This window comes from Sebastes fasciatus, chromosome 18, assembly GCF_043250625.1.
Source record: "Sebastes fasciatus isolate fSebFas1 chromosome 18, fSebFas1.pri, whole genome shotgun sequence".
Classification (NCBI taxonomy): domain Eukaryota; kingdom Metazoa; phylum Chordata; class Actinopteri; order Perciformes; family Sebastidae; genus Sebastes; species Sebastes fasciatus.
This window is the reverse complement of record NC_133812.1, coordinates 18,132,987-18,421,344: the sequence shown is the minus strand read 5'-3', so window position 1 is coordinate 18,421,344 and position 288,358 is coordinate 18,132,987. Positions and strand designations below refer to the sequence as shown.

The following is a 288,358-nucleotide window of genomic DNA, read 5'->3' as shown; positions in this document are numbered from 1 at the left end:
GTTGGGGTCACCGGGACTCTCGCCTGTTCTTGGCCTGTGGCCCGGCGCTCTACGTAGTGCGAGTGGAGCACCGCGTTGCCAACCTGCAGCTTCTCTGCCAGCAGGGCATCGCCACAGCAGTGAAGGAGGAAAAAGATGTTGCCAAGCTCACCATGCCTTCCCGCCTCTGTTGTTACGTCACTACGGCTTTCGTACCCACCATCAAGGTAACACAAAACAGGAGGTTGCTAGATCCATTAAAAAAACGTGAAAATAGATGCGAAGAGCTTCCTGGAAATTTACTTCATGCATAGCATTGCTGTCATAGATGTCACCCTCTCCCCTACAAATAAGCCCAGGCAAAGCGTAGCTAAGCATAACAAACTTTTACAGGAGTACACTTCACCTAAAATTGTTGTGGTAGCATAAGTTTTTGAACTCCACTACAACCCCATGTTTTCTCTTTCAGCCCCCCATCCCTGATCCCAACAACATGCGTGATTTTGTGAGCTACCCAACAGCTGGAAACGAGCGTCTGCACTGTACCATGAAGCGTACGGAGGATAACCCTGAGGTGGGGGGGCCCTGCTACACTCTGTACCTGGAGTACCTAGGAGGTCTGGTGCCTATCCTCAAAGGCCGGCGAATAAGTAAACTGCGTCCAGAGTTTGTCATTATGGACCCCAAGACAGATGGGAAATCAGGTAAAACTGAGCTTCCTTCATACTGGCAACCTTATAAAACAAAAAAATAATCCCCAATTAACATGTTTCCCAATGATGTAAATAGTAAGATCAAGAACATTTAAGTCAACTGTTTAACATAAATAAAACATTTGTATATACTGTATGTGCTTATACATTTCTTTTGTGGAATATGTTTAAGAAAATGTGGGATTGATGGACAGTACATCCAGTGTGAGATTTTTCTTTCCATTTAAATAGTTGAACTTTCATTACGATAAAGTATATTAGAATGAGTTACTCCCATGTCTTTGTTCAATGAGCTGTTACTGCCCTCTCTAAAACTGACTTGGACCTGGAAGCTGTTCAAGAACCAAAATGTATTTCCTTTGTTTTTGATAATACAAATTATGAGTATGTGTTTTAATCATAACATACATACCGTATATGTTTTACTGCTTGTAAAGATTCAAACGGAGCTTCTAAATGCATTCCTCCCAGACACATTTGCCTGCTCCAGTACTTTTCCAGTTATTTGAGTTTCTTGAGTTGGCACTCAGAGAGTGAGTATGTTTTAGTCACATAGGGCAGGCTGGGCCCATGTTAATTAAAAGCTGCTTAATGGGGGCTCTGATGGCCCCTGGGTTCCTCATAAATCAACCCGCACCCTCCCCACACAGTGATAAATGAAGCCAGCCATGAAATGGTTCCAGCCCATTCACACTTTAATGTCCATCAAATAAATTAGCTTGACCTAAACTGGAGCAGCAGCGGTTCACAGACTCCATATGAATGAGGAAAAAGAGAAGGATGGAAACTACTGAAACAATGGCTGGGACCAAATGGCTCTTAATGTTTATCTGTAGAAATGATAGAACATTGCTGCTGCCATCTTGTTGCGTAAAAACATCTGAAGGTGCCTGCCTCCAGATCGTTAAAGTAGATTTACTGCAATACCAACTTTATTGTAATAATTTCCATTTTGTGGAGCATCTCATCTCATATTTATACTCCCTTCTTTCCTCCCTGATTTAGTCCACACGGTAATACCCTTTTGAAACAGCGATGTTATAAACATTTTAGCCAGAAACAAATTAGGATTTTTAGCGTCAAGAAGATCAACACATTTACAATCTATTTACTCAAACCTGACTCCATTCTTTCCATCCTCCATCGGGTTTTCTCTCCTCAGATGAGATATACGGCAACAGTCTGATAACTGCCATGATTGACAGCTGCAACTGCTCCGACTCCAGTGACATCGAGCTGAGTGACGACTGGGTTGGCAAGAAATCTCCAAAGATATCCAGGGGTAGCAAATCGCCCAAACTACCCAGGTAACAAGACACCTGACCTGTACTGTAGCATGCCATCTTTAATTTATACTTCCTGGGTTTTTTTTATATGATACTTGGTTCTTTGACCCGCCAGTTGCCAATGCTCCATGTGAAATGGACAAGAGGTTGTTTTGTTTAGTTCGCTCCACACAATATTAGATAAATCAAGTCAAGGTTTGGTCATTCAGCGTTAGTTTAGCTGCTTCTGTGAAAGCAGAGAACCAAAGGATGCATTTAAATGTCTTAGATTGCTGTCACTCCATCGTCCATCAGCATGAAAACATAAGAATTAACCTTTGAATAAATGTGTATTAATCACTTTCTGCCAAATACACTGCAATACCAGAATTTACTCCTGAATTTTGTTGGTAATTAGTGTTCCATCCCAGCAGATATTGAACTCTTAACCTTCTTTCCTATATTATTAACCCTTTACATAAATGTCTAATGAAATGTTCTACACTTGTTTTTTGGTTCACTGCATGCCTAAACCTTCTTTTTTTTATTTGCTACCTTCTCTGTAGAGACTTAGTTTGTCCCTTTACCAACAGGATCAACATTGATCCCAGAAAATCGCCCAAACTTTCCCGCACCACACAAGAGATCTCCAGGTCACCACGGTTACCGATACGGAAACCCTCAATTGGGTCACCCAGTCTAACACGGAGGGAATTTCCTCTAGATGACATCACTCAGGTAACAATCGAATTATTTAAGCGGAATTCATTATTTTCCCCTGAACCAGTGGTTCTTATTAATAATAATCATAATAATAATAATAATAATAATAATAATTACATCAAACACACTTGGCAGTGTTGGTTGGTTGGGAAGCCTGTGAGGAATCCACACCCATCACCTATGGATTGGTCGTGTTGCTTATGTGTCTAGGCATGGGGGCAGTGTTTTGTTTGATCATAAGCTCACGTTTTTCACTTTTAGAAATGTATTTATTCTGTTTTTTTTAATGTTTTATAGAAAATAATATGATTCTCTTTGTTCCCATCTTGCAGCAAAATTACCTTGCTCAGGTCACATCCAATATTTGGGGAACGAAGTTCAAGATTGTGGGGCTCGCAACATTCTTGCCAACTAATCTTGGTGCAGGTAACCAATCTACAACTTTACCATTAACATTTAGCCCTGAATGAATAAATAAATAAATAAATATCATCAGTACCATTTCTCACTTGCCTTTATTTTTATCATTCTTACTCTGTCCCTCTCCCTTCAGTCATCTATAAGACGAGCCTCCTCCATCTGCAGCCCAGACAGATGACCATCTACCTGCCAGAGGTGCGTAAAATCTCCATGGACTACATCAATCTGCCCGTCTTCAGCCCCAACGTCTTCAGTGAGGATGAAGATGACCTGCCTGTCACAGGCCCTGCTGGTACCACCGATGACAACCCGCCCTGCACTGTCAACATCCCTATAGCCCCCATCCATAGTCCCGCCCAGGCCATGTCCCCCGCCCAAAGCATTGGTCTGGTCCAGTCACTCCTAGCCAATCAAAATGTTCAGCTGGATGTCCTAACGAATCCCACAGCAACCCCTGCTGGGGCCGCTGCTGGTGGGCCAGACCAAAGCCAGGACACCATCCTGACAGCCCAGTACACTGTTCCCACCAGGTACTCCAGTCCTGGTCAGGTCATCTTTGGAGGACTAGAAATGGGTCGCCTGATGGTGGGACCTCCACCTTCTCATCATCCTTCACAACAACAGCAACAACAACCAAGCCACCATCAACAACAAATTCAGCACCACCACCAACAGCTTCAGCAGCAACAGCAACTCCAGCATCAGCAGCTCCAACAGCAGCAGCAACAGCAACTCCAACAGCAGCAACAGCACCAACTCCAACAGCAGCACCAACTCCAACAGCAGCAGCAGCAGATGCTCCAGCACCAACACTTACAACAGCAGCAGCAGCTTCAGCAACAGCACATTCAGCAGCAGATACAACACATGCAGCAGCAGCATCAACATCAGCTCCAGCAGCATATACAACAGCAGCAACAACTACAACAGCACCATCAACATATTCAGCAGCAACTGCATCAACAGATGCATCATCAACAGCACACACCGCAGCAGCAGCATCACCATCAACTTCAGCAGCCGCTCCAAATTCAAATCCCCGTTCCTTCCATTTCATCAGGACAGTCTTCAGGTGCAGCTGTGCACCAGCTCCAGCAGGGGACACTGCAGATACAGATTCCTCATCCACCTGCTGATTTAGTGGTTGAGAGAGTGGTGGGGGGTGAACACGAGCACCTACTGAAAATCAAAACCACTCGGTCAACTCCACAGCTGGCTGAGGGTGATACACTGGTGTTTAGTGCCCCTCTAGAGCTCAGCAAGATGAACCCCCCACCCCCCTATCCCGGGACAGTGGCTGCCGCCGTGGCTGCTGCAGCAGCTGCCGCTGCCTCTGCATCAGCCTCCGCTGCAGCCTCCAGTCCTGCATCTGGAGCAGGAGGGGGCACCGGTGGGACTCCTCCCCCTGGTGAACTTTGTCTGAAGAAGGGAGAGTTAACACTTTATCCTCCAGGTCAGCAACAAGCGCAGTACCCCACACCACTGGGATATGAGAGGATAACAACGTTTGACAGTAGTGGGAATGTGGAGGAAGTATGTCGTCCTCGAACGCGCCTTGTCTGCAATCAGAATGTCTACACACTCCAGGGACCCGGCAGCTCCGCCACCCTCAGGGTCACCTCCTCCTCATCCTCCTCCTCAGCCGACAAGAAGATCCAGCTGCCCTACACCTCTGCCACACTCAACAGACTCACCGCACCTCGCTATTCCATACCCAGCGGAGACCCGCCCCCATACCCTGACCCAGCCAATCAGAACAGTGCGGTTGGCAGGAACCCCGGACAGAGGCTCGACAGCAGTCTGATCCACGCCACTCTCAGGAGGAACAGCCGCGAGGCCGCTCTCAAAGTTTCCCAGATGCTGGAGCCGCCCAGACCACTGCCTCCCAAGGCTAAAAACAGTAGTAGTGCACTAGCAGCCTCGTTCCAGCAGAGGGTGCCAACAGCCTTATACACCTGCAGTCAGTGTAGCAGTGGATCCAGTGTTGGAAGCACTCCCCCAGGGAGCACTAATGGAATAGCAGGAGGAACTATTATCAGGCAGGATTTCCCTCCAGGGAACGGGGCACCACACAGCACAGTTATTGTTCACTCCAACAGCACTACTCCTCTGGCCTCCCAGTCCTCTTACAGCCTGCTGAGTGCTCTTGAAGGATCTGGGACTGCAGCAGCAGGAGGAGGAAGTAACAGAGACAGGGCTGATTATGTTAATTCAGCATTTACTGAGGATGAATCCCTGAACCAGTCACTGAGGAATCTGGCGCTAGGGGGAAATGATGCATCAGGGCTGGTTGTCAAACGCCCACCTCCCTATCAGTGGGACCCAGCTGCCACAGAGGAGGTGTGGGTTCCTCAGGAACGGACAGCAACGCTGAATCCCACCGCCCCCACCGGACCCCACAAACCACCCCCACTTATTCTTAGCCCAGCTCAGCACTTGGATGTGTCCAGGCTGCCTTTTGTCCTTTCCCCAAAGTCCCCCACCAGCCCAAGTGCTGCATCATTTCAAGCTGCTGCAGTAGCTGCAGGCTACCAAATCTCTCTCCAGTACCCTCCAACAACTGCCTATTCTGGAGCCCAGCTTCAGCCCATCCCAGGGTCACCACGCCCCTGCTCCTCCCCAAAGGAGGTGGTGGCACCTGTACCCTTCTCACAACAGGATGCAACCCTTGTCTTACCGCCTGGTTACCCGGCAAACCTGGCAAACCTGGCCTGCTGCCCTCTCCCACCTCTGTATCCAGGAGGAAGTGCTTGTGCCGGGCTCCCCATTCCCCCCATTTCCCTTCACACTCCTTGGGGCACCTATAATTCTTGCCCGCCTATGCCCAGTCCTGCAGTGCCCCTCCCACCCAAAGCATCCCACATGGCGGTAGATAAAAATGTTCTCTCGCCACCGCCTCCTCCCCCTCCTCCTCCACCACCCCCTCCGCCACCACCAGCAGAGCTGCAGAGCCATGGAGGATTACAAGAGGCCATGGTAGAGGCTGGGGAAGCTTTTCAGGAGGTGCTCTCGTTGACTGAGAGCCCTGTCCCACAGCGGTCTGAGAAGCTCAGCAAGAAGAACCGCAAGCGGGTGGACGGGCGCACCGAGGAGGCTAACGTGCCACCTCTAGCTGAAGGAAGCAAGTCGAAAAAGGAGGGCAGAGCTTTGGGTGATTTCAACTCGCTCATCTCCAGTCCGCGGCTGGGAGGAAGGGACAAGAAGAAGCTGAAGGGACAGAAAGAGCAGCAGTTGAAGGCCAAGAAGCTGAGCAAGGGCACTGCCAATAGTGAGTTCCAAGACAGTTCAGAAAGCGAGCCAGAGCTGTTCATCAGCGGGGATGAGCTGCTCAATCAGTGCCAGAGCGGTAAGAAGGGCTGGAAGAGTAAGAGGAACTTGAGGGCTGCCAACGAACTGGACGAGATCAAGTGTCGAAAGGCCGAGAAGGAGGACCGAGGGCTGGGCAGCCAGGGGTTTGTGTACGTCATGGCCAACAAGCAGCCGCTGTGGAATGAAGCCACGCAGGTCTACCAGCTGGACTTCGGTGGGCGCGTCACACAGGAGTCTGCCAAGAACTTTCAAATTGAACTGGAGGGCAGACAGGTAAGAGAGCTCAAGAAATATCACTCACTGCATGTTATCTGTATACTGAAAGGATCATTAAAAATATTCAAGAGTTATTGATTTGAAATAGGGCTGTCAAAAGTTAACGTGATAATAACACGTTAACACAAATTCACTTTTAACAGCACTAATTTCTTTCCCATTAACTTGCAATTTTTAGGTGTCAGTTTTAAAGCTAGAGAGAATACTGCCATTATGTAAAACTACAAAACCTAAGGAATCCATTGGTACCAATCATGTCATACTAGCTTGTCGTGAAGGAGGTTAAATAACGCTCCAAACTTACACTACATTTTAGCGAGGAAAAACTGCCATGGCTATATTCAAAGGGGTCCCTTGACCTCTGACCTCAACATATGTGAATGAAAATGGGTACCCACGAGTCTCCCCTTTACTGACATGCCCACTTTATGATAATCACATGCAGTTTTGGACAAGTCATAGTCAACTCAGCTCACTGACACACTGACAGCTGTTGTTGCCTGTTGGCCTTGAATTTGCCATGTTATGATTTGAGCATATTTGTTATGCTAAATGCAGTACCTGTGAGGGTTTCTGGACAATATTTGTCATTGTTCTTAATTGATTTGTATTTGCATAAAGCAAGCGTAGTTGTCCAGTCCCATGTTGATAAGAGTATTAAATACTTGACAAATCTCCCTTTAAGGTACATTTTGAACAGATAAAAAATTTGCAATTAATTGTGATTAATCATGGACAATCATGCGATTAATCAGGATTAAATATTTTAATCGATTGACAGCCCTAATTTGAAATACTGTGTGCAGAAGGACCTGGTGTTAATGATGGTACCTTCCATACTTTTTTGTTTTTCTACACAGGTCATGCAGTTTGGCAGGATTGATGGCAATGCCTACATCCTGGACTTCCAGTATCCCTTCTCTGCTGTGCAGGCCTTCGCAGTGGCTTTAGCCAATGTTACACAACGCCTCAAATGAGATGTCCCCTCCCTACTTACCCTGAGTTATATCTGGGATTTAAATGCAATCTGTTGAAGGGGCACAGTTGTTTCATTTGAGATTAATAAACTTTTGATTTTTGGAGAGAAGATTTAAATCAGCCCTGGTCATAGAGAGAGATACAATCATGCTGCACTACACAATGCTGCCACTAGAGTTGGTGCAATAAGCATTGGCTGCATTCGCCAAGGACGCCCTCAGATTTGCTCCGTTTGGCAGTCAGTGGCACCTTGCAGTGCATGTTGGGCCAAAGAGCTGAGCTTTGGTAATCATCATGCAAATAAATGCTGCTTTAGCTAGAAGAAGCTTGTAGACGTGATAACCGATCGGTTAACTGAGAGAGAGGGATGTCGAGGTGCAGTTTTCAAAAGAAGCAGCAGTAATACTTGAAAACCACACTCTGGAGATCACAGTTGTTGTTTTGTTTTTTTCCCCAGAGCGCACAGGTACTACTGGGCACTGAAATCCATTGCTGTACAAACTTCAGTGAAACAGTTGCCACTTTATTATACTGCTTTTGCTTTTAGGATTTTATTAAATGACTAAACATTGTGGAGGGTAGGAGGGTCTTTTTGTTTTTGCTCTCTGCCATTCCTTTTGTTACTATCTCAGTCTATCTCGGCTGGAATTGAGGCTTAGATATATGCATCATTTAGGAGCACTACTAAGAGGTCACACTTTTCACTGTAGTCAAAGGTGTGTCACTGTTCAACACTTGGGGAGGTCAACGAGTAGATGAGGCGAACTGCAGTCTTTTCCACATAGTTTCCTGGGACTTTGAAGGAAGAAGGAATGTTACTCTGCTACATGGATTAATTTATGTGTACATTTTGTTCTTTATCTATTCAGATATGAATTTTAACATTATTGTCATTGTTTGTGATATACAATCTTCATACCCTGTCAACATGGTTTTCAACTTACCTGCTTTATTTGGGAGAACCGGTGGCTGAATATCGCTGTGGAGTAATTCAGGTGGGAGGGTGTGTACTGAATAGCTTTGACTGATATATCCTGTACTTAGTGAAATATCTACATATGGTGACACGGGCGCTGAAGAAGTCGCCACGGCCTGGATCGAACAACTCTGGCATGAAGTGATTTGTCACCTGCTGTCACTTCTGTGAAGTGAATGTGTAGTTGGGGTGGAGTCTGCTCTTTAAGAACCACACTAAACATGTAAGCAAGGTACAGGAAATATTTTTGTATATTTCACCTATGCCATTTCATACTCTTTTCAGAAGTCATGTAAATACATATCAGTCATATGTAAATGTTGTAAAAGAGACTCGGGTGACTTTGACAGATGTCTGTTTACACCTGTCTCCACTGTGTTTTAAGTGTAATTTCAGGTGTGGAGCGACGCTGTAGTACTGTTTTTAAATCGACAGCTACAACCACAACAAAAACAGTTAAGCTGAAATCATTGTCACTGAAGTCTTTGAAGTCAGAATTCCAATGAAGGATGAAGCTATTGTTCATTTAGTAAGCTGACACTGAAATCTGAAAAGCTGTTTTTTTTTTTTCCTTTCTTTCTTTCAGGCTGTCAAACTTGTATTTGTGTTGAACTAAAGGACACAGAGCAGGGCCAGCTGATAGGAGTAAATTGCAAATATAAATAAATAGGTTTATCTGTATGAGATGGTAGCCAAAATCATTAAAAAGGGCAGTAATATTAGGTGTGTTTAGGGTCACCTCTATTTTGTGCCAAAATATGCATTTGCTTAAATTTATAGTTGGAAAATGGGCCTAGAGGGAAGTGTAACTTAATTCTTGAAATAGAAAACCAGCTCTGTTTTGGTCTCTGAATTGATGAGATTATTAAATTCTTTAGTGTGATCTTTATGATCACAACAAGATGCATGTCTGTCAGATCGGGGGTTGTAGGGAAGATTAAAAAAATGTATGATCCTAAAAAATGAAAAGAACGCGAGCATGTCATAAAGAAAATATCCATATTTTTGTGTTAGTTGTGCAATATTTTCTTAGGGGGAAAACAATCCTTTGTCATCACTTTTGACCACAGTTTGATACCATTTCTTTTTAGTTCAGCATCTCCGTTGCTGGTCTGTACATTTTATTTATGAGATTATTTCCTGAAGGAGATATAGTATCTATACATACTGTATATTGTGGAGTTTTCTGAACATTTCTTTGTGTTGATAAAAATTTGTAACCCAAATTGTGAGATGGGAAGATGAGGGGTTGGGTCGGGGGGGGCGGGGGTTTGGAAACGGGCAAATTCTTCTGTGTTTTGTGAAGTTTGCATTGGATGGAAAAGATGTGAATGAGTAAGTGCCCAGTTTAGTGTAGTTGGTAGACTAGTTATGTAGAGTGTAACTGTCAAGTCAAGGTGTGTCTGTATTCAACTGTGCAGTCTACCAATCCCATCAGTGTTAAATCTATTATCTTTAAACGTGTGTGGTCATGGCTTCTTACACACACACATACACAGACATCGTTCACACAAGTGTAAGCCACTGAGTTCATGTTGAGAATTGCCTATGGACTTAGGTTAAGGATTCACTTTAAACTGATTTTATGAGATGACCTGTTGTAGATATTGTAGGATTTGGCTTTTCTTTAGAAAAGGTATGTGCTTCGTATTTGTAGATGTTAGACCTAAATGACAAAAACACTTGAAAAGAATCTGAGTCTGATTTGGTGACTGAACGTTTATAGTGAATGGATAGTAAGGCATGCCATGTAAATTATTTTATAATTGTATATGTCACGCATCTTTTGAATAAAACGTCATTGTTTCCGAAAAAACACTGTCTTGTCTCCTAAATAGATCTGTTATTATTGTTCAAGTCAGAGATGGCATTGTTTTAAATCTATCCAGCTATTGGACTAGACCAGGGTGCACACAAGGTGGCTCTATTGTCTCTATCAAGACTTCAAAAAAAGAAAAGGTCAGGAGTGTTCGGAAGTTCAAACAAGTGTAATGAAGGTGCTCTTTGGTTGGGAACACAAAAGTTCAAAAAAGAAGAAAGGTCCAAGGCACTCTTCTGGCAAAAAAGTTTAAGAAGATCGATTATGCTTGTTTTCAGGTTCATACTTGTATTTGGGGTTTCTACTAGAACATGTTTACATGCTTTAATGTTCACAAAACGCTTTACTAAGAATCTGGCGATAAGATACGTATCACCATACAGGGGTTACGATGCAATATATTGCATGATATTGTGGTACTGTAAGCAAGGCAATATATTGTGATTTTTTTAAATCTAATTTTGAGAAAACGGTCATGGTGTAAAAAAAAACACCACCATATGCATAAAATTTGAGTAACATTTTTAAATTTTTTATGCAATCAGAATAGTAGGATTTGCATTTCTCTTTGCAAATAAAATAAAGTATTGACTGAGTTTGCTTGTAAACTATTAGAAATCAATACAGGTTTTTTTGAGAATCGATACAGTATCACTAAACATAATATTGCAATACTCCACTTTTCATCCACCCCTAGTAAACACTGAGTCAGTGGTAACAGACAGTAGAAATATGGATCATGTAACCTTAATCACTGACTATTTTTAATTTAGGAATTGCTTTTTAAGAATAATATATATATTTTTTTTTTTAAACGCTTTTTTTTATTTGAGAACAAAGAACATGAGGTCATCATGGGTGTTACAATGTCAGATCACAGGACATTTTTCAAAATACATCTTAATATACAATGTCACACTTCAATCAACGGTGTAAATACACAATCCATTTTTCCCAGTACTCAGTACTTTTTTCCAATTTAAGCCTTAAAATAAATGTGAGCCTTTCCATACAATATAAGAATAATATTTTTTAATATAAGGAAAATCTATCTGCCAAGGTGGCTGGTGATCTGAAATTTGTACTGCTAATGTCATTCCCTGTGTGTGCGGTCTCCATGGTGGTGTCATTATAGAGGCAGCTGTCTGTCTCTGTCCACGGTGCTGAACTCAGACCACGTGACTCTGCTCTAGTGTGTTTCTGTCTTTATGTGCTTCCGCCCTTCCTCTTCTGTTTTTTTTTTTACAGCTTTTTTTTCCCCCTCTTTGAAACGACACAAACAAAACAGCGTCGGCTGCATTTTCAATTATAAAAGCGACGTGACAATAGAGACAGATCATTGTGCTGTTCTCTCTATAGGCCGCTGGGTGGGTTGTTGTCTCTCCATCGCCATCTTTCAGCCTCTCTCTGTCTCTGTCTCTGTGTGTGTGATCATAATAATGGACACCGACTACTCGTCCGGCCTGGAGAACCCTCTGTACAGCGAGCTGAAGTACTTCTGCAGGAAGATCCAGGAGGCCTACAACGAGCTGAAGGAGGACCTGACACCTTACAGGGATGATCGCTTTTACAGGTGCGTCTCCTGTTTTATCTGCTAAACACACAATGCAGACAGACGCATCTCCTGCTGTGTTATACAATATATATTGGCGTTGTATGCTGTGAATTATATTATTTTACAATCTGCAACCTTGATGTATAACAGGTACATTATGAGCATGTTGTGTTATAATGGTAGATGATGCTGAGCTGTCCTATAATAGATTAATTTGACAACCTATTCATGGAAATGGTGAAAAATACTTTGCATTTTTGCACACTTTATATTAGTATGAACTCAAATGTTAATATATCATGGCGTTTGATGCTGTGAATTATCATTTTACAATATGCAACCTTGATGCATAACAGTTATATTATGAGCATGTTGTGTTATAATGGTAGATGATGCTGAGCTGTCCTATAATAGATTAATTTGACAACATATTCGTGGAAATGGGGAAAATACTTTGCATTCTGCACACTTTATATTAGTATGAATTAAAATGTTAGATAATTTAAACGAGGTAGAGGCCTTTTGATTCCTATCAAAGGCAACAAGTGTTGTGTTGTTGGAGGGGGATCTATAACCATAGGCTGCATTAAATGATGGTGAATCACCATATGCTTACTTTAAAATAAATCAAATACTGTCAAAATTTGAAGAAATCAACTAAAATGAATAGCTCATTAGAATTTTTTTTTTTTTATTAGAAATTAAAAGTCAACGTATGACGTAATGACGTAGTCGTGTTACGCAACCTTTTTGTCACGTAGAGGACGTTCACGTTACTATTATTTTTTTTTTTTATTGTGTGTTACTTTATTTTATTTTATATATTTTTTTTTTATTTATCCCTTCATTCTTTATAAGTATTATTTACCTATATATCAGTTTAATTGATTATTGTATGGAAAAAGCATTCTGGGAAGATTTGGAGGACTGGCTGTAAACCAAAATCCAACTACTTGCTCCTCTCACAAGAGAAAATATTGTGTTTGGTATTAACATGAAGGACATTATGAGTGACTTGATATTGAACAATCTGATACTGCTGGCAAATTTTTTCATCCATGCATCCAAATGGAGGAAAATGAAACCCCTATTTTCCGTTTTCAAAAGGGACCTTGTGGACAATCATCTCAGTGCTTTAAGACTAATGAATGGACAACATGCAAAGTCTCTCCTCAGAGCTTATGAAGAACTGAACATATATGATGATAACCCCTAGAGCTACTATGGAAGAGTGCAGTCTTATTATTTATTTATTTATTTATTTATGCATTTCTTTTTTTGTTCCTTTAATTATTTTCTACCCCCTCTTTTATTTTTGTTACTATTTTTTATAATTTAAATTATCTTCCCTATCCAATTGTGTCTTGTATGTTAGAATTATTGAGTTTAGATTACAATGCCTTAATGTTTGTAAATTAATTATCTTCAATAAAAAAAAAAATATATATATATATATCATATATAATGACTGAATTATCTTCAACAACAAAAAAAAAAATATATATATATATATATATATATATATACTGTCATACTCACACTTCCGGTAAATCCTTTCAAAATAAAACTTTCAACGTAAAAAAAAAAAAGGATAGCCGTTACCTTCAATAATTTAAACTCTACGCCTTTTGCGAAATAAAATAACTCACAGCCACAAATAAATATATCAACCTAATGTCTAACAATGAAAAACGACGGCTTCATAAAAAAAAGAAGCACGTATATCTAAAAAAATAAATAAATAAAACACCCGGAAATAAAGATTTCCATTTCCGGTTGACACGTCACCACGGCTCCTCCCACTCGATGACGTTGCATTCCGGTTGTCGCTAACTGATGTTGATACCGGATACACGGATGTGGATTCACTGCGAAGTATTAACGTTTTCTCTCGGTACCGAGACAGCGAACCGGCAGACATGGAGCTGTAAGTTTAAGATGTTGGTCAGCGGGATGTGTCACCGATGTGTTAATGTTGTGAGGGACATTATTAGAACCAATGTGGAGCTCTGTTTCTACCATCTGTTACTGTTACTGCATGAACTAGCATCGATGCTAGCAGTGTTGACATAGAACCACAGTAGGACAACAACATCTACCACTAATCAAACATTACTCACGTCCTGTTCGTCTCACCCACTCTCTGCTACTGGCTCTGGTGATCAGCTTGTGTCTCTGTCTCTGTGTTAACTCCAGTGAATGTCTCCCTGTGACAGATTGGCCCCCATGCGGCTCTACACCTTGTCCAAAAGACACTTTGTCTTGGTTTTCGTCTTGTTCCTGATCTGCTTTGGCCTCACAGTCTTCATTGGGATTGCAGGTATGTCTGATAAACATAATCTACAACACTGGCCCCAAGATGGGTGTTGGTCATTAAGTAATTTAAAGCTCTAGGACAGATAGCAGGGCAGATAATAATGCACACAGTGCACTTTCATAGACTAAGCTACTGGAGTTAACCTGCACTATACTCACTTTTAACAGTCTCTTCTGCACTATATTCACTTTTTAACAGTCTCTTCTGCACTATATTCATTTTTAACAGTCTCTTCTGCACTATATTCACTTTTCTAATAGTCCTGTATCTCAGCTGTTACCCTGCACTATATTCAGTTTTAACAGTTTTCTTCATCTCCTTGTATTTTTATATCTGGTATATTTTTTTGTACTTTGTACTTTGCACTACTAACTTTTTTTTACTGCCTTTTAAGTAACATGTTTTACACAATGGAACTGTGATGCTGGAAACTTGAATTTCCCTCGGGATCAATAAAGTTACTATCTATCTATCTATCTATTTATTTAAACACAACACTTTAGGTTTTGAGATACAGAGAAATTGAGTGAATAATTCTGCCTGACTTCATCACCTAGCTACTGTTATCAACTGCTCCTTTCTGGATAGTCCAGTTGTTCAGTTTGTGAAACATGTATTCATTGTGTCTTCTTAATTTGTGTAGGTCCTAAGGTTATTGCTGAGCAAGAACACAATGCTGATCAGTTACTTCTCAAAAACCTCTCAGTTAAGGTAAGATTAAAACGTGTGTTGCAGTAATCACATCAGCACATCAGTGATATTTTATATTCATGTCAGGAATACGTGTGAATGAATGAAATCATCTAACTTCTGCTAAAATGCAATCACATTCATGATGATGAATTGGTGCGACATTTGCACATTTACCACTGTCCTTAATGCTTAAGTACTAGTTTTTGTTGGACTTGCTTTCTACAGATTGTTGACACTACTTGAGTTACTGTTGTATCAAAGTATCTCTTATACTGATTAGTAAATGAACTGTCATTTATTGTATGTTTTCAGACTGGGCCCTTCAATCTACTTTCTCCTCCCCTCACCACCTACAACCAGCAGCTATGGCTCACCTGTGTGATGCAGGCTGAACACAGCAATAGTAAGACCACAGAATGAGCTACAGATAACAACCGTTTACCTTGTCACACCTCAAATAGCTTTCTCTTTTATTATTTTTGCAAGCTTACTTGGCTTTGGTTGATAACATGTTTTTTTTTACTGCTGTCTGTGTCAGTGGGAGACTTCCAGCAGCCTTTCGAGATCAACGTTGAGCTAAAGGGAGTGATGCAGGACGCCAGTGTGATGCACATCAACAACGTGCACCAGAAATCCCGGACGCTACACTGCGGGGATGTAAGTGTCAATCAGCAAACCCAGCCACCTTCCTCTCTCGCAGTTTGCTGGATTGTCATTAATCATTTAGTCAGGCAGCAGCAACCAGCACAGCAGTCAGTGTGAGCTTATGAAATGTCATCTATTATATGAAATGAGGTTGCAGTGTAGCGGTGAATGCAGGATTAAATTTGATCATCATGTTAGTCAGATAGTAACATCCTCAGGGCAGTTTATTGATGCACTGTACAGTTGTTGACTGAACTGTCAGTGACGCAGCGTTTCTTGTCTCTCCTTACAGAAATGTGATGAGATCATTGTGCTCCATCTTGGCTATCTGAACTACACCCAGTACCAGGTCATGGTCAGCTTCAAAGGCCTTGAAAATATCACGTATGAAATCAAGGTCAAGTTTATTGTAAGTGACACACACTTCCAGCTCATAAAACAAACTCTGTGATATTGTCTTTTTGTTGCTGCATTGGATTTATTTATTTCTAATTTTTTTTCCAAATAACTTGAGCTCGCAGGTCAGCACAGCCTTTTTACTCTTTTTTTCTTTCTATCCCTTTTGTTCTTGTTTTTCCTCAGTGGAAAACGTACAACCCCACCTTCTCGCAAGTGGAGATCTGGTTCCGTTTTGTCTTTGTGGTGTTGACCTTTATGGTGACGGTAAGAGCACGTCTTAACCTTCTTTCATATCACATAACCAGTATTCAAATCTGACCAAAATGTGACCGTGAAAAAAGATAACTAGTGTAAATCAGAGACTTAAAATCAATGTTTACCAAATGCAGGACTAACATGTTTTTTTTCTCTGCATGTCCCAGTGTATGTTTGCACACTCACTGAGGAAGTTTTCCATGAGGGATTGGGGCATAGAACAGAAGTGGATGTCTATCCTGCTCCCTTTGCTGTTACTCTACAACGGTGAGCTTCAGTATTATATCTCTTAAAGTCATATTTTACCCCTAAAATACAACCTGTACAATCTGGCAGCCCCACTCTCATCCCACCTCGTCACATACTGACCCTTTGTCAGACCCCTCTGCGTCACTTTTCGGTCTCAGTAAACACATGTTAATGTTATGAATTAAACAAAAACACTTGCTTATGATTAGGCAACAAAACCACTTAGTTAGGTTGAGGAAAAAACTACATGGTTGGGCTTAAAATTATTATATTTTTACAGTGCAAATGTGAATTGACGTTGTGAACATGGGACACGAACGATCAGCTGGTTGTAAAGTGAAAGTGAAACGTAATGCACGGGACACGAACAGCGGTCTCCTGGATGAAAGCCTTGCCAGTACTACTTGGGTCTCTTACGCTCTTTAAACTGCATCACTACAGCACTTTTCCTGAGCGTTTACTGTTGCCGCGGATGGGTTTACATTGTAGGTTATGGAAAGCTCGGTGTGTCTCTTACTGCCGCTAAAGGGTACCTTGTGCAGCGTATCGAACACCGACGTTCGTGACAACCTTTACAGCTGCACCTTTTCACATTCACAGCCAAAGAACTGTGGTTTCATGTGTCAACTACAGATGTTAACATGTGTCCTGTCCATTGTAAAAGAAGTCCTACTTGAAGGTCAGGTGTGTTGCTTATTGCGTTTTGTTGCTTTTACTGTTCAGATCCGTTCTTCCCGCTGTCATTCCTGGTGAACAGCTGGTTTCCGGGGACGTTGGACGCTTTCTTCCAGGCTCTGTTCCTGTGTTCCCTGCTGCTCTTCTGGCTCTGTGTTTATCATGGCATCAGGGTTCAGGTGGGTCCAGCACTGCACCTGTACTTTAATGGTTTCCTCTCATTTTTTAGCGCAATCTTATTTAATGCGTTTTGTGTCGTTTCCACAGGGTGAGAGGAAATGTCTGACGTTCTACCTGCCTAAGCTGATCATCGTGGGTCTTCTGTGGATCTCAGCAGTTACACTGGGCATATGGCAAACGTAAGTCTGACCCCACTGGCCACTAGCAGACTGATGCAAACTGTGAATTACAACAGGACTGAAAAGATCTACTACTTTTTTCTGAATTTGCAGGGTTAATGAACTCCAAGACCCTACTTATCAGTATAAAGTGGACATAATGAACTTTCAGGTGAGACTGTTATTTTTAATGGTACAGGTAAGGGATAATGATAATGATAAAAGGGTCTTGTTGGGGTTTATTTCACAACGTTGACCCGCTAACTGTACGTTATCCCACTTATTACACGGCTACATACTTAAGAAATCAATAATTTGACACAAAGAATGGTCCGCCAGAGTCCGAGATCAGAACTGCATCCATAGCAACGGTCTGTTATACATAGCAACGGTCTGCTATAAAGAAATAACAGACCATAGAACGCTGTGATTGACCAATCAGAATCGAGTATTCAGCAAAGCCGTGTAATAAGTTGTGGTAAAGGTGATTGGACAGTATTGTTATATTTAGTACACCCAGTGTTTATGTCTTCATTTGCCCAGCAGTTTAATAAAGTCCCATGTTATTTCTCCAGGGCATGAAGGTCTTCTTCCTGATTGTAGTTGCCCTCTACATCCTCTACTTGATCTTCCTGGTCGTCAGAGCTTGTTCTGAACTCAAGAACATGCCTTACTCAGGTATCACAGCCTACATACCACACCTCTCTGAGAAGTCAATTGCTGTTAGTATGATAACATTAAAGTTCTGTGTGTTTTCAATCACTAGATCTCCGGCTCAGGTTTTTGACGGCGCTGACGTTTGTGGTCCTTGTTATAAGGTGTGTTTTTTAAGGAAAACCCAAAACCCAATAGGACTCGCTTTGTGTTTTTTTTAAGGCCCTTTGTGGTTAATTGATCCTGTCCTTGTTGCTCTTTCTCCTCCAGCATGGTCATTCTCTACCTGAGGTTTGGTGCCAAGGCTCTCCAAGACAACTTTGTCGCTGAACTGTCTACTCATTACCAGAACTATATCCTTTCAAACAATATTTCATTTCGACCACGATTTCACTTAAAGGACCAGTGTGTATCAATTAGGGGGATCTATTGGCATAAATGGAATACAATAATAATAGTATAATAATTATGTTTTCTTTAATGTATAATCACCTGAAAATAGGAGTTGTTGCGTTTTCGTTACCTTAGAACGAGTCGTTTATATCTACATAGGGAGCGGTCCGCCATGTTGTGTGACAAACCACTGTTATCTTTTCCTGCTTGGGCTAGAGTCGATAACGTTACTCACTCCGAGGTTGACCTCTGTCACTCCACTCAGCCGCCGGGAAACAAGACACGGCTTGTTGGTCTTGAGGAGCTGCAGCATTTATTTCTGCACAAACTGCAACTTCCACTTTACATTCACTTGATATTCTCAAAGCTAAACTAACTCTGTCTTCTGCTTTTGCTCACACACATTCACCGCCGCTCTCTCTTTCTTTTCCACTAACTTCTCACGTGCACACACTCTCTAGGAACTGGCACTTCTATTCTCCAAATGACCTACGCTACCTTTACAACAGCTCTAGATAAGGCCATTTGCGTTTTCACTTCGGCCACTGTAGTTCTTCTACACGCTTGGCACAGGTTACAATCTGCAACCTCACCGCTAGATGCCACCAGATGTTACTCACTGTACCTTTTTAAATATACCCATGTGAGATACCATGTTGATGTCTTGAATAGTGAGAAAATATCCCTTAACTCGAGACATACCAGCTGAATTTTTATCATTCTACGGTCTACTCAACTTTTACTTGTACACATTGGCATTTGTGTATTCCCCCTCCAAAAATGCACTTTATGGTAGGTAATACAGTACAGTTTCAATTCAGTAGATAATGAAGATGAATTACTGTATTAATCCAACTGGTTTTGTTTAATTTCCCAGACTCCCAGTTGAAGGATAACCCTGCTTTCTCAATGCTAAATGACTCCGATGATGAAGTAATATACGGGTAAGCATTTGTTTACTTTATTGCTTTTGTGAATTCTTACTCCTCACAGTTTTGGAGGTAGTATTAATTATGTTTTCTTTATCTTTGTCAAGGAGTGATTATGAAGACATGCCTTTACAAAACGGACGTGCTATCAAAGCAACCGCCAAGTACCAGGATGAGACTGACAGTGACTGATGGGACCTCCGACTGGCTTGTTGTGTCCCTGTTGGAAACTATGAAAAAAAACAACAACTATCGTGCGTATGTGTAAATAAGGAGTACTTGCATTGGTAATATGAAATGATATACTGTAAGTGTACATAAATATATTTTTAAAAAAGTTCCATGTCTACTGAATGTATGGTACTTTTACTGAAAGTTGGGGCATGTTGCCACTCAAACGTTTTTCTTCAGTGTTTACGCTTTCAGCCTCATTGAAAACAAAGGAAACAAACTTTTTATCCGTTTGTAAACTCTTTTCCTCACAACCAGCATTTCTTCACAACCTGATAGTTAGAAATGATCGGGAAAAGTGCTAATATTAATTGGGGGAATTTCTTTGTGCAAAATCAATGTTATTTTTTAATGCTTTCGTTGAACCACTGTTGTCTCTCTATTGCACTGTGTTGTTTTTCAATTCCTTTCTGCTCTCTGACAGTCTGAGAATAATGAGAATGTATATATCTGGCCAAAGCTGAGTAACATTATACTGGTGGTAGAAAGTAAAGGAAGCTTATGCTGCAGTGGCCGTTAAGTGCACATTGTGGCCTGCCAGCACTGACATGAGTGATGAACGTGGGAATTAAAGTGCCATAGCAGTGTTGGCTTTTGACAATTTCATTTTTTTCCTCAGACATGTTTTTAAAAATACAGAGAGCTGTAGTAAGTACCACTTCTTCCCTTGGAAAGCAGCTTCATAATTGCACTTGTTTAATTTATTTCGCTGAACAGTGACGACATTTGATACTGTATTATCTGACTTCCTGGATGAATTGCGTGGATTTTACACAACTTTATGTAAAGGGACTACTGATTTATCATGTTAAACTTGTTGTATTTCTTATCCCCGCACATACAGTAGTTATACCATTGGCCAAATATATTTTGCCTTATGTAGAACATCTTATCTTAAGTAATCGTTTTTTCTTCCGTAACTTTCCTTATATTGCTTACAATGTGAGGCTTGCTGCCCTTTCCATTGTTTTATAAAACTACTTAATGGACAAAAACCGCCAAAACAAAAGTGTTTCATGTATTTTAATCAAGATGGTGCCTTGTCTTTACCACTTAACCATTTCTTCTAAATGGGCTGCAGTCTTAACTGTAAAGATGCTTTGAAATAAATGTACATAATTGATTCTTTCAGTGTGAATGTAGTTTAAGGTGGTCAAATGAGGTTGTTGTCGGTCCTGATATGTTGGAATTTCTTACAATTTTTGTTGCTTCATAAGATAAGAGCTGTACATGTAGCACTCTGTCATGTCACATGTAAATAAAGCAAAGTATATACAGCACAGTGTTGTTTTAATCAATTGCACTTAATATAAAACACAACAGTTTATACAAATATAGCCAACATGAGCAAACATAGATGCTGGTTCTGAAAAATACACAAAATCCTTCAAACACTTAAGGTACATTGTAGTTGGTTCAGATGGCCAGCCCAAAAACACTGACGATACAGTACATGGACTTGTTCTCCCATCTCACCGCACAGCTTCCTGTTGGGTGTAATACACAATAAATTCAGTATCACCTCCACGCGTACACATTTAGTGACAAAATACTAACAGTTTTTGAAAGCTGACCCCTCAAGAGCACACTGATAGTTGCTGACAGAAGAGAAAGCATTTTATTACATTAAAAACATTGTATTTTACCATCAGTAGAGTTGTCCCAGAAGCATGTGCTGGCTGTTTGCAGACCTGCTCCATTTTTCTGCATGATGATACAGGTTACTGTGGAGGAAAAACACACTGTCTTTTAACTCCATAGCCCAAGAACCATCAGAATACTATTGTTTTACTGCATCAGCGCATGTACCAATATATTTGAAAGGCTTCCCCAGCTTGCTGAGTTGACTGAGGCACTGCTCCACTACACTGGTGGTCCACTGGTTCACTCTGCTGTGCTGGTAGACATTTCCTCCTATGGCTGCTTCCACTGACTAAAGAGACAGTTTAAACAAAGTGGTAACTGATCAACACACACAGTGGCATACCTTTTAGAGAAGATAAGATAAGATATTCAGTGGGGAAATTTGCAGTGTACATTTTCCACTTGTGCAATTTTGTTAATAGTCTGTTTATTGTCAATACTGTATATACTGCTCCTATTTTTATACTTCCTTCTATTTAAATGGTTCATATTTTGTTACACTTTGTTTAGCTCTTTTTTTACTGTGTTAGCTGATGCATCTTGTTTTTTGCACTATCCCCTTTGCTGCTGTACACTGCAAATTTCCCCACTGTGGGCCAAATAAAGGAATATCTTATCTTATCTCATTGCACATCTTATTGTCATTATACAGTATAGTGCAGTTTAATAGACAATGATGGGTTTATATATGTTATAAATCAATGCATTTGTAATTCATATCATATAATACAACTTAACCAGCAACATATTAAATTATTTATTATATTAGCATTAAATTGTACTGAAAATGCATTATAATTAATCTGTGGTATGGTATAAATGTATGCCTACAGTTGCCTAGCAACCGTTGCAGTGTCCTTAGCAACCAGTTAAAGTTGTAAACTAGCGGTAGCAATAGGCCGATTAAATCTAAACTTTGTGGATAAACAGAAGGACATCGTGTCTTTTTGCTTACCTCTTTAATGATTTTGCTCACTTCTTCAACGATGAACGCAGTCTGTTTTAATGAGAAACAACACAGTTCAGTTTAAGATAGCAGGTCAACATGGCTACTCGTCTTCTAACGTTACTGTCTGGCCTAAAGCTTTATGTGTTAGTTACAACCTTAGGGAACCTCCACAGAGAGCATTGTGTGGTAATATTTGATTGTTGTTTGTAGGTGATAAAAGATACATGCAATAACTAGTTAGAAGTATGAAACCCACCTCCTCTTCTGTCTGATACTCGTCCATTGCTTCTGCCTCCGATGAGTGGATCAAGTTATCTAAAGACTTCCGGTCGGATTTCAGAATAAGACACTGAATACTATTTTTTTTTTAAAGATAAAATAAGATAAGATATTCCTTTATTAGTCCCGCAGTGGGGAAATTCGCTGAGCCTTCTTGCACAATCTTTTCAAGGTCCTGATACTGATGATGATCTGGTGGTGATGTACCAAAAGATTAAGTATTTCCTTATTTGTGAAACCTATAATAAAGTATAACTTCACAGGATGCTCCACGTTCCTCATGTTCACATAGTCGGCACGCTGCACTATTTCCCCTCTAAAATAACACGTAAACTTATGACTTTATTCTTGTAATATTACAACTTTTTTTCTCGTAAAGTTATGAATTTATTCTCGTAATATTACAACTTTTTTTCTCGTAAAGTTATGACTTTATTCTTGTAATATTACAACTTTTTTTCTCGTAAAGTTATGAATTTATTCTCGTAATATTACAACTTTTTTTCTCGTAAAGTTATGACTTTATTCTTGTAATATTACAACTTTTTTTCTCGTAAAGTTATGACTTTATTCTTGTAATATTACAACTTTTTTTCTTGTAAAGTTATGACTTTATTCTCGTAATATTACAACTTTATTCTCGTAATATTACAATTTTTTTTCTCGTTAAATTATGACTTTATTCTCGCAAAGTTATGACTTTATTCTGTTAATCTCAGATGTTTTTTCCCTCAATGTGGCCCTAATACTCTGTAGCACATTTGCTCTTTGGGCCCTCACTGCATTAGACTTATATACTATATACTTAGACTATAAACTGTGTTACTTTTATCACAATTCTCAAATGGTTTGCGGCTCCAGACAGATTTTAATTTTTTAATTTTTGCCTAAAATGGCTCTTTTGATAGTAAAGGTTGCTGACCCCTGAACCAGAAGGACTAGAAGTTGGGGAAACTCTCGCGAGATAGTTAAGGTTAGGCGTCGATCTCGAATAGTTAAGATTAGGATAAATCGTCGGGCACGAAGTCTCGCGAGAGTTTGTGCACGTTTTAGCAGATCTCAGATCAGATTTCGTAATTTGCGGGTTACCTTCTTGACACTGACAGTGACGCAGTTTCAGTTTCCACTTTGCTGGCTCTCCCGTTAGGTAATCGGTATTTCTCTCCGTCCAGACTACAGGTAGGTTAATGCTCTACAACCTCTTTTTAGACAGCGAACTTTATCGTTATTCCCCACAGTGTCTCGGCATTAACAATAACCGTAAAGGACAACGTTATAACGTTTCCTCGTCGAGTTGTTTTGTTGCTAACGAAGCTAACTGCAAATATGCTAGCTAGGTTAGCTCAGTTAGCTAAAGTTGCATTAGACAACGTTAACGAGCGAGATAGTGGGAATACACATTCATGCGCGTTATTCTGCTAATATTGAGTTATTTACACTGTTTAACTTAATCATAAACGTTAGATAAAGCAAACTTTAAACGACCTCAATTTCACCTTGGAAGGAGGAGACCATTCGTAAGGTTTATGTACATTGAACTTGGTGAGTTAACTACGTTATTATTAAGCTGTAGTTACTCCTATTACGCTATTGCTACTAACTAACGCTAAATATTAGTTAAGTGTCGAGGTTCTCAGTAAATACATTACGATATTACTAACTAACTAACGCTAAATATTAGCCATGTGTCGAGGTCCGCCATTTTTATTGAAGATAATTCATTTACAAACATTAAAGCATTGTAATCTAAACTCAATACTTCTAACATACAAGGCACAATTGGATAGGAAAGATAACTTAAATTATAAAAAATAATATAATAACAAAAATAAAATTGGGGGTAAAAAATAATTCAAGGAACAAAAAAAAAGAAATGCATAAATAAATAATAATAAGACTGCACTTTTCCATAGTAGCTCTAGGGGGTCATCATCATATATAGGATAGGAAAGATAACTTAAATTATAAAAAATAATATAATAAAAATAAAAGAGTGGGTAGAAAATAATTCAAGGAACAAAAAAAAAGAAATGCATAAATAAATAATAAGACTGCACTCTTCCATAGTAGCTCTAGGGGGTCATCATATATAGGATAGGAAAGATAACTTAAATTATAAAAAAATATATATAATAACAAAAATAAAAGGGGGTAGAAAATAATTCAAGGAACAAAAAAATAAATGCATAAATAAATAATAAGACTGCACTCTTCCATAGTAGCTCTAGGGGTCATCATCATATATAGGATAGGAAAGATAACTTAAATTATAAAAAAAAAATATATAATGACAAAAATAAAAGGGGGTAGAAAATAATTCAAGGAACAATAAAAAAGAAATGCATAAATAAATGAATAATAAGACTACTCTTCCATAGTAGCTCTAGGGGGTCATCATATATAGGATAGGAAAGATAACTTAAATTATAAAAAATAATATAATAACAAAAATAAAAATTGGGGGTAAAAAATAATTCAAGGAACAATAAAAAAGAAATGCATAAATAAATAATAATAAGACTGCACTCTTTCATAGTAGCTCTAGGGGTCATCATCATATATAAGATAGGAAAGATAACTTAAATTATAAAAAATATATATATATAATAACAAAAATAAAAGAGTGGGTAGAAAATAATTCAAGGAACAAAAAAAAAGAAATGCATAAATAAATAATAATAAGACTGCACTCTTCCATAGTAGCTCTAGGGGTCATCATCATATATAGGATAGGAAAGATAACTTAAATTATAAAAAATAATATAATAACAAAAAATTAAATTGGGGGTAAAAAATAATTCAAGGAACAATAAAAAAGAAATGCATAAATAAATAATAAGACTGCAGTCTTTCATAGTAGCTCTAGGGGTCATCATCATATATAAGATAGGAAAGATAACTTAAATTATAAAAAAATATATATAATAACAAAAATAAAAGTGGGTAGAAAATAATTCAAGGAACAATAAAAAAGAAATGCATAAATAAATAATAATAAGACTGCACTCTTCCATAGTAGCTCTAGGGGGTCATCATCATATATAGGATAGGAAAGATAACTTAAATTATAAAAAATAATATAATAACAAAAATAAAATTGGGGGTAAAAAATAATTCAAGGAACAATAAAAAAGAAATGCATAAATAAATAATAATAAGACTGCACTCTTCCATAGTAGCTCTAGGGGTCATCATCATATATAGGATAGGAAAGATAACTTAAATTATAAAAAAATAATAAAATAAAAGAGTGGGTAGAAAATAATTCAAGGAACAAAAGAAATGCATAAATAAATGAATAATAAGACTGCTCTCTTCCATAGTAGCTCATCATCATATATGTTCAGTTCTTCATAAGCTCTGAGGAGAGACTTTGCATGTTGTCCATTCATTAGTCTTAAAGCACTGAGATGATTGTCCACAAGATCCCTTTTGAAAACAGGAAAATAGGGGTTTCATTTTCCTCCATTTGGATGCATGGATGAAAAAATTTGCAAAATTTTTGCTTCCATGTTGAAGTTCGTGCAAAAAAGTCATTTGCGTAGTTAGTGTTACTCGCATAATCAAAATTAGTTTTAAATCCAGGTACAATTTCAGCTGCTTACAAACTTGTATTATCATGAATACCGTTTTCCATTAGCGTTGAAATAAAGATTCGTTGATCGCTGCCAGTACACCTTTTATTTTGAAAACAAGAACCACCGGAAGTTGGAACAGGTTCTGCTGCTAGCTTGATGATCTGTTTTCTGTTTACTAACACTGTGATATTTTGATGAGTTTTACTCATTTACTCAGCCAGTTTGACTTTAAGTTGCTATTGAAATATGTTCTTAAGTACGATGCAAAGTGTGTTGTGTACAATGAGCGGCTGAAGTTTTAAGACAGTTTCCTGCATAGTTTCCGTCACCAGATGGAGACATAAGCTCCATTTATGAAGCATTAAAAGGTCTTTATTTTTTATTTAGAAATATTTATACAAAGTCTCAATCGTATGTTTTAACTGAAGATACAAGCAATTCTACCTCCATTTAAGCTATAAAGAGGATTTTAAGGTAACGTTACTGTAGTGACGGCTTATTGGGCAGTAGCACATCACGTGACCAGAAATAGGATTCACTATCACAACGTTTCTAACAAAAGTATGCGATCTTATGTACTTTTAATGCCGATTTGTCATGCAACACTTAATTGCGCGTTTACAACGTGTCAGTACATATGTTTGTAGTTATTTTTTATATTATGTTGAACCGTGAGTGAGAGTAGCTGTGCTGTGAACCACTCCCTTACTGCAGACCCAGTGAGGGTATCGCTTCTCGGCCTTTTGGCTAAGATCAAGTGTAGTATCTGTTCTTATCAGTTTAATATCTGATACGTCCCCTACCCGGGGACCATATATTAAATTGATTTTTGGAATAGGGAGATGGAATAGGGGCTTGCTCCGTCCACTCCGCGCATCGACCTGGTATTGCAGTACCTCCAGGAACGGTGCACCCCCTCTTGTTGTGAAAAAAACAATATATCTATGACACTGAAGTGTTTTTATGAGCAAATGCTATACATGCATAAATCTGTGATGCATCATGGTGCATGTTGCTTAGGGACGTTTGATTACATAATCTGTAAACTCGTTAATAGGTTACTTTGTTTAGATTTTGATGTTTGGTATGTTTTAGCCTTTCTGCAATGTCTATAATTCTTCTTGTAAGAGCAGAGGCCTGTACTACTAAGCAGGATTTGACGTTAGCGAGGTAACTTCAGGGTTAACCCTGGGTTTTTCTTCCTATGAAGCTGGATCACTTCTTACTGGGGTAGATCACCATGGTAACTGATGCTGAACAGCTAACCTGCTCTGGAGCAGGTTATGTTCCAGATAAGAGATCAGCTCGTATGAAAGCACCACCTACTGACCAATCAGAGCTCAGTGCACGGATCATATGGTAATATCACACAAAGACTAAGAAGTGTAAATCATAAACCAGGCTAAAAACAACACAGTTTAAACTGACATATGCAGGAAGTACAGCTGGCTGTATGCTGTGGGTGTTTACCGCTTTGAATTATATTTTCATACTTATTTTTTAACTTGCTCTTGAGTCCTGAGTACTTGAGTACTGTGCATGATTAGGTGTAATCCAGTCATCCGTTATACATTTAAAAGCTATTTATATCTAGACGAGTAAATCTTACTTTTGAGTGTTCCGTTAAATAACTGTTAATTTACGCATTCAGACATCAGGGTGTTTTTCTTTTGCCAGCTGTCCTTCCTGCATTTGGCAGCTTCAACTGTGTTACTTTTAGTCTGGATTATGTGTTTAATTTCTTCGTATTTGTCTAATATAGTTTACTCTTTGTAAAATGTGTCTCTCTGCCTGTCTGTCTGCAAATCTGTGGACTTGTCCATGTCTGTGATTGGTCCGATGCTGCAAACAACTCCCCGTTCATGTGAACGCGCTCATAACCAGACTGAGAAACCACCTTCGTAGGACCGCTTAGCGAGATCTCGGTTGTTAGGGTTAGTGAAGCCAGATAACGAGAAGATACCCTGGTTATGTTGAACTCGCTTCGTAGTACAGGCTGCAAAGTGATTTCTGGTAGTAGGGGACTGCGTTCGCGCTTTCCCCTGATAACTTGTGAAAAGAAAATACAATTCAGAATGAACAGCAATAACTGTAGTTATATACTATATCATGTTTCTATGTTATACTGTCTTACTAAATTATATACCACATTACATTTCTATTGCTATATTAATACATCACCAAATATCATTACATACATATATTATTCTGCTGTACACTGTTTACATATATACTAGATTTGCTGACTACCTGCTATTAATCACACCATAAATAAATCAAAAGTTAAAGTACCCATTATGTAGGCAGAATGGTCCCTGTCGGTGTTTTAAATATTTACTAACTGCAGTTAGGTCTTATGTCCACTAGAGACTCTCAGAGCTCCATTTGTTCTTGAAAATGGAGACACTATGTTATAAACGGCACATATACTCTGTCATGATTTTGAGTGTTAACATCAATGAAAAATAAACATAGTTGTACAGTATGTATTATAACGTTTTTATAACTGTGTTTCTCCTGTTTTAGATTCCTATTGGATTATATTGCACCACATGACCAGGAAGAGTCAACGAGCCACATTTGTTATTTGTTTCTTTAAGGTAAAATACTTTGTAGTGATTCTGTGATGTTTTCCTCGATTGTTGTTGGTCGTAGTTTATGCTTATTTCCCTGAAATTCCCAAAACTGTTACTTCAATTTTTAGACCGGTTTGTAATGGTAACTGTTTGGAGGATACCCCCGAAGTGGAATATTTATCACGGTAAAATGAATCAAACTGTTGAGTGAGACAAGGAGATTGTAAGAGGAAGTGTGCTGTGTTCACTGTCCTTTACAGATGTGAGAAAAATATGAAAGGTGGTCTTGTCTGATTGTGTTGTTTACTTTCATTCCGCTGTAGTTTTGAAATGAACTGTCAGCTCAGTCTGATCATTAGAGTAGCTCATTCCTCAAAAGTGAGAATCCTCTGCATATTTCTGCTGCTGTTGTTTCCTAGTCTGCTTTCTGTTGGACATATCAAAAGAAAGGCAAATACTCTTGATTTGTGTGCACTTCATTTTCTGTTATTATCTAAATTGTTTCTTCGTGCTGTTTGTTACATGCAGAGAAGCATGTACTGTATATAAATATGTGCTTCATAAACGGCATTGTTCCAATGGTGGCAGTAGCAAGAAATGTCAGTGGCCCACTCGCAGTAAACAAATAACCAGGAAGTGCTTGTAATGTGAGAAAACTAATGTGTTTTTAGTCTTTCCTCTGAATTTCAAATGTGAATCAAACAACTTTTGATCACAGTATGATTAAGCTTTGTTTCATTTGAACTTGCTGTTGGGCTGGTTATCGTTTGTTGGAGTCAAATAGTAGTGATTTTAGGTTGGCTTCTGATATGGAAATACAGCATTGCATGATGGAATATAGACCCATTTTTCTCAAGTAAAATGACAATCTTCTTCAGCCTTAGTACAAAAGTGCTTCGTCTGTATTAAATTCCTCTAGATTATCACCCCCCTTATAGTTTTTGGTAATTTCTAGATTGTCAGCGTGGTTTGTCTGTGAAAGATTCCCCTGTCTCTGAGCTGTACAAATCATACTTACCTGGCAGGGGAGATTAATTCAACTTTCAGATCATTTTGGAGGCTGCAGTTTGTGATGCTGTTGAACTGTAATGCATTATATTTGCATAGCAACCGGCGTTGTTCACACTCAAAACCAATAGGTGGCAGTAGCAGGAATGTCAGTTTCCCTTAAACAAAGAACCAGGAAGTGGTTGAAATGTGAGAGACAGAAGTATAGTTTGTGTGTTTTTAGTCTTTCTTCTGAATTTCAAATGTGGATCAAACGACTTTTGATTACAGTACGATTAAGCTTTGTCACATCTGAAATTGCTGTTGGGCTGTTACTCATTTTTTGGAGTTAAATAGATAGAATTGGTGATTTTAGGTTGGCCATTCATACGGAAATACAGCATTGCATGATGGGAAATGTGACCACGATTTCTCAAGTAAAGTGTAAATAATCTTTGTTAGCCTTAGTACAAAAGTCTTTCTTCTGTACTACATTCCTGTAGATTATCACCCCCTTTAAACCCTCTGGTTTTGGTAATTTCTCTATATTGTTAATATCATCAGTCAGCATGGTATTTCTGTGAAAGAATTCCCTCTCTCTGATCTGTACAACTCATACTTACCTGGCAGGGGAGATACCATGATCAAGAAGGTGGTTCACCCAGGGCGAGGCTTAGCCATTGCACTCCGGCTGAGCTGACCTCTGCGAATTCCCCAAATGTGGGAATCTCGACTGCATAATTTCTGGTAGTGGGGGACTGCGTTCGCGCTCTCCCCTGATAACTTGTGAAAAGAAAATACAATTCAGAATGAGCAGCAATAACTATAGTTATACACTATATTTTGTTTTGCTGCTACTAATCATACCACTGTCACTTTTTGTATGTATGTAGTATTCAGATTTTAAATAAATCAAAAGTAAAAGTACCCATTATGTAGGCAGAATGGTCCCTGTCGGTGTTTTAAATATGTACTAACTGCAGTCAGGTCTTATGTCCACTAGAGACTCTCAGAGCTCCATTTGTTCTTGAAAATGGAGACACTATGTTATAAACGGCACATATACTCTGTCATGATTTTGAGTGTTAAAATCAATGCAAAATAAACATAGTTGTACAGTATGTATTGTAACGTTTTTATAACTGTGTTTCTCCTGTTTTAGATTCCTATTGGATTATAAGGCACCACATGACCAGGAAGAGTCAACGAGCCACATTTGTTATTTGTTTCTTTAAGGTAAAATACTTTGTAGCGATTCTGTGACGTTTTCCTCGACTGTTGTTGGTCGTAGTTTACGCTTATTTCCCTGACTGTCCCGAAACTGTAACTTCAGTTTTAAGACCCGTTTGTGAGAGTAACTGTTCGGAGAATACCGCCGACCCATTCACAGTATTGCTTCTCTGCGTTTTGGCTAAAATCAATTGTAGTATCTGTTCTTATCAGTTTGATGGGATAGTTCTGGTGTTTTAAAGTGGGGTTGTTTGAGGTAGTTATTCACAGTGAGTGTATTACCTACAGTAGATGGGGGTCAGCATGCCCCCAAACTGGGAGGGAAGGCCTACCCAAAACAAGTCAATATCCATTTAAGTGTACGTTATATTTAGAATATTTTCACCGATTTATCTTGCCGCCAGACAGCCTTTTCCGGCGGGGAACTTAACTGAGAGTGAAACTTATCGATGCTCTCTTCAAAGCCACCAGACTCAGTTGACATAAACAGTATAAAATATAGCCGCAAGCAGCAATACCGGGGTTCACACCAACGCATACCGGGTCTAGACCTTTGACCTTTTCTGACACCTGCATTAAATATAACTAACAGGTTTTATAATGATCAGAAAGACAATCATTTATTTACGACAAAATCTGTTGCATTTTTAGTGCCCCTAGTGATCGATTTGAATGTAACTTTCAGGGTGTGTTTCAGGTACTTACTATATGTGGACCTATCCTGCAACTTTCGTGATGATTGTCCCAACGGTTGTGGAGTTAGGTCTATTGATGTGCTGAGCCCTTTTGAAGTTTTACGAGGAGATGTAAAAAATATGTTTTTCAAAAAATTCAAGATGGCGAAAAATATGTCAGGTGGACTTAAGTTGTTTCTGAGGCTTTTTTGTAGAACACATGAAGCTGGTTATGTGTGTCAAATTTCAAGTCAATCAGACTTACGGTGTAAGGGGGCCAGCCTTTAAAAGTTTTTACTTTTTTGGCGGCCAATAATAGCGCCACCAACAGGCCAATTAGGATCATATTTTATGTGAAGCATTAGGACATCATGGTCAGTTATGATACCAAGTTCCATGTCTGTCGCTCATTCCAGCTCACAACAAATTGAGAGAAGGCATAATATAGCATATAATGCTAAATAGGCCACGCCCACATGCACTGATCAACATGACACTTCAGATCTTGGTTAATACTTGGCCGCAGAACATGTGCACCACATTTGGTGAAATTATGTCTACTGGGTTTTGAGGTACACGTTTTTGGTATTTTTGGCGGCCCCTATCGGTTCAGCTCAAAATGCTTCGGTACGCCTATTCTCAAACATGTACTGACAATATCTACCAAGATTTATGATGATTGGAGTAATGGTCAATGAATGATGGCCAATTTCCTGCTAAGTCCCTGCCCTTGGTGAAGTTCATTGCTCAATATCTTCAAAACGAGTGAGATATCAACAAGCTTTATGCAACTTTTGATGAGCATGGTCAAATAATGATCCAATTGAAAATTTGGTAGCAATCGAATTTACGGATTAGGAGGAGATGTCAAAAATGTGTTTTTCAAAAAACTAGTCAGGCACACTTTAGTGGTCCAAGAGGCTTTTTTCTAGAGTGAATGGAGATTGATGTCTGTACCAAATTTAGGGTAAATCGGACTTAAGGCGTAGACGTTATACTTTTCAAAATTCTAAATTATGATCTTTAATTATAGCGCCCCCATCAGGCCAATACGGTCATATTTGTTGAGCTGCATTTGCACTCAACTTCCAATCATTGGTGAAAATTTCATATGTCTACAATTTTTTAAGAAAAATATTATGATTATTATTAATATTAATTGTAATAAATCAGCACAAAAATAATAGAGTTTTGCGCCACTTTGGGGCTTGATCCCCTAATAGGTTTAATTTTCAGTTCAGTTCCCTGCTGGGAAATATTCTAAATATAGCGTACACTTAACCTGATTGATTTTTTTTTTTAGGGTATCCTTTTTTTTTAGGTGTCTAAAATTATTAATTAAATATTCCTGTCTGTTTCTCCAAACTGGGGGTGTGCCGACCGTCATCTACTGTAGGTAATACGATTATTATGGATAAGTACCTCAGGCAAATAATGAAGTTAAATTAAAATAAAACTGAATTTGATTTACTGTATTTTCCTGGTAGTGTGGAAGATTATTTGAAATTACATTTAGATCATCATGTAGGGAATAAAGATTTACTGAAAACAAAAGATTGGTTAAATGAGCTAATAAAAGTGAAAAAATCTGGCATCAGCCCTGATCACAAGATTATTACATTTTTGTCCTGGTTATATTCTTCAATCTTCTACTCAAATGAAAGAATGACATTTCTCATGGTCATCAAACATTAAGTGATGTTTTTGGGTTAAATGCTGAACAAAATTTTCAAATATGAAAATGTCACTATTAGTGCCAATCCACTGAAAGATAACACCCAATTCTGTAGCTCCATACAATGATTCATTGTTGCTCTTTATTTAATTTCTCCGATTCTCTCTGCTCTCATCAACCCTCCATAAAAAAATCAAGGCAGATATAGAAATTGCAACTCAAATCCATTTAAACTAAGATTAAGAAACCACAACAATGAAATGCATTCAACAAATTTAATAATGGACATAAATTAAAGAAAGCACAAATTAAGTCAATACAGTAAAATATTTTTTTAATTCTATTTTTTCACATTATTGTAACAACAAAACTGAGCAAGTGCTCCATTTCGGTCTGCAGTTAAAACATTGCAAACCATGTTCATTTAAAGACAGCCCCAAGTCCAAGAAGCATAACTTTGAAAAGTTGAGTGTTATTTCTGCGTCATGGTGAATGAGTTCTGGTCCATTAACTCGCCAACTCTCTCCTGAAGGGTCTGAACCACCTCCGCCAGGATGAAGACGTGTGTGTCGTCAAGGTCCTTGAGGATGAACTTCTTTCCCAGGGCCATTTTTTCATCCAGGTAGAGGAGGAACTGTTTCATGGCAGGATCGCTGGTCCAGTAAGAAGAGGGGAGCAATGGGGAAACAATAAGTCATTAAATTCTGCACAAATGTGAGGAATAATGTACTTCAGGTAGTACCTTTCATGTGAGTTGTATTTTTGTGCAACATCAGTATAGTATGGAAGCCCTAAACAGACATGGTTCAAACATTGTTTTAATGCCATTATCTCAAGATCACGAGTTAATTATGTCGTTAACAAGCTTCGTTATCCAGAGATAACAAAAAGGATGTTTTCTTTTATTACTTCTAATGTTTATGTTAAATCAGCTGATGGTTAATGCATTCAAACGGCCCAGATTGAGCTGACCATAGCAGACAGCATAGATGTATACATCTATGGCAGACAGTGATGGAGGACTTGGGGAAGTTAGCAGAATGATACACATGTGACTGTCAGGTTTTTAAAATAAGGTGTTAGCAAGGGTACATACAACGTGTGTGTGTGTGTATATATGGAAATAAGATTAGTAAGAAAGGGATTATATTCATAAGTATAAAATGTAACCCGTGTCCCTTACAAATTAGAAAGAAAAGATCACTGAATTTTGAGTAATACTAACTTGAATAAACTTCTTTTTGGTAAGGGAGGTGCTTTTAGGACTTTAACAGTAGAGGCATATTTTAACATACATTTTCATCAGAATTACTTTTATCTAGAATTCAGATTTAGAGATAGTATTTCTGGTCAGATTTACAGTTTTCCTTACCATTCAACAAGGACACCTTTGTGTACGTTGACCATGTTGACAAGTGCAGAGAAATCAGCAGTCGATGCAGTTTAAAACGCTCAAAACCTGCAGCACAATAAACAAAGATGGGTTATTTTCCTGACCCTAAACATGAGAAGCTAACAGAGGTAGTAGGTAAACTCAGGACAGTAAATTCCAGTCTAGAAACCTTAACCAAAAGTCATGAAGTTGGCATGTTTGGCTTAGCTAAGTAAAGAAAACAACCACTAGCGTTAGCTTTGATAGCCTCGTTAGCTCGTTAGCTCTGACATTAGCTATCTAGTTCAAAAGTACGTTACATAAAAACCGGGACTATTCTGCGACATACTGCGATTCGTTATTGAACAGAACACACTACGAATAAAGATTAGATACCTAATGATTATATTCAAGGGAAGGATTTAAGAAGGACGAGAGACGGACTTTCACCAAACGAATAGCTGCGACTTCCTGTTGTGCGTTTAAAGCATTGTGTTGATGTACGGTCTGTATCGAGGGACAATCTTCAGTCATCCAAAGAAATGCGCTTGTGGCATGAATATAGTATATATATACATATAAATATATATATATTCATGTACATATATATATATGAATATATATATACTATATTCATATATATTGACTATATTCATATATATATGAATATAGTCATCTATATTCATATATATTATGTATATATATATTCATTTAGTATGAATATAGTATATATATATTCATATATATATATGAATATAGTTATCTATATTCATATATATATATATATATTTTCATTTAGTATGAATATAGTATATAGTCACTGAAGATTGTCCCTTGGTACAGACCGTACATCAACACAATGCTTTAAAATGTAAACCAGGAAAGCGCAGCTATTAGGTTGGTGAAAGTCTCTCATCCTTCTTAAATCCTTCCATTGAATATAATAATTTTATATATATATAAGTTATCAGTACCATTCATTATAAATCGTTACTGTATTTATCAATTATTAAACGGGTTAATATTGTGATAGGTAATGTGGATATGATTATGTATTATAGATATTTGTTTTTATCACCTTGTTCTACCATTTTTACTACTTTATTATTGATATGTTGTGTTCTGTTTAACAGTTAGCATATTTTTTTACTGTATTTATCTGCTTTTGTTGTCTTGTGAAGCACTTTGTAACATCTGTTTGGAAAAGTGCTTCATAAATAAATATTATTATTATTATTAATTATGCAATTTGATATTGCTATATTGTTATATAACTTGATCAAGTAACGTTTCTTGAACATCTATTGTGAAGCTGTTGATAAATGAAATAACCAATTGGGAATATCTGCCTTTGGCTAATCTAGTGAAATAAATATTAGACAAATAAAGGTACATCATCACATTGATGCAAAAATTATATAAAAGTCCAATATTACCATAAAGCAGGCATGCTCAATGATTTACATTTCCTCACAATACTATTGCATCCAGAGATTTTGTTTTTTTTAGCGCACATTTCACATGTATAGTATTAATATTGATATTAAAAAACATTTAGATGAGATATGCATTGCAAAGTGGCATGGCAAAGTGAGATTCAAATGATGTAGAGCATAGACAAGTCCGACTCCAACTTCATACATTTATTCATTGTCAGCATTGCTAGTGGCAGTATGGACTACAAACACATGGAGATTTAAAACCAATTGCTTGATTAGTCCCGGAGAAATAAATAAAGCAACCTGAACTAATATTAATACAGAGGTCCATTTGAGGTCAAGTTCAGGAAGGAATATGTTTTGGCAGACAATATGACTGTCATACAGTAGTTAGAATAAAATACATAAATAAAAATATATAAAATCTTAAACCACTCTGGTCGATAATACTGAGGAGCATGAGTGGCAAAGATATTTCAGTGCATCTTAAGTAAATATTGTATGAGCATATTGCCCTATGTTAAACTGGAAAGTCAAAGGTGAAATGGAAAAAATTACCAAAAAAATGAAAGTTGTAATTATGTTCTTTAAAAATTTGAATGATCTTTAAAATTCTGACTCACTAGTGAGAGAGACCAATCCAGGAGGATGACTAGTAGAACATGACAAGCACCCACAATTTTTTCATCACAACTGACAACTCACAGAAATCAATGTGAAACATATATTTACCTTATTACGCCATGATCACATTAGTGGTTGTTTATGTAAATGTGTTATAAGGAGAGGCGGTTATGTTTCCATTTGGTTTATGAAGGGGGTATCAGTGCTCTCCCCCATTTCAAGTAAATAGTAGGTTTTACCACTGTGTTTGTGTTCATATATTTCAGTCAGTGGCTGATGTAGCTCTGCAGTGCTTCCATAATGAACTGGAGGCTGCGCTTGTACAGAAATGAGTCCTTCTTCTCTGGCTTGCAGATGTTCAGATGATCTACATCCACCTCGATGAGCTCCCCGATGCCGAGATCTGAAACAAAACCAGAGCAGGCTCAAGGTAAGAGCTAAAAGAACAAATCTTGTTGCTTTCGTGTCTTATTTTCCTTGTGCATTACTTTTACATACTTGCTGACTGTGTTGGTACCACCAGTATCTTGATCATGGGACCAATGTTTGTTGGCAGTGTCTCTGCAAAGCTCAGCACCTTGAATTCCTTTTCTTTGGCCATGTTCAGGAAGTTCTCATTCAGGTTGCGCAGTGCTGGTGAGTCTTAATAAGCACATGGACAACAATTCACAATAGATATTGAACAACCTCTATGAAACACAGACAGTCTTGGACCTCATCATTTTATTCACTTACCTTTGCACAGTTCTCTGACTTCTACAGAGGGAAAGAGAAGATATCTGACATTGACCGAGTACTCTGCCATAAAGGTGCCGCGGTGAGGAACACTGTAGAACATGATGCCCTTGGTGTTCTTTAACAGTCCTTGCATATCTGGGTCCTCTGAGGCATCCAGCAGCATTTTCTTCACAAGTAATCCTGGTGGAAAGATCAAACACAAACAGACAGTGAGCACAAGTTTCAAATCGGACAAATACAATCACATTAAGGTACAGGTGTGAAATATGACCAAGCCATTTGTCTTTGGAATTTGAGTAAAAATCTGATTGGAAAGTTCTGACAGAATACCTCCCATACTGTGGGCTACCCAGACCACAGGCCTCTCTCCAACTCCTGCCAGCTTTAACTTCTTTAGCAGCTCTCGACTTCTGTAGGCCAAGGACATCCTGAAGAGACCAAAGCAAAGAATGAATCAGCAGTTCACTTATTGAGAGTCTGTTGGAATTGTGCATAATGAAAACTGGAACATTTAGGATACTAAAACATTTAATTTCACCAAGATTTGTAGCTTAACTAGCTTTAAATAGTAATGAAGAGTCATGCAAAATATTAAGGTTATTACTATTGGTAAGTAACCAAAGTCACTTGCACAACCCTACAATATTTTGTACTTTAACACCAGTGGACACATCCAGATTTCTCACCTCTGATTCTCAACGGGACACTTGGCCATCCAGTCACTGAGGTGACTGTCATACTCCACTGTTAGTACTCTCAGATTTGGACAGTCGGCAGCCAACCATGACTGTCAAGAAAAGAGGACACAATAACACAGAAGAACAGTAAGAGATGATTAACATCTTCAAGGTTAATATAAAACTTTGAGACGTGACATTTCATTAAGAAAACACTATTGAGTCTCCCCTATAGCCAGAGTTGTTATAAAGATTCAATGTAATCGTAGGAGGAAAAACATGGAAAGACACTTCACGGTGATCCATAATACCCCACAGTAGTTGCAGGAATTAGGTGGATTTTTCACCTTTGGCCAGCACTCTGTGTAGTTGTCCTGGCTTTCTGCCTCCTTCTCTTCCTCTAACACATCGCGGTCCTTCTGCCTCCACGTCTTAAAAGCTGCCCCGAGAATCCCATGGATGAAGAGCACGTCTGCTTTGATTGGCTGACTGAAAATTAACACGTTGCCAAAGATAAGCGTTGGTTTACATATAGAATAAAATTAAACTAATACTTTATGAAAATGATCTATCAATAGAATTAATCATTTTCCTACTTGTCACGCGTTTGCGGGTGGAGGATATAGACGCCGTCTTGGTATTTCTCTTTCACCGTCTCCCTATCCAGGTTGGCCAGAGCACGGGCTGCATGAGACGCCTGCATGACATGAGGAGACTGCATCATCTCAGCCAGGACAGATATCCAGCCTGAAGGTGTGATGTAGGTAAGGAAGAAAGAAAGAAAAATATTGGATGTATTATAATGTGTGGCTTAGTTTTCAGTTAATACAATTGGGACAGAAAGTATTAAAAACAAACATACATACAAGTGTGAATGAATACTGTAAACCCAGTCAAGATTACACATAACCAGAACCCTCTATGCAATAACCAGATGAGTTTCAGACTTACCAGACTGGGATAAGGCCTGGTGAACACTCTCATTGAGTGCCAAATTTCCTATGATACGAACGATGTTCCTCTGAATCTTCAGGGAGTCTCTACGGAGCTGATAAACCCTCTGGAGGAGCTGCAGACCCCCGCTGGCAACTATGTGGTCACAGTGGCTCCGGACCTGTAGACAGGACGCATTTCAGTAAGTTCAGAACATTTATTCACCTTACCTAGCAATCAAAATCAACCAACATTTCCACAGGAGTGAATCCACTTGAGATTGTTGTACAGGTATGGACCAAATTAACAGATGAGGTAATAGATGTTTCGGTTCGGAAAACTATGAAATTCAATTCAGTGTGCAGTGTTTACAATTAAAGCACTTCTATAAATACTTGCATGCTGAATGAGTCCCTCCAACCATGAAACATAAGAATTCACTGAATTAACTGAACTAAAACAAAAGTTGCTTTGTGTTTTGAATGAGCTTTTTACTTTTAAATGGACTTTTAGATGAACAAGATGTGCTGTTGAATGCACTTCTGTGTTATGTTTAACTGATAAGTATGATCAGTTCAATACAAGGAATCTGACAACTTCTCCCAAGACTAGATCATGTTTAGATGTGTAATGGCTGTCATTACCTTTGAGTGCTGTACCAGTGCTTGTAGGCAGAAGGATTCCACCTTCTCAGAGGGAACAGAGGTGAGGCTCTGGGCGTAAGGCAGCCCATTACCTCCAAAGCACCACAGACCACCCTGCAACACAGGAGAGCATTAGTAAGAGGATTTAAAGAGTTGTTCTCCTGCCAGTTTGTGTTCTAAAAAGTCACTTTCCAAAAGAATGTATTTAGAAGTGCCTATGTGAGTCCATCTTTCCGTCTCAATTACCCGTTGTGCCGCCAAGGACTGGGTGCTCTCTCTGAGGGCCAGTGAGGTGAAGTACTGAACACATTGGTCCACCTCAGACTGAGGCAGAGACGCCAGCAGCTGCCTCAGTCCATCCTCTGCCGACAAACCCTGTAAAGAAGTCAACGCATCTTAGTTATCATCATATATACCTGTGAGATGTAAATAAATCTAAGGTTAAGGATCAATAGTGATGCATAGCTAGTGTCACTTGCAGTTTGACAGCTACACATGCAATAGACGATTCCAACAAGACACAATATCACAAATCTTATTTCTTGAAAAAACTCTTAAGAAATAATCAAAGAAAGTCCAATATGTTAAGTAGAAAAGCAAAGCCTGTGTAAGAGATATTGAGGTATTCTACATAATAGAATAGAGAGATACTTACATCCTCCAAGTCAGGCAGTGCAGGTGAGCGCAGGAAGAATCGAAGGTCTACCTGAGGAGTTCGGGCCAGGCCCACTGCTGTTCGCTGGTCTATAACCTGGGCTGCTGTCTGGTACTGGTAGTCTGTGTTATTGACAACAGATGTGAACTAATCCCACTTCACTTCACTTGTAAACCTGAAGTGATATGCAACAAATTTTTGTGTATTTTACCGTGCCAGTGGTGATTTTCTGCAAGCTCCTGAATAGCCTGTAGTCTGATGGCTTTATTGGCTGACAGTGTCCTCTTCAGTAAGACCCATAATGCCACCTCATGTGGGTCTGCATCTCCATGGCTGAAGTGCTCTAAGACATACAAATAGACCGCTCACTGACCGGCTGAACATTTACAGAACAAAGTGGATACAGGGTACTACAAATATTGCTAAAGACACTGGGAAATTGCACTCCCAACTGTATCTACCCTGACTACTGTAACTACCGGTAGCTACAGCACCACTTTAAGATTATTTCAACAGCTAGGACGTTACAAACCTTGTGGTTTCAAATCTTGTGGCATCAACTTTGCAGCTATTCATTTTCAAAAAGTCAAAAGTTAATTAATTGGATGTCTTACTGGAATATAATCTCATGAAAAAGCTGTGACATATTTCTATAATCTTAAAAGTGTGAGTGATTAATACAGAGGTAATATAAGGTGAACAAAACAATTATTCATGTCTATTACAGCCAATTGCGCAATATGTGCATTAATTCACAAACTATGAGACATTCAAAACAGGATGTGCATGCACAAAGCAGGTGTTTCCTTTAGCCTTAATGTGCACACCCAACATAAAAAAAAGATGGGTCAACTGTTTTCTGAGAATAAATATCTGCTTCTATTAGCAGCAACTTCTGCTTTCCAATCTAAAAAACCTGAGGGACAATACTACGGTCTCACACTGCAATTTAAGTGTCAATTTTAGGTGAACTGGTGCAGTATAATGACAACTTTTGGTTTCTTACCGTCTATTGATCGCAGCAAAACCCTAGATGATATTTCCAGAAACCGCCTTGCTGCTTTATGGAGTTCCCTCCTTGCTTTGTGTGTGAGCCCTAGACACACAGTGTAAAACAATTACTACAATGACCTGGAAAAGCAGAATGTAATGTCTATAAAAACACAACCAAGATAAAAGAAGCCATTTATTAATGGTTGGTATCTGAGTAGAGGCTGGTAGGTGATCGTTTCCATTAAATAAGAGAACCTTGACCAGTGGAAGTGAGATCAGTCAACAGACTGATCCCAATATTTAGGCAGGAAAGACAGTAGAGAGGGGCAGGAAGGAAAGACAGGAAATAATGATGACAGACATCACTGGGCACCTGGACAAACTTGGTACGACTTTGCGTTCATACAAAAAATAAATATAGCCACTCATCATATTCCAGATGTTATCCAGCTGGTCTGGGAAGTCCAAAAACAAAACATCTAAACTAACAGGAAATCTCAAAATGTTCTTATTCTTCTCAGTTTTGTAAGGTGTTTTAAAGGAACACAAGTTTAGCCATAAAGTCTAGGTGGATGACATTCAGTACCTGCAGTAAGGTTCTCCTTTTCATCAAAGGGAGTGGCTCTCAGATAGATGTAAGACTTGTACTTCTCCTGAAGAATTGCACTAGTGTCAATGGTCACAGCTTTGTCCAAGGCCACCACTTCATAAGTGATAAAAAGACAGCCCCTGTAGAAAGGTCAAGGATAAGCTGTGGTGCAGTGACACATCTTTTCACACAAGAAGTCAAGAATCAAAGTAAATACTGCAACTCACCCCGAGACAACTGCACCAGTTACTTTAGCAATCTTCCCTAAATGTCAGCAGAAAATGAATCTATATTAGACAAGGGTTTGAAGCTGTACTCCCAAAAGCATATAAATGTTTAATCCATGTATTTAGAGTAATGTGAGATTGCTGACAATTAAGCTGTGTATCACAATAACTTACTTAAATCTTTCCACTGAAGCACTTTCCTGACTCCAGGAGACCCAGCTGTGCTCAGTCTCCGACAGTGGATCAAACGTAGAGCTGCACCAGACATCCTCCGCCTGCATGTCACCCAGTGTGTTGGGGGATACCTACGTTAATAATCAGACCCCCACAGAGGACTAACAACTTATTCCAGCCCAGGCCTATCTCACACTAGAAACTTGCATATCATAGTCAGACATGAGGCCAATGACACTTTTGCTAAAGCTAATTTAATGGAAAGAACATATAATTAGTGTTAACAGTCTAGGTCAGGGGTCAGCAACCTGCGGCTCTGGAGCCACATGTGGCTCTTTAGCTCCTTGTGGATTTATAAAAATGGAAATGAATAACTGTTTTTTTGTTTACATTTCCATTTTTATTTATCATTATTGTAGGTCTATGGTACGACGGAGTATTAGGGTCACATTGAGGAAAAAAATATATCTGAGATTTCAAGAATAAAGTTGTAATTTTACGAGGATAAAGTCACAAGTTTAAGAGAAAAAGTCATAATATTATAAAGTAGTAATTTTTACGTGTTACTTTCTTTTTTTCTCGTAAAGTTATGACTTTATTCTTGTAATATTACGACTTCTTTTCTCCTAAAGTTATGACTTTATTCTTGTAATATTACAACTTTTTTTCTAGTAAAGTTATGACTTTATTCTCATAATATTACAACTTTTTTTCTTGTAAAGTTATGACTTTATTCTTGTAATATTACAACTTTTTTTCTAGTAAAGTTATGACTTTATTCTTGTAATATTACAACTTTTTTTCTAGTAAAGTTATGACTTTATTCTCATAATATTACAACTTTTTTCTAGTAAAGTTATGACTTTATTCTTGTAATATTACGACTTTTTTCTCGTAAAGTTATGACTTTATTGTAATATTACAACTTTTTTTCTTGTAAAGTTATGACTTTATTCTCATAATATTACAACTTTTTTCTAGTAAAGTTATAACTTTATTCTTGTAATATTATGACTTTATTCTGTAAATCTCAGATGTTTTTCCCTCAATGTGGCCCTAATACTCCGTAGTACATTGTCTCTTTGGCCCTCACTGCATTAGACTTATATACTTAGACTATAAACTGTGTTACCTTCATCACAATGCTCAAATGTTTTGCAGACAGACAGAATTTATTCTTTTTCTTTGCCTAAAATGTCTCTTTTGATAGTAAAGATTGCTGACCCCTGGTCTAAGTGATGCAAAACTACCCTGGCAACCAGGCTCTGTGAACTACAGCGACAGTGTTATTGACATTTAACCAACCTGTGACTATAATGATTAATCAACTAGTGTCAACTGATGTAACGTTTCTAGCTAGCTAAGCCAGTTACGACAGTCACCTCAACTTGTGAGTCAGTTTAACCCCCTTATTCAGCTGTGTGACATTCATAGCGTTAACATAATCACTCTAACAGTAATGGTTCAAAGCTAAATCAACAGCTAACACATTAACATCACGTTTCACTTTCAGAGCTTCACGCTACTAGCTCACTAGCTAACTGTTTGCTAACCAGCTAACCGATTAAATCGATGGTTTCATGCGAGTTTATTGTAATTGTTGAACAGTGACATTACCTTTATTTATCGACTAAAAAAGCTTCAAAAGGACCACCGTAATATTCCCAAACGATTGCAGCGACCGACCGGTGTTCATAAACACAAAGACAACTTGTCCCACAGATAATACGTCATCAACCGCAACGCACGTCATCCGGGAAAACAAAACATGTTTAAATGGATAACAGATAGCGAGCGTCTGCAGCACGTTGTGTGATCATTTGCATGTTTCGTTATTAGATTTACTACAACATGCAGTGTTTTTGCTGTCAGGAGGGCGGGTGCTCATTTAGTCTGTACCAAACTTTATTGTGAGCAGTTACCCCCATCAGGAAACAGTTAGACTGAACATACAAATAATATAATATACAGCTCTGGAAAAAATTAAGAGACCACTTCAAAATTCTCAGTTTCTCTGGTTTTACTATTTATTGGTATGTGTTTGAGTAAATTTTTTTTTTGTTATATTCTATAAACTACTGACAACATTTCTCCCGAATTTCAAATAAAAATATTGTCATTTAGAGCATTTATTTGCAGAAAATGACAACTGGTCAAAATAACAAAAAAGATGCAGTGTTTTCAGATCTGGAATAATGCAAAGAAAACAAGTTCATATTAATTTTTAAACAACAAAATACTAATGTTTTAATTTAGGAGGAGTTCAGAAATCAATATTTGGTGGAATAACCTTGATTTACAATCACAGCTTTCATGCGTCTTGGCATGCTCTTTACCAGTCTTTCACATTGCTGTTGGGTGACTTTATGACACTCCTGGCGCAAAAATTCAAGCAGCTGGGCTTTGTTTGAGGGCTTGTGACCATCCATCTTCCTCTTGATCACATTCCAGAGGTTTTCAATGGGATTCAGGTCTGGAGATTGGGCTGGCCATGACAGGGTCCTGATCTGGTGGTCCTTCATCCACACCTTCACTGACCTGGCTGTGTGGCATGGAGCATTGTCCTGCTGGAAAAAACACTCCTCAGAGTTGGGGAACGATAAATAATCTGTATGCTCAAAGGAGGGTGGAAAAAATAATAAATATATAAACACCTGCAATCCAATACTACAATCATACAACAAATACAAGCTATTGTAAAGATTATTATGTTCAGAGAAATAGATGTTGATGCTGATGGTACTGATTTATTGACATGAGGCTGTAGTTTGTGGTGTTGTTGTATTAGATTGTATTTTATTGGGCTTCTTTTTTTTTTTAAATAAGGTAGTTCCCTTAAACAGGAAGGCAATCCAGGCACTCCAAAATATCAAAAAAGTAGCAACAAGGAAGAAAATATATTAAAAAGCCTTTATTGTAGTGGCTAAATTATTTAAAAAGTTTGCTTTTTAAATGATGGCCTTCCTATTTATCCTGATTTTTTCACCCGTTTTCCAAGAACACCCGACACGTTTTGCCTTACGCTTGAACACACCGAGCAACAAGTTATCTCTCTTTCCAAGGTAGTTCCCTTGTTGTCCCCACCAATGGACCACATTACAATAGAGCTGGGTGATATGGCAAAAATCATAATATAGGTAATTTCATATATTGATAACGATATATATCACAATATGGCATGTTTTCTGGTAATTCAATAAATAAATAGTCTGTATGATATATCCACATGGTAATGCGAATTTAAAGGGACTGTTTGAAAGAATCAGAAATTAGTTGTAACAGCGACACCTGTGGCCGTTAAGTCAACGAAAGTCGGGAAACCTCTGTTGGTCTGGAGGACCTGCAGCATTTATTTCTGCACAAACGTGCACTGTACATTCACTAGATATTCTCAGAGCTAAACTAACTCTTCTGCAGTGTGTAGAGTGCGCGCATGCACGTGAGGTGGGGCGAGCTGTGAGTGAAGGCAAGCAGGCAGAGGAGCAGAGGAGCAGAGTACAGCAGAGACTCCGGTCCTGGAGACCAAAGCTACGGTCTCCCCCTCGTCCTCCGACCGCGGCCAACACTGTTTAACAGACGGGCTTCACTAGATATAACTTTGGTGCTTCCGTGTAGTTTTTGTTGGAGTCTTGTCTGAACAGCGTAGCCACACGCGAGCGCGCATCGGACACCGACCCGGATTGATTTATACGTGTAAGAAGTTACAAACAGTCCCTTTAAATAAGGTAGTTCCCTTGTTGTCCCCACCAATGGCCAAAATCTTCTATCATAATATAGGTAATTTCATATCTTGATAACAATATATATCACAATATGGCATGTTTTCTGGTAATTCAATAAATAAAAAGTCTGTATGATATATCCACATGGTAAAGAAAATTGTTGTATACTCCTATGGGAGTTAAATACTTGACAAATGAAAAGTACTGAGTATTTTCTCATTTTAAGAACTTGAGTGCAAAATGCACATAACAGTTTTCAGTGAAATTATAGAGAAAAAATTAATAAATATAGGCCTAGTCTATATCGTGATAGAAACAATATAGAAAAATATATAATTTTGATGATAAATATCGTCATATTGTTACATCAAAATGCAATATTGTACATCAACACCACAATCTCAAAATACAATCAACATTTGTCCATCAAAGTAAACAAAAATGTAACTTGTGAAACTTCTCTAAGGTAGTATTTGTTTGGACGACTACTGTATTGGGTTGCAATATTTTACAGGTGTTTATGTCATTATGTCCATATCTTGTGTAAGAGATAAGAGAACTGCTTTGTTTGTGCTAGCAAACAGACCACCAGGTTTTGTACGGAAAACTCAGTTGTCGTACTTTTGATTCAGCTTTTATTGCATTAATTTATTAGCAAAGTTCAGTAAATTACATACAAAGATAAAATACAAAAACTTTTTGACACCTAATGCCCAACTTTATGTGTATCTCTCTCTCTCAATCTCACACATACTGCACTTGCAAACACAGACACACTACATTACTTTGAATGCCACACACCCCCACATACCACAGCTCTGTAAAAAAACATGTGTGAGACAGCAATTAAAACATCAAATGAGTTTAAAGCTGTCTCCTCCAAGTTTTGCATAGATACGTCAATGACACAATTCATTAAATACAAGTTAACAGAAACATTCGCCTTCCTTTGGGGGTACACATACACAATAATTCTCTTTTTTTTGCATAGTTATTATACCTCTTTTGCAGCAAGTCTTGTCTTGCAGCGTAAATGCCCAGTCACCAGTATGTACTTATCTAAACTAATCAAAGATTTTGTGCACAAGCATACACGAGTGTCAATCACCACTAAATACAGAGTGCTAATTTTTAAGAGGAATAATTTATGTTCATAAGCAGCCAACATTGCTGAGAGTGTGAACTGACAGTTTTTAAATATTTTAAATCAGTATTGAATGATGACACGCTAGTATGCTTATGCCAACACCAGATATATATTAACATACCAAAAGACATACAAAACCGATTGTTGTGTCAGAGTGTTATTGTGTTGAGCAGGACACACAATAGACCTTGATGTCCTTGTTGGCTCCGCTCTGCTCCACCTGGTCATATAAATCAATACAGACTCAGTCCAATATCATTTGTAACTCCATTTCCAACTTGGGGCTCATTTAGTTAAGAGTCAGCCTGGTGCTCTCACTCCTCTCAGGTGCATGTTTCCTGATATGCCCTAATAATGCTCTCATAAGCTGGAGGTGGGGTCTGTGTAGCATGGAAACCCCTCAGGCCATTGTTCCCCCAAAATGACTCAGGTCTGGGTGGCGTGGCAGCCGGCTGAGCTGCTGTTTGAGCTGATCCAGTCGACGTGGTCAGAGTCGGCGTACGAGGCAGCGTGGTCTGGCTCCCCTCCTCCGCCTCCCTCGCAATCTGGCTGCACTGGAGGAGCGGGTGGAAGGTGGAGGCCCTGAAGCTGGATTTGTGCCCCAGCGGGTCGAGGTGATCCGGGGAGGAAGTCTGGCGGTGGAAGCTGAAAGCGGCGCTGACCAAACTGTTGTTGCTGCGCCGGTCGTAGCTGCTGTTGCGGTTAAAGCCCGGGCGGTTACGAGGAGATGTGCGTGAGTGGCGAGGAGGACGGCGGGTGATGCTGGCGGAGCCTACTCTGCGTCGGGACATCCAGGTCAAGATCACGTAAACCAGGGCCCCCAAGACCAGGCCCACCGCCATGGACACACAGAAAGCTATGATCAGAGGGACTGTGAAGACAGAAAAGGATATTTTGATGAATCCTTCACAAAGACCCTCCATATTTTTTGTTTCTACTTTTTTTTTCTTCTGCCCAATTAACTTATTTACTCTTCAGGTTAACTGTGAGGGACAAGAGTTTTATAATAGCTATGTACATGCAATACAATCCAAAAGCACTTTATCCTTTTTATTATACCCTGGGAATGGAAGGAATTTTAATTAGAATCTATGCTTTTACCAAGATTACAAAAACCATCTGTTTGAAACAAATTGAGGATTGCCAACAGCGTCTTGCAAGATGGTGCTCCTTGACAAACTAATAATAGGCTTTCCTCTTTCATATTTACCAGAGCAAGTTTTTTGGAGACAACAAACTGATTGCATTTCATTCCCACAAAAAAAAAGGCACAGACGTTTTAGCTCATTGCTTCTCTGTCTTAGAAGCAGTAGTGCCCACATAAGCGTGCTTGAGAGAAGAGAGAAAATGCAGCGGCTAAGACAAAAACCTTTGGACTGCTGCCAGGGAAAACAAATCAATTTCCTTTCAATACGGTTAAGCGTTAAAAAAGACTGAACCAACTTTGCCACCAGCCCATATTTCCGAAGCATATTTTTTTCTCTAACTTTGGGAAAACGGAAAGGAGACACTGGTCAAAAGTCATCTGGAAATGACATTTAGGAAAACGGAGGAAAAACACACTAAGAAAACATGTCAGATTATAGATTTGGAGTGAGTCGCAAAAGGTTTACTTCTAATTTATTTGACGAAGTAATCTTCAAAAGGACTCAGGCCCACATATTGTATCTATTTCAGAGGTGATTAAAGTGTGGATTCCTGAGGGAACAACGGTGCCAATCAGAGAGACCACATGAAAACGACCTGCTAAAACAGAAGGGAAGTTAGGAAAAACTCACCAGCATCAAAAGACTGAAGTATTTCCAGAAAGAGATTTGTGTTGTTCTCGGCCATGACTTCCAGGAGAAGAAGAGAGACTGATACTCGACTCAGTCTGTCTTTTACTCTCCCTCTCCTCCTCTTCTGTCAATCCTTGGCTGTCTCTCTTTTCCTTCTGATGGGTTTTCCTGTCTTTCTGCCTCCCCTCTTTCCTGTTCTCTCACTTTCTCCCTCTCTCGTCCCTCGCTCGCTTTCTCTGTCAGTGTGTCTGAGCCCAGAGGCACACGGGACTAGAGGCTAACCCTGGCAGTCGTCTTGTTTATGGAAGCGGAAAACTACACTGTCACATTTCCTGCTTTTCTGCTTGAAATTAGCAACAGGAGTGGCTTATCTATCCAGGACAGAGATCCTGGAGGTGGGGAGACGGGGTGTTGCTGTAATCACTTCCTCTCCCATCATTTCCTTCAGGTTGATTAATGTAAAATGGTATCACTCCAGCGCCTAAGACTTCAGCTTTCATCATAGAAAAGTCCACCACACTTACCGATATTTTTATTCCTTTCAGAAATGATAAATATTTTAATCTCTCTCATATTTTCTCCGTCCACCACAGAGACCACAGGCGACAGCTTTGCCATGAGCTGTACCGGCAGTTACAGGCCTGAAATGAGTGTTGAAGGCAAAACCGCAGCTGGAATTGATGGTGGCAATACTGTAAGTGCTTTTAAAACTCAGTTAATGATGCAAAAAATGACAATATTCTGGTGTATTTTTAGACAGACTGCGTGGAAATCTGCCTGTTCTGATTTTACAACGTCTTTGTTAGTAAGCTCAGTCTTTCCACAGTGTCTGCCAGGTCAGCGGTGCCTGCATCGGACGTCTGGTCCTTTCTCGGTTGGAGAGATCCAGTAAAAACATTCTAGTTTGATAAGATAGAAAAGCAGCACAGCTACTCCTTTCAATGCACCAACATGTTTTACTTTCACAAACCAGGATACAGTGAGTGAAACTGAAGCTCTTCATGTTACTCAGTCTTGATCCCACAGTCAGCATTGTTTTAATCCCCTCCAAGCCAAATCTGCAAGGTCATCAGTACAGTCAGAGGGAAGGATGCGAGTCGTCATATTGGTATGCAGCATCTAATGTAGACCAGCCCCATTTGCCCCATCAGCTTTGGATTTTACTTTCCAGAGTTGATCGTAAACCATTCGTCACCTTAAATTCAACCTCAACATTAATCAAGTCAATCTGTTAATCCTATTCAATAAAATGAAACATTAGATTTTCAGGCAAAATCTTTGTGTGTGTATTATTCTAAGAAGTTGACAACCTTCAGCCTTTTCATTGGCAAACAGAGAGAGAGAGAGAGCAGCCCGGCTAAAGCCTGAACTTCCTTTAATTGTCGGCTCTGCTGTAAAACCTGTCCAAAATAACCTGCAAACACCCACAACACTGTGAAATAGTATGTGTGGCCATTGTGTTCTGTTATAGAGTAATTGGAGTGCAATGGGCTCATAGGTGGAGGACACATTCTTTGAGTTTTATGGCTTAAGTTCATGCCCTTATCAAAATGTCATTGGGCAGAGTGGTGGGAAATTACAGTGTGCTCCCCTTAATATCATAATAAGGAAATTAGCTTTCTGTAAGGACTTCAAAGATGTAGCCAGCAACAAAGGATATACTAGATTATCACTGTGTTTTAAAAATCATACAAGACAATGAGGAGTTTCTAAATTTGTAGATTTGATGAATCAATATCTTATTAATCTCCTAAACAGTAGCTGTTATGGATGTGCCATTCTGGGACATCACTTATGCATAAACTAAGATATTATAGGAGTGAAAAGAGACATGGTATGTTTTTTTTCTACAATAAATTAATACCACTGTGGTGAGTAATATTTGGATGTAGAGAGACTGAGCCAACCACCTACGTGTTCCCTTTGTTCCCTCCTTGAACAGTAGATGGAGTAATACTCCAGGATAACTTCACTGCAAGTCTCGTATGTCCACTCCCTGGTTAGCTAATCAACCTGTATTTTTCTACAGAAATAATGTAGGAGCTTAAGTAACATCTCATATTTAACATGCCAACTGCTCGACTTAATGTGTCATACAGTGTTTGGTGGGCTACACGTACTGATTATTATATTGTATACATACACAACATCATCCTCCACATGTTTTAGCATATAGCATGCACATACATTGTGCAGCTCAATGAGGATTGGTCTGCTACGACATAAGGCAGTGATTGGAAGAATAGTTTTAGCAAGATTTGTGAAAGCATGTGGCTTTTTTTCACATAGAAAACAATGGAAAGTAGTTGTGATTTAAATCAACAATAGAGCTGCAACGATTAATCAATTAGTTGTCAACTATTAGATTAATTGCCAATTATTTTGATAATCGATTAATCAGTTTGAGAATTTTTTAAAGAAAAAAAAGTCAAAATTCTTTGATTCCAGCTTCTTAAATGTGAATATTAATAATACATTTGAGGACGTCATCTTGGGCTTTGGGAAACACTGATTGACATTTTTCACCATTTTCTGACATTTTATAGACCAAACATCTAATCGATTATTTGAGAAAACAATCAACAGAATAATCAACATTGAATATAATCATTATTTGCAGCTCTAATATTCACATCGGTGTCATCAGATCAATCATATTGGTGTCTAACTTTGGTATACATATGGCTCCAAACATCAACATAATTTATTTAACATCACTTGTAACTATAAAGATTTGTTCCCTTTGTTTAAGGAGTCTATACTAAATTAAATGGCTTATTTAGACAGATAATTTTGCAGTACATAAAATAGTTACAGAACAGCATTTCTCTCTGGCATTATGTTGATTTTGACATGCAGGTTGACAATTGTTAGAAAACTGCTGACTGTGCATGAAAGAGATTACCACACGGCGGCGGTGGCGGCGGTCTTGGTCCCAGCTCTCTGCCTGTGCAATGATTAGATAAGAAAACAGACCTTAATGGGGAAGGGTCTGGCTACTATAGGAAGATTTCCTATTGACCCCTTTGCTTTGTATCTGCTCTCTGCTCCCCTCTGCTGCAGCAATGTCCTCTCTCTCTTTCTTCTGCTGAATCTGGTTGGTCCTGAGGGGCTCTGGACGGTAGAGGTCACCCCCAGCCGAGCTGCGTAAAAATGTAGGAATCAGCAGTCCGTGCCTGCTGCAGTGGAGCCGGCCAATCCAACTAAATCCCACAATTTATCACACTGGCAAGTCGAGCAGCTGACTCTGACAACGGAATTACAAAATGGTTAGATTTTTATACATATTTATTAAGATGGATTGCTGATCTAGTTGTTACTTAGTGGGTTGAGGTTAAACTACCAAGGTAATTGATTGACCCCTGGTTTTGCTATGACAGTTGCGGTTGGGTAGGCAGGTAAATTGGATGAATTGTATTTATTTTTGTCCTGTACATGGCATATTCTGCCCATAACATGTTGTCATTTTATTGACAACAGAGAAACTAATGTATAGAATTTATTTGGTGGGGAGCTTTGCCAATAATACCCTATAAACACAGTTGCCTGCTTTTGGGAATGACAGCTTTTCACCTTCAACAATTCCTCAATCTAAACAATCCCCCCCTCCCGCCACAGCATTTTGGTAAAGAGTGTTTTTTTCCCCAGTAAACACCATGTTTACTCAGTCACTGTAGACAAACAGTACACAGCAGAGCTTCAAAAGGGAGCCTAGACAATACAGAGATCAAGAAATCTGGACTCACAAATAGATAGATGGAGAGCTGCTCTGTTGTGCTGCAGATTCACATCCATAAAATCTCCCTCATTCACCTGCTCCTAATGCCACCGGCTTATTACCATAAAGCCATTCCATAAATTAATCCTAGAAGCAGATTGCACGACACTGTCATCACAACAGATTGAATTCAACATGCACTACCTCTGTGTCTGTCATTCATTTACCAAAACTGAGCTGAGGATCTGCGATCAATAATAATTTATCAGCTTTTATATTTTGTCCACTCCTCTATCTCTTACTTTGTTGAATGAGGCTGTGTCCAGAGCAGTGTAGCTCCCTCTCAGCTGCTCTAAGAGCTCTCCTGAGATGATGATGAAAGGACTTGTCTAATGGGATTACACATCGCGATAAGTGCTCAGATCCTAGTGGTTCATCACACCTCCCTCCTGCCTTTCAAAGACTGGCATTGATCTGCTGTGCAGTAGCATATATCGGACATAGAGTTTTGGAGAGCTGTTTTATTGGCAGGGGGGTGTATTGATTGATTGTTATGTTTACTTGTATCAGTGAATTTTTTTTTGAGAAATATTGTTGCCCAGGTTTTTAGGGCTGCCCCCTCTTAGTTGATTAGTCGACTAATCGGTCGTTTTGGTCTTAGTCGACTAAGATTTCATTAGTCGATTAGCGTTTTTTTTATGCTTTTTTCATGCTGAATGATCTATTTCCAGTAAACTTATGTGCACATCTCTGGTAAACAAAAGATTTAAAGTGGTGCTTTTCTGTGATTCTTTGTGGAGAAACTCAGTTTTACACATCTGTCGATTAAATCAACAAAATTCTATGAGTGTTAGTAGACTAAGTATTTCTTAAGCTGAGGACAGCCCTACAGGTTTTGATTTTTGAACAAATCCCCATTTAACCGGAGCAGCAGCAGGGCAGACTGAAATGATGATGTCATAAGATAAATCCTGGAGCTGCTCAATAAGCAGTGAATAATGGAACAGCCCAGAGAAAAAACTATAAGAGCACACATTATAGTGACTTCTTTAAAATACATGTCACTTAAATACTTTATCGGCATCAGTTTAGTAATTAAATGATGTCATGGTCGGGTTCATGACCCCAAATTCATCATAATTTTACATTTTACATTTACATTTTAATAATTTAAATGGTAAAAATTAAATAATTGTTATAAAATAGAGCAAAAAAAGTGTAAGAAAGGAAAAAAGTGTGTGAGAGAAGCCCAGTTAGCATTTACGTTAATCCATCAAGATAGATATATGTGTACTTCTATACATACTGTACATTTCTGCCACCATACTTAGTACCTATATATTCATACATGTACTGTATACATCCACCACAGCCATTTAACACTGACTTTAATACTATATGTGATTTCTTTTCCCACGCATTTAATTTGTCTCTGCTGGTTTGTTCTCTACTAGTTCTTTCCATTTGTGTTTACTTAGGCTTCCCTTTTGCCTCCAAGTTCTTGTCATGACTTTTCAAGCAGTTATTCTCAATGTTCTAAGTAAATATTCATATTTTTTGTCAATTATTTCAGGTGGCATTACACCTAATATAATTTATGAATACATTCTGGGTCTATAGAGATTATTATAGCTTCAACTACCCAGTAAAATAAAACTAATTCACAATTGATGTAATATTTCTAACAGCCCACAAAATCAGTCACTAATTCATTTGCAACAACCCTAGAACGTGTCACCTGGTATCATCAGTACAAGCCATGATGCTCTGATTTAGTCACAGGAAAATTACAATGAAAACATATTTACATATTTTATCATATTCAGGGTGACTCTAAATTCACATCAAGTAAGAAATGTGTTGTTGCCATCAGAGTTGAGATTTGCTGCAGCAGATTCTGTCCTCTCCTCTTCCCTTGTTGTGTCTCTCACTTGCTGACAGTCACTTTCCCTCCCACACATCTCTTCCAGTGGCACCAGCTGGCACGGGAAGATACCTGGCACTCTATTGGTCCTGGTGCCTCAGTGAGAGGGAAGAGCTATTCCTTTTGATTGGACAGCAGGTGGCAGTGCCTGCAGACCAGGAAGCTGTCTTGTCTGCAGAAGTAAAAGGCTCAGGCATACTGTATGTGATTGCTCGTGTACACGTACAGTATGCACTTACCTCATCATCGGGGGAGGAGCTTGTCTGAGTGTGAGGATTGCAGCCTGCTGCTGCAACAGGGATGACTTGAAAACAGAAACACAGCATACAGCATGGACACGATTCAGCCTTGATAGCCTGCAGTCAGTGTGAAAACACCAAACTACTGCAGCTCAATCTGAGTCCTGATCGCAGTATGAGAGCCTTGCCAGGGTGACGCACAGGAGTTGGGACGTGACTTTAGTGACCTCAGGACCGCAGCATGGCATCACCCAGGCACTACGGACACTCTCCTCGGGATATTGCCAACGTGATGCAGAAACTGCAAGGTAGGTGCAAAATGCTTACTCACTCACACTGCTCCACCTCGGTTTGCAGCGTTTTTAGAGGTGACCTAGTGCTTGGCATGACACAGCAAAACAGTATGAGCTAGAGACACTGTACAAAATGTCATACATGCATCTTATCCTTTCTGCTCATGACCCTGTACATCTTATCTGTGGAGTGTTGGAATTCAAGTTCATATGGCTTATAAATGTGTGGTATGGGAAGGACATTACTGAATTGGATATGCAATATCGCAGCATGCAGTAATCAAGTACATTGGACATTTTTAGGTCATAATTAGTTATGTTTTGTCTGACATTCAGTTGCTATCAGTGCTTTAGTTTCTGTGGAGTTTTTCCTCATGCAATATGCAGATTTAATGCCATAAATATTATTATTCTTTGTGGGAAAAGGAACAACCAGATCACCACAGTGTGAGAGATTGTAATAGTGCATTGTTCTTGTATGTATTTACTCTCAAGGTTTATGTGTGCACATGCTTGCACATGCACCGATACAGTGCAGTATGTGCATGTATGTGTTCCTGTATGTGGATGGACTGGGAGGCAGACAATAGGAAAGCTAATCCCCAGAGAAGCTGACCGGATGAAGTCAGTTCCCTGTTGTGGACAGTCGTACCCTCAGCCTACTGTACATATAGCTTACAATAACACTGGCATGAATGACAGCCTTATGTTTATTCTTTTTAACCTTTGGCACATTAAAAAGAGCAATTCTGTCTTTCTTATCTTATCTCTCACCTCTGCTCTAACTTCTCTTTCATTTGTACACTGTATTTGCAGCAGATATCAACATTTATTCAGTCTTTTTCCTCTTCCTAGAAGTCAAATAAACGTGGGTGTTTTTGTTTTTTTTACTATAATTGTCTCATAAGACTCCACTGTAAAACAGTGCATCTCTGTGTGGCAAAGTCACGCATCCCCTCGCTGACAGCATCAGATTGATGACACTCGCAAAGTAGCAGGAAAGTCAGGTGACACCAGAGCTGAGATCCAATATGGCTGCTCCCTGTGTGGCTTCTGAGGTGGCAGTTTCTGTGAAAGCTGAGAACAGCATCACCGGCAGCCACGTGGCTCCCTCTGCATCACAGTGTGCAGGTGTGGGTGCACACTTTGAATCCCGATTGATCTAATTTTAGAAGCTTCCCCTTTAAGATGTCTCTCCGGTGCAAGGACAGACTGATGCATTAATACATATTTAGAGAGAAACAGACAGTTTATCACATTGCAGCAGTGTACAATTATCCCATTATATATGCATGAGGATACAATTCAATACTCAAAAAAAAAAAAAAAGAATCATACCTGTTTTGGAAAGCTGCAAAATATTTTATCTACACTAAAAAAAAGACGTCTCCAGATATCTTTGCAAACTAACAAGGTATAACTATAGAGAATATGTAGACACCACCGCTTGTAGCTACATTCAGGACTCTCATTTAACACTACAAGGCGCTAAATGACATGAGCTGTAAATAATGCAGCTTTGTCCCAAGTGTGGCTTGTTCCAAAAATACTCTTCTGACTGGCTCCTGTGGTTGGGGGTGTGTCTACATTATCTAATTACACCAAACGGGCTCTTTACCAACAGTTGCTTTATTGTTGATGTCTCGTTGGGTGCAAGCTTTTTAGATAAGCTGGGTCTTGTTGCCGTGGTTATCCTTACAGAAGGATGGACTGAGAGTTTGTGGGAGCAATACTGTCTAAACGTTTGCCTACAGAGACACACAGACCGTGTTAATGGCTACTGAATTACATGCGTCTTCCGAGCCTTGAGTAGAGTTGTACTATACGTCTGACATGCTGTCTGTGGTGTGAATGGATTTGCTTGGACATCAGCTACATTCTTTTTGCACAAATCACTCTTTATGCTATATATGTTTTCCTCTGAGTACGTGATCACATTAGTTTATTTACAAGGGGCACGTGAAATCTAATTTGACGCAATATTTTATTTGATGTGTTCTGGTTGGCATCCATCTCCTGGGAGACGAGAGCTGAACCTGTGATGATATCATCAAGACGTTTCGTAAGAATCAAAGAGGAGCACTTATGTTTTTATTAGTCTGAACATAAAACAGCTTCATAGCATAAAGAGAAAATAACATAAGCATGCGTTCCTCGTCTTTGGTATCATGCAGTGTTTTATATAGGTAGTCGTCACGAGCTTGGTCCCAAATGACATCTCTAAATGAAATCAATGTCGCCTTTGTTCAGAGTGGCTTGCATTTCATTTCCTCAAGGTTGCAGTAATCGTGTCTCTCCAGCTGGATAAGTGTTCAGAAATGTGCTATATTGATGTGTTATGTTCACACGTTATTGGGGAAAACTTGAATCTCATTTCTTGCCACCTGAGAGTTAAATATAGGTAATCTAATACCATTTGTATGTCTTTTAAAGCTTGATTTGATTAACATATTTTATTCCAACTCTCAAGAGAGGACAATGTTCTCAAATTAAGCCAAGTTCCACATATCACCAGATACCATGAAATGAACTATACTCCCTTCAGGCTCCATTTGGAAGCCGCTAGTAACCACTCAACATCAAAACAATCAAAACTTTTGCCCCAGTTTTGGGTCTGTGTTTTTCTTCTTTCAACCGTCTCTTTTGGTGTGCCTCCCTGTCGCAGTGAAAAAAACAGCAATTAGTGACACCATATGGCAGAGAACGGCGAGTCCTCTTTGAACACCTCCCAGCCTGAACTCCTCCATATGCTGTGGAATTTGCCTGTTTGTTGTCTCTCCTTAATGAGAAAAGCGGTGCACCGTTTTTCCTATTTCAATTTCTCACCTGTTTTCTCCGTCGTGGGCGGCAGAGGCATGCATTCCCGCCTACGCCTCTGGGTTTTACCGTCTGCTAGCCTATCAAGTGGGCAAGTTTGCAAAGTCTCATTGTGTTTGGGAGCACCTGGTTGAGTTGTCTGTGCGTGGGCTGTGTGTAATCCTGTACTGGCAATTTGCTTGTGATCAGATAATACAGATGGAGATTGCCCCAGATGGAGTTTCTCAGTCAGTTCAGGCTTTGCTTGTTGTGTTATGCTTTTAAGGAAATTTATGCAGCATGGTCCAATTTTTATAAGCGCCTATTGTCATTTTAGTCAGGGGAGGATGCGGAGCAGGAGGAAAGGTGAAGGGTAAAGGGCAAAGGCAGCAGAGGTCAGCAGCGTGTTAGATGGATGAAAAAAGGATGAGAGAGGCAGCGGGAAAAAAGCAAGAAAATGAGACTGGACAAGCCGGGAGGAGAGAGAGACCAAGAGCCCACACACCCGTTTTTAAGCTCCTGATTGCTGGTGGGACTGGCACAGATCCTCAGGTTGGCACAGGGCCAGGGTGACATCCTGTTGCCAGGGGCGACATTATGGTGCGGCCGCAGCCAAGGAAGGACCAAGCAGACGGTCACCTTGAGCCATGCCAGCCTCCTGTTTAGTTCTGACACCGCCATTTATCGTCTGCGGCTCTGGATACCACCGCTTCACACACATAATGTGCCCACGCTCGCACACAGACACCGAAACAAACACTGGGTGTTAAAAATAGCTGTGATGCATCTTCGCCCCCCGTCACCCCCCCCTATCATACCACTGGGAGTCAGCAGTTTAGGCTGAGTGGTTAAACAGACACAGAACGAGTCTTCAAGGCCGCCAGACCATTAACATGAAGCCATTACTCTGTTGTAGCCTCAGAACTGTGGCAGTAGGGCCAGTGTGGGATAGATGAGTTGTTGTTTATTCTGCTGCTTCTTCTTCTTCTTCTTGTCTTTCCAGATTGTGTTTATGACTTGTTGCCATAGCGGCAGTCTTATGACAGCCAGCACAGCCTTTTTTCACCCTGTGGGCTTATTGGCCTTGTCTTGTTCAGCTTCTGCTTCTGCAACAGGACATTATGTTTGATAGATGTTATGTGTGTGCGTGTGTGTCTGTATACTATTTAGTGTGTTAAATCCATGCTAGTTTCTCGGTGACAGCTTCTATTGCAGATCAGATTATAATCTCTTTTAACCTGACACTCCGTAAGGGTTTGAGTGACATATCACAAGATTAGGTCACTGGGGGTTCCACCCATACAATATGGAGGGCGGGCCCGCCTTCATCTACTCTAAACCCTCTTTCAAAGATCACACCTTCATGAAGGTCAACGTGTATTTCAACATTACCTCAGTGAAGCAAAATATCAGCATTGATTCTTTTTTTTCTTTTAAGTAATTACACCTCCTTTTGGCATTTCTGTCTCAGCATTTCTGCCAAGTTGGATGTCTGTTGATTAAGCTGAACTTCACAAGGCGGATTGACTAAAATGTTACGCAACGCAAACAGCATTTAATGAAACAGACAGTACTAAGACTCTCTACAGATGTAATGAAAGGAATATTCACAGGATTTACAGGCACAGCAAGTTACTGTTAACTAGAAGTGGGAATGACCAGAGACCCCACGATACGATATTATCACAATACTTATGTCGAAATACGATCTTGTTGAGATTTTAAACATTTTGCAATATGCTGAGTATTGCGATAAGATATATTGCAATATATTGAGATTTATTACCTTTTTTCAACTGTAAATTATGCAGTTTGTCAACATCTGTTTTATCTAATAAGATACAGTTTTCACTCTGTTCATCTCAGAGTTTTCATTCACATATCTTGAGGTCAGAGGTCAAGGCCATGTCAGTTTTTCCTCGCCAAAATTAAGCGTAACTTTGGAGAATTATTTGGCGTTCTTCCCGACAAGCTAGTGTGACATGGTTGGTACCAATCGATTCCTTAGGTTTTCTAGTTTCATATGTTCTTCACTCTAGCTTTAAGGCTGAGACTGTTACAACCTCTGAAAAACTAAATAGCGGCCATCGGATTGTTAAGAGGTTATGGCAGCTCGGTTGGATATGGGTTGTTCACTTAGATCCAATGTGAATCGTATGCACGACGGCCTCTCCTGGCTTACTGTTGAGAATATGTCATCATTACACACTGGTAATGTTCAAGTCAGGTATTAATTACAGTATTCCAGTTTTTTTTTGTTGAATCAATTTGTTTATAGTAATACTGTACATGACCATAACACCAGAGGGTCCAGAAATGGTCAGCTTGTACTGCCTCGTCCTAGAACTAATGCGTTACTACGATCTTTTATTCATAGATCAATTTCTCTCTGGAATAGTTTGCCTCAAAGTTTCTGCTGCATTGTTAGTAAATCAGCGTTCAAAAAGAAACTCAAGTTTTATCTAAGACTGTAATTAATTTGCTACGCTGGTGTTTGTATGTTTGTTTTGTTTGGTATGCTATCTCAGGTGTCATATCTCTAAGTTTGATCTATAACTAGTTATTTCTAAGGTTTTTAATTCCTGTATTTGTGTTTTGTATGGTATTTTAATGTGTTTTTATGTGCTTAATGTGGACCCCAGGAAGATTAGCTGGTTGCTATGGCACCAACTAATGGGGATCCTTAATCAAATCAAGTCAAATAGTTTAATAAAAAGCCGATACTAACCACACAAAATCTCGCGATACCATACTGTGTCGTTTTTTTTTTTTCCCCCTCCCTTTGTTAACCCAGTACGGACCATTACATTTAATGTGGACCAAAGTTACAGCTTTAAGCCTCACTGATTCCACAATGATACAGTTCCTGCAGCATTTCTATAACATCTCTGATTCTGTCAGATTGAGGCATCAGATAGTTTTGATGGACGTACAGGACAATGTCCTCACAGATAAAACCCTGACACCTCAGCTTGTGACCCCGAAGACACATTCAGCTTCTGTCTGTAATACTTTGAGTCTCGTGCTCGCTCTTATCTTTCACCCACAGACACCTCTGTCCCTTTTTTTCACCTGTCACAATGTGATTGGATGGTGGAAAATTCTGCCTTTGGCGGTCCATTTAGCACTCAAAGGTTTTTAAATAGAGGTCAGATTGTGATGCCCTGACCTCTGAGAGGTCGGCTGGCCAGCTAATGTGATGATTTCACAGCATACCTGAGTTAGTAGTAAAATAAAGTCATTCCCAGCTTTTATTTTAATCTGCTCGGCGCACTAGATGGGTTTGGGTTTATCACAGCAGTAGATATTTTCAAATAATCTGTCTCTCACAGAAGAGAGCATTAACATTCAAATACAATACATCTCAGCTAGCCTGACCATTTCATTCTCGTTTTATTATCCTGTTTTTAAAATCCAACATGTACATACAGTGTCTCTACAAAATCAGGCACTTCCTCAGCTCTTTACTTGTGTTGTGTCATTGTTTGCTCCTACTGGATTCAATTGCCACGTTCCCGTGTTCCTGGAGGGATGGGGTCCGTGATCCCTTTTCATGTACCTTCAGTGGAGAAAAAAAGCAATGGAGGTGCTGTATCTATGAAATATTATTTCCTGTTGTGCTGCATGCTGACATCTGTCCCCTCGAGCCTCTTTCTCTCTCTGAGGGCTTCCCGCTGCAGACACAAAACACAACCTGCCACCTGACACAACAAACCCTGTTTTCCTGCTTTTAATAATTCAAGAATGTTCAGTGAGGAAAAAGTGAGCATTCAGGCGATGTTTAGGGAATTTGAAGGAAATGAATAATGCCTCAACAGAATGGGATTTCTTACTGGACAGGTGGTTGTTGTCAGAGTAAAAACAAAAGGAATACATCTGCTGGTTGCAAAAATAAATGGTTGAGATTCACTTTCAGTAAGACAGAAAACGTCCCCAGCTGGATAAGAATAAATACACTCAAGTGGTTGTGTGCGACAGGATTTTGTAGATGATTCTGGCTCTGTTCCAGTCGGTGTTTTTATTTCACAGCAAAGACGGGACTTATAACTGAATTTACTGCTCTGGCCACAGTGATTTATTTAGTGTGCTGACGCCAGTCCTTTCACTTTGCTCGTCCCTGTAATGTGTGGCGGGCCACTGAACCTGGATAAAGAGCTTAGACTGTCTGACCCACTCCTGCACTCAAAGCATCACACAGGCAAACACACACATACACACAAAATCATCACACACACATTCATAGAGAGAGCAGCAGAGAAACATCAAGCTGGAAATATTTTTTTTTCAAAGCCATATTGAGTCTTTCTAATGCTCTTAGTGCCACTGAGTGGCGTTTTGATATGACCCCTGGTGCCTCCCGTGGAATAGATGCTTTGTATCGGCCGCATGTTCATTCTGTTTGTGTGTGGTGTTAAAATGTGGTTTTGTTCAGCTGATTGTATTTACCTGATAAAAGAGCCCCTGAAAAATAGGAAGAAAAATTGCAGCTCAAATCCAATAAGGCACTATGTGAAACTGTTTTGCTACAGGATTTGATTTTCTGCAGCATCCCTCTCAGAAATGAATCAAATTGATAATTGTTTTTTTAGAGCGGCAACGATTAATTGATTTGTTGTTAACTATTACATTTTTGCCAACTATTTCTATAATCTATTAATCAGTTTCAGTAGTTTTTTAAGAAAAAAAAGTCTAAATTCTCTGATTCCAGCTTCTAAAATGTGAATGTTTTCTGGTTTCTTTACTCCTCTATGACAGTAAACTGAATATCTTAAAGTTGTGGACAAAACAAGACATTTGAGGACGTCATCTTGGGCTTTGGGATACAGTGATCGACAATTTTCACCATTTTCTGACATTTAATTGAGAAAATAATCGACAGATTAATTGACAATGAAAATAATCAATGGTTGTTGCCCTATATATTTAAACCCAAGGTGATATTAGTTTTTCAAATTTATTTGTTCAAACTTTATGTTATATTTTTGTATTTTATTCAATTTTTACTACAAAATGTTCTATTTGTTTCTTTTTACATTATAAATACCTTTACGTTTTTCACTTTAATTCATTGGCATGCTCGTCTGTTTCATTGCTTTGTGTGTGTCAGTACTGCAGGTGCTGAAATTACTGTATCAGTGGCCTGGCTTTAATGAACACTGGGATATTTGGACATTTTTGTTACCGACAAAGTGCCTTCTCTGCACATCTGGTGCTGAAAAGGGAGTGATGGTGCTTGAAAGAGGAAAGGGGTTGTTTTGATAATCACTCTGACTTGTTCCCCCCTTCTTACTCTCTTTAATGTGGTGTCATTATTACTGGAATGTAATTAGCTATGCTAATGGGTTGGCATTTGGACTTCCGTCTCAGCAGCACTTATGTTGGGACTGGTAAAAATGTGCTGTAGATGAAGTGGGATGGCGAATGGAGAGGCTGAATGGGCACGTGAGGGTTGAGTGGACGCGCTGAGGGTGTGATTGAGGGTGTTATTGAGTGTTAGGGTGAAAGTACTCCGGCGGAAGTGCAGAGAAGGTTTTTTTTTTTTAAATTAGGAATTGTTGGGGTGAAAGAGAAGAGCTGGAATCAGGAGGTGGATAAAGAAGCTTTTGGGAGGAGTAGCGGGGCACCAAAACCTGTTAAATCACTTTGTGTGTGTGTGTGTGCGTGGATTACGAATGTGTGTGTGCATGTGTTGGGTGTGCGCTTGTGAATGTGTTTCTATGGAGCAATTACAGGCTACCTCTCTTGCACACAACAAAGCCATCCATTTAGTGCATGATAGCTTTAACAGGCATGTTCCATTAATGTTATACTGCAGAAGAAAATGCATTATCGCCAGAGAAATCTAACAGGCTTCTCCTGTGTAACAGCATGGTATCAACACTGCCTTTGTGACTCTCACTAGAGCTACTCATGCTTTCATGTGCTTTTCTTTTCATTTAAATGTCCACCCACTTCAATAATATTAAGATAATATAATTGAATTAATGCAGTACTAAATTAATACTTGACAGCAGAGTGTGCAACCTTGTACAGTACGTGTGGAGTGCCCCGTCCATTTCTGACCGACCACAATCGCGGCGGGTGAGTTGTGGAGTCATTAATAGATTAAGAGAGATCAGAGATGCTCAAGTGCAGAGCGAGGTCATCCGGGAGGCTGCATTTCAAAAGCCGAGCTTATGCTGAGCTTGTTAATTTTTCCTGTGTTGTCCTCTCTTTGTACTGTACTTCCAGACACTTACAAAGAGAACTTCACATACTTAAAGCTTCACTTGTCCACTAGGTGGCGCTGTGTCTCTATACACTCCTCATAAGGCGAAGTAAGAAGTCTTGGCTGCTCAGATAGAAAACCCAAATATCCTTGGGGTGAATAGATTACGATATGAGCAGAAGCAGCGTTATTCCGCCCTCCAGGAGGCCGTTTGTTTTTCCTTTAACGGCTGAAAAGAGACTGTTCCTGCTCTCCTCAGGAAGCCTCGCACCCCGCAGACGTACCTGTGTGAGCGCCGGGCGCTGACCCACGTCCAACATCCACAACCTCAGAGAGGGATCTGGTATTTTGTAGGGCTGCCAGGGGCGCCATTAGGGATCCAGACCAGCTGAGGTTCAGTCTGTTTTAACCCTCCAACCAACCAACCCCCCCCCTCACTCCTCTCTCTCCTGAGGTCTGCAGCCTAAAGGAGTCTGTTGGTTTATTCTTGCACATACAGTAGACGAGAAAATGATTCTGTCTCCATTCAGCTTATTTTATTTTGTGTGTGTGTGTGTGTGTGTGTGTGTGTGTGTATGCACCTGCTCGCCCTGCATTTCATTCCACTCCCATGGTGAAACCTAATAAGTCCCATGAATCCTCCCCGTCTTGTTTTGATTTTGTCCCGGGGTTGTTTTTCTAAACAGTTTAGCTCCCCAGGGACGTTCAGCGCTCTCACTTTCTTCCGTACGGCTGCTATCTGGAAGAATTCTACTAAAACATACCAACAAAAAAACAGAAATGTTGTGTTTTAATAGACTATTTGGAGTCCCAGCATGTCTATAATTGCTCATTATTTTCTATTGCTTCCTTCTAAATTTACTGTATTAAACTAGATTCACTGCCAGGCTAACAGGATTCTCATTGACACATTCAGCACCTTGGATAGTTCCTTCACACTTCTGAATTGAAGTGTAGCTCTCCAGGAATGATTTATCAGGCACCGAAAACACCTTTCACCTGGCAGAAAGATTGTTATAAATAGAAATAAATTGCATGTGGGCTCATCAGTCAATATAGTGTGTTTCATTATTTACATCATTGATATTGTGTGGGCTGCACAAAGAGTAAAGAACAATAGATTTTTGTCTATTTGTCTGGCTGTAGTTTTGGTCTTGCAGTAATATTATTGAGTATAGACTGTGAGCGTTTGCATTGTTGGATTCTGCTTGCCACTGGTGTAATATTCAGTTTTTATATTCTGGTGTGTGCAAGTAAAGGCAATGTATATGTAAATACAAAAAACGGGACTGCATGAATTTTTCTTTGAACTCTTACTCTCAGTTTATCTATAATACCTGTGCGCACATACACAGTAATCATACTGTATATGCAGACACTGGTTTGAAAGACAGGTCCGTGGAATCGGCTCATGATGGCACCGTGGCGGCCAGTTTCAGGGCTGTTAAAGGGAGGAGTGTCAGCAGCGTGATTATCAGCAGACAGATAGCAGATGACAGCTGCCATTGGTTATTGATGACTTTCATAATTAAAATCCCTTATGGGGGGAACCCAAAGAACAAAAGGGAAAATCACACAAATGATGAATGGTCCTTTCATCTTTAAGGCTGATATAAGACCCACCAGGCCATTCTGCCCGAATATTGCTTTTCTGAAAACTCTCTGAATATGGTTTCAAAGAAGAGCCCAGTGTTTTTAATATTGCCAGAGCTTGTGTTTGTGTGTGTGTGTGTGTGTGTGTGTGTGTGTGTTTGTGTGTGTGTGCTAGAGAATATAAGAAACAAAATATGAGGACTGGATAAGAGAGAGCATAGGTTAGACAGATACAGAGATAGAAATCAGACAGTGAAAAGAAGAAGAGGTCAACGTACTGCAACACTGCTATAATTTTACCGCAGCAGTGGTAGGGGGTTGGGGTAATTTTGGCTCCATAACACACAGGCTTGCTTCTGATCCAGTTCCTAGTATCAACTCTAGTAACCCTGGCGGTTGGAGAGTGTCTCTTTAGATGCTGAATTCAGAGTAGTTGGATGAACAATGCAACCATTGTATGCAGTATTGTTTGTTTTTTGCCTGGTTTGATGCTGAAGTTTTACAAGCAGCAGCACATGAATGAAAGTTAAAACACTCTTAACATTGTTTCCTTTGTTCTGGATTTGCCTATATTGTCTATAGACTGGGGATGTCAAAGTTAACGCGATAATAACGCGTTAATGCAAATTCGTTTTTAACGCCACTAATTTCATTAACGCATTCGATCTTTCGGAGGTTGTAGCAGGCTCAGTTTTAAAGCTAGAGTGAAGGTATCATATGAAACTAGACAACCTAAGGAATCCATTGGTACCAACCATGTTATAATAGCTTGTCGCCAAGGATTAATAATGGAGGTTAAATAACGCTCCAAACTTGCAAAGGGGTGAAAATGGGTTCTATGGGTACCCACGAGTCTCCCCTTTACAGACATGCCCACTTTATGATAATCACATGCAGTTTGGGGCAAGTCATAGTCAAGTCAGCACACTGACACACTGACAGCTGTTGTTGCCTGTTGGGCTGCAGTTTGCCATGTTATAATTTGAGCATATTGTTTTATGCTAAATGCAGTACCTGTGAGGGTTTCTGTACAATATTTATCATTGTTTTGTGTTGTTAATTGATTTCCAATAATAAATATATACATATATTTGCATAAAGCAAGCATATTTGCCCACTCCCATGTTGATAAGAGTATTAAATACTTGACAAATCTCCCTTTAATGTACATTTTGAACAGATAAAAAATGTGATTAATTTGCGATTTCACGATGAAATATTTTAATCGATGACAGCTCTACTATAGACACTTAAAACTCTAATCTTGCAGAGTATACTCTGTATACTACCTTCTGTACGTCGTCCAAACCTGTCCTCAGATATTGTATTCACCTCTGTTGTATTCTATTCAATATAGTACTCCCTCCCTGGGAGAAAACAAACAGACAGATGTACTGTATGGGACTGTGGTTCAGATGAAAGCCGATCCCTTTTGAAGATGGTACAGTAGCAGATCAGACAGGACGACTGCCAGAGATAGTCTGCTCCCCTGCAGGCTCTATAGAGTAGAAAGCTGCACGCCTCAGAGCGCTGTATGGTATCTGTGTGGATGAGAGAGAGAGAGGAGGGGTGTTAGAGTGCCTGTAACACATAGGGAATTCCTGCACGTTTGTCCCGATGCTGTGTTTGAACATGTGTGTGCGATGCTGTCAGAGTAGAGCTCACACTTTCCCCCCTCCTAACCTGCTAAACGGTCCCCTTCAACCCACCCACCACCCTCCTCACCGCTCACCTCTCCCTCTCCAACATCACTACGGGGCTGCTGTGACATCACTCATTCCCACGCACTCTGATTGGCTGGCTAGTGGAGGGAAGTGGATCGTTCCCGCAGCCTACAGTGAGAAATTAGGAGAGAGAGAGAGAGAGAGTACGTGGGAGGGAAAGACAGAGGTAGAGAGTGTGTGAGAGAGAGAGAGAGACTAAGCAAGAAAGATTGATGCTGAGGCAAGCCGACACTGCACTGCTCTCACTCACACACACAAACAGTCTCACGCGTACGCTCAACATCACACTCCCAAGCTGCTTAACAGGCAGGAAAAACACTGAGTCTGACTGAGTCTGCAGCCCTGCTACTGCAGGACAGGACAGAGGACAGCAAGACGAGAGGAGAGCAGGAGGGTGAAACCTTCCTCCCTGCTTCGCCTCAGAGCAACAGTTTCACTGCTGTCATCTCGGGAGGTCCAGTGCTCCAGGGAGCTCTTTAAGGACACCTCCCCAAAAAAAAGGGGGCGAGGCAGCAAGGGCAGGAGCAAGGGCAAGTATAGCCTCTACCCGGAGGTTTGCCGTGAATGTCCTCTCAACGTCCTCATGAGAACAGGCGGGAATCGAGGCGTAGTCTGGGGTACAAGATGGCACGACGAGCAGGGGGCGAAGGCTCCCCGAAAAAGAACACATCCCTCAACCTGGTGACGGGGTTCTTCCAATACCTCCGCGGTAAGTGGGACAGTGTGTGCATGAATGTGTGTCCCCTACTGAGGTGGAGAGTGTGAGAAAAAGAAGTCATAGAGTATGTACATTTTGCATGTGTGGTATGCTGTGTGTGTGTGTGTGTGTGTGTGATTTAGCGTGGCACTGCAGTATGGGCTGTATGTGCCGATGTGTGTGTGTGCATTTTGCAGTGCAATTTCCTTACTAAGTGTTCCCTGCAGGGGAGATTTTTTTTGGGGCTGTGGACGTGGTGTGTGTAAAGCAAAATGTGCAGAAATTTAAAGGGGGCGTTTCCACTTTGGCAGAGTGTGTGTCTGTCCGTCTGTCTGTGTGTGTGTGTGCGGAGGTTGCTGAGCTCTGAGCCTACAGCAGGTGAAGCAAGCAGACAAGTAGCAGCTCACTGCATGTGTCACGGCTCAGCGGGCAGACTGTCAAAATGTTTGATTTCTTATCTCTCGCCTCTGTTTGACCCTGTGGCGTTGTGCCTGTCTGCTCATCTGTATTTGGATACCATGCATTCAGCATTCTGTCGCACTGTCTCACTGTCTTGATAGATTAGATTAGATTGCAAGAAACCATTACCATAATGTTTCTTTGGATTTGTTTCCTGTCACATCTCTCTTATGGGGGGAATGAGCAAAACGGAGAATGGGTCAGAATGGTTGCTTTACAAATTTGTCTATAGACACAGGCCTCTGAGACTAGATTTTAATGATATTTCATTAAGGTCATTTTCACTGTGGGGGGTCAACGTGGGAACTCAGGGGCTGCGGATGCGACTAATGATGATACAGGTCAACACTAGCCGAGTAGGTAATCAAGTGTGTTAAAATGCTGCTGCGAGGCTCGGTTGCTGAGGACGGCTGTTTCCCTTTGTGATATTGAAAGAATGTGACCGTGTGTGTGTGCGCGTAAGTGTGTCTGTGTGTGCGCAGAGTTCAAAGTCACCCCGTCCCTGAGACTGAGAGGCTGGCACCACGCTCGTGCAGACATGTTCTCCGTCACACACATGTTCCTATTCCAGGATGTGTGGGGGGCTAAATCTTTCTCATTCTCCTCCAATATTACCGCCCATCAATATTTGATTACTCCTGGACCCAATCAAAAGATTAATTTGTAGAACGGGGGACCTGCTCAGTGGCACGTATGACTGCGTGAATGTATCTGCATTATGTATGAACACTCCCCCCCCCCCCCCCCCCCCCCCCCCCCCCCCCCCCCTCCCACCTCTCTGATGCACACACACACACACCTTACTGTTCAGGTCTGCCCACAGCACCTAGTGACACACTAACCAACTTGAGTGTAATCAAACCGTCAGCATATTTCATTAAGGTAGAGGAAAGCACTGTGTCAGACGTCCTCTCTCGCTGATAACATGCTTATCTCAAGGATATTGCTCTGTGGCGCAGACGGGACAGAAAAAAAAAATATTGTCACATGTGCCAGTCACTGTACATGATTGGATCCTTAGAGTCCCGGGCAGACTATACATCTGGTTTCTGCACATGATAATGGGATTCATGTGACAGCTGCACATGAATTTGTCGATTACAGATGTAACCGTCGCAGAAGTCTCAATTGTTGTTGCATGGGCTGCAAGCAACAATGAATTTTGCTGTCAGAAGGGAATCAGGAAGGAAAGATTATGCAGTAGTTGCTTCTAAAAAGCCTGCAGAAAACATACAAGTCTAAAACTATCTCTATACTATGATTGCCTGTGTGTGCGAGTGTGTATATGTACTATATGTTTGCTTGTGCACATGTGAGAGACAAGACTTGATTTATGTCTCGTCCTCATTTAAGTTAAGTGGCTTTTTAGGGGACATCGTCAGCAGACATCTATGCTATTGATTGTGCCTTTGCTAAATGGGCTTTATCGCTGCAGCCACCACAAACAATGTCCTTGCTTATATGTAGGTAAATCAGTGCATTTGAAGTAAGGTTGTGAGTATTGTAGCTGCATATTGCACGCTTAAACTGTGGTCAGAAATGAATAAAGCCTTCTTATACATCATGGCAGGGATACATGTCATCGAAAAGGAAGAACCACTGCCCTTCTATCTTCTAAAGGGCATTTTTGAGAGCAGGATTTTCTGTCCACTCTTAGAGGAGTCCAGCTAGTGAAAATGTCATTTTTAAATGTCAAATGCCTTCTCTTACTACATCAGTGTAAGGTATGATGTGGGGCGACTGCGTTCGGACACATTAGACAGACTAGTAATAATATCAAAGTTAATTAGAGTCGACCATCCAGCTCTGCAAAAACCCAATCAACTCTCAAAACAATAGACAATGAGAAGATTGTGCTTTAATCCCCTCTTTTGTTTATTATTGCATGTGACTGATAGTGACGCTCTGGGCTCTGATTTACAGATGAGCAGGAGGCTGTGCAGAAAAGGACATTCACAAAGTGGATCAATTCCCACTTGGCAAAGGTAAGAGAGTCTGGTTGATTCCCACTACTACTGCTGCCAGCATTGTGTGTCTCTTTACACAAACACCGGTGCTGCTGAGTGTGGATTTAGAACTTCTCATTGCTTTTCCACTTCCAATCACTTTGCTCTACTGTACTCCATCCACTGTGCTTTCTGTGACTTTTGCTCCATTTCCAAAACACGCCGTGGAGCTGGTCATGGGACCGACCGTGCCAGCTAAGACCACACACACAGTCATTCTTACTTGCATGCCTTTCATATTCCTTTTTTATTCCTCCAATCTCATATAGCTTGTAGCAAGGATTTACTCTCACTCTAATTATCACTTCACATTACCCCATCTAATACACTGTATATCTTTTTTCCTGCAAGCAGCTGTCAATAATTTAAGTCTTAGTAACCTGTAAGCTCTCTATCTCAATATGGGCCAATTTAGATTGTTCAGGATAAGAGATTTGAGTTAAAAACTGCCCTTCATTTGCCTCCTCAATGAGCGTGGACACCACTATATCTGTCAGTTACACTAAACAATTACACTTGATGCAGCTGCATGCCGAGGGGCCAGCGTACGCGTCTAATTATTGTATTATACTGCATTAGGCTCCTCAATTTAACCCATTACTGCTTGAATAGTGTGTCAGGAACGGTCGGACAAGGCAAATATGGCACAGTGCAACACAATTAAGTGTTATTTCAATCTGCACCGCTGCTTTCAAGGTTTCCTATTTGATTACGACAGCTGTGGAGGCCTTGAACCGCGGTGACGTGGAGCAGAAAATTCATTTGAAAAGCACTCTGGAGGGAATAAACCTTGACGTAAATATTAAATATCATGTCTCATGACCATGCCAGCAGAAAATTACACACAACCCAATACTTAAAATGCCTTGAATTTTTGATAACGTTTAGGTAAGCACATAGTTTATTTATTAAGTCATTTTGATGCAATAGAATAGAGCCACAGTCCTTTTGCTCTTTCATGGTCGCTGAAAATGTTTGGATTTGTGCGATTATGGAAAGACGATGAGGATTCAGAGGGATACCAGAGAGAGGGATCCCCAAAATGTCTCGATTAAAAAGTGTAAAGGAATTGTTCAACATTTGGGAAATGCACTTGTTCGGGAGGTTATGTGCTGTTTCTTGGCTGGGAACGGCAACTTCTTGGAGTCTCCTTTGGTTGCATGATAGCTGCGTACTACCCGAATGTCTAACTATTCTTTTAACTTAAAGTGCAATAACACAGTGTCTGGTGGAACAATTGTCCTGAAACTGACTACAATAAACTGGTTTGACAAGGAGCCGGGAAATTTCATTTGAATTCCATTTAAATTATCTTTAATTAACCGATTCATCTAATCAATAGATTAGCGATACTATCACACGGGTCCATCAGAGGAGATAACAGTATTTGTTCCCCACGCTTCTCTCTCCGCCTTGTTGATCAAATTAGTTGCTCTCCTCCTCGACCATCATGAAACTGCTTACCCTTTCACCTGATGCCTGACGTTGCCATAGTGATACTGATTGGCCTATATTTGTCTTCAAAAATGTCTCGGTCGTCATGGCAGCTTGGTAAACGTTCGGAGAGCTTTGTGATGAGTAGGAGGTAAAAGTCAATTCAGCAGGTGCGGAGGATCTAGTGTAATAAGGAGGTGCATTTCTTTAAGATGTTATTCAAACTAGTTGGGATGAAATGGCATCTTGTCTCACGTGTAAATACTCTAAAGAGACAAAAAATGTGTGAGAGAGACAGACAGGAGGATAGAGAGGGGGAAGAAGCTTTAACAGTTGGTTTAGCTTTGCTCTCAGAAGGATAGATCATGCTCTTGGCTATGCAGATGATTAGGCCACTCCAGTTATCACAGGTCTTTAATTCAGCGCCTAAAGGTATGTGATTAATCGTTGGGTGAGTTGAGACATGGCACGAGGGCTTCCTTTCACTATCACTCCCCTCCCCTCCCCCTTACTTTTCCACTCCACAGGTATAACAAAAGAAGTCTTATGAGCTCCGACAAAGAGTTTCTATGAGACGACGTATTGGAGCTGGTAATTTATACAGAAGATTAATGACTCTCATTACTCGGGAGTAGTTCACCAGATTAAGACACCAGTTATAGACCAAAGGTATAAACTGTAAGAGAGCAGCAGGGCACTACTTTTTGCATGTTGTTTCTTTCATTTAAATAGAGGGTGATGCTGTTAGACCTGTTATTCTCAAAGTGGGGTCTGTGGTACTCTGTCAGGGGGTCTGCGGAATAATTTGCTATAAATTATAAAATTGTGCTGTATCATTTAAAAAGTGCCTATCAACAGATCGGGACCATTTGCTCCAATAAAACAAGCAGATTGTGTCCATTTACCACCCACGTTAGCTTTGGGCCATTAGAAACTCTGATATGATTGTGACACATCACGTCAATCTGTCATGAATCAGTCACTTCACCCAGGGCGCAACGAACCATTCCTGTTGCTGCTTAGCTTAGTTTATTAGCCAGCTAGCTAGCTGACGAGCATGGAGAAATATTTGAGTCAGTCCATATTGTCAAGTGACGCTAAACTCAAACTAGTTAAATTGAGAAAACATGACGACATTTATATTGAACGACAGCAATGGGAGACCAAAATGTGTCATGTATCTTCAGGTGCTGGCGAACGAAGCCATGAGTTTTAGAATACAAATAGTTACAATGTTATCTAAGAGTACAAATGGTAGTGAGCATTTTGCTTAATAATTACGATTATGAGGGGATCCTTGGAAAATGTCTCCCCTTTAAGGGGTCCCTGGCCCCAAATAGTTTGAGAACCCCTGATTTAGATCCTGCAAATACATATATACAGTAGTGTATAAGAGGATACTGCTTGAATTTTCCTCAGAATTTTTGTTCTCATGTAAGTATCAGGCTTGCTGTTGCACAGATGCACCCCGTACTGCAGTGGAGTGACAAGGGGGGAGAATTCAGTGAGCGGGCCCCAAGTTTCCATTTTGACAAATCCTTTCTGAGAAGGTTAAAGCTTAATTACCAAGTGACCGGTGTGAGCGGCTGAGGTCTCATCGTCGCTCAGCCGTTTTCCAGGCAAACCGTTTTAGTGCAGTAATCAGTGAACCAAGTGTTCTTAGAGATTACAGCCGCAGTAAAGCGAAGCTCCCCACTCCTCTTTTGGTGTTTATTTCCCTGCTCCCCCTTTTTTCTTTAATGGAGGAAGAGGGGGATTGAGTGGATGACATACTCCATGCACACTAAATTCAAACCCGGCACATCATGGTGCATGGTATCTGCCTCAGCCAACTTAGCTGCAAGGATGTTTTTTTCATATTTTTTCCATTTCCAACCTGACAATTATGCTTGTGGCCTCTTAGATTTCTTTAATGTGCAAAATTTGGTACAGACATTCATGGTGCTCTGACGATAAATCCTAATGACTTTAAAGATCCCCTGATCCCCTTTCTTGTAGCATCACCGTGGTTATGGATGATATTTCTCCACACAACTGTTGTGTGAAATTTGGTACAGACATTCATGTTCCCATCATGATGAATTGTAAAAGCTTTGGCAATTCTTTGACTTTTCATCAAGCACCACCAGCAGGTCAGAATTTCAATTTGCCGGACCTTCTGGTTTATGACTAAATACCTGCAAAACTAGTAACATTCCCATCAGCCTCAGCTGTACTTTGTGATTAGTGTTAATTAGCAAATGTCAGCATGCTGACATACTAAACTAAGATGCTGAACCATAGACTGTATATAAAAAGTGGTCGTAGTCACCGTGACGTCACCTATTGGTTTGTGGACTACAGTCTTGAAGCCTCGAGTTCGGCATTTTGGAGCTAAATACAACTGAACGCTGAATAAGACATTTTCAGGTGACCAAAAAGGTTATAATTTACTGTCATGAACTGAAAACACACTGTGAAATGGTTAAAAGACAAAAATACAGACAACTCCCAGACCAGACAACTAAAGCATGCCCTGCTTTATGGTCTATTTTACTCTAAATGGGACCATAATTTACCAAATGAACATCATGCTGTATTGAAAAACACTTGAAACTAGTGATTGAGACCATAAACTCAATTGTTCCTTCAAACTGGATGTATTGCAATTCAAAATGAAACCCTCCAGTCCTCTCTTTGTTTCTGCCCCTCCCTCTCTCTTTCATGCTGTGGATCTTTTGGAATCCACTGAGTCAAGTGTACCAGGGGAATAACATGAGAGCACAGACAGACGCACGTCCTGAAACTACTCTTCTCACAATCAATTATGGCCCAGACACTCATATGTAATTAGCTCATTAAGACCTTGATTAATTTTTTTAGCTCATGTGGCTAAGCAGAGGAAATGGATATTACTTTCCTATTTTGTAATTAGTCAGAAATATCCTCATTAGCTTTGGGATTATAATGAACAAATAGGTAAATTTAACTTCAATTAGCTCATGGTATAATCTATCCCTTTGAAGGGGTATTTGTAAGTGTTTCTTCTGTCACTTTATGATAGGGGCACAAGTGCTGTCTGGATATTCTAATACCCAAAACCATGAAATGACATTAGAAGAGGAATTAGCGAGAAGAGCTACTGTATTTGCTAATTAATTTTGAAAGACGTGAGGTTGGTGTCCCTTCTCTCTTTGCCTTCTATCATTTTCCTCGCTGCCACTCTTTCTACTCAATTATACCCCTCTTGCGTATCCACCACGTTGGGGGTCGTATATTTCTCTTTCTCGCCACACACACACTCCACATGCACACACTCGTTGCATACATCTCTGCTTCCGCCGTTTTCTCTATTTCTCCTTCACTCACTTCATCGCTAATCTCCCTGTGAATGGCTCGCTCGTCTGAATCCCCCCCCCCCCCCCCCACCCGCCACCCCTCTCTAAACCTCCCCTCAGCCCCAGCATGTGACTGTGCTTTAAGAGAAATCCTTGATGTGGCGCCGGCAAGAAACAGAGATATGTGGATTTCCCCAAGTCTACAAGTCTGTGTCAGGTCAGGGAGGAAGTCAATGAGAAGGATAGAGTTTGAAATCATCAGCATATTTTAGGATTTGAAGACCCCATTCAGAGCCTGCTGAGCCTCTGCTTATGGCTGACTCGAGCTGTCAGTAAGACTTGGCAAAGCCAAACTCTTTTGGGGTTTGAAGTACATTTTTTTTACGAGGATTTCCTTTATCCATGTTTCACAAGTTGAAATTAACGTCTTACAGCGTAATATATTTATTGTATTTTGGTTTATTTATGCGCTGTGCCACTTAGAGTAGGATAATGTTGAGAAAATAAACCCCTTGCCTCATGGTTTCATGTATATTGCAAAAGCTATTAAGGCTTAAATCCCAAGTTTTAGCATTCCAAGACAACTGAGAAACCTTTGTATGAGTTTATGGCATGCAACGTTTACGTAAACAGTGAATTTATGTCACAAATTATGCCCGGACACTTGTTAAAAAATGTCTCTTGCACACCATAAAAATTGTTCCTCGTAAAATTTTGACTTATTTTACTTTTTACGCTCATTTAGTTTTCAATGTCAAAAGCTAAATCTTTCTATTCCCCCATGCATTGCATCATTCTATGTCTGCTTGTTTGAACATATTGTTTGAAAAGACTTTTTTAACATGATTGTTTTCTCATGTAGCGTGTCCCGCCTCTGGTGGTGACAGACCTGTTTGAGGACATCAAGGATGGTGTGATGCTGCTGGCCCTGCTGGAAGTCCTCTCTGGACATAAACTGGTGAGTCTCACGGTCATTTCTGCAGCATGTGATTTGGCCGCCGACTTCAAACACTTCATATCCTCTGATCTTTCTGGATTAAATTTGAACTTGATCTGACGTAACAAGGAACAGGTTGCTGAAATAACAAAGAGATTCAGTTGTTTTTGTTGTTTATTTTTGCTTGTTTTTCTTTATATAATAACGGTCAGTGCTGCTGCTATACGTGTTTTTAACAAACCTCAAAAGATCTACAGACTTAATGCAGTGCACGTGAACTGAGCCACGATTGCATGGAAATGCTCATTGATCGGCTTTTATTAGGATGTTTGAATTGAATAGAAAAGCCCAGATTAACAAGGACAGATCAGAGTTCACAACACAGACAAAGACATTCACACACACACACACAGTTTGAGGATTTTACTTGGCCAATATTGCCTTAGGTCTAAGCCTTCTATGTCCTATTGATCCGGCTGTTTATAGTCAAACACGGCTCTGATTGGACCTCCTTCTCATTTTAATCGCAAACACAAATACAGTTATACAGAATAATTCCCATACTTGTGCTGTATAACTTGTCTGCTTTTCAATTGCACTGTTTTATTTTTCTCCACACTGTCTATTTCTCTCCCTCTTATTTACTTGTTTCCACTTCCATTGTTCTCCTTTTTTCCTTCCAGCCATGTGAGCCGGGCAAGAAGCTAAAGAGGATCCACTGGGTCACCAACGTTGGTACAGCTCTAAACTTCCTTGAGGGTAGGAAGGTAAGAGTTCAGGGTCTTCTTTTTATGTTTTTTTTTTCTTCTCTGTGTTACCCCTCCTGCTGCTCTCCCTGCTCAGCTGCTGCCCCGTGGGTGTAAAACATTGAATCCTGACCTTGTGTGACCTGTTTCCCCCTCGTCTCCGCCTCTTACTCTCTCTACCTTCCCACATCCCTCATTTATCCCCAAACCAAAATGCTCTGTTTTCACGTCCCTGCAAAGATTTTGTTGAGTAAATAAATGAAAAAGAAGATCTGATAATATTCATACACAGGCTTTGATACATTTTTGCTGAATTTTTCCACATTTTCTCTTAAGAATTGGCATTCATTTATTTGTCTGGCTGCCTTAAAACAAATCAAAATGTTTATAAAAATGTAATTATTGGACTATGATATATTAATACTCTCCAGTTTTCTTTCCCTTTCCCAGCTTCATTGACAGAATTACATCCAAAAATGCTTTAATGTGGTTTTGGATGTAATCATCTAACTGCATCAACTGGCCCTCCGTGTGATTAGTAAAACATTCTCAAAGCATCACCCATCTCGTCCCTGGATATACATAAATAAAGCCATAAGTATGAGCTGGCGTCTGCAGGGACATTGATTTGTCTTCCTCGAGTGTGACGGTTAAAACCGTAAATCCTACACCAGTAATCTGCAGTCTGGAGATGAGACGTCAGTGGGCACTCTGCTGTATATGTCTATGTGTGTGAGTTTGTGACTGCGTAAATCTATGAGTGTAGAAAATTAAATGTAAATATGCTCTGTGTGAAAATCTGATGTATGTCTAGACCATATTTACATTTAGCTTTAGAGGCCCAATCGCTTTAATGCCTGATGCATGTTCCTCTTTTGTGTCTGTCATAGAAAACGTTGAGTGTGGCATTATGATATTTACCATTTCATTAATCATATTTGTAAACTGTTGAAACCCTGTAATATATGTATTTAACTGGGAGTTTCAAACCCATGGCTATGATATCTACAAGGTCTGCAACTAACAAGTATTATTTCATTATTGATGAATATGTGATTTGTTTTGTTTTTTTGATTAATCTATTAAACCTTAAAATGTCAGAAAACAGTGAAAAATCCCCACCATTATCTCCTAGAGCCCAATGTGACGTCTTCCAATCGCTTGTTTTGTCTGACTAATGCCCTTAAACCTAAAGATATTCACTTTATATTGATATAAAACAAAGAAAAGCAGCAATTCTGCACTTTTGAGAAGCTCGAAACAGCAAATGTTTATATGCTTTATAAATGACTTAAACAATTAATTATCAAACCTGTTTGCTAATAATGTCAACTACACTGTTTACCTGCACACTGTTGGTTCCAATGCAACTTCTACTGTATGGTTACCTGTGTTTTTTTATGCTGGTGTGTGCGTTCATAACACAAAACACTTCCATTAACCATTCCAGCTTCACTCCGCTGTGTTGAGTTGCCGGGATGACCTGCTGTGTTTTCTAATATGAAACCGTGTATTGCATGTATTCTTATCAGCCACTATCCCACGCTGCCCTCGCCTGGCCCCAATCTCTTCTTCCATGCTTGTTCACATAGACGGAGTGGCTTGTATTACCATATGATGACCTGTAGTGCTGCAGAGCCACAGTAATATAACCCTCTGTGTGATCATATAGAATACTTCATCATATCAGTAGATACAGCCCTCTCTTTTTCCCTTTTCTTGCACCTCTCTCTCCCTGTATCACACTCTCTCTGTCCATCTCTGCTGGATATAATCCCTGTTGCCTGTGTAGCGGTGATAGATCTCTCCTCTCAGCCAACCGCTCAAGTTATCTCACCTCAGAGATGCTGCAGTATGTGCTATCACGCAGTCAATGAGGCGTCCTCCGTCAGTCAAACGCATCTAAATGCTCTCTTTCTCTCTCTTCTTATCTGCCCTCCAGTCCGCCTACAGAGGATCTCCGGTCAGTATTCATAACCTGACTGCACTGGTTTGTTCAGGGCATGGAATAGATAGGGTCAGGATTACCTGCATCCAGTAGTGCTGGGGATTATGTTCATACTGTATATTGTTCATTTTGTGTAAACATATGTACGAGTCAGAGTGACCAGATTGAGGGAAATTATGTGTTCTAATCCATATGTTTGAGATTATAGTGAGATGTAAGCGTATAAACTGGAATTAATTGCAATCTGAAATTATTATGAGATATTGAAATATTGTATATTGTGTTTTGACACAGATCAAGCTTGTGAACATCAACTCCACAGACATTGTTGATGGACGACCGTCAATTGTATTGGGGTTGATGTGGACCATCATCCTCTATTTCCAGGTAACATTACCTTTAGTTAAAGGAACAGTGTGAAGCATTTCAGGGGATCTTTTAGCAGAAATGGAATATAATATTCATAACTATGTTTTCATTAGTGTATAATCACCTGAAACTAAGAATCGTGTTTTCGTTAGCTTAGAATGAGCCCTTCATATCTACATAGGGAGCGGGTCCTCTTGCACAGAGTACACCATGTTGCTCCGCCATGTTTCTACAGTGGCCCGGAACGGACAAACCAAACACTGGCTCTGGAGAGAGCCTCTCACGTTTTTATGTTACCTGAAGTCCACTGTAGTTCTCTGACACGCTTGTGAAACTGTGGTAACGTGAGCTGCAGAATGCAAAACCGTGGTGCCACCAGCTGCCGTCTGATTTGCTCCTAAAGTAGTGTTATTATGGTAAGGATGGCCTCTGAGCGAGGCGAACGCTGTTACCACGGTTTTGTAATTGGCGGCACACGTTACCGCAGTCTTGGAAAGGTAGGAGTGGGTGGAGGGGTACTCAGTTGGTTGCAATCCGCAACCACACCACTAGATGCCGCCAAATCCTACACACTGTACTGTACCTTCAAGTTAAATACGTGCTATTGATCAGATTAGCAAATGCTATGTACATAATTCAGGATATTACATTTTTTTTAATTGAACAATAAGCCAAAACAAGGAGAAGAAAGTTAGTGATAACTAAGTTTCATGGTGTGAATGTTTTAGTCAGTGATGTCATCAAATCACCACTAACAGCTCACTGCTACTTCAAATTGAAAACTACATGGCTGCCAATATACATCAGCATGATCCTTCATATTAATGGCAGTATTACCCCCATAAGAAATATGCAAAAGCCTAAATCAGTTCTGTGTTGTAAACCGTCAGTACTTATTAGGATTGCAGGATGTTTGTAATATATCTTTTTCCAGCTAGCAAAAAGCTAATCAAATTGAACTATAGAGAAATTTAAGATGAGAAAATCAATCTTGAGAAGCATCCCCACTGAAAACGAGCAGTTGGTACCTCAGGCATTTCAGACATGCACAGATCAACAAGAACTTAATCACAACACTACGGTCTCTTAGCAACATCAGCACACAGACGTCTGCTATTCCAGCAAACACACAGATATTAAATAAAGGAAATGTACAACAGTGGAAAATGTACTTATTCACTTACTGATATTTTGATGTATTTTTTGAAGTCTAATAATCTATTTTCTGATTGTTGTCCCAAGTCATACACCTATTTTCATTTTGTTTCCACGCATGGATGATATCATCAAGGCTCTGGGTTGTTAGATATGTCATTATTTGTCAACTAAATTGATATTTTGTACAGTCAGTTACAGAATATATACAGTATTTCTGGATGATGTGTAACATTTACCATTCAATATTATATGGATCAACAAAAACCTCAATAAAAATATAAAATGTACTCTATCATTAAGTTGCCCTTGAACAAGAATTCAGCTCTCAAGTGCTCCAGCGTTTAAACGTGTAGGTATGACGGCCTGATTTCTTTTCTGGTTTCCTGTTCTTTCCAGATTGAGGAGCTGACTAGTAGCCTACCAGCACTTCAGGCCTTGTCCAGCAGCACTTCTTCACTGGACAGCTCCACCAGCAGCACTGAGGCCACCAGCCCACCTGTCAAAAGAAAACCCCTCCCACCTCTGCAGGGCGGAGTCAGAAAGGCCCTACTAAGATGGGTCCAGCAGACAGCCACCAAGTATGGAGCCTCCCTTTCAAATTGTTTTGCTCTTTTAAACAAAATGTGTAAATTGCACCACAATATTATCAGTGAAACTTGTGCTGCTTCCATTTGTTTGATGTTGTGATGCTCTGTTCTTTGTAGACGTCTGGGCCTTGAGGTGAAGGACTTTGGCCCCAGTTGGCGCACAGGGTTAGCATTCTTTGCAGTTATCAATGCCCTTCGGCCCAATCTAGTCGACATGGAGCGTGTATGGAGGAGGCCCAACCGAGACAATCTGCAGGAAGCCTTCTCATTGGCTGAGACAGAGCTGGGCGTTCCACAACTTCTCGACCCAGAGGGTAAATTACATTTTCTATCGCATTTCTTAGTGACTTTGTCATTAAAGGGATAGTTTGGGTGTTTTTGAAGTGGGGTTGTATGAGGTACTTCTCCATAGTCAGTGTATTACCTGCAGTAGATGGCGGTCAGCACGCCCCCAGTTTGGGGAAATAGACAGGAGTACCAGCATAGGAGCAAAGCAATGTACTACTGTGAGGCCTAAAAAAATCCATATCAGTTTAAGTGTACGCTGTATTTAGATTATTTTCACAGGTTTACCTTGTTGTCAGACAGCCCTTTCCGACAGGGAACTGAAGCTGCTGTATCCATACTGTATATGCTCTCACCAAAGCCACCAGACTCCATAGAAAGAAACTGTAATTTTACTTTGCAGAACAGAGGGGTTGCTGGTCTACCGCTGTTCCAATCGGTTAGTTAGTGTTTTGGTGTGACTTCGGTTACTTCTAATTCACCAAAGTCACACAATAACATTAACTAACCAAAAATTGCTGGGGGTGTTTTCAATGGAGACTGGTGGCTTTGGCGAGAGCATAGATAACGGCTCTATTTCCCAGTGTATAGCTGTCTCACGGCAAGGTAAAGCAGTGAAAATATTGTAAATATAGCGTACACTTAAACTGATATTAATTTTTTTAGGTGGCTAAAATTCGTTTTGTTGCTTTGCTTTGCTTCTGTGCGGTAACTCCTGACTGCTTCTCCAATCTGGGGGTGTGCCGACCGCCATCTACAGTAATGTAGGTAATACACTGACTATGGATAAGTACCTCATACAACCCCACTTAAAAATCTGCCCTTTTAAGTTGATAAAAACTGAACTGAACAGCCAACCACATAACTACAACATCATGCAATCAAATATATTCTACAGTCATTTGCCTCTGTATTACCTTCCCTTTTACTCTCGGCTATATTATCTTTAATAGAAAACAACATTACCTTTGTGTTACTCACTCAAATAATAAGAAATGACTTACCTTATCATTTAAATCCATAGCTTTTCATCATATCGAGCTGTTTTTTTCACCCCAGAATACTGAAATGCAGTAGTGGGCATCTATCACAGCATCAGATGTGCACCTCAGTTTCTTTTCCAAACACCAGCTGTGCCCATTTTCATGCCTGCCCTTCAGAATGAACTCTGACAAATCAAGCTTGACATCAATATAATTAAGGTCCATTAGGCTGTGAGATTCAGCATGGTGGAACCTCCAAACTAAACTTGGACAGTGATCTGAAGCGCTGAAGGTTGTTGTTCATTTAAGGTGTCAGTTGTCTGTTTCTGAGTAGATGTCAGTCAAACACATATCAGTTCCAGTTATTTTCCTCTATGAGCTAAACTGTGGAAGATGTATTAGCTGGCCTCGACTTGATCTGACATTTGATTACATTCATTTGGTTCCCTCCTTAGATGTTGATGTAGACAAGCCAGATGAGAAATCCATTATGACATACGTAGCCCAGTTCCTGAAGCATCATCCCGACCGACAGCAGAGCGACTCAGATGGACCGCAAGAAGAAGAGGTAACCAGCTGTCACCAGATTTATCTCAATCTGGATACGCCATTCATTCTCTTCTCTCATTCTGCATCCTGTGTGTTTTGTCTTTCTCTTCAGATGTCACAGTTAGTGTGTCAAACTACAGCTATGACATATACACAGATGGCATTTTGTCTTTGTTTATTCAGTGTTGTGTGCACAGCTGGGTCTTTCTAAATACTGTTTGGTGCTTGTTTTGACCTATAAGTGCAAGGTGGGAGAGGCTTTTCTCATGACCAAGTCCAGTAACAGTTAAAGCAATTACATACATATTTTCTAAAATGTTCTGATGCAGTAACCACCACCTATCTGCTATACAAAGTAGGTTAAAACAAACAGTAATTTCACTTGTCATGTGACTCAGGTCTGGCTTATTTTATGTCTTTCATTGTTGCACATCTCTCTCTCTCTCTTCGTATCTCTCCTTGTCTTTGTCTCTCTGGTGTTTTTGTGTGGTGACTGCTTTCCTGTGGTTGTTGTGCTGGCCTCTGTCCTACAGCATGGTCTTGCTCCTCGCGATATAGAGGAAATGTTGGAGGTAGGTTATAGAGTAACTTAAAGGTCCCAGGGGCAGGTTTTCCATCATTTCCCGCAGCTCAATGCAATTAGCACCCATGCACATTCATGGTTTCCATATAAATGCGATTAATGCTTATTTTCCTGGCTCGACTATTGGATTACAGTATCACTGCCTACTGTACAGCGTATGGATGAGATTAAACATTGTTTTCCCATGTCAAAATAGAGCCTATGTGCTAATATTGGCTCTTTATCTTACCTGATGTGATATTCCCGCCGCAGGGTCCTCTGAGCCATGATAACAAAAGGAAGTCCAGTATAATAAGACGTGATATTACCATTTATTAACGTTACCTCCCGCTATGGCTCCTGGTTTCCATTAGCATGACAATGAAAGCCTCTGGCGTCTGCAGTGTGCATTGATACTGCGTGTTTGATGGAAAGCTTGTGAATAGAGGTTGCCTGTTTTTAAGGTTAACAGTGGCAGGAACAGTGATGTGTTTTAAAGCCGCGCTAACCACTTGCTTTCAGTGTTGTTTTGTTGTCCTACAACGCTGATTAACACGCTTTGTTCTTTTGTTGACAGCTCTTGCTAACACGCTAATGTTTGTCCTGAATATTCTCTTTTATTGAATGAAGGTCAATTGGACCCTTGTGTTTTCGCATTAAAAACAACAAAAGCGTTATTTTGTAACATAAATAGCAACTGAAACACTGGTGGTAAAATGATTTGCTGAAGAACAATATAACAGAATTAGCTTCATTCATTTTATTTATTTTAACGCTGTCATAAAGAATAAAGTTTGGAGCTGAAGGGAAGTGATTATACTGAAAAGACTGAGAGTGAACAGCTCTCAAACTGAATAGACAATCTTGCAGCTTTTGAGCAGCATAGTATTATCGTCATGGTTACTTAAAATCCAATGAAATGTTAGTAGGGGGTCTCAGACAAAGTACCCTGTTTAAGCTGAGTGTTTTTGGCAGCTGTGGGTTTTTGACGTTTTGTCCTACAGGGAGACACAGAGGATTAAGAAAGCACACGTTTAACAGCACACGTCCTCTCTTTCACCCTCTTCCTTTCATCAAACATTCATTTGGTTAATCACTTTTTATCTTCATCTTTCTGTTTCCCCCCTCTCCTTTACCTTCTTTCGTCCTCTCTTTTATTTGTTTTTCATTTCCCCCTTTTGCACTTTCCAATTTCCCCGTCCATCTTTCCACCCGTTGTTCACCCCTCCTCACCCATCCCGGCCTCCTAGAGAGAGCAGCGGAAGAGCCTGAGGGAGCTCAAAATGTGGCTCAACCAGCTGGAGAGAGACGCAACACAGGCTCAGGAGACTGAGGGCAATCTCGCTCAACAGTACCAGGTTAGTGTGTGTGTGTGTGTGTGTGTGTGTGTGTCTGGGTGTGTGTGCAGTTTCAACTGGGCACACTGGGCACAGACGCTCCTATTATTAGCTTAATCAGTGGCATTACACTGTGGGGATCAGACGGCAGCCGTCATATTTTCAGTCAATCTGGCTTATTCCACCAAGCCTCGGGATACTTTCCATATTCAGCAGCATGTGGGTTCCCCCCATTTTCTTTGCACATTATTCAGACGAATCTGAAGCCAGAAAGCGGGACAACATTCAGAGGCAGTTAACCTCAGATTTTATGATGATTGGATACCAGTGGGAAGACGATGTGACCCCTGAGAGAGCACTTGTTTTGATGTCTGTAGACTGTAACTTGAATATTTTAGTGAATTATGAACACTTCTTCTTGCTTTCCAGTTGTTCAAGAGTCTGCGTGTCCAGTTGGAGATGAGGAGGAAGCAGGTGGAGGGAGCTTTGCAGTCCACTCAGAAGGATGGGATGCTGACTGTGGATCAGGCTCTGGTCAAACAGGCCTGGGAAAGAGTCTCTAATAGGGTGAGAGAAGCAGGAGACAAAGGTTTACAGACAGATTTGAACCAAGGGTTACATAGTTACAAGTGTTTTTTAAGGCACTTTCACAAGCCATAGTCCGTTTTGCGAGTCCAAATCAGAGTGAAATTCATTCTTTTGGTTCGTTTTCTGTTTAGTCTGGTTTGGTTTCACTGTGTAGAAATTAAAGCGGACCAAATAAAAACATGAATTTGCTGAGGGGCGTGTACAAATGAGTGAATTTAATCTTTTTCATCTCGAGAGCTGCCAGTTCTATGCAGGGAATCGCAGACTTTGATATATTGCTGTTGAAGTTTTTTCACTTTGACTCGGCACTGATTGACTGTGCGCGTGAATCCATTCTCCTCTAGTTTATCTCAAATTACTTTATATACGTCACTATTTTTGTGGAATTTATTTATCATATTCATAGTTTATTGTTTTTTCTAGCAAGTTTAATTGCATTTTGTCTCTCACTTATTAATAATTTAGTTCAATTCAATTAAGACACAAACTGAAGCAAAAACAATCTACAGTAAAGAAATTACAGTCCGTTCATTTCCATTGCATGATTATTAGTTTTCATTGTAATTGTTTTAACTGTAATGTGTTTTCATCTTTGCGCTTTAATTGGGGTTGTAAGGTGATTTTGATGCCTTCATGCCGGCGTCAGCCGTGGCCTGAGGCATTATGTTTTCGGGTTGTCCGTCTGTCCATGAACGCGATATCTCAGGAACGCCTTGAGTGAATTTCTTCAAATTTGGCGCAAACATCCATTTGGACTCAAGGATGAACCGATTAAAATTTGTTGGTCAAAGGTCAAGGTCACTGTGACATCGTAATTCAAGAATTCATGCTCATTATGACAAATTTACACAAAGTTCTAACAGAAATTTGTATTGATGACATTTTGGACAAACATGGATGTAAACTGCAACTTGGCTGGTTGTTGGAGGCAGACAGCTGTGAGGCGGTAATTCTAGATTTTTTTGTGTCATGCAATGAGCTGGACAATCACAATTTGCTCTTACTGTTTTTCTGTTTGTCTCCTCAACTGTGTTCCTTATTTCAGCTCCTGGACTGGCATCTGCAGCTGGACAGGTCTCTTCCGGCTCCTCTGGATACGGTGGGGACGTGGCTGCATGAGGCTGAAGGAGCCCTGCGACAAGAGATCACCGTCCATCAGGCACACGACGTGACAGCTAACATTGTCCACAGGGCTCTGGAGCAGCACAAGGTTAGCATGGAGTCGTAGACAGAAGAGGCAAAATGCAGAAAATTAGGACAGCAAGTATTTGTGTGTTTTCCTGTGTTCATGTACCGTATGTATTTACACTGTGCAGGATGTGTTGAAGAGCCTGGAAAGTCACCAGCAGGTCTTTCAGAGGATCCATAAAGACAGAAGTGTTGATGGAGTCCCTGTTCCCCCGGATCAGCTCCAAGACATGGCTGAGAGGTGATAAAGACAATCTGCCAATCTCACTTGGCACGATTTCACATTCTGCTTTTCAGAGGAGAAGCAAAATGTGAGGGTCAAGCTGTAGGTCTGATATATCCTTTGTAAACTTTTGTCTTTTTTAGGATGAACTTTGTCTCTACATCTTCTAGCATCCACTTGTCTAGAATGGAGTTCTTGGAGAACAAACACCACATGCAGGCCTTCCTCACTCTGGCCGAGTCCAAGCTCAAATCCTGGATCATAAAATACGGCCGACATGAGTCCGTGGAACTGATGCTCCACAACTATGTTGTAAGCTCAGGCTTTGATTCACTCTGTACAGTACATGATGTACTTTATTATCTTTAGTGTTCCTATGAGCAGATGTTGAAAGTTAAGAAAAGTATTTTGCTCTATTGTTTAATTTTAGGATATTATTGTATAAAAGCCATAAGCTTCTAAAAATATTCCCTGCTACATACTGTATGACTGCTAGTTTTATTGCTGTATATCCATTATGATGCACATGTGGTAACATTTTCCTCTTTGATTTTGTCCTCATCAGTCATTTGTGGAGAAGCATCATTTCTTTGAGAACTACGAGGCATTGTTCCAGTCCCTGAAAGAGTCTGCTGAGGCCTATGTCAATACTGACAGCTCAGGTGAGAAATCGAAACGTATACAGTCAATTTATGATTTGATATGTAATATGCAGAATAACCTTCTTGAATGAGGCGCATGCTGTATAGTTTTATGTACATTTTTTATTAAGAGATACATTTCTCAATTCGGACCCTACTGATAACTGTTAAAGGTGCAGTGTGTAAGATCTCGCAGCATCTAGCTGTGAAGTTGCAGGTTGCAACCAACTAAACTTTCTCCCATGTGCCAAGCATGTAGGAGAACTATGGTGGCCGACGCGAAAATATGAAAACGCGAATGGCCCTATCTAAAGCCAGAGTTTGGTTTGTTCATTCTGGGCTACTGTAGAAACATGCTGGCCGGCTCCGTGAAGAGGACCCGCTCCGTATGTACTGTAGATATAAACGGTTCATTCTAAGGCAACGAAAACACAACAATTCGTATTTTCAGGTGGATTATACACCAAAGAAAACTAACTTATTAATATTATATTAATATTATATATGCCAATAGATCCCCCTAAATGTTGCACACTGTTTCTGTAAATAATGGCATTTGGGATTTGCTGTAGTAGTTAACATCCTCTGTGAAGTAATTTGACATGATATCACTGCATCTTGATTTAGTTATTTTTGTGGAAAATCAATTAAAAAACAGAGCTAATCTTGATCTTGTATGCAGCAGAAAGGAACAACCTTGAACACCTTTTTATGCATAAAATACAGGATTCACTGTTTTTGGCTATTTCAGCAAATTCAATACTTGGCAAATTAATCATTTCAATTCCAAAATCACATAAAAATCCAATATTGCAATAAAGCAGCCCTGCTCAGTGATTGGCAGTGATTAAAGCCATGCGATTGCCCACAGTGGTCTAATAAAATTAGAGATATTACAGGGATAGATCTTGTTATACACATTGTACATTGTATATCTCGACTTTATTCTCCCATGTCAACAACTCGATAACCAATGAGGCTTCCTCTTCCAGCAGCTCAGTCTGCCCTGGTCTGGTTTTACAGCTTGGTATAAGGGGAGAGTCTGCAGGCTACAGCTAAATGAGGCTCCTCCACTCCCAGCTCTCAGTGGGGAATACGACCCCATTTGCTAGTTAGGGGCTGCTCCACTTCTGCAGGTCTCTGGGCGCAAACTCAGCTAGCTTGTTGATTTCATTAAGTTTCAGGGTTGCGCTGCTTCAGGGTATGCAGAGCGGAGAAGTGAGGAATGGCGAGAAATCAGAACATCTGGGGCTTGATTGGTTGACCCCACAAGTGAAATGCCCCCCCTCCACCACTACCACCACCACCATATCCACATGAGCCTTGCTGGTAGTTAGCATCTTTGGCTTTGATTGGCTGGATGAAAGATCATTCTGATCTTTTTAAAGGCCCAGTTTGAGGTTATAGCAAACTGAGGCAGGAGAGGAGGATAAGGGGATTGATATATATGTCATGATCTACTGTTTAAAGGCATAGTACTGATCTGATTAATGAGTATTTGGAACTGGATATTTGTATTTGGTGGAGTCATTTATCAGCCCCACACTGGCAGACAATAGTTTGTGGTACAGGACTTATGAGACCGGAGCGTTTGTACCAATGAAATGGAACAAAGATAATACGTCTCCCTGTAGTGTGAGTTTTTGAGGTCAGAGATTTGTCTGCAAAGGCATGTACAGTAGCTCCATCAGTCTTTATGTGCTCTTCGTATGGTCTTTCTATGAGTATGTGTACTATGTGTCCTGTGCCTTAAAGCGAGGCTATGTAACTTTTACTGAACAGCGGTCACAAGCTAAAACGCAAGTAGAAGCACAGGTAGCACAAGTAGAAAAGAGTCCACAAGTCATCAAACTGACGTGATAATAGACGAGCAATAGACAAATCCGCCGAGTGTTAGCAGTATTGCTGGTAGTAAAAGTATTACTATTGCAATTATTGTTGTTGTTGTTAAAGTTGATGTATCTCTCCTTCAGTGGAAGAGGGCGAGTTGGGAGTGCGCAGGTTCATGCGGGAGGTGGTGACCCAGTGGCGGAGTCTGTCCATGGAAGTGCGCAGTGTGCGGAGCATGCTGGAGGAGGTGCTGTCCAACTGGGAGAGGTACAGCTCCACCGTGGCCTCCTTACAGGCCTGGCTGGAGGACGCAGAGGAAGCCCTGAGGCAGCCAGAAAACACAAAACGGGTATGAGACTTTAAGTTTTTTCCTGTGCACAGATTAAGAGTCCCTTCATACATGCATTTATTTGATGGACTCAATGCTTCAGAGTAGTAGCAATCAAATCCACGTCAGCCCAATTTCAAGCATTTGGTCTTCTAAGTGGAATCCTATTAGCAGTCTCCACTCAAGTATCAAATGATCTCCTTGACTTACAACAAGCCACTAAGGATATTCCAGTTGTCGCATTGCCATGGTTACCTCAGATTCACGTCCCCACCAAGGATTAGACAGCTAATTACCCCAGTTTTTTTTATTGTCCTTTCTATGAATCCCCTTTCTTTGTTTCTTTTTTGAATCGCTCTCTTTGTTTCTTTCTTTGTCACTTGTTCTTTGTGTTGTTCTTTGTTTCTCTTAATTTGTCTCTGTTCCCTTTCTGTCTGTTTAATGAGTCTGTCTCTCATCCAGGAGTTTTTCAGGAATCTCAGCCACTGGATGGATCAGCATGCAGCCATGAACGACGCGGGGAATTTCCTCATTGAAACGTGTGATGAGACCGTGTCGCTCGATCTCAAGCAGCAGCTGCTTCTTTTGAATGGACGATGGAGAGACCTCTTCCTCCAAGTCAAACAAGTAACATACAATAACAATACAAAACCAAATGGGCAGATAGAGTTAATGAAGTATACATAATGGAAAAAAATGACCTTTTCATTTCTTATGAACAGGGACTCCACAACTGTCCTCTAAATAAAGAATTAGAAAAAAAGCTATACAAATACAACTAATAACACTGCATGTCAGAGAAAAGCCAGAAGTTGATTTAATTATATTTCTAAGTGAATTTAATGTTTTTAGCTGATTTAGTCACAGTTTTAAGAAAGATTAACTCTTCTTTTTATTTTGAATGTTTGGTACTATTTGACCCAGGCCTGAGGAAGGTCTCTCGATTTCTCGATAAAATCAATCCTAAAGTTTGTACTTTCTTTCCTTTGCTGCAGTATGCCCGTACAGATGAGCTGGAGAAGTGGAGAAAAGACCATCTAAAGGCCATATCGGCCCTTAAAGAGCTGCTGGACACAGCAGAGGCCAAGCTCAGTGTTCCTGTCCAAGTGTCTTTCCTCAACGTTAGAACCTTTCTGCAAGACGTGGAGGTGAGAAAAGCAAACCAACAGGTTTTTTTTTTATCATACGTTAAGATCAGAATAGCACAATAATACATGTTACCAGGGATTGTTGTTGATTCAGCTGATACTATTACATTATCACTGTTCAATTTTGTGTTTTACATTGGTAAATCTATTCAGCAGTTTAGATCAGACACAATTGAGATCCAGGTTACAACAACCCTGATAGCAGCTCTTAATCTGTGGGTATATATCAGATCAGTAGGTAGTGAATCACAAGCAGGTTTTAAGGCGCCGATTAGATAAGTGATTCATTAACATTTGGACTGTAAAGAGACAGGTGCATGAGAATCATTTCCAAGGTGCATAACAGCACATTTTGAGATTTAGAATAGTTTTGGTCACATTCAAAATAACCAACTCCCAAGGCAGAATATACTACAGAAAATAATTTCATCATTCATCTTCTTTCCCAGTTGTTTTACTTCCAAGTGAACTTGTGCTCCTAAACGTCCAATAAAGAGTCACTAAAAGCTTCATGTCACCGCTGTTTTGATATTGTTTTTCTTTTTATTGCCAAAAAACGTTTTGATGAAAGTGAATTCAATTTAAGGACGTCTAATATGACCCTTTGCTTCCACATCTCATCTCAGAATACCAAGCAAAAGGTTGTTGCCATGGAGACGCAATACAAGCTGGCTGCCCGCAGTGCTCAGCTTCTTGCCAAGGATGCGCCACAGGATGAGGCTGCCAGGGTCATGGCAACTATGGCAACGGCCAAAAGTCAGCTGAGTAAGGTAGGTATCATTTAAGTCAGAAATCTATCTCAAGTCTTTCTTTGAAAGCAACACAGTTATGTTTCCTCTATGGTAAGATTTTTTAAATAATATCCTCAGCACACATTGTTGTCACTCTCCGTGTCATCTATTTAATGGCCTTTGTTATTTGTCTCCAGGTGAGAGAGCGGTGTCCCTCCCTTGTGAGGGAGTGTCATGTTCTTCTGCCGCTCTTGGAGGAGATGGAGAAACACATCACTGCTTTTTACCAAGCCCTGGAGCGGGCCAGTCACATCACTTCTGCTGCCATAGACCCAGACACACAGACCCCGACCCAACAGAAACAAAAGTGGCAGGTTAGATATCATGACAATGAACGAACTGAAATTAAATGGTTGCCAGGTAGAAGCCTGATTGGTTGTTTTAGTTGTTTTCGTCATCATTCTGCACACAAACAGTTTTACAGTGTAATTGACATATATTTTAGGTATGTTTACATCAATTATTATTATCTAGTGGTGTTTTAGATAATGAGATTAAAGTCTGCCTGATCACTCATGTAACTTATGACTGAAATCGGTTAGTACAGTAATACATTATCATTCATAAGCAAAAGGAATGATCGCAAAATCTGCAACAATAAGACTCAGGGTGTAAAAAAAATAAGTTGTCTTTATAGGTAATGTGTGCCTCTGCTGGCCTACATTCAAATATAACCATATCTGCTCTCTGGCGTGTCTATTTTACCTCCCTCATTACCATTACCAAGTTATTGAACAACCTTTTTATCTGGTGGGAAGGGAATTGCTGATATATAATAAGTGTTTAAATATTTCAACACCATTATCTACACACTTCCATATTTATCTGCATTGTTTCCACATTTTCCTCAGGATTTGTTAAACCAGCAGCAAAGCTGTAAACGCTGTCTGTCAGTGATCGAGAGGAATCACCATACACTGCAGAGGGCGCTCTCAACCAGTAAGGTGCTCCGCAACTTCGACCTGTCCCTGCTGCAGAAGAGAGTGACTGAAATACAGGGCTCAGCGCAGGTTAGTGCTAAACATACACGTACACATGCCAGAATGCCACACAGACGCCGCATTACCCACAACGCTGATTATATTAATGAGATTACAAGAGCATCAAAACACCCAGGAGGCAACAGTGCAGATTAGACTTACTCATGTGTCTCGCTGTTCATTTGTAAGACAAATAATGTAATTACACTATATTACCAATGAGACCAGTTCCAATCACCGCTACATACTGTCCGTCCTCGCAGGCTTTGCTGAAGGAGGTTGGGGAATGGAGGAGGCAGGAAGAGGCCAACAACTGCCTCAGGAGGAGGTTTGAGGAATCAAGACAAGAGCTGGAGCGAGTGCTGAAGAAAGCTCAGGGCTGCTTGAGAGAGACTGGAGACGTTGAGGAGTTACTGAAGAAACACAGTGTAAGATTAAACCCTGTAACCTTCTGCTGTAAATAGAGGATGTACATGATAATCTATAGAAAATAATACTGGCTGCTAAATCTTCTCTTGACCACAAAGACAATCAGTTACAGTGTATAATACGGCAGCAAAACAGAACTCAAAATATACCAGCAAGTCTTTTGTTTGGTCTTGCAAACAAAAGAGATTCATTAATGTAAACTGAAGAATTGCTTCTCTTACTCATTGCTTGTATTTATTTTCTGCACAGGATTTTTTTGGCCAACTGGACCAGCGGTTGCTGAGCGTCTTCTTGAAGGCATGTGATGAGCTGACTGACATCCTTCCACAGGAGGAGCAACAGGGGCTGCAAGACACTGTCCGCAGGCTGCACAAACACTGGAAGGTCAGGGGTCACCATGCTTTAACACTCTCACTAATTACTGTACATCTCTGGAGGCGCTTAGCCGATACTTCATTAACTTAACCAGGAAGACCTTTGGCTTTGATACAGTTCCCTCCCATCTGTTTCCAATTAACCTGTACTAGTTGGATTAAAATGCAACCCTCTTAGTGTTTACTCGCAGGCTCTCTGGAGGATAATTTGTCTCTGTCAGTCTCAGGGATGATACAATATGAGACTGAAACTCATGTATATCTTATCTACCATGTCTCCTACACTCTGTGTCTTCTCTGTCTCTTCCACAGGACATCCAGAGCGAGGTACCGTCTCACCTGCTTCGTCTAAAAGTGGAGGTGGAGCAAAGTCAACTGGCTGTGATCTTACATGACTGTGGAGCAGAGCTGGACAGAGAAATGCAAGCCCTGTCTGGCACCTGCACCAGCGAGCGAGTGATCAAAGAGCACAGAGTGAGCATCGGATTTGGTAGAAACTTGAAACAGATTAAACCAAGGAGTGAGAGAAGGAGAAAGATAAAATCACTTAATGTCATCTTCATCATCATTTTGGAGCATCCTTAATCCAACATTTCCCTCTCTCTTATCTCCAGACTTTTTTCAGGGAACGCAAACCTCTGACTTTGTGTGAGAAGAGGATTAGAAACATGGAGGATCTGTGTCATAAGTTGCCTGACAATGACCCGGCTTATCGAACGCTAGACTCCACCAGAAGGGCTGTAGAGGAAGTTACAGAGCAAATAAAGAGCACCCACCTCAAACTGGAGCATCACCCTGATAAATGGAAAGAGTGGAATGAGAGGTAAAGGTCAACAAAGCCTCAAAGCCCTTACAGTATCTCCAACATCTTAAAGTCTGACATTTTCATCACTGAAGTGGCTTCAAAGTTGTTCCTTTTTCTAGGTTCTGTGAGCTTTCTGATTGGCTCTCCTCCCAAAGGAGGCAGGTGAGGCTCTTGAGAGAGACAGCGAGAAATTCCAGCCATCAGGAGCAAGTTGATGCTGCTGTTCAGGTGTGGTAGCACATTATATTTGCTGCTTTGGGCACAGAGATTAGGTTATGATTCAATACCGCTCAGCCTCAGTAAACCTGCATTCCCTTGTCTGTGTTTTCTCCATTTCCAGGCACTGCAGGAAGCAGTAGATGCCCGAGAGGAGAGCCTGTTGTGGCTTCAGAGCCGTCTTGCTGGGCTGTCTGAGGTTAGCTCTGAGCTGGAGGTCCAGAGACAGAGAACAGCCCTGGACAAACTCTCAACTGACCTGCGGGCACTCTTTTCTTCACTCTGTCAGGTATTGTAAGACATTACAAATACCAGAAATGTTGTCTACCTCCTGTGTTTACTCAACACAATCTCTCTGTCTGATCCTTTGTCTCCGTCATTCACAGTGGGGCGAGGAGGGCTCTGCTATGTTCCAGTACGAGGAGCTGAGGGAGGAGGTGCGTGGTGCTCTGGATGAGGTTCTGAGAGTGCGAAAGGAGGCTGAGGAGCAGACCAGCAGGATCCTGGATGCTGAGGACCTGGAGGAGGCCAAACAACTTTATCTTATTCACCAGGTGTGTGTAGTGCAGAGGCAGGAGATTGGTGATGTTAACTGTGTACAGATTTCATTTACAGAAGCATCCATCAAAAGGACACATCAGATGAAATTAGTTGATTAATACATAGCATTGAACACAGGTTTATATGCGTGTGTAAAATTAAACAATTTCTAGCCTCTTCAATTTCTGTAGTCGAATTCACAAAGAATGCATTGCGTCCGCTGATCCCACCATGAATTGCGCATAATTTACAACCGCTATCTGCCCCGTCTCAAGTTCAGATTCACAAAAGATATTGCGCAAATGATATTACGGCACAAACACGGCCATACAGTTTTGCAGCTGAGTGCAGTTTGCCCTTTTTTGCAGAGGGAGAGGGAAGAAATAATTTGTTTATTCGTTTATATAATAACCTTGTTTTTCATTCTTCTTTTTTGTCATGTATTTTAAAAAGCTAAAAGGGGGGAGCTTTATTCATTTATTTTTATTGATACAACTGTCATTGCATCCGGTCACTGCATCCCACAATAAATGAGTTTGAGCGGAGCATGACGATGCCTTTGCTGCCATGATCACTGGAGAGTCTGGGCGTTACAGCTCTTATGAATGCGCTTCAGTTACTGCCAACTCTATGAAGACACTAATAATTTCACTGTAACATGTGGCTATTAGTGCTTTTTGCAGTGAGGCTCATTTACATAGAAAGGGGGCAATTTTCTGGCAAATGTGTGCATATTACCTAATTTAGATATTTGTAAATAACACAGGAGCACCGAGACGCTATTTGCTTGGCAGCACAGTTACTGTGGGAGTGCATTTCTCCCTTTAAAAGAAGAGAATTACACTGTTTCTTTTTGTCTTATTTGTGCAGGTTTAGCAGCCGCAAAAGCCACGCAATCCTTTTGTGAATTCTTCCCTCAGTTTTTTAAATCTTATGAGGTATTTTAAGTCCCAGAGGGAAAAAAAAATAGTCTTATTTAGTTAGTTATTCATGTCTGGTTTAGGTGACAAGAAGAAAAATAAAGACATCCCTGTGACATCACTGTATGGTGTGGATAGAAGTGCTACAAAGCACACTTCTGGATCAGGGCTGAAACAGGCTTAAAACACTGCTTTTTAGCATGGTGTTAAGCATCAATGTCAAGTAATGGATATTATGTTGTCATTTTGCTGCAAAAAGCAAATTAGTTTGACATCTGACATCTGTTTTCTTATCTACATGATTGTTATAGCACCACCTGAAGCGCCTGCATGCTAACAGGAGAGAGGCAGAGCTTCTGGTGGCTCACTGCCGCCAGCTGCAGAAAGGGGAGGGGCTCAGTCCATCTCTACGGGAGCTGGAGGGAGCTTTCAGAGACGTCGACCACAAATCAGGCGCAAAGGAGCACAACCTGCAGGTAGACCGAGGCTGGATTTTTCTCACATGTCAGCGTGCTAATGTTTGCATGTGTGAGTGTCCACACAGACCCCTGCAGTGATCATTGATCGGTCCACGTTGAACCTTAAACACATATTGATTGTTTTGTGGTATGTTAATTTTGTTTGTGTCTGTTGTCTTGGGATTTGTTTATATCTATTCTATCACTGTCTTCGAATTGATCAGAAAATCAACATGTTTCTGCATGAAAAAATATATCCAAGATGCCTGAAGTGCATAAAAAAAAAGTGAAACACTTTAAATGAATCAAAATTAAAGATCCATTTTAGACAGACCCTATTACACTAGTGTTGAATAATTACATTGAGAGAGACTGTTGGTAGAGGATGCAGAAATAGAAGGTGCATTTTGCTGTTCCTTGTTACAATTTGATGGGAGTATCTAGAGAAATAATTGAGGCCAGAGACTATTTTGGTCAGTTTGGTACGTTGAATGATACTAAACATTACAATACCCATCAACTCTATGCATACATGTAGTATATTATGTATGAATCTTTACCCACTGACATTATTCTGCTGTTTCTTCATCATCTCAAGGCGACTCTGAGCTCCTGGCAGAATTTCGAAGCAGAAAGAGAAATAGTTTGGAGGTTTATCAGTAATACCAACAATGAGCTGCACAAGGAACTTATCTTCAACAGCCTGGACAGCCTGAAAAATGAACTGGAGCACAACAAGGTGTGTATGCACAGTAATTGTGTGTGTGTGTGTGTGTGTACATGCATGTAGTGTATGCTCTGCATTTGCTCATACAATATATTTCTTTCTTGTCTGTAGGAGCTCCTCACAAAGGTTGAGGAGTGTTCTGTGCGAGCAGATCTCCTCCTCGAGAAGGCACCCGATATTCAGCTCGGTCCGAAGAATCAGACTCTTCTTCTACAGCAGTCCCAGTCCACCAGAGAAGAAGTCACACAACTTCAAGACCACCTCAACAAGAAGTATGTCCCATCTTCATCCCAAGCCTCCCATCCCCTTTAGTTGTAATGGTAGCTTGATAGCTTGAGTGTTTTGGAGTGGGGTTGTATGAGGTACTTATCCATTGTCAGTGTATTACCTACAGTAGGTGGTGAGTTTGGAGTTTGGCCCAGTTTGGAGAAGCAGACGGGAGTTAATGGATTCACCAAAGTCACACAATAGCACAAACAAACTAAACAAAGTCTGGTGGCTTTGGCGAGAGCATACATTGATACAACGGCTTCAGTTCTTCAGTCCCCCGTTGGAAAGAGCTGTCTGACGGCAAGGTAGACTGGTGAAAATATTACTTGTGTCTTTCAGTGTTGTCCAGCTGGAGATGATGTGTATGTGGTGGGAGCGCTTCAGCTTTGAATCAGACGCCTTCTCTCTGTGGATCAATGAGAAGGAGAAGGAGCTGGAGGCGGTCGACTCCACCTCCTCCTTAGATCCTCTGGACAAAAACATCAGCACAGTGGAGGTGTGTCATCTATCTCATTCTTCCTTAAGATGTCGTTCTGAACCTTGTTTTCTTCATCCCTAATACTGACTGCACACTGTATAGCTAAACATTTTTCACAACTTCTTCAATCATCTTCTGATAGGGGAGAGCACTTTTCAGATAAACGTCATTTAAAAGATAACGTTACAGACAGAAACTCATTTTTGTTGTGATCAAAAACTCACGTATGTTATTCTTGTTTTTATTAAGCATGTCTGACAATGTCCTTATTATAATGTGTTTGCAAACATATTATGTCCTTTATCTTACTGATAATAATTTCATTTTCAATTTCATCAAACATTTTACAACAGCAGTATGAACAGTAGTAAATATAACAGTGATTCAGATTTAGACAACTTTATTGATAATAACACATTTCATTTCGTTGTTAGACTCTACAGTAACAAGGGTGCAGAGGGATGAAAGAAACATCTGTTACTTTGCTGCTATACTGAAAAACTCTGAAATTTCAAACTTCAGGATGAGTTAAAGTACTAAATAATCTGTCAAATGATCATGACCATGTCTCATGAAACAATAAACACAACTCGTCATTCAAAATATATGACCGCTTTGGTGAATTTACTTTCGTGATCCAAAACAGCTTTCCAGGTAAAACACTGCAACAGTATGACGTATCCACGTAATGTTTTGCAGTTCTAGTATGTGTTGCGTGCTGTAGTAGGTATGGGCTCTTGCGTCCCGCATTACTTTCGTACAGGCTTTCCCGTATTCACAAATGATTATGCATCATCCGCACATTTCTTTTTAGTAGCTCCCAGTAAAATGAGTCAAAATTGCTGTCTGGCTTTGAGCCTGTAGTGTACAGTATGAGTACGGCCCGAGAGTTATTAAGATTAAGATGAAATAAGATTAAATTTGAATGTAACCCCAGGGGGAAATTGGGTCAGAGCTGCAACGAAGACGAGGATACAGAAAATAAATTGATCATATTGAAGAAAATATAATCTTGGCTTGCCAGACGTCAGCCTCGTCAATCACATGGAGGTCTAGAGAAAAAATGGCAAAAAACATATTTGGGATAAGAGGACTTAAGAAGTCCTGCGGCAGCCTTTTGATTGTGAGTTTGAAAACACTTGCCTCCAGAAACAGCACAGTCAGTTTTCTTTTGCTGGAATTTTTCTAAACATCCGTGAACCTGAAGAGAGACACAACTTTTATAAGGAATTTATTGAAGATAAAACATAATATTGTCTGCTTTTACTCTCTAGTCTCTTCATTGGCCTGATACTAATTGTATGAGTCTTGTTTACTGTATTTTTCCCAACTCATGCCTCACATATATTTTCCTGATCAGCGTTCCTGTGCTGTTGCATCCCTACAGGCTGTGGCAGAAGGTTTAGAGGAGAGAAGGACAGCCCTGGCCCACATGGAGGCGGACTGTGAGGCCCTGTCGAGGTTCGTCACCCCTGGAGAGGCTGGACGTATCCGGGCACGACTTGCACTGATGAGGCGCTACTGGGAAGAGTTGAAGGGGAGAGTGGAGCAGCTGGGAGGACAGCTCAACCAGAGCGCCTCGTACTGGCAGAGATACAACGATAACCTTGAACAGGTACACAGCAGCAACACATAAAGGAATAGTTTGGTGCAGAAATTGTAATTAAAAGTTTGTAGTGCCAGTGTTTTAAATACATTTTTTTAATATGTTTTTGTCATTTTCAGGTCAAAAAAGCAATGAGTGACCTTAAAGAGAAGCTTGACTGTCCAGTCACATACTGTTCATCTTCATCGGAGACCTACAAAGGCCTCCAGGATCATATGGTAAGAAAAAACACAAAGAATACCTTAATGTTACATCACTACAGCTATATTGTAGTTTTTCTTTTTCATACCTAAACCGTAACAAAATTTAAATCAACATTTTTTTCCTGATTATTTTTTCAGGTTAGGCTTTAACCACCAGTATGATACTGTATTCTATCATTTAGAACATTGTTAGTTAACATCCTCTGTGCTGAGCTGATGATGAATACATATCCGTTTCCTCCAGGAGGTCTGCCAGGCTGTTGAGCAACTGAACCCCAGGCTGATGGCTCTGTGTTCGGCCATGAAGAGGCTCGGAGAGGGCAGCCAGCTCGAGGAAGAGGTGGCTAACCTCCAGAAGCAACAGGGAGAGTTTATGGGAGAGGCAACAGAAAAGCAGTCTACATTAGAGAGCCTTCTAGCACTGTGGCAAAGGTAAAGTTATGTGTGCTATGTTCGTGAATTGAAAATTGCGGCATCTGCAAAAGAAACCGTGGTGAAACCTCAGTCTGTGCTAACCTCATGCACCTTTTACTCCAGCTTTGCTCAGCAAATTCCTGAATGTTTTTACCATTGAATACCCAGACATGAGCCATCCTATCCAGCTTTTATAATATTATTTTATAATATAATAGCATGTAGGTAGAGCGACTTTAGACCGAATCACAAACAAAGTCACAGAAGTGTTTGTTATTGTATGAAAATTCCTCTGTTAAGTCATCATGAGCTTACTTAAGATTATATTCAGGATGTATTGCCAACTGCTGTGATGCCTTTCTGTGCCGACTCTGTACCTGATGTGTGTGTGTCTCTAGGTGTGTTTGAATATTTCAGGGGTTTGTCACATTGCAAACTGCTCAAGAATGATTTCATTTTGATCGAATGATTTCTGCATCACACACATATCTTCTTCTGATTGTATAAACATTGCTATTTCCCCTTTCAATGTGCATGTGCTCTTTCTGCTGAATCCTGCCAATTTCCTTTTTTATTCCCTGAATCATTCCCTCATCTTAGAGCGAGATCTTGTCTTTGACTCAATCTGTCTGTACTCCAGTCAGCCGTTGCCTTTTCTATTCTAATAATATGCTTTTCTTATCACGTTCTTTGATCACACAATAGAGTTGGACAATAGACTGGAGCGATTGTTTCGAGCTCTTCTGTATTAATCCCATGGTAGCTGTTCAAAGAGTTGAAGCTTTGGTGCTTGTTTTATTGTATTTATCCAGTCAGTGGCTCTTTTTAGATGAACTAAATTGTATTTTTGCTGCTAAACTTCAGCTGAGTGTATGTGACTGCAGAGAGCCACACATACAGTACGCACACACATACAGACACTGTGTGTGCGTACTGTATGTGTGGCTCTCTGCAGTCAGTCGTCTCCCCTGCAGGTGTGTGTATGAGGGATTACTTACAGCACTGGGTGCTCTGGCGAGATATGGTTGCCCCATTATGACCCTGTCACTGATACTGAGGCTCGGTCAGATAATAACACACAGACTCACTGAGTGTGTGTGTATCATTGCGTGTGTATACTGTACTTTAAGATCACAGGTTTCTACAATCAATCTATTGTTAGATCAGTATTTATTCTATTCATTTTCAGAATATTGCGGCATAAATTGTATTTCATTTGAATACATTTGTCTTAATGCCACCTTTTCTATCTACAGATTTGAAAAGGAGAGTTCGTCCATGAAGAGCTGGCTGAGCAGGTGTGAGTCTGTCTGCTGTCCAGACACCGACCTGCTCTCTGCAGACAAAGTAAAACTGAGGAATGAACTACTAAACGTACAGGTTAGTTATTACACTTACCATTTCCATTTAGATTTTTTCTTTCATGCAGAGTGTTTATCTTCCCTTTTCAGTTTTATTTTACCTCAGTTTTTAACTCATTTTTAAATACTTATTCACCCATCCAGGAGATGCAGCGGGAGACGGCGTCCTATGAGGTTCTTCTGCAGGGTCTTGTGAATCTTGCGCTGTGTCTGTACCCCACAGCGCCTGAAGCTCGTATCCAAGAGCTCAGCAATGATCTCTTACAACTCCAGGAAAGATGCACAACTGTGAAGAACAGCACAGCACACAGGCAATTCTCTTGTTTAACATATCATACAGAGTATTTATTTATTTTCCTTTTGTGTGTTATACAGTTTTTTTGTGCATGTAAAAGGTCTGCAAAGTTAGAAAGCCCAAAGTCCATGCCAAAGTGACTTACTCTCCCCCACAGAAACACTGCTCCTGAACTGCCTGAAACACCTTGCTTGAAGTCCCGCCTTTTCTTCTGTAACGTGATGATGTCACCAAGTAATGCATTTGCATAGTACCTGCCTAGCAGCAAGTTGGGCACACCCTCAAACAAAGATAGTTAGAACGGAGCTGGAGCGGAGTTCGAAGAGTTTAGTTTAGTTTATCTCTCCATAAATGGACTCCATAAATTGTGTTGTTCAGCTTTTTTTCCCAAGTTGTTTGTTTTGTTTTAATATATACTTGTTAGAAACAATAATCACTGTCATGTTCTTAATCCAAACTGCCTTCCAACTCTCTTTTAGGCTCGAGCTGCTGGAGTCGCAGTTGTCACAGCTGGAGCAGTTTGATCAGGCGCTGCTAACTCTGACCCAAAGGAGTGAAAACTTCCTGTCTGGTTTGAGAAGCTCTTCCCAGGTTGATATCGCTGATCTTGAGGCTGCAATTAGTAAGCTGAAGGTGAGAAATCAATACTTGACTGTCAACAATGATGTCCTTTATAGGTTTTGTATATGAGAGTAGTTACGGTAAGCAAGTTTCTATTGATTGCTGTAGGAGCTGATATAAATTTGTCTAATTGAACCATCTTGTTGCAGGAGCATGAGGTGCAGCTGCAGACACATGCATCGCTGAGAGAGACTCTGCAGCACAGTGAGTCCTCCCTGCTTTGCTGCTCCACCTCGGAGGCCCAACAGCAGCTCCAGGGCTGGAGGGAGGACTGCCTACAGCCCCTAAATGAATCCCAGCGCCTCCTGCTCCTCCGTAAAGAGTGTCTGACTGTGTTAAAGGCGTTTATTGAGAAGCACGGAGCAGCAGCTAGGGCTGTGCGCCGCCTTCATGAGGCGGTGGAGGGCCGGGGGAGCTGGGACCGCTCCAAAGCTGAAGAGCTGCACCGTGGAATAGGGGAAGGGACTAAAGACGTGACCAGGCTCGAGGCTGAGGCAGTCGGGTTAGATGGGCAGCTAAGCAAGGCACACCTTCACCTGAGTGGCGCAGAGTGGCGGGGCTCCAAAGACGTGAGCCATCCTCAAGGAAGAACATCTTGCAGGGGACAGGCAGTGGCCCTCACGATGGCTCTGGAGGAGGTGCAGAGGGGTTTGGGATGGAGGCAGAGTGAAGCAGACGCTTTAGGAGCATTATGGACCTCCTTCAGGGAGAGAAGGGAGGAGGTGATGAAGAATTTGAAGAAACTGGAGAATGAAGCGAGGCAAGAGGGGGCCAGAGAGAGCTCTGTACAGGCCTTTCAAAACAGGTATGTAAATAGATAATCAGGCCCATAGATCCGTTATGATATTATATTTAACATCAGCATGGTTTGTATCATTCATAGACCTACTGTAAGCCAAACTCAGAGAATATACTGTATATGAATGAAGCCAAAATATTTATCCAAATCCTTTTTAAATGTGTTGAAACTGAATAATTTGAGATATTATGCTGGAATCAGGCTAGTAATCCCCATTGTTTTCCTCTGCATCTATTTCTCCCAGGCTGCGTTTCTTCGTCCAGCTGGAGGATGAGCTCCAGTCCCTGCAGCATTCCCAGCGGTGGTTAGAGGAGAAGGGAAGCCAGCTGGCCCAGAGAGACAGCGAGCTGGCTGGGGAGGCTCTCAGGGAGGTAGCACTGGTGAAGACAGCCTGGGAGAGCGTCAGGACTCTGATCACCAATGGGTAAGGATGGGGGACGACAGAGAGGGATTTTGACTCATTTAAATTCCTTTGCGTTATTTGTTTTTGCTCCTACTGTGCAGAGAGAGGAAGAAGATGTTGTTTAAACATAGAAACACAACAGTTAAACAGCAGTTTCAGAGTCTGTTGTATTTCCACCATTTACTATATCCAGTGCCAAGTGATATGTCAAGTAATAGTCTTGACCTTTTTCCTCTCTTTTCTCATGCAGTCAGGAACAGAGTGGAGTTGTGGTCGATCTTCTCCGCCAGTTCCACCACCTGAAGTCAGTCCTCACCACCGTTGTGGAAAACGCTCAGGCTGTTGCTCACAATCTGCCCGACCACAACCACAACGCTCAGGAGGCCAAAAGGACTTTCACACGAGTCAGTATCTTTTTTTTGTTTTTCTCAGTATATTATAAATTTTCTGCTTTTTTTTTCAAATGATGCATATGGTAAACAAAATTTCTAGCTATTACTGTATATAAGAAGTGGACGTAGTCACTGTGACGTCACCCATTAGTTTGTGGACTGCCGTTTTGAAGCCTCGAGTTTGGAAATTTGACCGTCACCATCTTGGCTTTTTGCAACCAGAAGTGACACAAGAGGGTGGAGTTAACTACAACCGAACAATGATTAAGACATTTTTAGGCGACCAAAAAGGTTATAATTAACTTTCATGGCCTGAAAACCCACTGTGAAAGGGTAAAAGGTCAGAGACGAAAAGACAACTCCCAGAACAGACACCGTGGTAGCGACCTGTCAATTACAAGGTAGCCACGCACTAAAGCATACCCTGCTTTATGGTCTATTTGACTCTAAATGGGACCATAATTTACTAAATGAACATCATGCTGTATTGAAGAAGACTTGAAACTAGCGATTGAGACCATAAACTCATGTTTACAATGTTTACTGATGTAATAAATCAAGTGAGAAGTAGGGTCAACCAGAGGAGTCGCCCCCTGCTGGCTATTAGAAAGATTGCAAGTTTAAGGCACTTCTGCATTGGCTTCACTTTTCAGACCCCCGAGGTAGTCCGCTGGTCAGAACAGACCACACATTATTGTATATATCTTTCCTGATATACTAAAGTTGAAGATTCATAGCTTTCACTGGGTAGCAACAATTAGTTTTTTGCTCTCTTAAAATCACCGTAGTTCTGTATTTATTGATTTAAAAGTATCAGACAGCAACGTGCATGATTTTTCCTGCACATCAGCCCATGAACTAAACTCTCAGAAATAGAATTGCATTTCAACATAAAAAACCCTCTTCCCTTTCCTGTTTGTATAGCATCTCTCCCTCTAGTGGTGATCTGCCGTCATTCCCTCTGCACTCTTCTCTGTCCCTCTAGCATGACACTGTCCAAGCCGAGCTGAGGGAGAAACAGGAGGACATGGACCAGCTCATCAGCACAGTGGAGGACCTGCAGAGAGAGCTGGAGAAGGTTCCCAACTCTGATGCGAGCTCCCTCCAGAGAGACATGGAGACGTTAAGAGACCAGTGGCTGGAGGTGAGTGGTACTATGCAACACATGCTGGGCCATGCACCTGTTTTGGTAAAGAGGAAATCACTGGGCTGTTTTTTATTAAGACAAATGCATTATACATTCACATCCTAGAGCTACCTGGTCAAACACGGTGAAATACTCATTAATGAATTGTCCTCATCCATGAATTCTGTCTGGAGCTGAAACATGATAACGACTATGAAGAGATTTGTGGTGTTGTTTTATGTGACTATGAAAAAACAAACAATTATGACTTCCACATTACAGCTCTGCCAAACACTTGTGCTGTTCCTCTTTTAATGATATTTATTTCTGTTTTTCCATTTTTCCATTTTCTCCTCTTGAGGGATTTAGTTGGCTGCTCAGCTGTCACAAATGAGACAGAAATATAAACAAGTCTAGACACGTTATCTGCCTTTCTGTCTCTCTCCCTCTCACTTCTCATCCCCACATCTGTCAAACCAATTAAGTCTCGTTTTCCTTCCACCTCCCAGTAACGCACACCGTCCCTTGTTAGAGAAAACTAAACACAAAGAGGGAGAGAGAGCCTACCTCTCCTGTTGATTGAGATGTATTCTGTTCTGTACTCAGATAGACTGCTGGTCTCTGTTCCTTCAGGTCTCGGAGAGAATACAAACCAACACAGAGAGACTGGGCTACTGTGTAGCGTTGTGGGACGACCTCAAGTCCATGGAGCAGGACATTAACCAATGGGCTGCCAACTCCATCGCTGATCTCACCGACAGTGTTACCAATCTCAGTGATAAAGAGCAGACAGAGGCCCAGCTTGCCACCTTTCAGGTCAGAGCGCGCCAGACAGTCTGCATGAAAGAGTTTATGAATGATGACGGTGGTGTAATATGCAGAGCGAGTTGGTTTAATTGAAATGTCTGGTACTTTGATCTACAGACTGAGGTTGAGAAGAAGGAGCAGAGGCTGGATGCCCTGCAGGAGAGAGTGATGGAGCTGAAGGAGCGAGCCAAACTGCAGGAAACCCCGTTACAAATGCAGGTGAATATGGTGGGGAGAGAAATTCGGGAGGATTTTGCTGAAATTATTACAGCAAAAGAATATTTTTCCATTGTCGTTTTTGCCAGGGATTTCAAATACTATTACAAAACTACCAATGCTGAGAAAATAAAACCATAAAGACTTATAAAGATGTACTTAAAAGGAGCATTAAGAGAAATAAGTAATTAACTAAATATATATATAAAATGGGAATCAGAGTTCGACATAAAAATTTCAGATGACGATTGGCAAAACACACATCAAACATCCACTAATTCACGGTAAAACGGTATACAAAAGTTTGCAAAAGATACTAGGATATGATTTCCTTATAAGCTACATGGTGCTGTATCTGTAATTTTCATTTTGCTGAAGAAAATCTACAAATAAGGGATAGGAATCTGGTCAAAATATTGTCAAAATCACAAGGGCTGTGGCTCAGAGGTAGAGCGGGTCTTCCACCTATCGGAAGGTAGCAGGTTTGATCCCTGGCTCCTCCAGTTCACATGTCGAAATGTCCTTGGGCAGGGTACTACGTTTATAAATGTTGAAATAATCAATAAAAACAAGTGGAAAAAAAGAAGATGAAGAGCACATTGTTTGTGTGTTGTTTATGTGGACTTTTGGTTGTATAATGTTGTTTCATTTCTTTATTGAACCAGGTCCTGGAGTCAGACCTGAGGAAGAAAATGTCCCACGCGCAGGAGGTGTACAACCAGGCCAAACACACTATGACCTACTTCAGTTTCCAGAAGCAGCGACTGGAGGACCTCATGTCCCAGATGACCGAGCGGCTGGTTGCAGTTGAAGGTTCCTTAACTGACCTCACTGAAGCTACTTCTCATGAAGATATTGGGACAGTTAAGGTATGACACTTTCAATGTCTTACAAGAACACAATATTTCAAGACCTAAACAGAATGTACAGTATATATTAAAAATAATACTTACACCGAACGTAACCACACAGTTTTGCTCTCTTTTTTCCTATTTCTGTTGTTATCCCTGTTGCTTCATATTACTACCAACCAATACCAATACCAGTGAAATTCCACGATTCTTGATACCAATTCAATACCACGCTAAAAAACAAAAGTAAAATGATAAATCCGATGTTCTTCAACATACACTCCTTTATTATCATTTGCATACTGTTTCAGTTTTTTGGTTAGGAAGTTAAACAAGTCATAATTCCCTCTCTATTACCTAATTTATATTGCTGTGAAAACATCTTCTTCAAACAACTAGATTTATTCACGTTTCTCGCCAAAACTATATTTTATAAGATTATATTTGAACATATCATAACATTAGAATTGACTTTCGTCCCATACTCCTTTTTACTGAATAGAGCCTGAAGGCATCATAATGTAAATCAATGGCACCTCCTATGTTGAAATGAGTTAACTTTAGCTGTTAGCAGCCAGTGAGTGGGCACCACATTCCTGTTTGGAGCTAACGGCTAACGTTATCTACCTCTTGTTCTGCCGATTTCAACACAGATTTGTTTTTCACAATGTAGCATTATCAGGGGAAAAAATAGTGTCCCCTTGTCAGTGGTGATATTCTGCGTTCCAAACACATTTTCTATCGTCCATGGCCCGGGTCAATGGGACGATAGAAAAACAAGTACTGTCAAGTCACGTTTTCAAAATTTTGCCATCGACCAAATTATAGGTCCTTGTGTCCATATGAGGGCACATTATGATACAGTATTCGATCGGTGATGCTTTAATTATTTAAATGACTGCGCTCATGACCATAACTAGGCAAGGCCAGGCAAGGCGAGTTTATTTGTATAGCACCTTTTGAACAGAAGCAGTTAAAAGTGCTTTAAAATTAAATTCTGAGCACTAACCTTGTGTATAATACTCTTCAAAGGCTTATAAAGACATACTGAGAGGCATAATGATAAGAACTATCTTGAAGGTGAACCTCTGTCCTCATTTATGACCCTCTTTAGGAAGGTCAGACTCAGTTACATAACAGCATCCTACAAGCTGGCAGTAATTCTAGCTGTAGGACACATCTACAAGGTTGGATACAGGACATGTCACTGTCACTACCCTCTCCGCCACCTGGTAGCCCCATTTATGAATATACATGAAATCTTATCCTCTTATTTCTCACTACTTTTCATTTACAGGACCTGCAGAGCGTTGTGCAGCAGCAGAGGGCAGACATGGACTCGGCCAGAGATGCTCTGAGCGCCCTGTGCAGGTCTCATCCCTCTCAGGAGCTGTCGTGCCTCTCCTCTGACCTCACCTCCATTGCCAAGCGAACAGAGGCTGTTGCTCAGCGCTGTGCCAAGACCAGGGGCAGCCTGCAGGATGGGCTCCAGCTCCACTTCAACGGTAAGAGATATGAATGTGGAGTTAGCTTTTAATCTGGATGGTCTCTGTTCGATGCTTTAGAGGGCTTTTATGTTCTTTACCTCCATCATACATCAAGTTATTTATGTAACCTTAACAGCCACTATAAGGAGACGTATAGATTTTAATAGCGCTTAAAATCTCATAATCACCCAATCAAACAGCGTGCAACTACATGATGTGATGTCATTTGTTAGTGTTGCAACAGATTTAGTGTTGATTATACTACATTTTTCCCCAGAGCACACTCAATCCGCCCACTACAACCCACACTCCATTGACACACACTGTCTGGTACACTGGTGCGCTCTCATTGCTCAGACACACACCTGTGCCTCGGAGAGTAATGTCGCTCCCATCACATCTGCTCTCGAGGGAGTCGTTTTGGGCTTGTTGCCAAGGCAACCCAGCGCTGCACAGCGTGGACACGCCCACACTACCCATCTGCCTCAACACATCGCCTCTTTTCCTTCGGGTTCCTCCACTTATAAATCTTCTCTGCCTTTATTTTACCACACATAGGGTTTTCCTCAACTTGTCACCACACATTTATTTTGCTTTTAGTTTACCTGTTGTTTCTGTTCCTCGAAGCAGAGCTCGTCCAGGAGTTCCACTCCCGGCTTACAGATCTGAAGTTGGAGCTGAAAGAATGTTCGAGCCAATCCGGAGATGTCGCCGCCCTCGGAGCCAAGTTGCAGAGGCTAAAGGTACGGTTATATGTCTTACTTTTATATTGCAGTTCTCATGGTGCAGTTGTGGTAAACCAAACACATATTCATTGTCTCTCAGTTTTCAGTAACTTCACTTGTTGATACCGGCATGTTATCAAACGTTGACACACCAAAATCATTTTATATTGTAATGATAATAAAAATTAAAGAAGTAATAATTATATCATAGTAACAATTAGTTTTATATCTTCCATGTAATGTACTATATTAACTTCTAGAAAAGGTCACTATAAAATACTAGTCATCATTGATACTTCATTGGACTAAGGCTGCTCGAGTAATCAAATAAAAAAATACTTTTGCTTTAATAAGATGAAATGATGATAAAATGAACAACTAATTGGTTTCTTTTTTAGAAAAATCTACATTTGTATTGCTTAAATTGCATACAATAATATTATCTGTCACATCTAAACCCATTTAGTGCATTGAAGTGTCATCTTACATTCTGGGTTTTAAATAAAACATTTTCTGAAATGCAAACAAATTAATTAAAAAAATAAAGCTGCGATGCAAAGAATTTACGAGGAATCATTTCAGCCCTACATTGGACCAAACTAAATCTGGGCATGTATCCTACAAACATATCAGAATCACTTCTAGGAATTGTGCTGGAAGTACAAATACCTCTAGAGTAGGACTTCTTAGGAAGGTATGAAGAGTGTTGTGCCTCTAGATTTGAGGTTCTTTATTTCTTTAAATCCGCAGAGACATATCACTTTTTATTAGCAACATGTTCCTCCTACATCCACAGGTGTCAGTCGAGCAGATATCAGAGGGTGAGGAGCGTCTCTCTCAGGTTTGTGAGGAAGCCGAGAGGCTACAGCTCCACCTGCCTAAAGCTGGAGCAGCACAGGTCCAAGAGCATCTCTCCTCCTGTCGGAGAGCGTGGAGGAACTACCTGGACAGCTGCTCTCAGAGCCGACGAGACCTCGAAGAGAGTGTTGACCTTCTGAGAAAGTAAGTCATCACTCTTGTTGTGTCATGTGTTTATGCAAAGGAATTTGAATTATATGGAAATATGCCTCCTCCTCTCCTCTCCAGCTTTAATGACTGTGTGGAGGGTGTAAGAGACTGGCTGAAGCAGATGGATCTCAGCCTCAAGAGAGAGCCTGTTCTCGGGGCAGAGTGCCAGCAAGTAGCCCCAGACACCACAGAAGAGCTGGAGAGGATGGAAAACCTCCATAAGGAACTGCTTGCAAGAAGGTGTGTCTATATGTGGGCGTGTGAGGCCACATGTTATAGATGCCATAGCGTGGGCTGTTAAATATTCTAACATATCACTGTGTCTTTTAAGGGACTCCATCGAGCATCTCTGCCAGGAGGCCCAGTCTCTGTCTGAAGCAGGCCGGGGGTCAGGAGGAGAGGTCAGAGTGACAGGCCAGCTCCAGATGGAGCACCAGGCCCTGCTGAAGACAGCCAGGGAGAGGCTGCGAGGCTGCCAAGAGAGCCAGGCCTTTGGAGAGACCCTCCAGGGGGTTTGGGCCTGGCTGGAGGAGATTCAGGAGAGACTGGGTACAGTAGACAGCACCATGGGGACCAAAGAGCAGTTAGAGCAGAGGCTGGAGACTGTGCAGGTGAGAGGAGGTTTTGGCTATAGAGTATACATATTTGTAATTTCTATGAAACAATATACACAATGAAATGCATAAAGTTGTTGGAATCTTTAAGAATGCACACATTTATAGTAATTAATCTACTCTAATAGAGCTTTTTTTCTATTACAGTCTACAGTTGTTCTGGTAAACACAAGAGGGGGCTGTTTGCTTGAGAAAGCATTCATCCAAAATCCTGATGTCTAAATCCAGTTCACTGTGACCCCTCTCTGTTTGCACAGGACATCCTGCTTTTGAAGGGGGAGGGCGAGGTCAAGCTGAATATGGCGATGGGTAAGGGTGAGTTGGCCCTGCGCAGCTATGGAGCCGCCGGACAGGAAGTGGTCCGCTCTCAGCTACAGGAAGTGGAGGATGCGTGGGCCACGCTGCTTGTGACTGCAATGAGCTGCCACAGGTAGACTTCTCACCTGGAGTATAATGTGATGGCTTAGTCCCCATGTGTGCAATTAAAGCCATTTACACACCATAATTTTAAAGAAGTGGTCCTGCCTTTAACTTAATATTCTGTCATCATTTCATTGCAGAATTTTATTTACAGGAACTGGACACATTTTTATTCAGTAATTCTTGATTTTTGTCTTTTTAATGTGCCATTAAAACATTTGCCCCTGGACATTTTAGAGGCCATTTACCATGTGTGCCAAAAAAATCCTCTCTCGGGAATAGGTTATTTTCATCATGATAGATCGATGTCTCAATGCCATTAATTACCATTAGGTTAAATACATAATGAGAAGTATTTGTCTCATTTTGTAACTCTGATTGATGTATCTGATTTAGTGTGTTGTTTTCTGTGCGAGTGTGCATGCATGACTTCATGCACATGCATCAGTTTTGTGTGTGTGTGTGTGTGTGTGTGTGTGTGTGTGTGTGTGTTTAATTGAGCAATTATGGCCCCTCCTAGAAAAAATTGATCCCATTAGGGACTAAACGGTGGATGGCAAACAGTGGGTCACACATGGGGTTTGTTTGCGTTTTAAGGGGAAAGGGATAACAGGAGGCGAGGGGTAGCAGGTGAAATAGAGGTGTGTGAGTGTAGGGATATTGGCGTTATTTGTACACGCAGGGGTAACAGATGGCAAGGAAAATTGTGGGTGTGTATCTCCGCCTGTGTGTGTTTGAACCAGAGGATAAAAGGGATGAAGGCTTTAAGCCAGTATTACAGCTTGTATTTAGATTTCTTGGCCATATCATGGGTATGAAATATATACTATATATGTATAAGACACACACAGTAGGTTTTGTATTGAGCATTATATGTACAGATTTTATGTATAAAACATCAGTTTTTGTTGGATTACTCAGAAAAGGAAATACTATCACAGTATTACCAGACACAACAGCGACGCTGGTATTGTTTTCACCTTGTGAGTCTGTGTGTGAGTCATTGTGGCAAAATGTGGACCTGGAGACGCCTACTGTAGCGGGAACTACCACAGAGGAGGTTTTGAGTATTTTGCCATTCAGATAGCTTTGTAACCGTGCATGATGCAGTCACGAAACTTGACAGGTGTGTAGTTGAGATCAAAATGAAGGCTGAGTTTGACAATGGGTGTGGTCCGAGCAAGGGCGCTGGAAGTAGGAGGGGTAAGAATTAGAGAATGGGCCATTGGTACCCCCCCACTTTACACCCCTGGCCTGATTTGGTGTTGCGGCTGGTGTGATCCCATCTCAAGATGGTCTCTAGTTACTTTTTGCCAGTCTCAGACTAACACAGCCATCGACTGTCTTCCCTTCAGTCGACTGGAGTGGACCGTGTCACAGTGGGGAGGATACCTGGAGAGTGCTGCCCAGCTGCGGTGCTGGATGGAGGCCGTAGAGAGGGAGGTGTGCGCCCCCCTCACCCCCCAGCCAGGGCCCAGAGAAAAGGCCTCCCACCTAGAGAGACTCAGAGCCCTGCTGGCTGATCTGGAAGACCACCAGGTGGCGCTGTCCAGCCTGGAAGAGAAAGCCAGAGAACTGTTCAAGAAGACTGGCGATGCCGGCTTTAATCACGGCGCCCGCACCCAGCTGCAGGCGCAGTTTGATGACCTCACAGCCTTGGTGGAGGTACGAAGTTACTTTATCTTTCAGTATATTTAGTAAAAAAAAAACTTGAAACACCTCAGCTTACTGAACTATTCTATTAATATTACGAACTGCTGAATTATTGACTGTTTGTGTCCATTGTCTCTAGGAGAGAGTGCGTCTAGCACAGGCCGTGGTGTTGGAACACCAAGAATACCTGGAGGCTGTCAGGGAGCTCACTGATTGGCTGATGACTGCTGGAGACGAGCTCCATCATTGGTCCGATACATCAGGAGACTCTGCGTCCATCAAAAAGAAGCTGTCAGAAGTGAGGGTAAGGCAGGGTGTCAACATACAAAGAAATCCCCTCGTTGATGCCGGCTGACACTCCTTTTGTTTTCTTTGTTTACACTCTTGAAAAGAAACTTATTCTTAATTTGACAAATCCCCCCCAAAAATTCAGACCCATATGTTGACAGATAATAGTGCGCCACATCTGACAGGTGACAAGCCTATTGTGCTGTAGAGCGGGCATAGGTGTGTCCGTCATTTTATTACTTTGACATTATCGTCAAAGCAAACTATTTTATTTGCACTACATCTATTTAAAATCAAATGTGCCTCTCATAGTTTGGACCATTTGAGGAAACACATCACACGGTCTATTTAGCAGCTTTTCTGAAGTTTTCAATCACGTCACGCAATCTTTATCAGCTGATCGAGTTTGCTCATTTTTGAGTTTCTGCTGAATTCAAAGGTCATTATTGATTCATTTTACTTTGGACCATACTGTATGTGTCTGTTGGTCCTTTTGTATGATGTTGTTGTGATAATTGTTTAAGCATTCACTAATTAGTGTATTGATGTAGTATTACCTCAATATACACCAGTATTCTACACCATGAGTGGGCATGAGATTAATAATCCAACCCAGTTTCGGGGTACAGTATCTATTCTTATTTTTGAATACTATAAATCTAACAGTAAGCAATGTTTCTCTGAATTAACACCACGGCATGCCTTAAGGATGTGAAACTACACCCAGTTTAGAGGTGTTATCTGTTGCTAAGGTAACCGATTGCTGAATTATCTGAACCCATTTAATCTTAATGGACTCCTGCTATGAAGGAGGGCGAAATATGTGGGGAATTGGTTCTCTGTTTGTTCCTATATCACAGCCAGAAATCTCAATCTCTCCTGGCACATTTTATTGCCACTAAGTTGGTCTATTACCGTGTAAAAAAAAAACTGGTAAAAGGGAAGAGCAGTGCAATTAATGCCCAAGCTTTTCCCTGCTCAATAATTCTGCAATTATAGCGGAGAGAAAATATGTGAGGAGATATTGATTTGCATTTAAATTTCACACATGGGCCCTAATTATCACATTATAAATGTGTGTTTGTAGAGCCATGGTGTGAAGCCTTTCAGTAGAAGAGGAAATACAATTTGTTGTATACACAAGCTAGTAGTACCGTTTTCATTCCCATTCATGGTCTCAAGGTTAATGTTCATATCCTTCTACTCACACACAAAAATGATCATCTGCCGTTTTTTCCCCCCTTTATAATCCCTCTATCAGCTCAATGCTATCGCATCACACTCAAGTGTTTGCTTTTCACACCCTCTGCCTTTCAAGTACTACCTTTCTACACAGAATGATGGAGGCGGAGAGGGATGGAGGCGGAGGATGAAAAATAGTGAGAGAAATACTGAGATAGCAAATGAAAATACAGGACATCAGGACTAACGCTTCAAAGACAGAATCCAAGAGAGAAAGTGACGGAGCAGGAGACTTCTATGTAGGCAGCTTTAAATAGAATCAGAGGTTGCAGTTTCCGTAGCCACAGTTTCCGTAGCAACTTCGTCTCCTATCTACCTTCCCTATCTCTCCAGGAGCGCGTGGAGTGTCGCCTACTGGAGGGCCGAGAGCGCCTCAGCCGGGTGCGTCGGAGTGCAGCGTCCACGGCGGAGCACACGGCGGCGGGTGGCTGCGAGGCCATGGACCGACAGCTGGGGGCGCTGTCCCAGGCTCTGGAGCAGTGGGAGGGGGCCGCCCTGAGGGCCAGGGACGGCCTGGAGGGGGCCCTGGCCGCCGCTGCGGCTTCAGAGGAGGAATACGAGCGTTTGACCGCCCGGCTGGAGGACGAGTTGAAAGAGCTGGATGGACGGCTGAGAGGGTGGAGCCAGGAGTTGATTAAAGCTGAAGGGCGGAGCAACGGCGAGGAAGCAGTGGAGGGATGGCAGCTGGCTAAGGTATAGTGGCACGAGATTTAAATAAATGGCAGCTTAACGTCTGAATTATTCACTGTTCATCTGCTCACAATAGTTTATTCAAAAAATAATAACTCTTCTGTTCGACTGAGATTTGGGTTGGCGACTGTGATGTTTATAAAAACTGACAGTGGCTACTGTGCAGCACCGTACTATGTTAATTTTAGAGAAGGTGATTAGCATTGTTTAATGGAAAGCACACACATACACACACACACACACACACACACACACTGTGCAGACATAGTCTACATCCTCTGCATTCAGCTTATGCTTTCAGTAATTATCCATTCTATTTGTAAATCCTAAAAACAGATTAGTTTGTAAATCAGCTTTACTGGGATGACGAAGGAGTGACAGCCACAATCCCATCAGTTTCTCTTGTTTTCTCCTCATTCTGTCTTCTGTCCCCTCCCCCTTTTGTTTATTTTAGCCATTATTTTCCACTATCTCTGCCTCCCAAACATTCCCCCTTTCAGTTCCTGCCTCTTTCCCTTTTCTGTACTCTGACTTGTTTGAACTGAAGTGTACAGTGATGTCTTCCCCCGACTGCAGGGGTTGTTTCTTAGATGCTCTTGCTCCTCACCTCCCCTGCTGCTCTGTTTCTAACCTCCACAGGATGTTTACAGTGTGACAATTTCTCTATATTGTCAAGGCCATGCCAGCACGCACACCCTAACACTCCTCCCCGGGCTTCTTCGGCCATGCCTTTCTCTGGTTTTCCTCAATTTGGGGCTGTCAAAGAACAGAGGAGGAGTCTTCCCCCCCTCCTCCGCTTCTCTCTCTCTCTTCTCCTCCTCCTCCTCCAGCCTGTTTCCTGTGTCCAGCCTTGTTTTCGTTACGCGCTCGTTTGTGTGCGTTTGAACCAATCCTGCATCTGTGAGGGCTGACAGCTGAATTCCACTGGGAGAAACCGTGAGAGAGTGAGAAGGAGGAAGAAATGTGTGAGAGGGAATGAGTGCAAGGAGTGGGAGGAGGGAGAGAGAAAGAGGAGAGAGGAGGGAAGAGAAAGTAGAAGAACCATAGGAGGAGGGAAGGAGAAGAGAGCAACGAGTCCAGGAGAACAGGGAGGGAGGGAGGGTTGTTTATTGGTCATACGTCAGAAAGAGAGCGAGCGGGCGAGAGTCAGAGACACACACAGAGAGAGAGAGAGAGCTTGTACATATTTCATGGGACAGGATTCATGACTGTGTGAGTGCAGAATGTGAGGCACGCTGAGGAGAGCGGGAGAACGTTATCCGCAGCTCCTTCCTGCCACACTCGGCGAAGAACAGAAATGCTATTGTACAAGCAGCACTGTGAGTATGTGTTGGAGCGTCTGTATGTGTGTGTGTGTGTGTGTGTGTGTGTGTGTGTGTGTGTGTGTGTGTGTGTGTGTGTGAATTTGAATGTGAGAAGAGCTAAAAAGACGAAGCCAGGGTGTGAATAGGAATGCACTTATTGAAGGGTGTCATGCAGATCCGTTGGGTGCTTGTCTCTCCTTGACACACGTACAGTACACACGCTGAGCCAGCTGGCGTCTGTTTTGTGTTGTTTAGGAAATACTGGAGGGCTTGCAGAGCGCCGAGCCGATGGCAGAGAAGTTGAAAGGCCAACTGAACGACCTGGTGCGATACTCCAGAGACCTGGGCTCACAGTCCGACCGGGTCACCGCGCTGATCAAACAGCACAACAGGTGAGACGAGTCTTTCTGCTTCAGTAAACGTGTGGTGGAAAATACTTTTGGTGTTTGTTTTAGTTATGTGTGGATTTGAGATGAAAGTGAGATTTTGTTGACTAAGGCTGGGTGATCACTTCTTATTGTCAGCTATGGACTTTCAGCGGATTTATATCTTGATGATTTGATCTTACCACATTATTGTTGAATAATTCAGATTAAGCTGTAATTAAAAACTCATTTTTTGCACATTTTGTTTCGTGCAATGCATAACAATAGTACATCGCTGCCTTGCATTATTGTATAATTGCTGTTAATGTTAGATTATTTATAGGATTTTCGCATATATTTGCCATATCGTATATCATATTGATAGAGCTGCAACGATCATTCGATTAATAATTAAGTTGTCAACTATTAAATTAATCACCAACTATTTTGATAATTGATTAATCGGTTAAACTCTAACCGTAAAAACTCTGATTCCAGCTTCTTAAAGGTGATTATTTTCTGGTTTCTTTACTCCTCTATGACAGTAGACTGATTATCTTTGAGTTGTGGACAAAACAAGACATTTGAGGACGTCATCTTGGGCTTTGGGAAACACTGATCGACATTTTTCACCATTTTCTGATTTTATAGACAACTTGGGCTGTCAATTGATTCAAATATTTAATCACAATTAACCGCATGATTGTCCGTGATTAATCGTGATTAATCGCAAATTAATAACACATTTTTCATCTATTCAAAATGTATCTTAAAGGGAGATTTGTCAAGTATTTAATACTCTTATCAACATGGGAGTGGACAAATATGCTGCTTTATGCAAATGTATGTATATATTTGTTATTGGATATCAATTAACAACACAAAACATTGACAAATATTGTCCAGAAACCCTCACAGGTACTACATTTAGCATAAAACAATATGCTCAAATCATAACATGGCGAACTGAAGCCCAACAGGCAACAACAGCTGTCAGTGTGTCAGTGTGCTGACTTGACTATGACTTGCCCCAAACTGCATGTGATTATCATAAAGTGGGCATGTCTGTAAATGGGAGACTCGTGGGTACCAATAGAACCCATTTTCATTCACATATCTTGAGGTCAGGCCATGCCAGTTTTTCCTCGCCAAAATTTAGCGCACGTTTGGAGCGTTATTTAACCTCCTTTGCAACAAGCTAGTATGACATGGTTAGTACCAATGGATTCCTTAGGCTTTCTAGTTTCATATGATACCAGGATCTTCACTCTACTACAACATCAGAAAGATTGATTGCGTTAATGCGTTAAAGACATTATTGGAGTTAAAACTAATTTGCGTTAACGCGTTATAATCGTGTTAACTTTGACAGCCTTGCACATAGTAAGAAAAATGCACACAACAGACCATGCATAACACACTCATTCATTCCAACACAACACCAGAACCACAATAGAAGAAGGGCAGCGTTCTCCCCCCAAAAACAACCCTCTTATGTCTGAGTGGGCCGGGTTAGTGCTCAGTTTTACAAGCTAATTTGTATTAGAGGAGTGTGTTTATGTGTGTGTGTGTGTGTGGCCATCTCGCACACTGAGTTCTGACATATGTGTCAGCCAGATGAAGGCTAAAGGTGACAGAGAGCACCGGAGCCACCAGTTGCTATGCGACATTGAACTACCTTCCTTTCACCTCTGCATGTTCGACGTGTATGTTTTGGTTTGTGTCCTTCTAAACCTTCCGGTTTAATTTTATGCAAGGCTGAGTGTGATTTGAGGGAAATCAGTTACATTTGGATGATCTTTTTTTTCCATGCGCTTTAATTGCCTTCTTTTGAGCCCACAAGTGAGCCTGTGTTCATTTAGCACTTGTTTGTGAACACACCATGCAATGCCTATTCAACAGAACAGCGGTGCATGCAAAAGAACATGCGGGCATACAACCATAAATATTCAACACATGCATACACAAGTATGAAGGTCTGCAGTTGCACAAATTAATGATAATAACTACTGCAGGGCTGCCCCCACTTATACGATAAGTCGATTTCATCGTTTTGGTCTTAGTGACTTATTTCTAAGAAACTTATGAACACATCTCTGGTAAACAGAAGATTTAAAGTGCTACTTTTGTGTGATTCTTCTGTCGATTATATCAAGTAATCTGTTAGTCGACTAAGAATTTCTTTGGTCGAGGACAGCTCTAATAATAGTATAATAATAATAATGTACTTAATTTGCATGGATGTCATATTAACTTTTTGCAGAGTAGTGGGGATGAAGCACTGTGACTAACATTTATTGGCAGAAAACCTGAGTGAGGTCAACTTGTTGGAGATGCTTTGGCGGGTAATTGGCTTTGGCTGCTGATTGGCAAAAACAGCACCCTTCCTCATTCACTGGGCTTTTTAGTCTGTAATAGACTTGGCCTGTGTGCTCTTTGCACCTGTCCTGCATTAAGCACTGCAGAAAGAAGAGCAAGGAGGGAGACGGAGTGAAAAAAGAGAGTCAGAGGAGAGGAGATAGAGCAGGAAAAGGCAGTTACTCCTCTGTCCTTTTCATAGCACATGCCAGATTTTGTCTGTCACAGCAGAAAAAAGTGCTTCTTCCACTCTCATGCCATCCCCAATGTACTACCCTTTCATGCTCTCACCGCATCATTAAAACTCAAGGGTGTGTGTGTATGTGAAAGTGTGTGTCGAGAGAAGGTTGTGTGTGCTTTTGCCTCGCTTTTTCATGCCTCCCTTTGGACAGTAACCGATGCTTAAACAGCTGCGCACCTTGTTTCCCTTCTGTAATCCTTTCCATCACGTCTTCCAGTCTCCCTCTTTAACCTTCACCCACTGCCCCAATATGTATGAAACCCAATGACTCTTTTCCGTCCTACATCTCCCTCATTTGTGTTTTATGCACATTTTGATTTTGCATACTATTAATTGTAAATAATGTTTGTGCAATTAAAGTTTCCTACTTGCATGGAGTATAAAGAAAGGGATTAATTTACCCATACATTACACAGGCCAGTATCCCTAGAAGCTACATCCATATTGTACAGTTTGTTCAGTGCCAATGCAGGGAGTAGTGTGCTCTATTACAGCATATAGCAAAGTGAAAAGAAAGAGGTGGTGCATGGGCTTGTAACATGTTCATTTTTGCCAATCTTTCCCTGATCTTAACCACACTGTAGTTGCCATGCAAATATCGTAGAAAGTGAGATTTATAAAAACACCAGCATCGGACATAAAAATGTTTTGCTATTGAACGTAATTCTGGATTTTGCACAATCATCCAATGTTGACGTTCTTGTCTGCCAATAGGGCTGCACTCTTACTATTAACCTTAAAATGTAACTTGCGGTTCATGGTTTTACTTCCTTCCTGTCTTTATTCATTCCTTCTGTCACTTAAAGAGGAATTTGAACATTTTAAACTTCAGTTTTATTCAACATTCAACACCTTTTTTTTTTTTACAGCATACAGTACTAAATGTCCTTCACTTTGCTTCAAATGCCTGTTTTTATCAGTCTGTATGGTTGCTGTATTTCATGGTTCCAGCTATAGACTCTGAAGGATATATGAACAACAGAAAGAATTCGCAGTCCCTGGTGAAAAAATACAGCTATCCCTGTAGTATCCCTTTAATATACCTTTAATATATCATCTCCCTCACATACTGTATCCCTGCCATATTGTTTCCATCTCACCCTGTTTCTTACAGCATCAATCTGTCATCCCTCATTCTCTCCGTCTTGTCACCCCTGTGAACTCTTGCCCCACTCATATGTTGCCTCTCAACCCCCTCCTACGCAGTTCCCCCTCACCACCATCCCCCACTCTTTGCCCCAACGCTCATTCCTTCCACTTCACCCGATTTGCCATTTCTCCACCTGCCCGCTTCTCACTCCTGCTCATCATCTTCCAGGCTTCCCTTTCTTCTCCTCCTCCTCCATAACGCGAAGACAGCTTGTACAGTATCCGAGCATCTGCACATGCATGCTCTTTGTTTTGACGAGCACATGGGCAGTAGACAGACAGACTGTTTGTAACCCCTTTCTTGTCTCTTGTCCTCCAGTCTCAGTCTTCGTGCATCCAGGGAGTGTCAAAATAAGGAGCGCTTGTTGGAGCAGCGGTTCCGTGCAGCCTTGAGAGACTTCCAGCAATGGTTGGTCAACGCCAAAATCAGCACCGCCAAATGCTTTGATGTGCCACAGAGTGTCGCCGAGGCCTCCACCGCTCTGCAGAGGATCCAAGTAAGAGACATCTTTTTCTCAGCTCTTATTTAGAGTAGACATCCGTTAAATTCTTGCTATGTTCTTAAAACATTGGTGACATAAAATTGTGGTCCTCCTCACCGTGGTGTTTTTGCATCTGCAGATTACAGATATCTCTTGGAAATCACACTTTTTTTTTATTATTACTGCTTACTTACTCAGTTTTGATTATCTTTATTGCTGCTGGAAATATAAAGTGTTTCCCCAGGACAGAGCTACCAGACACAGAACAGCAAATATACAGATTGAATCACATTTTGTTTTTCTTATTCAGGGATAGAAAGAAGTAGAATTGATTTTTATTTGAATGTCACTGACTCCAATCCAGCCTTTTGAGAAAGACCTACATTTTTAATAACTTTGGTTGCAGGATAGGTAATAATACTCATTCATACGGTCATGTCTGACTGCCACCCAGAATGGCCATATAGCCTCACACTATAGCCCATTAACCAGCTCCAGTGAGTCAGTAATGATTTCAGAGCAAATAGCTGTTGATGGTGGAGTTAGGGAAGAGTAATTTAGTTACTAACATAAACCAGAGTTATTCAGCCTGTTGTGGGAATGAAATCAACAATCTTCAACCTTTGGGCTGCTACTGCTGCTTAAGAAGCTTTAAAGGGATAGTTTGGGTGTTTTGAAGTGGGGTTGTCTGAGGTACTTATTAATAGTCAGAGCATTACCTACAGTAGATGATGGTTGGCACGCCCCCAGTTTGGTGACCAGCTATGTACTGCTTTGGACGGGTCTGGCAGCAAAACATATCTTAGCCACCTAAAAGAAAGGTTCATTTTAAAAAAATCAATATCAGTTTAAGTGTACACTTCATTTAGAATATTTTTGCCAGTTTACATTGCAGTCAGACAGCTATACAGTCTATGTTTCTGACGGGGAACCGAAGCCGTTATCTATGCTCTTGCCAAAGCAACCAGACTCCATAAATAAAAAAATATTTTACCTCACAGAACACCGGAGTTGCTGGTCTACTGTTGCCTCGATCAGTTAGTTTGTTTGTGTTATTGTGTGACTTTGGTTAGTTCAGATTCACCAAAGTCACACAATAACACAAACAAACTAACCGATCGAGGCAGCAGTAGACCAGCAACTCCCGTGTTATGTGAGGTAAAATATATATATTTTTTTATGGAGTCTGGTTGCTTTGGCGAGAGCATAGATGGATTAAACGGCTGTTCAGTTCCCCGTGGTAAAGGGCTGTCTGACAGCAAGGTAAACCGGCGAAAATATTCTAAATATAGCGTACTCTTAAACTGATATTGATTTTTTTACGTGAGCATTTCTTTTAGGTGGCTAAAATACGTTTTGCTTCCAGCCCCGTCCACAGCAGTACGTTGCTTTGCTTCCGTGTGGTGACTCCTGTCTGTTTCTCCAAACTGGGGGGCGTGACGACCGCCTTATACTGCAGGTAATACACTGACTATGGATAAATACCTCATACAATCTCACTTCAAAACACCTAAACTATCCCTTTAAATCCTCATAAATTTGTGTCCACTCTAAATCCACAGTTACAAACCAGTGCTAGCTTTTAATTGCTGTACATGGATTGTGCAGGCTAAGCAAAGATTGCCACCACAAAGGAAATAGCTGAAAATGAAATGATGTAATAGTTGAAGAATCAATCCAATTTCAATTGGAGATTGCTCGAGGGGATGTCTGTATTGACATGCCCACTGTTGAGTGTCCTCTGGTGGGCTTGTCGGAGTGGCCGTAGGCTGCATAAGCTGAAAGTGGGCACATAGCCAAGAGGGATAAGAGAAAGCTCCACAGCGGGGTCTCTGTGCCATTCTCTTCAAAAAATATTTGTGTGTCTCTCTTTCTGAGAAGTCTTTCTCTGAGAAGCTGGTAGGTGTAACAGTCTGGCAGCCTCTTTAGAGCACCCCAGGGCCCTGGCCAAGAGTCAGGTGCTCGTCGGTTAAGGTAGTCCCCACATCCCTGCACCAGACAGTTAATTACCTCTCAGACACCTGACCATGTCCACCACTACATTACCACCGAGGAATTATCATTATTGCTTTGAGCCAAGCATAAGTAGTAAGACAATAATTCTGCACTCATAAAGCGCAGGGCTTGATTTGTATTCAGTGCGGGTACACATGAAACTACACTTGTCAATTCTGAGATTTTGGACTATTATGCTTCCATAACATGTCTTCTTTCAGACTAGTGGAAAGAAAACATCCAAAATACACATTTAGATGTTTATTTTACTTCACTTTTTCTATTTGCCTCAGTAGATTTCTCTTAAATTCACCAAAAGTTAGCATTAGATGATGACTCATTTGCAGATTTAAACATAACATTTCAGAAAACTTGTAATACAAATTGTCGTAATGTCATAATAATGAACTGGGGAAGTTTCATGGTGATATTTATTAGTTAAAATGGTTTACCCTATTCACCTGTAGTGTCTTGCAAAATGTAGGGAATTTTACAATACATATCTTTAAAGGCTGTTTTCTCAAAATGAGTTTTCCTCCTCTTACTCTAAGCCAGAGATCTCCACAGTAGCACTTACATACACAAATGATACATGATACATATTTAATAAGATAATGCCTCATTTGCATGTTTAAACATGAACATTTCAGAAAACTTGTAATACAAAAAAAAAACTTGCCTTAATGTAAGCAATCAACTGGGGAAGTGTCATGGTGATATCTATTAGTTAGAATGAAGTTAGAAGTTCACACAAAGACGCAGTTCAGAGTGTCAAAAGAACATTGGGTTACTTGAAGAGATAATTTTCCAAAAGCATGTCAAAGAAGGAGAGGTTCTGTGTGTGCTCCTTCAGAAGTTTCTAGTGTAGCCTTGAGGATGAGAGGGAATGTCACAGAGTATATCTCAGTGAAGGAGAGAGGAATACAGAGGCGGAGCATGTTTTATTTATTATTGACTTGGTGAGGAATGTAGAACAATGTTTCCACATGGCTGACCTCCAGGAGGGTTCAGCGTGGGAGGGGCGGGGGCATCCGCTGTGTCACGCTTAATTGGTGGTATACAATGACATTAGCAGGGGGGGAGAATGGTAGTAAGTGTGAAAAAAAAATCTGTGAATGAAGAGAGAAGAAATAAAGAGACACAGATGAAGAAAGACTTCATATGCTTGTGTGTGACTGTACCAAGTATGTGTGTGTGTGTGTGAGGAGGCTGAAGCTGTAGAGTGTGTAAGTGATGTGCTGACTGCACAGATGGTGGAGTGGTCCCTGCTGCGCTACTGTCATCGACTCATCTCTGAGGGAGGGGGGTGTGTGTGTGTGTGTGGATGTGTGTGTACATGTTCAGTGGGTGGGTACGGAGGAGCTGTGTAAAAACCAACACATTTCAGCCTCACTGTACCGTCCTTATCTGTGATTGCCTCCCGGGGTCAAGCCCCTCCTTCTGCCCACGCATATGGAATTGGTAATGGCTCGGTCTAATTACTGCTTTTGACCATGTAAAGTGAGATCCTGCTGGGACAACGGAAAAAAAATCTGTTGGTCGTGTAGAGAATGGCCATATTGATTTCAGTTACCCATCAGCCATTGCATCAGAAGTGGAAGACAAAAAGAAGTTGGGGTTGGTCAATCAGTCCATTTCTTTTTTCACTTTCACCCCCTCTTGCCTTTGTGCGTGTGTGTGTGTGTGTGTTTGTGTTAAATAGTCACAGTTCCTTTGCCTTTGTCTGTGTATCCCCACAGGAGTTCCTGAGTGACAGGGAGCATGGCCAGGCCAGGCTGAGTACAGTAGGAGCCAGCGGGGAGCTGCTGATGGCTGTGGTGTCCAAAGACAGAGTGGAGGCAATCAAGGCCAAGGTGGAAAACGCCAGAGAGGACTGGAAGAGCCTGATGAATAACCTGCAGACGAGGGAAGATGCACTCAAGGTTGGTTAAAATTCACTTTTGTTTTGAATGCTGCTTTCTTGGCTAAGGTCTCCCCTGAAAGAGACAAACTGGATCTCAGAGGGATATATGGTTAAAAAATGGTTGACTGTACAGTTTCGATGTTTATTATTTGTATACAGTATTTCTATGTTTGTGTCTGTTTCCCTGTTGCCTACCTCTTCAGGGTTCCCATGTGTCCTGAAAAACCTGGAAAATAATTTTCCAGTCATTGGAAACACATGGAAAATGAGAAAAAAAGTAAAACGTCCCAGAAAATTATTTCAACATTTTCCTTTCTATCTATCAGAACTAACTAACGTTAAGTTCTGTTCAGGATCATATGAATGTTCAAATGGTAGTTTATGGTTGAGAGTATTTTGAGTAGGCCGCTCTCTTTTATGCTGCGGAAATGCAGTGAACACACCCCCAAGTCACGTCACGTGGATGACATAACATAACGTTGCTTTCTTCCCAACTTGTTTGAATAATGTTAAATCAGTTTGCCTACATCTGCAGGTGTATTTGCATTATTCTATGAACAATTTGTCATCATTTCTATGCATGAAAGAGATGTTTTCATAGATAAGTTATAGCCATAGACTGCACGCTTTTTAAATCAGACTTCCACAGAGAGGAACATATTAGTGTATGGCGCGATCTTTGTCTTTCATACCAGCTAGATCATCACTGAACATGTCTGTCCTGGAAAAAAGAGTGGGAACCTTGCTTATTATTAACACTATATACTGTATATAGAGATATTGATATGGATTTTCCATGCATCTTAGATCTGATGCCAGAGAATAATGAATACATAATTTTGTTTTACTTCATCTAATAAACTGAGTTATATCAGTTTGTGCAGAGTCAGTTCATATGATCATGTTTCTAGTTGTATTTGACAAGTTAAATGTCTCATTTCCAGAACCTTCAGTCCCAGATGACGGAGTTTGAGGCCAGTGCTGAGCCTCTATATGACTGGCTGAACAGCACGGAGGTCAGAGTTCAGGAGAGCAGCGCTCGGTTACACGACCTTCCAACGAAGAAACAGGAGCTCAGCAAACTACAGGTATTGTGGAGGACTGAGGTCATGCTCCTTATAGTTACCAGTGGATTCCTGATTCCTCACGGTATTCGTCACAGCTGAACATCACAGCTCTCTTAAAATGCATTACTCCTGTAATTGTTCTGGTTATTATTCATGGGACAGCCTAGTTTTGACAGTGTTTTATAGCCACTCCTTGAGCAATATGTTTCCATAATGTAGGATCCATTTTCTGTTTAATTGCATTATGTCACACTGAGAGTGCTCCTTTTACAGTTCTCTTCTCAGCTGCTATCTCTGACATTGTCTCATTTCCTCTCTTCACTCAAATAAACCCCTTCATTACAACATAAATTGAATATTAAGTAGATTTTCAAAGGATACTAAATAGTTGTAGCTCTCCATCAGATATGCATCCCTAAAGTGCAATCTGAAATCAGCTGGGAAAAGAGAAGGAACTAATTACATTTGTCGAGCACCACCGGATCAAAATAGAGCAGCGTCTTGACACAATAGTCAGAGGAAAAGTCCAGAAATCTAATTAATTCTCCTTCTGTCACCGCTGAAGCGCTGCGTGGCTAAAAGGCCCTTTTTCAGGATGCGATAACAGCCTCTGCCGTGTCTGGCAGAGACAAAAAGAGGAAGAGAGGCACGGAGCGTTAAGAAGATAAAACTGACAATAGAGAAAAATATATCAAGCCCATCTCAAAGCTCTGCCCTTATCGTTGTTGCTATTTTTGTATTTACTCTGTCTCCCACTGTAGCACTCCTCCTCGTTGCCTTTTGTCTGGCCCTGCAAGCAATTACATTTCTTCCCCCAGCACCTGAAGTATAATACAATACATACAGGCTTCAGTGTCTGAACCGGCATTGGCAAAATCCTCTTTACCTTTTCACATATATGCCCCCCTCCTTTGCAGTATTTTATCAGGCCTGTCTCCTTCCTCTGTTCTGAGCTGTGGTGTCTAACCGAATAAGCGCATTTCTATTCAAATATGAACATCAAGAGAAATACTGCTGATGCTGTTTTTTTATGATGTTCTTCCCCCCTGTCTTTATCCATGTATTTTGATGTGCTCTCGTTGCTCTGTCTGTTCTTGTCACATGTTAACCCAACGTTGTGTCCCTCCTCTGTGCCTCCCTTCTCTGTCATCGCTTTCATGTTTTTTGTCATTTCGTTTCCCCCTTGACTCAAAATGTGATGGTGCATACACTCCTCTCCAATGTGCTCCATTTCTTCTCCCACATCCTATTGCTCCTACGTCTTCATTTCTCCATTTCCATCTCCATCTTTTGCTTCGCACTGGCCCAGTGTGTACTGGAGGAGATGGCCAGTCGGGAGGCAGAGCTGGGCAGGCTCAAGGAAAGAGCTCATCTTCTCTGGGAGGGACAAGCAGCCGGGAAGGGCTTCGTCCACCGTGTATCCCAGCTGTCAGCACAGTACCTAGCCCTTAGCAACTTAACCAAGGTAACACTGCCCCCACCCTGTACCCCCCTTTCTTGTCCCCCTTACTGTATCTGTGCTTCTGTCTGAGACATGCTGCAGCATGCTGAAATGTGCCTCGCTTGATTCATGTACTGTGTGAGCTAAACACTATGGAGCCTAATCCGTCCAGCCGCGTTGTTTACTGTTGTTATTTGCTGTGTCATGCATTATTCCTCCGTCACGGTTGCTGTAATCAGCTTGCCTCGGGTAAAATATTGCGCCCAAGAAAGTCCCGGTATCCACAGTAATTTACCTGAGCACAAAAATCTATCTTTCACCTCCGAAAGGTCCTCGCAGCTGCAGCCTCATCAACATGAAAAAGGCCAAGGCTGCGGAGCTTCACCCTTTATCCACTGAAGCACTTTTAAAATGCCAGAGCTGAAACGTGTCAGTGCTTGGGAATCTGACCTTTTTTGAAGCTCTCATTAGATCGGTCACGCTCTTATGATTAATTTGATGCAGCGTAGAACAAAACGTTACACCGACCTCGAAGCACCATTCTCTTACCTCAGGACAATGGGAGTGCCCCAACGATGATGAATGAGATTTATTTACTTTGCCGCTGGCTGGTGGAGCGCTATTTATAGGTCCTCTTCCCTGCCAGACATGGAAACAGGAATGAAATCATTTAAAATTGCCACTTGTAGATTATTATTGTAGATCTGCCTCTCTCTGCTCTACAGTTACACCGATGTTAAAGATTTACGAGTGATGACTGCAAACAAAATACATTGTGTTTGTGCTGTAATGTGTGGGTGGGAAAGTCTCTGGAGAAGTCTGTGAGGAAAAACAGGACTGCAATTTCAAATATATGAAGACACTGTTGTTGTGAAACAATTGTGTTCTTTGTTTTCAACTCAGCGCTTATCTGTTTCTCAGAACCGTTAAAAGACTTGAAGAGTGTGTATTACAATGCTGTGCTCTGATCTCTACAGGACAGGGCCTCCAGGATTGAACGTATCGTAGGAGAGCACCGCCTCTTTTCTCAGGGGCTTAAAGAGCTCCAGGATTGGGTGTGTGAAGCCCAGAGGGTCCTCAACACCTGCATCTCCAGCACCAATGACAAGGGCGTGTTAGAGGACCGGATGTTACAGCTGGAAGTAAGGAGGGACAAGACGGGTGGGAATACACCACAATTTTCTGAGATTGGGCTGTTGGTTAATTTTAGACTCAAAAAACTATCCATGCTTCCCCAGTGATACGTTTCATTCATGTCATGCTGGCCTTTTCAGTGATTACAGGAAATTAGTATTGTCTCAGAAATTAGAAAATCAGGTCTTGTTGCAGCTTAGCAGCTGGTAATTAGCCAAGTCTGGCAGTTTTGTGTCCGTTTTTACACCCAAATAGAATTTAATTTACATTGAATTAGTAGGGAAATCTGGAGATACAGAAAGGGATATCGTACTTTTACAAAGTAAATACTACTCAAGCTATATATACTAAGAGCGCTTTCACAAGGCAACTTTTAGTCTGTTTTAATCAAACTCTGGTGCGGTTCATTTGGGCAGCTGTGAATGCAGTAATCAAACTCTGGTGCGGGCCAAAACAGCTTAAGAGAGGTGGTCTCGGACCGTTTCCAAGCGAACCAAAACGCAGTATGCCTGTGTGGGCATTTGTTGAGATGCACACAGGTAAACGACAGGATAGGAGAGGACGGACTTGGACTTCTGCAGAAGTCCGATGTTTGCTTGATGAAAACACTTTGACTGCAATATTTCGAAGTGTGTTGTGATTCCCTGAAGTGGCAGCTCTCCAGACAAAAAGAAATGTGCTCCTTCGTACACGCCCCTCATCAAATTATCTTTTTTTATTCGGTCCGCTTTAATTTGTGCACTGTGAAACCGAACCAGACTAAATAGAAAACGAACCAGAATTATCAATTTCACTCTGACGAGGACTAGCCAAACGGACTCTGGCTTGTGAAAGCACCCTAAGTTAAATATATTTTAAAATTATTAAAATGTCAACATAATACAATAATAGTTGATTTGCGTTTATAACCTTAGTGTGTAACCACATCAGTTCAGCAGTTCTCCCTTGATACCAAGGTCATCACTACAGCAGTATCTTGACACAGGGAAATAATTCAGTTAAGTTTTACGACGGTGCATCAGACTAAATGATGTCCTAGGAACTGTTCTGGGAATACACCCATCTGGAAAACATGTTATATAAAGCAAAGTAAAGATATTTATTTTAGCCTACAGATAGTTATTTTATGTCTGTTCTGTCTGTAGGCCTTACTGGCTGCTCGTCAGGAGAGGGAGATCCAGCTGAAGATGCTTCTGACGCGGGGAGAAGCGGTCCAGAGGAACACTTCAGCTGAGGGGGTCCCAGTGGTTCGCAAACAGATCCAGGACCTCAAAGACTCATGGGACTCCTTGCTTTCTGCCTCCATTCAGTGTAAAAGGTTGTCATCATGAACCAATCAATCTGTCAGTTAGTTGATAAATGGGACGGGGAACTGTCTAGCTTCACTTGATTGATTTCAGTTAGTTGAAAGGTTACAGGGACAATTAGATTTAAATGCACGTGTACGTTGCTTGGTTTTGTGTTATGTTTGTTCCCTGTGTGTTAACATTATTATGTTGATATAACAGCCAGCTGGAGGGCGCTTTGTCGCAGTGGACCAGCTATCAGGAGGACGTGGGTCAGTTTGTGCTGTGGATGGACCGTGTTGAGGAGACACTTAGCTGCTCAGACAGACAGTACTCTGAGATGAGAGACAAGACCGCCAACCTGGGAAAGACCAAGGTATCACATCTCGCTAATATAATAATAACTAGCTGGCTCAAAAGCTTGACTAGGTTTTGTAAACTTGAGATTAAACATCTCCTTCTTTTCATTGAATACCCTACTATAGACTCATGCAGTTACCCCAGAGCCTCCCAGTGGAGATAGATTTACTACACTGAGTGTGATCTTATTTCATTCCAGCTTCTCTATGAAGAAGTACTGAGTCACAGCAGTCCTCTGGAGACCATCGCCACAAAGGGGTCCAATATGGCTGAACACTACACTACCCAGCAGGAGGTGCAGCAGCTGCAATGTAGATACAACGCCCTCAAAGAAAAGGCAAAGGTACTGAGTACACACAACATATGGTTTCATTTCTTTCCTCTGCAGGCGTTTGAATAATAAATATATATGTTTTGAGAGTATGTAATGTATGTTCCAAACATTCCCTTTTGTTTGAAGGTAATACTGTACAAATGATGTATTTAATGCTGTGACATGTTACCTGGAAACATTTGGTAGTTTCTTTGTAGTAACCATGAATCAGGGCTGCAAAATGCTTAACTACCTGTTTCTATTACATACATTTTTGCTACTCCAATATTATGTAAACATATAGTCCAGTCGTTCAGTTTCAAACAGTTGAAGTCAGTAGTCAGGCCATTGTGTTTTCTTATAACAAAATTCCACTGCACCTATAATATTGAATGGATATTCTTCTTTCCAGTAATGTCTCCAAACTGTTGTTTTGCAGAATGCGGTCGGTAAGGCCAAAGGTCTGGTGCTGGTCCATCAGGAGTATCAAAGGGGGTTACATGTGTTTGAGGATTGGCTGGAGCAGGAACAGGCCACTCTGGTCTCGTTGTCCCATCCAGAGGGAAACGTGGATACACTAGAGAAGACACTGCAACAGCTACAGGTATTGATCCTGTGGAGTTTTGTGCATAATGTATTTGTCATGAACTAGGAGTGTACAAATGTAAGAGAAAGCTTCTTGTAGCAGTGTGCACTCTCATACACACAACTGTCATCACACAAAGACAAAAACAGAAGTTTCTAACAAGGCCTTATGGATTTTTAGTAATCTAACTACTATAAACTCTTCAATCAAACAGTTTCTTTGTTCTTCCCTTTTTATTTTCCTTACAGCTGCTGCAGGAACGCTGCTCAAATGGCCAGTCGTTGCTCTCCTCTGTGCTGACCAGCAGAGAGAGAGTCATCCCCTGGGGTATACCTCAGATTGAGGACAGAGCGCTGGACACCGCTCAGCGGGAGTGGGGGGCCTACCAGGGCCGTCTGGAGGAGACTCAGACCCAGCAGAGCTCCACGCTGACCAGACTGAGGCAAATGGGCCAACGGTTCCTGAGCCTGGCCCAGTGGCTGGAGGAGATGGAGAAGGTGGCAAACGTCAGACGTCATCGGCGATCAGACAGAGGCACCAAAGAGACTCAGCTGAAGAAACTCAAGGTCAGAGAAAGACAGGGAAAGACCTATAATAAAATACCATAAGGAAGAAATCGCACAATATTAATAACAGAAATGTACTGTTACTGTGTTTGAAACACACATTTTCATGCAAATTTTGAAGTATTTTTCATTCTTTCGACATAAATATTATCCTCTGCAAATATTTTTTGCAAATATCCTTTTATCTGTCACTAGTATGCACATACAGTAACAAATAACTTCACTAACACCTGATATATTGTAGATAAACAGTTACTTTAATTCAACATTTTGGACAACAAGAGGAATAATGAGCAGCTCATCTTTTAGGCCCTAAGAAGCAAAGAGCTAATTGAATCCTTTGAAAGAGCTTTAAATTATGTCTGCCAATTTACTCACTCAAACCTTGGCCACAACAATATCAAAGCCAATAATAAGATTTTGCCTTCCAAAATAAAAGTCATGAAGCATCCCAGGGCCTTGCACTATAATAAACCACTTTCCCTACTTATGCATACGCTCTACTCACAATAGGCATTTAAAAGAAAACAGCAGGGGACAGAGTATTTCCCTACTGGGTCACCTCCCTTTGGAGCAGGCTTCCTGCCAGTGTCAGGATGTCAGACAGTCTCAGTGTTTTCCTTCCCTGCATTTAGAGGGACACACACACACCAACACACACAGGATGGACTCAGACCCCTTGGCCCCATTCATCTTGTTTGTGATGTGATCTGTTATTTATTGTTTTCCTTTTCACCCGTTTGCCCTTTTATTTCATAAAAAACACGATTTACAGTTAAATCATGAATATTTTTGACTGGATATCTTTAGCATGAAGCTAATTATACATTTCTCTGTGTCCCTTCTGAACAGGGTTGTATTGACGCAGTGCTTGCACGGCAGGGAGAAGTCGATGGCCTCTCCTCTATGGCCCAGCAGGTTCTGGAGGAAACCTACATCAGTAGTCGTGTGAGCGTTACTGCCACCCAACTCACTGCCCGCTACCATTCCCTGCTGCTCAACATACAGGTTAGGCACTCTCTACTGTCATAGATGCTTCCACTTTTTCAAAACAGAACTATTTTGTCAGTAAGTATTCATTTGTTATTTACAACAAGCACCAGTTCTTCTAAAAGAAGAAGTTTATATATGTTCTTATTACACGGCTTTGTTGAATACTCGATTCTGATCAATCACAGCATTCTACAGTCTGTTATTTCTTTATAACAGACTGTTGCTATGTATAACAGGCTGTTGCTATGGGTGCAGTTCTGATGTCAGACTCTGGAGGACCGTTTTTGTGTAAAATTTGTGATTTCTTAAGTAAATAGCCGTGTAATAAGTGGAATAATGTACAGCTAGGGGGTCATTGTTGTGAAATAAACCCCGACAGGGTGATGCCGCCGCGTCGGGTGGATCGCTGTTATACTTTACCCTCATAGTATTCATGCTTAACAATACTATTTTATTATGACTGTATATTAGGGTTAAAAAATGCCTCTTGTAGTCAGGACGTCTGGAGATGCACAATACTTAATTTCCTGGTCACCAGAAGATTTTTTACCTGTCATTATGAGTTAAGAATAGCAAAACATAAAGCCTTAATGGGCGAGCATAGGCTTAATCCATTTTGTGTTATACTGTCTCAGTGATAAAGATAAAGAACATGTGAAGCTGTGTGTATTGCCATTGGGCTCTCTGCCCGCAGTGGGCTTCTCACACATGGTTATCTCTCAACATGGGATTTGCTCCAGTGAGAGTTTGGACTTTGTTTCTGTAACACCCCATTGAAGTAGCTTTGAGAGTTGTGCCTGTGAGCCCAGCCTGCGTTGCTGTGTATACTCAGATCCAGCCTCTCTATTTGGCTGCTCCTCTGGGGGGGGACTAAAGGAAAATCAATGGGGCTCCTCTGGTCTGGGGCTAAGGCTGTAATTAAACGCTACAGAAGGCAATCTCACACTCGGCACCAGGGGTGCAAAAGCTTTGCCTGCGCTACATTGATTTTTACACCTTCGGTAACACATCTGAGTTTTTGTGTGCGTGTGTGTCTCCCCCTCACTCCCTCACTTTGTTTCTCCGTCTCTTGTTATACCCACACCCCTTCCTTCCCCTCTCAAAATTGACTCAAGCATGCATATACTTACAGTCGTGCCGGTACATACGAATGCAGACACATGACATCTCTCTCATACCAAGGATGCCTGTAATTATACTGCGTGAAGTGGGGGCCATATGGGCTTGAGGTGGGAAGCTGTTACCTCTGTCTAGTCAGAAAAAAGGTGTGCACTCAGCACTATCTGCTAATTGGAGCTTCTCACCACAGGATTTGCAAGTTGAGTGAATAATGTGTCAAACCTGCAAGAAACCCCTTTCCATCCTCATGGTGCTATTGACTCAAAATCTCAGTCAAGTGGATAATGCGCGCAAAAACATAAAAACCCCTCTCCAACTTGCAGTGAAGCTATTGACATTCTGCAGATGAATGAAGAGGGGAGAAACAGATATTTTCTGTTTTGATGGTTGATCAGAGAGCTGTTGGTCCTTGGTGGCCAAGGTGAGACAGCTGAGGCACGCCTCACAGCTTAAAAGAAAAGAAGATACAGACCATGTTTCCTGAATTTTCCCCTGACCAAATACAGTCTGAAGAGTCTTAACAACAAAATAGCAGCAGTTGTTGAAGTGAGGGTTATTCACCTTTATCTATCCATCCATCCATCCAGCCAGCCATTATCTGTAACCGCTTATCCTATTCAGGGACGCGGGGGTGGCTGGAGTCGATCCCAGCTGACATTGAGTGAAGGAAGTGTACACCCTGGACAGGTCGCCAGACTATCACAGGGCTGACACATAGAGACAAAAGACCACACCTACGGGCAATTTAGAGTCAACAATTAACCTGCATGTCTTTGGACTGCAGGACTGTGGGAGGAAACCGGAGAACCCGGAGAAAACCCACGCTAACACAGGGAGAACATGCAAACACACAGAAGGGCCCCAAGTCAATATAATGTGAATATGGTAGGGTAGCACTAATATCTCGTTCATTGCTAATGTTAAAGAAAAGAAAATCTGAATATATTGGGCCAATATTGACTTTTTATAAAATATCAGATATACTGTAGACATGGTCTGCAGCCACATACAGAAAACCTGGCTTGAAATTTGGTGTGAACAGTGTTACCACAGTTTTGCACTTGGCGGCTCACGTTCCCGCAGTCTTGGAAAGGGAGGAGTGAGTGGAGGGGTATTCAGTTGGTTGCAATATGCAACTACACCACTAGATGCCGCCAAATCACACACACTGTACCTTTTTATGCTTTTTGAGGGTATAGGAAATATGAACCAATTTCTGTACAATAATTATACAAATATTGGTATTGGTATCATTCTTTAAAAACACTATATTTGTTAAACTTTGCTTCTGAAATCTTATCCATTCATTTGTCAGGACACCATCAAGCATCTTCAGGAGGAGCTGAAGAGCATCGAAGAGGCTGAGAAACTCTGCATGTCCTTCACCGACTGGCTCAGCTCCACTCAGAAAAGCTTCACAGCGTTAACTGACAGTTCTGAACCTCTGGACCGGGTCGCCATGGAAAAGAAGATGAAGAAACTAGAGGTATTGATTTATTTACCTAAATCTGTACTGTACTCGTGTGGTTAGATGATTGCGCAGTCACAGTTCTGAACCTCCATTTTTCAGTGAGACATTTGGATACCATGTGCATTGCAGCGTTTAATACACCTCCCTGAACAAGTTGCAATAAATCAGCTCAGACGTTCGGTATATTACCATGGCAAACTGATGAGTTAGCAACACTCCTGTTTGTAGTGGAGAATTAGAGCTCAAACTCATGCGAGTCTAATATCTGAGCCAGCAAAAATGTCCTTGTGCAATCTTGTTTTCCGCCAAGCATCATACGGTACCTGTTAGTAACATCAAGTGTACAGATTTCTTTGGCAGCTACAATATGCTTGGCCAGTTCAGTGTACTTATAATATTTGGATAGAGCTCTACAAACTCACCGTAGCGGCATAATTGTAACAGTTTGTCTGTGTGCTCTTTTTGTCAAATCGGCATTGGAGGAAGGTAGCCCTGCTCAAACATGCACAGACTGCAATAAAGAGAAAATCACCACTATCGTTCGCTTGGCATAGTTCATATCGAGTGTGTAGAGGATTGGATGAGTATGTGTGTGTGTGTGTGTGTGTGCGTGTATATCGATCGGCTCTTTATGAAGACAAAGCGGGTGCCGCTTTAGAGGAAGCGTGGTAGCAGGGAGAGACCTCCCACTGTGAAGTGGAGGATGAAGAAGCGCCGGTGTCAGGAGCCTGCTGGCACAGACACTGTAATTGATGCAGTGCCCTTACCGCTTCACATCTCACACACACACACACACACACACATTTCTCTCCTCTAACACTCGCTTCATATCACAAGACCCATCCAAAGTACTAACTAACAAGCTGCAGCAAACTCTCCAACCCATGAATCCTCTGTGATTTCACACATTTCTTTCCACTGCGTTTCTTTATGTATCACTACACCTCATCTCTCTTTGTCTTCCTCACACACACACACACATACATCCAGAAATTTACAGACACACACATAGACATTTACAATACATCATCTGGTGTGGGCTTTTGCAGTAATCCCTGTCTGGGATCAATGCTCTGTCACTGCAGAGGGACTGAAGACATGCTGTCACCACATGAGTCCTTCCAGCACTGCAGATAATACGCCAGTGCTCCATCACTTACTCATTCTCCCGTAGTGAGAGCTACAGGGCTTTTCAGTGAGGTGCGACGATTATGCATTGACACAAAGGCCGGTAGTCAATAACTGTGTCAAGGGCCATTAGTTGGATTTAGACTTCATTTGATTCTGAGTTGTAAAAGTATGAGTCATACAGTAGTGTTGGCTAGAAATGTGCTTTAACTTCATTACGAGCTCTGAAAGTATTACGATAATTTACCATGGTAAGACATATACATTTTAAAAGTGCCCCTTGAACTGGGCAATTTTGGTAGTTTTGTGTTTTGTTTTACATAGACTGTATATAAGAAGTGGACGTAGTCACCGTGACGTCACCCATTGGTTTGTTGACTGCCGCTTTGAAGCCTCGAGTTCGACATTTTGGCATATTAGTTGTTATATTTTTTGTTAGTTTCTCCCCTAGAGTGGTCCAAAAAGCATCCTCCACTCACTGGCTCCCACAAAAATTGTATGCAGTGCAAAAACACATTTCTCATTCTCCTAATTAAGCCCCCCTCGCCGCCTCCCCCTTCCATATTTTTAATTTCACTGGCATTTCATAACGTTCAAGGGCATTAATCTTCCTAAGATTTCTGCCTGTGCAGAATACAATATGATGCTTCTGTGCTGCAGTTTGCTGCAGTCCATACATTCAAAGCAGAGACACATTGACAGCAGAGCTAACTGCAGCTCAGAGGGTCACCTTAGTAATGTCTTACCTGTGTTCGTAGATAATGTAACATGGTTGTCAGCGCCACAGTAGATGTATTACAGTAGATAATGGAGTCTGAGAACCGATGCAGAATAAGAAACTAGTGCTCATCATTTACACCACTGCACAAGACACTTGACATGGATAATTTGGGCTGACATGGTACAAGACAGTTTACAGCATAAAGAGCACACTGTGTTCAGAACCTCATGTATAAAGTTCACCAGACTCTACTGTCTACTGTATCATAGTATTAGTACTACTCAATGATATGAGACTTATATCGATCGCAAGCCCCTAGTTTGAATCAAACCAAAATCATATAGTGGCAGATTTTGTGAAATCAGCAAATATCGTATTGTTGTCTAAAGAATCAATATGATATAGCATCATGTTGAAACTTGTGATTCTGGAGAACTGTTAATGAAGTGCTAATCTTGCAAGTGTAATTCAACATGTGAACAACCAGAAGTGTTGCTAGGAAGAATACTCGATGTGTCAGGTGTGAGATGAGAGCAGATGTTCTGAAGTGGAGATAATGAGTCATACAGAACTAAATCTGCTGCAAATGGCAATTACCGCATACTTCCTTGTTTTACTTCCTTGCTCACATGTTAATCACAGAATTATATGGAATTGAGATACATTGAGTGTCTCCTATTAAGGTCATAAGGCAGGGACATCGGACCGGAATGATGAACATGACGGGAGCTTCATATAAAGCAGCAAACATGAACGTGTGCGCGCAGACACAGGTCTCGTTATATGATGTTATCAGCAGCAGTAGCTGGAGGTCTGGGGTTGTTGCGGTGTGAAGCTACTCTCTACTCAAAGCAATAATAGACTGATGATGAAAGCTAGATGGCGTCCCATCGAGTGGAGGTCTGTGCATGTGTGTGTGTATGTGGTGTGTTGTGGTTGCCCTGGAAACCCCCGCAGCTACTCCTGCCTGTTAAGGGTCCTCATAATTGGGTCCTCCTTTCATATTATTTCACCGTGGTTTCTCCACAACATGACCTCCAAGTCTTCACCACATCTCACCATGCAGGTGTCAGCCTACCTGATGGGTTCAAAGCCTTTCAAACACACTGCCAGGCAGGTCTGGGTGACTGGAAGTGAAGGACAAAGAAATCCGTGAGACTGTGTTTGAATGTTAACCTTAGAGTCATGGAAACTATGAAAGCAGGATTCTCTCATATAAAGCGTATATGCTACAATTTCTAACTCACTAGCAGTGTGTAAAATGCCCTGGTTGAAGGTCATTTAGTATAAATCAATGATAACGCTGTAGAAGCAGCCATGCTGAGTTGTATTTCTGCTCTCTCTTTCACCCAGACTCTCCAGTCCGAGCTCCAACACGGTCACAGCTTCCTGAAATCCCTGAGGGAGCGGGCCGAGCAGGCAGCGGGCTTCCTGGACGAGGCTGGAGCTGAGAGTTTAGGAGGGGAGGTAGAGGCTCGTCTTGCCCAGCTGGAGGAGCTCGCAGGTGGGCTGAGGCAGGAGCACAGCTTCCTACAGCGGGCGTTACTGCTAGCTAAGGAGTTCCAGGACCGATATAAGGCTCAGGCCCAGTGGCTGGTGGAGACCAAAGCTTTGCTCAGCTCCCCGGTGGAGCCCAAGGCTGAACTGTACCAACGGAGAGCACTGCTGGCTAAGTATAAGGTATAGCAGCAACTATAATTAGAAGTATAATATGTAAATTTGCTCCGGTGGTGGGGCCAAATGGCAGCAAGACCTTACTGAATATTATTATCTTAATGGACCACATTAGTGTCCTTGAATGTCTTAACCCATTAACTCCAAAATTGAATATACTTTCCATAAGTGCTGACCATTTTCCTGAGTATACCATTGCTTTTTATAGTGATGTATAGTAGTGTAACCATTCCCCAGTCTAAAATATGATTTTTTTTTTAATATATATATATATATGTTATTTTTCTCCACAAACATCTGGAGACCCCTGGAAATGATCTTGCGTCCCCCTTTGGTGTCCCGATCCCCATGTTGAGAACAACCGTATTAGAGGATACTAAAGATACACGTTGTTTGTCTGTGTCCCCAGGCTCTGCTGCAGATGGTTCAGTCCCATGATGGATCCATCAGGTCAGTGGTGGAGAAAGGAGACGCTCTGCTGGCCTCTGTCCACTACCCCTCCATCAGAGAGAAAATGAACAGAATGCAAAGGGACTACACTGAACTCGGTCATACCGCCACGGTGAGAACCTGTGCTCAGACGACAGTAGTTATGATACACAGAGAGGGAAATGTAAATGCTCTTTCCATGGTTGTAATGGTTTGTTGCATATGCTGTTTGTAATCAGTATACTGTTTCTGTGTGTTTGTGGTCCAGGCCCATGTGGAGAATCTGGAAGGCCAGGTGAAGGAACAGGAAGCGTACCACAATGAACTCCAGGAAGTGGAGCGCTGGCTGCTCCAGATGTCCAGCAGGATGGTGACTCCTGATCCCACTGTGGGTGGCAGCCTGGATGCAGCCACTCAACACCTGTCCAGGCACAAGGTGACCAATCACATCTCTGGATTGTTTGCTGTTGTTTGCAGAATCTGTAGCATATGATAGAGCTCGAGCAATGAGCCTTGATTAGAGAGTGAAAGTTCACAATTTTCATCTACAAAGCAACTTCAGACTTCAGCTACGTGTTACTTAAACTTACCTTTGTTTAGGAGGTGTGTATGTTTCCGTTTTAAAAATAAATTGCTGAAGATTTCATTTCTGATTTGTTTTGCTCTGAGAAGCCCCTTTTAATTTCTTCTGCTTTGGTAGACATCAAATTAATTTGGATAAAATACTAATGTATTAATTAATTATTGATAATGTATGGATTTTTTCTAAGTAATTTCAGTACAGATGTATAAAATACTTTGTATTTAGGTAACCATAGGGGCTGAGTCTTAATTTACAAAACTACTGTCCTTTGCAAATTCTCTTCTTCTTTCAATCGTCTTTCAAGTTCATCCATTCAGGCCTGTCTGATACCACGAGACCTCACTGTGTGGTATCAGCCTGCTCTGACCTCCTGTATCATTGACAAGTGGACAGACTTGTACTAACATGATCCTACTTTGTGACTTTGTCCTCTGCAGGCCATCATGGAGGAAATAGCGGGCTTTGAGGATCGCTTGGCAGGCCTGAAGCAGCGAGGAGACCACCTGGTACAAGGCTGCAGTGACCGCGTGCAGAGCAGGCTGAGACAGCAGGTCCAGGCTCACCAGCAAGGCACCAGAGACAGCTACTCAGCCATCTGTAGCACAGCGCAGAGAGTGAGTGAGGAGGAGGAGATGGGAAGAGGGAGGGAGGGGACGCAGAGAAGGAGGAGGAGGAGGGAGTGATGGGAAGCTGAGATGTATTCTGTATTTGAAGTAGTGAAATGGTTCTCACACTCTTGTAATGTAAGACATATTGTTGCATTGGATGCACGCACGTTTGCGCATGCATCCATGGCTTTGCCACACATGCATGCTCAGACACACATATCAGTGCTATTAATATTCCAACAGCCTAGGCATCCACTTAATCCTAACCCATTCGGACACTTAAAGCCATCTCTCAAGGCAGCCCTTCACTGCCAGTGTAGAGGGCACGACCAATTATGGCTGCCAAAGTGGAGCTCAACAGCAGCCACACTCAGACAGACCCCACCAGCCAACATCACTAACTCAATCTACCCATATTAATCTCTGCATATCCCCTGTCAACTCCACTTTTTCATGCCTGAGCCAAAAATGGTCACACACCACTATTCAGTAGCTCTGGCGAGCCCTCTAATCCAGGCCCACTCTGTCATTTTGGCAACCTCTCCTCTGTCATCATAGCTCACCTCCCAAGACACCACCTTCACCAGCACTCGCACTGCACATCCAATCTGGCATTGTGTGATCCAGCCACACTTTACCACTACGCTGCTGGCTTCCCTACAACTGCGCCTCCAGTGTTACGATGGCTGCCAACTGTGTCCCAGCACAACACAGCTCTAATATCCTGCCTGCCACTTGCCACCATGCCACCATGCCAACCTTCTAGCCTTCGCCAAATACACCGGGCGGTTTGCCAATACATGCCCCCCCTTCCTTCACTCTTTCGGGCTCTCATATTAACACTGTCAATCAGACCTTGCTCATTTCGCTCTCCCCTGGAGGGCACGGACGCCTCCACATTCAACACCTGTCAAATACTACGCTGCATAATTGCCTACTTGTTCGGGTTTTTATCATTTAATGCGGCTTGTGTTTGGCCATGCTATTGTATACTGGCTTCAAAGCTATGCTACAGCTGTTTCTTTCACTTTATATTTGTGGTATTGCACATGTGTGTTTTGCTGTTTCCAGAAAACATTTTGTCTTCACTTCAGTTTGTAGTTTTGGCTTGATTTCCTGAAGGGTTTTACCATATGGAAGTATAAGTGTTCAAACCAGATGTATAGCACTGAAATATATCTGTCTTTGTCCTCCAGGTGTATCAGAGTCTGGACCACGAGTTACAGAGACATGTGAGTGTCCAAGACACACTGCTGCAGTGCCAGACCTGGTTGACTTCTGTCTCAGACGAACCAGAGCCTCCTGCACATCCTCCTCTCAGCCTGGAGGAGGCGCTACAGCAGGTCAGTAAGCCACTACCCATTCTTTAATAAAGAGTTCTTGCCTTGATTTCTTCTGAACATATTGTCGCCTCCTAAAACTATGAATCGCTGAGTTAATAGCATTCATATACATGGCTGTCATGTAGCAATCTCACGGACAGTTTGCTTGATAGCATGATTTGGATGCGGGCCGAAATGTGGCCAAAGTATGTGTAGTTTTGCAGACTGTCCTGAAGGGATAATATGATCAGGCAATAAAACCATAGCATCATTAACAGACTCTTTTTTTTGGCAGGTGAAGCAGGAGCGGGCTCTCCAGGAACAGGCCAGCACTTACCTCCAGCTCGTGTGCTCAGCGTGTGACCTGTCCGAGCTGAGGGTCAGGGGCACCGCGGGAGATATCCAGCAGGTCAAACTGCAGGTAAGTTAGCTTTAACAAACGTAAAATTGAATATGTTGTTTCTCCAAATACTTGGTCGTGAATTGATTGTGTTTTTGTGTCTAGATTGAGGAGCGTATGCTGCTTTGTGAGGAGGTGGCAGACAGCTGGAGGGACATTGAGGAGCAGAAGGCAGATCTGGAGGTCCAGCTGAGAGAGACAGAGCAGCAACTTCAGAATCTCGTCAGGAGACCTGCTGAGCTAGAGCCCAAGATTGCACAGAACCAGCTGGACAAGGCACAGGTCTGTTTATATGCTGACGATCAATGACTTTTATTCTACACACTGTATTGCTGTATTTGTCACTTACTACATTTACATGGACAAACTATTCCAGGTTTTGCCCCTATTCTTAAAAAGACAATATTCTAAGCTGTTGACATGTTTAATGAAAATTAATATTCCACTAACATTCCTGTTTACATGCAGCCATGCATATTCCGATTATTGTGGCGGTCTTGTTCGACTGTGCCTCTGTCTTTCATTCCTACAACAACCTTCTTGAAAAGGTTGGCGTTGCGATATTTGCGCATATCAAAACCTTTTGATATTCAAGTCTTTCATAATGTTTAAAAGTAGGTAAACGTTTCTCCTTCCGACCAGAAATGTGGGCTTTTCTTTTGGGCATGCTTCTCTGCAAAATGTTGGCTAGTTGGTTTGTGTACAATGCACAGAGCTGGCTGCAAACAGGCAAGAGTCTGTGGGGCCGTGTGTTACAAACTGCCATTAAAAAAAGAATTGAGACACATATTCTGAATGCGCTGTATACATGTCCAAAGAATGCTCCTAAAACCTGAATAATATCGGCATATCCTGGATGTCTTAATGGGAAAATGCTCCTAATTCAAAATATCCAAATGAAATATGTTGTTAATATTGACCCGTATCAAATTCGGAATATTGTCATTTTTGGAATAACATTAGTGTGCATGTAGACGTAGTCACTGTCTAGGCAAACTTTTAGACTTATAAAGTAATTAAACTCAAGTTCAGTGTGACTGTGAAAAATCCATTATCTTTCCTACAGGAATTCCTTCAGCAGATTAAGGAGAGACAGTCCGAGGTAACCCATTTGAATGAGGCCGTTGGTAGGCTGACAGATGGACAGGTCTCTCCTGCCCTGGAGGAGATAAGGAGACTGAGGAGAAGCTGGATGGACCTGGGCCAGCGGGCAGAAGAGCTGGAGTCTCAGCGGGGGGAGGACATGCAGCGAAGTGGGGAGTACCAGGAGATTGTTGTTGCTGTGGAGGAACTCTTCCACCAAGTATCCAGGGAATGGGACTACCTCGCCAGGTATTGCGCTTTTCTGTGGAGGCTGTGATGTTTCCTTTTTGTGTAGAATTTTTAACATACTGTACATTAATTTCCAAATGGATGTATTTATTTATTGACAAGGCTATAAATACAGTATTTACTATACAGTATACACACATTTCCTCTGATGTTACAGCCATTGCTTTATCTTTATCTCAGCCAAGACAATTACTGTATATATTTATTACTATACTACTGTATCAACCTGATGTCCCTCAACCCATGCCTGTGTGTGCCTAGAGCTGACACAGAGAGCACAAGTGAGCATCTAGAGGCTCTGAGGAAGCTCTCCAGTGACCTAGAAGAGCAGAGAGCAACTCTTGAAGACCTCAGAGACCAGAGACAAGCTATCTTACCTCGACTCAGCCTGCTGGACAAGGAGCTGATCAAGCAACAGGTGGAGCTCCATTCTCATTGTTCTCCAGCTGCTTCTTAAGATGGTGTGATAGTGTAGAATATATAAGTATTGGGTACAGTTTTATTTGGTGTTCTGCCTTTCACCAGGTTGGTCATCTTGAGCAGCGCTGGTCCCAGCTTGAAACCCTGATTCAACAGAAGATCCAGGAATCCGCACTGACACTAGAGGATCTCACCCGGGTTGAAACCCAGCTGAGGGATGCGCGGGAGTGGGTGGAGGAGCAGCGGCCTGCTTTTACATCTGCACTGAAAACCAGCCCACCCCCAGATCTGGCCCAGAGTTTCCTGTTCGACCACTTGAGTGTATGCGTAGAACTGGAGGCCCGTCAGCAGCTGCTGGGTCAGGCAGTGAGCGAGGCCCAGGCGGTGGCTTCCAGACTGGGGCTGAGTGAGAAGAGATTCCTACAGGAGCTCGTTGAACAAGCCCAGACTGAGGTGCAGGCTCTGGGGGCTCGGGTGGCCCAAAGGAGGAAGTACCTCAGTAAGGTAAACAGCTGGATTTTTGTATTGGATGCAAGTAGAATTTTAATTATCCTAAACTTTCGTCTGATCTGTTAGTCCGGTGAAAACGAGAAGTGCTCCAAGAAACAAACTGTAAAATAACCCCATGTTGTTACTGATTACACTTTTGTTGCCAGAAAAATATGCTATGTCTTTTTCAAGCTGTTAAAACTTTGTGAATAATTAAATGTTTAATTCTTCCTCTCTAGGCCTTCACAGAGAGGACTCAGTTTCTTCAAGGCCTGGGGCGAGCGCTGTCTTGGGTACAGCAACAGGAGAGGAGGGCTTTGATAGATGACCACATAGCGCTTCTCCCTGAGGACCTAGCCAAACAGGTCGCTGCTTGTCGGGGCGTCCAGAGTGGTTTACGAGCATACCAGAGAGAGCTGGCATCTCTCTGGATACAAGGGCGAGAGCTGGAGAGAGATGCCACTGACAAAGAGAGAGCAGAAACCGTGGCGAGACTTGAGAAGCTGCAGGCGGTGTTTGAAGCCGCCTTCCAGAGAACCACCAAGCGTCTCGCAGACTTAGAGAAAGCCTTGACTTCCAGGAAGTACTTCCAGGTGGACCTGGATAAGACTTGCCACTGGTTGAGACGAGCAGACGCCATCACCTTCCCTGAAATCAATTTAAGCAACATTGACGATAGCTCGGAGTTGCAAACGCAACTGTCTAACTTTCAGAACGTCCTAGAACAAGCATCAGAGTATGAGAACCTTCTTCTCATCGTCCAAAGAATAGGCCAGGAGATCCTCCCGACTCTGAACGAGATTGATCATTGCTACCTAGACGAGAGACTCAATGCCCTGCCCCAGCAGTACAACGCCATCCTCGCTCTAGCCAAAGAGAAAAAAGACAGAGTCCAACAAATAATCTTAGATCGAAAAGAGTTCAGCACTTTCTTTGATATCACTCGTAATGCACTGGAGGAGCTTCAGGAGCAGTTTGACAATCTGGAGAAGCAGACTATCAGTATTAGGGAGGAGGAACTTGTCTTACGTCTGATAAATGAATACAGAAATATTAATGAGAGTTTATTCCACATTAGCCCCTCTGTGAGAGAACTTCATGGCAAAAATGAGGGGTTTCTCAGTCGGGGTCAGCAATACAGAGCTGAAGAGACGCTGCAGCTGGTCAGTCTCCACAACACACTGAAAAGGATGAATGATCAGAAAATTAAACATTTGGATGTTTGCTTGAAACCACTAGTTGAACACAACAAAGTGTCCGCCAAGGTGGAATCAGAGTTTAAGTCTGTGAAAGAGAAGCTGGTCAGACTTAAGTCAGACACAGAACGAGGTGCCGTGGATAAAATCACTAGTCTTTATTTGCTGCTGGAAAGTCTGGATAGTGTGAGCGCTCAAGCCGAAGAATGTAACCAACAAACTAAAGGCCTCGGTCTGAAGTTTGATCCCGCTGCCTTTCAGGAAACTACACTGCAGCTTGAATCATTGCAGTCCTTACGGTGTGAAGTAAAAGGCCTTGTTGACGAAAGTGAAACAAAGCTCACAAAGAATGAAGATTTCAATAAAGAGACTAAGAAAATGTTGGAATGGCTGAAGACTATCAAGGACAAATTGGAAGAGCCTTTGACTCTTTCAGAGGTCAGAATCGAGAGGGCATATGAGGAAGTGCGCAAGCTGAAGATCGTAGAAGAGGAAGTGAAAAGTAGATTTAGGATAGGAGATGCCTTGGGGAGCAGAGAAAAGCAACGGTATTGTAGTAGGAAAAAAACACTTCCTGCCCACATAGAAGAGAAGCTACAGGAGCTGGCAAAGCTGGGAGCCGAAGTTCAACAAGGAATTAGCAAAAAACAGGTATGTGTGTATATTATTCAGAAATTACAACCTTAGAGACATTTTCTATCTAATTGATACAAATCAATTTCTGCCACAGCGAAGTTCATATCCTGAACTTGAACCTACTGAATATTATTTTCCATCTCCTGTTTGCCCATAGTATCAATATTAATAGGCTTAGGGAAGCTGAAATATTTATAAGACAGTTCAAGAGATTCCATGAAGTTTGAATAAGTACTTAAGTTATTATTAATGTATAACTGTTGTGGGGATTTAATGTGTTTAAATACCATATCCCAAAGAATCAATTATGTTGAATAATAAGTAAAAGTTATGACAGAGGAAAAGTGTTAATACCACTCTCTCCATTCCCCTCTGAGGAGGATTTTGACCTTTGACATTTTGAGAGGAAGCTGTTTAAAAACTTGAATTCCAAAATTAGATATCCAACATGAGCAGCCTGTTCTCATTCCCAGGGCGTCAAATACCGACGCTTTGTCATGGCCCTTTAGCGCCTGTATGAAATGCACCGGGCTTTTCATTAACTACAACCCCTCCATGGCAACAGTAAACGCTCGTAGACGTAGTTTAAAGAGCGAAAAGACATACAGCAACGAGAAACACAAGGCTTTCATCCAAGAGACCTCTGTTTGTGTCCTGTGCGCTAAGTTTCACTTTCACGTCACAATCAGCTGTTCGATCGTGTCCCGTGTTCACAACGTTCAGTTTTCTTTTTCATTTTACAAATGTAATACTTTTATGCTCAACTATGTCGTTTTTTCCTAAACCTAACTAAGTGGTTTTGTTGCCTGAACCTAAAGTGACGCCAAGGGGGTGACAAAGCGGCAGAATGTGACGAGTTGGGATGAGAATGTGTTGACGTGTAACAATCACTTTTACTGTACATTTTACTACAGTTAAAACTCAAAGTTGAAGTAAAGTAAGTAAATAAAATGAAAGACATTTGAACACATTTGCAGACATAGTGTACTTGAATACTTTTTGGTCTAGCACCATGCTTGTTGTAATGATTTAGGCATGCATTTCTAACTTCAGTTGTGTGAAGAAATTCATGTAGAAAGAAGCAAAAACTTAATGAAATCACCTTCTGCATATTCTAGCTGGCTGTGGATACAGCTCTCTCCCTGGTCCAGAGGCTCCACTTATCTCTGCAGTCCATGCAGAAATGTCTGGACTCTGCTGCGGCTTTGCTCCAGAGGGCCAGCTCAGGGGTGGATCTTGAGAACCAGACAGATTGTGCGCAGGACCTGGAAGACCTTTCAGCCCAGGAAAAGAACTTCACAGCTGGTTTAGAGGAGCTGAGGACTTTGGATCCTCTCCTGGAGGATTTTATGGAAGCAGGAGCGATGGGTGAACTCCGAGAAAAAGTTGAGGCAATGCTGCTGAGAAACACAGAGGTCAAACAGCAACTGGATGCTTACAGAGAGGTGCTGCAGAGGTGTGTATTAGTGTTAATGGGAAGCCAATTAATATATGTATACACAGCTGGCATGCAGTCTGTAGGATGCATATTTTAATAATAAATACCCCTCAATAGCAGTCTGTAATTTGTATAATTTTCTCAGTTGTGCAGCTCTATGGACCTCCTTCCAACATGAGAAAGAGACACTAGTTGAACAGATGAATGACGCAGAGGGCAAGATGGCCATGTTCACTACAGCTAAAGCTGTCAGTATCCAGCAGGCAGAGGAAAAGTGTCAGAGATACAAGGTGGGACGCTTTCTTACACTCACAAAACAGAGATACCGTAGAAAAAGAATATCTGATATGTACGTGTCCCCACGTGGCTGTTATATCAAATTCCAACATTTGTTCCTGTCATGGCAGCAGATGCGCATTAATATTTAAACAGTGCAGTGTTTAGGTATTATTCCTTGTTCACTTGTGCTTCTGCATGGTTGTTTCTTTTAGGGGAGAATTTTAGTTTCCCATAGTGTAAATGTTTCAGAGGACCGCATTTCTGAAATGACATCTGTTGTCATCTTTTGGCTGCAGTCTCTGGTGGCTCACATCGATCTGCTAGAGCTGCCTCTCAATGCTTTGAAAGAGAATGCGACAGAGTTGGAGCAGATCATCTCTGAGTCCAGCAAAGCCATCACCAGCCACTCTGTGTCGTCGCTGTGGCAACGGTGGACCAGGCTCCGCAGTGTGGCCCGAGCCCAGGAGAGGGCACTGGAGGACACAGCGAGGGAGTGGAGGAGCTTCACTGACAAGGTGAGAGAAGTTACTGTACATTTTTTTTGGCTCCCTGTGTGAGTGTGTGCTCTGCATGCTCAAGTGCATACTGCATGTGTGGCGAGTGTGCTTCAATAATGCACAGTACAGTATAACCATCAGTTTGCCTACAGTCCACAGAAGCTGTTTATACTCACTTACAGTCGGCAAACACACAAGTCTAGAAAATCATTCTTGCTCGTACAGATTTAGGTCAAAAGCAGCATCAACTGAACACCAGTCTGGTGCTATGATGTAACTCTAGGCTTCGGGCCAGTTGTTTCCTCCTGCCAAAACACTATGTCATGAAGCGTTTTCCCGCCTTTCGACCTATTTCAAGCGTGAACGCTGTGGGCTCCTAAGAATCCCCACATAGCACTGCTCCTAAAAAGGAAATTAGGTCAAACTGTAAGGAGCGGTGGTCACTTCCTTATACAGTATGTGTCACATTTCCTGTTGTCCACCGGGTTTCAATGGCCCCTTTGTTCAGCTGAACATGATGTCATTCTCTGCACTTGAATCTCTTGAGTCTTGTTCTGCCTTTGTCTATCTCAGGGAATACTGTATACTGTAGATACAACTTTGAAAGATTATTTGTGAAAAGGAGAGGCCTGAAGAGGTTAAGGTATCGAGTATTTCCAGTATTCAGTATACAGAAATACATATATTTTTCTTATCCCTTTAATCATCTTGTGGACCTTTTTAGATGTATGTGTCCCAGGCCTAAATGCTCTATAGGCCCACCATTAAGACCCTGACACACCAAGCCAACGGTCGGCCGTCGGCAAATTTTGGGCCGTCGGTGAGCGTCTGTCAGCCTAGTTTTTGCAGTGTGTCCCGTACTGTTGGCTCTAGTCTGCCCGTGTCAGAGGTTTTTTAGCCGATTCAGCATGTTGAATCGGCGGCAGAGCCCGTCGGTGAGAGAAATCACTTTGATTGGCTGTTCAGCTTAAGCGAATCAGAACACGAGAACAGAAATGGAAGTGAGGAAAGCAAGCAATCCTTTTTGAATGAATCTCACGCAGACGCAGGACGTATGTGGTAGTCGGCGGTCGGCTGAAGTCTTTTGTTTGTTCGAGTCCAACCTTCGGCGCCCGTTAGTTCTCTGATGTCTTGTTTGTTTAGTGTATCTGAGCCTTTAAACTAAAAAGTGACTGTTCTAGTGACTTTTCATAGTAGAATTCATGAAACCTATTCTTTCAAATCTCTTTGATAGATGTCTTTCAGTAGCATAATGATATTCAAATTATGTTTTCTTGTTAACATACAAAAGTTATGTTTAAGTCTAAGTGTGTCCCTCCAAACATTTTAAATATCATTCAGGTCTAACTACCATGTTGAATGTGTTTCCTTCCTCATTAAACATTTGTAAAGCTGATTTTTTTGTACTTTACATTTAAAATTATTAACATCGATTGTTTACTAGCTTGTAAACAGCTAATAGTAAATTATTAACCCTAAATCTGCGGCATCAACTGAACCTGAATCTTTGCACATAAACTTCTCTCAGATGGAGAAAGTGCGCTCAGTGTCCCAAGACCTCCACAGTCGTGTCCCTGACAGCACTGTTGAGAAGGCTTCCACCAGGGCGGCGCTCCAGAGCCTCCAGGAGTACCATGACTCCTTCAGCCTGGAGGTGGAGAGGGAGCAGTCCATCCTGGCCCTGCTGGGGCAGCACACTCGCAGCCTCAGAGGGGAAGAGGAGGAGGAGACGATGGAGAAAAAGACAGAGAATGGACATGAAGAGACACCTTGCCTACAAGAGATCCGGAGCATGCAGGAGCAATATGACAGGTGAGTGACCCAGTGCTGTGGCTGCTCCAAAAACAGAATTAACCACATGACTTTGTATGAACTAAAAATGGATATTAATTGCTTCTTAACAGTAAATTTTATCAGAGAAGTCTTCAAATGTTTGTGATTAACTTAAAGTAAAAGTAGAAATACTATAGCCTATAAATACTACATTGTAAGTAAAAGTCTAGAATTAAAAATGTTATTTCAGTAAAAGTACAAAAGTTTTACCAGCAAAATGTAATTAAAGTATAAAAAGTAAAAGTAGTCATTATGCATTATTTAGATTGAAACATTTTTGTATGATTTTTCTTTACTGCTGTGTCTTGTCTAGCCTCGTGTTGCGGGTACGAGCCAGCAGGGCTCAGGTACACCAGGAGTTGAGGGAGAGAGAGGAGGTTGAGAAGGAGCTGGGCTTGGTCAAAGGCTGGATCCAAGATACTCGTGGCTTACTGTTGAGTCCCACTGCAGACCTGGATTCACTGCTGCATGAGCTAGAGGTAGGCCACTACATGTACACACACCTTAAACATAAGGACAGACCGATATGCCCCTGTCAACTAAACAGAACTTCTCTGGCTTGTTTGGACAGAAATACAGTATCATAACAGAAAAGACTGATTTGCTGTCCGTCATGTGATGTTTGTGTTGTAGACGGCACATGGCGAGGTCATCAGCAGGCGTCAGAGTGTGGAGCGCATGACAGAGCTGCAGCAGTCTAAGTACCAGGACCTCCAGGCTGGTCTGCCCTCTGAGCTCAGCATGCAGCTGGCTGAGGTGGCTCTGGCTCTGGGCTCCGCTGAAGACCAGGTGACCTCTCTTGGCTACAGTTTCACATTGTATTAAATGTTGTGGTTAGGGCTGAAGCTGGCACTCACTTGTATGAGTTCTACTGTGCAGTCTGGTGTATGACTGTACATCTCTGCTGCAGGGCTCTTAGTGTGTCCAGAGAGTGCATGCTGAAATATATCCTTAACCATTTAGCATTGTTAAAAGGTGCATAGTGAAATGTGTGTATTTCTGTCATCTGCCTTAGGTCCAGGCGAGAGAGAGGGAGGTGCAGCAGACCAGAGATGTGAAAGAAGACTTCGGCTTCAGACTCCAGGACATTGAGGCGAAGCTGAAGACCATCGCTCTGAAACTGGAAGACAAGGGTGCCGACCTGGAGGAGGCCAAAGAAGAGACCAAAGTAATCAACCAGACAGATTGACTAATTAGCAAGCAATTAACCCCTGTTCAATTGACTATTCATTTTGCAGATGTTGAGGTTAATGAGTGTGTGAGAGTTGGACTGGCAATTCTGCCTTCAACAGTGACCCACTTCTGAGAGGAGTATCCCAGATGGGAGTCTGAGCCCCTTCCTCCTGTTTTCCTTCTTGTCGCCCCAACTTTTTTTCTTCTCTCCCTCCTCTGTCCATCTGTAGACCCACAAGGCCTGGAGTGTGTGTGTTTAAAGGAATAGTCATTTTGTTAAACTATTCCGCCTCTACAAGCACCTCTGAATCTCACTAATTAATCACTGCTCTCTTGTAAAACATAGCACAACTTGTTGTCTTTACGCTTTGGGTTTTGTTCAAATGTACAAATGTTGAGTAAGGCGGTTTTAGAGGAGCTGGTAGGTGGTGTTTATTACATTTGGAGAGAGCCAGGCTAGCTGTTTCCCCCCGTTTCCAGTCTTTATGCTACATTTACCTGCTGCCAGCTGTAGATTCATATTTATCGTACAAACACGAGAGTGGTATCAATCTTCTTATCTAACTCTTGGTAAGAAAGTGAATAAATAAATCCTTGAATGTGAATTATTTTTTTCTTAAAAATTAAGACAGAGAACTCCCCTTGTTCTTTGATTTTTCTCTTTTTGACTTCTCCTTTCTCATCCCCTTTTTGCCTCACCTTCTTACTCCTCTCCTCTCTTTCAGGCTCTTTGTGAAGAGTGTGAATGCAGTGGTCGCTCTCTGGCAGAGTTGGGAGTAGCGGTGCAGGAGTTTGGGGAGCAGAACCCTCTGCTGTGTAAGCAGCTGGGCGACGCTGTGGCTAAACTGACGGAGGTGCAGCGGCACACCACGCAGCAGGTCCAGGACAGAGCCAACAGACTTAAGAAGGTGAGATTCAGTTAGGCGCGTCATGTAGACCTCCCAAAACACAAAGACATATTCCCAATATTGATTGCATTAACGAACACTCATCCATTTTCGTCTGCATTAATTCTTCTGTCTTGGTCTTTCTCTTGTGATCAGGCGGAGAGACAGGTGGAGGAATATCGGGGTATGAAGGAGTTCATTTTGGGCTGGACAGAAAAGGCAGAAGCTCTGGTTACCGGTAGTATCATCTGGGGCTCTGCTTCCCAGCTGCAGGAGCAAATTCGAGCACACCAGGTGAGTCTTAATGAGACACACACCAGGGAGTGGGAAAGATGTCTGAGTACTGGTGTAAAAAATTGGGTTCTGATACATTTTATATTTATTTTTCCACAATAAATATTAGTATTTCCTGCATTAACCTACTAAATCTGAAGACACCACACACATTAACAGCTAATTAGACTTGCAAACTTTTCCATTTCCAGTGAAATGTCATGTTCTGTACAGTGTGTTGGCCAGCCTTAATTAGTATAATTGCACAACACGAATGGCTCCTCTCTTTGACTTGTAATTTATGTTCCTATGGTGACAGGCACTGCTGCGGGAGTGTCGGGGTCTCCATGGTGACTTGGAAGCCATGGGGGAGAGGGAGGCGCAGCTGGGGGAGGTGTTGCAGACGGAGGGGTGGATCCAGCAGGTGAAACACCTCAGCAGACGCACAGAGGAGCTGCAGCAAATTGCCAAGACTCGCCTCCAGAGTCTGCAGGATGCAGCAAAGGTAAACGACATTCACTTTCAGGCAAGCGTTACAAGAATCAGACATCAAAAATACTTCACCTCTAAATTGTTTTATGGCACTCTGATCCAATAATCACTAAGAAATTTAATTACATTTTTTTTAATCCAAACATTTTGGTGCACAACAAGAGGAGTCAATACACCAGAGCTACAACTCAACAGTGCCCCTTTATGGTCATCCATCAAGTATTACACCATCATGATGGAATGCACTGTTTTAGCTTGTGCAGCAGTAATCTGTTACGCTAATCTTATTGCCAAACAGCTGGTACCCAGATGACAGTCTGTTGCTGATTGCTGCTAATAACATTGTGTGTTTGGAAATATGTTTACAATTCCTCCTGTGAGTTTGGATTTCTGGGTCTAGAGTGTAGACATAGCACAAGCTTTATTTGTAGCGACTGGTTATTCAATTTCCTTTCACATGAAATACATCTTGTTCAATTAGAAATTGCAAATGAAGAGTTTTGATTTAAGGAGATACCTACATTGACTGGTGTCATTTAAATATCGATTCCTGCAAGCAGATCCACATCAACAATGATACATTTTTACCTCATGTTTATAGAGTTATATACAGTATTAGCTGCTTCTACTCCCGTATGTGCTTTCCTTTGATTCGTTTTATCTGTCCGTGTCTCTCCTCAGGACATGTTGCGTTTGGAGGCGGAGGTGAAGATCCTCCATGCTGCCGTAGACCAGATCCAGATCACACTTGCCTCCCCAGACCTCAACAGGCTCAGCCTCAGAGAGCAGCTCACACAGAGACAGGTAAACAGACAGATCCAAATTTAAATATAGAGAGAATACTGCACATACACACTGTGCATGCCGACAGTTGCAATAAGACATCCCCACACAATCTGTCTCCATACTTAAAGCTAACTATTCTTAACACAGCATTGCTTTATCACACTCCCAATTATTCCTCCTTACTCCCTAACAACCCTTCATTCCTTCATTAGCGTCTGTTGGTGGAAATGGAAGGCTTCAAGCAGCAGGTGGCGGCAGTACAGCAGTGTCAGAGCGCCCTCCGCCTACCAGAGGAGGTAGTGGCCAGCCTGCCTATCTGCCGCACAGCTCAGACTCTGCAGCAGGAGGCCAGCCAACTGCAGCACACCACCATCCAGCAGTGCAACATCCTGCAGGTAGAGGGCAGTATTACAATATACAAATGCTAGAGAAGTGTTTGATTGTATAACATTATGTTTATTAGTTTTTCCCCTGCTAAAACTACCAAATTATCTGTCATGTTACAAACGGTAGAACTGAAAATTGTGTAAGCCGTTGAGGTGTATAGTTGGTCATTTGTTTCCCTGTTAGAAGTGCTATATAGTTATACATCTACATTGGCTTGTCACATGCTGCTCTGAATTCTGCTGCAGTGTCCCAACAGGCCGTCTCAGGAATGTCTGTGTTTTTGTTGAGCCCCCATCAGACCAGTATTATCCTCCAATCCTTTGGTTCTTGGCTGATTTTGCTTTTAAGCTCATTGTAGTGAAGATTAGCCTTCAGAGGAAGGAGCAGGTGACCTTCTGTGACTATCTGGAGGACAAACATCTAAAAAATCTGAGCCATTTTAACCAAACACACCAAGATTTGATGCAAAAAATCTATCTGATCTAGCTCAGGGTCATATTTGAGATAAACTGCTTAATATAATATTAATATTAATATTAATATTATTAATAATAATAATAATAATAATAATAGTATTTATAGAGCACTTTTCATACCATAAATGTAGCTCAAAGTGCTTTACAAAGAAAAGAAAAATGCAACACATTCAAACAAGGGCAGATAGACATTAAGGCTGACAGAGAGGCTGCAACGTAGGCAGGCAACCATGAGGGGCTAGTCTAATCTATTTGAAATTAAAGCATGAATATGTTTTTCAGCATGTTTCTCAAGAGACAGGATCATCTACCCTCAGAGATCAATAATTTGCATCACATTTTATGATTGTTTTTCAAAATTATGCTGCTTCAGCCTTACCTTGTTATGTTTCCTCTTTCCCAGGAGGCTGTGGTGCAGTACGAGCAGTATGAACAGGAAGTGAAGAACCTCCAGAGATTAATAGAAGAGGCTCACCGCATCATTCAGGACCGGCCTGTCTCCACCAGCAACATACAGGAGCTTCAGGCTCAAATACACCACCACGAGGTCAGAGAAGTCATATGCTTTGTCTCTCATATGTGTATTAAAATATGAGTCGAGCTCTGACTGATTATCTTAGACTCACAGTCGGCGTTGCAGTTCATCCTAAAGGTGTTGGATGGGGTTGAGGTCAGGGCTTTGTGCAGGCCAGTCAAGCCAAACCATTTAATTATGGACTCAGCTTTGATGCTTGAAGGCTTTGTCATGTTGAAACAGAAAAGGACCTTCCCTAAACTGTTGCCAACAAGTTATACAGTAAATATCATTGTATGCTGTAGCATGAGGATTTCCTTTTAATGGAAGCAAAGGCGCCTCCTCTGAACCATGAAAAACAGCCTCATATAATGCACTTTAACATTAGTCTTTATTCACGTAGTGCACAGCTTGTTATGACAAAATAGCCTGTGAAATAACAGCATAGCAACAAAGACCTAAAGAGCTTTTGGAGATTGACTGTAGATGAGCGTCACATCAAAAATCTTTAAAGAATCTAATAAACCAGGATAACAGAAGATCCTATAAGATACTAGCTGCCACTTGCCTCAAAGGGCCTTTCATTTGACATTTAAAGACGATAATATGCTGATTTCTAAAAATGGCTTTTCTAATGAGGCCGACGTCAATATCAAAAGTGGAAGTTGAGTCATTATATATTTCTGTACTTTGCAACAGTGTAAAACATCATAAAAAGAGAAGTTGAGGCCGCAGGAAATATACTGTATATCTTAGAGTAGTTGTGGGCAACCCTTCAAGATAATTCAAGTCAAACTTTATTTGTATAGCACATTTATACAACCACAGTAACCAAAGTGCTGAACAGACACAAAATACAAAGCAAACAAATAAACACAATATGCACATAATAGGATTAGTAAAATAATTGCAGCATAAAAGAAAATCAAACTGTCAAGCTCAACTTAATCAAACGCTAACGACTTAAATGTTTCTGTCGTATGAGCAGTTTTAATATGAAAAGGTGAGCTGTTTCAGAGATGAGGGGCGGCCACCTCAAAGGCTCGGTTGACACTGTTTTTGTGTCTAGTTCTGGAGCATCTGAATAATCGACCTCAGTGCTCTAACTGGAGTATGAAGATGCTATAGTTCTGCAAGATAAGGTGGCGCCAGCCCATTTAAAACCTTAAAAACAAGCAATAAATTCTTAAAATCAATCGGAACAGACAGGAAGCCAGTGGAGGGAGGCCAAAACGGGTGATATGTGATTTCTTTTTCCAGTGAGAAGGCAAGCAGCTGCATTTTGTATTAACTGCAGACGGCAAAGAGACTAACCGAGAGGTAATAAAAGCATGGGTAACTCTCTCTTGAGATCTTTGGGGAGACAAAGAGGCCTTTACCTTGGCTAAAAGTCTTAACTGGAAAAAGCTAGTTTTGACAACTGAACTAATTTGTTTATCAAATTTGAAAGAGCTGTAAAAAAATCACTCCAAGATTTTCACCATTAGCGTCGTCTCCGAACGCCAGTCAAATGGTCAAACTAGGCAGCGCTGATCAAATATGACTCAATATTCTGTTACTGTAATGCCTATTCCTGGCCTAAAATGTTGTCAGAAACATCTTGTCGTGTACTGTTTAGCTGTAAAATGAGAAAGTTTGTGACCCGGAAGCCATGTTGAGAACAGTTGAGGAAATAGCAAGCACCGCCCAACCAGCCGGAGCAAACTTTCTCATTGATTGAGAGTTTCATCCGTTGAATGAACAGCCAATAAGAACGCTCTCTCTCTGAAATGACCTGTGATTGGCCAAAGTCTCCCGTCACGACTAAATTTTTTAAAGCCTGAAAACAGAGCCATGAGGAGGAGCAGAAGTCTGGTTTTCTCTCAGAACACTTGAATAACAATATGCTGAAAGGTTATTATGGAATTTTTGCCCAAAAACATTCTGCCTACTGAAGCTTTAAATCCCCTTTTAACATGGTGTTATCAGAGCAGTGCCACCACGTACAGTACAGTTTTGGGAGAATATTGTGTTGTGCCTCTACAAGCCTAACTCACTCACATTCTTCCTTTATCTGATGGCACATGCAAATATAATCTGCATAGATTCCTGTTTGATGCAGTGTAGGTGGTTTTTACCTGTGTTAGATAAGGCCTGTACTTTTTGTTGCAGTTTCATTTTGCTGAGTAAGTGTATTTGATCTCCAATGCGGAGAGAGAAATCGAGAAGGAGGGGGTTGGCAGACTGAGAGAGGCAAAGACCTGCAGAGGAACAGATCAAATCTCTCCAGAGGCAACACATTTCTTATTACGTTTTAACTCTCCCCGCGTGGTTCTGGCAGATTTGTATCTACTTCCAGTACTTGACAGGGAATATATAAACAGGCATTTGTAGATATGTTTTCTTGTTACTACAAGCTCTCCAGTGCTGCAGAGTGACTTGGCATGGCAGTGTGTTTATGTCTGAGTTTGATCTCTAAGCTGAGCTTCAACTCCACTGGCCCAGTTAGTCACGTGACCTGATTATCAGTGCATCTACCATCTGCGGGACAGAGGGAGTGGAAGGAGGAGGAGGAGGAGGAGGAGGAGAAGGAGGAGAAGGAGGAGCTGGACCCGGCCGGCTCATGCCATAGCTGTAATTTGACACTGACTCTGTCATTCTTCCTCCCTCTCTCCTTACGACTCTCTATTGTTGAAAGGAATCTATCCAGAGGATTGGTGGAGGAGGGAAGCAGCAGGGAGAGGAAGGGGGGGTGCAGGCAGTGAGATCACTTCCTGTTTTTCCTTGCCATTTGTGTATGTGTACGAGAGGGAGTGACTGAGGGTTTTTGAACTATTTCTGCAAGGGTCTCTCTCTCAACCAAACATCCTGTCTGTTGGCTTCACCGCTGCTCTGAGTCACCCGCCTCTGTGCTGCTCTGATTGGTTCAGAGATATAGAAGAGAGAAAGAGAGAGAGAGCGAGGCAGTGCTATTCACTTTCTAGGCTTACACACTGTGAAGCCAAAAGCAAGAGAGACCGGGGAGAGAAGAGAATGCGTCCACTCCACTTATTCCTCTCACACCGGCACAACATTCAACGCTGAACCAACTCAACCACCCCCTTCTCTCAGGATCCTATAGAACCAGGAACTATTGATCTTCCATTGTGGACTGAACCACACTCTCCTGACCCTGGGGGTGGTGGTGTTTTCTGTCTGTGGGGGATGTTTTGACAGGAGCTGGCCCAGAAGATCCGTGGCTACCAGGAGCAGATCGCCTCGCTCCACTCCAAATGCAAGATGCTGACAGTGAAAGCCAAACACGCCACTATGCTGCTTACGGTCAACGAGGTGGAGGGCCTCTCGGACGGCATGGACGAGCTGAGTGATGAGGAGCTGCCCAATTCTGTGGCGACCAACAACGGCGCCGCCAACAAGCAGCTCCCAGCACACCCCTCTGTCGTCATGGTGAGTGGCAAAGCCTTTTTTGGACACAATCACCCAGAGACTCACACATGTACATACTGCATGGCTGCATGCCTGTCTGGCCTGTGTTTGTGTTTACATGTGTAGCTTCTCCCTTTCTGTCCAGACCACTGGTTCTCAAAGTGGAAAATAGGGGCCCCCAGGGATCCCTGTGGAGTATCTACTGTAGAGGGCGTTTACAGTTCATTTCACAATAATGTAATTAGGTTAAAGTTATCCCAAATTAGAGGGTGTCTGCAGATGATTACAGGTTACCGTTTCCAGTTACTGTGCACAAAGTTATATCTGTGCAATTAAATTCCAAGCTTACAAAATGAGGACCCCCTGGGTTGGTATTTAATCTCAAATTGGGCTGCAGGGCCTCATGTGAATCTATTCAGTGGTCTATGACAGGTAAATATAAAAGAACTACAGATTTTAGGCCAAAAGCTTTTTTCCCTCATCTTCCCTACACCTCAAGTGGTACTATTCTGGCTGTCTCCTCTTGTCTGTAGCACCGATATTGTGCTGTGTCACTTCACTTTGCTTTCTATTAGCCTGATTCTGTCTGCCTGCTACTACAGTATGTCATCCTCGGCTTGAAAGTAAATTTTTCTAATGTGTTCACCTCACTACCTTCTCTTCCTGTGTGTCTTTCGTTCTGATTCAGATTTCTTCCCCTCTTTGCTCTGTTACTGCTGTTTGTGGTGTGTTTGGTTTCAGCAGGCCAGGAAACAGGATATCACTGCATGTGTGTGTGAGCAGAGCATGATAAGTTTGCGTGTGTGGCATAAACGGGTTGCTAGGACTGCTGATATCCTTGATTTGTTATTGCTGAACATATTTAGCACTGTGTAATTGTTACCACAGTGTTGGGACGGTGTGCTCACGCTCTGCGTTGCGTTGCATTGCATCATAAAGCCCGGGAAAAAAGTCCTCCAAATATAACAAGGTCCTGAGTCAGTCGGCCAAGTTCTGCACTACAGTAACTGCCAAGAAGCAGCCCAGTAGGGCTTGGCTCACATTTCTGCTCTGCCTCTCTACTGAAGCATGCAGGCCCACAGACAACTGTGCTGCTTGCAGGACAGCTGCTGCTGCTGCTGCTGTATTCTCGGTTAGCTATGCAATGCTTTAGCTATGCTGAGTTTGAGTTTGAGCCTTGATCTTCCTCTGCATTTCTCAGGACTTGTTCTTACTGTTAAGATAGTGTTTTTTGTCTTTGAACATAACTTGTAATGTCATATTTAATTGTGTTCATGCATCATAGAGTGTATGAGTGGTTCTTTTCTAGTTCTTAAAGAGGAGTATTCCTGGTAAAACATAGCTTAAATAGGCTCTATCTCATCTGTGATATGGATGTCTGGCTGCCACTTACAAGGGAAGTGTGTCTGTGATGGAAAGGAAATTACTGTGGTTCTGAAACTGCAACTCTACAGTACGTGTGTGGTGTGAGCACTTGTGTGATTTTCAACTTCCCGGTAATGGCCATTCCTTTCCCCTGATGTATCCTGGAAAAAATCAGAGTGGCTCATTGATTGCCAGAGGAATCCAGTGTTTGTCCATCTGCCATCACAGAGCAATGCTACAGTAAATTATGTCTCTGAAATGCTGTGCTATGGCAAAAGCGTTGCAGTGTTTGGTGTCAATAGCAGTAATGTGATCTAACTGGTCTCCTCTCACTGTTATTTGATTACTCACTGTCTAATTAATCAGCACTGCAATCTGCCTAACCTGCACTTCCCCATTAATTTTTCTTTTTCTCTCTCTTTATTTTTCTCTCTCTGTCTCCTCACTCCTCTGATCTGGGCGTTTTCTGTTTGGTCCCCCTCCCGTTTCCTCCACCTGCTTCTTTTGATGTGCGCGTTTGATGTGCGGTGTGTATGTGCGGTCAGATGACAGCGGGCCGCTGCCACACACTCCTCTCCCCTGTGACAGAAGAGTCAGGGGAGGAGGGCACCAACAGCGAGGTCTCCTCTCCCCCTGCCTGCCGCTCCCCCTCACCGGGGGCTAACGCTGACGCTCCTCTTAACCAGGTACTGCAGACCCCACCCTGGTTACCTCCAGAGCCCTCCAGCATTACCTGACCTGCCCAACTTCCATACTACCACCGTCCGTTTCACATTTTGCACCTCAAATTCTCCGCCTAACATCACAAGAAACCACCACCTTAACCTGTGCAGCAAAAAATCTCCATCTTAATGAGTCACCATCCAAATATTTAGTCTTAACATCTTCTGTTTGAAATGACTGAAAACTATTTGACTCTGGGATGAGATTGTTTTACTGTTTTCCAATGCAGATAAACATGTCTCAAAGATGCTTATGTACCCAATAACAGTGTTAGTGCTGCTTGTAGAGATCCACGATTTAAATTTTCTTGGCTAGTTCTGATTTCCGATTTCTTTTAAAAGTCTGACCTGTCGATTCAGATTTTGCAATTTTTTTTTCTTTCCAAGAACTATAATTGACAGCATACACAAACATTTTTATAACTTTTCTTTCATGGAAATTTAAAATTCAAATGTGTATTTTCATAATAAAACATTGACTATTAAATAACTTACATTTGAAGAGTAATGCAGCAAGTGAGCTTGCATTGGATTATGATAAGTATTATCTTATGTCAGAGTTTGTTTTGTTTCAATTAATATAAGATTTTAAGACTTATGACTTGTTAAGATGGACATGCTAACTCTGCACACCATCCCATCCCAACGCCACCACCTGATTCCCACCACCAAACAATGAACTCCCCATCACCACCACCATCATCACAATGGATGTTTGAAACAGCGGGAGAGTTGCTGTGCTGCCGCTGCTTTCCCCGTTTATCAGCATTATGTTTGCAGATTTATTTTGCTGAAAAAATTTGTTTGCCACTTGCTTTTTTGCTGAGATGAGAATGAGAAGGTGTCATTATCCTCTTAGCATAAAGTAGGCTTTTTGTGTGGTCTATAGAATGATGCAGCAGTGAAACAGAAGCACTTTGTTGTTCTGGGAGAGAACAGCAAAGGTCATAGTTGGGTTTTTAGCTATTATTGTGAAATGTAAGGACAGTATGTTTGTCTTGTGACGTGTCATGTGAGCCTGACTGTTGAAAGAAGACTAAAATCAATAAGGCAGTTGGAAAGTGATCGAAGGAAAGTATCATGGGAGAGAGTTTAAACTAATCTGATGGGACCTCAGTGGGATGCTGCTGAAGTGAAACATCCAACAAAGAACAAAACAGATCTAACTCATGAGTCATAGATAGTGCTTACTACTAAAATAGATTCTGGTCTGATTTACTTTAACCAAGAACTGCCATAACCCTTAACCCATGACATACTTTAGTTGCTATTTCAGTTTAAACTACAAGAGAAATGTGTGCCCCTCTGTATTTTCAATAAGAGAGACATTTTTATTTCAACTGTATATATTATATACTTATATGTTTGTACTGTATGTACAGCAGATGTGGGCATATTTCCTCCAAATGTGGCAAGTCAAATTCATTGTTTGTTCATTGACAGTATGTTTGAGGACATTATGACATATCAGAACCAGCACAACCTCTTCAACCATATATTAGACACCGTTCTCACACACTAGTGAGACGTACCCTCACCATGTTGTTGTGCCACAGGGTCGAGGTGCCTTAAGCCGAGCGCCCCTCCAGGAGCTGTATGACCCGTCTATGGAGACCAGTGCTGCTAACCTGGATGACCTGCAGAGATCCTGGGAAACACTCAAGAACGTGGTACGTCACATCATCAGCTACAGTTAACCAATTAATTCACGTGTAAACACAAGTATAAGTATGAATAAGTGATGTTTCCTAATGCCACAGCTAGAAAATGTATTTAAAAAAATCCAATGGTATGAAGTTCTGAAGTTTTTTATTCATTAATTTTATTTTATTTTTATTTTTTTAACCTCCTACCTTTAATTGTATTTATTTATTTTTTATGTAATTTGTTTGTTTATAAATTGTTAATCATACTTACCTTTGAAGTTATGTTTTTATATTTTATTTTGTAAATTTGTAATGGTGCATTAGATTAAGTTATGTTGTGGGATTTTATTAAAATGTATCAGACTGCATTTGAAATTGTATTTTGTCTAACCAAAAAAAAATACTTTAGTAAAAAAGGAAATCCTCATGGCTTATTGTGAACTCGGCACAATTCACAGTTAAATAGGGAAACAATTTTAGGATTTGGGACAGTATTGGGCAGTTATGACAGTTATCACAAAACCAGGGAGCAGTGCATATTTAGCAAGACTACACTACTGCCAAAATTGGGACTGAAACTTTAACTGATATTAAATTGATAAAATCACTAACTCGTCCTCTGCAGTTGCCATCTCGATCTTGCCGTCATTCATTTCTTTCTTTTTCTTCCTACCCGTTCTCTCTGACCTCAGATCAGCGAGAAGCAGAAGAGTCTGTACGAGGCTCTGGAGCGACAGCAGCACTATCAGGAGTCCCTCCAGTCCATTTCCACTAAGATGGAGTCCATCGAGGCAGCGCTCAATGAGGGCCTGGAGCCTAACAAGAGCCCCGAGAGCCAGATGGCTGCACACCAGGTGAGAGAGAGAGAGGGGACAGAGAGGTCTGGAGATATTGGGCAAGTTGATAGCACAGTGCAGTACAGATAATAACATTGGAAGTAGTAGTACTTGTTAAGTTTAAATTGAAAGGCAGACAGAATAAATCTCTTGGGGAACACACAAAGCTGACTTAAGACAAGCAACGAGAAAATGATTGAGGGGTTTAATATTGCACTAGCTAGTGCAATGGTTGCACAGACTGCATGGCACTGCTCTCCGTTGCTATGCCAACTTCACAGCCGCCGATACAGCTCCTTTTTTGTAACGCTGCTGTCAGGCAATTTGGACAAACCCCCTTTTACTGCTGTCTCTCGCCATCTTCTTTTCAGCCTCTTCTTCCTTTTTCTCCAACTTCTTTTAATCCTTTTTTCCACACCATTGTTTTTATATCACCTCTCACACTTTTTTGATCTCTGTCTGCCCAGGCTCTGATGGATGAGATCCTGATGCTGCAGGAAGAGATTGGTGAGTTACAGACGTGTTTCGCTGAGGAGCTGGCAGACAGCGACAGCGACGGGGAGCCCGGCGACCAACTGGCTCTCCAGTCTACTCTCACTGTGCTGGGAGAGAGGATGGCCACCATTCGAATGAAGGCTTCTGGGAAACGGCAGCTGCTGGATGTAGGCGCTCAAATATGATATTCATTTACATCTCCCATACTTTCATTCTTGTTTACATTGAACTTTACTAAAGTGTCAGAACTGTCTTACCTGTGGAATCTAACATATCTGTCACATTGACCTCTACAGGAGAGACTAAGCGAACAGCTAGAAGAGCAGCGACAGGAACAGGCGCTGCAGCGTTACCACAGCGAGGCCGAGGAGCTCGACCATTGGTTGCTCAGCACTCGTGCCACTCTGAGCTCTGCCCTTCAGCCCCAAAACGAGGACTTGGACATGGAGGAGCAGCTCATGGACTGCCAGGTGAGAATGACATCTCTGCTTTCATCCAAAGCTGGACTGACTGGTTGACTTATTAGACTTGCAGATTTAGAGCTTATTAAGATTCCCAAGGATGACAATGATGCCCACAGTCGATGGTGTGATGTGTCCTGATATGTGAAGATTCTTTTAAGTTTTCCTCAACTGACACAGTCAAGGAAAAGTGTCCTACGAACGCCTTAGGCACCGTATGAATGTCTGTATGCTGCTGTTTTATAAAGAGGAAGCTATCAAAGGCTAAAGTGAAGTATCTGGCTGCTTCACTGTTCCAGAAATAGTGACTGTCCTTGGGATTCATTGTTTTCAGTATTACGTTACTGTTACTATTTTAGTCACGCATAAACTGTTCATTTCACCCTCAAAAAACAGAAGACGTTTGCAGAACCTACACTGAATATGGGACTTTTTCTGTCACTTGTGACACTTTTTATTTCTTTTTTGTCACTGAAGTTTTTATTAAAATTTTGGATTAGTCAAATATGAAGAAAAACAAACAAACAAGCAGAAACATAAAAAATATATATAAACAATATAAATAATACAATCATGTTAATGTGGTATTTTGGAGGGATTATTGATTATTTTTATCAATTCTTTAGCGGTAAAAAATGGTTAAATTTAGCACCAAATCTGTGTAACAAATGATGTCAACCCCAAAATTGCTCCAACAACTTATGAGACATAATATAGCATGGGAATGGCCATCATATACTTCATCATAATACAACTCGACACACAGTGTTGAGCTACATCTCAAATTAATCTTTCCAAGTTTTCAGATGATGTACACCACTGCTATGTGACATCTACTGTTGACTTGTACCCCTCCTACACCTGAACATCCCCTGTACCCCCCTAAAAAAGAAAAAAAAGGGGTCTATTGTGGGTCTCAGAGGGTTAAATAAAGATACATTAAAGAAAAGAAAATACAGCACATAAATATACGGTAACATAACAAAGCACATCGTCATTTCATACTAAATACTGTATCCCATATATCCTAAACTATGAAAGATGGTACATAAAATTAAATAATTGTCTTCCACCCCTTTCCATGTTATAGGCACCTATTTCCATCTTTTATATAATTCAAAAAACGATCTCAGACCTGGTAAAATGTTCTTTTGCTATCATTTAAACTAGCCATCATCAATTCAAAGGAAGCATTATCCATCATCAACTCTGGCTTAACCCACCCGGTAAACTGTGTTCGAGTCTGACTCTTCCAGTGACGAAGAATAATTCTAGCTGCAGTGATGAAGTGACACTTTTTTTAAGGACTAGGACATTGGGATAAGGATCGAGATCTGACCCTCTGATCACCCTCCTCTTCTTGTCCTCAAACATTCTTCCACCATCCCACTAATCCCGTTTCTATGGTAACATCACCTTTATCTGTGGGGTAATTAGCATCCATGGCTAAATGGTCGCAGCGGTCACTGATCCACAATCATGTGTCCTTATAAAGATTGTTCAGTGACCGTGTTTAACTTGTGCGGTGTAACGGCTTTTCATTGGCAGTTCTGTCACTGACAAAGACTTTTATGTGTATGTATCTTGATTGATATTGCACTGAAGTATTAATTTTAAATTGCGCTGCGTAAGAAAACAAAGTGCCGTTTTGGCAGCTTCTTTGTGGAAGCATATAACTTGAACTCCTCCATACCAAAACTGGTATGATTAAAAATGATTAAAAATTCATCCTATGATGCACCATAATTGGCTTCTCAGTAGTAATAATGTTAGTTCTGTTGCAAAGGAAATCAGGAAAGCGTGCGTGCGTGCGTGCGTGCGTGCGTGCGTGCGTGCGTGCGTGTGTGTGTGTTTGTAGCAGCTGGGAGATGGTAAGCTGATTATAGCCCACATATGTTCCCCGTGGAGCTCAGGTCTGAAGGTGGTCCCATGCGGATCCTCATCTACAGGGGCTAAAAACTGTCTACAAACGTAGATAATTGCAGTATCGATCCAATGGAAAGGGCAAGATGTGAGAAAAGATATGAGGCTAGAGAGATGAAGCGAGGAATAGTGGTGAAAGAAAGGGAAGACATTGAAGTGGAGCAACTCAGAAAGGGAGGGAGCAATAAAAAATCAAGGAATGAAAAGGAAGATATATAAAAAATAATTTGTCTTTTAAATGTTATATCGGGTGAATCAGGTTTCTGAACTAGGATAGTTACATATTTTTGCACCTCAGTTTTGTGCGGCTGATTTCAGTTTGTCAGCTGTTGTCAACTATTCACTAAACAACCAGTCGGTTCATTTAAACAGGTACACACTACAAGAAAATTACCACACTGTAAGCAGCTCAGAAACCACTTAAGCGTAGCCTCTCATGGGTCGGTGCTTAATCGAATACTTTGCTGAGTCTGAACTTTCTGCCACACATTGTATCGCCCTATATAACAAACTCCACCTTGTCTTGTAGCTGTGTTAATCAAAGCAAAACATTAAGAGTTTTGGGCCAAAAGAGAGGAATTTGAGTCACAGCAATGGATAGAAGGAAAACACTTACATAGTGACGCTCTTTATTGTTGGGAAGAATTCTCTGTGAATTAGAATTACCTCTCCATTTCTGTCAAGGGCCCTTGTATCCTCGTGTGAAAGATGGGGATTAAGGTTGTATCCCCCCTTTACTTTCATGCAATTGCACCACTCTTCACAGTCTGGACATGGAAAGGGAGGGTCTCTTTTTCTGTTGTTCCTCTTGTTAGGTAATGTAAGAGGGGAGTGAGTGGAATATGTTGAAAAGGATTTAGCGGGAAACAGAATAAGCTTGAAAAAGAGTATGAGAATGGATGTAATAATAAGTGGATCTTAAGAAGTGTGAGACATGGGGGGACAGAAACACTGAGCACGCTGAAGGATGCTGCATCAATTTATTCATTAATTTATTAGCGGTTATCAAATAACAGCAAAGACTTAAGTTAATTGTCATGTTTAATCTTTATTTAAGTAAGTGACTTGCCATAGTGTTTATGTTTCGTACAAGCACCGGCAAGACCCCGGAGGAGGGGTTGAACCAGAAAATATTCACATTTAAGAAACTGGAATAATAGAAGTTTTACTTTTTTTTCTTAAAACAATACTCAAAGATTAATCGATCAAAATAGTTGGCGATTAATTAAATAGTTGACAACTACTTGATTAATTTTTGCGGTTCTATATGTTTGGCATGTATGCCTGCTGTTTAATGATGTAGGCATAATTAACTACACAAGGAAGATTTTAATGTTTTTCCACATGAGTGATTCTTAAGGCAGGTTACTGCAAATGGTCAGGATTACGAGATGGCTATTTAAGATTTTAGGTTGCAGTTTGTTTATTATCACCTGTAACTCTCATCTTTCCAGAATATGCTGTTTGAGATCGAGCAGAAGGTGTCGTATCTGTCAGAGCTGTCCGTCCACAGCGAGAGCTTGCTGTTGGAGGGTCGGGCCGAGACCAAGGGAGAGGCGGAGCAGCTCACCTTCAAACTGCACTCCCTCAAAGACAGCCTGATGGAGCTGCAGCAGATGCTGCAGGACAAACAAGTTGGCATACAGGTGAGGTCATGTGTGGTCTATGGTCCTCTCCCTCAGTTCCCTTCCCCTCTGCATTCCCACACATTTTTCCATTACCCAGCTTTGCCATCCTCCCTGCCTCTGTGTCATTTTTGTTGTGCTGTGCTGCATTATGTGACACTGTGTAACCGTATCAATGGTAGTATTGTGCAAATACTAAAGGTCGTGCCATGCTTCTTCATAAAAGTCCTCTGTTTTCCACTGTGGAACAAAAAGAGCCTGTGTGTCTCACAATGGGCCTCAAACAACAGACAAAAGGATGCTACCTCATCACATGCTTACACTAAATGTACAGCAGCAGGTGTGTTTTTGATGACACAACATTTCCCCTTTTCAAAACAACTACATTTTGTTCTTAAATCTCTGAAATTCCACTGAAAAGGATTTTCCCTAAAATGAAATCCCTCGTTGCTGGCCTCCCCTAAAGATGCTCTTTAGTAAATAATGATGTTTATTCATTCACAAAGTCACTCTACAACACAGGAACTCAAATCAAGCAATCTGACTGGTTCATAGCTGTGATATAAGCACATAGTTATTACGTCTAATTCCTTTGCTTGTTCAGTATCACTCCACGTCGGAGAAAAAAACATTAATGTCATGGTTGCTTAGCGACAGGGTCACGGGGGTTCACCTCCACCAACGCAGAATGCATTATTTATTTCTGCCTGGTCCCGCCCTACTGTGTTGTAATTGGCTAGTACTGGCTAGAACTACTGTGCTATGGTTGGAGAATTATCTGGCAATAGCAATGTACTTTCCTACGCTGTGATAGAGTGTGTGGATGAAGCATTTAATTGTTAAATTGTATTCAATTAGCGGCTGGCTAGTTAGATTACTAGCTTGCTAAAGCCACTGTCATGCTACACTGGTTACAGAAACTGAGCGCACATGGGAGGAGTTTGCCTCTGCTAGAAATCTCCTTAGGTTTAGGCAACAAGTGTACTTGGTTAGGTTTAGGAAAAGATCATGGTTTGGGTTGAAATAAATCTTTTCTGGCAGAAAGCCCTGAAGACAAAGACTTCAAAATGAGCCGAAAAGTCAAGGCAACAAGTACAAGCCAATCACAGCACAGTAGCGCGGGACTAGATGGAACACTCTTGGGAACAAAAATAACGCACACGGGAACAAGTTACAGATACAAAGAAACAAAGTTAGCCGCTAAAACAAAAAGGAAACATTCCCTTTTCTGTTCTTCACTCACAAACTTTATCAACTTTATTCCTGTCCTTTTTTCTCCTGTTAAAGTTTTTGAGCATTTAATTAAGTGTCGAAGTCCCTCTGTCTTTCTCCCAGGGTTCATTGCAGGAGCAGGAGGACAGTGAGCCAGACTCATCTCTGTCCCAGAGTCCTAATGTTCAGGATTGGCTTTCCCAGGCCAGATCCACACGCACACAGCAACACCACGACAACCTTCTTCGACAGAGGGTAAGAAGCTGAACTTTTGCATAGTTTTTATATTTAACAGGCCTCAGTTGAGCCTGTTTTGACTGTCTGGAGTGCCAAATGGCTGTCATGTTTGGGGCAAATCTATTTGATTAGGTTATATACTCCACTTAAACGCTGTATGTTGACCTCCTAGGAGCTGCAGGAGCAAGTAGCTGAACAGAGGAGGCTGCTTCAGTCTGTAGCCAGTGTTGGAGAGGAGTTACTCAGCCAACAGACCACACCCAATGGGGACAGGTACTTTTTCTCCTCCCTCTATTCTTCTTACACAAGAGGAGCAAACATTTCTCTGTCACACATGAATTCTTTATGAGGAGCTTTTGTGATTTGATTTTTGCTCGCCTCTCTCCCTCCCGCAGTGAAGTGTCCATTCCAGGAGGAGTGCTGCTGGAGTCTGACACCTTGTCTCCTTTGGAGCAGATGAGGCAGCGCTGGGAAAACCTGAATAAAGATCAGAGCACGAAGCTGCAGCTCTCCCTCAACTCCCTGGAACAGGACCAGCTTAGCCCGGTACACATGCCATACGTCATGGACTGTGATGTTTTTTTAATAAATGTTGTTTTGTGTTTAATTTGACCTATGTTTCGAGTCGTCTTAAACTCATTATTCAAGGCTGATTTCATTCTGCTGTTACTGTTTATTCCTCTCATGTAATTCCACACCTTTACTGTTGTGTTTGCTGCCAGTCTGACCTTCTTATGTTATCTCTCATTTGTCACTCTTGTGTGCAGGTCCTCCACCGGTCCCGTCTGTCTAGCCCCAGTATGGTGTTTAGAGGCATGTCTACCAGCCAGGACTCTCGCTCTCCCAGAGCTTTGTTTGAGGCCTGTGGTCAGACTCTGGAAAGAATCACACATGAGGTGAAGCACAGATTTTCTACCTCACTTTAATATCTCATTTAGGGATGCACGATATGGATTTTTTTCAGCTGATACCGATAATTACCTGCTTCTCTTGGCTGATACTGATAATTGAATCATTTCACATTTTTAAAAAGAAGTTTATACCCTGTAGTTTATGCACACCTGAGTGTAAGACAGGCTAAGATGCAGTGAGCAAAGATGGATGATTCAATATTCCATAGCTCAAACCTAACCAAATCTAACTGGCATCGCTGTTGTTAACACAACAAAAACAAAGAACAGTTCTGTCTCTTCAAATGTAATTTGTTCTTGTAAATTACATCAAAAAACTTGTATTGCAAATTAATCATGTTGTCTTTCTCTGAAACTGTGAAAAACATCCACACTGGCAACGACATGTTTGGCTCTCTAGGCAGCATGCTGCGCTTGTTGTTGTTGTTGTTGTTCTCTTCTTCTTCTTCTTCTTCTTCTTCTTCTTCTTTGGGTTTATAAGTAGATCACAAACCAACTTTAAAGGTGTATACCGCCACCTATGGTATCGGAGTGTGTAGATGCTGTGCTTGTTAAGTCAATGAAAGCAATTTAGCTTTGTATTATCAGCCAATAATTTATCAGCTATAATTTGATTATCGGAATAACACATAATAATATAAATTTAATAATTTATATATAATTTATTGGGCCCGATATACAGTATATTGTGCATCCCTAATCTCATTACTTATTGTTTCCCAGTGGAAGTGGTTTCTGTGTCTTTAATGAAGACCATAAACATTCTTACTGACAGCTTTTTAAGAGTAAATATTCTTTGTTCTTCCTCACAGACGGCGGGTGGTGACAGCAAATTTGTAACGTCTTTAGGAGGGACAATAGTCCAGCAGGACCTGTATGCTGCAATTTCAGCAGCCTCCTCCTGGTTGGATGCTGCTGAGAATCAGCTGCTCTCTGGTCCTGTGCTGCTGTCTGAAGATACAGAGACACAACTTGCAAATCTAGAGGTACTAAAGACACTTGTAACAGATGTTGTTATAGACAAAATAGGTTGACATCAACAGACGACACAATTAAATCTCTACTGGATGGAATATACTTGCGTTGTTACTGACCTCCGCTTTTCTGTTCAGGCTCTGAATAAACAGCTGAAGGCGATGACTGGGGAGGTAAACCAGTGCAGAGACCTTCTGGGTGGAGGAGCAGGCCGGATGTGTGGAGTAGAAGAGCAAGCCCTGATGGAGGACACACTGGAGGGCCTGCAGGAGAGGATGGGGCTGCTGGATTCAACCCTGGACCAACACTGTGACTCCATGAGGGACAGGCTGCAGGAACACTCAACCTTCCAGGTACGATGGCGAAACTGTTGAACCACCAGTCTGATTTTAATTAAACTTGGAGTATGATGCATCTTTTTAGTGATTAGGAAGCTTGCCTCACTTAGTATGAACATTGTTTCTGTCGTCGTTGCCAGAACGAACTGAGGATGCTGTTCACAGCTCTGAGTGAAAGTAAACACCTGCTGCTACAGAAGATGGCTGGAACTGTGGACAGACCTGCATCCAAACAGATAGAGGTATGACACCGACCAAGGGCAGATACACAGAATATAGAAATCCCACCGATGCAGTGTATTGGCAGTAGCTTCTGAGAAGACATTTTCATTAAATGTGTTGCATCTTTTTTAGACATTATCAGAGGTGGAGGACAGTCTGAGGGAGTTTGAGCAGAAAGTGACTGAGCTGAAGGCCAGAGCTGAGGTACTCCAAGCTGACCAAATCTCCAACCAGGAACTTCTCAAACTACAGGTAATATAGCAAATTCTCTGTGGAGCTCATTTGTTTTTCTCTTACACTGTGCCCCTACGGTCATAACCTCCCAGTGCTATAATACTTCTGGACTGACTTGTTGATGGTTTTGTGTAGGATGCATATGAGGAGGTGGTGCTGATGGTGGGCTCCAGACGTAGCAGCCTGAACCACGGCTTGTCCCTCAAGGCTCAGTATGAAGCTGCGCTTCATGACCTCACAGACCTGGTGGACACCGCCCAGGACAAGATGGCTGCTGATCAGAAGATGACGGTGGCTTCAGTCATCGAGGTCCAGATTTTATTGGAAAAACACAAAGTAAGGAGGGTGATAGTGTTTCACTGAAATGCAGTATAGTAGTTGTTCATCTTTCTTCTCTAACATTGTCTTTCAAACATGTTTTCCATAAATACAGGAGTTTTTCCAGGGTCTGGAATGCCATATGATCCTCACCCAGACGTTCTACAGTAAAGTGTCTTGTCTGGTGGCGCAGAGGGAAAGCCAGGCCCTGGAGGAGACCATGGCGTTAGCCCACAGTGTGCTCAAACAGGCCCACAGGAGGGGAATGGAGCTGGAGGGCATACTGGAGGTGGGAATTAGTGACTAATAGAATGATAATAAGGAACAGTACAGCTCAGTTGAATGAAAGAACATGTAGAATAAAATAAAATGACTTCTTTCTCCTCTTTGACAGTCATGGAGCAGGCTTGTGGAAGACTACCAGGCTCTGTGTAGACAGCTGGAGGCGGTGGAGTGTAGCATCCCCACTGTAGGCCTGGTAGAGGAGACAGAAGACAGACTTGTTGAAAGGATCGGCCTCTTCCAGGTAAGGGACTTTAAACAGACTAGACACACATAGATGCACAAATAAATGCAGTATCAAGATGTCATTTGATGAACCCTGACAGCTGCAGTCAAACATGCTAGAATCATCATCTATTATCCATCTGTCCTCTAGCGTCTGAAGGCCAGCCTGACGGAGCATCAGCCCCAGCTGTACCAGGTCCTGGAGGAGGGCAAGAGGCTCCTCCTGTCTGTTGGCTGTTCAGACTTGGAGAGCCAGCTGACCCAGCTGGGAGAACACTGGCTCTCCTCCACCACCAAGGTCAACAAGGAGCTGCACCGCCTCGATTCCACTCTGAAACACTGGAGCAGGTAAGGGTCGAACAATAGTGTTTTTGTTTGCCAGTGTGCTAAGAATCAAATCATTTATGTAGCTATATGTGAGTCAGCAATCCTGTTTGTGATACCTGGGGGCTGAATATAGAAAGAAATATCCCTTAAATCCTTCAGAAGCTGTCAGAACTAAAATATCATATTTTATGTATAAATTCCAGGTACCAGAGTGAGTCAGCAGAGTTGAAACACTGGTTGCAGTCGGCTCTGGACCAGCTGGAGTTCTGGACGACCCAGTCAGTGACAGTGCCTCAGGAGCTGGAGACTGTCAGAGACCACCTCTACGCCTTCCTGGTTAGTTTGGTTATCACATAGGCAGCAAAGATGTACCACACACCTAATAATAACATCTATATTATTAATGAACGCATGGGTAGATTCCAACTTATCTCACTGTCATTTTTGTTTCTGATAGGAGTTTTCCAAAGAGGTGGATGCTAAGTCATCTTTGCGCTCATCTGTGCTGAGTACCGGCAACCAGCTTCTGCGATTGAAAAGAGTAGACACAGCTGGTCTCAGGACGGCGCTGGGCCAAATCGACACTCAGTGGGCTGAGCTGTTGACTCGTATTCCTGTAGTGCAAGAGAAGCTACACCAGGTTTGAGAACAGCAGCTGTTACACTTTCATGGTTTTCTTCTCAAGTTTTGCCCTAGCTGATGGTATTGTGTGTATTTCGGCTGCATTGTAACCCCTCTGCTCTTGTTCCTTAGTTGCAGATGGAGAAGCTGGCATCCCGGCACGCCATCACAGAGCTGATGAGCTGGATCTCTCTCATGGAGAACATCATAAAGGAGGACCAGGACAAATTCATGGGAGCTGTAGGCTCAGTGGTGGTCCAGGACTTCTTGCAGAAGTATAAGGTAGAAAACCCAAAGAGTTCAGTAGTTGTACTATTCTGGTCAAGCTGCAAAAACATCACAGTCTCATCGTGTCTCATTTGTATTTCACAGGGTTTCCGCATAGATCTGACCTGCAAGCAGTTGACTGTGGACTTTGTAAACCAGTCGGTGCTGCAGATCAGCAGCCAGGATGTGGAGGGAAAGCGCAGTGACAAAACAGACTTTGCTGAGAAGCTGGGAGCTATGAACAGACGATGGCAGATACTGCAGGGGCTCATCGCTGAAAAGGTAATGTTTCAGTCAGTCAAGAATTAGACCTGACTGTTTTCTTCATATATTTTAGTTTTCTATTTCTGAGTTCTTACGTTGTTCTGGATACTGTTTGTATTTTAGATTCAGCTTTTGGAAGGACTTTTGGAAGGTTGGTTGGAGCATGAAAATGGAGTTCAGGCTTTGAAAACCTGGCTCACACTACAGGAAGAGAAACTGAAGAAGAGACACAGGATAGAGGATGTAGCATCGGTGCAGAATGCACTTAAAGACTGTCAGGTACACATACAGTAAATACAGCACTGCTATGCATGCCACACACAGTTTGAGTTTTTATGTGTCTGAAAATAAAAATGTGTTTGTTGCAGGAGTTGGAGGAGTTAGTGAAGGAAAAAGAGAAGGATCTAGAGAAAGCAGAAGAACGAGGAAATACTCTCATCCAGAATAAGAGAGGAGCGGCCTGCTCTGTTGTCAAGGAAACCCTCAAAGGACTGAACCAATCCTGGGCTCATTTGGACCACATGGTGAGCTTCTTGCAACCCTTACCCTCATGGTTGTTGCCTAAATTTTCGCATTGTTCTTTATGACACATTTTGTCTCCCATCCTTCCTATCAGATAAGTCAGATGAAGGTGAGCCTGCGGTCGGTGCTGGAGCAGTGGACGCTGTACCGTCGAGCTTCAGAGGAGATTAATGGTTACCTGATGGAGGGGAGGTACTCTGTGTCCAGGCTGCGCCTCCTTAACGGGTCTCTAGAGGCAGTACAGCAGCAGGTGGAGAGTCTGGAGGTGAGGAGTGTAGATGTGTGGCAGCTGTTGATAGTGCATTTAGAGATATTTTAATGCAGGAGGTCACTGTGAATAAGAACATCTACACAGTGTTTCTTCTTGAGATAATAAATAGAATGTGTTGAGCAAATTTAACAAACATTGAAGATGAAATTAACTTTTGGTGGGTGTCTTGTGTTTTTAAGAACCTGCAGGAGGAGATGGATAAACAGGAGAGCAGCCTGAGGAAGTTTGGCTCTGTAACACACCAGCTACTAACGGAGTGCCACCCATCTGTGGCTGAAACACTCAACACAGCTCTCCGGGACGTCAACATTAGGTAAGGAGGGGACTTCAAATCCAATTCCAGCAACTTTTGAGCTGAGGTATATATAATATGTTTCTCATCCTCTGTTATAGGTGGAACAGTTTACTAGAGCAGATCTCAGAGCAGCTGAGGAGCAGCAAAGCCCTGCTGGGGTTGTGGCAGCGCTACAGGTCACTGTGTGGCCAGTGTGTGACAGCAGTTCAGAAACAGGAGGAGCGTGCTGATCGCCTGCTGAAGAGCGCCACCGACAGGGAGATCACCGAGGAGGAGAGCAGCGCCTGGATACTGGACTGTGATGTGGGTAGACAGGAGTCCAGTATATGATTATGTGAAGCTTACCCTTAGCCTCCTTTCTAAGATTTTGTGAGTAAGCTCCCAAACGGCTTGTCAGCTCACTATGAGGATTTACAAAGCCTCTAACCCCTCTGCAGAATACCAAATTGCACCATGGCCTTTTGTCCGCTTGAATGTAGATTCACAGCACAATCTTAACAAAAGCCCTCTGAAAAGGACACTGCAAAGGGAAAGACAGGCCCCTGATTTACTCTACAGGGGTCCCCCGGTGTCACGCTGGGCTTCTAGGGCCATGCTGGGCGATGTCTGGAGACACACTGTCCTAATACTGTACACAGACCGTTATTTTGACTGAGGAACACTGATGTAAACGGTTGCTAGACACTAAGTGGTTGAGAACTCTTAACTGTTTTTGGTGCATGAAAGCTTTACACAAAACCTTCAGCAAAAGGATCACATGGCTCTCTTTGGGTTGGAAAAACAATTACCACTTTCAAAACCCACTGGATAAACCCCAAAATATGAAAGTATGCAACAGTTTCTCTTAAAGAGGACCTATTATGCTTTTGTGCTTTTTTTCCTTTCCTCTCCTTTAGTGTGTTATATAGATTTTTTGTGCATGTAAAAGGTCTGCAAAGTTACAAAGCCCAAAGTCCACGCCAAAGGGAGTTACTCTCCCCCACAGAAACACTGCTCCTTAACTGCCTGAAATGCCTTGCTTGAAGTCCCGCCTTTTCTTCCTTAACATAGTGATGTCACCAAGTAACACATTTGCAGAATACCTGCCTAGCGGCTAGCAGAGCTGGAGTAGAGTGTTTTCTGACAATTAAAGCCCAAAACATGTTCTTGTAGAAACCCAAAATACAAGTATGCACCTGAAAATAAGCTATAAGTTCTCTTTAAATTTTGACATTTTGGATATGTCGAGGTTTCCCTTACTAAATCTTCATGTCTTTCATGCATTGAAAACACAGTCCTGTCATCAATGTGCCATTTAGTGTACATGTAAATAACATGCCTTCATCTAACATCTCAAAACATTCAGTGGTTCTGTTCCTAACCGGCCTCTCTGTTGACATTACTGTTGCAGGCATGCCTTGGTGACCAGGCCTCAGTGCAGCAGTCCCTCCAGCAGCTGCAGACTTTAGGGGAGCAGCTGAAGAGCCAAGTTGACGCCTCCTCCTCGGCAGCCCTCCAGTCCGACCACCTGTCACTCACACATCGCCTAGCAACACTGGAGCACGGCCTTCACAGGCAGCAGGACGTACTGCAGGTAGGATAGCAGGGATTGGTGTGCATGGGCAGAATGACACACACTGTTTCTTATATAAAACCCCAATATATGAATACGGTAAGCCATCACTTCTGCATTCTCACTGTGTCTGTCTGACTGTGTTGTAGACTGGATCTCAGGCCTGTGAGGGTTTCAGAGAGCAGTTGGACACACTGATCCTGAAGGCTGAGGAGGCTGACGAGGTGCTGAAGGAGTCTGACCCAGTCGGCTCACCAGAGCTCACCGTGGTCCAGACACGTATGGAAAGACTGAAGGTATCAAAAATGTTGCGGTCTTGGTTATTGTTGTATTAACTGTGTTTGATTATCTGGTGCTTTTTCACCAAAAAGTCTGCGTAAATTGATCATGTAACATATGTCACTCAGACCAAAAGCTTTACAGTAAATTAAATTCATTAGATTCACTTTAATTTGATGGACAATTTGATGTTTGTTCCTTCGACTATCCTACTGAAAATGTGTAATAATGTGTTCACAGGTTCACCTGTTGAAGCTGAGCAGCCTGTCTCCAGACCTGGAGCGCGTTAACGAGTTGGTGTACAGACTGCCAGTCAGTGACAGAGATGTTAAACGGCTGCAGAGTCTCAACAGAGCCTGGGCCGCTCACACCGCTCACCTCACTGAGAGGTTCAGGTACATAAAACCTCCACATTTCACTTGTTTAAATAAATGTAAGAAATAAGGTTCATTATTTTTTTGTTCTTGAAACATAAAAAAAACATTTAACTTTCATCTTCAGTGTACAAAAAGTAGGTGAACTGTCTTTTTACAAGCGTGAGAGCTTATGAAATTCAATGTGCAGACTACCTCTCTTTTTCTATAGTATAACTTTACAACGACCTACTAAGAAAGTGTTTGTAATTTGTCATTAAAAAACATTATTTATATTTAGTAAGATATTTGTGAAGGGTTTACGCATTAATTTTAAGCCACTTTAATGAATATATTACGAAAAATTATATATTATTTATTAATGAATTTTTTGCCTGCCAGTGTAAATGTCAGGGAGTTATTAATAAAATGCAAAATGCTTTTAACTTTACAATAAGCCCCCAAACCATAGCAGGTTTAAATTGTGGTGAGTTTCTACATGTCTTTTTACCATGATACTTGTCTGCCTTCAGAAGTAGAAGGTTAAAAAGTTCCTGGGGTCCTTGTTGATTAATAAAGAAGTCGCTAAAAAGACTAAACAAGATACACTGACATTAGAGGACATAAATGCACTTACAGCTTACAACTTGGCAAATTATTATGCTGTATAATGTAAATTATTATTATAATATGGACAAACCATTAATATCGTTAGTAGGGACAATATGTAAAATTCTTAGTATAATGTGGTGCTAATCTTCTTTTATGTTAATGTTGTTTATGTTCAAAACGACTTCCCTCTGTCCCTCTCCAGTAAACTGCAGGCGGTGTGTCTCCAGCAGCAGAGTTTCCTCCAGAAGTGTGAGGCGTGGATGGACTTCTTGTCTCAGACTGAACAGAAGCTGGCTGCTGAGATCTCAGGAAACTACCAGAGTCTGCTGGAGCAGCAGAGAGACCATGAGGTCAGAGACGCATTAAAAGTAAATGTGCACCAATTGCTGTCTTTGTATGTACAGTGTTGTTATTAATATATGTGTGTGTATGTGTGTGTGCAGTTGTTCCAGGCAGAGATGTTTAGCAGGCAACAGATTCTCTACTCCATCATCAATGATGGCCATCAGATGTTGGACCAGGGACAAGTGGATGACAGGTAAACACACGCACAGACACACACAATCCTATATTTAAAAAAATAAATAAAAAATCCTATCTCATTCATGCTATTGTCACTCTTGTCCCCCTAACAGAGATGACTTCAGTGTGAAGCTGGCCTTGCTAAGCAATCAGTGGCAGTGTGTAGTGAGGCGGGCGCAGCAGAGAAGGGGCATTATTGATAGTCTGGTTCGCCAGTGGCAGAACTACCGGGAGATGGCAGAGAAGCTGTTACAGTGGCTTCAAGAAGTAACTCGTGATCCAGATGTGCATCAGCCAGGAGAACCAGTCCCCCTGCAGCAGGCCAGAAACCTGTTAGATCAGATACAGGTAGGTTACAGCACTATGGAGGAGCTTTGAATGTCCTTAGCTCATCACTTAATTCATATTTCTAATCTTATCTGAAATTAGTTTATCTAAAAAACGTATGCTTTATTATCTCTGAAAGTCACAATTCCAGCTAACATGAATAGCAGGTGGATGAGGTGGTGATGGGTTCAGTCACTGACCACCCCTCTTCATCCTGAACTAATTATTTTCTCATAAAACTTATTTAAAAAGTTTGCATAATTACTACGGTCACTGGAAGAAGACTTTGAGCTGATTTAAATAAAGCAAAGCTTCATTTTTTTCACATCTACCATGTTCAATCTTTACAAACATGTATCCTATTTAAAATCTACTCCTTCTACTTCTTGTTACTCTTGATTCAAACGTCATATTTTAATTTAGCACTAAATTGTCTTAAGCAAATCTAAACCTCCCACTAATAAACCGTCACCCCTTCTCCAACCGTAGACTCCCTTAGTTAACCTGTACCCCCTCTGCCCACTGTCCCTGTCTCTGCTCCTCCAGCTGAGGGAGCGCGTGCTCCAGAGGCAGCAGGGAGGCTACATCCTGACAGTGGAGGCCGGCAGGAGCCTGCTGCTGTCGGCCGACGCCAGGGCCGAGTCCACCCTGCAGACGGAGCTGATGGACATTCAGGAGAGGTGGAGGCACGCCCACCACCGCCTGGACCAGCAGAGGAGGGAGCTGCACGGCTTGCTCAAGGTAAGACAAAAATACACCCGGAATAATAGTGAACATATATTCATACTTCTTTTTGGTTTGTTGCTCTCTTGGTCCTTTCTTTTCGAAGCTACAGTAAAAACATATGACATCATAACATAAACACTGTCTTTTTTTATTTAATTTTACCATTATTCTGTCCACTCATTGGCATGCAACAGTAGAAAAGTTGATTTTTTTTTACCATTATACATAGATGGTTAACAATGGCAGTTTTTAGGGTGAAACGATTACTGATCAGTGCCGTATTATGAGACATCCTGTACTATTGCAGGTATCATTTGAGCACAGTGTCACAGAGCACAGAGGCTGTGTCTCTACCGTGCTGCAGTGTGAAGGGTGCTGAAGGGCGTCCCAGCTGTACATGCGGGACACTGAAACCAGGTTATCACATGAATTATGCAACGCTGCATCTTAAGTCCTGAAGATCTCTAGATAAATTCCAAAGCATCTGCGCACAGGCTGAAGCATTACAAAATGGCACAAATGCACAAAGATAATAAAGTGCCAGCCCTGGGCACACATCCGCATTAAACACACACACAGATGCAGAGTGCGGACACATGCAGTGAGCTGTAATGATTTAAACCCTGCGAGGTACATTTTGCAGACTGTGATTTTGAATGGGGCAGAGTGACGCAGTTTAAAAAATGCATCCGGGATTTTTTATTTATTTTTGTTGAACATGGTTCTCTCCTCTCTTCCTCTTAATCTTATTCTCCTCCGATCTTAGTTACTCTCTCTCTGTGTCCTCCTCGGTTTGCACTTAGAGAGCAGCTACTGTAGCTATTCTTGTCCTACCCTGGCTGTTGTTTTACCATGACACTTGCTTCAGGTATGCAACTTTGCTGCAGCATTTCTTACCAAATATTACCCTGTTTTGTCCTGAATTGGACCGTTATTCTGACTCTAAAAATAGATGTAATCCGCGCCCTTTGGAGCAGAACCTCTTTATGAAGCTGCGTTAATTCGCTTCTTTGGCTGTTGGATTTTTGCTGAATCACTCTTTCTCATGGGGTTGTTGGGAGGTTCAGAGCTTAATGGGCTGTTGACAGCAAGATAATTGATGCGGCCTGACTTCAGCCTTGGGTTGATGTGTGTATGTGTGAGTGCATGTGTATGTATGTCAGTTTATGATTGTGTATTCTGCAGTTTATCTGTACTGATGCTGCAGCTGCAGGAAGAATTTATAGCAACCTCCCCGAGAAGATCTGCAGTCTGTGCATGTGTTTGAGTGTGTGTTTTATGTGTGTGTGTTTTATGCTCTCATTCTTACTGTGTGTGTTTGTGTGTGTATGCAGAACTGGGAGCGATGTGAGAAGGGCATAAATGCATCACTGGAGAAGCTGAGGGCCTTCAAGAGGAAGCTGTCTGTGCCACTGCCTGACCTCCACGAGGAGCTGCACTCGGAGCAAATCAGATGCAAGGTGAGGAGAATCTAATACATACGTATTTAATGTTTTTCTTCCTTCCAGGTTAATTTTTTGCATCTGTGCAATATACACATACATACTCTCTCTGTGTCTCTTGGTCCGTCACAGACACAGACACAGACTTGTCCTCCCTCTATCCCTTAATCTGGCTACGGGGACAAACAGATAAACAGACAGACCAGAGGCAAAAAACAAACAAACATCTTTATCTATCAGCTGCTGTCTCATTGTGTGACCTTGTTTGTTCGGTTTTCAGACTGTTGGTATAAATGTTGTTTATTCTCCTGCAGGGGGAAAGTATTTTGAGTCATTATCTAATTTAAATGCTACTTGTTATTATTGTAGTCTTGCATATAATTTGTTTTCTGTATTAATTTTTCATAAATTAGCCTGTCTCGGTCAAGAATTATTCAAATGACTGAGGCTGAAACGATGCCAGGATGCTGCTGGAAAGCACATTAAGCACTTATTTTCCTTGTTTGTTCCCACAGCAGTCATCTAATTTTTGCGTGAAAATTCACATTATGATGATTTGCAGTTTGTTGTGAATAGTCATGTTTCATGCATGACACGTCCTGAGCTCCTCGGGGAGGAGGAGGAGGAGGGCTGCACATAGTTAGCATCAGCTGAGAGGAGAGAGAGGGGGTGGGGAAAGAGTGTGCATGCGCATGAGAGTGAGTGAGAGAGAGAGCATCCCTGCTTGCAGTGGGGGTGTATTTATGTATGTGCGTGTGCTTCCTTTTGTGCGTGTTGCATAATGGAGAGATTCTCCAGGTCCGCGAATGATTACACCGCCGCAAAACCGTCACAGTGACGGAGGAGGAGGAGATGCAAGGTTTGATGTGTCTGTTATGTTTGATGTGTCTGTTACCTTATCTTGCCTTTAAACTTGAATGGAGCTGTTTTATTTTGATATTTGAATGTAACATGTTACTGATGTTTTCATGCTTTTTTTTTCAGAAAATCAAATTCATTGCATTTAGAAGAAATTTTCTTTTTTTAGCGAAATGTTTTGCTGTAATATTCGGTTTCAGTTTTCTGTTTTGCTTTTCCTCATCACTATTTCTGAGGGTGCAGCAGCTGCAGTTGAGCTTCAGTAGTTCTGCTCTGTGGTTTTCCTGCTCTATTTGACTATGGCTGTTGGTTAGCAGGCTAGTCTGAGTGTATCTTCACCTCTGTGTGTTGTTAATCATTTCTTGTCATGTCATATGGATGCAGGAGTTGGAGAGCAGTGTGGAGGGCTGGACTGATGACCTCACTTCCTTGTTCCTACTGAGGGACTCCTTGGAGGGTGTGGTCAGTGCAGATGACATCACAGTCCTACAGGAACGCCTCCAGCTGCTGCAGCGCCAGTGGGGGGAGGTCTGCCACCAGGTACATTCATTTTTTCTGATTTTTTTTTTTTTTTTCTTGGGTGTTTTAAAAGGTTGATGTTATTTTATTTCCCAGTATCCTGGAGTGTCTCCTCACTGAGTGGATTTGACTGGTGCTGTTGAGTGAGAGTTCAGCTGTGTCCACTTCACAGGGCCAACAGTGTTATTGTGAGATGTGTGTTACTGTGAATTATCAGGACGTGGCATATTCTGGTTGCTTGAGTAGTTTTTTTTTTTTTTCAGCACAAACTGTTAAATCAGACCCCTAATTATTTATTTGAGTTTATCTTCCACCAATTCTGTTCTTTCCCTCAATTTTTCCCACTACCAAACCACAAAATCCTTGCATCTTTTTCATATTTTGACTGTTTTTCTCATCATCCCTTTCCACGTCTTTTCTCTCCTATCCTCCCTTCACCCCACCGTCCTCCCCTTCGTCCCCTCAGCTTTCCCTGCGCAGGCAGCAGGTGAGCGAGAAGTTGAATGAGTGGGCAGTGTTCAATGAGAAGAACAAGGAGCTGTGTGAATGGCTCACACAGATGGAGAGCAAAGTCTCTCAGAATGGAGACATCACTATTGAAGAGATGATCGAAAAGCTGCGCAAGGTGATTTAAGCACAGACACACAACAAAAAACTTACCTGAAATACACATGTAGAAATTAATTAACACAACACATCTATGCATGCAGAAGTGTAGTTAAGTCCAGATTGTTTTGACATTTCCAGATATTGGCCACTGCTATGCACTGATTGATTTTTTTGCTTACGTACTCTATTTACTGCCCAAATCATATCTAAAAGTTTATTGTTTGCTCTGATTTTAAAATAATCCGAGTAAGAAATTAACCTGACACTATTATAGCTTGTAGGTTATCAACACTCACTGTGTCTACTTTGTTTTAATGTTTTCTTGAAATTAGGGCACATGTATTAGGAATTTAAATAAGAAAAGAAATAAACAATTTTTAGTTTAAATCATTACTAGTTAAGTGTTTTTTGTCAGTGGTATGGTTGGAAAAGTGAAGATTGCTTAAAAACATCCATTTTACTAAATGGTATCATTTGAATGCAGCTTTCATCATAATAAGTATTTACTGTGCAGTGAGTGCTTTGCTCTGGAAATGACGCTACACTCGGTCTTGACTAACTAATCTGGTCTCATCTGTGGCTCTAATGCACAGTTGCATGGACACACATACACTGTACACCACACTCACACCTCCCTGTGTCAACCTGCTCAATGTCTCTCTCCCAGGACTACCAGGAGGAGATCGGTGTAGCTCAGGAGAACAAGCAGCAGCTGCAGGTTATGGGAGAGCGCCTGGCCAGAGCCAGCCAAGACAGCAAGGCGGCCGAGATCCAACACAAACTCAGCAAAGTCAGCGAGCGCTGGCAACACTTGCTGGACCTCATCGCTGCCAGGTGGGTGTACGAGACTCTCAACAGCAGGTGGAGGGTGTCGTTTGATAGAAGAGTTTGAGTGGGTTCTCTGAAGGTGGAGCGGAAACCCCCGAAAAGACTTATATTAGAAATCTACTGCTTTAGGAATATGGTTCAAACTATTCAAGGTCATGAAGAGTGTCTTTAATAGCACAGATCATAGATAGTATCAGTTGGATGGACACATGTAACATTTGGAAATGTGTGTACTAGAACAACAAAATTGCATCCAGAGTCCTCACAGTATCATTATTTAGATGGAAAGAGAAAGGTAACTTTGTCACAATACTTACTCTTCCACCTTCACATCCCCCGCTGCATCACTCCTCCTTGTGGAGAAGTGTTTTTATTAGTTAAGACATGCCTTGGCCTCCGTTCGTTACCATGGTATCCTTCATGACACGTGATGGGGAATTAGCTTTCCCACAATGCTGCTGAGGCATTTCCTGAGTTCTTTGCTGGTGTCAGTGGGGCTTCCACTTAGTGGAGCTGCAAACCGAGCAGAGAGAGGTCACATTCCTCTTCCCACCTCGACTCTCTCCTTTTGTCTTCATCTACCTTTTTGCTACCCTGGACGCCTCCATTTACCAGAGTTGGAACCCGTCCTGTACTGAGTGTAGAGTAGTTGCTGACACGGAAAATATTGGAAATATAAACTCCTCTTTCTGTATGTTGTGACTTGAAAGTGACCTGATCCAAACTTTGACTCTAACTACCCCAGCTGCCCCTTCCCCCCCCAGCAGTCATCCGGCTGTTGCCCTCTGGGACTCTTGTGGATGAGGGAAGAAAGGGGAAGACGGTGTATGACCTCATACAGACAGCTGCGCTCTCTTCGTCTCTTATATCCGTCCTTTACCAAAAAACAACAAGACAGTTTGTAGCTGAGTGCACAGAGTGCAGAATACTTTACAATGTAGGGTTTTTTCTTTAGAATTATTATCATGTGGAATAATTCATCGACCGTTTCTGGAGTTTTTATTTTCTGAGGAAACGTGGATCTATTATTATTCTGCTGCAGACATGTTTTACTGGAAAACATTTCTTCTCGTTGTGCAGTATCCATTGAGCTTTTCTCGCATGCATGGAGCCTCCAGCCTTTGCTTCTGTTCACAATCCCTTTTGTGTTTATATGATACTCAGACACAGGCCAGCTCTGCTGCACATGCCTCTGACTGTAAGTCTCTTTTTAGAAACAGCAGCACTTGTCACTCTACGGCACTCACACACGCACACACACTCATGCCTGTTTGGGGTTCTCTTTTTTTAACCTTGGAGAGCAACAGTTGATAAGTCACAGTTGTGCCACCCCACCACGACTTGTTTGCCCTCCCCTTTCTGCACAGACAGAGTTTAGAGAAAGTCCCATGTGAAGCTCGCAGAGCAAAGAGAAGAGCGTTTGGATCGACACCGTTACGCTTCCTGAAGTTAACGTCGTCTTTGGGAATTCCGCACCCCCATGGTTTTGGATTTAGGGACGGATAATATGGCAGGATGCCCGAGCGAGGATCTGCCGGATTGCGACTGCGATGTCACCAGGCAGGACAAACTTGAGAATTGATGTTGTTTTTTAAGACTGCACTGCATACAACAACAGTCTACAGTCTTGAAAAGAGTCCCATGTGCATTTCTCATGGATAGCTAATTTTTCTCATGCAGTTAAGATAGATTATGTTAGGTTGTGTTTTTATCCAGCTCCTGCTGGATCATTTATGTGGAGTGCTATAGCATCAAGATACAAATGTTTTAACTATGTATCTGCTCTACTGTACATAGAGTTTTGGAGGGCTCTATCTTTTTTCTGCAATGTTGATTTTGTTTTAGCATCACGGTTAAGTGGAGATCTGGTTTAACTAGTGTGTCAAAGTAATTTCTTAAGTGTTTGTTTTAAACAGACTGGGTTTCCAGCATAGGGTGGAAGTTACTACACAGGACAGTACAATAAGTTCCAGACAGTTCAGACAATAGCAGGAGTGTTACTGTCGCCGTGAGTGTGAGTGTTGCATAATTTTTTGATTGACACTGAAATGAACTTGACCCAGTGAAGCTGTGCAACCTTATACAATAAGTTAAAGAAAATGCTGCTTACACATTTTAACAATTTGCAGTTTGTATTTGACCATGCACTGGTGTGTGCAGTGGATTATGTGTGATGCTATGCTACAGTATATATTGCCCTAGTGTGTTGCATTGTGAGATGCCTCATAGCAGACTTAGGAATTTTGTGAATGTAGTGTGCAGCCGATACCATGCAGCAGCACATTAGAGCTGCAGTGACAGTAGAGTAGACGTGCTAAATGTGTCTATTGTTATCAGATTATGGTCTTTAGTTTGTTAATGTAATAATGAATGGCCAACGCCTTCATTCTTAGTCTGTTTGGTGAGACAGTGAGAGTTGCATTGCTTTGCAGGGTGGGGAGTTGAATGTGGATGTTGGCTAATTTAAACACATATCATCGATTGCATTGGTACGGGTTTGGAAATGTCAGGCGTTTGCAGATCCAAAATGGTTCCCAGTTGTTGTGTAGGGTCACGTAAGGATTCATCACTTCCCAACAAACATATCAGATCATGTGCAGATCTGAAATAATACTCCTCATACTCATGTTACGCTTCTGCTCTGTTTAGTTGAACATGGCACACTTTAACTCTTTATTTTGTGTCTGTACTGAAAGCGTGCTTTCTGTGAGAAATGTTGTTTTTTTCAACCAGATCCAAAGATTTTTGTTCAGTCTCGTTCTCTGGTGAACATTTTTCCTGTTGTGCATTACTTTTGGTTACATATTAACAACTCTGAAGTAACTCTGTAACTCTAAAACAGAAATGCTGCTGAAAATGTTTCATTTGATGCTTTCACGCCTTTAAAACAGATATCTCCTCTGATATACTTGTATTTGATGCCGCAATCTAATTAGTGATTTACCAGTTATATTTACAGCATGTTTTATGGTTTGTTGTTTAACAAGTTGTACAAGAATTTGTCAAGGAATTTCTCCCTCACCACATGGTCTCCCTTAGAGTTTACAGTTGCCTCATGTGTTGACTCTGACTCCCTCTCTGACTCTGTTTCTCTACCAGGGTGAAGAAGTTGAGGGAGACCCTGGTGGCAGTGCAGCAGTTAGATAAAAACATGAGCAGCCTGCGTTCATGGCTGGCTCACATCGAGACAGATCTGTCCAGGCCCATCGTCTACGACACCTGTGACGACCAGGAGATTCAGAGGAAAATCAACCAGCAGCAGGCAAGTGGGACCACACACAAACAGTCCTGCGCAGGATAGTTTATTGATGTTTTATCAGCACCTCTGATTAAGTGTTTAAAAAATGTGCAGAGTTTGACCAATATGTGGTTAGGACATCCTGTCTTGCACACATACTACAAGACATATGCACACTCAGATGTACAAGCACCTTCACAGACACGAACAAGCACACATGTACTTTGTGAATATGTTCTTTTCTGTAACAACTAGATAACAGCAGGACAATATGACTCAAACTGAGTTGGTGGAAAATGAGTGGTGCTGAATCACAGGAGGAAATCACAGCATGACTCATGCATGCTGTTTGTTTAAAGCTAGCCTAAAGTCAGTATCAGTATCCTTCCTGCTCCTAAGATGCAGCTCTAAATGTGGACTGGATTCTGAGACCCCACTGACCACCTTCCTCTCCAGAGCTGCAGAGTTAGCTAACACATTTATTTACTGTACTTTGGCTGACTGTGTTCCTTCTGTACACTATTGCTGAATTAATTTATGGCATAAAAGACACATGAGGGAGGGTCAGGAGACATTAAGCAACATTTAACAACATTTAGAGAAATGCTAAACTTTTAAGTGTTGCATAAATCAAGTTATTATTCTGACTGACTTGCAGGAGCTGCAGAGAGACATAGAGAAACACAGCACAGGTGTGGCGTCGGTGTTGAACCTGTGTGAAGTCCTGCTCCACGACTGCGACGCCTGCTCCACAGAGACGGAGTGTGACTCCATCCAGCAGGCCACCAGAGGGCTGGACAGACGCTGGAGGAACATCTGTGCCATGTCCATGGAGAGGAGGCTCAAGTCAGTGTACAGTATATACAGTATATACTATAACACTTTAATACAATTTAGCCATGACGTTACTGAGCAATGTTTCTGTGCAGGATTGAGGAGACGTGGAGGTTGTGGCAGAGGTTTCTGGATGATTACTCCCGGTTTGAGGATTGGCTGAAGACCTCAGAAAGAACAGCAGCTCTGCCGAACTCCTCTGGAGTTCTGTATACCATCGCTAAAGAAGAGCTCAAAAAGTTTGAGGTGTGTTTATTTCATTTTTATTATCAGAGTGTGGAGTAAAAGACAGCTCCAGTTGCACAGTGTTTGCATGTATACATAGCTGAATTTGTAGCAAAGTACATAACTGAGGTAATAAATACACAGAGCCAAATGCATGTCGTGTTTTAAATGTAATGTTTTCATATGTGCATGCTTTGATGTTGCCCGTCAGACATTTACATTTCTCCATGTGAGCAAAATACATTTCAAGACAGAGACTGTCACTGCAGAGTAGAGGAAACAGAAAAAAGAGAGAAGAGTGTCATGTTGCTCATACTCGACCGCACTGGTCTGCTCAGCTGCTGCAGTCCATCACTGTGCACGTGAACATTCCTGCTAGCTGACCGTCTGGCCTGCACCGTTGCGATCTGCACTATTTGTGCCTGATTGGAACGTTCATTTTACTTAAATATAGATTGACTCTGCATATTTTATGATTTTGAGCTTTAACATGAAATGTTTCTTTTGTTTATGGTTTTTAGTTTTTATTGGAATGCTCAGTGCAGAACAAAAAAATGTGTTTACGTATTTCATGGGCCATCTGTAGTGCTTGTTAATTGTTTGTTTTCTTTGTGCGTGCACATAAAAAGGTTTGAGAAAAATATAATATTGCATGTATGTTTCCAAATAAGTGTGTCCTATTCAGAGCTTTAATTTGTGTGTCTGTTTTTGTCGCAGGCCTTCCAGCGTCAGGTGCAGGAGTGCCTGACCCAGCTGGAGCTCATCAACAAACAGTACCGTCGTCTGGCCCGGGAGAACCGCACCGACTCCTCCTGTCGACTCAGGGAAATGGTGCATGATGGGAACAAGCGATGGGATAACCTACAGAGGAGGGTGGCCGCCATCCTACGCAGACTCAAGGTAACATTGTCTAAGACTGTTGGCTCAATGACTGAAATTTGCACGAGTTAGTTATGAAACAGCTGATTTCCTCTCCATTAGTTCTAACAAACTCTTTTTCTATTATTCTACCTGGTCACAGGTAGTATTGATAAACTATGTCCATATCCAATAATATCCTCATACTTCACTCATTCACTTATCTTCAAGAAACAACCTAGTTAATTTAAAAATGTATGTCTTCCTCTGTTCATTCAGCACTTCATCAGCCAGAGGGAGGAGTTTGAGACGGCTCGAGACAGCATCCTGGTGTGGCTGACTGAGATGGACCTCCAGCTGACCAACATAGAGCACTTCTCTGAGTGTGACGTTCAGGCCAAGATAAAACAGCTCAGGGTAAGACAGAAATATTGCTTCTTAAATGACACAACAATTCTGTTATGACTGGTGTGAGGGAAAAAGTAGTAGAATAAAATATAGACAAATACCGAACGTAATCATATCAGTGGATTTTAAAACTTCCTTTGTTGTGTTCCAATGCTGAAACCATTATTTGGTTAATTGATTATAAAGTAAAATTACCAAACATTTGCTGATTAAAGTTCCTCAAATACAAAGATTTGCTTGCTTTCCTCCTATTTACATCACTGTAAATTGAAATCCTCGATGTTTTTCAACCGTTTCGAGGTCCCACTTTGAGCTTGGTTAAACTGTGATGGAAACCTTCTGTAATTTAAACATTATATAATGTACGTGATTAATTAAATACGTTTTAAATGATGATATCATTGTTAGGTAATCTGCATTATTGTGTGATACAGTTCTCTGACCTCTATGTGTGTGTGTGTGTTTGTGTGTTTCTCAGGCGTTCCAGCAGGAGATCTATCTGAACACGGGGAAGATCGAGCTGGTGTTCAGGCAGGGTGAAGCTCTGATTGAGAAGAGTGAACCTCTGGACGCAGCCGTCATCGAGGAAGAGCTGGAGGAGCTGCAGAGATACTGCCAGGAGGTCTTCGGACGAGTCGACAGATACTACAAGAAACTCACACGACTGCCTGTGAGTAAAGAGACACAGACGACACACCGGGTAGTATGCAGAAATACTCTGTCATCTTACAATAAAACAACATTCCTCCAGTGGAAATGGGCGCTGAAATTCAAGTAAATTAATAACAGATTTATTTCCGATGTTTGCAAAGAGGCAAGGTAACCTGATTTCCTGCAAGACTCTGTAAACACATCACAAAATGTACACTACAGCTGTCCTCCTTCACCACCGGTGACATGGTGAAAACATGTGTCAAACATAGTTTCACGCTGACAGCTGCTAAGGAACAGAATACACACTTGTGTTATATTTGCATGTTAACAGTCAGCACAGCACACACACTCACCTCACTGTACCTCACAAACTGCGCTCTCACACTTCTTTACACATATTTTGAAACTCCATTTTCTGTGTTATCTTGTATTTTCTCTCATGCTTACATTATTCTGTCCTTCCTATCATCTTGCTTTCTATTAATGTTTTCCCGTCTTTTTCTCCCAGCTGGCCGATGACGAGCTCGATGGTTCAGACCGAGAGCTGGACATGGAGGAAGGTGGCGAGCTCTCTGAGCTGCAATGGGGAGACTCCTCTCTGCCCCGGACGTCCAGCCGTCCAGCCTCGGGTACGACCGCCCTGATCCGGGCAGAGCGTTCGGGACGTGACACCCCGGCCAGCATGGACTCCATCCCGTTAGAGTGGGACCATGACTACGACCTGAGCAGAGGTCTGGACAGCCCTGGAGGACGAGGCCCTGGCGAAAGGAGCCAAGGGCAAGAGGAGGAGGATGAGTATCTGAGGACGGCTACCACAGTGCTGTCAGGTTGGTCCGACTTTACTACTGTACTGTGGATGATTGGCTCAATGGAGGTTTGCTGATGTGGATGTTATTTTACAGGTCTGCAATTTCCTCAATTTCCCAAGAAGTTTCCTGGAAAGAACTACATAATTTGGGAGAGCAGTGACAGTGTTTTAACATATCTTTTATATGTTATATATGTTTCCAATAGTAAATGAATAATCCATAATTTTGTTTAAACTGAGCAGTTTTGTCATTCAAGAAAATTCCTTTCGAACCAAATTACATTTGGCACATCCAGATCAGTGCCAACTCATTATAGCTTAGCACAGATATCACATTCAATCATGCCCACATTGTAAGTAGTGTATGTTGTATGTGTCTCTTTCCAGATGTAGTTATCCCAGAGAGCCCAGAGGCCTATATAAAACTGACTGAGAACACATTGAAATCGTCCTCCGGTAGGAAACGGCAACCCCCTGGTTCTGATGAAGGAATGCCACAGCATGACATATGAGAGCATGCCATAAACTACAACTAAAACACGCTTCTTAATTTTACTACCACACAAGGAAGCATCGTTCAGGCTGCATGTCCCACCATCCAGAAAAACCTTTGCATATTAAAAGAGCAGAGATGACATTATTGCATGCTGAGGCCCAGATCACTAAATGCTAATCTCAACCATTGCATTTTTACTTTTCTGTTTGTCTTTTGGTCATTTATTTCACTGCTAATATCATCGTTAACATGATAAAAACCCCACTTCTGTGTTCTTTTCTGCCATGACTTGGCGTTGTTTTGCATTTCAGACTAATGCATGCCATCACAGCATCAGTCTTCACACCAGCAGCATGCTAATGTCATCGAAAACTTTACCTTCCTAGTTTTCCTCCTGACCCTTGTTGTGACCTCTGTGCAGGTGAGCCGGGCCAGCTGGAGGCCAGTCTCAGACAGCTGGATCAGGCTCTGGATGCAGGGCGATACCACATCCAGCAGAGAGAGGCCACTGCCAACAGCTCCAGCCCCGACGTCGACTCCACATACATGGGCTACGTGAGTCCTGTTCATTTGTAGTTACATTTTCTGTCTTGCATCACATTCCGACATGCACATGGGATCAACGCGTTAACGTTAATGTCAAGCTAAAACATGAACATCATTAATGATCATCCCTCCAGATGCGTCTGATGGGAGAGTGTCGAGGCAGTATAGACGCAGTAAAGAGAGCAGAGGGAGAGCTGACTGAAGACGAGGATGACATGCCGGGACTCACCAACCCCACCAGCACAGACACTCAGAGTGCAGGTCAGTTGCACACAAACACACATATCATGATAGATTACCTCCTCCCTGTGAGTACTGTGCGAGCCGTGTTAAATGGACGTGATCTGCAGGTGTGATCGAGCGCTGGGAGCTGATCCAGGCGCAGTCTCTGAGTGAGAAGCACAGGCACAAGCAGAACCTGCAGCAGTGGCAGCAGCTGATCTCAGATCTGCAGACCATGAGGGCCTGGTTGGGTCAGTCGGAGGCTGAACTCAACCAGCTGCGAGGGCTCGATCTCAGCACCGACATACACACCATCCAGCAGAGAATCAAGAAGCTCAAGGTTTGTTTACTGTGTGTCTGTTTCAGTTTCAGAGTTTGTCTATCAATGTTAAAAAAAAAAAAAATTCCAAGAACTCCTTTTATGGCATTTGGAAATTGGAAGCATGAGTGGGAGCATTGGGAGCAGTGGTAGTTTTTTGTCATCCTTGTATTGTGCACATTTATCAGCACCAGTCCCTGTACAGTATACTTTCAGGAACTGTACAAGAAGTACAGTTTGTCAGCAGTAAATTGACCCCACTGGCCTTGTTTATAATGTCCTACTTTACGTGCAGGGTGCTGATAGTTTTGTCCTTCCACTCACCCTTACGCAGAAACACACACTCACTCCTCAATATCTAGTTCAGCTGTTGGTGCCTGTAAAGCATTAGGCAAGATATCACTATTCTATAAATACACCCCTCTGAAGCCTAATAACGTACATCAAACTCCTAGCCTAATCCTGCTGCACTCTTGTCTGTTGGCGCCTCATGTATTTTCAGCTTCCTCTATCTTGTAGCCACCTACAGTCTGGCTCGGTTCATGGTTCATTGTCATTATAAATAATCTCCCACATGTAGATGGTGTTTTGAATATTTTCTTCTTTGACTCTTCCTCTCAGGAGCTGCTGAAGGGAGTCGATGCCCACAAGTCAGAGGTCTTGTCCATCAATCTGAGCAGTGCAGACTTCCTCCAATCAGACCCTGACTCTGAGGAGGCGTGGGAGTTGAGGGACAGGCTGAAGGAGATGAACGCACGATGGGATCGGCTCGGTACCTCCCTGGAGAACTGGAGGGAAGAACTCCAGAGGGCACTGATGCAGTGCCAGGTAAGGAAAAAAAACATAAACACACACACTCCAGGAATGAATACAAAGTAATAGGCAGTAATAGGTAACTTACAATACTATGACATTTTTTACTTTTTTCGACATACTCAACTATGACTTTTTAATTTCAGAAAAAAACTAAAACATATATAATATCACTTATGCCATCTTTCCTTTCAGGAGTTCCATGAGATGAGCCACGGTCTGCTGCTGTGGCTGGAGAACATCGACCGCAGGAGGAACGAAGTGGTGCCCATCCCTCCCAAACTGGATCGTGAAACATTACGAGCTCATCACAAAACACTGACGGTATGTCTCTCTTATACAAGGTTTGTCTTATTTTCCATCTTCTCTGTTATGCCTTTAATATGAATCACCATTAAGTAAGTGGATAATTCAAACTCATTAGTTCCCAAGGTTGGGTTTAGAAACCAAAGGGGTCTTGAGAGTAAAGTTAAATTCTGTTGTTTTCACCCCTAAAATATAGTTATATGATTCTGACAGTAAAATGTTTTTAAAAAAACACATGGAAGCCAAAGAAGTCTTTATTTTCTCTTAAAATGCCACAAAAATATTGCACAGTTTACAGACAAAGATGTTGAACATATTGCTGACTCCTCTTGTCTCTCTTATTTTCCCACAGCAAATTAAGCGTGAGCTGCTAGACTCGCAGCAGAAGGTGTCGTCTCTTCAGGAGCTGTCCGCTCAGCTGCTGGTCAACACTAAACCTCAGACGCTCCTGCTGCTGCAGTCACAGGCCTCGGAGCAGATCCAGGCTCAGGGCAGCGAGTGTCTGGAGGCCCAGGAGAAGGTGCACGTGATCTTGAACAGGCTGAGGCTGCTCCTGAGGGAGGTCAGCTCTGACCTGGCGGGGTTGGAGAGGAGACTAGAGGCCACGGACACACAGCAGCAGGTCAGAAAATGCTGAATATAGAGTGAATGAACGAGGGGTCATGTTATTTGAAATGACAAAATCTTCTCCATGAGTCACAGTTTTATTTAGATCTAAACATTAAAGTGACTGTTGTTTTGATTTACTTTTCAGGATTGCTTACCATTGCCTGTTGGCACATCACAAATCCTTGGATCAGCTGGTCCTGAGTCAGAGGTGACTGTCCAAAGTCGCAAACGATTGGTAATGTTTCCCCTCATAATGTCCAGTAGGGGGGCTAGCCTCCACGCTCAATAAGACACTGCAAAAAATACATCACAGTTAACTTACTTTCTCCCTTTTGTTTCCCAAGTAGTCATCTCATAGATATTCCCACTGTACCACCCCTTAATTTGTATTGTTAATATAAATGTTTTCCCATTTGTTGCTGCCTCCCTCCCCTCCCTTTTTGAGATTGTTTTTTGCTGCCCACACCATGTTGATCTGCCAAAAACGTACAAGAAAACCTGGCTTTTCGTTTCACATGATATAACTGTTCTGTAATGGTAATAGTTCTGATCTCATTTTGGAATTCATGTATGAAAAGAAATTATATATTTTTTCTGTTTAATCACTATGCAACTTACTAGTTTAAACATATTTTAATTGTCAGTTTCTTTTTAACTTTTCAGGATTTAGTCTTGAGAAGCCAGATTTCTTGGTTCTAAAAAGTCAATCACCGTCATTGATTAAGTTGCTGCTCTTTGGTTGTTGATGATTCCTTCTCTAGCGATGTTATGGCTCTTTATATTATTTGTTTTTTCTCTCATCTGAGGCTTTGTCTTTATTTGCCCTTGACTGAAACATTCTTTTCTTTCTTTTACCCCTCCCTGCTCATTACGTGGTACAGCCCCGAGGCAAAAGTAGTCAGGCCCACCCAGGACCCCCTGAGAGCGGCCCGCGCCACAGGTACCTCTCTCCTGGACTCTAGAAACACGGGATGATAATGGAACCAAAGCTATACCCGATTTAGAAACTTGATTTTTATTCATTCAACCCATGAGAAAATCAATTAATCACAATCAACCATGTTTTACTGATTGTAAAATATATGGGATTATTAGATGATTTTGATTCTAAGCCTCTTTAACCGATTGGTTTTTAGGCTTTAACCCTGCGTTCCATGATCCTCCCATATTCTAGAGACCATGTTGTCAGCTCTTAAACGAGGGGGGAATCGCCTACATCAGGCCACTCCCTTTCTCCTTTAAATGTTTTATTTCACTGCTTCTCTTTGCCCTGCTGCTTTTTGAATGGCACCATGAAATATTGCCTTGTCATACTTTTTGCTTCTCCTCTCTCAGAATGACTGTAGCACTCTCCTCGCCCACTAGATGGCATTATCTGAATCCCAGTGACCCCCTCAGCCCTTGTTCCTTTAGCTGTTTTTCTTTCATCATGTTTCCTTCCTGTTTCATTCTCTTCATAGTTGAAAGCAGGATATGATGCAATAACTCCTGCGCTTTTTTCCTTTATATCTTAACTCCCACTTTCTTTCCTATGTTTCCTTTCCAGACCTCTTAACTCACCCACCTCTGGCTCTCTCTTAACTTTCTATGATTTCCATTAACTGCCAACAACAACACACAGGCCTGGTGAAGACTCAGCCTAAACTAGTCTTGCCGTGAGTGTTGTAGCAGAAATAATGTCTTTGTTTTCCCCTGATAGCATCCTTTATATGAGGAGCAGGGACTCTCTATCACATATTAATGGGGTGTGGATACTGAAATCTAGCAAAGCAGGAGAGGTTGCCATGAGCCACATATATATATATATAAACACGCACACACGATGTGCACATGCTGCTCATGCATGCAACAGCCCTGTTGTAACATCCAGGAGGACTAAATAATTGAATGAAATTGGTAGGCTGCGGAGTGAGAGGCTGGAGGACGGTCAGCGTGTCTGACCCTCCTCCAGCTTCTTTGAGGATGAGACGCATTAAGAACATGCTGTTCCTCCCCTTGAGTCTTGGCTCTAATCGTGGAAATCTCCAGAGAGGCATTTGGCATTTCTCCTGCGTTTGTTTGGAATGAGACGTGGCATTGAACTCTCACACACTCGGCTCTAAAGTCAGAGTGTTTCCCCCCCCCAGTGACTCACAGCCGGCTATCTACGAATGCTTGTGGTTTTCTAAGTGTGTTTGTGCCTGTTTTGTGTGCTTATGCAGGTCTACTGTACGTGTATTCACCTTTGTGATGCTCTCAATCTCTCTAACTGTTGGATCAGGGTCTATTTGCTGCATTTTTGCTTTCCTTCCTGTTGAGTGATTTAAGTTTTTATTTTGCATAACATGGGTAAAATAGTATTTGCAAGCATGTTTGTTATAACCTACTTGAAATGTCAGAATTGCCAGATTTACTCAAATTAGAAATAATTTTTCTATAAACTATACTATGACTTTTTTCATGATATTTTTCAACATAGTTGACTATACTGTGACTTTTTTATTTTTTCGACATACTACACTGACCTTTTTTTTTGACATACTATACTATGACTTTTTTTTACATAATATTTCATGACTTTTTTATTTATTCGATAAACTATAGTATGACTTTTTTTCAACATACTATAGGATGACTTTTTGTTTTTCGACGTACAATACTGACTTTTTTTTGACACTGCTATAAATCTTTAATTTTTTACAAAATACCATTCTATGACTTTTTTCAACATAATATACTATGACTTATTTTTTTTGACATACTATATGACTTTTTTTATTTTTTTGACATACAATCCTTTGACTTTTTTTGACATACTATAGGATGACTTTTTGACATACGCTATAATTTCTTTTTTGACATACTATGACTTTTTTCGACATACTAGATTATGATTTTTTAAAATTTTTTCAACATACTATACTATGACTATTTTTTTTACATACTATGACTTTTTTTCCAACGACATACTATACTATGACTTTTTTCGACATAATATATTATGACTTATTTTTTTGACATACAATAGTATGACTTTTTTACGGTATACTATAGGAAGACTTTTTTTTACACTGCTATAAATGTTTAATTTTTTTCGACAAGCTGCCCTGACTTTTTTTTTTTTTTTTTAATTCGACATACTAGATTATGAATTGTTTTATTTTTTCCACATACTATACTATGACTATTATTTTTTTGACATACTATGACTTTTTTTCTACATAATATATTATGACTTTAAAAAATATTCGACATTATACTGACTTTTTAATTTTTTCGACATACAATACTATGACTTTTTTTCAACATACTATAGGAAGACTTATTTTGATACTATGCTATCAGTTTTTTATTTTTTTCGACATACCATACTATGTCTTTGTTTGACATAATATGACTTTTTTTATTTCCTCAACATACTATACTATGACTTTTTTTTTTCTTTTTTTGACATACTATAGAATGACTTTTTTTCAAGATATACTTTGACTTTTTAAAAAAATGTCAACATACTATACAATGACTTTTTTTCGACACTATACTATTGCTTTTTATTACTTTTTTCGACGTACTATTCTATGACTTTTTTTTCATTACATTTTTCGACATACTACAATGTGACTTTATGACATACTATGACTTTTTATAACATTTTACGTACTATACTATGACTATTTTTATGACGTACTATAATATGACTTTTTTTGTGATTAAAAACAATTGATGATTTGTTTTGACAAAACTTATCTTGGTCATCATGCATTTCTGATTCAAGCCCATGAATTTGGAGCATTTGTCATAAACCTAAAATTGTAACCAAATCCGAAAAAGCTATCAAGGGGTTTTAACAAAACAAGATTTGCAAATACTAGTGAACTCAGGTTTGTTCTTTGCTGGTTAACTTAACTCTTTGTTTCTGCAGCCGGAGCAGATCACCAGGCGCCGCTGGCTGCGTTTCCTCCCGTTCTGACCTTCCGGACGGCATCTCCTCGTCCTCGTCCTCCCCCTCAAAAGGCCAGTCCTTCCTGCTGCGGGTCCTCAGGGCTGCGCTTCCCGTCCAGCTGCTCCTCCTGCTCCTCATCGGCCTGGCCTGCCTGGTGCCCATGACCGAGCAGGACTACAGCTGCCACCACGCCAACAACTTTGCCCGCTCCTTCCATCCCATGCTGCGCTACACCAACGGACCTCCGCCCATATGAGAAGCAGCTGAATATCTACTGCTTTGCCAAGGACTCCATTGAATGTTTCCTCTTCAACCCGTGCCCTAAAAAGCAACAAAGTCTTCCCCTGCTGGGAAGCGAACATGCATCATGAAGTGATTCAGAGGTGATATGAAGACTTCTTTAACATTGCACACCCACTCCTGAAATCACCCCAACCCTTTAAACCCCCTCTCCAGAATAAACGGACCTTCATCTGGAGATCCCGTCTCCCCAAAAATATTTCATTTTGTTTTAACTTAAATGTGTATATTATTTTTTAAGGTTCCTGAAGAAACCTGAGAAATCAAAGCACTATTTATATACTGTATGTTGGGAGCCAAAGTCGACCGTGCTTTTTGTCCATGATATCCAGTGCTGCTACTATTTATTTAGCGTTCAATCAGTTAATAGATTGTTAGTATTGATGAAGCTAAAGCACCACCTTGAGTGTGGGATATTGAACCTGTAAATTGTACAGTAGACTTACAGTTTGAGTAGCAATCATTCACAGTCTCAGATGTGAAGAGTTTCAAAAGACACATTTGAAGAACTACTCCGACATAAGAGAAATCTGCTCACCAGGAGTACTTTCTGAAGGATGAACCTGCTTCAATTTGTAAATGAAGTTTTCTTATGACATTTAAGCTAAAATCTGAACCTATAGCACTGACATGAGCACTGTCGAAGGTACTGCACTGAAGCCGTCCAGCCTAGATGGCCGACTTCTTTCCCCAAAAGCCAAGGCTTGTATTCCTGTTTTTAATTTCAGTATTTAATCAACCGGGGTACATATGAAAAAAAGATATTAGCTCTCAACTGATTTGTATATTTTTGTTGAAATGCCTTTGAATACAGGCAGTTATTTTTTTATCTTTCTGTTTGAGCATGCACTTGAAAGTCCCCCGCTTTTAAGAAAGCCAAACAATCATTGGTAGTGTTTTAGTAGCCGGCTGCGACATGAAATAGTGAGCTTTGTAATAACTGCGATAATTATTCTGTGGTGATGAGACATCAGAATCACTGCGTTGTTAAAACAGAATCTGTAAAAAGTGATGAAATATGAAAATGGTTATTTATGTATGTACAGTTTGCTAATGCCGACTTCATGAAGAATACTCTTTGCAAATAAAATAACATGAAATATTTATTTCTGTGTATTCTTGGCCTTTAGTTTGGTTTCTAATCTCAAGAGAAAAAATTATGAATGACTATGACTTCACTTTTATAAAAATTTTCGACATACTATACTATGGCTTTTTTTTCGTGAAACTTTTCGACATACTATACTATGACGTTTTTTTCATAACATTTTTCGACATACATTACTATGACTTTTTGGATTAAATTTTTCGACATACTATACTGACGTTTTTTTCACATTTTTCGACATACTATACTATGACTTTTTTCATAACATTTTTCCAACACTTTACACTGACTTTTTTTCATAACATTTCTAGATATACTATACTATGACTTTTTTTCATGAAATTTTTTGAACATACTATACTAAGATTTTTTTTTTACATTTTTCTACATACTATACTATGACTTTTGTTTCATAACATTTTTCGACATATACAATGACTTTTTTCATGAATTTTCGACATACTATACTATGCTTTTATTTCATAAAATGTTTTGACATACTATGACTTTTTTTCATGAATTTTTTTGACATACTATACACTGACTTTTTTTTCATTACATTTTTCGACATGCTATACTATGACTTTTATTACATACTATACTATGACTTTTTTATAATATTTTTTTATGTACTTTAGTATGACTTTTTTTCACATACTATACTATGACTTTTTTAAGACATATACTGACTTTTTTCATAATATTTTTTTATGTACGATACTATGACTTTTTTATGACATACTATACTATGACTTTTATGATATACTACACTATGACTTTTTTTAATATTTACTTGGTATTCTTGTGCTTTACTTTGGTTTACAAACTCAGGATAAACACAGTGATAAACAATATTTTCCCAATGAATGTTTTTATTTGAATGCACAGTAAACAAATGACAGTCAGTTCAGGTTTGACTGGATTTACACTTAACAGCTCGAGGCTTTTCATCAATCAATCAATCAATCAATCAATCAGTACTACTAGTATAGTATGCGGTTTCGAATGCAGTCTCCTCTTGGTGCAACAACAACTTTGCTCTGTGTTGCAAATGCAACATGCACATACAGTAAGTTCCTTTTGCTGAATTTCTACACAGGAAACACCTGATCATGTCTGTATTGGCTTTTAATTACCAAGATTTTGAGCCCAGCAGAGCTTCCAACACGCTTGAGCGATGAGTTGTGTTATTTATCATGATTGAAATGTTGCTTTGCTGCAGCTTGGCTCCAACAGTCCAGTCCAACCAATCACCGATGATAATCCAATAATATTTACATTTTATTATTATTATGCAAAGAAACTGGAAACTAATGAAGCGGTTGAAAAACGTTGCACTGGCGTCTTACTGTGCTGATTAGCTAAAAGAAACACCTGTGAAACCACTGCAATTAAGTCAGCAGGTGCGCCAAGGCTTCAAAATAAGAGCACAAGCTTCAAAATAAAAGCACAAAAATATATGGGCTCAGTTCTCAAAAACAGCTCCGACAATGTCCATTTCAGATATCTTTTAAACAAATGGATACAATTTCGTACATTTATTAAAAAATGATATGTTTACACGATACTTTTTTTTTTTTTTTTGGAGGTGTGTAAATCCAGCCAAACTCAACATGTTATCACTGAATTAGTGGATGAACAATAACCAGTTGTAGCGTTGAAGAGTTTGAAATGTTGAACAACTGCATCAAGACAAAAATCTATGCATAAAATCAGCTTGGAGCCGCTCACAGCTCTGTCTCTCTGCCACACACACACACACACATACACACACATATTTAAGACATGACAAATTCAGAAAAAACTTTGGTGCAAGTAAGCATTAAGACCCAACCGACTACACACAAAAAGCTGTGGATAGATTAGACTTTTCCCAACAATAAACTTCCTTCATTATGTCTAGGATTTGCTTGTGCAATTTTTAGCTATTTAAAAATTCAACAGATATATCCTAGGCCACTGTTCATTTCACAATTTCATCATTGACATCATTTTCTTCCCAAATATATTAAAGGTTAAAATTGTGTGTGCGGAAAACACAATACCTGATGTTTTTACTTTAACAATGTGTGAATTTAAACACAAAATAAATTACACAATAATTTGAATCAGTTTTGTGTAATATGTAAAGTAAAAATAATGCCCAATAGCCCCTTAAACCCCAGAGAAAGTGCACTTTGGTTGAGGCGAATAAAAAGAAAAATGATCTGCTCGTCATTATATATGACACCTGCTGTAAAGCTGTTAGAGACTGACTCAAAATCACAGATTATGAAAGGCAGCATAAAAGATTAAATGCATTGACGCTCATATTGTAGTGAATTGATGTAGTGCAAAGGAAAAAACAACAGCTACAAAATCACTTAATTTATAAATAATTATCTCATGAAATGAATTCAAATACAACCTTTATACTTTATTCCCAAACACCTCTCATTCTGCACAACACACATCTACAACCTTCAGATGTTGCTTGCTGTGCTCTGTCTCATAGGATGTGGGTGCAGTCAGAACGGGACCCACCGTACTGCAGGACTGTGGGGGCTCTGCCAGGGCTCTCATAGCTGACTCGGGGTCCTGAACTGGAACCACCTGAGGCGCCGCCACTGCTGCTGCTGTTGTTATTGTTGCTGATGGTGAAGGGAGGCTCTCCATCAACCTGGGACCAGGGCTGACCTGGTCTGTCTGGACGCTGGATGCGGTGAGCGTCTAGCATCTCGAGCAGCAGGTCGTACAGAGGCACTTTGTTCTTGCACTTCATGCTGTAGAGATGCTCCATGCCTTTGTTGCTGCAGGAAGTGTAAACAAAAGGGAGATGAGGAATTAGACTGAGTTTATGAATCAGTCAGTTAATGAGAAAAGCTACAGAATGTTTTCTACATCCCTGAAGGCTCTTTTCAATTTTATAATTCCATCTGTTAATACCTTCTTCTTTTTAGCCCTTCAGTTGCTTTTTATTCAGTTATTTATTATTCAGGTTTTGCCCTACTCTCTTCGAAGGATTATCCTCCTAAGCAATTTATATTTAATAAGGCTAGAGTTTTTCTGTATTTTTTTCCTGTCCATAAATCAACTGTGTTAGGGGGTCTCTAAATGCTTTCTGATTTCTCTACCATGTCTGTATCACTTAGCACCAGGCCCATTTGTTCCTACAAAAGATGGAAATCTTTTACAAATACATGGTTTAATTTTTTTTTGAAGTCATAATATAGTGAGTCGAAAAAAAAGTCATAGTATATCATGTTGAAAGAAATGTCGAAAAAACTTAAAAAAGTCAGATGTATGTCAAAAAAATCATAGTATAGTATGTTGGGGAAAAAAAGTCATAGTATAGTATGTCGAAAAATTTTTTAAAAAGTCATAGTATAGTATGTAGAAAAAAACTTCAAAAAAGTCATAGTATAATATGTCTAAATTGTATTTAAAGTCATAGTATAGTATGTAGAATTTAAAAAAAAAAGTCATAGTACAGTATGTCGAAAAAGTCACAGGATAGTATGTCGAAAAAATTCAGTCATAGTATAGTACGTCAAAATATGCGAAAAAGTCATAGTATAGTATGTCAAAAAAAATCTTAGTATAGTATGTCAAAAAAAAAGTCATAGTATAGCATGTCGAAATAAATGCAAAAAAAGTCATAGCATAGCATGTCGAAAAAAATGTGAAAAAGTCTTAGTATAGTATGTCAAAAAAGTCATAGGATAGTATGTTGAAAAAATTAAAAAGTCATATTATAGTAGTTTGTCGAAAAAAAAGTCAAAGTATAGTATGTCAAAAAAAGTCATAGTATACTATGTCGAAAAAAAAGTCATAGTATACTATGTCGAAAAAAAAGTCATAGTATAGTATGTCGAAAAAGTTAACAAAGTCATAGTATAGTATGTTAAAAAAGTTAACAAAGTCATAGTATAGTATGTTAAAAAAGGACATTAAAAAAGTCTTATTGTAGTATGTGGAAAAAATGACATGAAAAACAGTCATAGTATAGTATGTTGAAATGTCATGAAAAAATGTAATGTCGAAAAATGTCATAATTCATAAAAAATAGTCGTAATATAATACGTCATAAAAAGTCATAGTACAGTATGTCGAAAAATGTCATGAAAAAAAGACAGTATAGTATGTCGAAAGGTTTCATGAAAAAAATGTAGTACTAGTACTACTACTAGTATAGTATGTCATAAAAAAATCATTAAAAAGTCAGTATAGTAAATAAACCCTTTTAAAGCATTTATCTTTTAAGCTCCTACCACCTCAAAGAACCAATGCAGCTTACTGAAGCATGATTCTTAGCAGAACATGTTGAAAAGGAAAGACTTTTAATACGGTAAAAACAAAAGAGACATTTTTAATTGAATTTCACCTCATGTGCCTGATGTGGGAGAGCAGGAGGAGCAGCTGGGCCTGTCGTCTGGACTGCTGCTGAACCGAGCACCCTGATTGGCTGATATGATGTATGAGAGCGTCTGTGATGGTGTCGAGCATGCTCTGCACTGCCACGGTGTCGTGGAGGGGCTCCATTGTGCCGGTGCAGAAAGAGAAGGCACCTTACAGAGGAATACAAGCTTACTGTAAATTTGTCAAGCTAATGGACCTTTATGATCTTAAACAGAAACTTCAGTAGGAGTAATATACCTCATATCTCACTCAACTTGCAACAGATTTAAGCTAAAAACAAAAAACAATAACTTCATAAAAGATCTGACTCACACATGCACATAAGAGCAGAGCATTAATTGCAGATGCAGTATTGCCCACACAGCAATCAAACGTTCATCCGGCTCTAGCAGCTGTGCCAGTTGTGTCATCCCGCTGGTATTTAGTCTACTCAGTTACCCATATAGAATATCTCAATCTCCGGGACAAACACAGCCCTCTGTGCTTCCTCATGTTGTCATGGGAACAGTTATCAGGGCATATTGAGGGCCTTTTGAGGGTACAGGCCTCTCAAGAACAGTCTGTTCGCCTAATGTGCCTGAGTAGCGTTCAGAGTTACACCTCTGTGGGTGTAATTTGGCATTATTCAATATTTACTCTCCAGAACAAAAACGTAAACCTGCAACAAAGTGGTGTGGAATTAAAAAATTAAGCTAGAGAGCTTTTGTTTTTATTAGAGAAGTGTCTCTGCTGCCCACGGTCAGTGTTTCCAGGCATCAGTTGACGCTCGGTTTTACTGAAAATGTTTCACAAGAAGGTGACTAAAACAGCAAACACTCACACATGTGGCCTCACCAGAGTTGAGCAAGATGATAGCTTTGAGACAGACAAACTCCTCGGGTTTGAGTTTGAGCAAGCGGAAGCGGGAAGCAGTAGCCAGCAGCATGTCAAAGATCTCAGCCATGCCTTCGACACAGTCGCCTTCGTTCCTGGAGAGCAGAATGAAAGAAAACATGACATGGAGGATTTTTTATTTTTTATTTTAGAGTTTTGAATTTCTCTTTTCTTTTGCATTTAAAATTCTGAAAGTCACACAAAAACAGAGTCCAAGTTCTGACCTGCAGTGCACCATCAGCAGAAAAAAACTAAAACCTGACATCATCTGCGACCATTAAACTATCCAAAGAGTGGCCAGATAAACAACTAATGGACCAAATCACTGTAACGCTCCATTTGTCAGCACAGTTGAAAAGTGACGGAAAGATGGATAATAACCAGTGCTTAGAGTGCAAGATAGACTTGGACAGCACAGAGCCAAGGGAATTTGTCAACCTTGACCTACAGCATTTTAGTCATCATGTCCATTTGGTGAGGACACTCATACGGGGACCAGGTTTTAGAGATAATACACTGTAATACACTTTGGAATCAAATAGGACCATCAGACACATCAGAGTAAAAGCTCTGTCTCTCTGTCTCTGCCTGCATGCCTCCTTCATTCCTCTGTCTGTCTGCATGCCTCCCTCATCCCTCTCTCTGTCTCCACCTCCCTCTCTTTCTAGATAGATACTGTGGTGAGTCCAGCTTGTTTACTTTGAACACGGGGGGAAATGGAGGGAACAGGCTGTGCCTGCAAAGCAGAAATCCATGTCTGCATCTCTATTTTTTTTGTCCTCTCTGTTCATCATTTAGCTCCCTCTCTTCCGCCTCCTCTCCCTCCATCGTTCTTCCTTTTCCATCATTCCTTGCATTGAGTCTTTGATTAAATCTCTGTCCTGGTTGCCGGCTCAGCACTGTAATGATGAGGGGGTATTTCAGGTGAGAGAGAAGCTGCTCTCCTCTCCGTGGGGGGCATGTAATTAGTCTTTCAATCTACGGCGGGCGTGTTGGAGTGGCACAATGGCTGGCAAGGTGTGAAATGGAAAATCTACAATGCTGATATGTCACTCTTAAGACCTGTGTGAGAGTGAGAGATTGAGAAATAGGGAGGAAAAGCAGGTGACAGAGAGATGAAAAAGTAGGTGCATGTCACAGAGACGTCAGGCGAGTATTCCTGGCTACCTGTCCAGTATGAGGTCCTGTGCGAAGATGAGTTTGCCGGGGCAGTGGATGGACCTCCAGATGAGTCCGATCATCAGCACCTCCAGCCATGAGCTCTCCAGCAGCTGCACCTGGTCATGGAGGCCCAGCTGCAGGAAACCTAGAAAAACACACACATACGAAGTGAAATCTAACAAGCATTTTTGTGAAAGGACCAATGTGATCCACGCCCAGAGTAGATTTAGCATGGTTAAATGTTTTCTGTGCACCTTCATCCCACTCATAACAATAGAAACATGCATGCCCTTGTTTCCTGGCAGGGAATGGCTACTTAAATGAAACCATCTGTAATCTCTCTGCTGTCTTACGAAGCCTTATCGCTGGCACTCAGCTGTCTCAATTCATATGTAATTACAGACAATTCACTCCCATTGTCCCCCTCTGTAACCTGTTTGGGACCCCTTGCAATTAAAACTGTGTGCCTTTGGGCTTTTAGTGACGCATAAGGTTGTAATACCTCAAAATCAGGATTTACTCACTTAGGGAGCTTGTTGGTGTGTGTGTGTGCGTGAGTGTGTGTGCATGCATGCAAAAGGGTGATGTGTCCCATACTGCGTTTAGGCTCTATGGGGTGCCAGCAGATTGGCCAAACAATCCTCTCAAAGGTGATGACTGTAATAACCATCGCTGTAATGACTCTGCATTTGTGTGTGTGTGTGTGTGTGTCCATGTGTACCTCCACTGTAAAAGGTCTCCCATCACCTTGCTGTTGCCTAAGCAGTCAAATAGATCAACAATCAAGGGCCACAACCTCTGTCACACAGTACATGTGTACATTTGAATGTTTCAGAAAGATAGTGGGCCTCATCCACCAACTGAGAAAAACAAGAATTTTCTTCTTGAAACCCATTTAGGACATTCTGTTATTTTCTTATTTGGGATTTGTTCTGGGATTTGGTAAGAACAAAATCGACACACACTCAAGAGCACACTTACAACCATTTGAGAGCTGACGTGTCTATGCAAAATAATTGCTTATTGGGTTTTCTTCAAATCTACAGTTGTATAATATAGGATTTAAATCACAATAATAGTTTTTTTTTATCATTTATGCATCATTGTCTTTTAAAATAAACACTGCAACACTAAACGAGTAATAGCATCCCATGCATCTTTTTTGTGTTATTTTATATCCACAACCATAGGCTGTACACATTCAAATACTTTTTTCCCAAAGATGATTTCTATCATTTTAGGTAGTTTTTATCGCGCTGATTTATGTTCCAGTGTTAATTTTTCTGATAAGTTTGGTTTTAATTAGTTATTTGATGCTATAAAAAGGGGGTGAGATGTCATGATTCGCGGCTGTGAGTCTCTTTCGCTGACAAACTGCAGCCGTGCTCGGCTCGCGATTGTTTGGGCAGGTGACCTCGATACTGCGGCTCCACCGCCCGATCGCTACAGTGCAGACTCTGGCTCCAAATGACATCAAAATCTCAAAATGACGGCTCCAATATCCCGGATATTTTGGCTTCACTTCAGGCTACACTTTCTCTCACTGTACGTGAGAGAAAGTGGAGACACGTTGTCCATCTTTATAAACAGCCTCTCTATGTCCACTACTGATGCTACTAAATATGACCGCTCATTTGGCGTTCACTTCCTGCAGAAGTACCTCCACTTCAGAACTATTGAAGTATTTTTTTTTACGTTTGGAGTCCGGTGCTCCACCCTTCGTTCGGGTGTTTAATTTCCGTGTGTGCACACGGCCCTGCAGTCTCATTTCCTTTTAAGACGATTGGCAGGGCGTTTACTTATGCTGATTACAATCAACTGGCACAGACCTTCAATTTACGAGGACAATGGGATTCATCAGTATAATAACACAGGTATGAACAATTCTGTGGTTAAGGAACATGTCATGGATGTGACGTAGACTTTTCTAAGGACCTTCCTCAAAAACAAATTTAGGAAAAAAAGAGGCCCACTCTTTCCAAGCTATTGAAAATATGTCCCAATTTGGACATTGTCATGTCATGGTGCTCCAGCAGAGCTGACTCACATGTTTTGTACCGAGCAAAAGAATTTTATTAAACTGGAAGTCCTAGCTCAAAGACCTGATGATGTCAATGAGCATTGAGAACATATAGTTTGTGCTGAGAGGCTGTAATTTCACCTGGAATCCTACGATCCAAGACTTTTATAATCTTAATAGTCTTCCTGTGACTTAGTTTGTCAGTAGTTATTTGTTATGTCTTCAGTAACTGTATGACTATATTATTTAATGGGCAATTTTTTTTTTATTATTTTGTGGATAGCAACAGACAGCAGTGTCTCTGGAGGGTAGGAGGGCTTGTGGTAGTGGGACAAAGAGGCCTGTTAAATAAAATACATACTGTATATCATTAATGTTTTTTCTGGATTCAATATAACTTTGAGTTTGTTCAATAAACATATATTTTTTTTAAATAATTAATTAATAAATTGACTGAGAAAATATCACATGCATGAAAGCAAATGAGTTTCACCATCTACATAGAAGTTGCTGCTATTCTGACCGGTCAACACGACATTACAACAAGCCTGACATACAGAAGTCAGACTTTAACAAAAACATTTTTATTGCTGATTATTTGACTTCATGCATTCAGTTTTAGGGCAGTTGTACAAGATTGTCTTTTTCCCACAACACTCAGACATAATCTGTTAGACATTATTTCTTACAAGTTATTTGCTCTAATGTAAAAACGTGGTTTGGAAAGGATAGTTCGTTCATTTTGGACAGCGATAAAAGGTGCATAACAAACTGCATTAATTCCCTACAGACCACATTACAGACAGGATATGTTTGATATTAATGGCCCATGAATGTCAACAGACTTCTGGTAAGTCTCAAGAGAGTCTTAATAATTCCAGTTAGTTGTAGGCTTTTGCTCCAAAACAGAGTTAAGGCCAGAATATGAATATGAAAGCCAAAGCTCAACATCTCGTAAAGTAACTGTCTCTAATCTGTCACTCTGTCAACAGCTGTTTGTTGTCAGTCTGTTACAGTAACTTTGTATTAGGGTGAGCAGAATCTTTTAATTTACATGGTTGTAATCTTTAAAAATAATTATCCTGAAAAATGGGTCTGAAAATACACTGCCTTATAAAGTCAATATAAGAGGGGTTTGTACCGCTGAAAAAGAATTAAGGGCGCTTTCACAAGCAATAGTCTGCTTGACTAGTCCAAATCACAGTGAAATTGATCATTTTGGTTCGTTTTCTACTTAGACTGGTTCGGTTTAAAGTGGACCAAATGAATTTGCTGAGGGGCGAGTACAAAGAGCAAATTGAGAGCCGCCACTTCTATGCAGGGAATCGCCGACTTAGATATATTGCCGTCCAAGTGTTTTCACTTTGACTCTGCACTGATCTACAGTACGTATGAATCCCTTCTTCTGCGGTTTATTTCAAACCACTTTTTAAACGTCACTATTTTTGTGGACTTTATTTAGCTCATTCTGTATGTTCTCTTCGGCCCACATGTCAAGCAAACATCAGACTTCTGCAGAAGTCCAGGTCAGACCTCTCCCACTCATGTTAACCTGTCGTTTCCCTGTGCCCATCTCATCAAGTGCCCGCACAGGCAGCCTGCGTTTTGGTCCGACCACCTTTCAAAAGTGGTCTCGGACCGGTTGTTTTGGTCCGCACCGAAGTACAATTACTGCTTTCACAACTGCCCAAACGAACCGTACCAGAGTTTGATTAAAATGGACTAAATGTTGGTTTGTGAGTGCCCTTTGAGTATTTAATGGTGGTCTGACTACCTACTAGCCACACTAAGCAGTACCTGGAAGCTTCTTGGCCCAGGCAATCATGTGGACCAGCTCCTTATCGGCCATGCTGGTGAGCAGGGTCATCATGGTGACCTCGGTGTAGGGTCGGCTCAGCTTCTGACGAGAGCACAGTATTGGGGGCTCGGCACACTGGAGCAGAAGGAGCACCTGGGGAAGTAGCAGAGAAACAGAAAAAAATTAAACCAGAAAAATATAATGGATGATAGATAATTGATGGATTGATGTTTCTACATGAATAAGCACCTGGTCAGGAGGCATGCCAGCCAGCAATGATTTTCCTCCTCCACCACAAGCACTGCTGCGTTTCCTCCCATCCTGGGGGGGCACTGTCCTGTGCTCCTGGTCCTTAGAGGCCTTGTCTCTGTCATTGGTTCCAGTCCGTCGTTTGTCACGCCGCAAAACACCCCCGCGGTCCTTGCGCATACCTTAAACACACAGCAGGGTTTTAATACAAAATAACATGCAGATACACAGAAAAAAAACATAAACACACATAAACCCATCAGGCTTTTTTCTCGACCACGCTCACACGACTTAATATCCTGTTTTTACCACAAAGTCCAGCAGTACAGATTATATGGATGCCTGTGTAATTCAAGAAATATGAAAACAAAATAAGGGTGTGTTTTAATCAGTAGTTGTACTCCTTAAGAGGAAATCACTTCAAGGTCATGTTAAAGTTAGACGCAAGCTTATCTTGCATCCACCAGCTCTCTCATATTTGTGCAGATCCTCTTGACAACAAGCCATGGTTGATAAATGGCAATAGTTTTGAAATTTGTTAAGAATTGGGCAACCAAATTATCTTATTTTGATGACATAAAAACAATATACAGAAAAGCTAAATTGTGAAAAAACAAATCATCAGAGTTATTAAACAATTTAAAAGTTAAAACAACAGGACAACCAACCATAACACAACTGAATTTAGTAATAGACAGCAAATATCAAAAAAGAACATTATGTAAAATAAATAAGGGATTGGTCTTGTAGGTGGTGTTTCTACCCACCTCCTTTCATCATGCCAACTTCGTAACACTTCCTAAGACGGCAAGCCTGGCAGCTCTTCCTCCGATTCCTGTCAATAGTACACTGATTGGTTGCTGGGCACATATAGTCATTGTGACCTGAAATGGAAGAAAATCTATTACTTCAAACCCCCCACTCCAGTGTTCAGTTCAGATGTATGTTGTTTAGTAGCCAGGAACACTCTATTCCTTTTTTAAATGGATCTGAGATGGAGAAAATTAAAACATGGCGTCTTGGCCCTGTCATTGCCATGGAGACTATTGGTTTCTTTATGACCAGTCTTCCGTTGTAAGACTTATCAATATACCGAAGCATCATATCACAAACATTACTGAGCCACTAAAAGGAGATGACGTTTTTATCTGCACACAGAGTCAGCAGTACATGGAGGTTGTACACCATGTTGTACGAAAGACATGAGACGCAAACAGAGAGGAAATGGTTAAAACATGTGACTGAAAATAAAAACAAACGTGAAATTTAAATTCTACTCCCTTAACTTAAAATCTCTGTTTCACAACGTCACAATTTATGACATATTTTCCCTCTTTTTCTCCTTTATCAAGCTCCAGTTTGACTGCTTATTTCCCTGTTGAGGTTACAGACAGTTCACTTCAGAGCCATGAGCCTGCTAAGCAGCTGGCGCACTAAATCAACATCCTTAAACATTCAAACTTTCATTTTCTCTGTTGTGGATGTTTTTTAGATTCCCAGATATGCCTGATTAAACCACACTAAATTGTCATTTGTTGACAGACAGCAAAACTATTTTTTATGGGACACAGTGCTCCATTTATGAAGTTGATATTGTACTGTTAATTACAGATAGAGTAAAAAAAATTTATTTAAGTCTGATCATTTCTTAGACATGATATATCACAAACAGGTGACATTTGAGAATTACATCCATTAGATTACCTACCCTGGATGCTCCTCTTAAAGAAGGCCTTGCAGCCCTCACAGGACCACACCCCATAGTGGTACCCAGAGGCATAGTCACTGCACACGGCACAGAAACGCGTCTCTTTGGCCATCTCAAACCCCCCGGCCCCGGCTCCAGCCCCTGACTCCCCCACACTGTATGACTCGTCGCTGGTGCCGCACTGGTCCTCTCTGGAAACGGACTGCTGACTGGATGGGATACTGGACCTGCCACAGGACGTGGATTTCAGCTCAGTTAAATTATCTCATAAATCTTCATAAAAATAATGACAGATGAAATAATAGATACGATAGCTTTCTTGCCATAAAATAAAGCTGGACATTTTGTCAAAAATTGCTCAATAAATGTCTTTTATCATAAAAAGTTAGAGCCGGTAACTACTTATTTACAATTCTAACATTTACCACACCAACTTTAATTTGACAGTGGCAGAGACAAAAGCAGAGCACTTTTTTCCACCTGAGTTAGGAAGTACGTGTGCTTCTGTTGTTCTTACGTATTGTTCCTACCTCAAGGTCTTTGACAAAGTCCTTAATCTCTGGAATTAGAAACCAGGGCAAAGCTTGATCCTTTCTATGGAGATAGTGTCAATGTTTTGTATAAAGCAAAAGATCAAAAAAACAATGCAGTTATATAATTATGTTTTGTTTTTAACTGCATTGTTAGGACTGTACTGAATGCCATAATATGTGAGTGAAAGATATTAAATCTAGTTATGTGGCAAAATGCCACACAACCACTCAATAGGAAACTGAATTATTATGAACAAGATTAAACAAAATGAGAATTTATTTCTTCATGGATATTATTCTTTAACTTTGTATTCACATTATAATGGAGTAGGCAAAAAAACACACAGGAGAGACAAATCTGACTCTGATGTCTATTGATTTTTTGATTGCACTTCACCTTTCAGTTAAATAATCACTAAAGCACAACTGACCAAACAATCACATTCAAGCAGAGGTAATGGACAACAATCCAGCAACTTCACTTAATGGTTCAGCAGTGATTCACACTTGTTGATGAAAATGTCTATAAAAATAACTTTTTTCCAAGCACACAACAAACACTTTTTCTCCACTCTGGTAATAAAGAGAAATTGTATTATCTCACCTGTAGACGGGTGTTGAGGTGGTTTCCAAATAGTGGTGGCTGGGTGGGTGCATAAAGGGGCTGAGTCGGGGGCTGGAGGGCACGAACACAAGAGGACTGCTAGGCCCACTACCCAGGGACTGAAGGCTGCCACCTGAGGGTGGTCCGTGGGAGTCCAGAGGAGCAGAGTAGTAGCCAGCAGTGGAGTGGCTGTAAAGAGGAGTCGGGGCAGGGGTGGGGGCGGCATAGTCGTATGTCCCTTCCAGGAAGTCCACAGTGGCTACCCCTCCGGACCCCCGGCTCTCTTCGGGGTACATGTCACTGAAGGGGGCACGCGGTGGAGGCGAGGGACGTTGCGAGGAGAGGGTCTCCAGTTCTGAGAAGGCTGGGCTGATCCTGGGTCTGAGTGCTGGTCCACAAGGCTGCTTGCTCTGCGTCAGGCTCTGCCTGAGCAACATCACAGCACAACAGCACTGATATGCAACATGATTTAGACTTGCACTTCCATTTGCTAGGAGGGGGAGTGGAGATGAGTGCTGCTCTCTCTCTCTCTCTCTACCTCTCTCTGTCTCCCTTGCCTTTTTTCCAATAAAGCCCTTCAGGCAACTTGAAACGTCCACTATTCTTCCAGTCCCTTTGCCCTATCTGCCTTAAGCTTCCGCCTACCAAGCTAAAAGAAAAAAAACATCCAAAACGACTCCTCCCTAGTTGGAGGGATAAAGAAAGAGGAAGATGGACTGATTCCCAAATAACTTCCCTGTCCTCTCTCTCACTCCACTATTTTCTTCCAACTTCACCTAATTCTTGCATTGAAAGGCTTTTGCTGGTTGCAGCTGGCACCCAGAGAAAAAACATCTGTAAACTGGCACTAAGCTGTTTAATGTATCACATACTCAGAAAGCTACCAGCATGACGTATGAGAGGTCTATTTGTAGCCAGATTATTGAATACACCTGAGACTCTGCAGTTAATCAAATCACTGTGGAAATGAGAAACATTAGGACAATGGTTTTAAACAATGGTGGCTAAATGAAAGCCAAAATCTACCATGATACACTACTCACCTCTCACACATGAATCATCCTCTATCTGCTCTGCAACACTGGGACTATTTGAACCTCGTCTCTCCCTCTCCGTTTGCCTCTCTCCTCTCGCTGACGCTCAGAAATCTAGCTGGGCTCATTGGAAACAATGGTAACAGTGGAAAGGTCAAAAAAAAAGAGGATAAACAAATTAAAGATGCAGCCAAATCGATAACTAAACCACGGTGTGTTTTAGTGCCAGGTCACCATAACACAGCAAACAGAGCAGGAGGTCAAATCTCATTCCAACAGCCAATAATTACACAATCAATCCCAAATGAAGGGATTGATGGTTATTTTAATCAGATGCTGCATGACCTAAATTAAATATTTTAAGAAGCATTACCAAGATATTTACAGAAATAAAAAAAAGTGACATTTCATTGAAAGGAGGATGCCATATATTATAGGACCACAATATGGACAAGTTAATCATTACTTTACCAGGTCAAGTCACAGATTAAATAGAACATTTAAACAAATCAGAGCAAAGGGGCAGGGTATTTATGTAAATAAAGATCTAAAGAAATCAATGTTCCAAAAGTTCCAGGTTCCTTGCATGTTTTGGGACCAGGCGTCAAGGTAAAAAAAACAACCTTGCGAGCTGAAACACTTCTAAGAAATCAAGAATAACAAACTATAAATGGAGGGATTATTTTCCAATATGCATGGCAAGTGTAAAATAAAAGAAGTTAAAACAGGAGTTCAAAGTAGAAATAATAATTTAGTGCACACATTTGCAAGAGGTTATTTTCAAATGATCAATTTCAGAATTCAGAACCAATGATGATGATAAAAAATAATCAAATAATAAAAAATAAAAGCAGTTACAACAGGAGTTTAATGTAGAAATAATTATTTAGTGCACACATTTGCAAGAGGTCAATTTCATAACTAATACCCAATGATAGAAATGATAAAAATCATCATATAATTTGGGTTAAAATAGACTTATTTCTACATAAAACTGTCAGCTGACACTAGTCAATAATGCAAGAAATTCATAAAGATAAAAAGTATCCCAAGCAGCAGCCTCCCCCAGAGGACAACCTGAACATTTGGCACAAGGACTTCATTTTCCCTTCTCTGCGCAACATCTTTCTTGAGTAAACAGCCCAATTTTCAGGACATGTCAGGTCAAGTGGAAAACAAGTAGCCCTGATGATACATATTTTTTTAGCATTTCCCCTGGAATAAAATGAAGACCTGGGTTATATTAGAAAACAGGAAAATGAAGGGTTAGAAATGAAACAGCTAAAATCACCTAAATGGCTCAAGATAGGCTGCTTCCTGCTGTAATTGACTTAATTTTCATGACAGACCACTTTTACAGCATGTCAGCAGCCTAAATGATGCCAATCAGTTTTTGCAGCTCATTCTGGAATTGTAATGCACATGTTGCAGCATTTCCAGCTGTTATGTTGGCTGTTTTTCTAGGTCCACACTGACCTGGGGTACATGAAAGGTCAACAGCTATAGTTAGTTATAAAATATCAATGAAAAATGTCACAAAACTGGTGAAAATTTAAGATATCAACTGATGAATTATCTGTGCACAGATGCATTTGCTCACAATTTTAGGTGAATTGGTTCACAATATTTGGCTGAAAATTGCATGTAAATAAAATACTGTTGCTGCACTTGAACAACGTTGACTGATCCATAAACCATCTGGATTCATACACTAGATAAAAAAATGCAATTGGCTAGATAATGCTGATAAAGATTACCCCCATCTTCCATATATAATGCTTGTTAAGTAAGACAGCGGGAAAAAAGACCAGTCAGTGCAGTTCTTTATTAAATCAAACCCCTTAATGAAAATGATATGATTTCCCCCAGGCAGCAATGAGAAGAATCCAGTTAACATCACCTCCGAGGTACTGACGGTGTGAATTTAGATGACATAACATTGTGCACAGAGACATCCACTTTCATCAATGAAGATATGGAGGTCTGGGTTGCCATTTTAAACAAAACAAGGACACGTTGTCACTGTTATTGTTACACCACCCCAATAACAGTCTACCGTCTTTCAAACTGAGCAAAACAGTTATCAAATGATGTTAAAATCTGCCTTAGCTGAATTGAAATGTCTGTCTGCATGTTTTGATTGTATTGATGCATGCATATCAATGACACCGAGTGCAACAGTAAGACAACCTGAGCTAAGCTAAATGAAAACAAAAATATCTATATATTACATTTATCATCATTCTCCTCAACTGCATGCAAAAAGAAAAGTATTGCTGCTCCAGGACAAAGATTTATAAAGTCCAATTCTTACTCAATAATTGTTAATAGCATCTACATTAACCTGTAAACATTATGACTTAATACATTGTGCACAACACAAGCTATTTGCGATAGAAAGCAACCTTGATTTGTTACCTCAGAGGATAAATGTGTCACCGTAAACAGTTGTTCAAATCATGAGAAAACATTTAGATCTAAAAGTGCTAACATTTTAAGTACGACATGGTACAAATATGTTGTGAAAATAACTTAAATATCTCTGTTACTGTGCATTTCTATATCAAACATGACGAAGTGCTAACTGACGATGAGGAACAAATACACAATTTAACAACCGTGGGTAACTTAATGGTCGTATGGCTTAAAGGTAACTCCTTCTCATTGTGATGTTCTAATGAATCCACGTCTTCCCAATGAGATCCTAAGGTCAGTCTTTCTGTTCTGACTTTGAGCCGTAGAATTGAATGACAGCGTATTTGCCGCTGGTCATCCAGTCTGGATCTTGGGAGCTGAGCGTCTCCCCTTGGCCCGGCTGCAGACCGACCTGAACGTTGGCCTTGAGAGTCCTCAGGCTACATAGTGGCGCAGGCCCAAAACCTCGTAGCGCAGTATCGAAGCCCACTGTGTGATCCCAGTCCCTGTCCCCCGTCAGCTTTCTGTAGTTGAGATCACCTTTAAACAGCACCAGGTCTGCCCCCTGCAGGGTTGCGTACAGGTCAGGAGCATCAGCTGCCATGTCAGAGAACTCATGGGGCTGTGTCCAGAAAGGATGATCATGATAGGTCCACACGCCTTCCTTCAGGTGGCTCTTCCACTGGACACCACACTTTGACATCCATCTGTGATTGGCCGCCATGGTCTGCCGGATGGTCCACTGAAAATCGTTAGCTGTGACATCAGAGACAAACCACGGGATGCATTTGCCGTGAAAATGGACCTCGTGGGCAAGGCCGGAGGAAACCAGGAAATCTGCTAAGACCAAGTCAGTGAATAACTCAAAGCCAGCATTGTCTAGAACAATATCCACTCTCACAGCAGTGGCTTTCTCTGATTGTCCTGGCCTTTGGGCAGAAATAAGAGTTGACCACACCATGTTGGAGTCATTCACCAAGATGAAGGGTTGTAGGCTGTTGAGGGAATCTATTGGACTGGTCTTCTGGGAGTTGTCTTGGCCAGCAGAGATAGACAGATCACACTTGTTTCCCCACAGCGAAACCTAGGAAGTGTCAAATAAAAAAGTTAAACCTGAACCAATAGAGTGCTACAGGAATGAGTCCTAAAACCCAGATATGAATTAGCATTTCAGCATTTCCGGTTCCCTCGTCTGGAAGTCAATGGTTTTTTGAATGGGTTTTTAGTTAAGACGCCTGAAATAAGGTCTGTGGTTAACACAAGCTTAAGAGATTTTAACGTTTTGTTCTACGACATAAAATACGTCAGTAAATATCCCACTTGTGAATTTTGGTTAAAACATTAAAGTTGCAGGCTGTTAAAAGCTAAAATCTTTTATAGAGCCAAGGGGAACTGCAGAATCGGGTAATAAGTATCTGTGGGTTAATCAATATGAAAAACTTGCTCACATGACATATCATCATTTGAACCACAGTTGATATGAAAATATTGATTAGTACGGCTTTAACTTCACTCACTTGATAATCTTGTATTGAGCTGGTATAGTAGACACTAACCTGTAACAGTTTGATAAAATGCTCAAACAGCTGATTCTTGGAGAGTTCCTTCATGTTCTTGTTGATGCCCCCGAAGTATGTACACAAGGCCATTATAGCCTGCTGAGACTCAAAAAAGCTCTGAGTCTTTGCCTCATTAAAGACGTCATAGTCACTGATGGGAGGACTGAAATAAAAGCACAGATAAAATCATGACTAGGGAACTAGGAGTACTAGAACACAATATAAAGAAACAGGAAAAGCTGTATTTACTGTACTTCTCCTAAGGCTACAATATTCCAATATTTACTTTTTTTTATCATTAAGCCAACATTGTAATTTTAATGTTGTAATAATATCCCTTATCATTTCTTTCAATAATGAGAATAATGACACTCAGTTTTGCTGTCTAAAGTAACAATATGCTGTGTCAGATTTTTCCGAGGATGATTTCTGAACAACTGAGAGAGAAAACAAAAATTGACAGCTTAAGTTTTGAAGTGGGGTTGTATGAGGTACTTATGAAAAGTAGGTGTATTACCTACAGCAGATTGCGGTCGGCACGCCCCCAGCATCAAGAAACAGACAGGAGCGACAGCACCATAGCAAAGCAATACAGTGCTGTGGATGGGGACGGCAGAAAAATGCATTTTAGCTACCTAAAATAAAGGCTCAACTAAAAAAAATGATATCTGTTTGAGCATACTCTATGTTTAGAATATTTTCCAACGGCGAATTGAACTTAAAGTGAAATGTATCTATACTGTTTTTATCATCTGAGACTGCTGGCTTTGGAGAGAGCATGGAGAAGTTTCACTTTCAGTTCAGTTCCCCGTCGGAAAGGAGAAGGAAAGGGCTGTCTGACAGCAAGATAAAGCAGTGAAACTATTCTAAATATAGCGTACACTTAAACAGATATAGAATTTTTAGGCGAGTCTTTCTTTAAGGTGGCTAAAATAGTTTTTTCCGCCATTCCCGTCCACAGCACTTTATACAGTAGCTTTGCTCCGGTGCAAGTGCTCCTTTCTGTTTCTTGATGCTGGGGCACGCCGACTGTTATCTACATTAAGTACTACACCTACTATGGATAAGTACCTCATATATCCCCATTTCAAAACAACTTAACTATCCCTTTAAATTCAAATTGTTATGTATTCCAATGTGACTAGCGTCATATCAAAAGGCAAAGAAAAACAAATATAGTGATATATCGCATAGCCCAAAAAGCCCATATAATCAAAAGCAGGAAATAGGGGAGCAATAGTTCCAATAAAAAGATTCAAACGCTTCTCACTTGAGCCAGAGGGCCTCCTGTACCCTGCGGTACATGTAGCACTCCACATAAAGCCATGGAGACTTGAACCAGCTGACGGACTCCTCGTCTCCATGCAGTTTCTGTTGTCTCTGCAGGTACTGGTTCCAGTACTCTGTGTCTTGCAGCTCGTCTGTCAGTGCTAGTACTGGCTTATCAGTTTGCAGCTCATTCCTCATCTTAGACAGCAAACCTATTGTTTGCTTCTCTGCCTCGATACCCTCCTGTATGAAAATAAAGAGGAAACGCATGCAAGACCAAATTCAAGTTTTCAAATGAGTTTCATAATCCCGGATATAGTTAAAGGTCCCATATTGTAAAAAGTGACATTTTCATGGCTTTTATATTATAAAGCAGGTTTAAGTTATATATAAATACTGTGAAAGTATTGAAACACTTAATCCACAGAGAAATACACACAGCCCGTATTCAGAAACTGAGCTTTTGAAACATTTGTGATGTCACAAATCTACAATATTTAGACCATTTCAAAGTTTTAAAAAAGTAAACATTCTAAATGTGTCCCAGTTTATTTCCTGTTGCAGTGTATGTGAATGACATCAGCTGACAGGAAGGAAACATGGACCCAAGCTGTTGCCTAGCAACGCAACTCTGTTGCAATTCCACTGAAATACACTAAAACGGAGCGTTTCAGACGCAGGGTAAATACAAGTATATTCAAGCAGACAGCATGAGGAAAATAAAGTTTTTTTTAAACATTGAAGTATGCAAACCTTTTTCTAGTAGACCCCAAAATACAAGTATGAACCTGAAAATGAGCATAATATGTCCCCTTTAAAGAAAACAATCAATAACATTACTTACCTCTCCATATTCTTCAAAAAACTTGTTCTTGTTGCGATGTATTGTATCTATAACTTTAGTCAAGATGGTTGGCAATCTGTCTCTCACAGTCAAATAGGCAAATGACCTGCAGAGAAACATAAATAAACATTGATGTTACACTTCCTCTTCCTACAGCAGGTTGTGCACTAGTAAGCTAGCAAGCTAATTCACCTAGCAAGATGTAAAGTTAACATTAACCTTTGCAGGCATTTCGACTGTAAACATGTTACTTCCTGCTATAACGAAGCCGTCAACAAACAACAGATATATGAAGTCATTTGCTCTCATGTTTAACGTTACAGTTATTACCAACGTGGTGTATTTCTGTTAGCAATAAGCTAATGCTACTGCTGGTCTGAACACGACAGTCCTGACGCATGTAGCCCTTTAGATACAGCAGTTAGTAGCCACATTATTATTTAACATGGTGACAAAGTTGTTCGTTTAGCTTGTCAACAACATACCCGACCACTTTAGCAGACAGTGAAGGAGGGACTCCGTCCACAGGTCGATCAGACGCCATCATGTTGACAGAGTGGAGACGGTTCAAATTCAAACTTTATCGATACAATGTCCAGGACAGGAACAAAGTTTACTAGAGGACTTGAACGCGACGTGTAACGTTTATATTTTTCTGTGGACGTTATGTGGTAAAAGCAGATTGCATCAAGCTTGAAGTCCTCTGTTTCTTGTAACAAATATTACACATTTTAATATGTATTTCCTGGTTCACTGCAAGGCCTATTGAAAGAGGTTGGAGCATGGGTATTGGAGTATAAGCGTAAGACACATGCGCAGTACAATCTCAGCTGCGCTCGCCGAAATTGAGCCAATAGCAACGCACGACCGAACCTCCAGTTACCCAGGGTCTGAAATTAAAGGTCCCATATTATGCTCATTTTCAGATTCATACTTGTATTTTGTGTTTCTACTAGAACATGTTTACATGCTGTAATGTTCAAACAAACCTTTATTTTCCTCATACTGTCTGCTTGAATATACCTGTATTTACCCTCTGTCTGAAACGCTCCGTTTTAGCGCATTTTTGATGGAATTGCAACAGAATTGCGTTGCTAGGCAACAGCTTGGGTCCATGTGTACTTCCTGTCAGCTGATGACATTCACATACACTGCAACCAGGAAATAGACTTGGACACGTTTAGAATGTTTACGTTTAAAATTGTGTCAAGGGTCTAAATATTGTATATTCGTGACATCACAAATGGGCAGAAATCCTGACAGCTTGTTTCAAATGCAGAGTTTCTGAATACGGGCTGTGTGTGTTTCCCTGTGGATTGAGTGTTTCGATACTTTCACAGTATTTATATAGGACTTAAGCCTGCTTTATAATAAAAAAAACATGAAAATCTCACTTTTTTATAATATGGGACTTCAAGTTTTTTCCCCACATGCCACTTTGGCAGGTCACTGAACATTTCTACTAGCCACAAAATTTTTATGTCTGCCACTTCTGAAATCTATGTAGAACGATTTAGACTTGTGAACACTAGGACTGTGTATTAGCAAAAATCTGGCGATATGATATGTATCATGATACAAGGGTTACGATTCAATATATTGCGATAACATTGCGGTCCTGTAAGCAAGGCAATATATTGATTTTTTAAAATCTAATTTTAGGAAAACGGTTATAGTATAAAAAATATACCGCCATATGCATTAAATCTGAATAAAAACAATATTTTTTAAAACTTTTTTATGCAATCAGAATAGTAGGATCTGCATTTGCATTTCTCTTTGCAAATAAAATAAAGTATTGACTGAGTTAATCTTTGCTTGTAACCTATTAATTAGAAATCAATACAGGGTTTTTGAGAATCAAGACAGTATAACTAAACATAATATTGCAATACACCATATTTTTGATATTTTCTTCCACCCCTTGTAAACACTGAGTCAGTGGTAACAGACAGTAGCAATATGGATCATGTATCCTTAATCACTGAATATTTGTAATTTAGGAATTGCTTTTGAAAAATAATATTCTCATGTCCTCTGCCATGATGGCAGGTGACCTGAAATTTTGACCTGCGAGAGCGAACATTTACCCTGTATTTGGTAGGTGGCAGGTGCTTATTTCATTCCCTGGTTATACCACACAACTCAAGGCCCGTGTCCCATCCTCTTTCAATAAGCCTTGGTTCCCATTGGTTTTATTTAGGATGCTACGCTACCATCTAGTGGTTAATGTATAAACTGCAAAAGTTGGCAAGTTGTGTGTCCCATGCATGTTGTTGCTTATTATCTTAAAGATGCTACGTAGTGCCTTGTCTGCAGGACAGATAATAATGCACACAGTGCACTTTCATAGACTAAGCTACTGGAGTTACCCTGCACTATATTCAGTTTTAAAAGTCTCTTCTGCACTATATTCACTTTTTTTAATAGTCCTGTATCACAGCTGTTACCCTGCACTATATTCAGTTTTAACGGTTTTCTTCATCTCCTTGTATTTTTATATCTGGTATATTTTGTTGTACTTTGTACTTTGCACTACTAACTTTTTTACTGCCTTTTTACTAACATGTTTTGCACTATGGAACTGTGATGCTGGAAGCTTGAATTTCCCTCGGCATCAATAAAGTTACTATCTATCTGTTTAATTTAATCTTGCTCGCTTTCTGGAGCACGCATCAGCCTTATTAAAATTAGTCTTTTCTGGGATGGATCAAAAAGTGGTACGCCGCTGCGCCTGCCGCATTGCGTATGGCATTCTGTTGTTGCGGCAACCCCCCCTCCAGCATCCCTTTTTGTCAAGGGCAACGGTTGTCATGGAGACATTGACTCGCTCCATCGGAAAAGGGCAGAATTCGACCCCCGCTACCCGGGGCTTTTTGGCGGGAAAAGAAGGAGGGGGTCGAGTAGGGTTTTGCTGAGAGTAATCATTACTCTAGGGTTAAAGGTTTTCTGCTTTAACCCTTTACCACCGAATTATCTATCTATCTATCTATCTATCTATCTATCTATCTATCTATCTATCAGGGCTGACCCAAATGCTTCGAAGCTTTGACCGTTGCCATGGTAATCATCCTCCAAATCAGTATTCAAATGCGTCAGGTTTTTTTTTTTATATGTTATAATGTATAAATTCCAAAATAGACCATGAAATAAGGAATAATCCAACAACATTCTTCATTTTTCATATATAATATTAAAGGTCCCATATTATAAAAAAGTGAGATTTTCATGTTTTTTTTATCATAAAGCAGGCTTAAGTCCGATATAAATACTGTGAAAGTATCAAAACACTCAATCCACAGAGAAATACACACAGCCCGTATTCAGAAACTCTGCATTTGAAACAAGCTGTCAGGATTTCTGCCCATTCGTGATGTCACGAATATACAATATTTAGACCCTTTACACAGTTTTAAACGGTAACATTCTAAATGTGTCCCAGTTTATTTCCTGGTTGCAGTGTATGTGAATGTCATCAGCTGACAGGAAGTACACATGGACCCAGGAGCTGTTGCCTAGCAACTCAATTCCGTCAAAATGCGCTAAAACGGAGCGTTTCAGACAGAGGGTAAATACAGGCATATTCAGGCTGACAGTATGAGGAAAATAAAGGGTTTTATGAACATTACAGCATGTAAACAGGTTATAGTAGAAACACAAAATACAAGTACAAACCTGAAAATGAGCATAATATGGGACATAATATGAGTCCGGAGCCTCTCCTCCTCTGCCTGCTTGCCTTCATTCACACAGCGCGCGTGCGTTCTCGCTATCTCGCTCCACCTCTAGACGTGAACGTGCACTCACTCCACACTGCAGAAGAGTTAGTTTAGCTCTGAAAATATTCAGTGAATGTACAATGGACGTTTGTGCAGAAATAACTGCTGCAGCTCCTCAAGACCAACAGAGGTTTTCCGTGTCTTGTGACCGGGGCTCTGCAGAGAGAAACGTTATCAGCGGCACCCGGCCGGAGACGGTAACGTTACTCTTCATGCTCAGCCCCGGCACCGACTCGCTTTTCCTGCTCAGCCTCCGGTGTCTCCCTCTCCGGAGGGAGACACCGGAGGCTGAGCAGGAAAAGCCCGCATTGATTCATGGAGAGACCTTCGTCTGGTCAGCTAACATTACTGCCAAGCAGGTGAAATACAGTATAGAGTGATATTGTGGTTTTAGCTGACGTGTGTCGCCTCACTGTTTTGAGCGATGCTCGTTCAGGTATATTTAGAGCGAGCAAGCGCGAGCCCGACGCTGACTTTTGTTGACTTCACGGCCACAGGTGTCGGTGTTAACAAGCATTTCTGAAAGTTACAAATAGTCCGTTTAAGCCTGCTTTATAATAAAAAAACATGAAAATCTCACTTTTTTATAATATGGGACCTTTAACAGTTTCCACTCCAATATAAAGTCCTAAAATAAAAGGATAAAACACATTGGCGTTTCAAGTAGGCCCAACCCACATTGGTCCCACTCTGGGAATAAATAGCAACAAAAGTAATCACATAATGTGTAAAGTCCATTTTAGAGTTGGGAAACGGGAGGATCTCTCCACTCTTGGTTCTATTTTTGAAAAACATGACCAATTGATTGGCTGCACCCACGATTAGGCTACTAGGCTGGAAAAATAGGCATATGAATTCATTCTGGTGTTTTTTTTTCCCCCTCTCTCAGATCAGCCGCAGTCACTATGGGAACACGGCGGGCCGTTGTCAGGATGTGGGGTCCTTGGGAGTGGGAGTCCAGCTGCGTCCACCTCCGGTGTTCATCCACCGCGGGCCTCCCATCCCCCCACCGGGCCCCAGCCTGGCCGGATCTGTTTTTCTAAACCGAGAGAGGAGTGACTCACCACTCCGGTTTCAAAACAGGCCATGAACGGGAGGGGGGAGGGCGGCAGCTAACGTTAAAGGCCCTGTTTAAACAGGTGTTTCAGCTCACCACACTGTCGTCTCATGCAACAGTAGGCTTGAGCTACTAAATATATTGTGTGTAAATTGAGCCCTGATGTCAGGATTGGCCAAATCTGATGCAAATACTTTTTTACGTTTAAGCATGCAAGACTGTGCTGTATTTTTTGAAAAAATGCATTATCACTGGAAAAATCAATTTAGTGGAAATCAGTGGCAGGGCAGTCATGTGAGAGTCCAGTCTGCATCTCTTTTGAATAATCTCTTCTCAGAAAAACAAACAGGAGAAAGATTAATAGGGCATAAGAAAGCCATATGAACAGAGGTAGACAGGAACTTCCCCTAATGGTGGAGCATTATCAAAACAACTATTGATAAGAATGTATTGATCTTAATGATGAAAAACAATGAGCCATGTGGTAACAGTTTATCTGCTTCTTTCAATAAACCCCTGCTGTGGGCCCTTTCATCAAAGTCAACATGCTTTTGTTCCGTCATCAATACCATCTACTATTGCTCTTCTAGTGGTCTCAATCAATCTTTTGTTTGTGAAACATTTTGTACCCCCACAGGCCTACATTTTTATTAGCCAATTAGTTTCAGTAAAGTTGTGGACAGGATCAGATCTAGGCATGTCGTGTGTTGGCAGGACAGAGATTTTAAGGACATTTCTGCCCCGTCCCATGTCTCCCATCCCGTCCCTTTAAATCTCTACCTAATCTCTACCTGCCGAGCAAGCGTTTTCAGAGAGCTGCCTACAACTTGCTTTGTCTCGTCCACCCTGTCCTAAGGCTGAACTGCAACTCTGTAATGACAAGTCTAGAAAAAAAATTGGTGTTTACACTGGGGAAACATCTGATGACAAAATATTGATGCGTGACTCCAAAGTGCGATTGTGCGAAAGGTCCTCCTACTCTTCCTGTGCAGGCAATGTGTGGCTTGGGTTGAAATCTATTTCCAAGACATCCACTGCTTCCCTCTTTTTCTTCTTTCTGTTAACAAAAAAAAAAGGTTTCCCATTGACATTTGAGTTGATCAATTCACTTTCTTGGCAGGCAACTGTAACTTAAGACCCTATTAAGAGTTTACAAGAAGCAGCGGTAATTACTCTTCACACAAAAGCAGCGACTCACAAAAGTAGTGTTTGCTGTTGGTGTGATTTCAATGTTTACAACTTTGTATTTACGCAGGTCTGACACTGCTTGGGTGTGCAAAGGTGAACACAGGTTACTATGCACATGTTTGATCAAGTAAACTCACTTGTTAAGTGCTGTTGTGCTGCTCATAACAGCAGCCTTTGAGTAAAAGTATTTTTTTTTTAGTTCACAGCCAAATTTAATTTGATACCAAATTTGTTGAAATGTTAAGGGATAACAGTTTTTTTTACATTTATGGTAGTATTTTCAGTAATTATTCATTTATATTATTTATGTAGGATTCAAAAGATGTTGATATGTTGGCTATGAGAATATCTTAATATTCTTGTTATTAAGGCTACAGCCTTCCTTTGATAATTGGCACATTATCCACTGGTGCTTGGAGATGAGTGTACCACAAATGAAATAAGACAATTAATTATATTCTATTAATCTTCAGAGTCACTTTATAAACGCCATATAGATGTTGATATCTTAATATTCAGCCTTGCTTTGATATAAGCATATTATCCACTGAATGTATTGTGATGTAGTTAGTTATTTAAATGTAGCCTATATGCTAACATTACTTGCCCCTTATCCTCTTTAACTTGTTGAAAACCTGCTATCATCTCATAGCTTCAACCGAAAGTACAGATGCAAAATGTGAGTTGACTGTGTTATTAAAGCAGTTATTTCATTATTTCAGTGAGAGAGAGGGGTCAACAACACACGTAGCTCTAATGCTACACTAACAGCCCACATTTCAATACAAATAAAAAAAAAAGACAATTCATTATACAATTAGCTACTGTTTGCCTCACTTTAATTTTATTGTCTGTTTTTGTCAGCCTCTACTTATTATTATTATTATGAGAAAATTATTCAACTTATCAGGGGAAAATGAGTTAATTTGATACCAAATTTGTTGAAATGTTAAGGAATAACATATTTTTTTACATTTATGGTAGTATTTCAGTAATTTGTAGTGACCTCATACTGTATTTTGTAGTATTTTTGTTTTATCCCCTTGTATCATTCATAATCATCTGTTAGTCATTAGTTATGTAGGATTCAAAAGGGGGAAAAGTCAATTTATAAAGGCCATATATAGATTTTGATATCTAGGCTACGAGAATATTATTATTTATATTATATTATATAATTAATTATATTCTATTAATCTTCAGAGGTAAATTAGATACTGTTTGCCTCACTTTAATTAGTTTTTGTCAGCCTCCACTTATACTAGTCTTGAGATCAAAACTTCAGAGAGTAAAATTATTCAACCTTATCAGGGGAAAATGAGTTAATTTGATACCAAATTTGTTGAAATGTTAAGGAATAACAGATGTATTTTGTTTGTTTTATCCCCTTGTATCATTCATAATCATAACTGTGTTACTCATTAGTTAAGTTGGATTTAAAAGGGGGAAAAGTCACTTTATAAAGGCCATATAGATGTTGATATCTTAATATTCAGCCTTGCTTTGACATAGGCATATTATATCCTGCATGCTAACATTACTTGTCCTTATCCTCTTTAACTTGTTGAAAACCTGCCATCAGTTTATAGCTTCAACTGAAAATACAGATGCAAAATGTGAGGCAAAGCAGTGTTATTAAAACAGAGTTATTTCAGCAGTGAGAGAGGGTCAACAACATGCTACACCAACAGCCCACATTTCACGTTTAACGTGTCGTTAACGGCAGAGACATGACGGTTAACTGCCATCCGGTGAGTCAGCGGATAGCCGTTAGCTAGAGCAGTTAATGTTCAAACTCACCGGGCTGTATGTGTGTGCGTGTGTGTGTGTAGTAACGGCTGTTGATCTGACGGCGGTTATAAACGTTAACTCAACCGCCCCCTTTTTGCTCAACGGCTGCTTTTTTTTTTGGCTGTTACCCACCAACAGTCAGTCATGTGATTGTAACGTAAAACCCCTAACCGGAAAACAACGACGGACGGACGACCCCTCTCCTCTCCGTCCGCCGCCAACGAACGTTAGCACAGGGGGGAAACAGTACAAGCGAGACCCAGAGAGAGGACGGACGGACGGACGAGAGGAGAGTCGTCGTCGTCCCCGGTAACAAACAAAACAACACGGCGACACAAACTACCACCAGCGGAGGAGCAGGTAACGGCTGTTTTTGTAGCTACACTGTGACGTTATTTAGGCTACTTGTGTGCGTGAGCTTCGTCTAACTGTAATTGTCACGGAGGGAAGTTAAAAGAAATTCGTGACCAACCGCCCCATCCCCCTTGCTTGCTTGCTTGCTTGTCGCTCGCTCTCCTTTTTCCCGGCATTTGTGTGTGTTGTGTGCGCGCGCCCCCCCGCGTGCGTGCATGTCCGTTTTTCTCTCTCGCGCTATAGCAATAGCAGCAACCGAAGATAGAGACACACAAGGACTATTGAAGGAGGTAAGGACAACGCGTCATATTTCAGGGGTATTACGCATGCGTAGTGTAACCATATTCTACTGCGCATGTGCAATACCCCTATCCAAGACCGCGACCATTCTCCTTTTATAGTCCTTGTAGAGACCCGAGGCGGAGGCAGGAGTCAGTCAAGGCGCGCTTTATTTTGCCCTCCTTGCTTTATATATCTGTTATTCCTCTATTCTTATTATTAAACCGTTTTATTCCCTTGTTTACCTCCATCACCTTACCTCACAGATGGTGTATTTTTTTAGAATAACATAAATCTCACTATACGGAAGTAACTGTGTTCCACGTGTCTACATCACACACATCAGGGGCGGTGCTTTTATTGTTGCAAACAAGTTAGTATTGATTAAACACAGGCATGGGTACGGTGGCTATAAATGACTGGATCATGTGCAATACCAATTGAATTCACATGATCAATAGTTGTGCGGTTGATCAATATTAGTGTCAATCAGGCAGATATTCATAATAATACTTTTTCATCTGTGAAGCAACCAAACAACCATGTTGTCCTCTAAAATTACCATAAAGCTGAACCAACACCCTCTAAAACAGTTCAAAAGAGAAGATTATAACCTTCATGGTGGTGGGATTTATTGCAGGGCTGTTATATCGATGTACCTAAAAAACTTGCAACTGAGTGCGACTCACCCTCCCTGCAGCACCACAATACATCTAACAAAATATTAGTTTTTTATTATATATATTTTTTATTAATGGTTTCACTGACCCTTTTGCTGTGCTCCTACTTCTTCATCACAACTTGTTAGCTGTTGCACCTCTTGTAGATAACTAATGCTGTTTAAATTATAGGGCTGCATAGTTAAAGTTAAAGATAGATAGATGTGGAGCAGCTTGCAATGAGAATGTGCATTATGTGTTGTGCTTCTGTCACATGTAGTTGAATCCACATCTAAAAAAACAAATGCAGGTATAAAAAGAAAATATATATGCAGCACTATAATTTAAACAGCATCTTCAAGAGGTGCAACAGCTAACACGTGAACAAGTAGGAGCACAGCAAAAGGGTCAGTGCAACCATTAATAAAAATATATATTTTGTTAGATGTATTGTGGTGCTACAGGGAGGGTGAGTTGCACTCAAATTGCAAGTTCTTTTTACGTAAATCGATATAACAGCCCTGCAGTAAATCCTACCACCATGAAGGTTATAATCTTCTTTTTTTGACCAATGTGTTGCTGCATTAAAAAGGTTTAAACTTGAATTTTAAATTCCTGTTAATTTTGAAGATTTCTTTTACCAAGATGCTGGTGTACGATTTATTATTTTAATAATAAATAACAATTCAGTAAGTTACATTTTGTTTTACAAAGCAATGTTTAAGTCAAGCCTGATGTTTCCTTACACATAAAAGAATGATCCCAGTCACTTCCACACTGTGACACATACAGCGTATTGATTAAACACTGGTATCAGATTGGTACTCTACTCTACAGTATATCGGCCGATACCCAAAGCCCAGGTATCGCTATCGGTATTGGGACTAAAAAAGTCAGATCGGTGCATCCCTTATTAGAATGAGAGGTGTTTAGTGTATTTGTGGCTAACTAATGACTATTTTTATTATCAATTATATCTGCCAATTCTTTTCTATAAAATAGTCAGAAAATAGTGAAATATTCATACTATAACGAAAGACCTAGGGTGACATATTCATGATATATTTGTAAATTGCAAATAGTTTTGTCCGACCAACAGACCAAAACCCAAAAGATATTCACTTTACTGTCATATATGTATTAGAAAAGCAGGACATTTCACAATTTGAGGAGCTGGAACCAGCGCAGTATAATGTTGGATTTACTGCAGGATTGTCATATTAGACTGTATAATTTGTAGCTAGGTGTACCTAATAAACTGACAACTGCCTGTTCATTGAAATTACGTTTGGCAAGAGTGTGGTTGATGGGTATTTTACATCTTGAGTGACTGCTGCTGCTGTATCCCCCCGTTGCACAAGATAAGGAAACCTAGCCTTTTCCTGCAGCGCTGCAGTGCCAACATCTTTGCACTCTGACCTCTCTGATGAAATACACATGTACAGGGGGCTTTTTCAGTGTTTTTGTAACCAGCGGGGGATTATGCAGAGTTATACATTTCTAATTAATCTGAAGGCTGATGAGGTCCATCATCTTCGTAGCTTCATACCTTAGGCTGTGTGGTGTGGAGAAAGTGTTGGAGAAAGGGGATTCGCCCTGCCCACAGGCTGTTTCCATTCTCCACTGGAAGGGGGGTAGAACCAGTTCTGCTTTAGGAATTTGTGTCGTCGACACCCATAACCCTGATCATGTGATGGCCTGAAGCCCTAGTAGTCCTCCAGTGACCTTTAGGGTCAACAACACCCATCTCATTGGTCAACAGAACGTGCATAGCTCTTAGATGTCCCTTGAGATTGAGATGGACGGCTTGGGCACCATCCTCAAAGTCTGCAAAGAGACAAGAGCTGTAGTGATAATAAACTCTACTTTATCTACTTGTTTGCAGTCCCTCAAGCTGATATTTGTAGCTCTGTAGCTCAATTTCTATAAGAACCTGGTGTCAAAGTGGATGCCTATTGAAGCAGGATGACCATTAGAGGGGTATATAGAATAGATTTACATGTTTGCACTGTAACTGTGTGCCAGAAATTGGACAATTTTTTTAATTAGCTTGCCTTAGAGATTATGTGAGAATGGTATTCTTGAAATTGTCATAAAAGGAGATCAAAAAGGAACAATCTCTGTCTGTGTACAAAGACTATTAAGGCAGCATGTATAGGAAGCAGCCTGAACACTCTGGTTGTCATTGATTTTACAAAATCTGCTGTTCAAAGTTTATTTAGAACGATAATATTTTGCATGTCTGGTGTCCAGGAAGACATTTCAATTCACAAATAACTTATTTTTACTCTTAAATTAACATTACAAAACAGGTCCAAATACCCACTTGTACGATACAGTGAACAAATTAGCCGGGGATGTTTTTGTTTTGCTGAGCCGCACACCAGTAATTGGCATAATTTTCTGTGACATTAGTCCTAGACAAATCGTCTCCAGCGTCACCAAATGATTCTCCGCTCTTGTGTTGAGCTAGCCTTTACAAGGTCGTTAGATCGCCCCCGTCAGCCTGACACTTTGTGGTCACAATAAACTCTGGTCTCCTTCCAGACAGGAAACTCATTGCTGCTTGTGTGTGTGTGTGTGTCTTTTGTGCAGGTTGAAGAATGGAGTTGGCCAACCATGGTCTTATCCTGCTGCAGCAGCTTAACGCTCAGAGGGAGTTTGGCTTCCTGTGCGACTGCACCGTGGCTATCGGAGATGTCTTCTTCAAAGCCCACAAGGCTGTCCTCGCCGCCTTCTCCAACTACTTCAGAATGCTCTTCATTCATCAGGACAGGTACAGGATGAATGTATTAATAGTGGTATCAGACACAAATTCAGATACACCAAGCTAACATACTTTTTTTGTTGTCACATCAGAGAATGTACCTTCAGATACCATGTCCAAATAGCACTCACTTTTTCTCTGTAGTTGAGTGCTGGACTGTATCTACATTTTTTTAGTGTGATGACCCACAACTAATGTCATTGTTCGATCAATGGAACAGATTGAGGGGACAAATTGGAGGGTCTGTAAGGGCATTAACATCAAGACATGGTGTCTGTGCTGCCCTGATAATGTGTTATAGAGAGGTGAAGCCCCTCCCCTTCTGGTGGACCCCATGGGACCTTATTTTGGAAAAAATATGTATGGTAGTCAACGGCGAGAGACAAATATTTTTTTGATCCCATTTGAATTGTGCCATGAATCACTCATATGATGTTTGTCAATTTAAAAGATCATTTTGCAAGTAAAATGTCAGTCAGGAAGCGAAAGAACGAGCAAGACCAGTTGCTCTTGTGAGTACATCTCAGTACAAAACACACAGGCATCGTAGCTTCAGCAAGGGAAACGTCACTACCTGACTTTTGGGTGTGTCGTCTTTCTAATTATGTATTTTCACAGTCTGATACTTCAACATTTTTGCAACAAACTGCAACTTTCTTGTATTGCAAAATTATCTTTTAATTTGACAAACATCATATGTGTGATTCATGGCGCAATTCAGACGGGATGAAAAAAAAATATTTGTCTCTCGCCGTTGATTATCATTATTTGCCTCTCTATGGCGAGGTTCCCTCACTGAAAGACACACAGACCCAAACAGATTTATTCACATTCAAGTTTTCAACGACCTGTGACCAGCAGAACTTTCCTCATATAGTAAAGAAATGAAGAGCAGTCACTGCTGTTTCTAACGATCTGATATAATCAAGACAACGTTTGTCACTAGTTAACTGTGATGTCTTTGTGTTTCAGTGACTGCGTGCGCCTGAAGGCCGCTGACATACAGCCAGATATCTTCAGCTACCTCCTCAACCTGATGTACACGGGCAAGCTCGCACCCCAGTTGATAGACCCCGCACGGCTGGAGCAGGGGGTCCGATTCCTGCACGCTTATCCGCTCTTGCAGGAGGCCAGCCAGTCCGTGTATTCACACGCCGAGCAGCACAGCGTCAACCTCTCCACCTCCCTCTACGGCATCCAGATCTCCGACCAACAGGTAGGGCTGGCGGCTAGACGGCAGGTCTCCTCACCTTTTGACATGGAGCAGCTGAGCTCGGAGGGGAAGTATCCGTCCACGCCATCCGTCACAGCTTCATATGCTCATTCCTTACTGTCCAAGATAGCTTCTTCACCGCCAGACGCGGAGGCTTCGACCAGCGGCACCAGGCCTACACTCGAGGAGGGGGGAATGGACTTGCTAAGTGCAGACGTTTCCTCAGTTAGTGCCATCCTCCATGTAAAGCCAAGCATCATGAAGAGGAATTCCTCCTTTAGGAAGCATTACTCCTGTCATCTGTGCAGGCGTCGATTCACCCAGAGAAGCCTGCTGAGAGAGCATCTCCTCCAACACACCCATTCTCTGCAGCAGGTGCCGGCCGAGCCCAGCAACGCACTCTCACCTATGAGCAGAGAACACACCATGCTAGAGTTAGAGGGGGTCTTGAAGGGAAGCACGGCCACAGCGGTAGAGATAATCAGCGACAGCGAGCAGACGCCCGTTTCAGGCACCAACTCGGACTCTCCCCGAGCAGAGGTGTCCACGTCCAGCTGGGGGGTGGGAGGATTAAACTCCCAGGCGGACACACCGCCTCCGTCAGACATCGCGGACATCGACAACCTGGAGAGCGCCGACTTGGACAGGGAGGTGAAGCGGCGGAAGTACGAGTGCTCCACTTGCGGGCGCAAGTTCATTCAGAAGAGCCACTGGCGCGAGCACATGTACATCCACACGGGCAAGCCCTTCAAATGCAGCGCTTGCGGCAAGAGCTTCTGCCGGGCCAACCAGGCGGCCCGCCACGTGTGCCTGAACCAGGGCGCCGACACCTACACCATGGTGGACCGACAGAGCATGGAGCTGTGCGCCGCCGGCGACGACAGCAGCCAGATGGAGGCGATGTTCTTGGACTCGTCGAAGCCTTACAAGTGTAACATTTGTGCGACCACCTTCTCCAGTCCCAATGAGGTGATCAAACACTTGTGCTTCACTCAAGGGGGGTTAGTGGGGCTGCAGGGAAACACGGGCGCGGGGATGCTGCTCCAGCGCGACGAGCTTTCTAAAGACGATGGCTCTGATTTGTCCAACTCTGGCACCCCACTGGAACCCATAAAGACTGAGGAGATCCTCGTAGAGTAGTGCCAAAACTGTGTAATTGTCCTTTCTAACATGTATGTTTACTTTCTAAATTAAGGTGAAGTTAGTCAGGGTATGTATGTTTGAGGTTCTCAATCTACTAAAACTGTTTTATTGGAGGTTTTTTTTGTGTGTTTTTGGACTTTTTTGGCCCAGTGTATGACAGAAAGTGAATTAAATAGTAATAGTAGCTCTCTGGAGTTCAGTCCAACATCATAAGAAAAGCAAATAACATTTAAATCAAGGCTAAGTCGAATATCAATGAGGGAGATGAAGTTCCTTGTTTCATCTCATCATTTTATTGTTGGTGTACATTGGTATCTCACACATTGGGCTGTACCACATTGTTGCTTTTTTTACGTAACAGCTAAAGTTGTGGTAAGGCTGCACAGGCAGACATTGAGTAGAGGAGGAAGAGGAAGCTGAGACAGTTCCGGAGGACTCAGCGTGTCGTGAGAGATGATTTCGCTAGACTCGAAGAGGAGAAAGAGTATATTAACAATCCCTCTGGATCTGAACACAAGAGCTGTTTCTTCATAAATGAGAGGCTTATTCTGCAGATCAGGTATATATTATAATTCCAGCTAAAAAGCACACAATATATTCAGACCTGAGACAATCTGTGCTCTTTGTGTTGAGTAGATGCCCGATATGCAGGAAAGTACATTTGTCTTCCAGTCTTGTTTTGGTTCAGCGGAAACTTGAAATGTAAAGTAATGTCCATTATTTGCATCCTTCTAGTTGTTTTACTCTGTGTTTTGTTGTATGTCATTACACCTAATTAAAGCACAACTGCTCTCATTAATAAGAGTTTGGACACTGAAAATTGATCACAGCAAGCAAGAGTGTTCCTTTACAGTTTAGCCACTTAGATTACTGATTATTGACACACACAGCCTCCCAGGCTGTCCTGTACAATATTGTACTTCTTTATATAATTTGCTTCGGTCTACTCCTAAAAGCCCTTCATTTTTGTTTGGCATGCTTTTCTAATTTTATATACAATGCTATATTTACAAAGATTACTTTATATTGCAAAGGTTTATGTATATTCGTAGACAAATAGCTTTCAAAATAGGATAACATTTGGTTTAGCAAAAGTTTATGTATTAGGGATGGGCATGAAAAATGTTTCTTTAATTTCTTCAAGCAATAGGTTAGAAGTAAAAAGATTATTTGGGATTTTAAATCTGCCAAATTTGTGCTAATTGCTAACCTTCTTATTCATTTTGTGCAAAGGGAAACGGTTTCTCTGTATTGTTAAGACTTTCTGACAATTATTCTTTAACATATCAGAAAAAATAATGAATAGTTGCAACAGTAATCATTAATAGAAAATATGCAGGTGAACATGTTGAGAAATATGAAATGACAGAGTGATATCTCTATATACTTGACTGTCTGGATACATTTGTGAATATAAAAGATGCTTTTAATTATAATTTACAAGAACATAAATTGTTTGGGATTACAGAAACACTTTCTATGAACTACTGATGACTGGAAATTGTGCTAAATCTTTACATACATGTTGAGTTAATGTGAAAAAGTAATATGATTTGTCATGCTGAAACATGTCGAGTAGCATAATACAGGTTGTTCAGGAACAAAATTCTCCATTAGTCCCCTTTATGCAAATTTAAAACATCAGTGAGCATCACTGTCTTCAGTTTTTTTCAGTTGTTTCTGTCTTCTTATCTATACATCTCTGAATATTAAGATGAATGATAATTTAGGGAGGCTTGTAAAACTGTCTTAATATTGTTATTGTTCCTTCTAGTGGAAAATAAATTCGACATTGTATTGTTATTGCAATAACATCGCCTTTTTTTGCTGCAAAACTAACCAACCCATAAGGTTGCAAAACAATTTAACAATTCAGAAAACTAATAATAATTTGCAATATTATTTTAAAGCTAAACACATGTATTTTAGAAAGTATTTTAAATGTAGTCTTTCGCCACATTTATTGACTTGTTTCCGTCTTTTAATTATTTTAATAACTTTTATGAAAATATTAAGAAAATGCCCATCCCTAGTATGTTTAACATGCATAGTTGTTGTTTTTTTTTCTTCTTCTTTTGAGCCAATTTTTCCCAGCGTCAAAGCCCAGTTCCAATTCACTTCAAGTGGGACTATATTCTGTATTGAAAAGCAGTTGTTACTCTGATGCAATGAGCCCAGTGTTTAGCTAGAGGGAGCTGTTGTTCTTCTTTGTCTACTCAGGTCAAGTGAGGAGCGGGAAGGCTATCAAATTTGAAGTAATATCTTTACTAGTGTTTTTGTGATGTGGTTGCCAATGATATAACCATCTCTGCCATAAATCAATATTCCATCACATTTAAGTTCACATAAAAAAAAAACAACCCCACAAATGTCTGAATTTCATCTTACAAGTTATTGACTAACCGGGAAGGATTCTTGTTTTGTTGAGGCAACTGAACTGCTGTACTACTGACATTCATTTCTCAGAGCTCAATTGATACACAGAAATATGCACAGCTTTATGAAAAGTCCCTCCTCCGTTAAAGTTGTAACTGCTCTCCCGTCACACCAGTCTTGTAACTTAATGGTTTGTGTATATGTGTGTTTAAACGTCTCAGTATCTCAGGAAGATGAGAAGTTTAAAATTTTTTCTTTCCATTCTTGTTTATCAAAACAATAATTTAATTTCAAACCCCCTCATTGTACTCCCCAAACGCCCATCTGTGATCAATCTGTGTTCTCAGGAATGTGAGTAATTTTCTGTTTAAACAACTTTTTTTTTGTTTTCAATGAAGAATGAACAATAAAAACATGTCTTTTTTTTATAATTGGTGGTCTTTTTGTCTCGTCTTTACCTCAACAAAACAGCTTCAGGAGATGATTTTCATTCTTTTTTCATTTATAACCACTATTTAAACATTCAAGACATGGTTTATAGCACTCTATATTATAATTGTAAGCAGATAAAAGGATATTTCTATTACGTGTTTACTGCTATGAATATATATGTTATGTTGTTACACCTGTGTTTTACTATATTGTCATTCATTGTGTGTATACAGCCTCCACTTATGGGTGGATTTATGGCTTTTAACAAATTATATCTGTTTACAACTACATTATAGTATGTTATAAAGCATTTTTTAAAATGTTTCTACACTGCTTATAAATGCTAAATGGGGTCACCTTTAAGTTCTATCTTTGCTCCAGTGGTAATGAATGTCTTCATAGTGATTATGTATTAAATGATCCAGGGATGAACACAAAGCGCACACCGATTTTCTCTACCTTTATTGAATGAAATATAGACAAGTTTCTCTATCCTTACTATTAACAGCTTGGAAAATATAAAAGACCATGCTACATGAATATTATGCTAAATGGCTGCAGGTTATGAGTTAATATTACAACAATATGTTTTTTTTAAGTACATACAGTAGGTATACAATCTGTACAAATGTTAACAGGTTCACAGTTAAGAGTGTTACAAAAAGCAGGCTGAAGTAGTGGGCCACTAAATGCTTTACATTATGCAACAATAGCAAAAGTCTTTAGCTCACTCTGGCTTTTTTTTTTAATCATTTATATTTATACATAAAGCATTGATGGATGTGACTCACCCTCTAGAGTCAAAGTAAAGGGGAAGTGGTGACCTAACAGGGGGGTCTGTACTTCCTGATCTTTCTCTCATTTGGTCATGAAGCTGAGTGAAATGTGAGCCTCTATAGAGCGGCTGGTGTCAAATTAAAATCAACAAATTATAGAAGCACTCGCTAATTCCCAACACGTCTGAATGATTCACACACTAGTGCAAGTTTGCCAAATTTGGTAGGACATAAATCACATACCAGTGTAACCCGCGGTCACACGTTTGCTTTGGTGGCAAAACTGGACCCCAGGAATGTTTCAGATATTCCTCCTCCATCCTAAAACATCCCAGACTTTTATCAGTGAACTTGCAAAAATAAGCCCTTGTGACTTAGGTTTGATGCGTGACTCAAAGCAGTTGAGTGCTTTAGGAATTCAATTGGATGCAAGTGATGTCTCATCCTGTGAGCAATGGGAAGACCATGACTCCCTGATTGATCCTAACTCAATTTGGCTTTGAGTAAAATTAGTTTTATTTTCCACTTCTGGCACCATGCAGTCGGGTGTCTGTGCCTCTCTAAAATCCCCAACCAGTGCCAGTTTAATGAACCTGAGCCATCATGCTGAGTGAAGAACACGACATATAGGAGCAGGTACCATAAGACTGGAACATTTTCACACTTTTTTTATCACCTTTGTTAAAACATATGAAGCCAAAATGACACCAATGACTGAAGACTAAAGGGTGCACTACTTTTTGTAGGCAGCAGAGGGCATCAACATACTGTCTTTTCATTAAGAAATATAAATATAGTGTTGCTACACACACATAACGGATACAGTATGTCACAGTAACTCAGAAACATGGCCGTCAAACTGTGATATGCTTTGTAAGTCTTTCTTACATGCACTTCTCGTCACTGTTCACCAAATACCTCTGCCACATGATCAAATGAGGGTGTTATAATATTATTTTATTGTCTTATTACATGGAACAATGTGTAACAATGTCTTTTTCACAGTGAGTCAGGCAGTGATTGTTTGTCTTATCTACATGGAGCTTATTAGGTATTTTGTTGGGTTGCGGGGTGAGAGCACATTGTGACAAAAGCATCATTCTCATCATACTGTCTGTGCCCTCTTCTTCAGTCAGTGTTATCACTTACTGTCAGTGGAATCACACTTGTACCATGGTTTAGTTATAATTGCTACAGAGTCTTCATTGAATGTGACTATTAAAAAGCTGCGATACACCGACCACTTATGTGCAACATACTCACATTTGTTCTGGTGAATTTTACAAGGAATTTTTTAGATGTTTCTCTGCATCAGCTGGTAAATCTACCGTCGTAATGTTGCTCAAAAGAAAACACCTGATGTATCACAGCTTAATGTGGGAATTTTTAAAAACAACAAACAAAAAAATGGAAAAAATAAAGACTGAATGAAAGAATACTCAAGATATAAATACAATATACAAGATAATAATCCTCCATCTCTCCACCTTCTGACACCATCTCACTCTCCCTACTGTACACATACAATCACACACACATACGAAACAGATACGCACTCGACCAGGTTGCAGACTCTCGTCTTATGCAGCAAGGGCAATGGAAAGTCACAGAGACACTGAGCACACTGATTACAAGCCAGATGGGATGCTTCTTGAGGCACAGGACATGCTTTAGTGTGTGTGTGCATGAGAGTGAGTGAGTGGGTGAGGACGTGGCGGTGGGACGTCACGCCGTGGTGACAGGGCTGCGGGATGGGGTGGGGAGTACAGGTGGAAGGGGAGGTGGAGAGAATGGCGGAGCTGTTGCTCAGTCACTCAGTCTCTCTGGGCGGGATGGGCGGAGCCCAGTCTCAGTGTGTTACCACAGAGCAGCCTCTCTCTCTCTCTCTCTCTCTCTTTAATTCTCTCTCTCTCTCTCTCTCTCTCTCTCTCCCTCCCTCATCACTCACGTCCTGGTCCAGACAGTGTGTCTCCCAGGCATCAGTGTTGTGTCTTCAGCTGTGGGGGAGAAGAACAAAAACAAAATATTAGCAGCAAGAAAAGACATATTTTCTTTTCTGGAAAAAGAAACCCTCTGAGATTGACATTACATTTTAGAGCTGCATTTATTAATCGATTAGTTGTCAACTACTAAATTAATCGGCAACAATTTTGATAATCAATTAATCGGTATAGTTAAATTTTCTAATTCCAGCTTCTTATATGTGAATATTTTCACGTTTCTTTATTCCTCTATGACAGTAAACTGAATATCTTGTTGAGTTGTGGACAAAACAAGATATTTGAGGACGTCGTCTTGGGCCTTGGGAAACACTGATAGACCTGTTTCACCATTTTATGACATTTTATACACCAATCAACTAATCGATTAATCGAGAACATAATCTAGAAATTAATCAACAATGAAAATAATTGTTAGTTGCAGCCCTAATACATTTGGAAACATCCCTCAGTATGTTATGTTGTAGGACCAGAACATCATTAAAAAGCTGTATTCTAATGTGATGTAATCCATCCATCGACAAAAGTAGGGACTGAAACATTAGTTTGATGTACTGATTCAACATTGGGACACCCTGCCATCAGATCATACCTAATCGTTTATATATGTACTGTATATAGAACATGTGTCAGTCTCAATAAATCCAGAGATAAATAATGCATAACATGAAAAAAATATTTATATACAGTACATATAACTCATTACTCTGTAATCCTTTTAATCCCCCTGCAATATTCTTTATCTCTCATTCCCACTTTTTGGTTTTCTCTTCTATTGTTTGATTTTACCACCCTGCTTCAAGGTTTGTTTACATGAGTCAGCACACACTTAGTGTGAGAGGGCTGCTGCTATTAAGCTGCTGTAACTCATCGAGCCCTTTGCTGCTGCTATCTCCCATTTCTATCCCTCTCCAGGCTTCTCTCTCTGCAGCAAAGCTGCACGACTGCTTAATAAATATTAAAGTGAACTACGCCCAGTTTCTCCCTCCTCTGCATCGGTTAGATCAGATGACATCAGAGTGCGACTAAAACGTTGTTGCACATTCTTCTGCTTTCACATATTAAAGATATAATTCAGTCAGAACAACTTGAAAAACACAACTTGAGCTCTTTGAGGCTTTGTAATTGAATCTAACAAATGCGACATGGTTTCTTGACTTCATACTGAGCCTGTGATAGAAGGAAAACAGGAGGAGGGAGCGGAGGAATCATAATCAGTCTTTCAGCACAAGTTCATCTGCCCCTCACACACACCGCTTCCCTTTAAGACCCCGGCCTACAAAGAAGGGGTCAACGGCGGCATTCCTACTTTGATATCAAAGGTCCCCTGGTTACTCATACCCCGAACAAAAGCTTTTTCATCTGGTCGGTGGGCAAATCCCCTCCCCTACTCCCTAATAAAAGTGGGGCCCATTGATGTTTCAAAAAAGCCACTATGAGAAGATTGTTTGATAGGCCAACAAAGGAATTTTCATTCTGTACTGTTCCATCGCTAATTTTACAATACTGAAATAGTGAAGAGCACTACTTTCATTTTGATTAGATACCATAAAAAACTGTTGTCATAAACGTTCAGTACCCCTGCTAACACTTTATAATAAACATTAATAAATGGTAAATTGATGTTGTTTATTAAACTTTAGTTAATAGTTATGTTATTTTTAACAAACAAAATAATAATTAATAATGTTTACTAATTATTAGTAATGCTATAATTTGTTATTTTAACAGTTTATTGTTGCACACAATATAACATTATCTACTATATTAAATATTTGTTAATGATAACCAACTGATTTGTAAACCTTAAAGTAAATTGTTTGTAAAACATCTATAAACATTACATAGACAGATATTTTTAGCACTTAATTGTTAATAATTGGTTTGTAAACCACCTATAAACATTATTTGGATGGTTATTATAAAGTTGCAACTGATGATTATAATGTCATTGTTTAACAGCAAAATAACTATTAACTGAAGTTTAATTAACTTTCAATTTACCATTCATTAATGATGTTTATCATAAAGTGTTACCCATTGGTGCAAGATCAGTCTCACCTGCTCATGATGCTGCTGTGATCTCTGTGGACACAGGCTCGATCTCCTTCACGGCCTCCTCGATCACCTCGATCACCTGCGCCATCACTTCCGCACACTTTCCCGACGGTGTTTCTTGCGTCTCTGGCTCTGTGACTTGGCTGGAAGCGGGAACCTCTGCTGAAGCCGTCGCTTGGGGTTCTTCGGACAGCGTTGGGAGTTTGCTTTCACTTGCGGCGCTCTTAGCTTTTACGCCTGCGTCTTCAGTCACGGGGCCGTTGCTGTCAAACTCTACCGCGGCCTCTTCTTCCACCGACGGTTCCTCAAACACCTGCGCCGTCTGCAGGACCACTTGGACTGGCATGTGAACCTCAAGCACTTTCTCTTTGTTCTGCTCTGACTTTGCTTCCTCTGGTTCTGGTTCCACTTCCTCAGCTGCTTCTTCTTTTACATCTGCTTCCTGAACCTCTGCAACTTCTTTGCTCTGCTCCTCCTTGACCTGCTCCTCACATCTCCCACTCTCTGCCTTTATCTCCACCACTTCTTCCACTACGACAGTTTCTTCACTTACGTTTACCTCCACAGCTTTCTTCAGCCCTTCTTCTGGTTTCTTCTCCTCCACCTCCTCTACAGAGGCATCGAGGCTCTTTGTAACCTCTACTGGGATTGTTTCAGTGACCTCCATGGCGACATGGAGCACCTGAGGTGACTTTGGTGCTGGTTTTTCGCAGACGACTGCAACGGGGGTGTCGAAGATAACAGGGGTCTCTGTTGTGATCTCGTTCTCTGTTGTTGCTTCAGCCTGGACTGGTGTTGGGTCGGTGGGCTTTTTGGATTCAGGCACGTCTTCTGAAACTTTATCCATGGCTTCCTGAATGACAGCTTGAGCAATGACCATGCTCTGAGCCTCAATTTCACTGGTCGGCTGGACGTCTTCCTTGATTTCCTCTGTCTTCTCGCTGGTCTCCTCAGTCACTTCACTAGTCTGCTGGACGTCTTCCTTGACTTCCTCTGTCTTCTCGCTGGTCTCCTCAGTCACTTCACTGGTCGGCTGGACGTCTTCCTTGACTTCCTCTGTCTTCTCGCTGGTCTCCTCAGTCACTTCACTGGTCGGCTGGACGTCTTCCTTGACTTCCTCTGTCTTCTCGCTGGTCTCCTCAGTCACTTCGCTAGTCTGCTGGACGTCTTCCTTGACTTCCTCTGTCTTCTCGCTGGTCTCCTCAGTCACTTCGCTGGTCGGCTGGACGTCTTCCTTGACTTCCTCTGTCTTCTCGCTGGTCTCCTCAGTCACTTCACTGGTCGGCTGGACGTCTTCCTTGACTTCCTCTGTCTTCTCGCTGGTCTCCTCAGTCACTTCACTGGTCGGCTGGACGTCTTCCTTGACTTCCTCCGTCTTCTCACTGATCTCCTCAGTCACTTCAGTGGTCGGCTGGACGTCTTCCTTGACTTCCTCCGTCTTCTCACTGATCTCCTCTGTCACTTCACTGATCTCCGACTCTGCTGTCTGAGCGGTAGTAGCCTCCACAGTCTCTTCAACTGCAACCTCCTCCTTGGTTTCCTGCACCTCGATTGATTCATCGCCGACTGGCTCTGATGCATTTTCCATGGTCACCGGAGCCGCTGGGGCCACAAGGACCACTGCTTGGGCGATAACAACCCCCTCGGTTGGTTCAACTACAGGGATGATTGGCTCGGTCTCCTCTGTGATGGTGGTCTTTGTGGTTGCACTTATGGTGGAGGCAATCTCTGCAGTTGCATACTGAGCTACCTCCTTTATAGTATTTTCTTCGGTGGCAGCAAGCTGCTCCAAATCCATCTTCACTTCCTTGGTCTCTACAATTAGCTCGGTGACTTCTACGCTCTGGGTGCAAACAGCTGTTTCGGATGTTGGTGCAATGGGATCAACTGTCCTGACGGAGTTCTCGCTCATGGTGGTAGACTGAATGATTTCGGACTCCTCCAGAACAGCGCTGACAAGTCCAACATTCTCAATCGCAGGTTCGTGGCCCTCACTGGCTGCTTGAACGTTTGACAAGTCGCTCTGTGAACTTTCAACAACAGGCTCAAGCTCCATGGTTTCTACTTGGTGCACTTGGGACATGAGCACTTCATTTTCTGCGGCAATGGCTTCCTCTGCATTTGCTGGCTTATCTTCCACCGACACCTCTGTGCTTACACAGTCACGGATCACGGCCACGCTCTCTATGATGGGCATCGCGGGTTTCTCCAGAGCTACTTTGGCAATCTCCTTGGTTCCCAGGCCAGTGCAGATAGCCATGGCCTCCTCACGAGCGTGTGGCTCCAGGATGGAATTTGTCTTGGACTCTGCCTGCTCAGTTGGTGGTTCATACTCTGTTTTCTCAGAAAGTACCTCTACTAGTACAGCTTCAACAGCCACATCTGTCTGGGGTGGAATTGCACTAATTTGGGCCTCTATGCTCTCCATCACCTCCTCTGCGCTCTCCGGCTTGGGCCCCTGAGGAACAGGAGTGGTTTCTGCAGATGGAGCTTGAGCGACAGGCATCACCTCAGCCGTGGACAGTCTGCGCCCCGTGCGTCCAGGAGCTCTAGTCAACAGAATATCCTTGTCCTCATCTTCTGCGATGTCGGTGTCAACAGACTTTGGCGTGGCAGCGTTCTCAGCCTCCTCTGGGATGTCACTCAGCTGATCAGGTTTATCATCGCCGTCCTCGACAGTGGCTTGGATCCATGAAGGGGATCTATCTTCAGTGGATACTTTAACCTGGGCTTCAGCAGGTTCTGCTGGTGCTTCCTGTTCAGCTTCAACAGCTGCAACAGCTTCAACAGCTTCAACCCGGTCTTCATACTCTGAGAGAGGAACCACAGCTGGGGTGTCAGAGTCGTCCTCGCTCTGCTCAGTAGAGGCTTGTTTGTCAGCCTTCTTCTTTCTGCGTCCAGGGAAGAGCTTCCTCAAAGAGAACGACGACTCGTCTTTTGGTGCTTCACCGTCTGATTGGACTTGTTCTGCCATCTCCTCAGGCTTCTCCTCGGCTTTGGCCTTATTCTTCGACATAACCATGCGTTTCAGTGTGTCCCAGGTGGACTCTCTCTCAGCGGGTTCAGGGGAAGAAACAACTTCTCCATCACTCTCTGTGTTTTGGGAAGTGACAAGGGCAGCCTCAGTTTTTTCCTCCTGCTCCCCTTCTACCACTGCTGCTACTGATTCCTCTTCAACCTTGGTCTCCTCATCGTCAGAATCAGAGGTCTTCCTAGTCCTCTTTTTGGGTCCACCCATACACATCAGAGCCTCCCAGGAGACAGAGGTGTCCATTTTCTTCTTGGGCTCCTCAGTGCTGCTGACCAGTTTCTCAGTGTTTTCAGTCTTTGGCTCTTCCTCAGTTGGCTTATCCTCCTTAGCCTCCTCCTCAACACTCTTATCTGCTAACGGGGCACTCTCAGAAGAGGACAGCGTGGCTGACTTTGCTTGTTTCTCAGCTGTGGCTTCATCTTCGCTCTCAGATGACCTTTTTACGCGCCTCTTGGGTGTTACTAGTTTCTTGAAGGAGGACCAGGCAATGATGCCCTCTTTTTTCTTCTCTCCATCAGAGGCAACTTCACCATCTGTCTCTTGGCTGGACTCATTCTGGGTCACCTCCACAGCAATGACGTGCTCTCCTGACTCCTCGGGAGATGAGGGCCCGCTGTCGGCTTTTGGAGCCTCTGCTGACTCGGTGGAGGATTGAAGCTGCTCAGCTGCCTGCTCCCCAGACTCGGCGGTCTTTGCCTCGGCGGTATTCGCCTCTGCAGTCTTCGCCTCGGCGGTCTTCGCCTCAGCAGCCTTCGCCTCAGCAGCCTTCGCTTCAGCGTCTTTCTTGTTCTTCTGTTTCTTAGTTGAGAGCTTCTTCAAGCCAGCTCCAGTGAAGAGCTTCTTCAGGGGGCTTCCCTGGGGTTTAGCCTTCTCCTGTGATGACAGCAGCTCAGCCTCAGACGTCACCTCTGCTGGAGCCTTCTCCTCTTCAGCACTAGGTTCAGCCTTTTCCTCCTCTGGTTTGGTCTCATCAGTAGCAGCTGAGGGTTCAACAGGGACCTCTGGCTCTGGGGCAGTCTCTGATTTCACTTCCTCTGGAGTTGCTGGTGCCTCCTCTTTAGTTTCTTGCTCCACCTCATCCTTCTCTTCCTTTTCCTCCACAGCAGCAGTTTCTTCTGTCTTGGCTGCCTCCTCCTCAACAGCTGCCTCCTTGTCTTCCTCCTCTTTTGGCTTCTTGATGCTGGCTTTCTTTCTCAGGTTAGAGAAGAGTCCTCCACTGAAGAGCTTCCTGAAGGGGGACAGAGTTGTTTCTTCCTTCTCAGCTCCTTCATCCTTAACTGCTTCATCAGTAGTTTCAGCAGCAGTGCCTTCAGCAGGAGCATCGGTGGTTTCAGCTTCATCTTTAATGACTTCAGCCTCAGGAGTAGACGCCTCTGTATCCGTCTCCTTTTCTTCAGTTGTGCCATTCTCCTCAGCAGTGGCAGCTTCTTCCTCCTTTGTAGGCTCATCAGTCCCACTAACCTCCTCTCCTTCTTTATCTTTGACTGTCAGCAGCTTCACAGGGTCTTTCTCCTCACTTTTGTCCTTCTTCAGCGTGAACTTAAAGCCCACAAAGCGGAAGATCTTCTTGAAGCCCACTTCGCTGGCTTCATCGGGTTTCTCCTCAGCTGCTTTCTCCTCAACAGCGGAGATGTCGTTGGCATCAGGCGACTCTTTCTCCACTTTCTCGCCGTTCACTTGAGGAGCCACTTCACCCTGGATGGTGTCCATGGTCTCAGGAGCCTCCTCCTTCTGAGCCACACCATCTGGCTGGCCAACTGAAATGACAAGAAAAGAAGCAGCTTTGATGAAGATATTGATCGGTTTTCTTGCTTCAGTTTTACTATTTCCTCTTAAAGCTCCCACTGTGCTACAGAAACATCACTAATGATGTTCCCATGACATTCAAATGAAATTGCTGACGAGAGCTACGATTTGTAACTTGCAATTCAACATATTTGGGTAATGAAATCATTAGGAAACCAATCTGCATTCAATAAAAATCTCTATGTGATTACTCTGAGGAGAAACAGGAGAATGTCTCATTGCCATCTGCATTTAATCAAAGACGTTGTACAGAAAGTATTTGCTGAGATGCCGACCCCTTGAGCAGATTTTATCAAGCATAGGACTTATTAGAAAATTAGATTGCAATTTGGCCCAGCTAATCCTGGGCTAAGTAAACACGCCAGACCTATAACACAACCTTGCAATGGTGCATTGTGTGAGAACCACTTCGACTTTCTTTTGATGGTTAAACTGGATCACTTATTCAATTCCCTGGTAGTTATACAAATGTAAGAGAGATGCTGTATTATCAGCTGAGATAAGAGACACATACACACATACACAACACATACACACAATATCTGCCTGCCATGTCTATCTGTGTTTTGACAGAAGAGGGTGTATGGGGGATGACGACCTGCCAGTGTTTGCAGCTTTTCTTCTTTTCTCCTCAGATCTCACTACAGTCTGGACAACCTCACATCTGATACCCCTGGACTCTCAAAACAAATTCCCAGGCCTTTTAATGCCTAGCTATCAGCTTACCTGATTACACACACTGGGAAACACAAAGACACACATGCACTCCCCTAAAACCATGCACACTGTGGGACTTAACTTCCTTCACAAAAAGGCAGGGCTGTCCTCGACCAAAGAAATTCTTAGTCGTCTAACACTTGCACAATTTTGTCGACTAAAGGATTAGTTGATTTAATCGACAGATCTGTGAAACTCCACAAAGAATCACACAAAAGCACCACTTTAAATCTTGTGTTTACCAGAGATATGCTCATAAGTTTCCTAGATATGAGTCATTCAGCATGAAAAAAGCATACTATTCGACTAAAGAAATCATAGTCAACTAAGACCAAAATGACCGATTAATCGACTAATCGACTAAGACAGCGCAGCTTTATAAAAATGCAATGTAAAAAACAATGTATTTGATCCCAATTCCCAGTTTCGTTATAGTATCTACTATGATCATTTGATTCAGTTTGTAAACAAATCTGTGAAAGATGGTTCTTGTCTCACACAAAAATGTAAAACTACGCGCCCACATGTGTCCACATCCTTTTCCCAAATTATAGGCATGAAGCTTCACCCAGTAGCACTGCATTCCTGGAATATTTTACCATTAAAATAGAAAAAATATTTTGTCTAGAAATGATGTAAAACCTCACAAAACACTGATGTGTTTCACACTAAATTTAAAATAAAGAAGTGCTTTCATACACTAATGTTAGTAGTAATTAGTCAGGGCACGCCCATATCTTATGTATAGATTTGACTTGAGAGGAATGCGAGCTATGCTGTTCAGTCTGTGTTTGGGAAGATTATTTTAAGATGCTCTAAACATAAGCTCAATTTAAATGCCAGGGGACTTCAAGAATGTTTGTTTGTTTTTCGGTCAAACTGTGTCTCGACTGTAGGATTCAAACCAAACAATACAGGCCTCTACTACGATTACCCCTCCTTAAAGTAAAAAAAAAAAAGTCCCAATCTCCTTGACCCAAATTCCACCACAGCAGGATGGATGGGGACCCACCCCCCATCCCAAGACAAACACAATAGCCTTCTAACCCTCTCTGGCCTCCCAAAATAAAGGAAGGGGGGTGGTCAACTTTTCTATTATCAAGACACACAGCAGCTTGGGAGAAGATTGCTGACTTGACCAAATTGGTGTAAACATGAATAAAGAAAGGGTGATTTATAAAATACAGCAGTGTCGCATGGCAGTCTCTCACATAGGTGTTATTTTCAGGGTCCAATCACGCGGTTGTTAAGCAAGCAAGTAAAACCATAAGAACAACAAACGCCATATAAAGAGCAGTCTGTGCTCATCTAATATGAAAAACAAATTCAGCTCAATAATAGTTAGTGTACATAATTACACCAGCTCCTCTAGGCTGTTTTCAATGATGGTGCAGTACAGAGGCTTTTGAATGAAGACGTCTGGGTGTATGTGGGAGGGTTCGCACTGTTGGTAAGCCAGACGAAGCCATGTGTATCTAGATGGATAATAAAACAGGACTCATGTTGATTTAACAGACTACTGGCATCTCTCTGGTCTTTTTGATCTTTGTTTTCCGGCCCAACTTCTTTCTTTTTTTTTAACAGGCACACAACTAGATTGATTTGGTTTGCGGTGGGGGGCGGTTAATGTGAGGTGGAGGAGGGTGGGTGTTTTGAATAACGACTGTACCAGAAAGAATGTGAGTGTGAGTGGTGAGGCTACAGGGGGCGAGGAGGGGACAGTTAGGAGATGAAGGTATGCCCCGGGGCCGAAGCCCTAACTCACTTTAGAGGGTGTTACATATCTCAGACACAAACATTCATAGTTGAAATGCTTCTCTCTGCCGCCGTTGTTTGTGTGCCAGTGTGAAAGCATCTAGTAAGGCGATGCTCTCGTATTAAATATCATCGCCGCAGCCAAAAGATGATTGTTGTAAATCTACTCCAGTCTCCAGTGAGATCAGATAATGTTTCTGTTGTGGCTGTTGCAGCACTAGTGTGTGTTTGTGTGTCGTTTGAGACGAGCGGGGGGGGGGGGGGGGGGGGGGGGCAGCTGAATGGCAGCTATTCTTTCTATACACTATTTACAAACTTTGCCAAATATATGCAAATCCTTGTTGTAATTATCAGTCTGGAGCAGAAGCCCTTTAAACAAAAGAAGTCAGTTAAAAAGAGGGCATCCCCCCCACACCCTCCCCCAACAGACCCCATACTAGCGCCCCCTCTCTGTATCAAAGGTGTGGTCAAAGCGTCTCCGAGGCTCCGAGGGACCAGACACATCGACAATACCCACTGGTTGCACCGTTTATCTCCATCAAGTCTGATGTGAATTAGCCCACAGCAAAACGCAAATATTTATCAGTGCTTTGGTATCTCATTCATGTGCAGAGAACAAAAACCTGAGGTCACCACCAAGCAAAACATTCCCGACCTGCTCATTTTGAACCATCACTCCCAGTTATGACCTGGAGAAGAATCAAACTTGGCATGCAATTAATTTCATACGCCCCCCCTCTCTCCTCCCTCCCTACCTTCTGTGGCTAAGCTGAATAACCCCACTGGGAATTAGGATCCCACTCTAATCTAATGAAACACTTCACATGATGGGACACAAGGAGCTGGCTCACACGGTGATGTGAGCTAAAAGTAGGGCTTTGAAAATGTTTCTATAAATGCATCTTCTATCTGGCAGCTGTCACTGTGTGAAATTCTTTTCCCAACAATAAGTTTGGCCGTAGTAAAGGACGTATACGTCAGAGTTCAGGGCACCCACTTGGCCAGAGATGGTACACTGGGTGGTATCTGTAGTACAGTCGATAAACAGGCTTGGCTACTAAAGGGGATGAAAAAGGGGGATGTTTTCTTGTAGATTCTGTAACGCTGGTGATGCACAAGAATGATGAAGGAACACTTGATGATACACTTTTAAATTTAAGCTCATAAACAGAGTAAAATAAAAGTTAATGAAATGAGACAGCATTTAAACATGATTTTACTTTCTACATACATGATGAGGCTCTGTATTGGCCAAAGCAAAACCATCACCCACCAAGTCAGAGCATCTACAAACCCCTATGCTAACTAACCACACCCTCAGGACAACAATGCCTTCAGCTATAGTCACTCATGTGAGGAGAAACCACTGCTTTGGGTTTCAGGCACATCCTGAAAAAATGACTAGTTTCAACTTAAATTATATTGATACTTTAAAGTAGAGCAGTCATACATTTTTAGCAAAGTTAAAGAGAAACATTTTAATTAATGAGACTTTAGTGAATCATTGTTCTTACCTGTTAAAGTTATTGTCCCAAGCATTTGGTAAAAGTCCAAAAAATCTCTTTAAAAAAATTACAAAAGATTTACAATTTTTAGATGATTAAAAAATATATTTGAAAAATTAGTTTTCCTTCACTTCTGTGCACACTCAGTAAAAATCTGTTCGCTTCGTGGCTCGGTCTTCACTAGTAAACTCAGTCTGAGTGCAGAGGCTGTCTCTCTCTTCCAGCGCTTCTCAGCCAGTATGAACAGCAGAGAGGGCTCCACACACATTTCAACAGACTGACACACATGTCATGCTGGGACCACCCCTGCCTCCCTCTTCCTCCCACCTCCCTCTCCTTTCTTCAGCTGTTCTGAATGAGCCCCCTCCTCCTCCTCCCCCTCCCCCTCCTCATCTGCTCCCCCTCCTCCCTCAGAGCTCACTGTCCAGCCGGGATGACTGGAGCTCATCATGTGATTTTTCAAGGAAGCATTTGTCACCTTTCCCTTCCAGAAAACAGCAACTATTGTACATGTCCATAAAACCCCCCTCCCTTAATTCCTCATGCTGTTTCATACAGACAAACTCATACACATTGTTTCTCTGGAGGATAATGGGGGAAGGTAGGGGGGGGGGAGGGGGGGGGTACAGTCTCCTACAGTCTGTGGCCTTAATACTCATGTGTCCTGAAAAGGCACTTTCTCACAAACACCAACTGAAAAACAGCTCCCTTCCCATCTTCTCTCCTTTCTACTCCCCCATTTTTCTGGAGGCAACCAGGCTCTCCCCCGTATCTCATGGCTCATGTCACTAGTCGTGGAGCAATGTTGACAGAGGCAACCCAAGGGGAATTTCAGGATTTCACTTAGGAGTTTTGGATTTTACATTTAGAAATGGTTGATTTTGAGTTCCCAAATCCCAGTTCTTTAAAGCAAAATTGATAAAATACTAATTTAAGGCTGCAACTAACGATTATTTTCTTTGCCGGATATACCTGGCGAATATTTTCTCGATTAGTTGTTTGATCTATAAAATGTCAGAAAATGGTGAAAAATGTTGATCAGTGTTTCCCAAAACCCAAGATGACGTCCTCAAATGTCTTGTTTTGTCCAAAGATATTCAGTTTAGTGCCATCGAGCAGTAAAGAAACCCAAATATATTCACATTAAGAAGAAAAAAAATACTCAAACCGATTAATTGATTATCCAAATAGCTGCCGATTAATGTAATAGTTGACAAACTAATCGATTAATCGCTGCAGCTCTATAGCAAATCTTACTTCATTGCACGGTCCCAAAACTCTTCAAACATATTCCTGTTTGAGGCAAAGTTCATACCAAAGGCCTAAACTCAAACCTAACATGAACGGGGGTGCCATCGGGTTACCGCCTGCCCCCTGTGAATGTTAATAGGCCCCTCTCAATTACGCCAATGCAGACACATTTAATTCAGCTTTTGTCTGAGGGGGGGTAGGGGATGGGGGAGGCTAGCAGGAATGCAGATAAATCCTCAGGTAAATACCAGCATAATCAGATCTGTCACACTTCTGCATTGTCCCGGAGGAATGTGTGAATTCCCTCCAGAAAGCTCCCAAATAGGTGATAACAGTGGTAATGAAGTACCGTCTGAAAGGACCCCTCACCCAAAGAGTGTATGCTTTTAAATGTGGGCACCGTAATCAGAATACAGTATATACTATATGCAATAATCAAGCAAAGTGTCAGCTCCAGGTGCTAGATTAGTGACGTGTCCACAGTGTCTTTGCATGCAAAAGGAAAACCATCAGTACAATATGTTTTTTGTGTTTTTCTTACTTCTTAAAACTGGACATTTTCTCCATTTCTTAAGTGCAAACGGACGGCAACTTCAAATCAAATTAGGTCAAAACAAGACAACCAAGGAAAGCTCTGGGACAAAATGTAGGCGAAACAAATCATCTTGTTTTCTCTTTATCAGGCACCACTTCCTGTGAGTTTCTTCAGGTCCATTGAATTGAGAGAGCCGTGAATACCGAGATCAATGCCCATGAATGGAAGGTTTCATGGTTTTTTATCAGAGCTGGCAGGAGTGAGAAAAGAGGAATTGAGGGGGGCAAGGACAGAAAACAGCCACAGATCTAATGAGATATAATATTTTCAGGAGAAAGTTCTTCATAACATTATGGATAAACACAAAGTAGGCTTTGTATGTCGTCACTTCTGCTCTTTTCTCTAGTCTTAGTAACTTAGTTACACATTTTAAGTCTAAGTATATTATTTAATTCCACATTAATAGCAGCAAGTTAGGAGTGAAATACTATCGGCCTTTCATTTGATCACAGTCATTTACTAAGACTTTCATTCTGACACACCAGTGAGGCGTTCTGTTATTGCAGTGACTCATCTGGTGGGTATTGCACTCTCTGTACTATATAATGCCCACTATGATAGTACTGTATTATTATGCTGAGTGGACAGTGAGTCAGACCGATGGGAATTTAGAGTTTGATGAGAGTACCTCTGTTGGGTCGGCCCACATCTTCCTTTCCCCTCCCAACTTCCTTCATATGACTCACTCACATCAGTCACATTCCTGGACTTCCATACATACTGAACGATCTGAATTTAGGCACAGCTTCAGGCTACTCTGAGCTCTATGGGAAATACTGTCACAAAGAATCCATATGGTTCATCCTGGAGTTACAGGACAAGGCTGGCATTTAAAAAAAAACTTTATTATCAACAAATCATACGAGAATAATAACCAGCTCTGACTTTAATCCTGCTAACAAATGTGTTGCCTTGGCCTGATTTTCCCAGAGGACTAAATATAAACCACTAATCTAGTTTTCTTCGTTCACATGAATGTTTTTTTCTTCTCAGTCATCCTTTTTGGTCACATTTGATTAAGCACTTGAACCCTACAGACCTACTGTGGCCTGGTCATTTAAAACTAATCTGAAGCCAAACACAAATCTCAAACAAATTTATTTTAAATTCAATTAGGGCTCCAACTAATGCATATTTTCATGAAATGCCCATCACAAGTTCCCAGAGCCCATTGTGACATTTTAAAATGTTTTGTTTTGACTGATCAACAGTCCAAATCTCATAGATATTCAATTTACTATGATAAGAGAGAAGGAAATGATAAAATATTCACATTTGAGAGGCTGGAATGTCTGAATCTTTTTTGCCATTTTTGTTTAGAGAAATCACTTAAACAATTATTCCAACACATTCTCATCCCAACTCGTCACATACTGACGCTTTGTCAGACCGCTTGGTGTCACTTTTCAGTCACAGTAAACACATTGTTAATGTTGTGAATTAAACAAAAACAACAATTGCTTAGGTTTAGGCGACAAAACCACTTAGGTTTAGGAAAAAACAACATGGTTCTGTCAGGGAAACGAGGAGAGGGACGCAATTGCGGACCAGGGGGATGTAAAAGTTAATCCCAAAGGATAACCACAAAAATCGCAAGCGATTTAAAGGGAGAGGGGGAAACACCAAATGAAAACAGGCCTAAACGGAAAGCTCTCTACACTCAATATATCTTGAAAAGACTCAAACTAAAACACTGCTGCCGAGCAGCTGACTAGAACATAAATGAAACAAAAGAACCAGCGAAGGCAGGCCACACAGACTTAACCCACTCTAAGAGACTCCAGCGCGGAGAAGAAGCTAAATGGTGAGCGAATCCCACAGATAGGTTCATGGTACTTCTGCAGATTCACATACCCCTATACAGATAGAGCATAAACAAGACAGCACTCTCACTACCTCTGACAAAGACACAATGAGTCAGCACCTGAGCCCTGAAACCAGCGGTAGATATAGGCTTCAACCACCTGATCCTCATCAGGACAATAAGGCTCCACATCTGCCTCTCCTCCGAGATAATTAACTCAACCAGCCTGGTGAGTGGCAAGTGACCATCACAGGTTGGGCTTAAAATTACTACGTTTTTACAGTGAAAATGTGACTTGATGTGAACACGGGACACAAACAAACAGCGGATTGTAACGTGAAATTGAAACTTAACGCACGGGACACTAACAGCGGTCGCCTGGATGAAAGCCCTGTGTTTGTTGGACCCTCCCACCTGCCTGATGTGTTCTCTTTCGCTCTTTAAACTAAGTCACCCCAGCTGCGGATGGGTTTACATTGAAATGGAAAACCATTTTAAACTCTGACTTCTTTGACAAAGCGGCGGTATTTGACGCCCTGGGAATGAGAAAGAGCTGATTTAGCGATTATCAAATCAGTTGTAGTGTAATTGCATTCGCTCTAAGTTCGAGTGAAGATCCCAGAGTTTCCAAAGATCTCAATATTGTCAGGCTGAACTTTGGAGAAATGTGTATAAAATTATGCACAAGACATAGGGGATATGTACATTTGATGAAATGGTGCAGCCATATAAATATGATGGATTTGGTTTGAAAATTGTACTCAGTATAAACATTGTATAACTTCAATTAAGAGCTGAAACCAGCTGATACAGAAGTAGCATATAATACTGTCAGACAGAGTGGAAACTTAAAGTTACTTAATTGGAAATAAAAGGGGAAGACAGAATATTGACGGGTCACTTTAAATTGTTTCCTTTCATTAGATAAATGCTAATGTAATTCAAATAGGTTTCTATCACAGCACTAAATGAAAATGGGAGTGTATTTGGTATTGAAACCTCAGTTGAGTCAGGATAACACAGAGCCAAGTCTGGGGGGGGGTGTGGCGCCCCACATATCTCGCTAAATCAGAAAACGTGCCTCAGTTCAGGAATGTTTGAGGAGGGGTCTTCAATGGACGGGCGGGTGGGGGGTTGGGGTGCTGGACGGAGGGACTTTTTGTTGCCTGTAAAGAAGTGAATGACATCATCGGACAGCACAGACGAAAAACGCCTCCTACTCTTCCAAGAACTGGATAGGATGATGTTGAAATAATTGGAGGAAAGGGAAACGAGGGCTGCGAGTGTGTGAAACTGCCCGAGATCAGAGAGATTTTTCACTCAATACCTTCCCTTTCTTCTCCATTTTTAAATTCTGTTTCGCTCCTTTCACACCCTCGGTTTTATCTCCCGAATCCACACTCCAGTCCTCTTTAATCCCTCTCCTTCGCCACCACTTTCCCCTCTGTCTCTTCTATCCCCTTGAGCCCACATCCCACCCCTCCTCCTGGTTTGCGTGTGGGCCGGAGGGATGGATAAGAATGTCGGACAGGAAACGCAGTCATTTCTTGACATCACGGTTTCCTCTTCCTTTTTCCCGTTTCCTCGAATTACACTTCATTCTGTACTTCACAGTCTGTACAACAACCCCTTCCGCCTCTTCTTGCTGACATTATGTCTGCACATAACGTGATGTAGCGTGATGAGATGAACACTGTAGATGTGACGTCTCAAGTTTGAGTATTTCGTGAACATCCTTTGTTTAGTTTTGCTGTAAAACAATGAAGGATCATGTTTACAGCTTTCAGCATTGAGAGAGAAGGTGTTGGTTCCAAAAAATCAATCTTATCTTGCACGCAACTGGAAACAATTAAATTTGAGATCAAGTATGTGTGCTTCTGTTACTGTTGGTCTTCCTAGCTGTCCAGTTCAAGTCCTACGACAAAAATGCTAAATTTGGGTGAAGTCTTTCTTCCAGAGGGGCATGTTTAGCCAGTTTTACCATTTGTTAAACTTGCATTCCTGACATATCTGCACCAGCAATTTGTCATTCCAGTTGTTGTTGTTATGCATCATCTTGTCTTCCAGTACAGACTGAAACGTGAAAATGAATGTAGATCTAAAGAGGCCCCTTCCGGAGCTTTAAAAGGCCTTGGAAATGGTCCACATTTACAAACGAGTGCAACACTAAAGAGATGAATGAAAAGGACTTGTCAGCTTGCCGGTTCGACGAGATCCACAGAAATGCGCGTTTCAAATGATTGTGTGTATTCAAAGGTAGTCTAGATGAAAGCTTTGTGTCAACTAGTAGAAACAGGCTGGAAAAAAAACTAATTTGTTGTTGCTCAACCCAAAAAGCGGCTCATCTTGTCTCTGAGCCAAAAAAGAGGTTCCCACTCCCTCCCCAGATGTATTTCATGAAAACAATTGCTCTTATCCTTCATGCTCTTCCTGGCTGCATATCCATCCTCCTTACCCCATGCATGAATCTGCTTAACATTAAGATCTGGCAGAGATCCATTAATGTGTGCTTCATCTACACACAAAAATGGTTCATCTTAACAGGTCATTTAATCTCAACTGTGAGTGCTTAAATCTAATTTCTCTTGTTACGGTCAATCGAGTGAGTAATTCCACTGGTTTCCACAACAATCTTACTTGTTTTGAGTCTTTTGTAGAAACAAATGTGGGTAACTTAAGGCAGGGCGGAACAAGTATCGAGTATCCAGCACCGAGAAGATTACACTTAATTCTTGCATTGGAGACAAGTGAAAGAAACCTCACCTCACTGACACATTCTTGGCACGTATTTAAAGAAGACTGTATCATTAGTTGCAAGGTAAAACGGACTTATTATAGCATATGGATACTTGCTGCATTGCAACAGGGGCCATAACGCTATTAAAGACGGAGGAGGAGGAGGGGTCAGTCGCATTCCTGGTCCATTCTCTCAATCCTCCATGTGCCTGGGGGAGGTTAGGGGTTGAGGAGGTAGATTAGGTTCCCTGATGCCGAGAAAGATGAGAGAGGAGAGCCTGCGGAGATGAGAGGGTCCTGGGGGGTCTGAGAGCCCTGGTGAGAGTCTACCATGAGTTTGACCTTATTACTGTAATTTTAGGCCCTCTGTACCTGGGACACTACTTTTGAGTTTAGTTTAGTTAAATGATTTGGTTGTGACAGGGCTGCACTCCCTACAAAATATATTAACATGCTGATGTTAGCGTTTAGCTCAAAGCACTGCTGTGCCCAACTATAGCCTCACAGAGGCTTGTCTTGTTACACCAGAACCAGGCAGTACAATCATTATCGGTGATATGGCTCTGATAAACAATAATATGTTATTACACTGTTGAAGGTTTAATAAATATAGCTTCAACGATTAGCTTTTAGGCTTGCCGTGATAGTCAGTGTTACACTGTGTTCAGGCATACGCCGATTTCATTACTTGCCCACCAGCCTCACCGTTGTTTTGCTTTTTTTTATAGAAATAAAATCCATTTTGTTCATTTTCGGTATCAGCGCTGTGTTATCGTGTAGTCGGGCGACGGACGCTTCAAACTGAAAGTGAAAATGTCTGCTCCATACAGAGTCTCACAGCACAGAGTAGCAGGAGTCAGATTACACACAAACGGGATGAGAAAGAATTGATAAACAAGAAAATGGCGAAGGACTTGGTGTCAAAGTGAAAAGCAAAAGTGCCTATTTGGCCATATTTTGGATTTAAACCCAATGCTCCAATGCTCCAATGTTAATGAGGCATTCGCTGTGCGGAGGACAGAGCGTTCACAGCTGGTGGGCGCGGTGCAGCGGCGTCGGGTGGAAACCTGCGGCCCCGCAGCGAAAGCTCGACCTGAGAGACCAGACACACAGCCATCCAACGTTAAAGATCAAAGTAAGCGCTCTACAGATATTGAGCGTCATCTTTCTTGTAAAAATATTTGTATATGTCATTGGTAACACCGGTATTCTCACAAGTGTGTTAACCAGTGGGAAAATGTCCTCATCGTGACATCCCTATCAGCTATAGAGCAAAACACAAGGGAATTAATGGTAAAATCATGACAAACGTTTATGCCGTCTGAGGTCGAGGGGAGTTGGATGTTTGGTATGTGTGTCAAGGCTAAGTGAGCCTGCTGGAGATAAGATTTTTCATTAGCTTGCCATCAGCTGATCTGCTTATTGCTGATGTTGTAGTCTGTTGAACTTACTCAAGCTTCATTTGAATAGCTAAAACATTGTTGAGGTTGCTTCTGTAACCAGAAACACTTGAGAGCTGCCCATTGTATTTGACCAGGAGGGAAAAAAGGCTTTCTGTCTGATCAGTTTAGAGGCTGAGACAGCAATTGACAAATGACAGCTTTCTAATAGATACTCTCTTGCCCTGAAGTGTATCCTTCATGCTCCCTCTTCATAACAAATGACTGAATAAAACATGGTGCACTGATGAACGTAATTGAACTACTGACTGGACAATGATGGATCTTAAGGGACTGAGGGCCTTTTAAGCACTCCAATCTAAAACTCTGCCTCCCTAACACTTTCCTCTGGGATCACCTCCCTTCTCTGAGGGGGAGAGATCCCTCTGACGTCTTGCACTAAGTTGATGGATCAGCATTTGCGCAAATACAGTATAAACCAAGGACAAAAGAATTCCTCCCAGTAGTGTGAGTACAGTAGAAAAAGACGCACACGAACATCTTAATGGGAAAGCTGTAATGAGTTTTGTCAGCTGGAATGTAAAAGGAATATGGGCAAACATCCAAGAGGAACAATCCGGCGGCTGGATTGTGTTATGATGACTGTACAGCCTTATTGGCAGAGATCAGACAGAGCTTAAGTGAAGGGTGAGGTTCCTTCCACAGGCATGATGAACGTTTTGGCAACACGACTATGTATGTCCCACGAGCCGAGCCTGAGTAAGTCCATCCTGGCCACACACACATGAATCCACACACACACCTCCAGTACGCACGCACAGGCTGCAATACGTACGTCTCGTAAAAGTTAACACCTGTAACCATGAAAGAAATAAAACTGTAGTGGAAACAGAGACTCTAGTGGATCATTTCTGACAATTCTTGACACATCTGGTATCTGTCTGACTTTTTTTTTTTTTTAAAGTTATTTTTTGGGGTGATTTTTAAGTATTTTATTGATAGGACAGTGGATAGAGTGTTGGAAAGGGGGAGAGAGAGAAATGACATGCGGAAAGGACCACAGGCCGGATTCGAACCCGGGTCCACCGCTGCTAGGACTGAGCCTTGGCGATACATGGGCGCTCGCTCTACCGACTGAGCTAACTAGCCGCCCCTGTCTGACTTTTTGACACACTTGGACTGCTGCAGTATGTTGGGTTGCAACTACTACATGCTTTCGCTATTGATTAATACGTCTGCACCACGTTCCCAGGGAGAGTGCCAGGCTTTGAAGCCAATTCAATATAGTGGCAAAACCATGGAATTACAACTTCCGTGTCCATCACCTGATGCAAATTTCATAAGAATGAATCCTAGACTGTATATAAGAAGTGGACATAGTCAACGTGACGTCACCCATTGGTTTTTGGACTGCCGTTTTGAAGCCTCGAGCTCTGCATTTTGGCCGTCGCCATCTTCTTTTTTTGCAACCAAAAGTGACATTAGAGGGTGGAGCGAAGTACAACCGAATAATGAATAAGCCATTTTTAGGCAATCAAAATGCTACAATTAACTTTCATGAACAGAAAACACATTGTGAAAGGGTTGTAAGTTGTAAGATGAAAAGACGGACAACTCCCAGACTGGACAACGCCGTGGTAGCGACCTGTCAATCACAAGGTAGCCACGCCCTAAATCATCCCCTGTTTATGGTCTATTTTACTCTAAATGGGACCATAATTAACTAAATGAACATCATGCTGTATTGAAGAAGACTTGAAACTAGCGATTGAGACCATAAACTCATGTTTACAATGTTTACTGAGGTAATAAATCAAGAGAGAAGTAAGGTCATTCTCAGAGACTTCTATACAATCAGACTTCTTTTTGCAACCAGAGGAGTCGCCCCCTGGTGGCTATTAGAAAGAATGCAAGTTTAAGGCACTTCTGCATTGGTTTCACTTTCCAGACCCGGAGGTAGCCCACTGAAATAAACGGGGCCCCGCCTTCAACGCTGTATCCAGTCCTCTTTAAACATCCATGGTCTCTACTGAATACATTTATTGTTTAGTCTATAAAATGTTAAAAACTGTCCATCACACGTTCCCATAACTTAAGGTGCCTTCCGGTGGCTCAGTTTTTTTAAACAGCTGAAAAACCTAAAGGGATTTGGTTTCTAATAATATGACAAATATAGCAAAACTCACACTGGAGCATTTTATTTGATAACTAAATTAAAGCATTTATTTTCTGTCAATCAACTGTTTGATTATTCGTTCAAGCACAAGTACAATGAGTGACAGATGTTCTCTGTTCTTCTTTTGGACCGACAACTTCCAGTTTGTGACACACACTCGTACGCAAACTTAAATGAATGAATTCAATGAACTGGTTTAATGTGGTGAACCGCACCCATCTGTTTCCCTTGAGTATAGGATGAAACAAACAAACAGACTTGCAGGATTTGATGTCCAACGTTCCTACAAAATAAACGCAAACTGCAGTGAACACACGAACACAGTCAGCACTCTCTCTCCCTCTCCAGCCTTCCAGAAAACTTCATCTGTCCTCTCTTAGAGCCTGTGAGCCATCTGGGAGGGACCCTCAAGGCTCCGGCCAGTGAATTACATCAGCTATGATGTCAGTCTTGAACCTCATGCGCCCACACCCCTGAAACTAGCAACTCAAACACACATGTAGCTTATCTACATGGACGTAACACAGCACACAACAAATCTCCCTGTTCCTAATGAGATTAACATGTTAAAAGATCAACATGGTTTCCTTTAACAACACATGATTTACTGCTGTAGACAGAATATGTAGATGCATCATTCATGGATGCATCATTCTTTCTTCCCTCTAGCAAAGAAACATTTCCACTCAAAACTTCCATGTAATATTTATGCAGTTCCTTTCTGTGTAATACCTCAGCTCAACTCTCCTGCCTGGACTTTCTCAGCCCATCTGGCACCCAAAGAAGGTCGAAACAGACTTTGATTATGATTTTCAAACATCATCTGAGCATATTTGTTAACCATTTTTATGCAAAACTGAAGGCCAGCAGATTCACTGTTTGTATTCACAACGGGGTCGACTACTGACGGACGTACTGGAAATCGTAACTCCACACCATCCTCACACTTTTGATACCATTTTAAACAAATACTTTCGCTAATTTAATTAAACACTCCATGACAGATGATAGAGTAAAATATTTTTGCTGCAACGTATATACCTACTCTTCACTTTTCACACAGTCACACCGTCAAACTAGACTCAGACTAATTGACTTTCTTTCTAAAAAAATGCCCATAAAAGTCTGCAGCGGAGTCCAATATTATGACTTTTTCCAGTACCTTTAAATTCCTGTCTACAATTCAGATATCAAAAATAAGCACAAAACCAACAGGTATTGCTTTTTTAAAGAAATTGGGTTAGGTGTTGTCTCAAGTTGCTACTTTAAGCAAGACTGTCAGTTGTCATGTTACCCAGGTTGGTGTGTTGATGCGTTTGGGGTGTGGCGTTTCACCATCGGGCTGGTACTCAAACTGTAAACACTCTGATAGAGAGAGATTACGGTTGTGTGTTTGTATATGCCTGTGCCTGCACGTGTGTGTGTGTGTGTGTGTTTGCTCATGCGTCAGCCTTTTGATCTGTAGCCTGTCTTTTGTTGTTTTTCGTTGTTATCAGAGAGATTCCTCTTCTCTTCCTCTCTCCCACCATGCATTGCTGTCCTTATCAGGTTGCACAAGAGGTAGAGAAGTGCACCCCTCCATACCATCCACTCCCCTATCTTCTCTCTTTTCACCCATTGTTTATCTCCCTTCCTTTGACTCCCCTGCTCTCCTTTAATCTGTAGCCTTGAAATTCGTTCACAGCTTCAGCTGTTTGTCTCCGGTTTTTAGTCCTGCTAGTGAGAGCGCCAGGGCTTATGAGGGCAATATCAGTCAGCTCGCAGTTTAATTGGGAAGAGCAGGATAGAGCCCTGAGTCTGTGTGTGATGTGTAATACCCAAATGGATCTTAGCAAATCCAGCTTCAGTTCTGATCACACAGTGTGGCATTAGGGGTGTAAGAAAATATTGATACACTTGAGTATTGCGATATTATGTTTTTACTGTATCAATTCTCAAAAATACTATCATTCTTAATTAATAGTTTACATGCAAAGATTCATGGCAGACAGTGACTCAGATTGCACAAAAAGTAGTGCTATGATGTAGGGCTGGGAAATATATTGATATTATATTGAAATCGTGATATGAGACTAGATATCGTCTTAGATTTTGGATATCATAATATCGTGATATGGCATAAGCGTCTATTCCTGGTTTTAAACGCTGCATTATAGAAAAGATGTAATTTTACCAGACTGTTCTAGCTGTTCTATTATTTGCCTTTTACACTTAGTCATTATATCCACATTACAGATGATTATTTATCAAAAATCTCATTGTGTAAATATTTTGTAAAAGCAAATAGTCAACCATTCAATATCATCGCAATATCGTTATCAAGGTATTTTGTCAATTTTAATCTAATGTTCGCTCGCGGTAGCCAATGGTCGCTCGCGGTAGCTGCTGGTCGCTTGCGGTCACTCGCAGTCGCTAGTGCTCCCGTTGACACTCTCCTTGCCACAGTATTAGTACCAAGTTGTAAATCGGCGATACTTTTTTGGTCCTTGAATAGCATTTCAGCCACCACAGTCATCGCCTCTTTTACAATGCCGCCATCGGTGAAGAATTTTTTGTGCTCCATTAGGATGTGCGCCACTTTAAATGAAGCCTCTGTTGCTGCGTTTTTCTGCCGTCCCCGTCCACAGCAGTACGTTGCTTTGCTTCTGTGTTGGTATTCCAGTCTGTTTCGTGATGCTGGGGGCGTGCCGACCGTCATTTACTGTAGGTAATACACTGACTATGGATAAGTACCTCATACATCCCTACTTCAAAACACACAAACTATCCCTTTAACCTGAAGACAATACAACTTGGTTTTGTGTACTTGAAAGCAAATGGTCTGCAGCCTCTACATGTGTATGCGTCAGTGCACAAGATCTGAGAATTCCTGACAAAGTAATAAATATGTGGTTCCCCTCTTTTCTGTTCTTTATCTTTCCACGTTACTAATTAACTTACAGTAAATGTCCACAGAAGCAATGATTTCAACAACAGAATTATTCTCCTGTTAGGCTATGTGCCACATCGACTCATACACTCTGTATCTCTGCTCTGAAGATGGTATTGGGTTACTCTATAAACGGACAGAATCGCTTCATTAAATAGCTTATTAAATAGGTTATTTGACAGAGTGGTATGTGACATATCTCTGTGTTTTAAGTAGTATAGGGTTACCCCTTCCCCTGGGTCATAACATATTATGAAGTGCGCAGGTTGCTTTGTGCGGGGCCCGGGTCACGGCCTGCTAAATATTTAGGGAGGGAGTACAGGCCCCTGCAGCCCTCCCAGATTGAGGGAGACATGACAGAATTGGCAAAGAAAATAAACAAACACTGGAGATAGGAGGGCGCTGCAGGAGATGGACAGAGCAGGTTGGTGCACATGTTCATTTAAGAAGCAGAAATCAATTTTGCCCAGCTTATTACTGGTTAATGATTCTCTCAGATTACTGATTCGAAAATGTTCATTGTGTCTTTAGAGTATCTTCCACGAGACCACAGACAGTCCTCTATAAATATTTCCACTTTATAAGAACAATGTTTAGACTGGTCTGCTAAACAACGAGACAAATGAGGCCTACTTTTGTGTTCTTTAGCTTCTTCTACAAAAAGATGACTCTTTCAAAGGCTTTTCGAGGTTTAGAGAGCAAAATCCAGGTATTTCTTGTTTTTTTTGGACAAATTTAAAGTGATATTTCTGCAGATGCTCACACGCATGGATGTAATCTGAGCTCAAACTATTCTTGCATCTGTCCTGAAGTGCAGCATCACACTTTAAACAAGTACAACTTTACAAAATGGGTGTATGTATGCAAGTTAAAATTGACATGCAATCACGGAGAGAGAAAGAGTATGTTGGGTATGTGGGTGTGAGTGTGTGTGGCTTCTATGTGAAAAGCCCATGTAGGTGTCCCCTGTGTGTTGACAAAAGGATTAGTTGAGGATCAAGTAAATCTTGCAGCTCCATGAAGACATCTGCAGACAAGAATCTGCACACACACACACACACACACTGACAACTGACCCCACACAAACAAGCTTACCTTTGGCCACTGCTGAAGAAACAGTACAAAATCCCAGACACAAACACACACAAACATCGCCGCTGCTCACCCTACCGACCACAGGAACATCACCCAGTGTCACACACTGTAAATAAACAGCGTTGAAGAGACAGACGCACACATATACACACACCTTCTGCCAACGTGTCGTCCTCCGAGTGTCCATTCAGACTGGTCAGGCTGGAGATTTGTCCATTTTTCTCCAAAGGCTGAAAAAGACACAGAAAGAAGATGAGACACTGAGTTTTTTAAGAATATTAATTTCAAAGCATTAGCTTACACAGGAATAAATGGGTGATCATTTTTTTCCTTTGAAGGAATAGTTTAAGTTTGGGAATTTTTACGATTTTGTTTAAACCCGACATCAGACAATTACCCTTATTTTTTTTATTTTTGAACTTTGGACTTCACTATAGCTGTTTCCCCTTGTTTCCAGTCTTATGTGAAGCTACAGAAGGCAACCGAGCCATCATGTTTTATGATCAGCGAATCAGCCTGCCAGGATGCTATTAGATCCTTAAATGGTGCCGCTATGATACACATCCTTTTTTAAAAGTTTTTTTTGGGGGCATTTTTCACCTTTATTGGACAGATGAAAGTGTATAGGCCGACTGGAAATGGGGAGAAAGAGGTGGATATGATATGTAGCAAAGTTCCCGCGGCTGGAATCAAGCGCTCCATGATACATGTCCTTAAATAGTTTTATTAGCATGCGGTGAAATTCATCGTTAAAAGACAAAAACATCATGACAAGACCAAAAATAGGTAAAATAACATCAGGTCACATTCACAACACCTCATTAAAATCATTCTTCTGTTGTTCAACACTCAAATGTAGGGCAAGTTTGCAACAAACTGAGTAATATACCAACGTCACAACAAAAAAAATATATTTTAGGAATATTGATCAAAAAGTACAATTTTCCAGTCATTTTCCATAATGGGCATAGTGTGTTAACAAGTAAATAACACACAGCCTTGCTCACAGCACCTTATCAGTGGATCTGAGTTTTTTTCTGGTAGTGACCAGCTCCGACTGACAGCCGTACAATAGCAGGCAGGCCAGAGCTTTGTCTGTCCTGGCCAGGGGAGAGGGAACCAGAGCCTCCCCACAGAGCTGCTAATCTAACTAATGGACAACTCAGGCTCCATTCCCATCAGGCCAAACTCCTACAGGAAAGCCCTGAAATATGACACCACAGAGGAGACACTCTGCTTGGGACAGATTGGGAGGGACGTACTAAAAGATGAGAAAAAGAAAGTGAGGGCTGGTTTGAAGAGGGGAGGAAGGACCGGTCATCTGGTGGAGAGCTGTCAGAACTAACATTTTGGGGCAGTTACGTTATAAATCTAACAACCTTTGTCATTTCTTTGCATTGGCTTCTGATCTGCCAAACCAGATGGAATGAGGGTTTTGTATAATATTGTGGTCATAATTAGTTGTAAATGTAATCAGATCTTAAAACACATTTACTACAAAAACATAATAGAACCACACCCTTCACCCCGTTTGCTCCATTCCAAGTACTCCCACCCAACAAACAGAAAATGATTCTTGACTGTTTCACCAAATTTGCCAAAGGCCAGCTGCAAATCTGCAACATGAGATCATTTCCCCTCCCTTTAATTCTAACACATTTTACTAATCAAAACAAACACCATACTGGCAACCCATGCACGAGCATGCAAGAGCCTTGTAGGACTCGCAAATATGTCTGCAATTTGTGAGTGACAGTTATACGTGAAACATGATGCTGCTACTATTTGTGATCTCGCTGATCTGCATGTAAGCAGTATCTATTGTTGTTATATGGGCCCCTGATTCTAAACAAGAAATTATAAACATAATTGAAGCCAGACAAGATCCGTACTGCATATTGGAAGCCTTTACACCCTCACATGTAATCACAGTGGTTCAAAAGCTTTCAAACAGAGGAGGATGGTGCTGTCATTTTTTTGTCCTTTTAAAGCCGTCAGGATCAGATTTGCTGTGTGAGCCATCAGCTGACCCCTAGACCTGCAGCGACCCGCCCTTCCCTAGTCAACCTCATGACTGGCATTCCCAGCATTCCTGGCCTTCAGCCCACCTCCCCCAAATGGTCAACCTATGACCACCTCTGTCCCTAAGTTACCTCATAGGTCCCCTCTGACCCCGTCAAAATGCCACTCCTTCCTCTGGCCGTCAAAAATGCTGCTGCTATTTTCTCACCGCAGCAGGTGTAATGCCTCTTCCTAACATACAGCGACTGAGCGAACTCTGGCGAATGGCGCACGAAAAATTGTCCAGATATACTACGAGCGATGTCACTCTCTATTACATAGAGAGCATGATATTGATTAACTGTCAGTTACAGTCAGCGTCGATTTTGATCAGTGAAAATAGGTTGGAGCTGAGCAAAACTTTGCATAAATAGAGCAAGTGCAAGCGGCTTTTCAAACAAGCGACACGTTGCTTTGCCTGCTCACTGACGCACAGAGCAGGTTAGGACATCTTCATTGGGAAAAACTGAAACAATCTGATGTTCGCTCGCTCGCATCCAGTTAGGAAGAGGTGTAAGGATAAATCCTTCAAGAGCAAAGACAGAATGCTTCGGGATATGGATGAATGAGCCTCATGGGTCATAATATAGATCAGGAAACTCAAACCAGGATCCCTGGGAATACATCCATATTGGATGTGTGAAGTCTGATAGACTGCCTCAGGTGATGTCACATCCCACGAAAGACTACAAGCTTGAAAATGACAAAAAAAAAGGGTGGTGTTGAGTTAAAAAGAAGTGAGTTTAACATGCCTCTGTAGCTCCTCATCTCTGCTTGAGGCTAGTGGCTCGAGGCTACATTAGTCACTACTAGCATAACACATTTGAATCTCCAACCAAACTGTCAGCTGCCAAGATGCATTGTTGGTAATGTAGGCACCAGATTTCGACAAGGAAAATGATGCATGGAATAAAAAAAAGACAGTATCTCTGGTTCTGCTGCATGTTATTTGATGTTGGGAGTCAGGCAATAACACTCAATTCTCATGTAATCAGGTGAGGAAGGAGGATTTCTCCTTGTAGGGAGGATCTTGTATCTCACCCATATAGAAATGATTGAGGGTGAAGGCTGTTGGTATTATAAGAATAGCAGTTTTGCAGTTTTAATTTATCATTCCAGTGACCTGAAACTGAACTGACCCAAAAACTGACAAGTACTGCGTCGCCTGAGATGCCCTGAATTCCTTTCACGAGTTCCCAGACAGAATATGATGAAGTTTCACTGCCAGTTGTGCATTTTTTGACGTCTGCTTGGTCGACATGGTCTGCCACAAAGACCTAAAGACAGACTTAGACCTGCTGGTCAAAAAACAAAACATCTGTTGAACAAACTATTGTTTTGTTTCCTGTCTGGTTTTCTGTGTAATGTGATCTGATTTAATTTATGTTATTGGAAAATATTTACACAGCCCTATTCTTATTTAAGAATAACTGTTATTTTTCCATCTTGCAGCATTATTCAACACGACTAGATAGAGGCGTAGAGGAGAGACATATACTGTACCTTCCCTCATGAGAAGGAGGTACGTACAGTACTGTATTTGTGGCTGTGTGTTTTCTTAGTGATGTGTATATTCATTATTCAATTAACAGTCAGCACTGTAGTTTCAAGTATCTCTTTACACCTCCTGCCTCTTTTAAAACCTGTTTCAACTCTTCATCTCAAAGGATGATTGTATCTCCCTCCTTCCCTCTTCTGCAGCCTCTTTCATTTAAGTGTTGACACACCTATTAGAGGTACTTAATGTCTGTCAGCCAGCAGACCTGTGTGGCACTTACGGTAATTGCTGAGTCAGCATTTAGACTTACAACTGCTATCCTTTTATTTAATCCAACTTGTTACAATGAGTGGCAGGCAGGTAAAGCTGAACTGGACAAAGAAAGACACTTTAAAAGATTAAATCACAAATCCCTACTATTAACATTAAATAATAAGGCTGGTGATATTTTATATTTTTCAAAGGGGTCCCTTGACCTCTGACCTCAAGAAATGTGAATGAAAACTCTGAGATGAACAGATTGAAAACTGTATCTTATTAGATAAAACAGATTTTGACAAACTGCATAATTTGCAGTTGAAAAAAGATAGTAAATCGCAATATATAACAATACTCAGCATATCGCAAAATGTTTAAAATCGCAATAAGATCGTATCTTGACTTAAGTATCGTGATAATATTGTATCGTGGGGCCTCTGGTGATTTCCACCCCTAGTATTTGTTGACAATAAGAAAAACATAGAATAACCATACACCTAGCTACACAGTAAAGACAAGAAATGTACTCTCAAAGCATGTGGATAATGTTGTACAGAAAGTGCTGGAAGATAGTGGTTAATACCTGACAACATATTGGATGACAGGTGTTTTCACTGATTCTACATTCGACATTTGGGTAATGAGTGCTGTTAAACTTTCACAAACTTAAACAGACTGATTATATCTGGCTGTCTTGTAGGAAAGTCTTTGAGAGAAGTTGTCTTCTTAATGGCAAAAAAAATACTCCAAAGTGTAATTTGTCAGTGCACTTTGCGCAATAAAGCCTTCAGATAAACTTTAAATCCTTCTCATCTGATTGTCCACAATGAGAATGATGTGCAATTACAGGACCAGCTCTGGAGAAAAGATTAGATTGTCTTCTTGGCCATTTTCCTATGATCTTTTCTCTCACTTTACCACTATTTCTGCTTTCGCTTTTATCCCGAATTTATCTTTGATTCTTATTTTCTCTTATATGCCTCTCTCATTCACTTCTTGGCTGCACCTCTACACTCCAGGAGAGGGAGACGACCCGCGGTCTCCTAAATCACTCCCCAAAGGCCAGCAGAAGAGATTTATATCCCTAAACCAAACACAGGACGCAGGAGGAGGGGGTTAATGGAAAAGAAGAGGGTGACGCAGCTGGCAAATTACATCTCGAACTCGGGTCTCTGGTCTCAGAAGAGGCGGAGAGAAGAACTGAGTATGCAAAAAGTGCTTTGGTGACCTTTATTTAAATCTGATCCATTCAAATAAAACAGAAGAGGCTTGTCTTTGTGCGGGTGAAAGTGATTTAGGAGTTCAAAAACAGTAGGATGGTTTTGATTTATAGCTAGCATTTGATTCCTCTTATTTTGTGGCTCTGTAGTGATTTATACAAGTTCCTGTCAAGACAGTTTTCAGTCTTCAAATACTGGGTTCTTGCAACTGAAGAGTGGATCAATGTAGCTATTACTGGATTTAATATATTTGAGAATCCTTGTAGAAATAAGCAGATATCAAATGCAGAAAGCTAATATTTTCTAGCTCACCACGAAACTACTTGTCAATCATAACAAAGAGCACAATAATGATGAAGCGGAAACAGCGGTCATAAATTCACTCCATCTGGCCGGCATGATCATTCTGTTGCCAGTATATTGACTATGACTCAGCGAGGTGCTGCTGAAAATGCACAAGGAGGAAAACTTAACTGTTTAATGCTGATTCATAAGCTTGCAAAAAATACAAAGAAAAGAAAAAGTACAGTGTCAGTGAATGACAGTGTAGTAGTTTATAAACATGAGCAATCACGGTAGGATTATTCCCAAGTGAACATATGCACACACAAAGAAATTCGCAGTAGGAGATAACAGGCTTAAAGACTCTCTGTGGGGTCGTAGTTTGTACGTGACAGTTAACCTTGCGACCTCTGACCTCTGAGGTGTGGACAGAGTCTCGGAGGAGACGAAAGGAGGATGATGCCGATGGGAGGGGGACGACTGGGTGAACGGAGAGCACAAAGATAAAGGCAGAGGAGAGGAGGAGTGAGAGGAGGTGAAAGCGTAGATGTGAAGATAGAAAGAGAGGAGATGAGAAACAGAGAGCTAGAATGAGGAGAAAAAGAAGGCAAGAATGTGGTCCAAGGAAAGTAGTCCTTATCTTAATGGCACATTATGTTCAATCATCCTGTTGGAATCTATAAGTAAGGCTTAGTGTTTTTGGTTCGTATTGATTATTTAACGAGGAAGATTCAAACTACATTTCACCCAGATTTCACACAATTGTTGTAAAGTCTTCTTCAATACAGCATGATGTTCATTTAGTAAATTATGGTCCCACTAAGAATAAAATAGACCATAAAGCAGAGTATGCTTTAGGGCGTGGCTACCGTGTGATTGACAGCTCGCTACCACTTGTTAATTGTAACATTTTGGTCGCCTAAAAATGTCTTATTCATTGTTCAGTTGTACTTAGCTCCACCCTCTCGTGTCATTCCTGGTTGCAAAAAAAACAAGATGGCAACAGCCAAAATGCCGAACTCGAGGCTTCAAAACCGCAGTCCACAAACCAATGGGTGACGTCACGGTGACTACGTCCACTTCTTATATACAGTCTAAGGCTCTGCATTAAAATCGATTTTAACCTGCATTTTTGAATGTTACATATAATATTCAAATTAAATACCAGTAAAATCCCAGATTTGTATGTATCCCATCTATAAATTAAGGAGAGTATTTAACTTCCCCCCGTAGCTGCCCAAAAGCTTCAAAAAAAGTATAAGAGAGTCCATTTATTCTACTTCTCTCAACTTAACCATCATCATCTAAACAATCCTGATGAATCAAACTCCACCAATAAGCTACTCTAAGCAGGTTAAAATGAGCTGCGAGAGGTATTTGCCAATAAATATTTCCCCTTAGTCTAACGGGAGGTTTCAGAGGCCTGTGTGACCATCATGTCTGTCTCCCTCTCCCTCCCTCTCCCTTCATGTCTCTTCACCCCTGCCAGCCCCCAATCTATTATCCCTGACCCCCACATTCAGTACATACCAAAGATCAAAGCCTGACAAGACCCCCAAAGAGCACTCTCACTGTTTCCACAAACCTTCAACTCTGCTCAGGTGCTCAGACAGCGAGTACCTGTGCTTCTGTGTGTGCGTTTGATCAGTTTAAAGTGAAATAAAGAAACTCTAAACAAGTTAAACGAGTCCTGAATCACAAAAAAATCCTCATAACGATTGTAAGTCTCTGCTGAAGTCATGCTCCTTTAAAAAAAAAGAAAAGATTTTTGGCTAATTTGTGCGAGCCAAATTCACAGTAATCCCTCAAACATTTGGATCATGGGCCAAATCTGAGTACGTCAAGTCAGATCCAGATGTATTACTGAGTTACAATATGAAAAGTAAGCATCTCCTCTTTTCTTTTTTTACCTCCCTCCATCTTTCCCTCTTTCATTCCAGTTGTCTCATCCACTTCTGCTCTATACACAGAGCAGGTTTGACTGTGTGATTTTATTTATGGTGGCTTTCAGGAAGGCATCCGTTACAATAAATCGGTCAACTCACAAACACAAGCTGGATATGGAAAAACTCCCACACTCTCTGTGTTTGTATCCACAAGTGAGGTTGCCAATTTTTCTATTAGTTTATCTTTAAGTGGATGAGGATCCATTCAGTCTGGTGTCTGGCTGAAAGTTAAAAACTTTTCTGCAATTCGGGATAATACCTTGGATATTCAATCAACATAATTGAACATTCTCAGTCATATAAAACACTTCTAACGCAGCGCAACGGTTCTATATTTTACTGTAACGGTCAGCAGTCAGACACCTGAAAGACTTGCAACTGATTTGTTATTTGCTTTTGAAAGCTTCAAACTTGACTTGAATTCGCCCCAAAATGCTGGTTATAATTGACATTAATTTTCATGCGAACTGCATGAAATGATAGTTACATATTGTTGGAAACTATGCAAAAATATATACAGTATCTTTGCAATGATAAGTTTGTGATCCATTACTTCTTAGCAGAGGTGGGACCAAGTCATTGTTTCACAAGTCACAAGTAATTCTTAAGTCATTGTTCTCAAGTCAAGTCCCAAGTTAAGACTGACAAGTCCCAGGTCAAGTCCAGTTTTGAGTCCTAAACAAGTAATAATGCGCTCTCCACCAAATGTAATGCCATTTGCGTCTCTGTAATTTTCGACCCTCACGTATTGCATAGAGCATTTCATTTTTGTCGACCACCGCATAGTTTTTGTATGCAAATTAAATTATCTTTGGTATAAATTTTTCCAACACCCGCTCAGTAATGTAACGTTAGCTCTTCATGGTTTTCTCCTGCAACTTTATTGGATGCTTTTGGATTGGTGCAAATAAAGTGGATCTGGGGAATTAAGTGCCGACTTGTTGGGAATGAATAGCGTTAACATTAGTTAATCCAGGAAATGAAGGGATATTAACTGATTCGTCACACACTTTTTGATCTTTGGGCTTGGGAGAAGGTATCAAGTATTTTAAAGTCAAAAGTCTCAAGTCCAGTGAAGTCACAAGTCATTGGTGTTATAGTCCAAGTCGAGCTGCAAGTCTTTTTTGATTTTGTCAAGTTGAGTCTAAAGTCAGCAAATTTGTGACTCGAGGCTGACTCCAGTCCAAGTCATGTGACTCGAGCCCACACCTCTGCTTCTTAGCCCTGGAAACCATATCAGTCTGTTTGCATGACTGTCAGCTGTATTTGATTTCAGCCCGGTTCACATACAGGATGAATGAATTAGATAAATAAAACAGCAGACAGATAAAATGACTCAAGTTATGTGTATGTTCGTGTCTGAGAGAGGAACCTAGTAGAAGGAAAGAAATGCAAACCAAAAGACTGAGTGACCCTAAAGAGTCACACACCTGTTAGCTGCCATTTTAAGACAACAGATCAACCCAGGTTGTCCTCTACCTACATCAGTGCATCACTAACCCCTTAACCCGAAGTCTCTATACCTCCCACAATTTGTCTGTTTTTCATCACCCCCATCCCTTCATCTGTGCGGCTGCTACACTCGAACAGCAAACGGAGCCAAACAACAACAACAGCCTGCATGGACGCAGGAAAAAGACCCCCCAGGACACGATCACAATCAGGCCACACTGGCCAGCGTTTGACCCCAGGGGCCTGCCTCTCTAACTGGGTTGAAATAACAAATCCACCCCCTTTTGCTGACCCTCCTGTCATGAATCTCTAAATATCTCTGAGCCCCGATAAGCATCTGAGCTCCGGAGTCATATGTGAGAAAAGAAGATGACTAGTGAGAGAGGGCGTCTGGAACGCATAGAAACGCTTTAAACATGGCTTTAATTAGTGACACATTTAAACCAGACTGTTTTTTCTGGCTTTAGGCCTCAAATTACTTTTAGATTATTGCCCTAATAATGTCTATATGTTCTAAGTTTTGGCACAGAAACAACATTCGGGGTCAAATACGTCACTTAAACTTGGAGCTATCCAAATAGTTTAAAGAACAGTTTCCAAAGTCAGGTTGTGGACAGTTGGTGTATGTGGTGAGAATAGGTTCATGAATTGAAGTTCAAATTACAATAAACACAGTGAGGAGTAGAAGAGAACTTGATCATGAATGGATTTGGGCACATGATCTTAATCTATTATTTATTAGCACAGACAATGAAGTCTTATTATGTTGCAACATGATCATGTTCTGTTTATATGCAGACAAAATCACATTGTTATACTATGAAATAGTGTTTGGACTTATATTTGATTACTTAAAGATGTCATTTATACACTTTTTTTGTTACATTTAAGTCAATAAACTAGCTAACTTGAAGTTTGTGTTGAAGTTCGAAGGTTCAGGGTTGCTTTTATTTTATAGGATTAATGTAATTACTGGATAGAAAACAGACGTGTGCGTCACAGAAACACACTTATTAGATTAAAAAACACACTACAAACACTGGCCTAACCAGAAACAAGCAAACTATTCACAAAAATGTGTACACTGTTAAAATTCAACATTCAAAAACATAAAGCTGATTGTTTTTGGTCGTATTTTTGGCGCAAAACTTGTGTGAGAATACAAAGAAACTGAACAGGTGCAACTTGACAAGCTGATCAACATTTCTCAACAGCTGTGTTTTATGATACTTTACTATACTGTGGGGTATATTAATTAATAATAAAAACATGTATACTGACTTTGACAAACATAAACTAGAAGTGCACTTGGAGAGCGCAGACCTCCACCAAGGCAGGTTCCATATAAGTCGCTGCCCCCACTAAAGAAGTTAGTGCCGTTAAAACAAATGTAATAAAATGCGTTAACTTTGACAGCCCTACAATTTACACATCCAGCAAGCAGAGAGCCACATTAACAATCATTTGGAGTCGTGACTTGATGACTGTAGGTAAGGCTGTTTTGGTCTGCACCAACTCCTTATCAAGTGGTAAGTCGCCTGAGGCAGAACATCTTTTATCAAGATTTTCTCACATGTTATTGGGTGCCATTTGATTTTAACACAGTTAAAAGAGACATGTGAAAGAAATCAGCTTTAAAAAGAAGTCTGTTTTCTTGCCAAAAAACAACCAACTCTTACGTGTTGTTCCCTTCGTCTCATTACTTTCATTGGTCTACTTAACGGAGATGGAACAGTACAGGCTTTAGTCCGCTAATGCGATTATCTAGTCTAAACTACAATTACTGCCTCACGGTTGTATGCCTCCGCCAACCAGTTATGTTGCAGTTTACATCCACGTCTGTCCAAAATATCATCACTTCATCATTTTATTCTATTAGACATTTGTGTGAAATTTTCATAATTAGCACATAAATTCTTCAGTTATGGACAAAAACGTGTTTTGTGAAAACACAGTGACCTTTGACCCCCAAATTCTCAACAGTTCATCCTTGAGTCCCGGTGGATGTTTGTGCCAACTTTGAAGAAATACACTCGAGGCGTTCCTGTGATATAACGTTCACGAGAATGGGACGAACGGACAGACAACCCGAAAACATAATGCCTCCGGCCACAGCTATCGCCGGCGCGGAAGCATAAAAATGGGAATGGCTTAATCACAAACAAGCACATGCTAAGACATGGTGTCTTTTTGACTCATTGCAGTTCAAAACAACACTTCCATTCGCTCAAATGAGTAAGCAGTGACCACCTGATTCACTGTGCTGTATGTTCCTAATTATCCTGAGACAGCACTGACTTGGCATCATAAGACACGACTTACAGAGTCCAAATGCAACAGCATATACACACTAAGGTATGTGGTTTTACTTCGTGAGGTTAGTCACGACTCTTCCATTTACAGCTGTGATCTGTTTTGTTGTTTGAGGAAGTGACATGTTTCGTATTTTTGAATACCTCCCACCTTGAGTTAAAGCCACAAACCTTAAATTGCTTAATCATGTGAATAAAATCAGGTCCATAAAGGCTGATTTGTCTCTAAAAATACTCCAATATAAGTCCAAACAAAATTGTACATAAGCAAAAGTAAATATTATGAGCAAAGTGTACAGTACTTATATCAAAAGTAAAAGTTCCCATATTATGCAGCAGAATGGCCCCTGTCAGTGTCATATTACTCTATATTATATTAATAATTACTTTGATGCATTTACACATAAGCAGCATTTCATGGTTGTATCTGGCTGAAGTGGAGCTAGTTTCAACTATTTCATATACTGTTGGGTAGTTTAATTTACAGTATCATAGATCATAATCTGCAAAGTAACCATTAACTATAGCTCTCAGACAAATGTAGTGGAGTAACAAGCACAACATGTTTCCTATAATGTGGTGGAGTAGATGTATAAAGCAGTAAAAATGGAAGTACTCAAGTAAAACACCTAAAATTGTACTTGAGTACATACTTTCCACCACCGCTGTCTGTTTTTCAGGGTCAATAGGTTTTACTGTTATTTGACAGGGATTGTGATATACGAGTGTTTGGTCAATACAGTAAATCTGAGGCCCCTCAGCTGTAGAGATTAGAGCGGCTGCATCGTCCTGTATGAGTATGCTAACCAAGAGAGCAGCTGCACTGAGGCTATGATTCACAATTTGTCCTTCAAATGCTCCGACTCCCACCAGCACTGCAGACACACCGGTGCAAAACACACACATATGCACGCACGCACACACAAATGATGACGTCACACATCTTCCACTGTGCTCTGTGAAGCAGTTAGTGCTGCATCAGGACCAGAGCTGATGAAAAATGGATGTGGAAAAGAGAGCAACATAAGGCAGCGAGCGAGGTGAGCCAGTTCACGAAAGAGGGGATGAGCATACCTCTTACAGGCTCTTTAGCTGACAACAGAGAAAGGACAGGATGGGTTGTTAGTTTGAATGTTTATGTTTTCCTGACAAGTGACCTCTTGTGGTCTTGAAAATAACAACTGTTCTTTCTCAATTGCGGAAGTAACACGTCGTAAAATCTCTCTCTTTCCATTTGCATTTGTAATACCAAGTGTCTTATATCTGGGTAAAATTCAAATGCAATTTAACACTTCTTCTCCAAGTACGTGCAAATCAAGCTAAGCCATACTCCAGTCCAGAGGTTGGTGGTTATGCATGTGAAGCAGTTTGATAATGGCTAAAAAACACCAGAAGAAGAACTCGTAAAGTTGAATTATAAAAGTAGTAGTACATCCGCCGTCTTTCTGTTGACAATGACCAGATTTGCCAACACTCCTGATTTTTATTGCCCTCTCCCGGTTTCCTTCCGGGGTCACAATTCTCCCGTATTTCTCCCGATTTATGATTCATGATTCATGATTTTTGAGGTCTCAAGGTTGTAAAGTATGACAATGACTGATAAGAAAATACTCATAGAGGTCAATTTGGAAGGCAAATGACCTATTTTGTCGTTTAGGTATGAAAGCTTATTGGATAACTACACTGTAATACACAAAAAGGTTTTATCTGGCTTACTTGAGCAAATTGGGACCATGAAAGAGCTATTTTGTTTCAGCAGATGCAAGAAGTGATGTCAAACAAAATGGATAAACCTGGTGCATTTCCACTGTGCAGAGCAACGAACTAACAGGTGCATGGACAGATAAAATGATGAATCATGGAGCTAAAATAGAAGAGGGCAAAATATAAAGTAGAGGCAAGATGGATGAGCGAGTCCACAGAGGCTCGTGATGTAATGGAGGTTAGAAAGGTTATTTTGAGAACGGTGTCGCAGTGGAGGAGCCGCAGACTTAAACAGAGGGAGACATCTTTTTTAATTCTGGAAATGCAAAAGACTCTTCATGCCTCATCAGTTCCACATAGATAAGGGAGTAAATATCTGAAACTCCTAAAATCTGCCAATAATCCACTGTTTCATGCACAGAGGATGGGACGGATAGGAGTAGCTCATATCTAAGATATTCAGCAGCAGTCTCTGTGAGAGACGACCAGAGTAATTACACTGTGATAAGATTGTGTTCATGATCACAATCTAATCATGCAAGGAGATATATCCTTGTTTAATACTTGAATCTGAGGGCCTTCCAGTCTCATTTGCTGCCGCATAAGGACACAAAAACTCCCAAACTGCTGAAGCAATAAAGAAAGGCAGCATAATAAAGACGCTGATGTGGCAGAGTTTTCCAATCATAATGATTGATTGGGACAGAGCAGCTGTAAGAGTCCCTGTGGGGCAGCGAACAGGCAGAGCCCTGCTGGCCAGACCTCACATATTCAATAGCACATCATTACTACAGGACAATGGAAATCCCCTCCTCACACCTCCACCATCAATACTGAGGAGAGGCACTGGTAACTGGACGATCATTCGTGTTTGTGCACTGCAAAAGTGAATCTAATTTGTAACGTCTAAATTGAATAAAAGGCCATTTTCCAATTTGTGTTGATGCAATTCGGAGCAAAGCCTCAATGTGAGCGAGAAGCACGGCAATATCTGAAACCGTCTCCGTGTCTTTCATCTCTCTGGCGCCTCTGAAAGTCTCTCTTCCTTTTGGTGTCTTTTTTTAACAACATGAAACCAAGAGTCTTATGTCAGAGAAATATGTCTTTTTCAGCTTTTCTGTCCTGTAAATCATCTCACGACCCCTCAGATTTGTATTGCTACCATGACCCACAGCCCCAAATCACATGAATTAGGCTGTAATATGGTAATTTATAGTCTCACTGCATACATATATATACTGCAGAGTTATGGGAAAAATAAACAATATTCTCCATTTTTGTGAAAGTTGAAACTAATGAGATTTAAACAGAATTTGTTCTGGTGCATTTGTACAAACTAACAGCAACAACCAGATGTTTTTAAGCAAAAGGTCAACATACTAATGAGTTAGTTAAATGACATGCATTTTGCGTAAAGATGACAAAAGTGACTACAGTTTAAACAATTTAATGGATAACTGAGCTGGAAGAAATGACTAGGAACACTGTAGAGACACTGTAAAAACAAAAACAAGCCGTGTAGCCAAAAAGAAATATCATCTTTTGTGTCCTTATGTTGTTGATGCCATTTTGGTATTTTATACTGTCCTGTGAACTCATCATTAGATCAAACTATTGGAGTGAAGTCTAATTTGTAGAGGCAGAGAGGGGGAGAGGAACAAAAGAGCTCCAGTTTTTCACATCCTCAAACACACGTCTGTTTTTTACTGGCAGTGAATCTGAGAGATGGAAGACAGGAAGCTGGCTGAGGGACAGATTAATTAGCAGAGAGCTACTTCCTGTTTCTCTTTGACAAGGAGGAGAAAAAAAGACAAAATAATCAGCATGGAGAGTTCATTATTCCTGTTGTTTACTACAGTTTACAGAGCGGTGGTTACAGTGGATGTACTGTATGTTACACACTTTTTTTCCCCAAACTTTATACTATTCGAGTTGGCCATATTTAGTTAAGCAGTCAGTTTGATGCTTTGGAACATTTTTACAAATATTATGACTTCAGATGTATAATTTATCACAATGAGCAAAGCTTTTACAGTCAATGACTATAAGAATTCAAGTTTAGACACTCAATTTCAATCAGAGAAAAATGTATCATTGCTTTTTATAAACAAAACCGCTCTAAGTCTAACAGTATGCACACTGACATTACAGTTTGGGTATTTTGTTTGCATTTTTGTTGGCCAATTGAAAACTCCTTCATGCTTAAATTGTTTCATGTCTGAGCATGTGTAAAGTGCACTTGATTTCTTTTGGTAAGAGGAGTATATTTTGTCCTCTTACATAGATTTCACTTCACTTGTAACAACTTTCGAATAATCTCAAAGTCATTTAACTTTCTTCTCTAACTCGATTAACTGAATTGCTTTGACCTTTCTGGCAGAAAGTCGCTGAACTCAAGATAAACCTCTGGAGCAATAAACTATCCTTTGGCTGTTAAATAATGGTAAATCATTTTCAAATATTCTGTATTTTATATTATTATGACGTACAGATGACGTTCAGTCTACAAAAGGTATAGACTATGTTAGTATTATGATTTCCCAGAAAGCATTTGCGAGATTAGATCTGCTTCTATAAACTGTAAGCAGTTTAAATTTGGGCCTGTTCATCATTTGTGGATTCTTTGCCAACACTAAAACAAAAACCAAACATTTAGTTTTATTGCATTTTAGGAATCTCTCATATAATGCAACACAGCTCAGGGCATGTCAATAAACAATCTTTGAGGTTTTGTTTTTGTCTTTATGTACAATATTTTATCATATTCGTCATGCTTACACAGGTGCTGCTGCAGTTCCGTTCTTGATATAGAGTATATGTAGGAGGTTTTGATTGGAAATAACTGATTGAAAGTAAACACAGCATTAGCTTCAACTGCAGAGTGGAAAACAAATCGATTTTTATGTTAATTTTGATCGGATTTTGGGAGTTCACATAACTCCACCTCTTTTATATTATATTTTTACCTGAGCCCATTTTCACTCAACCTCTGTCATCAGTGTCCTTTTAAAATCGGGCAGGAGGGAGGACTGAGGGAACAATCGTCTGATTCATCTGCCTTTATGTCACCCTGGCGGGTCCCCCTCTAACTCTCTCTCTTTTTCTCAAACTCTCTACGCCCGTCCCCTCTTCTCCTGCCCACCCAAAACGCTGCTCCACCCCCTCTCCTCCCCTGTTGGTTCCTTCCTCTTGTTTTGGGCCGGTGCACACGGGGGCCCCCGGCTTGTCCCCGTCCCGGCCCATCCTCAATGGATTCTCTGTTTGACCCCTTCCTCCACCCTCTCTCTCTCCCTCTCTCTCTCTCTCTCTCTGCTAAACAGGATAATCAGAGCCACAGCAGCGTCTGATCAGCTGCGGCTCATTATACAGGAACGCACCAGCCTTAATTAGCACACATTACATTACGTAACATGATGTTGGATCATTGGAGTCAGGTGGCTATTTGTGGTGCGTTTGCTATTGTACACTTGTGAATCGGTGTGGATGTGAGTGAAAACACTGACATTTACTGTAGTTTCATAACAGTAACACAGGAAGCTTCTGTCTAGCTGGGGTGCAAGGAAGGGAAGTGGATTAACAAATTAAGGAAGAAGAGGCAGAGAGACAAGAGCAGCCTGTTCACACGAAAAGGCGCATGAATGTTGCGATAATGTGCAAGACATTTAACTTAGTTCTTGCTTTTGGCGTGTCATTTGTACGGCATGTAGTCTGTACCGACTGCAATGTAAACGCATGAATATGCAACACTCAGAGCTAGTGATATAGAAAAAAAATTGAGAAAGACCACTTATAAGGAGACCGGTGTTTGAGACTGGTGTTTTGTTTTGTAAGTTACGTTAGTGACATTTGTGACATGTTTTCCGTTCTTATGTTACGTTGTTTCCGTATGTATTTGACTTAGTTTCCATACTTATTCAGCCATGATGTTTTTCCTAAACCGAACTAAGTGGCTTTGTTGCCTCAACCTTACTGCAGACGTTACCCAATTTTTTGCAAGGCATACAAATGACACGCGAAAAGCCTAAAATGCATCCTCATGACATGCGGAATGTCCTTGTAATGTCGTGCTATTTATACGCCTTCCCGTGAGACCGGGTTGACATGAAAGACACATACGGTGGAATCCTTTCTGCCAATTATAGCAATTCTACATGTTGGTCATGTTTAAAAATTACAATGAGTCATTTTTTTCAGCAAAGGTCACTGTAGTAACATTACCGTAAGATTTTCTACGTGGCTTTAAGAGCAACTTAACACCTGCAGAAAATCTTGTTTTTGCAATCCAATTTATCAGCTTCTTTCCTTGCTGCAGTGTGATGTACAGGTGTACTCCAGACAGTGTCCTAGTACACCGTGACATCAAAGTCGGGTGAATTTAGCAGGTGCAAAAGAGAACACAGAGGTGTCAACAAGAGGCAGCAGTGAAACCTAAAATCAGATCTACTGCCAGTAAAGGCAGGACATTTCAGCGTATAGCATGCAAACTGTTTAAAGTTTGTAATCTCTGCTCAACATTTATTTATTACCCACATTGGGTCCCACTTAAACCATCATGTAACAGATGGCAATTTCTGCAAGCTTGGCAGCTCTATCTATAACAGCCCTGTGATCAACAGAGACCTACAGTACAACTTGTGATGTTACACATGTCATGTCTGAAAGGGGGTTTCTAAGAGAGAGAAGAGATCTCAGATATACATTTTTGACATTGGATGTCTGTTTGGGAAATTAAAATATAGTACAGACGGACAGAAAGACACAGATTGAAAGACGTCATGGCAGCATGTATAACGTCTGTTTACATACAATCTAATAATTCCCTTGACAATCTAATTTAAGAATCTTAACCAGATTACATGAGTTGATTAAGGCCAAATTGGCATAAACATATTATTGCGTGATTTATCTCTTTGTTTAGTATTAATGCAGTAGACAATAACTAGAGGTTGTGCGAAAACGCAACATTTTGGGGATGAAAGCAAAATGTCTTGAAAACATTCTCAAATATCTAGATGAGCTGAAATAACAGCTTTGGTAGCATTAATACAATGTTTTGTGTACTGTAGGTCACAACCTTCAGGAAAATGACTCAGGTTTCTGTCACCTATGTAAAGACCCGCTTGTATTATGATCTTAATGTGATTACTTTGATAATACTTGTGAGGTTGACAGAGACAGAGAGGTATGAGGAAGGCGGGTCAGTGGAGAAATAGACATTGCTAAAATTCCTCTGTGGAGTGAGGAGGATATTTATGACTGTGTATCAAGCAGGCAGGCTGCATCCGCTTCAACCAAGCGCACACTATCACCATCCAAAACACACCATCACCACACTTCATAAATCTTTTGTCTATCCATTTCAAACAACGTTAATGTCTCCATTTACCATTTAATCTGATGATGGTTTCAATATCTCTGTTTTCATCGTGAATAAATGTGTATCACTTACAGAGAAAACATGGCACAGTTAAATCTGCAGTTTTCCGTCTACTCCTCCCTCTCTCTGAGATAATTCAGGGATAAAATGCTTAGTGCTACAACCAAGGTCATGGTCCTCCTCTTCATCTAAAATCTTACCTCAGTAAAAGTACAGAAGCTTTATCAGTAAGAGATGAAGTATCAAAAGTACTGGTTCTGCAGAAAAATGCACCCTGTGAGTGATATGTTATTATATATGAAATATTAGATTGTTAATGCTGATGCGTAATGTGTGAGTAACATTTTACTGATGTAGCTCGTGGAGGTGGAGCAATTTCTAACTACTTCATATACAGTTAGGTACTTACGTCCAGTGGTATTATTATTATATTAGTAGTTGTTTTAATAATTTTATCATTTGTATTTTATTTATTTATTATTATTTTATTTTGTATTTTATTACATTATTATTATTATTATTATTATTATTATTATTAATAATACGTTTTTATTGTTTTTTTCAATCAATGTTTTGTTTTTAATTATATAAATTGTTTCTTTTGTTTTTGTTGTTAATAATTTCCAGTGCATATCTTTAAAACCAATCAAATTTGATCACAAAAAAAAGTCCAGTGGTTCCCAACATAAAGCTGTCAACAGTCAAGGACAGCACAGTCATTGACTAACAACCTGCTACATGGAAAGAAAATGTGTCTAAGCACACAAACTGTATCTTCCACCATCTCACAGCTGGAATCACAAAGCACAATAGACATACTCAGGTCGGACTAGCAGCTTTGAAACATTTCATATCATACATTCCAGTGTCACTGGTAAAATACGAGAGCAAACACTGCCGCTGCGATGATCCCTACGATAACAGCTCAAAGCTTAACTAAACATCCAAGCGCCACAAAGATGAAGTCAGTTCACTGGAAAACAACTGCAAACAACTCACACGTTAAGAAAAAACAAGGATGAACAAATGATTCGAATGTTGAAGCCATCTGAGCTTTCTGTCCCACTTAATGTCTCCCTCAGTGTCGTTTGACCTTTCTGCTGACCTTTAAAAAAGAGAGACGAGCCACAAATTCTGACCTGTTGACCTCCAGCCCGTAAAAAAGTCAATAAATCCAATAGGTTATACGAGGCGTGAATAGAGCAGGTGGCGAAACACGCTTAGTCATTAGTAGGCTCTTTCCAAATATTCATTCACACAACGCTGAGCAAATTTACACCGAGGTAACAGTGCAGAGTCGGCAAGATCGCTCAGATGATGGCAGCTGGAGCTGCACCACAACATACTGCTCAGCCAAGGAAATAAGAAGTGCACGTTAACTCTTAAAAGTAAGAGTTTAGTTGTTATATTCTTTAAATTGAGCATAAAACAAGTTTATAATCTGCTATTCTGTATCATTAAAGTGTCAGTGCTGCTCACAGTGTCCTCCTGTGCTGCTACTGGGACTGTAAACAGGCTGTCAGCTGACTGACACTTCATTGTGTCAACACACACACATATATACTGTAGATTGAAAAGGTCACTGCAACCCCCACTGGGTCTAACCTCCAAATATGCTGACATTGTATTCTTTAAGATTTATTATTCTTGCCTCATTTGCACAGTTACAATACAGTATAAATACAATATCCCTGCATCAAGATTTTTCAGATATTTACAGATTCATGATTATGTCAGGAAGCATATGCCTAACTTTGAAATCTTGATGGAGCATGAGGCAATAAATAAATTTGATCTTGTTACTCGCGGGGCGGTCTCCCTTTTCTTTATCAGATCCTACATAACAGAGCTCTGTTAAACACAGAGGACTTCAACAGGCGTGGACGGACGAGCTGAATGTAATCAATGTAAGTCTATGATCGGTAATTTAACACGTTCTTTCTGGTCATGCAGTAAACTTCACACATATAGGAACAGCATTTTTCATTGTTTCTTGGAGTCTTTTGGGAAACGTTGAGAACCAGATCCGCCATCCTTGGAGCGAAAAGCTCCTTATCTTTTGCCAATAAAAAAATGGTTATTTTTGTTTGGAATGGTGATTGCAAAAAAGTTAATCTTCTAAGGAAAATGGACTCTGTGCCCACGTATGATTTGTGGTTGAGAGAAATGGCAAACACATTACATCTGGAGAAACTGAGATTTTATAATGACGATAGAGGAGGTGTGTTCGATACGATCTGGCACCCTGTCAGGGTGAGGACTAGTGTGTTGAGTCCAATGTAAAGCACCTTGCTGTGTATATTCCTTTTTTAACTGTGTACATACACTTTTGTGCTTTTTAAAGAAAAACTGCTTTGTATTTAACTTAATTATGACTGTGGTTATTGTTATTACCCAGGATGTGCTGTTTCAGTTTGTGTTTTGTTTTCTTCTTTGTTTGTATTTCTACTATGCTCTCAAAAATAATAAACATTTAAAAAATATATATATATCATTCATTAGTGGTTTATCAAACTCTGGAGTCATGATGTCAAAACTTGACTATTATTTTATATTAAAGAAATGGTGTTGGGAATACTGACTGGTACACATCAGCAGAGTATGGGATGAAATAAAAATCCTAATAATGATGAAGTTACTATATTATATAGCTGAAAGTTCTGGAAAACCAAGTAAGTGGATGCTGTGATAAGATTTGTTTTGATGTAAATCTATTCTGTCTGAGGTTTTAAATTATAGCCTATAGATATTTGATTGGATATGATATCCTATATATAGTTTATTTCTGTTTATTATCAAATATTTCAAGGATTTTATTATATTTTCCATTTTTTCTATGTTTATTCTTCAAAGAAAGGTACTTTTCTGGCTCTGCACATGCATCATAACTTTAGGATTTTCTGTGTGTTTTATCTGTCAAAATGTTGCTGTGATTTCTACCTTGTGTTTATACTTTAGATATATGCAAATAAAAACAGACCCTTTTAGATTGCTTTGAAATGTATTATTATACGATTGCTATTTTTTTAGTAGGCAAAATAATGTCATGCCTTAATTCTTTTGGAAACAAAAACAATAAAAGGAGTGGAATCACATGTGAACCTGTTATTGAATTAAGTGCTCAATGCATTGCAGTCTAATTCAATAAATCTAAACTGTTCTCATGTGCTTCCTTCAAAAGCCCCCAAAACTGTCAAAAGGAAAAATGTAATTATGGTTGTTGACTGTCTGCTGAATAACACCTTGAGGTCTGGATGTAAATCTGGCTGAGCTGCTTTCGTTTTATTACTGCGGGACTGCAGACAACTCGACCCATTACTCAGCAAAAAAACAGCATCGGGTGCGCATGGAGGCTGTGCTGCTGCACCACGTTACTGATGCGCACCAATTGAAGGAGGAGGAGGAGGGATGGATGACGACAGGTATGTTTGCAAACATGCAGGTAAACTTAGCAGCCTTACAGCAGACCAAAGGAAGCAGAATAAACGAACATATATCCTCCTGAGACCCAGCCCATTGACATTTTGTCCACATGCATCCCCTTTTACTCTTTTGAGCTACTCTATCAACCCCTGGTGTATTTTAAAGAGGAACATCCTGGGCATCATTGGGACAATTCAAGTGTTATGGTCTCCTATTTACCATACTATACTATATTGCATTCTTGAGGCAAATTGTATTTCTACTTGGGAAAATCTTCAAACCTCAATGATCACTGATACATATCAGTGATACATAGCGATATGTGTGCATTATGGGTGTTACATTTCATGGAATTACCCATTTACTGTAAATATAATTTATAGTTTGTGTTACCATGAATCCAGAATGATATATTTTTTTCAATCAAGTTGAATGTATTTTTGGTTTAATATCACTCATAATCTGTTCATTTTGTGTATCTTCTAAATCTTTTAACATTAAAATGGTCCACTACAGAGCTTACATGCTGTAAAATTAAAAATACAAATAAAATTGAAAAAAGTCTAAATTGTCAGATTTTCTTTAAACCCTAAATATTAAGGAAATCACACACAAAAAATGAAATTGGAAGACACTTTTTTTTCCTCGGTTCCAAGGAGGATGTGACGAGCACTGTGCATGGGGGTCTGGTAAACAGTGACAGTGTCGTGCGGTACCTACCTTGCTGTCGAGGACGCTGCTTTCCTCCTGGAGCACGTTGTTCACCTCCGCAGAGGCTGAAGCTGAAGCTGAGGCATCCTCCTCCTGGCTCTTCGGGTCCCGCTGCACTGAGCTCTCTGCTCCCATGGCGAACAATCACAAAGGTGGACTTCAATCTCAAAACAAAAACACCTCCAAGATGGCACGACTGTTAAGTATCCAAAGCGTCCAAAATGACGATGATCTCTCTACAGTGCAGCTCCGCCCCGAGATGGCCTGGATCTGGAGTGATGTGAAGTAAGAGGACCAGCGAACTCTTTGAGGACACCCCCACCTCCTCCTCCTCCTCCTCCTCCTCCACCTCCCGTCAGTATCACATGGGGCTCCGGTGCGCTGCAGCACGCCTTGCAGCATCACAGACGGTGCTGATGGAGGACAGAGAGAGTCAAGAGTGAGAGAAGAGGAGGATGGTTTGTAAATGATATGAAAAGCTTTATAGCTCGATACGATCTGGGACTCTGTCAGGGGGAGGACTAGTGTGTTGAGTCCAATGTAAAGCACCTTACTGTATATATTCCTTTTTTAACTGTGTATATACACTTTTGTGCTTTTTAAAGAAAAACTGCTTTGTATTTAACTTAATTATGACTGTGGTTACTGTTATTACCCAGGATGTACTGTTTCAGTTTGTGTTTTGTTTTCTTCTTTGTTTGTATTCCTACTATGCTCTCAAAAATAATAAACATTTTTAAGAAATATATATATTATTCATTAGTGGTTTATCAAACTCTGGAGTCATGAGGTCAAAACTTGACTATTATTTTATATGAAGGAAATGGTGTTGGGAATACTGACTGGTACACATCAGTATGTGTAGTATGGGATGAAATAAAAATCCTAATAATGATAAAGTTACTATATTATATAGCTGAAAGCTCTGGAAAACCAAGTAAGTGGATGCTGTGATAAGATTTGTTTTGATGTAAAGCTATTCTGTCTGAGGTTTTAAATTATAGGTATAGATATTTGATTGGATATGATATCCTATATATAGTTTATTTCTGTTTATTTTTCAAATATTTCTAGGATTTTATTATATTTTCCATTTTTTTCTATGTTTATTCTTCAAAGAAAGCTACTTTTCTGGCTCTGCACATGCATCATAACTTTAGGATTTTCTGTGTTTTTAATCTGTCAAAATGTTGCTGTGATTTCTACCTTGTTTTTATACTTTAGATATATGCAAATAAAAACAAACTTTTAGATTGCTTGTTCAAACTGTATTTTTCATTAACAGTACAAAGCTGTAAATTTCAGTGACAGTATAATAATGTTAATTTTACAGTAACATAAAGGCAACCCTGCTGCCAGTTCTTTACTGTAATTTTACTGGGAAATTCTTAACAGTGTGAGAGAAGAGCAGGACGATTTATAAATGGCATAAAAGCTTTATAGCTCGAAGCATCGTTTAT

The 288,358-nt window shown here is 41.1% G+C and overlaps 12 protein-coding genes, 2 non-coding genes and 1 pseudogene across 34 annotated transcripts in view; 8 read left to right on the top strand and 7 right to left on the bottom strand.

Moving 5' to 3' along the window:
• tulp4a (TUB like protein 4a) overlaps positions 1-10,455 on the top strand; it is a 38,357-nt gene extending 27,902 nt beyond the window's left edge. The window contains exons 8-14 of one of the 2 annotated variants that reach the window (XM_074614965.1): positions 1-206; positions 449-683; positions 1,855-1,999; positions 2,551-2,695; positions 3,013-3,106; positions 3,234-6,682; positions 7,546-10,455. The exon at positions 1-206 is cut by the window's left edge and continues 19 nt beyond it. In XM_074614965.1, coding sequence (XP_074471066.1) covers positions 1-206; positions 449-683; positions 1,855-1,999; positions 2,551-2,695; positions 3,013-3,106; positions 3,234-6,682; positions 7,546-7,662 — 4,391 coding nt within the window. In that variant the 3' untranslated portion in view covers positions 7,663-10,455. Of the gene's footprint in view, positions 207-448; positions 684-1,854; positions 2,000-2,523; positions 2,696-3,012; positions 3,107-3,233; positions 6,683-7,545 lie in introns of both variants that reach the window. The other variant, XM_074614964.1, reaches the window with a different exon arrangement.
• Positions 10,456-11,715: 1,260 nt separating this feature from the next.
• On the top strand, positions 11,716-21,071 carry tmem181 (transmembrane protein 181). Of its 2 annotated transcripts, none has more exons than XM_074614956.1 (17): positions 11,716-12,031; positions 14,230-14,333; positions 14,974-15,041; positions 15,336-15,426; positions 15,562-15,680; positions 15,961-16,077; positions 16,251-16,331; positions 16,490-16,589; positions 17,295-17,425; positions 17,514-17,605; positions 17,699-17,756; positions 18,160-18,262; positions 18,351-18,402; positions 18,509-18,591; positions 19,334-19,423; positions 19,509-19,575; positions 19,668-21,071. In XM_074614956.1, exons 1-17 carry the CDS (start codon positions 11,898-11,900, stop codon positions 19,750-19,752), a joined length of 1,575 nt encoding a protein of 524 aa, XP_074471057.1. In that variant the 5' UTR covers positions 11,716-11,897; the 3' UTR covers positions 19,753-21,071. The 2 variants fall into 2 exon arrangements, with proteins under 2 accessions (XP_074471057.1, XP_074471058.1); XM_074614957.1 differs by lacking the exon at positions 11,716-12,031 and adding an exon at positions 13,783-13,940.
• On the bottom strand, positions 21,065-22,756 carry dynlt1b (dynein light chain Tctex-type 1b). Of its 2 annotated transcripts, XM_074614960.1 has the most exons (5): positions 22,641-22,755; positions 22,391-22,432; positions 21,601-21,724; positions 21,438-21,515; positions 21,065-21,278 (listed from the first exon to the last, which is right to left on the bottom strand). In XM_074614960.1, the coding sequence occupies exons 1-5, from the start codon at positions 22,665-22,667 to the stop codon at positions 21,208-21,210; spliced, it is 342 nt and encodes a 113-aa protein (XP_074471061.1). In that variant the 5' UTR covers positions 22,668-22,755; the 3' UTR covers positions 21,065-21,207. The 2 variants fall into 2 exon arrangements, with proteins under 2 accessions (XP_074471061.1, XP_074471062.1); XM_074614961.1 differs by lacking the exon at positions 21,065-21,278 and having other exon boundaries at positions 21,440-21,495; positions 22,641-22,756.
• A 4,212-nt stretch (positions 22,757-26,968) lies between these two features.
• On the top strand, positions 26,969-27,159 carry LOC141756722 (U2 spliceosomal RNA). The gene has a single exon (XR_012591528.1). It is a non-coding gene; the product is annotated as a U2 spliceosomal RNA (small nuclear RNA).
• Positions 27,160-30,419: 3,260 nt separating this feature from the next.
• On the top strand, positions 30,420-30,583 carry LOC141756720 (U1 spliceosomal RNA). The gene has a single exon (XR_012591526.1). It is a non-coding gene; the product is annotated as a U1 spliceosomal RNA (small nuclear RNA).
• A 612-nt stretch (positions 30,584-31,195) lies between these two features.
• On the top strand, positions 31,196-31,371 carry LOC141756708 (U2 spliceosomal RNA; annotated as a pseudogene).
• A 2,329-nt stretch (positions 31,372-33,700) lies between these two features.
• On the bottom strand, positions 33,701-35,299 carry gtf2h5 (general transcription factor IIH, polypeptide 5). 2 transcript variants are annotated; one of them, XM_074614962.1, is made up of 3 exons: positions 35,152-35,299; positions 34,756-34,842; positions 33,701-34,036 (listed from the first exon to the last, which is right to left on the bottom strand). In XM_074614962.1, the coding sequence occupies exons 2-3, from the start codon at positions 34,788-34,790 to the stop codon at positions 33,856-33,858; spliced, it is 216 nt and encodes a 71-aa protein (XP_074471063.1). In that variant the 5' UTR covers positions 34,791-34,842; positions 35,152-35,299; the 3' UTR covers positions 33,701-33,855. The 2 variants fall into 2 exon arrangements, with proteins under 2 accessions (XP_074471063.1, XP_074471064.1); XM_074614963.1 differs by having other exon boundaries at positions 34,756-34,843; positions 35,211-35,280.
• Positions 35,300-36,377: 1,078 nt separating this feature from the next.
• Positions 36,378-44,252, bottom strand: serac1 (serine active site containing 1). Of its 2 annotated transcripts, none has more exons than XM_074614950.1 (17): positions 44,066-44,252; positions 42,449-42,579; positions 42,275-42,311; positions 42,045-42,187; positions 41,472-41,561; positions 40,677-40,808; positions 40,466-40,587; positions 40,057-40,185; positions 39,811-39,924; positions 39,185-39,347; positions 38,830-38,980; positions 38,581-38,722; positions 38,243-38,343; positions 37,887-37,984; positions 37,554-37,736; positions 37,317-37,460; positions 36,378-37,221 (listed from the first exon to the last, which is right to left on the bottom strand). In XM_074614950.1, exons 2-17 carry the CDS (start codon positions 42,540-42,542, stop codon positions 37,085-37,087), a joined length of 1,980 nt encoding a protein of 659 aa, XP_074471051.1. In that variant the 5' UTR covers positions 42,543-42,579; positions 44,066-44,252; the 3' UTR covers positions 36,378-37,084. The 2 variants fall into 2 exon arrangements, with proteins under 2 accessions (XP_074471051.1, XP_074471052.1); XM_074614951.1 differs by having other exon boundaries at positions 42,449-42,549.
• A 2,536-nt stretch (positions 44,253-46,788) lies between these two features.
• myct1a (myc target 1a) lies at positions 46,789-49,499 on the bottom strand. Its single transcript, XM_074614959.1, has 2 exons — positions 49,096-49,499; positions 46,789-48,188 (listed from the first exon to the last, which is right to left on the bottom strand). Exons 1-2 carry the CDS (start codon positions 49,148-49,150, stop codon positions 47,641-47,643), a joined length of 603 nt encoding a protein of 200 aa, XP_074471060.1. The 5' UTR covers positions 49,151-49,499; the 3' UTR covers positions 46,789-47,640.
• Positions 49,500-67,589: 18,090 nt separating this feature from the next.
• On the top strand, positions 67,590-102,094 carry LOC141755762 (nesprin-1-like). Of its 3 annotated transcripts, none has more exons than XM_074614948.1 (38): positions 67,590-68,299; positions 70,670-70,731; positions 76,366-76,461; positions 77,124-77,207; positions 79,129-79,149; positions 79,429-79,521; positions 81,058-81,239; positions 81,366-81,562; positions 82,972-83,084; positions 83,599-83,637; positions 84,878-84,985; positions 85,394-85,531; positions 86,598-86,762; positions 86,869-86,981; positions 87,134-87,275; positions 87,529-87,625; positions 89,578-89,783; positions 90,225-90,389; positions 90,758-90,910; positions 91,537-91,680; positions 91,839-92,015; positions 92,553-92,711; positions 92,945-93,109; positions 93,360-93,494; positions 93,797-93,958; positions 94,099-94,307; positions 94,409-94,517; positions 94,630-94,794; positions 94,892-95,059; positions 96,277-96,441; positions 97,022-97,162; positions 97,262-97,422; positions 97,760-97,916; positions 99,286-99,513; positions 99,624-99,722; positions 99,952-100,139; positions 101,378-101,501; positions 101,627-102,094. In XM_074614948.1, the coding sequence occupies exons 1-38, from the start codon at positions 68,155-68,157 to the stop codon at positions 101,915-101,917; spliced, it is 5,466 nt and encodes a 1,821-aa protein (XP_074471049.1). In that variant the 5' UTR covers positions 67,590-68,154; the 3' UTR covers positions 101,918-102,094. The 3 variants fall into 3 exon arrangements, with proteins under 3 accessions (XP_074471049.1, XP_074471048.1, XP_074471050.1); XM_074614947.1 differs by having other exon boundaries at positions 67,591-68,299; positions 87,107-87,275; XM_074614949.1 differs by lacking the exon at positions 83,599-83,637 and having other exon boundaries at positions 67,591-68,299; positions 87,107-87,275.
• Positions 102,095-102,203: 109 nt separating this feature from the next.
• Positions 102,204-199,515, top strand: LOC141755761 (nesprin-1-like). 11 transcript variants are annotated; one of them, XM_074614936.1, is made up of 110 exons: positions 102,204-102,410; positions 102,548-103,203; positions 103,442-103,621; positions 103,851-104,004; positions 104,978-105,136; positions 105,752-105,934; positions 106,043-106,144; positions 106,807-107,010; positions 108,290-108,497; positions 109,110-109,222; positions 110,001-110,206; positions 110,291-110,452; positions 110,544-110,823; positions 111,084-111,256; positions 112,602-112,911; positions 113,039-113,197; positions 114,763-115,122; positions 116,679-116,815; positions 120,856-121,033; positions 124,753-124,935; positions 125,861-126,004; positions 127,293-127,448; positions 128,402-128,566; positions 129,704-129,876; positions 130,067-130,220; positions 130,404-130,547; positions 130,957-131,121; positions 131,352-131,669; positions 132,522-132,677; positions 135,097-135,267; positions 138,455-138,781; positions 139,185-139,337; positions 139,473-139,640; positions 140,225-140,401; positions 141,592-141,738; positions 142,013-142,138; positions 142,223-142,399; positions 143,184-143,449; positions 143,711-143,867; positions 143,975-144,373; positions 144,598-146,205; positions 147,309-147,646; positions 147,774-147,918; positions 148,204-148,422; positions 149,933-150,216; positions 150,551-150,716; positions 150,871-151,026; positions 151,253-151,405; positions 152,136-152,318; positions 152,454-152,591; positions 152,890-153,075; positions 153,744-153,866; positions 154,061-154,243; positions 155,115-155,258; positions 158,421-158,651; positions 160,541-160,681; positions 162,274-162,387; positions 163,056-163,217; positions 163,667-163,861; positions 163,991-164,164; positions 167,533-167,724; positions 169,039-169,170; positions 169,325-169,425; positions 169,548-169,698; positions 169,920-170,048; positions 170,876-171,049; positions 171,176-171,391; positions 171,517-171,618; positions 171,731-171,850; positions 171,968-172,168; positions 172,266-172,439; positions 172,545-172,676; positions 172,809-173,005; positions 173,188-173,320; positions 173,442-173,624; positions 173,738-173,887; positions 173,978-174,154; positions 174,260-174,415; positions 174,505-174,660; positions 174,753-174,923; positions 175,109-175,242; positions 175,323-175,527; positions 176,615-176,797; positions 176,926-177,072; positions 177,296-177,450; positions 178,223-178,370; positions 178,464-178,558; positions 178,656-178,890; positions 179,359-179,610; positions 180,930-181,055; positions 182,280-182,435; positions 182,881-183,039; positions 183,691-183,857; positions 186,951-187,113; positions 187,748-187,935; positions 188,019-188,169; positions 188,866-189,048; positions 189,286-189,423; positions 189,893-190,084; positions 190,577-190,895; positions 191,264-191,332; positions 191,794-191,927; positions 192,053-192,179; positions 192,269-192,480; positions 193,081-193,287; positions 193,468-193,596; positions 193,931-194,200; positions 194,333-194,422; positions 195,069-195,127; positions 198,089-199,515. In XM_074614936.1, exons 1-110 carry the CDS (start codon positions 102,219-102,221, stop codon positions 198,363-198,365), a joined length of 21,402 nt encoding a protein of 7,133 aa, XP_074471037.1. In that variant the 5' UTR covers positions 102,204-102,218; the 3' UTR covers positions 198,366-199,515. The 11 variants fall into 11 exon arrangements, with proteins under 11 accessions (XP_074471037.1, XP_074471039.1, XP_074471038.1 ...); XM_074614938.1 differs by having other exon boundaries at positions 113,039-113,203; positions 179,416-179,610; XM_074614937.1 differs by having other exon boundaries at positions 113,039-113,203; positions 194,333-194,395.
• An 856-nt stretch (positions 199,516-200,371) lies between these two features.
• Positions 200,372-214,058, bottom strand: esr1 (estrogen receptor 1). Of its 3 annotated transcripts, XM_074614952.1 has the most exons (10): positions 213,905-214,058; positions 212,862-213,287; positions 211,725-211,951; positions 210,784-210,900; positions 210,017-210,198; positions 209,767-209,920; positions 205,956-206,094; positions 204,750-204,883; positions 203,881-204,064; positions 200,372-202,306 (listed from the first exon to the last, which is right to left on the bottom strand). In XM_074614952.1, exons 1-10 carry the CDS (start codon positions 213,913-213,915, stop codon positions 202,006-202,008), a joined length of 1,875 nt encoding a protein of 624 aa, XP_074471053.1. In that variant the 5' UTR covers positions 213,916-214,058; the 3' UTR covers positions 200,372-202,005. The 3 variants fall into 3 exon arrangements, with proteins under 3 accessions (XP_074471053.1, XP_074471056.1, XP_074471055.1); XM_074614954.1 differs by lacking the exon at positions 213,905-214,058 and having other exon boundaries at positions 202,166-202,306; positions 204,736-204,883; positions 212,862-213,870; XM_074614955.1 differs by lacking the exons at positions 204,750-204,883; positions 213,905-214,058 and having other exon boundaries at positions 202,048-202,306; positions 212,862-213,870.
• A 1,647-nt stretch (positions 214,059-215,705) lies between these two features.
• On the bottom strand, positions 215,706-220,789 carry armt1 (acidic residue methyltransferase 1). The gene is made up of 5 exons (XM_074614958.1): positions 220,468-220,789; positions 219,983-220,088; positions 219,140-219,381; positions 217,867-218,032; positions 215,706-217,394 (listed from the first exon to the last, which is right to left on the bottom strand). The coding sequence occupies exons 1-5, from the start codon at positions 220,527-220,529 to the stop codon at positions 216,606-216,608; spliced, it is 1,365 nt and encodes a 454-aa protein (XP_074471059.1). The 5' UTR covers positions 220,530-220,789; the 3' UTR covers positions 215,706-216,605.
• Positions 220,790-227,841: 7,052 nt separating this feature from the next.
• Positions 227,842-237,014, top strand: zbtb2b (zinc finger and BTB domain containing 2b). Its single transcript, XM_074616130.1, has 3 exons — positions 227,842-228,157; positions 231,685-231,865; positions 232,829-237,014. The coding sequence occupies exons 2-3, from the start codon at positions 231,693-231,695 to the stop codon at positions 234,207-234,209; spliced, it is 1,554 nt and encodes a 517-aa protein (XP_074472231.1). The 5' UTR covers positions 227,842-228,157; positions 231,685-231,692; the 3' UTR covers positions 234,210-237,014.
• Positions 237,015-237,465: 451 nt separating this feature from the next.
• Positions 237,466-287,242, bottom strand: akap12b (A kinase (PRKA) anchor protein 12b). Of its 2 annotated transcripts, XM_074616128.1 has the most exons (4): positions 286,908-287,242; positions 264,809-264,884; positions 241,858-246,642; positions 237,466-239,793 (listed from the first exon to the last, which is right to left on the bottom strand). In XM_074616128.1, exons 1-3 carry the CDS (start codon positions 287,031-287,033, stop codon positions 241,862-241,864), a joined length of 4,983 nt encoding a protein of 1,660 aa, XP_074472229.1. In that variant the 5' UTR covers positions 287,034-287,242; the 3' UTR covers positions 237,466-239,793; positions 241,858-241,861. The 2 variants fall into 2 exon arrangements, with proteins under 2 accessions (XP_074472229.1, XP_074472230.1); XM_074616129.1 differs by lacking the exons at positions 264,809-264,884; positions 286,908-287,242 and adding an exon at positions 250,678-250,938.
• Positions 287,243-288,358: the final 1,116 nt, after the last annotated feature.

Coding starts and splice junctions, on each gene's coding strand:
- zbtb2b (XM_074616130.1), top strand. CDS start 231,693: ATGGAGTTGGCCAACCATGGTCTTATCCTGCTGCAGCAGCTTAACGCT. Junction 231,866..232,828: donor CTCTTCATTCATCAGGACAG/GTACAGGATGAA, acceptor TTTGTGTTTCAG/TGACTGCGTGCGCCTGAAGG.
- esr1 (XM_074614952.1), bottom strand. Junction 209,921..210,016: donor CTGGCATGCCTCCTGACCAG/GTGCTTATTCAT, acceptor CTACTTCCCCAG/GTGCTCCTTCTGCTCCAGTG. Junction 204,065..204,749: donor TATCATCTTGCTCAACTCTG/GTGAGGCCACAT, acceptor TTCCTCTGTAAG/GTGCCTTCTCTTTCTGCACC.
- armt1 (XM_074614958.1), bottom strand. CDS start 220,529: ATGATGGCGTCTGATCGACCTGTGGACGGAGTCCCTCCTTCACTGTCT. Junction 220,089..220,467: donor CTGTCTGCTAAAGTGGTCGG/GTATGTTGTTGA, acceptor GTTTCTCTGCAG/GTCATTTGCCTATTTGACTG. Junction 217,395..217,866: donor ATTTTATCAAACTGTTACAG/GTTAGTGTCTAC, acceptor GACACTTCCTAG/GTTTCGCTGTGGGGAAACAA.
- myct1a (XM_074614959.1), bottom strand. CDS start 49,150: ATGGCCGAGAACAACACAAATCTCTTTCTGGAAATACTTCAGTCTTTT. Junction 48,189..49,095: donor ACTTCAGTCTTTTGATGCTG/GTGAGTTTTTCC, acceptor CTGTCTTCACAG/TCCCTCTGATCATAGCTTTC.
- serac1 (XM_074614950.1), bottom strand. CDS start 42,542: ATGTCTGGTGCAGCTCTACGTTTGATCCACTGTCGGAGACTGAGCACA. Junction 38,981..39,184: donor CCAGGCCTTATCCCAGTCTG/GTAAGTCTGAAA, acceptor TCACACCTTCAG/GCTGGATATCTGTCCTGGCT. Junction 37,985..38,242: donor TGTCCCGTTGAGAATCAGAG/GTGAGAAATCTG, acceptor TGGTCTCTTCAG/GATGTCCTTGGCCTACAGAA.
- gtf2h5 (XM_074614962.1), bottom strand. CDS start 34,790: ATGGTCAACGTACACAAAGGTGTCCTTGTTGAATG. Junction 34,037..34,755: donor AAAGGTGTCCTTGTTGAATG/GTAAGGAAAACT, acceptor TTACTGGACCAG/CGATCCTGCCATGAAACAGT.
- dynlt1b (XM_074614960.1), bottom strand. CDS start 22,667: ATGGACGAGTATCAGACAGAAGAGGAG. Junction 22,433..22,640: donor AGTATCAGACAGAAGAGGAG/GTGGGTTTCATA, acceptor TCATTAAAACAG/ACTGCGTTCATCGTTGAAGA. Junction 21,725..22,390: donor TGAGCAAAATCATTAAAGAG/GTAAGCAAAAAG, acceptor CTGTCTCTTTAG/TCAGTGGAAGCAGCCATAGG.
- akap12b (XM_074616128.1), bottom strand. CDS start 287,033: ATGGGAGCAGAGAGCTCAGTGCAGCGGGACCCGAAGAGCCAGGAGGAG. Junction 264,885..286,907: donor GCAGCGTCCTCGACAGCAAG/GTAGGTACCGCA, acceptor TGTCTTTTTCAG/CCTTTGGAGAAAAATGGACA. Junction 246,643..264,808: donor GGACGACACGTTGGCAGAAG/GTGTGTGTATAT, acceptor TTGTCATTTCAG/TTGGCCAGCCAGATGGTGTG.
- LOC141755762 (XM_074614947.1), top strand. CDS start 68,155: ATGTCCTCTCAACGTCCTCATGAGAACAGGCGGGAATCGAGGCGTAGT. Junction 86,982..87,106: donor CTCCAAGACATGGCTGAGAG/GTGATAAAGACA, acceptor TGTCTTTTTTAG/GATGAACTTTGTCTCTACAT. Junction 93,495..93,796: donor GGCTGCACAAACACTGGAAG/GTCAGGGGTCAC, acceptor TCTCTTCCACAG/GACATCCAGAGCGAGGTACC.
- tmem181 (XM_074614956.1), top strand. CDS start 11,898: ATGGACACCGACTACTCGTCCGGCCTGGAGAACCCTCTGTACAGCGAG. Junction 15,681..15,960: donor GGACGCTACACTGCGGGGAT/GTAAGTGTCAAT, acceptor CTCTCCTTACAG/AAATGTGATGAGATCATTGT. Junction 18,403..18,508: donor TTTGTGGTCCTTGTTATAAG/GTGTGTTTTTTA, acceptor TTTCTCCTCCAG/CATGGTCATTCTCTACCTGA.
- LOC141755761 (XM_074614935.1), top strand. CDS start 102,219: ATGTTCTTAATCCAAACTGCCTTCCAACTCTCTTTTAGGCTCGAGCTG. Junction 105,137..105,751: donor TAAGAGACCAGTGGCTGGAG/GTGAGTGGTACT, acceptor CTGTTCCTTCAG/GTCTCGGAGAGAATACAAAC. Junction 116,816..120,855: donor CTGATCAAACAGCACAACAG/GTGAGACGAGTC, acceptor CTTGTCCTCCAG/TCTCAGTCTTCGTGCATCCA.